Source organism: Oryctolagus cuniculus, chromosome 7 (genome assembly GCF_051225735.1).
Source record: "Oryctolagus cuniculus isolate XC-2025 breed Fujian yellow rabbit chromosome 7, ASM5122573v1, whole genome shotgun sequence".
In the NCBI taxonomy this organism is placed as follows: Eukaryota; Metazoa; Chordata; class Mammalia; order Lagomorpha; family Leporidae; genus Oryctolagus; species Oryctolagus cuniculus.
In genome coordinates, this window is record NC_142873.1 from 2,502,443 (window position 1) to 2,782,756 (window position 280,314).

General features: G+C 41.0%; 1 protein-coding gene, 1 long non-coding RNA gene and 1 pseudogene across 15 annotated transcripts; 2 read left to right on the plus strand and 1 right to left on the minus strand.

Annotated features, from left to right (window-relative positions):
- Window positions 1–17,786: 17,786 nt before the first annotated feature.
- LOC149125258 (uncharacterized) lies at window positions 17,787–158,453 on the minus strand. 14 transcript variants are annotated; one of them, XR_016236862.1, is made up of 8 exons: window positions 158,226–158,453; window positions 154,308–154,486; window positions 118,034–118,111; window positions 111,378–111,463; window positions 110,774–110,855; window positions 97,025–97,161; window positions 92,196–92,294; window positions 17,787–17,813 (listed from the first exon to the last, which is right to left on the minus strand). It is a non-coding gene; the product is annotated as an uncharacterized LOC149125258 (long non-coding RNA). The 14 variants fall into 14 exon arrangements; XR_016236860.1 differs by lacking the exon at window positions 17,787–17,813 and adding an exon at window positions 68,866–69,479; XR_016236863.1 differs by lacking the exon at window positions 17,787–17,813 and adding an exon at window positions 75,658–78,481.
- On the plus strand, window positions 127,483–147,346 carry LOC127493515 (protein-L-histidine N-pros-methyltransferase CARNMT1-like; annotated as a pseudogene).
- Window positions 158,454–199,708: 41,255 nt separating the features above from the next.
- On the plus strand, window positions 199,709–207,689 carry FASLG (Fas ligand). Its single transcript, XM_008263787.5, has 4 exons — window positions 199,709–200,476; window positions 201,035–201,083; window positions 205,118–205,174; window positions 206,380–207,689. The coding sequence occupies exons 1-4, from the start codon at window positions 200,117–200,119 to the stop codon at window positions 206,772–206,774; spliced, it is 861 nt and encodes a 286-aa protein (XP_008262009.4). The 5' UTR covers window positions 199,709–200,116; the 3' UTR covers window positions 206,775–207,689.
- Window positions 207,690–280,314: the final 72,625 nt, after the last annotated feature.

Genomic DNA, 280,314 nt, shown 5'->3' on the forward strand with positions numbered 1-280,314 from the left:
CTCTGCCACATGTTCAGTCTGTGTGCACACTGGCAGCTGGTCAATCTGAATAAAGAAAGCAGAAATATTTGGAAATAGTCTTAATCTCTATTTTGAAATATTACAGCACCCCTTTTTAATATTTTTTTGCTTAATTTGTGACTGTCAATTTTCTAAACAGCTTCAATAAGCGCTCTTCAATAAGCTTCTCTTCTCTTCCCTATTTTTGACTCTTAAAATTATTCCAAGTTATGAGATAATTCCATGTGCTAATGATGACAGACCAAAGGGACATTAATTTTTGTATCCTATTATGGTAATCTTTGTATTCTCTGTCTCTTTAAGTTCTGATTGTTTAAAAACAACTGAATTATTTTTATTAAGAGACTCATGGCATGTTTTAATATATACTCATTCTAAAGCATTTGAGTGATCACTTTGTAACAATGATCAAGTCTTGTTTATATTATATCATGATGTTGAGGGCTCCTATTTTTATCAGATATCTTAAGCCTTCTTGGCATCTTTGACAGGCATTCAAAATCAAAGTTCCAAATTCTTTGGACTTCAATATTTCCAGTTGGGCCCCTGGAAATGTCAAAGGATATATCTTTCATCTTGTAAAGACATCAACTAATTATGTTATTTGGATTATATTAAAGGTGCTGTTAAGATGTGAAATGTTGCTAAAGTAATGATACTATAAAATGCTACCAATACAAATGTCCAAAAGTTACAAAAGTTTAATGATTGTCTGTTGTTATCATTCATGATGGTTATCTTAATGAAAAAGGCTCAAAGGCCTAAGAGGGATAAATGTTTTCCAAAATCTTACAGGTGCTTACTTTTTGTATTTTTTATTTTTTATTTTGACAAGTAGAGTTATAGACAGAGAGACAGAGAAAAGTCTTCCTTCCATTGGTTCACTCCTCAAATGGCCACCACGGCCAGTGCTGCACTCAGGTGCTTTCTAAAGTATTGTATAGAGTGAGCAAGTGCCTATTCTTCTTGGTTAATGAGCTTATAGTTTTAACTAAGGCTATTTAAAGTCTTTTGTTATCCACAGTTTTGTATTCTCTTCCAAGAACTAGAATTCAGATTTATAGCTCATGGGAATTAAAACATTGTGGGTTTTGTGTTTAAAATATGTCCTCTTCAAGGTATGGCAATACTTTTCCCCTGACTTTTATTATGTTCAATTCTTTGAGACAGTTATGTAAGTAGATAAAGCCAGTAATGGACTATAGGTTCCACCTAGAAAGGTCTAGTTAATTCAGGTTACTAAGAGTAGGAAGTAATTCTAATCAACTGGTGGAAATTTTTAAAAAGGCAGTTAAAGATTTTAAAAAGCTATTACTGGGGCTGGTGCTGAGGTGCAGCATGTTAAAGACCTGGCCTGAAGCGTTGACATCCCATATGGGTGCCAGTTCTAATTCTGGCTCCTCTTGCAATCCAGCTCTCTGCTATGGCCTGGGAATGCAGTAGAAGATGGCCCAATTGCTTGGGCCCCTGCACCCAAGTTGGAGACCAGGAAGAAACTCCTGGCTCCTGGCTCTTGGCTCTGGATTGGCACAGCTCCAGCCATTGGGGCCAATTGGGGTGTGAACCAGTGGATGGAAGACCTCTCTCTGTCTCTACCTCTCTCTGTAACTCTTTCAAATAAATAAAATAAATCTTTAAAAAAAAAGCTATTACTGAAATTCTTTTGTTGTTCTCTTTTGTAGTGTGTTATGTATTATACTTGTGTACATATTGTATGTCTACATGGAAAATTTATGATGAGCTCTGTTTTAATTGGCTTACGCTTGTGTTATATATTCAAGAAATATTTCCAACTACATGTACTTTTTTATTTGAAAAACAGAGTTACAGAGAGAGAGGAGAGGCAGAGAGAGGTCTTCCATCTGATGATTCACTCCCCAGTTGGCCCCAATGGCTGGAGCTATGCAGAGCCAAAGCCAGGAGCCAGGAGATTCTTCCAGGTCTCCCACGTGGGTTCAGGAGCCCAAGGACTTGGGCCATCTTCTACTGCTTTCCCAGGCCATAGCAGAAAGCTGGATCAAAAGAGGAGCAGCTGGGACTAGAACCAGTGCCCATATGAGATGCCAGTGCTTTAGGCCAGGGCTTTAACCCACTGTACCACAGTTCCAGTGCCTACATGTACTCTTACAATTTATAGAAGGCATTGGAACTTTTGGTAACTACTTGACAGTTAAAACTGTTTGCTGGGGCTGGCGCTGTGGTGCAGCTCATTAACACCCCCAGCCTGAAGCACCGACACCCATATGGGATGCCGGTTTGAGACCCGGCTGCTCCACTTTTGATCCAGCTCTCTGCTATGGCCTAGGAAAGCAGTAGAAGATGGCCCAAATCCTTGGGCCCCTGCACTTACATGGGAGACCCGGAAGAAGCTCCTGGCTCCTGGCTTCGGATCAGCACAGCTCCGGCCGTTGCAGCCATCTGGGGTGTGAACCATCAGATGGAAGACCTCTCTCTCTCTCTCTGCCTCTCCTTTCTCTGTGTGACTCTGACTTTCAAATAAATAAATCTTTAAAAAATTGTTTGCTAAGCTTTCAATTGATGCTAAGTTATTAAGAGTAAGCAATCTGAAAAGCCTGACTTGTTCCCTCATTTCTCAATTCTCTTGAACATTGGAAACTGCCATGGAGGCAATAAATAGGTGAGCCATCTTTTTTCAAACCAAACTAAGGGAGAGAAAGTCTTATTATTTACTTCAAAATTTATAAGACAGTTTGCATAAGGTGGTCTTAATATTTGCTTTTACCTGGAAGGACATAGCTTTCCTTATGTGCATCATCTTATCTCACAGAAAAAACTCTCTCATAACATGCTTGTGACCACAGGTTTCTAGCTCAGGCCACCAAAGATTAGGGATGGGATTGAGCACCCCCTTGGTTGACATTCCTAAAGGCTGACCCTGTGGTCTATTTTAATAGGAAAAGGACAAGGAAAAGAGGAGTGAGCTAAGCAGCAGGAGCCATATAACGATAAGTGACAGCCTAAATAACAGCTGCTTTACATGGTGGTCTGCCATCAGGGAGACCCAACAAGGCTGGTCCATTCCCAAATGGCACCTGTTTTCAATATGAGGAGTCAGGGCACTTGGCCAGCAGCTGTTGTGACAGAAACTGGCTACTGAAGAGCCCTGCCAGTTCTGCTAAGAGCAAGGCCACTGGAAACAACTGCTCTGGGGGTAGAAGGACTCCTGGGTCAAAGCTGCAGGCCCCATTGGTCCCCTCTAAACTGGAAAAGCCCTCTGTCCAGCTGCCAAACTAACCATCACTGTTGGGGTGATGGCCTAGGATCAATAACATTGCAGGCTTTAATTTCCTTTTAGAGATGCCACCAATTCAAAACTAACATATTTAGGCCAACTATTCTAGGCTAACTAGTCATGGAAGTCAACAGGGTGTCTTCCCTAAAGAGATTCACACCTCCCTTATGATGCTGGGGCTCTCTTTAAGATTTATTTATTTATTTGAAAGTCAGAGTTACACACAGAGAAGAAGAAGCAGAGAGAGAGGTCTTCCATCTGCTGGTTCACTCCCCAATTGGCCACAATGGCCAGAGTTGTGCTGATCCAAGGCCAGGAGCCAAGAACTTCTTCGGGTCTCCCACATGGATGCAGGGGCCCAAGGACTTGAGCAATGCTCTTATGTTTTGCCAGGCCATAGCAGAGAGCTTGATCAGAAGTGGAGCAGCTGGGACTTAAACCAGTACCCATATGGGATGCTAGCACTAGAGGCAACGGCTTTACCTGCTACACCACAGTCCTGACCCCCCTTATGATGTCTCTTCTGGTAACCCATGTAAAGATATAATTATGTCTAGGCCTCACATATACCTGGCCAGGCCTTATTGCCAACCTGGTTATTATCAAGCCCCTCTTGTCAGATTCTGTTTGCTTCTCAGTAGGAAAACTCCCTCCTGGTTTGGACAGCACCTTTCTTAGATACTCTAATAAAGACTCTGTTCTTAGTTTTCTACCCTGTGTATCTAATCTGCATGTTTAGCTTTGTTTCTTTCAGATGTGAAGCAATGGAATTCTAGATGGCCATGCACATGAAACCTCAAATGGAGACAGTTTCTGTGAGCTGATTTTGCAGCCCCTTGAAAAGCCACCTTCTGCCAGAATCCTGTCTTGACTCGAGTCCCTACATCACCCCTATTCAAGCTTGAAGAAGTAAGAGCTGTCCTCACCTTAACCTCTGACAGCAGCCAGGGTTTCCATAAGCAGAGGGAGGAAATGAGGGAGCCCAGGACTAGAAGCAAGCCAGACTGACACCATCCTACAGCTCCTTGCCAGCACATACACACTAAAGAAAACAGGAGTGTTCAGGCATAGAACTGTTTTCACACTATGGACAGGACTCTTGCTTTCCTACATCTCCCTTTGTCCTCATCATTTTGGCCATCTTTTCCACTTGGGGCAATATTTCTAATTTCTCCTTTTAGCCCCATAATCATAATGCTCCTATACCTACCATGTATAATTGACATACTTCAAAGATGATTACAGGAGCATCCAACTGCTATATACCAAGCCATCATGCAAGAACAACACAAGATTCCTCTTCTTCAATCAATCTGATCCAGAGTATAGATACCCCATTCCATTTCAATGCTTCATATCAGCAGGAAGTAGCCAAAAAAAAAAAAAGCGCCCCTTCTCCTTATCTATACTCAGAGTCAGGATTCATGGAACAATGGGCCGGCGCCGCGGCTCACTAGGCTAATCCTCCGCCTAGCGGCGCCGGCACACCGGGTTCTAGTCCCGGTCGGGGCGCCGGATTCTGTCCCGGTTGCCCCTCTTCCAGGCCAGCTCTCTGCTGTGGCCCAGGAGTGCAGTGGAGGATGGCCCAGGTGCTTGGGCCCTGCACCCCATGGGAGACCAGGAAAAGCATCTGGCTCCTGGCTCCTGCAATAGGATCAGCACGGTGCGCCGGAGGCAGCGCTCTGGCCACGGCAGCCATTGGAGGGTGAACCAATGGCAAAGGAAGACCTTTCTCTCTGTCTCTCTCTCTCACTGTCCACTCTGCCTGTCAAAAAATAAATAAAAAATTAATTAATTAAAAAAAAGGATTCATGGAACAAGGGCATAAGCCTCAGTCATTTTAGGTTTTTGTTACCCCTGCCTTCTTTCAAGAGACCATTGTCTCACACTCTGTCTTGTTTCCCACCCCACCCCCTGCATTCTTCTTCAGGTTTGACAGCCCACAAATGAACTTGAAAAACCTGTGAGGAAAAGCTCACCTCTACCTACTGTCCTCCACCCCACCCCTAGCCCACCTAAGTTATAACAAGGCCCAGCTTCCTGGGGTCTTTGCTCTCCGCCATGTGTTTGGTCTGCATGCACACTGGTATTTGGTAAACCTCTCCAACTTTATTTTCTTTGAATAAATGTGTTCTAGTTGTCTCCTGTTTCTGCCCCCTTTTCCTTACAGCTTGTCCCAGCCCCAGTCATCATTGCAGGCACTTAGGGAGTGAACTATGGATGAGAGACCTCTCCCTCTCTGTCTGTAAATCTGCCTTTCAAATGAAAATAAATATTTTAAAAAGAAAATAGTATATAAGTAGTACCACATTGGTTGTGGTAAGTGTACCATGTTAATATGAGATGTTAGTAATAGTTGGAACTGGGGTCTGGGATATCTGTAAATACTTTTGTCTTTGCAATTTTTTCTGTAAATCTGAAAATCTTTTAAAATAACGTTTATTTTGAAAAAATAACTTGGAAGTCTATATTATGGGAAAGGGCCATAACTTGGCATTTAAAAGTTGAAAATTGAAGTGATGAATTAATGCAGAAAGATGATTCCCCTGGATCCAGAACCAATTAATTGGTTATGCTTCCTCTGAATGGTGAAATGAATGGGAGTATAGTCACAGTTGTTGGAAAAGTCATTTGTTTACAAAATTAATCTGATGAATAAGTTTATTTTTTAAAGAGTTTATTTATTTGAGAGATAGAGAGACAGAGAGAAAGGTCTTCCTTCTGTTGGTTCACTCCCCAAATGGCCACAATGTCTGGAGCTAAATTGATCCAAAGCCAGGAGCCAGGGGCTTCTTCTTGGTCTCCCATGTGGGTGCAGGGGCCCAAGCATTTGGGCTATCTTCTATTGCTTTCCCAGGCCACAGCAGAGAGCTGGATTAGAAGAGTAGCAACTGGGACTAGAACTGGCACCCATATGGGATGTCAGCACCATGGGTGGAAGATTAACCTACTGTACCACAGTGCCAGCCCCAATGAATAAGTTATTTAAAAAATTAAGTGATGGTTACTTAAATCTCATAATCCAGAAATCACAGACTCATTGCAAGCTACATGGTGAAAAGAGTTTAAAAATGAAAGCCTTATGGTGGGTGTTATGTTGCAGTGAATTAAGCTTACACTTGGGATGTCTTCATTCCATGATGGAGTACATGGAATCTTGTCACCACTCCAGTCTAGCTTCTTGTTAATGCTGAAGAATGAAAAGCAACAAATGATGGTCCAAGTCCTTCTATTCTGTCCAGCAGTATGAGAGAACCTGGCTCCTGAGTCAGCATGGCCCAGTTTCATTTAGGAAGAAAACCAACAGATGGAAGATTGTCTATCTATCTTTTTGTGCATTTCCCCTCTTTTGTTCACTCTTTCAAGTGAATGAATGAGTGAATAAATATTTTTTTTAATGAAGAGACTTAAAAGTGATCAAATGCTTGCTGTTTTCTTTAAGTAAACAAAATGGAGTGGACAGAAAGCAGATGTGATTTGTCAGTATAAATTCCATTTAGCCAGCTCTGGGAGTTGTCATTTCTATGAGGACTTTTTTCTTCAAGATGGCATGATAGGAGCCAGGTCATGACACCTCATTCCTAGTCATCTTCCAAATTAGATCCCTTTGCTCCTCATGCAGCATCAGAGGTGATTGTAGCCATTGTCTGAGTTCTTTGCAGGATTAGGATTGAGGAATAGAGCCTTACCATTGACTCAATATGATATGTGCTCATCTCTCTTCTTGCCTTTGGTTAAGACCAAATATAAGAATTGTCCCCTTTGAATCAATTTGTATTCTCACCAGAGAAAGGTGTCTTGGTATTACCTTTCTATGTAGCAGAGGAAGAATCTCTGGACCCTGTTACCAGTTGTTGGCACCTAGTTTAAGAATGGGTACCCTTGGTAATATAGCATACAGACACTCTGGTATATTTTAATGCCATTGTCTAGTTCTTCAGGATTCAAACACAGGTACTACTACATGTGATGAGTAACCTGTTACCCACTCTTCCAAATATACATATCTCATTTTGATAGGATTTCATTTTGTCTTCTCTATTATGCTATATCAAGGATCAGTTTTTCCTAAAATTTTCTTTTGATGTTTTTCCTAGAAATTATAATATACATTTATAACTGAAGCTCACTTGCAATTAGCAGTTCACTATTGGGTGCTCAAATCACATTTCTATAAATTTTTTTTTAAAGATTTATTTATTTTACTTGAAAGTCAAGGTTACACAGAGAGAGAAGGAGAGGCATAGAGAGAGAGATCTTCCATCTACTGGTTCACAATGGCCACAATGGCCGGAGCTGTGCCAATCTGAAGCCAGGATCCATGAGCTTCTTCTGGGCCTCCCATGTGGGTACAAGAGCCTAAGGGCTTGGGCCATCTTCCACTGCTTTCCCAAGTCACAGCAGAGAGCTGGATAGGAAATGGAGCAGCCGGGATATGAACCGGTGCCTTTATGGGATGCCAGCACTGCAGGTGGTGGCTTTACCCACTATGCCTCAGTGCCTGCCCCTTCCATGATTTTTTTTTTAATTTCTATTTGAAAGAGTTACAGAGATAGATATCTTCTATCTGCTGGTTCACTCCCCACTTGGCTACAAAAGTTGAGGATGCAATAGGCTGAAGTCATTTATCTGGGTCTCCCATGGGAGTGACAGGGGCCCAATCAGGCCACTTCTGTTGCTTTTTCTCAGGTTATTATTAGGGACCTAGATTGGAAGTAAAACGGTTGGGGCACAAATCAGCACCCGTATGGGATACTGCCATTGCATAAAGTGACACCATGATGCCCACTCTTCTATAACTGATTTTAACTATGAGAAGCTACAACTACCCAGGTCATTTTTAATATCATTTTGAATAAACATTTACCCATTAGATCAGATGGAAATAAATATTTCATTATACTTTCATTTAACACTTATCACACTCCTTTTTGTGACCTGGAATCTAAATCTATCTCTTTTTCTTTGAATTACTTTCTTATTTAATTTAAAAGACTTTGAGACAGAGGATTCCTGTTTGCTAATTTATTAAATAAATGTACACAAATGCCATGGTAAGGATCATGGCAAAAGCTGGTTGCTAAGAACTCAATACTGGTTTTCCATGTGAGTTTCATGAACCCAATCATTTGAGTCATCAGCACTGCTTCTCAGGGTCTGCACTAACAAGATATTGGAGTCAGGAGCTATATCCATATCTAGGAATTGAACTCAGGTACTCCAATAAAGGACAGAAGCTATTTAACTCTTGGGCTAAATACCCACCCATAGTCTATATTTTAAGTGTGAAACACAGATAAAAGTTTAATGACCCTCTGTGTATTTTGATAGCAACACTAACATTTTCAGAATACCAGTTTATCTGGTGGCAAATTATGTAAAGGCTGATCAGAAAGTTATAGTGAAAAGGCCATCTTGATCTGCTGATTTTGGAGCTGTATATTTCAATAATCAGTGACAGGCATAGAGTGTATTGTCTCCTAACTGTATTTTATGCTGTTATACATGGAAATGTTTTCTTAATTTCATTTTCAAATAGTTCATTGTTAGTATATACAAATGCCTCTGATTTTTAAAATTCTATTGAAACAGTTTTGATTAATGTGTGCTATTCATTATTATAGGGGATAGTACAATATTAAACACATATATACCATAGAAACTGATCAAGCTAGACAACTAGTGTTTCCATTTCCTCTTCATGTTTTGAGCCTACCAGCTCCTGTCCTTGAGTTCTTTATACAGTATTTAATATGTACACAGTTGTCTTCTAACTATACTATGGAACAGAAGTTACTCCTGCCTCACTGTATTTTGCTACCTGTTATCCATTCCCCCTCTCTCCCTAGCCTCCACACTTCTCAGTTTTTAATAATCAAAATTCTATGTTCACATCCACTTTTTTCACTTCCATATATGACAAGGAAACTGAGAATTTATGTTTCTGTATCTGGCTTATTTCAATTAATTTAATTATCTCTTTTTATACATTTTGAAAAATGTAACAATGTTGTATATTTTTGTGTCTAAATGATGTTCCCTTGTCCACTTTTTCATTGATAGACAGCTAGATTGGTTATAGTTCATGACTGCTGTGAACTGTGTTATAGTCACTATAGTAGAATTGCTGTTTCCTTGATATGAAAGTTTAATTTCCTTCTGATATATAGCTAGGAGTATGATAAGTATGTCATATAATAGATCAATTTTTATCTTTTTTGAAGAATGGCCATACTGTTCTCCATAACACCTGAACTAATTTGCAATTTAACCCACAGTGTCTGAGAGTTATCTTTTCCCACATCATCACAAGCAGTTATTTTTTATATTTTTGGGATAAGATGACATAATATTGTGGGTTTTTTGCTTCTTATCAGTTTATTAATTTTTTATTAAAATTTATTTATTTGAATGGCAGAGAGAAGAAAATACAGAGATCTTTCATCTACTGGCACACACCCTGAAGAGTCACAACAGCTGGGGCATGGCCAGACTGAAGTCTGAGGCAAGGGTCCAAGACCTTGGTCCATCTTCTGTTGCTTTCTCAAGGGCATTAGCAGGGAGATCAGTTGGAAGTGGAGTAGCCTAGACACAAACTGACACATAGGATGCTGGCATGTGGCAGCTTAACCCACTGTGCCACAATTCCAGCCCTTCTCTTTATCAATTAAAATTTCTCAAAAAAGTCATTAATATTGGCATCTAAGTCATTTTCTTTTCAATGTTATTCAATTTAATGAAGTCTTGTTTGTATTTCAATTATTCCTCTCAAATTGCTCTTCCCAAGGTCATTAGTGATTACCATATTGGTTAAATGCAGTTTATCTTTAAATTTCTCATTTACTGAGTGTATAGACCAATGAATGGAGGACCTCTGTCTGTCTCCCTGCCTGTCTCTGTCTCTGCCTCCCTGTGAATCTACCTTTCAAATAAATGAGTGGATCCTTAAAATAAAGCAAAATACAATTTAAAAAAATTAAATACTGCTATTGGTAGCACAGACATTTTGGTGATATTAATTCTTTCAATTTATTAATAGGGAATATTTTTCCTTGTGTGCACTTTCTTCTATTTGTCACGATATTTTGTGTGTTGATTTTATATCTTGCAACTTTACTAAACTCTCTTATGAGTTCCAATAGTCTTTTGGTTTCCTTATATATAGGATTATGTAATCTGCAAGAATGGGTAATTGGACTTTCTCCTTTCTAATTTGTATCCCTTTGATTTATTTTTCTTGGATTATTGCTCTGTTTAAAACTTTTAGAACTGTTTTGAATAGCATAGCAAGAATGAGTAACTTTGGTTCCACATCTAACTGAAAATGCTTCCAATGTTTTTTCATTCGGTATGATGCTTATTGAAGATTTATCATATATTGCCTTGAATGTGTTAAGAATGATCTTTTTATACCCAATTTGCTTAAGGTTTTTAATATTTATTTTACTTTTATTTAATGAATATAAATTTCCAAAGTACAGCTTTTGGATTACAATGGCTCCCCCCCCATAACTTCCCTCCCACCCACAACCCTCCCATCTCTCGCTCCCTCTCCCATTCCATTCACATCAAGATTCATTTTTCAATTCTCTTTATATACAGATCAGTTTAGCATATATTAAGTAAAGATTTCAACAGTTTGCACCCACACAGAAACACAAAGTAAAAAATACTATTTGAGTACTAGTTATAGCATTAAATCACAATGTACAGCACATTAAGGAGAGAGATCCTACATGAGGAGTAAGTGCACAGTGACTCCTTTTGTTGACTTAACAAATTGACACTCTTGTTTATGGCGTTAGTAATCACCCTAGGCTCTTGTCATGAGTTGCCAAGGCTATGGAAGCCTTTTGAGTTTTCCAACTCTGATCTTATTTAGACAAGGTCATAGTCAAAGTGGAACTTCTTTCCTCCCTTCAGAGAAAGGTACCTCCTCTTTGAAGACCTGTTCTTTCCACTGGGATCTCACTCACAGAGATCTTTCATTTAGATTTTTTTTTTTGCCAGACTGTCTTAGCTTTCCATGCCTAAAATACTCTCATGGGCTTTTCAGCCAGATCCGAATGCCTTAAGGGCTGATTCTGAGGCCAGAGTTCTGTTTAGGACATCAGCCATTCTATGAGTCTGCTGTGTATCCCACTTCCCATGTTGGATCATTCTCGCCTTTTCAATTGTATCTATAGTATTAGCAGACACTAGTCTTGTTTATGTGATCCCTTTGACTCTTAATCTTATCATTATGATCAATTGTGAACTGAAACTAATCACTTTGACTAGTGAGATGGCATTGGTACTTGCCACCTTGAATTGGAATCCCCTGTATTGTTTCTAACTACCATTTGGGGCAAGTCTGATTGAGTATGTGCCAAACTGTACATCTCTTCCCTCTCTTATTCCCAGTCTTATATTTAGCAGCGGTCACTTTTCAGTTAAGTTTAAACACCTAAGAATAATTGTGTGTTAATTAAAGAGTTCAAGCAATAGTATTAAGTAGAACAAAAAAATACTAAAAGGGATAAAGTATTAAATTGTTCCTTGACAGTCATGATAAGTGCTGAGAAATGATCTACTTTTTAAAAGATTGATTTATGCATTTGAAAGTGTCATAGAGTGAGAGAGGGAGAGATTGATCTTTCTTCTGATTTGTTCATTCCCCAAATGGCTGCAATGATTGTGGCTAGACTAGGCTGATATCAAAAGCCAGGAGCTTCTTCCACATCTCCCACATGAGTGCAGGGGCCCAAGCATTTGAAACATCCTATGTTGCCTTCCCAGACACATTAGCAGAGAGCTGGATCAGTTTGGAGCATTAATTTTTGTGATACTCTCCTTGCAGTTCAAGTATGCAAAACCCACCTGGCACAATGTTCCATTTATGGGTAGGCTGAGTATAACAGTTTCCAACTCTCCAAGGTTTGGGCTAGAGGAGTTCTGAGCAATTATGTTAAAATAGACATTATGCCAGAACTCTTGGTTTATGCTTTGTTAGCATAGCTTCATGTTTGCCAGTGATAATGTCTCTGACAACTTTAGGTCTCTGTATTGCAACCAACAGACCAACAGTAGCTATATCAACAGTCAGAAGAATGGTGTCCAGCTGAACTTAAATAGCTTTTCTTATTTGTTAGAGAGGTGATTTCCTGCCATAACCTGACATCTGGACATAGACAGTAGACATTGGAGGCCATCCCCTCTGCCACATGGAGTATGCCAAGTTTGGATCCATTCTATGGTAAAGAGGTCTTAGTAGCCATGCTCAGGTTTTATTGTTCTATATCCATGGCCAGGGTCCTAGTAGACAATATGCAGTATACAAAAACCCAAGGACTATAAGATATTAGCCTTGTTTGTTCTTCACAATGTGTCAAATAGTGTCATTCAAGGAGGATGTTATCAATATGATTTATTCCCATTGAAAAAATTGTGTTTGCTGGCAAAATCAATGAGGTGCCATATATATCCTAGAAGTGTCCTTTCAAAGTGAAGGCAGAGATTGAGGAGCTTTTGGAAAAGCTTTGAATAAAATAGTCTCCATACTTGTAATAGTTGAGACACATCATTTATCTGATGAAAGATATCAGATACATTGATATTAGATATAAGGTACAGTGGACATATGGGTGGCACATAGCATTAAGATTTTAGTAATCTAACATGAGGTGCTATTTATTTTTTCCAGATTTAATAGATAAAATTGGGCTGCCAAATAGGGAATAGTTGAAATAATTACCTTTTTGATAATTAAGTCTAAGGTAATAAATTTTAATACTTGAACTCTTTGAGCTTTTTTTATAGGGCCACCTTAATTATTTTAGTTTGTAATCTATGAATTCTTATTTTCTCTAGCCAAATAACTTACAAACTGTATTACTCAAAATGCTAGACCATCTCTGCCACCTGCTGGATTTTTTGAGTACTTCTGACTATTGAAAATTTAGGCAATACTATAGTTATAGTGAGATGCACTAAGTAAATTATTTATTTTTCTTCTGATACTTTTTTTTTGACAGGCAGAGTGGACAGTGAGAGAGACAGAGAGAAAAGTCTTCCTTTTGATGTTGGTTCACCCTCCAATGGCCACCATGGCCAGCACACTGCGCTGATCCGATGGCAGGAGCCAGGCACTTATCCTGGTCTCCCATGGGGTGCAGGGCCCAAGCACTTGGACCATCCTCCACTGCACTCCCTGGCCACAGCAGAGAGCTGGCCTGGAAGAGGGGCAACCGGGACAGAATCCGGTGCCCCGACCAGGACTAGAACTGGGTGTGCCTGTGCCGCAAGGCAGAGGATTAGCCTATTGAGCCACGGTGCCAGCCCTGATACATGTTTTTAAACTTTTTAAAAATTTCTGTTGAATACCCTGCTTAAATTTAGTGGGATCCCTGGTTAGGACTGTTATTTGAGCCTCACTATTGATTACACCTATGAAACTTCATGAATAAGTGCACAATAAAACCTGTGAAAGTTGATGTATATCTTATGGTGTAGGGACACAAGAATCAATATCTTAAAAATAAATTTTAAATTTTAATTTGGATCAAGTTATGTACTTTTCAGAATGTATTCATATGAACAACCATAATTTAGAAATCTTGCATTTTCCTTTAAATTTTAAAGAAATATTTATTTAGGCTTGTGCTGTGGTCTAGCAAATAAAGACTCTACCTGCAGTGTCAGAATCCCATATGGGCACTGGTTCATATCCCAGTTGCTCCACTTACAATCCAGCTCCCTGTTAATGTGCTTGGGGAAACACCCAAAGATGCCCCAAGTCTTTGGGCTCCTGCATCCATGTGGGAGACCCAGAAGAAGCTTTTGGATTCTGGATTCTGGTTGACATACCTCTGCCATTGCTACCATTTGGGGAGTGGAGTAGCAGATGGATGATCTCTATGTGTTCTCTGAAACTCTGCCTTTCAAATAAATAAATCTTTAAAAATATTTATTAATTTGGCAGGCATAGTTACACAGAGATCTTCTATTCATTGGTTCATTGATCAAAATGACTGCTATGGCTAAGAGTGGTCCAGGCTGAAGCCAGGAGGTTCATCTGGGTCTCCCATGTGGGTGACAGAAGCCCACACACTTGGGTCATCTTCTGCTGCTTTCCCAGGTCCAATATCAGGTAACTGGATCACAAGTAGAGTGACTAGGACACAAACTGGCACATGTACAATATGCCAGAATTGTAGACAGCAGCTTAATCCACTGTGCTACAGTGCTAGCTTCATCTACATTTTTGTTATGTCTTTCCTTTAATCTTTTTTTTTTCTCTTTCTCTGGTTTAGGTCTTTAGATACTAAAGCTATGGTTTACTTCTTTTTTTAAAAGATTTATTTTTTGAAAGGCAGAGTTACACAGAGATAGGGAGAGGCAGAGAAAGACAAAAATGTCTTCCATCTGCTGGTTCACTTCCCAGAGGGCTACAAATGCCAGAGCTGGGCCAGTATGAAGCCAGGAATCAGGACCTTCATTTGGATATCCCTTGTAGATTCAGGGCCTCAAGTACTTGGACTATCCTCCACCACTTCCCCAGGTGCACCAGCAGGAACCTGGATCAAAAATGGGGCAGTCAGGACTTGAACTAGTACCCACATGGATGCCAGCCTCACAGGCAGTAGCTTAACTGGCTGCACCACAATGCTAGCCCCATCAATTTGTAATTTTCGTATTTCTCTGAAAACTTGTGTGGATCATGTAGGTGGCAGCAGATAATACAGAGAGAGGTAGACTTTGTTTAGTTTGCCAAAGTCACCATAACAAATTACTGAACATTGGATTGTTTAAAGACATTTATTTTCACATAGTTCTATAAGTTGGAAGTCCAAGATCAAAGTGTCGTATGTTTGCTTTCTCCTGACAACTCCCTGGCTTCCAGTCAGATATCATCTTGCTGTGTCATCTCATATTTCCTTTGTTCATGTCCATCTCTTGTTTCTCTTTTAAGGTTATCAGCCTGGGTTAGGGTCTCACACATTTGATTTTTTTTTACTTTAATTGTGCCATTAAAGGCACCATCTCCACATAAAGTCACACTGCAGGTTAGAGATTGAAGATAGAAACTTTGGAGAGACACAATTCAGTGCATCACGACGGAAAGCACCCAGATGTCTGCCTCATGGGCAGCCAACTCTGAGTAGGACTTACTGTGTAAAGTGAGTGTTAGGATTCCTTTTGTTATTATTTTAATACTATCTTACCAACCTGGGTGCATGCATGTACCCAACAAATTATCTGTGTACACCTACACAAACTAGAATATAGATTACTGATTGTAGTGTACATGTAAAATCAATACAGCAGTCCATAAGACAGAATATTTTGAAACTAAAACTGATGAGTAGGAAAATGATAACAAAGTCTGAGCTCCATATGATATCCACTATTCATATTTTTTAAAATAAATCACTATGAGGAATATAACAGATCCATCTACATGCAGGTTGCAGGTTAATCAGATAGTATTGAAATTATAACAAAAGGAATCTTAATACTCACTTTACACAGTAAGTGTAATATTCCAAATTAATTTCCACATACAATGTGACTTTTCTGCATGATACATTCTATACTTATTTGTGCATATGGCTATTAATTTATAAGAAAATGTGTGTCTACTGACCTAATATAGTTAATTCAGGAAATAGACCTTTTGTGCATGTGGGGAAAGGTGCCATTCAATCTCTGTTTTTACAAAATATGTTAATGAATCAAATTATTAGAAAATAAAACATGATGAGACAATGCAGGTTGGTACATTACTGTGTATTTCCATTAGTGATGAGTAGCTCAAGATTGACCTCAAATTTTAGTCCTTGAGGGACTCTGTGGTCACCACTCTCTATATCACTGGGACTATCTTTTTCATTCTTCAATAAGTACTAATCAAGTATTACAGCTCATCTCTCTGACTCAGTGCTTGAAATTATAAATGCCAGTCATTACCCAGAAGGTTTAACTAAGACCCAGGGAGAGGAAGTGAGTTGTAAAAGGCCAGTCAACAACTTAGAGTAGCCTTCCCACTTTCTCTCTTCTCAGAAATTCCCACATTATCTTCATCTCCAATTCCAAAAATGAGCAACTTCTGCTCGCAGAGGCATGTGGCTAGAGAGCAAAAACTTCTGGAAAGGACATGGGAATCCACTATACCACTGTAGTTCTCTTATGCCTGCAACTTGATTTTCTGTTTAAATAGTATGATGCTGGGAACTAAGAAATTATTTGTTTCTATGTCTGAGGTGAAATTACTTAAGATGGAAGCTCAAGACTGAGGTCCTGGCACTGGCACTGTGACATAATAGATTAAGAATCTGCTTGCAGTGCCAGCATCCCACATGGGCACTGGTTCATGCCCCAGTGCTCCTCCTCTGATCCAGCTCTCTAGTATGGCCTGGGAAAGCAGTAGAAGATGGCCCAAGTGCTTGAGCCCATTCACCAGTGTGGGAGACCCGGAGGAAACTCCTGGTTCCTGGCTTCAGATCAGCGCAGCTCTGGCCATTGTGGCCATTTGGAGAGTGAAGCAGTAGTTGGAAAACCTCTCTGTCTCCGCCTCTCTTTCTGTAACTCTGCCTCTTAAATAAATAAATAAATCTTTAAATCTTTAAATAAATCTTTAAAAAATATTTTTAAAAAAAGACTGACCTCCTTCAATTTGTAGAATAAAGTCACTGAAAGGCAATTACCAGATTAAAGATGATACAGGAATTTGAACAGCACAATTAATACATTATACATAGAAAACTGATCAATAGCTATGGGCCAAGAGTCAATGGCCTATGCTACTACCACCCAAATCCCCAAGAAGTTGATCATAATTTCATGCCCATTCTCATTGAGACAGTAAAATGAGTAAAAGCAGGGGCTCCATGACATCCTCATGTCTTTGCCTCATTTGTGGGAGAAACCACAAATTAAGTGCAGTTCTTAAAAAATAAAGTTTTGTTACAGATGACTGGATGAAGTGATAAATAGATCAATTTCAGTAACTTTTGGGTATAGAATTACCAGGTACTGCAATTTTAAATATTCACAAACATTTCAGAAGATACTCACTTTGTTTTCCAGCCATATTAATCCACTTAAAGTATTAGAATAATTTTCCTCAATGTGAAATACAATCCATTGATGGCCCACAATTATTTTAGTAGGTAAGATCAAGCACCATTTTAAAGAATTAAAAATAGTTTTTTTTAGGAATATTAGTTTCTTCTGTGAATGTATTTTGTTAAAAAGAGCCCTTGGGTTTTTTTTTTTTCTTGGCTGTCTTCTCAGCATGTTCCATTCCAACCACTACCACCATCTTCATAGAATTCCTGGTGCTGGGCTTTCCTCACATTACTCAAGTACTGTGTGGGTGGTTTCTGTGTCTATGATTGTTAGTGTGGAGTTATAAGGAACCTTGGAGAGCAGTACACGTGCCTGTCTCTTGCTGGTATAGGCGACAGTCATGGGTCTGAGGTGTTAGAATCTGTCATTCACATGCATCATAAAGATCTTGGCTGGTCCAGGAAGAGACACCAGTGGTAGATCCTCAGTTCTAGCATTGGAGAAAAGGTGAATTAGATTGGGCTTTCAAGGATTTTTTTTGTCAAATGATGTACTGACACAAGACCAGTGTGACTCCAGGTGTACAGAAGGTAGTTCCACAAGTCCTATAGACTGTCTCATCCAAGATGGCCACAGAATGGAGGTGGGTTTTCAGACCATTTTAGCTGAAAGGTGTATGGGGGTGAATGTAGGTTGCACCTCTGCCACTGTTTACTCATTTGTAAGATGATTATATTAGTAGTACTAGTGAAATGTTCCCACATTCCCTGAGAAATTGTGAGATATGTGCAGGCTGACTTACACTATGTGGCAGTTGCATTTGTGGGGGGTCATGGTAAATCTTCTCCAAAAGAACTTTCTGGTTTCCTACACTGTGTAGACTGTCAGCACTACTCATTTGAGGTTATAGATGTTTATACAACACCTAATTTCCAGGAACATGGAAGTTTGGGTACTGGGTGACAGTCCCATTTTCTTTAGAAGTGAGTAGGTTTTATAACACATGAAGAAAGAAGCTCCAGGAATAAGAATCATTTCTGACAAAATAACACTTGATGCCTTGAGACAATACCTTACTGCTTCAGAGCAGAGAAAAAAGTCACTGAAATTCAAAGATCCTAGATTTGCACGGTCCAAACAGTTATTGATCACACTGATCAGAATGAACAAGATTTAGTTGATATTACCTTACCTCATCCATAAATTATGAAAGCCCAGGTGATATTGGAAGAAAAAATGTGAATGTATTAGAAATACAGGCAGGGGCCTAACTTATTTAAGTGATCATGAGGGTATGGCCTGGGGTGGAGGAATAAACTCTCATGTCAGAGAGTCACTGTCTACATTGCTTCCTACCACATGCCCATTACTTCATTCTGCTCTCATGATTTCCAGAAAAGGAGGTCTGTGAAACCTAGTCTGCCATACACTTGGTATCTAGAGTTATGCTGCTGCATAGTAATGCTATGCTGCTAGTAATTCTTCCTGGTAGCTCCAGGAACATCTGTGAGGGTCTCTGCATGTCAAAGAGATGAAATAAATTGTATTTCAGGAGATAAGTGGTTTGAGTAGTGTCACGTGATTTGCACATGCCTGGCATTCTAACTTTTAGATGGTGATTTTTTTTTTAAGATTTTTGTTTATTTGACAGGTAGAGCTACAGATAGTGAGAGAGAGAGACAGAAAGAAAGGCCTTCCTTCCATTGGTTCACTCCCCAAATGGCCGCTATGGCCAGAGCTATGCCGATCCAAAGCCAGGAGCCAGGAGCTTCTTTCCTGGTCTCCCATGTGGGTGCAGGGGCCCAAGCACTTGGGCCATCCTCCACTGCCCTCCTGGGCCACAGCAGAGAGCTGGACTGGAAGAAGAGCAACCGGAACTAGAACCTGGCACCCATATGGGATGCCAACACCACAGGAAGAGGATCAACCCAGATGGTGATTTCTATTTTGCCACACTTCATTTAAGAACACATGTATTTTTCAGATTAATTTTAGAAACTGTCACCAGTTTCAAATAAGTATTGCTTTAAAAGATTGCCCTGAGTATGCCTTTCCTTTTGATCTTAATGTTATGTATGTATTGTGTGACTTCAAAAAGCATATCATAAAATTTCTCTTTCATTGTAATTTCTTCTTGAAAGTCTTGACCAATATTTAGTATACATGCAGCTTCAGAAAATTACTGTTTTTTCTATTTTCTGAATAGTAAAATTACACTAAATCAGATTTCATGTGCTAAGTTTCTTAAAATATAAACAAAAAATATGACCGCATATAAGCAGAAATGTGAAGCATTATCTTATGATCTCCAATGAATTCATTTGTATGTTTCCCAGGACTAAATTTTTTTAGCATCAGCAGCTTTGCTAAGATACAATTGATAGGCACAGATCATGTTTATTGGAGCTTTTTTCTAATATTTTAAAAAATTATTTGAAAGTGTTATATATAGAGAGAGGGAGACACACTAATCTTGCATCTGCTGAGTCACTCCCCCAGAATGCTGCAATGGGCAGGGCTGGGACAGGCTGAGGCCAAGAGCTTCATCTGGGTCTCCTATATTAGTAACATTTATCCAAGTACGTGGGCCTTCTTCCAGTACTTTTCTCAGGCCATTAGAAGGGAGCTGGATCAAAAGCAGAGCAGTCAGAATACAAACCATATGGGGTAGCTTGCATTCCAGGTGGCAATTTTACTTGCCATGTGGCAGTGCAGGTCCCATGTTTATGGAAACTTCTACATGATATTGTGAAGTTCTATTAATTTTATTTTGCATATAATGGAATTTTCTCCCCTGGGTGTATCAGCATTTGATGTAGGACAAATCAGAAAATACAAAGGCTTAAAAAATAGCCATTTGATTTTATAATTCTAATTCAATATTTTGGGATGGGCTCAGCTGGGCAGTTCCTATCATCAGCCTGGGATAAGAAGAGAAGGACTGATCTGAGGAACTGATTGACACTCATGCCTTAGAGATGGTTTCATTTAAAGGTCTGGTGGTTTGTGATGAATCTTGGTAAAATCCTATCTTTTCAATGGGCATGACCCAGGGCTTTCCAGAAGATAAGGAAAATCTGAGAAGGCAAATACTTTATAAACTATCTGTTTCTATCACATTTGCTGATATCCCAGGGGGGTAAGCAAATGAAAAATGAAATCCAGAGACGTGAAGGAATGGTTTCATTTGGGATCATTACTGGTAAAGTGTATTGCATTAAATATACACCATGTATATTTGTCCCGATGCAATTTTGGCCAAAAAATGTGACTCTGTAAATTGCATGCTTTCTATAGAATTTCAGGTCTATAAAATAAATAAAAGTGTCCTAATGTATACAACAAATATGGAATCCTGTGTGATACTTTTACATTAATAGAAAAATGATAATTCCAAAATAACTTTCTTCAGTGTAAAATTTAGTGACAGTATAATGTTCATCTCTTTGATAACCTCATTTATTTGAACACTCTTAAATTTTACTATATTAGTATTACATTATTATTTTACAAATTTGTAGATGATGCTTTTGTTAAGCCAATAATAATTCTGTTTAATCTCTATTACTTAATAGAAGTGGATGTGGTTTTTTTATATATTTTCATGTTTATTCATTTCTCTACAGGGAAGCTGATGTTTCCTCGGTTAATGTGTTCATTACTCTTTATTCATTATATCACATTCTTTTTTTTCCCAGTCAATATAAAAGAAAACCAGATAAGTTTTCTTTTAACTCCTTCCATTTGTTTTCTCTTCCAGGTACGATTCTAGGCACCATCATATATTTCCAAGACTAAGGAAAATTATTACATCCCCTATAAGTGATTTTCTTAATTACTGCTCAGCTTGTTGTCAGTTTTCATTTTAGAAGAATTATAATAGTTTATTAATTAAAATGGGAAAATAAACAAAATTTATTCTCAGAGAATTGTACACAAATAAGATGAATAATGAATTTGCCATGATTATGAAATATTACAATAATCTAAGATACAACTATTTGGCCTCTAGTCTTTCTGTTGCCTTAGCAAAATATACATTTGTTTCATGTTTTTTTTTTTTTTTATTTTTTTTTTTTTATTTTTTATTTTTTTGACAGGCAGAGTGGACAGTGAGAGAGAGAGACAGAGAGAAAGGTCTTCCTTTGCCGTTGGTTCACCCTCCAATGGCCGCCGCGGCCGGCGCGCTGCGGCCGGCGCACCGCGCTGATCCGATGGCAGGAGCCAGGAGCCAGGTGCTTTTCCTGGTCTCCCATGGGGTGCAGGGCCCAAGCACCTGGGCCATCCTCCACTGCACTCCCTGGCCACAGCAGAGGGCTGGCCTGGAAGAGGGGCAACCGGGACAGAATCCGGCGCCCCGACCGGGACTAGAACCCGGTGTGCCGGCGCCGCTAGGCGGAGGATTAGCCTAGTGAGCCGCGGCGCCGGCCTCATGTTTTAAGTTGAAACTTTGCATACAATATGCTAAATTTTGGGGGCCATGATGCCTGAAACAACAAAGATGATGTAGTGAGCAGTATTTGTGTGCTACCCTGGAAATAAACACTTGACATTCTGCAAGAGTAAAAGTTACCTAGTACTAAAAAACACAAATCAGTTAAGCTTGTTTTTGAATTGTTAAAGTAATGCAGTCCTTAATAGTTTTGAGAAGCTAAATTTGATTCAGGGATAGGATCAGGAATGTGTGGGGAAAAGAATCTACTACAGGTTCTTTTATTTTTTAAGATTTACTTATTTATTTGAAAGACAGAGCTACAGAGATTGAGAGAGATGGGCAGAGAGAAAGAGACACCTTCCTTCTACTGGTTCATTCCTCAAATGACCACAACGGCTGGGACTAAAAGCCAAGTGCCTGGAATTCCATCTAAGTCTCCAGATTTGCTGAAGGGGCCCAAATACTTAAGCAATCTTTCACTGCTCTTTCAGGAAATTTAGCAGAGGTAGATTGGAATGGAGTACCCTGGACTCAAATAGTCTTCACATGAAATGCCAGCATTGCAGTTGGAAGCTTAACTGGCTGTACCACAATGCTGGTGTCTACTGTGAGTTCTTAAACAAATCCCTATGCATTTCTCTCAGTCACAAATGCAGATTGTACTGTACTCTTTCCCAAGTTCTGTTTTTGGGCAATTAATTCCATTTTTTCACTTTAATTTGGTATAATTTTTTTTAATTTATTTGACAAGTAGAGATATAGACAGTGAGAAAGAGAGACAGAGAGAAAGGTCTTCCCTCCTTTGGTTCACTCCCCAAATAGCTGCTACGGCTGGTGGCACTGTGCAGATCTGAAGCCAGGATCCAGGTGCTTCTTCCTGGTCTCCCATGTGGGTGCAGGGGCCCAAGCTCCTGGGTCATCCTCCACTGCCCCCTGGGCCACAGCAGAGACTGGACTAGAATAGGAGCAGTTGGGACTAGAACCCAGTGCCCATATGGGGTGCCAGCACCACAGACAGAGGAATAACCAGGTGAGCCATGGCGCCGGCCCCAATTTTGTATAATGCTATCTCAGTTCTTCAAATGTATGTTACTAGAAAAGAATAGTCAAAGTCAAAAGCTATTTTCTATTCTTTGTCTTACTTGAATCTTCTCTCTTATTTAAAAATATTTATGAGCTTGATTGAGAAAGAAGTTGATGGATCGAGAGAGAAATAAAAAGAGAGCCCCTATGCACTTATTCACCCCATAAATTGCCATACCAAGCAAAGGTTGGGCAGAACTGAAGCCAGAAGTCAGGAATAGAGTCTACCTCTTTCTCATTGGTGGCATCACTACTGCTTCTCCAGCATTAGCTGGGAGCTGGAAACTGGAACTGGCACTGGAAATTGAACCTAGGAACTTTGAGGTAGAACTAGGGTATCTTAGCTGGCATCATAAACACCAAGATGAATGCCTGTCCTCTTTTTAAAAATATTTTGTACCTGCCATATTTGAAGTGACTTTGCATGGTGAAATTCTTCTCTGTTCATTCCCAACATAGCTCCACTGATGGTTTCTTATCTTTTCACTTGATTACTCTACATTCTTCTCTTTAACATAGTTCATTCAGGAGTCAATATTGTCCTCCTTTCAGCCTGCTGTGCAATTCCCCTTGACAGATGTAGCCCCTTGTGACCTGAAACTCCTATTTTCTTCGTTTGGCATTTTTCAGTCTTTACACCATAGGTTTGACTCCCTGCTGAATGCTTCTGTGTGGCTGTCCAAATGCTCAATAATTCTAAAATGAAAACACATCCTTCATTTTTCATTCATACCTATGTATAAGATAAAAACTGTCAGTGTTTGTTTTATGACAGTGTTAATATGTTGACCAGAAGTGTTCTATTACAGGTGATGCTAACATTTGAAGACCTGGCTGTTTACTTTACCTGGGAGGAATGGAAGAATATGTACAAAGCTCAGAAAATTCTGTACAGGGATGTGATGTTGGAGACCTACAGCAGCCTGCTCTTCTTGGGTGAGTGACACCCATCACATATCCAATGATAGCATTTTCTTGCTATTTGAAAAATAAGTGAACACTTTATAAAGTTTAATGATGGGCAGGTATGGGATTTGAGTCCATGAATGTCTACCATCTGGGAAAGGATTCAAATTGGAACATTTGTTGCATAGTTCCTAGAATAAGCTGTAGTCCTTTAAATAACCCAAGATAATGATTTCACAAAATCTTACATTGTTTCCATTAATAGGGCACTGCATTACCAAACCTGATTTGATCTTTAAGTTGGAGCAAGGAGCAGAGCCATGGATGAATGAATGCCTAAATCAGAGCCTTCCAGGTCAGTATGTACATAATGAGGGAGGGCAAGGCAGAAGCAGTGCAGCAGATGTTGACTGAGGCTCTTTCGATGAATTTTTCCCAAGTGTCACTCCTGATGACAGCTGTTTTTTTGCATTAGACAAGAAATTCTAGAGTTTCTGGGGATGCCATTATATCTCTAACTCTTTTGTTCTTGATGAAGATGTTCTTTGATTTAAAAAAAAATTACAATCCTTTTTCTGATGTAACTAAGGCTTTTTTTTCTAGGTTAGATACATTCCCCAAATTCTGATTTGTCCTCTATATTTAATACATTTTTTTCATGCATTTATTCTTTTCTTCAGTTCTTGTTAGTTGTGGAAGTAATAGATACTTGTTTCAGATTGAGTCCCCACTCATGGCTTTGGCCAGGCACAGAACTTGCTATTTTAAGGATCTCATGACTGTACCAATAAATGTGAACTCTCTTTCTCTCTCTTTTCTCTTTCTCAGTGCCTTTCATATAAAATAAGAAAAAATGGGTAGCTAGAAACATTGGAGGAGAAAGCCTGCGGCTGGCAATCTTCTGTTTCATTCTCCCTTCTATCTAATTCTGTCTGACTCTCAAGCATATAAATAAATAAATAAATGCTAAGAGATGGTCATAAGTAAGTGTCTGTGCAATGACATCAGAAATCCTGAAGCTAAGCATGAACTTGTATAGAAACATGAAAATAAGTGATCCTAAACTCACCAAGAAAGTCTTGAGATTCTGAATCCCAAGGTCAAATAAGCTCATGGTTTCATGTTGAATGTTGAAGATTTGTTTGGGAGTGGAGTTTGAAGAATGGATTCTTACTCAAACAAAAAAGATAAGAAAGGCATAGGAAATGAAGATTTCATTGAAAATAAGAGACAGCTGATCAAAAGCCTCCAGAAACTCAAATTATCACATATGAGTGTTTATAGAAAAAACTGGGGAGATACCCAGGCTGGTGATGTCAGAATGAGCTAGAAAACACTTTTTTTTGACAGGCAGAGTTAGACAGTGGGAGAGAGAGACACAGAGAGGAAGGTCTTCCTTCTGTTGGTTCACCCCCAAATGGCCACTACGGCTGGTGTGCTGCACCATTCCGAAACCAGGAGCCAGGTGCTTTCTCCTGGTCTCCCATGTGGGTGCAGGGCCCAAGGACTTGGGCCATCCTCCACTGCCTTCACAGGCCACAGCAGAGAGCTAGACTGGAAGAGAAGCAACTGGGACAGAATCCAGCAAATCTCATAATTCTTCAGAGAACTCACACAGGGGAGAAACCTTATGAATGTCGTGACTGTGGCAAAGCCTTTGGCCAGAAATCACATCTCCTAGTACATCAGAGTATTCACACGGGAGAGAAACCTTATGAATGTAATGACTGTGGAAAAGCCTTTGGCTATAAGTCAAAACTAATAATCCATCAAAGAATTCACACAGGGGAGAAACCTTATGAATGCAATGACTGTGGAAAAGCCTTTGGCAGAAGTCACATCTTGTAAGGCATCAGAGAATTCACACAAGAGAGAAACATTATGAATGTAATGACTGTGGAAAGGCCTTTGGCAAGAAGTCACATCTTGTAATACATCAGAGAATTCACACAGGAGAGAAACCTTATGAATGTAATGGCTGTGAAAAGCTTTTGTCTATAAGTCACAACTCATAAAACATCAGAGAATTCACACAGGGGAGAAACCTTCTGAATAACTGGAAAAGTCCTTGGCAAGAAATCTCATCTTGTAAGGCATCAGAGAATTCACACAGGAGAGAAACCTTATGAATGTAATGGCTGTGGAAAAGCTTTTGTCTATAAGTCACAACTCATAAAACATCAGAGAATTCACACAGGGGAGAAACCTTCTGAATAACTGGAAAAGTCCTTGGCAAGAAATATCATCTTGTAAGGCATCAGAGAATTCACACAGGAGAGAAACCTTATGAACATAATTGCTGTGGAAAAGCTTTTGTCTATAAGTCATATCTCATAGTGCATCAGAGAATTCACTCAGGGGAGAAACCTTCTGAATAACTGGAAAAGTCCTTGGCAAGAAATATCATCTTGTAAGGCATCAGAGAATTCACACAGGAGAGAAACCTTATGAACATAATTGCTGTGGAAAAGCTTTTGTCTATAAGTCACAACTCATAAAGCATCAGAGAATTCACATAGGGGAGAAATGTTATGAATGTAATGCCTGTGGAAAAGTCTTCAGCTATAAGTCACATCTTACAATCCATCAGAGAATTCACACAGGGGAGAAACCTCACGAATGTTGAAACTGGAAAAGCCTTTGGCAAGAAGTCACATCTTGTAGTGCATCAGAGACTTCACACGGGAGAGAAACCTTATGAATGAAATGACTGTGGAATAACCTTTTGTCTATAAGTAACAACACATAATCCACCAGAGAATTCACACAGGGGAAAACTTTGGCCAAAAGTCACAACTCATAATACATCAAAGAATTCACCCTGGTGTGTAACCTCATGAATGTAATGACTACAGAAAAGTTTTTGGCTGTAAATCACCAATCATATCACAAGAACTTCTTTTGTAAGACTGTGTGAGTGGTGACAAATTCAGTTTCTTTTTGTTATGGTAAGTCTTTGCTTCACATTTATTCATAAATGAGAAATGAGAAATTTGCAGGGTATACTATTCTCTGTTGACTGATTTTTTTCTCTTAAGACTCACACTATATCTCTCCATTCTCTCATAGACCATAGAGATTCTAATGAGAAGTCACCTGTGAATGTAGTTGGAAATCCTTTGAAATTTATGTGACATTTCTGTCATGCACATTTTGGAATTTTCTTTTTGTTTTACTGTTAAAAGTTTGACTGAAATATCTCGTGACCAGGTCTTTCTGGTCAATGTTATTAGGAGTTCTAGGTACTCTTAAATACCTCTTCAAAAGTAAAGCTTTTGTTGTTGTCACATCAGGACTGCAGCACTTTAAGGCAAACATAAGGTGCCCACCTCTTCTTTTGATTCTCTCTGGGAGTTGTAATTGGCAGGAAAAATTCATAGTGCCTTCTTCTATTACAATAATAGATGGTCCTGGGTGCCACATGAAGCTAATTTTAAAAACTTGACTATTGCTTTAGGCAATCTGGTTTACATTTCAGACCAAATTTTACAGCAAATACATCTGTGGACCCTCTAAGGTAGTTATGAACAACCAACAGGCCTTGGAGCATATACTGATAGAGCAAGGAGGAACATGTGCAATGATTAAAGGAATTTGCCATCTCTATCAGTAATTTGTTTACTGAAAGAGACATTAAAAATCTCTATACTTGGGATAAATGGTTTCACAATCTGCAAATACAGTCTATCACCATCCACTATCTGGGAATGTATAAAATAGATTTGATCCATATTAAAGTGTACTACACTTGCAATTTGTTTTACCACCGTTTTGCTAATACTCATTGATAAACTTGTGTGTTTTAGAATTCAACAACTTCTGAGAATAATGATAACCATTCAGGGAACACAACCATTGGTGGTGACTGAAAAATCTCCAGCTCATCAAATAGACTCATTAGATGAAATATGAAGAGACTTCTGGACCCAATACAGGCAGGGATTTCATCCATGATCAGCTGGAAGTAGATACAGAAGATATAATGAGTTTATATCCTTCAGGATTCCCTTAAGATTAAGGTTCAGGAATCTTTGAAGGGGGAATATAATGTGTGAGAATTCAAGGTTGATAGGGTTTTTTTGACAAGTAGAGTTATAGACAGTGTGAGAGAGAAACAGAGAGAAAGGTCTTCCTTGCACTGGTTCACTCTCCAAATGGCCACTATGCCCAGCGCTTCACCAATCTATAGCCAGGAGCCAGATGCTTCTTCCTGGTCTCCCATGCAGCTGTAGGGGCCCAAGCAGTTGGGCCATCCTCCACTGCCCCCACCTCTGCCCACAGCAGAGAGCTGGACTGGAAGAGGAGCAATCGGAACTAGAACCCGGTGCCCATATAGATGCTGGTGCCACAGGTGGAGGATTAACCTGCCGGAGACCAGCTCCAGTTAGTTCAGGGGCCCAAAGGTGTGAGAGGTGTCGGTGCTCAAAGAAATGAGAGACACAGCAAGGCTGATGGCATGGCTCTGGCTTTTGAGCACCAGACTTTATTTTTATATCATAAGCCACATAATGATTTTTTCTTCTTACAATTTTTTTTTTTTATTTTCAAGGGCATACTCAGAGCATGGGTTACAATCTCAGACAGGTGCAAGATAACAGGCTGCCCACACAAGCCAAGGCCTCGAATGCTGCTGAACTATGCAGAAATTGGCTACATAAGCTACAATAGTACCTTCCTAATCTAATCTTTACTAGAAGCCCCAAGTTCAAAGCAGGCCCTTTTTAAAATGTATCCCCTCTTTGCAATATTTTCTGTAATTCTTTAATTTCTTTATTGCACTTATTTAAAGGTTTACTTAGATCTATTCTACAGTTTTGACATCCTAACCATTGTAGTATTTGTAGCATATAGTGAATTAAAGCTTTATTAACATCTATCTTTATTCCAGTGGGAAGCATATACCAGAGAGCCTGTTGCCTTTTAATTCTTTTCTACAAACAGCTCAACCTTGCATAAGGCATTAACCCTTTCTTCTACACTAACATTCTGCTTGATTAAAGGTCTACCAGGCAATGGACATTTTGGAGGTTATGAGACTAAGTGCTCTTCCGTAAAATTTGGAATACAGCAATCATTAGCAGGACCACCAGGAAGCTCCAGCTTGTAGTTCCCATCAAACCTAAAACCACCAAGAGGGCCACAGCTGTCCTTCTCATGCCTTGCTGAGACAGACCTTCTGCTGTGACCTTGTCAGCCAGCTGAAGTTGCCTTGGTCTCGTCATTAACCAAGTGAGCCATGGCACCAGCCCCCAAGGTTGATAGTTCTTGAGCTTGAGGCCACACCTTCTTCAAACCCATGTAATCCTATCAAGCCACCTGTCAATCAGACCATGTAACCACTCCACTTTTTGAAGATCACAAGAAGCTTGGTGAGGGGAGAGTCTCATTCGCTCTCTCTCTTTCCCCACACAGACCAAGGGAAAGTCTGGTATGGAAGTCCATTTTTAATAAACATCTTAAGGGCCAGCGCCACAGCTCACTAGGCTAATCCTCTGCCTAGCGGCGCCGGCACACCGGGTTCTAGTCCCAGTTGGGGCGCCGGATTCTGTCCCAGTTGCCCCTGTTCCAGGCCAGCTCTCTGCTGTGGCCAGGGAGTGCAGTGGAGGATGGCCCAGGTGCTTGGGCCCTGCACCCCATGGGAGACCAGGAAAAGCACCTAGCTCCTGGCTCCTGCCATCGGATCAGCGCGGTGTGCTGGCCGCGGCGGCCATTGGAGGGTGAACCAACAGCAAAGGAAGACCTTTCTCTCTGTCTCTCTCTCTCACTGTCCACTCTGCCTGTCAAAAAAATAAATAAATAAATAAAAAATAAATAAAAAAATAAAAATAAAAAAAGAACTCTCTAAAAAAATAAATAAATAAACGTCTTAAATAAATAAATACTGAATGTCATGTTTGTCCTTATTTAGAATTCTTTAAGTAAAAGACAAGAGACTCAGGCTAGTGCTGAGGTGTAGTGGGTGGAGCCACTGCCTGCAGTACCGGCATCTCATATAAGTACCAGTTTCAGTCCCAGCTATTCCACTTCCAATCCAGCTCTCTGCTGTGGCCTGGTAAAGTAGTAGAAGATGGCGCCTGGCTTCGAATCAGCACAGCTCTGGCCATTGCAGCCAATTGAAACAATGGAGGGAAGACCTCTCTCTCTGCCTATTCTCTCTAACTCTGACTTTCAAATAAATAAATAAATCTTTAAAAAAAAAAAAGACAAGAGATTGGAATAGAAGTTTGAGCCTAACCAAGCTCAAATAAATTTAGCCTATGAATTCAGGTTCCTGCTCCCTCAACCCTGCGAAAAGTCATGGACATTCAAGTGATTGTGAAACTACCACCTATGTGGAACACCTGAATTGACTTCTTGATTCAGGATTTCAGATGACCCTGGACTGAAGCCTTATAGGAATATGAAGTGTAAAGCAGTTGATGGGAGACTATCCAGCATATCCAGGAACAGTCTACTAGTTATAAAAGCAACATGTAAATACACTGTGAAACTAAAACTTTGTGGGTGGCTTTTAATTGGAGAGTTCAGGCCATTTATATTCAAAGTGACTATTGATAAGTAATGACTTTGCCCTGCCATTTTCTCATAAATATTCCTATTGTTTACTTTGGATTTCCCTTTCCTGGGAGATTTTTTGCCTTTACCATCTTTTTTAATGATGACCATGTTTGTGTCACTGCATTTTTATTTGTTCTATTGAATTCCTCATTTCCCTCATTTCCATGACCTCATTGTGCTTTTATTTTTTTTTGACAGGCAGAGTGGACAGAGAGAGAGAGAGAGAGAGAGAGAGAGAGAAAGGTCTTCCTTTTGCCATTGGTTCACCCTCCAATGGCCACCGCGGCCAGCATGCTGTGGCTGGCGCACCACGCTGATCCAAAGGCAGAAGCCAGGTGCTTATCCTGGTCTTCCATGGGGTGCAGGGCGCAAGCACTTGGGCCATCCTACACTGCACTCCTTGGCCATGGCAGAGAGCTGGCCTGGAAAAGGGCAACTGGGACAGAATCAGGTGCCCCAACTGGGACTAGAACCCAGTGTGCTGGCACCGCTAGGTGGAGGATTAGCCTATTGAGCCACCGCGCCAGCCCCTGCTCCATCTTAATCCAATCCTAAATTCATTTTAAACTAATGCCAAATCTGATGTGAACAAGATACTCAAATATTTTTAGGCCTAGGAAATAAACATTGATCTGAATTATATAGTCTATTTCCAGTTAAAGAATCAGAAAATGAAAAGATTTTATAATCACAAAAGAAAGTTAAACTTGATTTTAATGAATTTAGGTATCATTTTACAATGCAAAATAGCTATTGAAGAATAAAATTAAACACTACAATACATAAAGTATTCTACTCATTTAAATTTTTAAACATTAATCATTAAAAGGATACGAAGGGGGGCTAGCATTGTTGCTTGGTGAATTAAGCCACCACCTATGACATGGGCATCCCACATCAGAGAGAGAATTCAAGTCCCAGTTGATCCACTTCTATGCAGCTCCTTTCTAATGCACTTTGGGAAGGCTGAGGAAGACAGCCTGTGTGCTTAGAACCCTGCAACACACAACGGAGAACCAGGCAGAGATCCAGGGTCCTAGCTTTGGCCTTGCCCAGCTCCAGCTGTTGCATTCATTTAAGGGTAAACCAGTCAATAGAATCTCAATCTCTCTCTCTCTCTCTCTCTCTCTCTCTCTCTCTCTCTCTCTCTCTCTCCGTGTGTGTGTGGCTCCCCATTTCAAATAAATAAAATATATTAAAAATATGAAAAATGTCTATAAAACACAGTGGTACACAATTCTATAAAGTAATGTGATATTTTAGAAATAAAAATAGGATAAAATAATCTGTTGAAAGAATCAGTTTACTCTATAAAATTATATGTAAAAGTAAGCTTATGACAAATAAATGCTGCAAAATATTTTGTTACATTATTTGAAAAAGAAACAAATATCTAATTCTTTGCCACTTGAAATATAATTTAAGACTAAATATAAAATGATATTAAAATATCACAAATAGAAATATCATAAACCATAACAAATGTTCATGGGATGATTTAGTAGTTGTCAGGTCATGTATTCAATAATCTGTAAAGATTGGTTCTCTTCTTATTTTCTACCATTTCCTTCTCTTTACCTGCATTTTCCTTTTCTTCAGCATTTTACCCTCAATTACATTCACAATTTCTCCCTTACTTTCATTTCACTTAATTTATATTCACAGAAAGGGAAATTGTAAAAAGTCTTAAGGAATTCAAAATTAAAAGAGATGATCTAGGGTGAATTTCAAAAGATGATGTGTGACATCTTAACTGCAGATATAAACTATGATTATGATTTGAACAAAAAAAGGAAAAAGACTTTAATTGTCAAGACCTGACTGAGATGGGTGTGCAGTGTCACAGTTCAGAAAAGAATTGCAAGAGAAAATCCCAAGATGGCAGAATAGGGAGTGAGCACACCGATGGTCTGGGAAGGGAAGGTTCAAAGAGGGGTGAGAATTTGTAGTTTTGGGGAAAGGGGAGCTCTTCCGAAACAGGGGAGACAGGTGGACCTGTGAAGAGGACGCAGATGCATGAAGAGCAGGACACCAGCAGGAGTGTCTATGCACCAGCGCTGGAAGCCAAGGTGAGAAGGGCGCTTGCCCAGAACTGCTGTAACAGCCGCCACTGCCCCTCCCCCAACCCACCCTGGGACGGACACTGAGACATGCACGACTGAGTGGGGGAGGAAATGGAAAATGAAACAGAGTGAGTGGCACCTGCAGAAAGAGTGCGCAATTCAGGGGGACTAATAGAGGCTCTAAACAGGCTAGGATCCCTCCTCCAAATCAGAGCTGCAGCGGGCAGGAAGCAGCCATCTTGTTTGTTTACATTTGGGCTTAAAGGAGAACTGCCTCTGCCTCAGCACTAACCTTCAGAGGCAGAGCCCAAAGGTGGAGTGGAATGACATGACACTCCTTGAGCAGGGGCAGGCAGTGAGGGAGGACAGCTCAAAGCCCTGACACCAGTCTACCTGAAAAACCACCCAGACAGAATGCCAAAAAACAAAACAAAAAACCCACAATAAGAATATAGAACATATAAACTCGCCAATGGAGCAGGCTAAACCAACCATAACAGAGGCTGAAGAAGAAGAAGAATTTGAAACTATGCCAGAAAAAGAATTCAGAAAATTAATAATCAGAATACTTAGAAATAATGAGAAACAGTGTCGAGAGCTGAACGAAAAGCAAGCCCAAGGATTAGAGATCCTAAAGAGAAGCCAGAATGAAATACTGGAATTGAAAAACTCAATTGAACATATAAAAAACATCGTGGAATCCCTCGGAAATTGAACAGGTGAAATAGAAGACCAAATATCAGAATTCAAAGACAAACTTCCAGAAATAATACAGTCAATTCAAATGCAGGAAGAAGAAATTAAAAAATTAAAAAATATTGTCAGAGACCTACAAGATTCAATCAAATGGTGTAATGTTCGGATAATAGGAGTCCCTGAGGGGGTGGAAAGAGAGAATGGATTGGAAGGTGTTTTCAATGAAATAATATCAGAAAACTTCAAAGGCAGCTGGGTAACAACAGGCAAATTCAACAGATAGCCAGGACGCTGAACAGGGTAGACCAGAAGAGAAATTCACCGCAACACATTGTGGTAACACTCAGCTCAGTGACACAACAAGAACAAATCCTAAAATGTGCCAGAGAAAAATGACAAATCACATTCAGGGCTAAGTTAATCAGACTCACCCCAGACTTCTCATCGCAAACACTACAGGCAAGGAGACAATTGCATGATATATTTCAAGTTTTAAAAGACAAACAATGCCAACCTAGAATACTATACCCTGCAAAGCTATCATTTATGAATGAAGGGGAAATAAACATCTTCCAACACAAACAGAAACTGAAAGAATTTGTATCCATGCATCCAACCCTACAACACTTGCTCAAAGACATGCTGCACACAGAAATACAAAAACAAGAACTTCACTACAAAAAAAAGAAAAGCGAATGTAGAGTAACCTACAAACAAAGTTCAAAATACATAAACAGCTCGTTTAGGAAACATGAATGGGAAAAGACAGTACTTAACAGTAATCACACTGAATGTGAATGGTCTTAATTCTACTACCAAAAGTCATAGACTAGCTGATTGGATCAATAAAGAGAATCCAGCTATATGTTGCCTTCAGGAGACACACCTTATCAGCAAAGATGCACGCAGACTGAAAGTGAAAGGATGGAAAAAGATACTCCAAGCTAACAGAAATCAAAAAAGAGCTGGTGTGGCCATCCTGATATCAGACAAAATAGACTTTAACATAAAAACTATTAAAAGAGATAGAGAGGGGCACTATTTAATGATTAAAGTATATCCAACAGGAAGACATTACTATTATAAATGTATACGCACCTAATTACAGGGAGCCTGGCTACCTGAAAGAATTACTAAAGGATTTAAAGGGAGATATAGATTCAAATACAATAGTAACAGGGGACTTCAACACCCCACTCTCACCAATGGGCAGATCAACCAGTCAGAAATTCAACAAGGAAACAACAGAGTTAATTGATGCTATAGACCAAATAGACCTAATAGATATCTTCAGAACCTTCCACCCCACAGCCAGAGTTCACATATTTCTCCCCAGTTCATGGAACGTTCTCTAGGATTGACCATATGCTAGGCCATAAAGGGAACCTCAAACTTCAAAAAACCTGAAACTATACCATGCAGCTTCTCAGACCATAGTGCAGTGAAACTCGAAAGCAACATATGCAAATATATGGAGAATGGACAACATGATCCTAAACAAACAGTGGGTCATTGAAGAAATTAAAAGAGAAATAAAAAGCTTTCTAGAAACAAATGAAAATGATAACACAACCTATCAAAACCTGTGGGACACAGCAAAAGCAGTGCTAAGAGGAAAATTTATAGCAATTGGTGCCTACATCAAGAAGCTGAGAAGGAACCAAACAAATGAACTCTCCATGCACCTCAAGGATTTAGAAAAACAGCAGCAAATCAAGTTCAAATCCAGGGAGGAAAGAAATACTAAAGATCAGAGAAGAAATAAACAGAATTGAAACAAAAAAATACAAAAGATCAACAAAACCAGGAGCTGGTTCTTTGAAAAATAAACAAAATCGACACACCACTGGCCCAACTAACCAAAAAAAGGAGAGAGAAGACCCATATCTTTAAAATCAAAGATAGTAATGGAAATGTAACAACAGATAGAAAAGAAATAAAAAGAATCATCAGAAACCACTACAAAGAGATGTATGCTAACAAATTTGGGAACTTGGAAGAAATGTATAGATTCCTGGACAAATACAACCTTCCTAAACTGAGCTGTGAAGATATAGAAAATCTAAACAGACCCATACCATGGAAGAAATTGAATCAGTAATAAACACACTACCGAAAAAGAAGAGCCCAGGACCAGATGGCTTCACCGCCGAATTTTATCAGACATTTAGAGAACAACTAACCCCAGTTCTTCTCAAGTTATTTAAAACGATTGAAAGGGAGGGAATCCTCCCAAATTCTTTCTATGAAGCCAATATCACCTTAATTCCTAAGCCAGGAAAAGACACAACAGAGAAAAAACTACAGACCTATCTCCCTGATGAACATAGATGCAAAAATACTCAACAAAATTCTGGAAAACTGAATCCAACTGCACATCAGAAAGATCATTCACCCAGACCAAGTGGTATTTATCCCTGATATGCAGGGATGGTTCAATATTCAAAAGTCAATCAATGTAATACATCACATTAATAAATTGAGAAACAAAAATCATGATTATCTCAATAGATGCAGAGAAAGCATTTGACAACACCCTTTTGTGATGAAAACCCTAAGCAAATTGGGGTTAGAAGGAACATTCCTCAACACAATTAAGGCAATCTACGATAAACCAATGGCCAGCATCATATTGAATGGGGAAAAGTTGGAGGCATTTCCATTGAAAACTGGCACCAGAAAGGGATGCCCACTCTCACCATTGCTATTCAATATAGTCCTAGAAGTGTTAGCCAGGGCCATCAGGCAAGAAAAAGAAATTAAAGGAACACAAATGGGAAAGGAGGAAGTTAAACTACCCCTATTTGCAGATGACATGATACTATTTATAGGGGACCCAATAAACTCCTATAAGAGACTATTGGAACTCATAGAAGAATTTGGTAAAGTAGCAGGATACAAAGTCAACACTCAGAAATCAACAGCCTTTGTATACACAGATAATGCCAGGGCCAAGGAAGAACTTCTAAGATCAATTCCATTCACAATAGCCACAAAAACAAGAAAGTACCTTGGAATAAATTTAACCAAGGATGTCAAAGACCTCTATGATGAAAATTACAAAACACTAAAGAAAGAAATAGAAGAAGATGACACAAAAAAATGGAAAAACCTGCCATGCTCATGGATTGGAAGAATCAATATTATCAAAATGTCCATTCTCCCAAAAGCAATTTACAAGTTCAATGCAATACCAATCAAAATACCAAATTCATTCTTCAAAGACCTAGAAAAAATGATGTTGAAATTCATATAGGGAAACAGGAGACCGAGAATAGCTAAAGCAATCCTTTACAATAAAAACAAGGCTGGAGGCATCACAATTCCAGACTTCAAGACATACTACAGGGCAGTTATAATCAAAACAGGCTGGTACTGGTATAAAAACAGATGGATAGACCAATGGAACAGAATAGAAACACCAGAGATCAACCCAAACATCTATAACCAACTCATATTCAACAAAGGACCTAAAACCAATCCCTGGAACAAGGACAGCCTCTTCAGCAAATGGTGCTGGGAAAACTGGATGTCCACATGTCGAAGTATGAAGCAAAACCCCTACCTACACCTTATACAAAAATCCACTCAACATGGATCAAAGAACTAGAGATGTGCCACAACACCATGAAACTAATTGAGAGCATAGGGGAAACCCTTCAAGATATTGGAACAGGCAAAGAATTCCTGGAGAAGACCCCAGAGGCACGAGTAATCAAAGATAAAATAAACAAATGGGATTAGCTCAAATTGAAGAGTTTCTTTACAGCAAAGGAAACAGTCAGGAAAGTGAAGGGGCAATCAACAGAATGGGAGACGTTATTCGCAAACCACACAACAGATAAAGGATTAACAACTAGAATCTACACAATGATCAAAAAACACCACAAAATCAAAACAAACAACCCAATAAAAATGGGCCAAGGACCTTAACAGACATTTTTCAAAAGAGGAAATCCAAATGGCCAACAGACACATGAAAAAAATGCTCAGGATCCCTAGCCATCAGGGAAATGCAGATCAAAACCACAATGAGGTTTCATCTCACTCTGGTTAGATTGGCTTACATACAGAAATCAACCAACAACAGATGCTGGCGAGGATGTGGGGAAAAAGGGACACTAACCCACTGTTAGTGGGAATGCAAACTGGTAAAGCCACTATGGAAGACAGTTTGGAGAGTCCTCAGAAACGTGAATATAGCACTATCACAGGACCCAGCCATCCCACTCCTTGGAATTTACCCAAATGGAATTAAAGGGGAGGAAAAAAAAAGATCCATTTGCACCTCAATATTTGTTGCATCTCAATTCACAATAGCTAAGACATGGAAGCAACCTAAATGTCCATCAATGGATGACTGGATAAAGAAACTATGGGATATGTACTCTATGGAACACTATACAGCAGTAAAAAAACAATGACATCTGGGCATTTACAACAAAATGGAGGAAGCTGGAAAACATCATGCTGAGTGAAATAAGCCAGTCCAAAAGGGACAAATATCATATGTTCTCCCTGATTGATGACAACTAAATGAGCATCTAAAATGATACCCATTGAAGTGAAATGGACACTATGAGACACAATGACATGATCAGCCCTTGTCTAGACTGTTGAGGAACAACTTACTATTTTATTCCTTTTAGTATTTTTGTTGTTGTTGTTGTTGCTCTGTTTGTTCTATATAAGACCACTGGTTGAACTCTGTAATCAATGCACAATCATTCTTAGGCGTTTAAAATTTAACAGAAAAGAGATCTCTGTTAAACATAGGAGTGGGAATAAGAGAGGGAGGAGATATATAAGTTGGCACATGCTCACCCAGACTTACCTCCAATGGTGGAACTAGAAATGTGCCAGGGGATTTCAACTCAATCTTACCAAGGAGGCCAGTACCAAAGCCAGCACACTTGGTAAAGTGAAAAGTATAAATACACAACCGATCAAAAAGATAGGGAATGTGTCGATGAGATTTCACAAATAAGACCAGTGTAAGCAAATAATGAAGGATAGAAATAAAAGGGAGAGAATGATCCTGTGGGGAAAACAGGACACACAGCAAACTCATAGAATGGCAGCACTCCTGCCTCAGAATCAAACCTTGGGACATTCGGATCTGGCTAAAAGGTCCATGAGAGTCTCACAGGCATGGAAAGCAATGACACAGTGGCAAAAAACAATCTAAAAGAAAGATCCTGGTGAACAACACCCCAGCAGAAGGAACAGGCCATCAAGGAGAGAGGCACCTTTTTCTGAAGGGAGGAAGGAACCTCCACTGTGATACAGCCTTGACTAAACAAGTTCAGAGTCGGTGAACTCAAGGGGCTTCCATAGCCTAGACAGCTCATAGCAAGAGTCTCAGGTGATTGCTGATGTCATAAATAAGAGTGCCAATTGTTAATCAACAACGGGAGTCACTGGGTACATGCTCCCCACGTAGGATCTCTGTCCTTAATGTGTTTTACTATGAAACTTAAAAACAACACTACTAGTCAAACAATACCCTATACCTTGTGCGGTTGTGTGAGTGCAGCCTGTTGAAATCCTTGCTTAGTATATACTAAGTTGATCTTCAGTATATGAAGGTAATTGAAAATGAAACTCGATGAAGGGCAGGATGGGAGAGGGAGAGGAAGAGGGGAGGGCCACAGGAGGGAGGGAGGCTTGGGGGGGGGAAGCCACAACAATACACAAGTTGCACTTTGTAAATTCACATTTGTTAAATAAAAAAATAACTATATAACAAACAAAAAAGAACTTAATACTTTACCCTTTTAGTATTTTTTATGTTCTACTTAAAACTATTGGTTGAACTCTGTAATTAATACATAATTACTCTTAGGTGTTTAATTAATGCTATAACTAGTACTCAAATAGTATTTTACACTTTATGTTTCTGTGTGGGTGTAAACTGTGGAAATCTTTACTTAATATATGCTGAATTGATCTTCTGTATATAAAGATAATTGAAAATCTTGATGTGAATGGAAGGGGAGAGGGAGTGGGAGAGGGGAGTGTTGTGGGTGGGAGGGAAGTTATGGGGGGGGAGCTATTGTAATCCATAAGCTGTACTTTGGAAATTTATGTTCATTAAATAAATTAAAATATAAAGAAAGAAAAGAATTGCAAATTAGAATTGCCTTTCTCTGATTCATTTATACCATCAAGAAAATCTGAAGGTAAGCGAGCTGCAAGGGAAACTAGGCTCTCTTTTCAACAAACTGAATCACAGATAATAAATTTATTCAGGCTTAACTCACATGAAGTCCTAAATGATATACACATGAGTTTATTTAATGTCTGCCTATGGCAATTTCCTCTGCAGGCTTTCTCCTTATCAGCAGCAACAAGTCATAGTGACTAAAGTCAATCAGAGGACTAAACAGTTTCTCAGGACGTAGAATAGTGTAGGAGAGTCCTCCAAGATGGCGGAATAGGGAGGGAGCACACTGATAGTCCGGGACAAGATACTTTAATAAAAGTGGAGATACTGTAGTTTCAGGGAAGAGTTGGTGAAAAAAACTGCAGAGGAAACTCTTCTGAAACTAGTGGGACACGGTGGACCTATGTGGAGGGCACAGGTGCCGATGGCTGGGGACCTCAGCTGCCGAGTCTACACACTAGCACTAAAAACGGAGGTGAGGCAAAACCTCTGTAGCCTGAGACACTGGCAGGCAGGGAAGTGGCAGGAAGAGCCTACAGGGAATGAGGCTTGAAGCCCCATGGGGGAAAGTTCACCAGGCTAACTAGAGGAGAGAAAAAAGAAATAAATTAAAAGGACAGGTATGACATGATTATCTCACCCACTCACCTTACAATGGTGAGCAAGACAAAGAGCAGGTGCCATTTTGGACATATGTAAAAGCTGCGCCACCTCAGGGCTGCACCTGCCCTCAGCCAAGCAGAAAAACTGGAGTCTTGGGGGGAGAAATAACAGGAGGTTAAGACCTAATGAATGTGTGGAGCTTATGAACTGAGACTGAAAAAAAAAACTGAGGGTGTGCGAGAGAAATGGAGTGCCTGAGACTTGAGTACTCTCGGGAGGCACCACAAACTTGGTAACCTTGGCAACCCAGTGGGAGATTGCAAGGGAATCTGAGCTTACATTGAGGACTGCGCAGATCCTTTTTGTGGTCCTTGGGACAGAGCAGACAAATATTAAACCCACAGGGGCCAGAGCTCAGACACTGACTGCCTTCAATTCCACTAAGCTGTGAGGAATTACTTCTTTTCTGAATAAAGAGAGATAGAGAAAGATTTACCATGCCTAACCTAGGTGTGTCAACTTTGGCACACCCTTTACCCTGAAGACCGAATGGAGATCTCTGGCCACACCCATCTCAAGCCTCTAAGGATCCATCAAACGCAGACAGTCCACTTAATCTAGAGTCATAGTATAATCAAAAAAGCCCCCACAGTTAGGAAAAACAATAGAAGAAGAAAGCAAAGAATATCTCCAAAATGCCAAGCAGAACACAGACCAAGGAAACAAGAACAAGGAAGACATTATTATGCCCCTAAATGAACAAGATACTGTAATTCAAGATTATGAAGATGATGATAGAAGAAATGCAAGATACGGATTTCAAAAAAATTATTATAATAACATTTAGAAGTTCTCAAAAACAAATTCTTGAACTGCAGAAATCCTTACAAGAGTGGTGAACCAACGGAAGGAAGACTTTTCTCTCTGTCTCTTTCTCTCTAACTCTGCCTGTCCAAAAAAAAAAAAAAGAAAGAAAAGAAAGAAACCCTTAAGATTTCATTTTCATGAATCAAAATGAAATTAAGGAATCAAAATGAAATGAAGAAACTAGTAGAACATGAAATTGTGATATTGAAGAGAAATGAAAATGAAATTAAGAATTCAATAGATCAAATGACAAATGAATTTGAAAGCCTAAAAAACAATCAGTGAAGCAAAAGAGAGAATATCAGACATCAAAGACAGAGCACAGGAAAGTATACAGTCAAACCAAAGAAAAGAAGAGGAAATTAGAAATCTAAAAAATATTGTTGGGAATCTACAAGATACTATTGAAAAAAAACCAACATTCAGGTTCTAGGAGTTCCTGAAGATATGGAGAGAGAAAGGATTAGAAGGCCTTTTTAGTGAGATACTAGCTGAGAACTTCCCGGGTTTGGAGAAGGACAGAGACATCCTAGTACAGTAAGCTCATAGAACCCCTAGTATACATGACCAAAAGAGATCCTCACCATGACACGTTGTAATCAAAATTACCACAGTGAAACACAAAGAAAAGATTCTAAAATGTGCAAGAGAGAAACGTCAGATGATTCTCAGAGGCTCTCCAATTAGACTCACAGCAGACTTCTCATCAGAAACCCTATAGGCTAGAAGGGAATGGTGAGACATCGCCCAGGTACTAAGAGAGAAAAACTGCCAGCCAGAATATTATATCCTGCAAAACTCTCATTTGTGAATGAAGGTGAAATAAAGACCTTTCATAGCAAATAGAAATTGAAAGACTTTGTGGCCACTCGTCCGGCCCTGCAAAAGATGCTTAAAGATGTGTTACACACAGAAACACAGAAACATGGCCATCAATATGAAAGAAGGGAAAGGAAGAAAACCTACCAGTAAAAGATCATAGGAAGTTCCAAGCATATATTATATTAGAAATATCTTTGGCAAATGGCAGGGCAAAGTTACTACTTATCAATAGTCACATTGAATGTTAATGGCCTCAACTATCCAGTTAAAAGGCACAGATTGGCTGATTGGGTTAAGGAACAAAACCCATCTATTTGCTGCTTACAAGAAACAGCTTTCCAACAAAGATGCATACAGACTGAAAGGGAAAGGCTGGGAAAAGATATTCCATGCCAACAGAAATGAAAAAAGTGAATACAGCCATCTTCATATCAGAAAAAATAAACTTTAACACAAAAACTGTAGAGAGAGACAAAGAGGGCACTATATAATGATTAAGGGATCAATTCAACAGGAAGATATAATGATTTTCAATGTATGTGCACCTAATTACTGGGCACCAAATTTTTAAAAAAATATGTTAAGGGTCTTAAAAGGAGACTTAGACTACAATACAATAGTACTGGGGGACTTCAATACTCCACTCTCAGAAATAGATCATCCGGACAGAAGATCAAAAAGGATACAGTAGATTTAAAGGACACTATAGCCCAAATGGATCTAACAGATATCTAAAGAACTTTTCATCCTACATATAAAGCATTTACATTCTTATCAGCAGTACATGGAACCTACTCTAGGATTGACCACATACTAGGCCATAAAGCAAGTCTCAGCAAATTCAAAAGAATTAGATTCATACCATGCAGCTTCTCAGACCATAGGGAAAAGAAGTTGGAAATTAGCAATTCAGGAATACCTAGAGCATATTCAAGCACATGGAGATTAAACAACATGCTCCTGAATGAACAATGGGTCATAGAAGAAATCAAGAGAGAAATCAAAAACTTTCTGGAAGTAAATGAGGATAACAAAACAACATACCAAAACTTATGGGATACAGCAAAAGCAGTGTTAAGAGGAAAGTTTATAGCAATAGGTGCCTACATCAAGAAATTGGAAAGGCACCAAACAAATGAGCTATAAATACATCTCAAGGATCTAGGAAAACTGCAGCAAACCAGACCCAAATCTAGTAGAAGAGACATAATGAAAATCAGAGAAGAAATCAACAGGATTGAATCCAAAAACCATTACAAAAGATCAGCCAAATGAGGAGCTGGTTTTTTGAAAAAATAAAAAAAAAATTGACACCCCATTGGCCCAACTAACTAAAAAAAAGAAGAGAAAAGACCCAAATCAATAAAATCAGAGATGAAAAAGGGAATGTAATGACAGACACCACAGAAATAAAAAGAATCATCAGAAATTACTACAAGGACTTGTATGCCAGCAAACAGGGAAATCTATCAGAATTGGATAGATTCCTGGACACATGCAACCTACCTAAATTGAACCAGGAAGACATACAAAACCTAAACAGACCCATAACTGAGACAGAAATTGAAACAGTAATAAAGGCCCTCCAAACAAGAAAAGCCCAGGACCAGATAGATGCACTGCTGAATTCTACCAGACATTTAAAGAAGAACTGACTCCAATTCTTCTCAAACTATTCAGAACAATCGAAAAAGATGGAATCCTCCCAAATTCTTTTTATGAAGCCAGCATCACCTTAATCCCTAAGCCAGTGAAAGATACAGCAATGGAAAAAAATTACAGACCAATATCCCTGATGAACATAGATGCAAAATTCCTCAATAAAATTCTGGTCAATAGAATCCAACAACATATCAGAAAGATCATCCACCCAGACCAAGTGGGATGTATCCCTGGTATGCAGTAATGTTTCAATGTTCACAAATCAATCAATGTGATACACCACATTAACAGACTGCAGAAGAAAAACCATATGATTTTCTCAATAGATGCAGGGAACTCATTTGATAAAATGCAACACATTTTCATGGTGAAAACTCTAAGCAAACTGGCTATAGAAAGAACATTCCTCAATACAATCAAAGCAATTTATGAAAAACCCACAGCCAGCATCCTCTTGAATGGGGAAAATTTGGAAGGATTTCCACTGAGATCTGGTACCAGACAGGGATGCCCACTCTCACCACTGCTATTCAATATAGTTCTGAAGATTTAGCCAGAGCTGTTAGGCAAGAAGAAGAAATTAAAGGGATACAAATTAGGAAGCAACAAGTCAAATTATCCCTCTTTCCAGATAATATGATTCTTTATTTAGGGGACCCAAAGAACTCTACTAAGAGACTATTGGAACTCATAGAGGAGTTTGGCAAAGTAGCGGGATATAAAACCAATGCACAAAAATCAACAGCCTTTGTATACACAGGCAATGCCACAGCTGAGAAAGAACTTCTAAGATCAACCCCATTTACAGTAGCCACAAAAACAAAAAAAATAACTTGGAATAAACTTAGCCAAGGACATCAAAGATGTCTACAATAAGATTTGCAAAATCTTAAAGAAAGAAATAGAAGAAGATACCAAAAAAAAAAAAAATGGAAAAATCTTCCATGCTTGTGGATTGGAAGAATCAACATCATCAAAATGTCCATTCTCCCAAAAGCAATTTATAGATTCAATGTGACATCAATCAAGATAACAAAGACATTCTTCTCAGATCTGGGAAAAATGATGCTGAAATTCATATGGTGGCACGGGAGACTCGAATACCTAAAGTAATCTTGTACAACAAAAACAAAGCCAGAGGCATCACAATACCAGATTTTAGGGCGTACTACAGGGCAGTTATAGTCAAAACAGCATGGTACTGGTACTGAAACAGATGGATAGACCAATGGAACAGAATAGAAACACCAGAAATCAATCCAAACATCTACAGCCAACTTTATTTGATCAATGATCTAAAATCAATCCCTGGAGCAAGGACAGTCTATTCCACAAATGCTGTTGGGAAAACTAGATTTCCACATGCAGAAGCATGAAGCAATACCCCTACCTTATACCTTACACAAAAATACACTCAACATGGATTAAAGATCTAAATCTATGACCCGGCACCATCAAAGTTTTAGAGAACATTGGAGAAACCCTTCAAGATATACGTACCGGCAAAGACTTCTTAGAAGAGACCCCAGAAGCACAGGCATTCAAAGCCAAAATCAACTATTGGGATTGCATCAAATTGAGAAGTTTCTGTACTACAAAAGAAACAGTCAGGAGAGTGAAGAGACAACTGACAGAATGGGAAAAAATATTTGCAAACTATGCAGCTGATAAAGGGTTAATAACCAGAATCTACAAAGAGATCAAGAAACTCCACAACAACAAAACAAACAACCCACTTAAGAGATGGGCCAAGGACCTCAATAGACATTTTTCAAAAGAGGAAATCCAAATGGCCAACACACACACGAAAAAATGTTCAGGATCAACAGCAATCAGGGAAATGCAAATCAAAACCACAATGAGGTTTCACCTCACCCCGGTTAGAATGGCTCACATACAGATATCTTCCAACAACAGACGCTGGCAAGGATGTGAGGACAAAGGGACACTAACCCACTGTTGGTGGGAATGCAAACTGGTTAAGCCACTATGGAAGTCAGTTTGGAGATTCCTCAGAAACCTGAATATAACCCTACCATTCAACCCAGCCATTCTTACTCCTTGGAATATACCCAAAGGAAATTAAGTTGGCAAACACAAAATTTGTCTGCACATTAATGTTTATTGTAGCTCAATTCACACTAGCTAAGACATGGAATCAACCCAAATGCCCATCAAGAGTAGACTGGATAAAGGAATTATGGGACATGTACTCTATAGAATATTATATAGCAGTCAAAAACAATGCAATCTGGTCATTTTCAACAAAATGGAGGAACCTGGAAAACATCATGCTGAGTGAAATAAGCCAGTCCCAAAGGGACAAATATCATATGTTCTCCCTGGTTGGTGACAACTGAGAACCAAAAAGGAAACCTGTTGAATTGAAATGGACACTATGAGAAACAGTGACTTGATCAGCCCTTGTTCTGCTGATGAACAACTTAATACTTTATCCCTTTCAGTAATTTTTTTGTTCTACTTAATACTATTGATTGAACTCTGTAATTAACACACAATTATTCTTAGGTTTTGAAATTTAACTGAAAAGTGATCCCTTTTAAATATAAGACTGGGAATATCAGAGGGAGGAGATATATAATTTGGGGCATGTTCAATCTGACTTGCCTGAAATCAGAGTTAGAAATGTGCCAGGTGATTTCAATTCAATCCCATCAAGGTGGCATGCCAATGCCATCTCACTAGTCCAAGTGATCAATTTCAGTTCACAATTGATCATAATGATAGGATTAAGATTCAAAGGGATCACATAAACAAGACTAGTTTCCTCTAATACTAACATAGAATAAAAGAGGAGAAAATGTTCCAACATGGGAAGCAGGACTCATAGAATGGCAGATGTCCTAAATGGCACTCTGGCTTCAGAATCAGCCCTTAAGGCTTTCGGATCTAGCTGCAGAGCCCATGAGAGTATTTTAGGCATGGAAAACCAAGACACTCTGGCAAAAAAAAAAACCCTAAATGAAACATCTCTGTGAGATCCCAGTGGAAAGAACAGGCCATCAAAGAAGGAGGTACCTTTCTATGAAGGGAGGAGAGAACTTCCACTTTGACTATGACCTTGTCTAAATAAGATCAGAGTTGGTGAACTCGATTCCAAAGCCTTGGCAATGCATGACAAGAGGCTAGGGTGATTACTGACACCATAAACAAGAGTGTTAATTTGTTAAGTCAACAATAGGGGCTCTCTCTTCCCTCCTGCTCGCTCTCCTCTCCTCACTAGCTCCTCTCCTTTCTTGTCTCTTTTACACTCTCCTTCTTTTTTTCCCTTCTTCACCCCACCCCTCTGGTCTGCTGGGTTTTAGGTCAACTGCCTATGCCCCACATGGCCAACTGAATATGACATCCTGGGCCTAAGGTATTCTTTGGAAAAAGGCAACTGTAACTGTAAAAAGACACTGAGTTTGAAGGAATTTATCTTTGAATCTAGGAAGATCACTACCTTTGAAAATATCACTTCGTAACTTGATGAACTTATTTTGTAATTTATTTTAACAGGTTTCCTGGTAATCAGTACTCAATGAAACAACAATAGGTAATTAGTACTTGCTTTAGATGAATGCAATTTTAATTTTAATTGAATTCAGATAGCGATATTTAATATCAGCATCTTAAGTCATTTAGGTGTAACTGCTAATTTATTGCAAACACTTGTATACTCAGCATGTTAAATTTGTGTTAAAATGTTATAGAAATGTGCATTTGGTAAGGAAGGATTAAATGGAAAGGGTTATTTTGAATAAAGAAAGGAGAAGGTTTGTAAGACTGACTTCATCCTAATAGCTAGTTTACTCTAGACTGGAATGGAAATGATGGAATGTTTCAAGTAAGTTGAAGAGGGTGTGTGGAAGTCACAGAAGGTTACAAAAGAAATCTTAGATCTTAATGAGAATGCACAGAGGCCTAAAGAGTTAAATGTTCTGTAAAATCCTACAGATGCTTTCAAAAATGTTTTGTGAAGTAAGCAAGTGCCTCTTGTTGAGTTTATAATAAGTTTATAATTTTAAACTTGGCAACTTATCTTCTGTCATACAGTTTTATATATCAGATTCACTGTTCATAAAACTAAAGCATTGTTGGTTCTGTGTTTAGCTGTCCTCCTATAGGTTCTGATGGACTTTTTCCAGTCACATCAATTGTATTCAGTACTTTGGGATGGCGCTGTAAATAGATGAAGCCAATAATGTATTATAGGTACCAACTGAAAGCATGGTTAGCTGAGGTTACTAAGAGCAGAAAGTAATTTGAATCAATTGGTAAATTAAAAAACAGTTAAAGAGTTTAAAAAGCTAGTGTTGAAACTTCTATATTTGTTATCTAATGATTGAAACTGCTTTCTATGTTTTCATTTGATATTGCTATTGTCAGTAAGTGATCTGGGACTGGCATCCCCCTTTCTCTATTCTAAGTCCAACTTGTTCTCTCATTTCTCTATTCTCTTTGAGGTAGGAAAGTAACTCTATTCTGAAGGACTCTCCAAGGTGCACAATTTGATTTTTACATTAGAAATGGGAATTGAGCACCCCCTTGACTTGCATCCCCTGGTCTCCTTTAACAAAAACCAGGAGGAAGAGAAAGCCAGCCATCATAAATATAAAGATAGGTGCCAGGCCTATTAATGGCTGTTCTGTACAGTGTTCTGCCCTCAAAGAGACTCAACAGGCCAGTCCACTGCGGTGGCTTGCAATGTGGTAAGCCTGGGCTTCAGCAGAAGTCAGCTTGTGAAGAGCTCTGGCAGCTCTGCCAGCCAAGAGTTGGATCACTGGAAACAGAACTGCCCTGGAGTCGAAGGACACCCAGGTCGGAGCCACAGATCTTACTGGCTCTAAGCTGAAAAGAACTTCCCTCAGCCCAGCTTCCAAAGTGACCACTGCAGCTGAGGGGGCAGCCAAGTAGGGTCAGCAACATTGCAGGCAGAACTGTAAATTTCCTGTTAGAGATGCCACCTGCCTTTACCTGGCCAGCTCTCCTCCCAGGCCAGCTATGTAATGGAAGTCAACAGGCTGCCTTCCCTAGGAGGTTCACACCTCCTTTGGGATGTACCCTATGTGAAGAGATAGATAGGTCTGGGCCTCTTAACTTACAAGGCCTAAAGCCCACCAGATTATTATCAGGCCCATTCTGTCTGTTTCTATTTGGCTGAGACATCATCTTTCTTGGGTCCTCTAATAATGACTGTGTCCTTTGTTCTAGACCCTGTCTAGCCCACTTGGGTCTCATTCCTTTGTAATCATAACCTCTACTTTAACATCAGTGGCTCTGCTCCCAACCTGTGTGTACTGACGGTCCTCTCCTCCACTTAATGTTGTATAATTATTCAAAATTTCTCTACAGACAAACCCCTCTACCTGCAAAAGTTGAGTGGCCTTTCTCCTGGTCTTGGCTGGGATCAGATTTAAACCACATCCATCAAACAATCCTCACAAGGGTCCAGAGACCCCCCTCATTTCCTCTCCTCTATGAAATCCTTTCATCACCTGGTTAATGCCACTCTTAGGATCATTGGTTGCTATTCTCACCCTGACTTGTATACTACAGTGTCTGTTTAAGTGTTTACAGCAGGTGATAATGGAATGAACCAAGGCCTTCAGCAACCAGGCAGTCAACCAGATGCTTCTCCATCCATACATGCCTGTCCCTGTGGAGCCCCAAGATACCCCCAGCGGGTCCCTGTAGGTGATATCCCCAGTCAGCAGGAAGTAGCCAGAGAGACTCATCATCACCCCCTTTCTTATCATTAAAAGGTCAGCATGGTAGCTTTGGGATCCACATGGAAGGAAGGCCTATACTTCTGGGAATGGAGAAGTCCCTACCTGTGCTTCTTGGGAAGAAAAGTCCTTGTCAAGGTCCCCACGGGTGCCTAAAGGTCAACCAATGAGTATCAGACCCACCTCAACATTTAACCCCCATGCCCTCAATCTATAAAAGGAGCCCTCCCAATCTCTGATGTGCGACTTCCCTGGCCCCCCAACTCTGTTGGGACCGGGGAACCTCGCCGGGAGCAGAATCCCAATAAAGGCCTGTGAATTAATTAAAAAAAACAATAGGAGTCACTGTGCAATTACTCCTCATGTAGGATCTCTGTCCTTAATGTGTTATACAATCTGAATTAATGCTATAACTAGTACTCAAACATTATTTTACACTTTGTGTTTCAGTGTGGGTGCAAACTGTTGAACCCTTAATATATACTAAATTGATCTTCTGTATATAAAGATAATTGAAAATGAATCTTGATATGAATGGAATGGGAGAGGGAGCAGATTGGAGGGTTGTGGGTGAGAGGGAAGTAATGGGAGGGGGGAGCCACTGTAATCCAAAAGCTGTACTTTGGAAATTTATATTTATTAAATAAAAGTTTAAAAAAGCCATCTAAGGGGCTGGCTCATGGCTCCCTTGGCTAATCCTCCACCCGTGGCACCGGAATCCCATATGAGCCCCAGGTTCTAGTCCCAGTTGCTCCTCTTCCAGTCCAGCTCTCTGCTGTGGCCCAGGAGGGCAGTGGAGGATGGCCCAAGTGCTTGAGCACCTGCACCCTCGTAGGAGACCGGGAAGAAGTGCCTGGATCCTGGCTTCGGATGGCCTAGCTCCAGCTGTAGCAGCCATTTGGGGGGTGAACCAATGGAAGGAAGACCTTTGTCTCTGTCTCTCCCTCTCACTGTTTATATCTCTACCTGTCAAATAAATAATCTTTTTTAAAAAAGCCATCTAAAAATTTTGAATAAGTTGTCAAATTGTAATAAATATAGATTAAATTGGTCAAAAATAATGTAGATTAGTGTAATTTATAATCTTTAAGGGAAATATAAAGGAAAAATTTAGGAACAAATTTAACTCAGAGTACAACTGCTTCTTGAAAATACGGTTTAATCTGGTGTCATTTATTAATCCTCCAGCATTATCACTCCTGCATTCTAGATGAGGTGGTATGAACTTCCACACAAAAACTAATTTTTAGGAGCCAGTGCTGTGGCGTAGTGGGTAAAGCCACCACCTGCAGTGATGACATCCTATATGGGCGTCAGTTCAAATCCCAGATGCTCCATTTCTGATCCAGTTTTCGTTATGACCTGAGAAAGCAGGAGATTTCCAAGACCTTGGGCCCCTGCAACCATGTGGGAGACCTGGAAGAAACTAATGGCTCCTGGCTTCAGATCAGCACTGTTCCAGACTTCCTGATCACCTGGGGGAGTGAATCAGCAGATGGAAGACCTCTCTCTCTCTCCGCCTTTCCTTCTCTCTCTGTGTAACTCTGACTTTCAAATAAGTAAATTAATTAATTAATGAATAACCTATTTTTTAGACAAACTAGACTTTCAAAAATAAAAGATGTATTTATTTGAAAGACTGAGTTACTGAGGAAGATGGAGTGATAGAGATGTATTTTTTATCTGCTGGTTTGCTCTTCAATGACTGCAATGACCAGGGGTCAGGACTTCCTACAAAAGAAGGACCCAGAGCTTCATCCAAGTTTCCCACATGAGTGTTAGCAGCCCAAGTCCTTAGTTCATCTTTCATTGCTTTTCCTGGCACATTAGTAAGGATTTTGATTGGAAATGGAGTAGCTGGAATTCAAACTAGTGCTCATAAGGGAAGCTGGCACTGTGGTTGGTGGCTTAACTCACTGATAGAACACTAGACTATTTTCTAGACATGCTAGAGGAAAAACACTTAGATTTTTCCTATGATATTCCCATCCTTATCGATTAATGCTAATGTTCTATATTGTCAAGTACAAATGAAAGAGAAAGGAATTTCTGTTTACCAGACATGGGTTACAAATGTAAAGTTTATTATTCAAAGGTTGAATGTGCAGTTTTGACTGACTTAATCAGTCCCTTTATTCCATGAAAACTGTTGGCTGCAAATCTCATGGGCAAATTAAACCTAAGTATGTTTTAACTGAATCTATAAAACATCTTTTGAAGAGTGTGTATTCTCTATTAGTTTTCTAACCAATAAAGTACAGATAGTAATAGCTTCAGTTGAATGAAGTTATGAATATTCTTCCAAATTTATATAGGATACATTGACCTCAAATGGTTTAAACAAGTTTTAATAATATGACTAATGATTTTAATGGGTTTAATTTTAACTATGAAAATGAAAAATACAGAAAAGATAAAGAACATAATCACTCTTCAAATTCCTGTAATTCAAGATAAAGCACATTTGAAAATCTTGGCATGAATTTCATCACTGTATATTTATAAATAAAAGTGCCATATGCTTATTATACAAATTTCAAAAATATACAAAAGTATAGAATATAATGTTATTTTATGTTATTATTTTTGACCTTATCTCAAGACATCTTTTAAGGTGGTTAGGAACACATAGAACCCAGAAGGCCAATTTTTAATTAAAGAACTTATAAAGCTTTTTTTAAAAAAAATCTTGGATAATAAATTTCAAGTACAAAAAAGAAAAGCCTAAGAGTGTGAGTGCATGTATATGTGTGTAGGCTGAGTTGACTTTTCTCTCCACTTATTTGAGACATGTTTCTCTAACAATCGGAATTATAAACAAATAAGGCATTCTAGTAGCCCTCTAGAATAAAATGATCACATTGTGATGGTCATTTGATGGTTTCAGTGAACCAAAGCATTTGTGATTTTTTTTTCAGTTTTTTACCTAACAGGCATATACTGCTTTTATTATTTATCAAAGTCAATATCATTCCAAGACTTAGAAAGTAAGCATAATTTTCCCTTCATAATGTCATCATTACTTTGAGCTTTCTTCCCTGGGTATAATGTTACAAAGTAATATGATAATGCTTGCTTTAAATATTTTTTAGAATCCCAGAAAGCTTGGGCCCGGTGCCATGGCTCACTTGGCTAATCCTCCGCTTGTGGCACCAGCATCTGATATGGACACCAGGTTCTGGTCCCAGTTGGTCCTCTTCCAGTCCAGCTCTCTGCTGTGGCCCGGGAGGGCAGTGGAGGATGGCCCAAGTGTCTGGGCTCCTGCACCTGCAGGGAGGCCAGGAGGAAGCACCTGGCTCCCGGCTTCAGATTGGCATAGCACACCAGCCGTAACAGCCATTTGGGGAGTGAACCAATGGAAGAAGACCTTTCTTTCTGTCTAACTCTGCCTGTCAAATAAATAAATTAAAAAAAATAGAATCCCAGAAAGCTAACTTTGTCATGTTCTTGTAAGAGCTCACCATTTCCTTATTTCTTTATTGAAAGAATATCTGAAGTGCATTAACTAAAAATGTGAGTATTTTGAAATAAATAGTATTTTCAGGTAAATCCATGATGACTTTGTTCACTTCATGATGTTATTATGGTAAAATACACCATTATTTTTTGCAATACAAAAATGAAAAACATTTCAATTATGACATCCTGTCATTTGTAAGCACATCCTAATCTCAGAAATGTGTGATAATATATATCCCATCTTATATGGGAAATATAATTAGCATCAAAGTGCCATAAAACCTTGAATAATGATATTGATATCAAATTTATGGGAATTTTGAGTGAGAGTATGAAAATATAATTTTATTACCTTTGCCCTGATCTTGGGCATAACTCTGGTTTTCACTCCTCATTTTCTAGAGTTTATATGTAATTATTTCATTAAAATATTTTAACAAATCATGTTTTCCCCCCTCAGACTTTTCTCTCTTGTTTCAGCGAATTGCATGCTGTTATTTTACACTCAAAATCTTTCAGCTGTCAAAACTGATGCTACTTAACTCTGATGATTGTACTTACACCATCTTTCATTATGTCACTATGCCAGTTGTGCTCATGATTTTCCATTCTCTCTGTGTTTTGTTTCAGTAGCCTTTAAAGTTCTTTCTTGCTTCTTGTTTCTAAAAAAAAGTAATTATGTATTCCTCCAGTTTGGATATTTTAAATTTTTTATTCTAGAGCAGGTAAAATTGCCTTAACCTAACCTGAATTTTTTTTCTAATTTTATATTTGTTCTTCACTGCTATGTCATGAAGAGTAGAGGAAGTGCATATCAAAATTTTTAAACTTGTATTTGCTGGTATGTTGTATTAGCTCTGGTGTCTAATTTACTCAATTTTATTTAGCATTATGAATATCCTCTTTTAGTTATATTAAGAAAGAGAAATAGCCCTTATCTCTTTTTAAGCAAGAAAGACATAGTATTGGTGATATTTTTCCACTTGTTCAACTGACTTTTCTGACATTCCTTGGATATCCTTGGTCTTTGCTGTAAAGTGTTTATACTCATCAGGAATTTCTTCTTCTTTTCAAAATCCCAAAAATAAGTGATGCCACAGACATATTCCTGTATTGGCTGTGACTCAGGGTAAGTAGGAAGAAAATTGGAAGATTTCAGGAAATTATATTTACATGCTGCATAGGTTAAAATATTCTGAGTGTAGCAAAGCAGATAATCTCATATGTAAAACGAATTGAGATTGTAAATAAATCCAGAATCTTGTGCACAGTATCAGATTCTGTACTATTATGACCTTTTTTTTAATAAAATTTAAATGTTTTTATTTTCTGTGTGTCTGTGTGTCCAAATACCTTCTGATAGCCCACTCAACATTAATACATTTTATAGAATTCATCAATTTCTTTCAGTTTTAAGAAATTCTTTTTTCAGTTTCATAGATGGAATAACTACTTTGCTCTGTAATGAAAAGAAAATTCATTCATCAATTAAATTTAAAAATAATCAGAAAGTATTTGGTGGAATACCATCAATTATTATGTGTTTAGATGACATAGATTCACTTTCTATACTTTGTTTTGCTAAAAATTTTTGCATGTGTGAACCTATTTCTTCCTTATAATCCCAAATCCATTGGTGCATTGGAACGGAAAATGAGTTCTATACTGGCCACAATATGAGTTATTCTGACAATCAAATACTTAGCTTTCCTTTTCTAAATATTCAGGTCTTACAACTTTAGAAGTAAGTATATTTGTTTATGGTATAATGCCTTTCCTATCATTTTGCATATCTTTATCTTCCTTTGTAATTATTCTTAAACTACTGTTATGATATTGGCATTTACAGTTGTGTATAATACTGAACAGTTAAAACTGCATTATTTATTGGATAGGGCAGCTTTACTGGAAGTGAAGTAGGTAGTATATATATATATATATATATACTATATTCTTGGAAAAGCATATATCTATATAAAAGCATATGTGTTAGTCATTTGAAAGTGACTTATGATGCTTAACCAGATGTAAATAATTAAATGCTAATTATTTAAGAATCAGATATTTAGAATTAGAAGGATCTTAGAAAGTTTTCAATACAGCCATGATTTTTATGAAAAAAATATTAATTTTTAACATATTGTAAAATATTCAGAATAAAGTCAGTTTTGAGATAAATGAGACTATTATAGTGAACATAGAAGTTTGAGATTATACATCTTGGTATTAATTTACAGCTTAGTGCTTATTTCTAGTTTATTTCTGTATTTCATTTTAATACTAATAATAATACCTTATACTTTGCGGGAAAATATGTGCTAGGCAATGTTCTAATATATGATTATGTAGGTTATACAATTGTACTGCAGATGATCAAATTTTTTGCAAGAAATTAAGGAAATCTTTATGAACATAGTAATAAAGCAATAACAGTTTTTTAAATTAACTTTCAAAGTCACAATGATATTCAATTAAACTAATTATAAAACATGATTGAAATAAAGTGCTCTATTTTGGAGGTGCATCACTAATATATCCTTTTTTAAAAATTTATTTTATTTATTTGAAAATCTGAATGACAGGCAGGGAGATACAGAAAGACACACGCATATACACACAGAGAAAGGAAAGAGAGAGAGAGAGAGAGAGAGAAATCTTCTATCTGCTGGTTCACACTTCAAATGGCTGCAATAGCCAGAGCTGGATCTGTCTGAAGCCACATGCCAGGAACTCAATTTGTGTCTCCCACACAGGTGGCAAGGGCTCAAGTACTTGGGTCATCTTCTGCCTTCACAGGTGAATTAGCAGGAAGCCTGATCAGAATTAGAGTAACCAGCATTCAAACTGTCACTGTGATATGAGATGTTAAAATGGCAAGCAGTGGCTTAACTAGCTGCACCATAATGCCAATGTTACCAGCATATCCTTTTTAAAAAGATTCACTCTATTTGAAAAGCAGAATGACAGGGATGGAGGGGGAAGGAGGGAGAGAGATTAACCTGACATCCATTGGTTAACTCCCAAATGGCTTCAACAGCACTGTTGGGCTAGGCTGAAGCCATTAGTGAGGAACTCAATGATCTGGATAACCACAGGGTGACAGTGGCCCACGTACTTGAGTCATCTTCTACTGCTTTTCCAGGCATCTTAGAAGGGAACTTGAATAAAAGTGGGCCAGCATTCAGGCATAGAAGGTAAAACTGCCACCTGCAAGTCCTAAGAGAAAAAAACTGTCAAGCCAGAATACTGTACCCTAAAAAAACTGTCATTTATGAATGAAGGAGAAATAAGGATTTTCCACAATAAAAATTGAAATAATTTTTATCTTCTCACCCAGCCCTATAACACTGTCTCAAGGATGTGCTACACACAGAAACACAAAAACAGGAACTTCACTACAAAAGAAGATGAACATAGAAAATGACCCAGCACAAGTACAAACAAAATCCAAAATACATAAACAGGACTATTTAAGGAAACATGGCAAGGAAAAGACAGTATTTAGCAATAGTCACACTGAATGTAAATGGTTTCAACTCCCCAGTACAAAGACACAGACTGGCTGAATAGATTAAAAAAGGAAACCCATCTATCTGCTACCTATGAGAAACACACCTTACCAACAAAGACACACGCAAACTGAAAGTGAAAGGATGTAAAAAGTTATTCCATGATAAGAGAAACCAAAAAAGAGCTGGTATGGCCATACTATTATCAGACAAAATAGACTTCAAACAAAATCTATCAAAGAGACAAAGAAGGATAGTTTATAATGATTAAAGGATCAATTCAGCAGGAAAATGTGACTATTGTAAATGTATATGCACCTAATTACAGGGCATCTGGCTATTTAATAGAGTGATTAAAAGTGAGATACAGACTCAAATACAATAGTAACAACAGACTTCAATACCCACTTTCAGCAATGGACAGATCAAAAAAATCAGACAGAAAATCAACAGGAAAAAAATAGAGTTAATGGATACTATATACCAAATGGACCTAGCAAATATCTACAGAGCTTTCCACCCTACAGCTGTAGAGTACACATTTTTTCCCCAGTGCATGGAATTTTCTCTAGGATTGACCATATGATAGGCCATAAAGTCAGTCTCAGCAAATTCCAAAAAAAAAAAAAGAAAGAAATCATATCATGCATCTTCTCAGACCACAATGCAATGAAGCTGGAAATCAACAACTCAAGAATCTCTACATCATATGGAAACATATGGAGGATGAGCCACATGTTTCTGAAAGAACAATAGCTCACAGAAGAAATCAAAAGTGAAATAAAAAAATTTCTTGAAACAAATGAGGATGACAATACAACATACCAAAATTTGTGGGATACAGCAAAAGCAATGTTAAGAGGAAAGTTTATGCAATTGGTGCGTGCATCAAGAAATGGGAAAGGCACCAAATAAATGAACTATTTATGCACCTTAAGGATCTAGCAAAGCAGCAGCAAACCAAACCCAAAACCAGAAGAAAATAAATAATTAGAGAAGAAATCAACAGAATTGAAACAAAAAATACAAAAGATCAGCAAAATGAAGAGTTGTTGTTTTGGAAAAAAAAAATAAAGAAAATTGACACACCACTGGCCCAACTAATCAAAAAAATGAGAGGACCCAAATCAATAAAATTAGAGATGGAAAAGTAAATGTAGCAACAGACACCACAGAAATAAAAAGCATCATCAGAAACCATTACAAAGAGCTGTATGCCAACTGGGAAACCTAGAAGAAATGGATAGATTCCTGTACAAAACATCCTAGCTAAATTGAGTCAACAAGACATATAAAACCTAAACAAACCCATAATCAAGACATAAATTGAATCAGTAATAAAGGCCCTCTCAACCAAGAAAAGTCCATGCATGACCAGATGGATTCACTGATGAATTTCACCAGATATTTAAAGAAGAACTAACTCCAATTCTTCTCAAATTATTCAAAATGATTGAAAAGGAGGAATCCTCCCAAATTTTTTCTATGAAGCCAACATCACCTTAATTCCTAAACCCTGGAAAGATGTAACAGAGAAGGAAAACTATAGACCAAGATCCCTGAAGAACATAGATGCAAAAATCCTCAATAAAATCCTAACCAATCAAATGCAGCTACACACCAGAAAGATAATTCACCTGGTCCAAGTGGGATTTATTCTTGTTATGCAGGAATGGTTCAACATTTGCAAATAAATCATGTGATACATCACATTAACAATTTGAAGAACAAAATCCATATGATTATCACAATAGATACAGATAAAGCATTTGACAAAATACAACACCCTTTCATGATGAAAACTCTAAGCAAATTGCCTGTAGAAGGAACATTCCTTGACACAATCAAGGCAATTCATGACAAACCTATGGCCAGCATCATATTGGAGAAAAATTGAGGGCATTTCCACTGAGATCTGGTACCCGACAGGGATGCCCACTCTCACCATTGCTATTTAATATAGTACTGGAAATTTTAGAGCCATTAGGCAAGAAAAAGAAATCTAAGAGAGAGAAATTGGGAAAGAGGAAGTCAAACTATTCCTATTTCCAGATGACATGATTCTATATATATAAGGGATCCAAATACTTCACTAAGAGACTATTGGAACTCATAGAAGAGTTTGGTAAACTAGCAGGATATAAAGTCAATACACAAAAATCAACAGCCTTTGTATGCACAGACAATGCCATGGCTGAGAAAGAACTTCTAAGTTCAATCCCATTCACAATAGCTAGAAAAAATCAAATACCTTGGAATAAATTTAATGAAGGATGTCAATGATCTCTATGATAAGTATTACAAAACATTAAAGAAAGAAATAGAAGATACAAAAATATGGAAAAATTTGCCATGGTCATGGATTGGAAGAATATCACCAAAATGTACATTCTTACAAAAGCAATTACAGATTCAATGCAATACCAATCAAAATACCAAAAACATTATTCTCAGATCTAGAAAAAAATAAAGCTAAAATTCATATGGATTACAGGAGACCTTGAATAGCTAAAGCAATCATTCAACAAAAACAAAGCTGGAGGCATCACAATACCATATTTCAAGATATACTACAGGGAAGTTATAATCAAAACAGCATTGTACTTGTTAGGAAACTGGCACAGTTGGCCACATGGCCCAGCTACCTGAGCCAGGCTCCACCCCCATCCTAATGGGATTGGCTGCTCCTGCTTCCCTGCCCACCCTCAGGCAAAGTTTTAAAAGGGCCTGTTCCTGAACACATGCTCTCTTGGTTCCTCTCTCCAGCCTCCTCCTCTGGTCTCTAGGTTCTGCTCTCCTCTCTCCTCTTCTCTGCTTTATCTTCTCTCCTTGCTAGCTCTTCTCCTGTCTCTCTCTCTTACAGTCTCCCTGTCTCTTTTTCCTTCACCGCCCCTTCACTTTGGTCTGTAGGTTGTTCCCCAATAAACCCTTTCCCTGACTCCAGTGTCCAGTGTGCTTTGCGACGGCTAACATTAAGATGTAACATTGGTGCTGTGACTCAGATAGCCTCGTATTGGTAATCCAGCATCCCCCAGTGCTCTGGGGTCCTGGATTTTTGCCAGTCACGAAGCACATCTCCGTAACTCTTTCTAAGCCACCGAACGCTCCGCAACCTCCATCCACACATCGGCCTTCCAAATTTTGAGGTAAGATGCGGAACGGGAAGCTCTCATGGCGACTGCTATTTGAGTGTCGGATACTTGCCTGACTACTCTTGTAAAGGCTGTGGCACTGGACTCTAGCCACCACTCCTAATTAAGGCCTTTAGCCTCTATGGACACTGTGTCCAGGCAACAGTGGGTGTGAGTGACGACTCCATCTCTGTTCACCTCTTTTCAGGCTAGGCCCTGGGCTCCCGTGGGCACTTGGGTGATGACCCCACCTTCTGTTCCCATTCCTCTCCTAGTCAGACAGCCAGGACTTCAAGGACGCTTGCTGTCCACCGATCTGACCTACTGAGTCGCCATGGGAAATTCCTCCTCCCGCATTCCATCTGATTCTCCTCTTGGTTGCCTTTTAAGTAATAGGGTCCCTCTCAAATTGGCCCCAGCCCTCAAAAGTGGCCCCTCTATGGTGGTGCATTTGGCCCTGAGGGATTGGAAGTCGGAGTAGTTTGACCCTGATAACATCTTTATCACTTCCGTGAGTGTTCAGGGAAAATGGAAGGGGATTCCACCGTTCAAGCCTTTTCCTATCTTCGAACTAAACCTTCCCTGTGTACTTCTGGTCTCCAAGATTCGCACTAGGGGGCAGAAGCCTGAGCAAAAAATCCTTTCTTCTGCCCCGATCCTATTATCCTGCAGATGAACCTCCTTATCGCTCCAATCTACAGGTGCCAGCTCAGCCACCTCCTGAGGCCTCATCGGCTGAATTTCCAGCACCATTATCCCCCATGTGGCAGCTGTGTCCTCACCTCTCCCCTCCTGCCGAATTCCAGGGGGCGGGGGCAACCTCTGCTCCCACCTCCACTGCAATCTCTTCAGTCTTCTCTCAAGCCCCTTGTTTATCTATTCCTCAAAGCCAAAGTCTACTATCTCTGTCTAAACAGTTTGGGAATGGCCGTCTCCATTGTCTCCAACTGGTCTTTTGTCCCTCTCTTGTCCTAGTCTTACCATAAGAATAGCAAGGGAATGGTAGTCCCATCCTTTTGGGCTCCCTGCTTATTGAGAAACAAATTAGGTATCCCACTCTTCTGTTGGCTCTTTGTTTTATTATGCAGATAGGAAAATCAGGTTTCCAGCATGGATCTGGCTCACTGTAACTAATTTTTCTTTAAATTTAGAAATACTACTACATTTGAAACTATTGCTTTATAAAATGCTGAACTTCTTTTGCGATTTATTTTAACAGGTTTCCGGGTAATCAGTACTCAATGAAATAGCTATGGGTAATTAGCACTTGTCTTAGATGAATGCAATTTTAATTTCAATTAAATTCAAATAAAAATATATCAGCATCCTAAGTCATTTAGGTGTAACTGCTAATTTAAATTGGGTAAAACTATTGTATACTCAACATGTTATATTCTATTAAATACTATTTGGGTTAGTTTATAAACTGTCTATGAAAATAGTTCAACACTGTTTAAAGTAATGCAGGCTAAAATTTGATGTGTTACCTTAATCTTAATTTGGATATTTTTAATAGTTTATCTCAAAATGTAAACCAAGGAAAACGTCACAAGTATACTAATCTATTTCTCTTGGATATAGAAAATCTGATTCTCTGTTAAACCAATGTGTTAAAGTAATCTGTTATATTCTCTTGATGTCTGTTAAATTCTAATTGTTTAAAAACAGCTGGATTTTTATTAAGAGCCATGGGTTATTTAAATATGTGCTTATTTTCAAACATTTAAATAATTACCTTGTAACAATGATCAAATTTGGTCTATATGTTAAATCTTATTCCAACCAGATATTTTGGATTTTGAGCCTTCTTGACGTTCTTGACATTTTTTTGACATTCAAAAATAAAAGTTTCAAAGAATTTGGACTCTAAAATTTCCAATAAATTCTGGACTTTGGTTTTTCCAGTTTGGGCCCAACTGAAAAAATCAAAGGACTTATGTCTCATCTTGTAGAGACACCAACTAATCAGGCTATTTGGACTATATTAGAAGTACTGTCAAAATGTGAAGTGGTACTAAATTTTAAGTTTCTATAATATAAAATGCTATTAATACAAATGTCTGAGAATTAAAAAGTCTAATCATCTTGTGTTACTAGGCACAATAGTTATCTTAGTAAAAAAGCCCCAGAGGCCTAAAAGGGTTAAATGTTTTGTAAAATCCTACAGATGCTTTCAAAAATACTGTGAAGTAAGCAAATGCCTCTTGTTGGTTAATGAGTTTATAATTTTAAATGTGGCAACTTAAAGTCTTTTGTCATCCACGGTTTTGTATATCAGATTTGTTGCACATAAAACTAAAGCATTGTTGGTTCTGTCCTTAGCTGTCCTCCTATAGGATCTGATGGAATTTTTTCAGCCACATCTGTTGTATTCAGTACTTTGGGATGGCTCTGTAAACAGATGAAGCCAATAATATATTAAAGGTACCAACTGTGAGAAAGTATGGTTAGCTGAGGTTACTAAAACAAAAGGTAATTCAAATCAATTGGTAATTTACAAACAGGAGTTAGATTTTTAAAAAACCTATTAAACTGTTTTATTGTTCTGTTATGTTGTATGTGTATACATATTGTATGTCTACATGGGAAAATTTACTAAAAATTTTCTTTTATTGGCTTATAGATAGGATTGTCAATACATTTAAACAGCTAAAATAATTCGAAGATATATTTTAATTTGTGTGACCTGAATCTCTGTATCATATGTTTTAAACTTGTTAATAGAAAAAAACTAAAAACATTTTATATGTTTGTGCTTTAATTTGCTGGTTAAACAAGCTACATCATGTTAGATATTTAAGAGATATTCCCAAATATATGTATTAATATTTATGGAAGGCATTGGGCCTTCTGGTAATGTTTTCTTAAGTTGTTATCTAATGGTTAAAACTGCTTTCTAAGTTTTCATGTGATATTGCTGTTGTCAGTAAGCGATTTGGCACTTGCTCCCCCATTTCTGTATTCTACGCCCAACTTGTTCTCTCATTTCTCTATTCTCTTCAAGGTGGGAAACTAATTCTATTATGAAGGAATCTCCAAGATTCAAAATTTGATTTTAGATCTTATAAAAGAGATGGCTAACATTTTTCTGTATAGCATAGCCAAAATAAGAGCTTAAATTATAATTTCATAGCTAGATTTACTTCACCATCGGTGAGGTAAACAGGAAAGCCCTCCCTTTCAGAACAAAGGGGAAAAGAAAGTTTTAAAGTGAGAATATAGTTTTCCCCATGGGCATTGTCTACCTCAGAAAAACTACTACAGAACATGCCTGTGACTACAGACCTGTAGTTTAGGGCACCAAGATTAGAGATAGGACTTGAGCACCCCTTGACTTGCATCCTCTGGTCTGCTTTAACAAAAACCAGGAGTAAAAGAAAGCTAGGCATCAGAAGCAATGGGTGGCAGGCCTATTAATGGCTGTTCTGTACAGTGATCTGCCCTCAAGGACACCCAACAGGCCAGTATACTGCAGTAACTTTCAATGTGGAAAGCCTGGGCTTCAGCAGAGGTCAGCTTGTGAAGAGCCCTGGCAGCTCTGCCAAGAGTTGGATCACTGGAAATGGACCTGCCCTGGAGTCGAAGGATGCCCAGATCAGAGCCACAGATCTTATTGGCTCTAAGCTGAAAAGCCCTTCACTCGGCCCAGCTTTCGAAGTGACCACTGCAACTGAGGAAATGGCCAAGTAGGGTCAGTAACACTGCAGGCAGAGCTGTATATTTCCTGTTGAAGTTGCCACTTGCCTTTACCTGGCCAGCTCTCCTCCCAGGCCAGGTAGGTAATGGAAGTCAACAGGGTGCCTTCCCCAAGGAGGTTCTCACCTCCCTTAGGATGTACCCTATGTAAAGAGATAGATCTGGGCCTCATAATTTACAAGGCTTTAAAGCCCACCTGATTATTATCAAGCCCCTTCTGTCAGGTTCTATTTGCCTCTCAATCAGAAAACTTAATTGTAGCTCAGATAGCATCTTTCTTAGGTTCTCTAATAACAACTCTGTCCTCTGTATCTAGCCCACTTGAGCCTCATTCCTTTGTAATCATAACCTCTACTCTACCACCAATGGCTCTACTCCCAACCTGTGTGTACTGATGGTCCTCTTCCCCACTTAATGTTGTATGATTGTTCAAAATTTCTCTACAGACAAACCCCGCTACCTGTAAAAGTTGAGTGGCCTTTCTCCCAGTCTTGGCTGGAATCAGCTTTAAGCCACACCCATCAAACTGTCCTCACAAGGGTCCAGAGACCCCCCTACACTTCCTCTCCTCTGTAAAATCCTCTTATTACCTGGTTAATGCTACTCTTAGAATCATTGGTTACTATTCTCACCCTGTCTTCTATACTACAGTGTCTAAGTGTTTACAGCAGGTGGTAATGGAACAAAGGAAGGCCTTCAGCAACCAGGCAGTCAACCAAATGCTGCTACAGGGATATACTCGGCTCCCCACCCAGGAGACAGCGGCTTGAGACATCACCCCATGCCAGCGAAGAGTACATCATTGTCCCATGTCAGCAGGAAGTAGCTCTAAAGACAGATCATCGTCCCTCTACCCCTCTTGGACTTTTGGGACTAATGTAATCCCATACAAACCTTGCTTTATAAAAAACAAAAGGGGGGAATGTTAGGAAACTGGTGCAGTTGGCCACATGGCCCAGCTACCTGAGCCAGGCTCCACCCCCATCCTAATGGGATTGGCTGCTCCTGCTTCCCTGCCCACCCTCAGGCAAAGTTTTAAAAGGACCTGTTCCTGAACACGTGCTCTCTTGGTTCCTCTCTCCAGCCTCCTCCTCTGGTCTCTTGGCTCTGCTCTCCTCTTCTCTGCTTTATCTTCTCTCCTTGCTAGCTCCTCTCCTCTCTGTTTCTCTCTCTTATACTCTCTTTCTCCCTTTTTCCTTCACCACCCCTTCACTCCGGTCTGTAGGTTGTTCCCCAATAAATCCTTTCCCTGACTCCAGTGTCCGGTGTGCTTCACGACAGCTAACATTAAGATATAACAGTACTGGTACAAAAATAGATGGATAGTCAAATGGAACAGAATAGAAACACCAGAAATCAATCCAAACATCTACAACCAATTTATATTTGTTCAAGAAGCTAAAACCAATTCCTGGAGCAAAGACAATCCCTTCAGCAAATGGTGCTGGAAACCTGGATGTCCACATGCAGAAGTATGAAGCAAGACCCCTACCTTACACCTTACACAAAAATCCACTCAACATGGATTAAAAATCTAAGTCTATGACCACACCCCATCAAATTAACTTAGAACATTGGGGAAACCCTGCAAGATGGGCAAAGAATTCCTGGAAAAAACCCCAGTGGCACAAGCAGTCAAAGCCAAAATTAACAACTGGGATTACCTCAAATTGAGAAGCTTCTGTATAGCAAAAGAAACAGAAAACTGAAGAGGCAACTGACAGAATAAGAGAAATTATTTTCAAACTATGAAACTGAAAAGGATTAATAACCAGAATCTGCAGAGATCAAGAAACTCCATAACAACCAAACAACCCACTTAAGAAATGGGCCAAGGAGTTAGACATTTTTCAAAAGAGGAAATGTGAATGGCCAACAGACACATGAAAAAAGTTCAGGATCACTAGCAGTCAAGAAAAACACAAATCAAAACCACAATGAGTTTTCACTTCACCCCAGTTAGAATGGCTTTCATAGATAAATCAACAAACAACAAATGCTGGTGAATATGTGGCCAATAGGCACACTAATCCACTTTTAGTAGGAATGCAAACTGGTAAAGCCACTATGAAAGACATTATGGAGATACCTCAAAAATCTGAATATTGACCTACCATAAGATCCAGCAATCTCACTCCTGGGAATTCAACCATAGGAAATGAAAGCAGTAAACAAAAGAGCTATCTGCACCTCCATGTTTATTGCAGCTCAATTCAGAATAGCTAAGACATGGAATCAACCTAAATGCCCATCAATTGAAGACTGCATAAAGAAATTATGGGATATGTACACTATGGAATACTACAAGGCAGTAAAAAATGAAATTGGTCACTTGCAACAAAATGGATCAATCTGGAAAACTTCATACTTAGTGAAACAAGCTAGTTCCAAATGGACAAATACCATGTATTCTCCCTGATATGTCAGAATTAATAGTGCTCCTAAAATGAAAGCTGTAAAAATGAAATTGCCACTTTTAGAAAAAATGACATGAATAACCCTTGTCCTGTCGAGGAACAGTTTTTAATTTGTGTTTAATTCTTTTTTTTTCTTCTTCAAAATCTCTTTAATTAACAGAGTTAATTACATGTATATAAATTCAATTGAAAATAGACCCCAGTTAAAAATAAGAGAAGGGGGGTGGCATAATGGTGTGGTGGATAAAGCCACCACCTGCAGTACTGGCATCCCATATGGGTGCTGGTTCAAGTCCTGGCTGCTCTACTTTCAATCCAGCCCTCTGCTGTGGCCTGGGAAAGCAGTAGAAGATGGCCCAAAGCCATGGGCTCCTGCACCCATGTGGGAGACCCAGAAGAATGTCCTGGCTCTGGGCTTCGGATTGGCACAGCTCTGATCATTGCGGCCATTTGGGGAGTGAACCAGTGGACGGAATACCTTTCTTTCTCCCTGCCTCTCCTTCTCTCTCTGTGTAACTCTGACTTTAAAATAAATAAGTGAAAGAATATTTTTTAAAAGTAAGAGGGGGAATAAGAGAGGGAGGAGGTAGTTTATAACTGTAAAGCTGTATAGGTCTACATACAGTCCCACTGACTTACTTCTAAGGGTACAGTTTTAAAACTTATCATGGGACTCCAATTCCATTAAAATCATTGGTAAAAATGCCATCTTAATTGTTAAAGTGACCATATTAGGTGTTAAAGTGAACCTATAGGTAGGAATAAGTATAAAAGAGATCATATAAATAACACTAAGTGCCTGGTAATAACCATAGACAGAATTTAAAGGGAGGTAATGTCCGATATGGGAAGCAGTCCACACTGCAGAGTCCTAGAATGACATTAGCTGTAACACTCTGATCTCAGAATCAACCCTTAAGTCTTCCTGGTCTGGCTGAAAGGCCTGTGAGAGCATTTCAGGCATGGAAAGCCAAGATTCTGTGGCAAAAAATATCCTACATGAAGGTTATCTGTGTGTGAGACCCCATTGGAAAGAAAGGTCATCAAAGAAGGATGTATTTTTCTCTGAAGGGAGAACTTCCACTTTGCTTATGTCCTTATCCAAATACTGAATATGTCTGTCATCACAAAAGGCTTTTATAGCCTTGGCAGCTCATGGCAAGAACCTCAAGTGATCACTGACATCATAAATAAGAGTGTTGTTAAGTGAACAAAAGAAGTCACTGTGCACTTAATCCCCATGTAGGACCTCTGTCCTTAATGAGTTTTGTACTATGAGAATTAACAGAAAACTTGTTCTCAAACTGTACTTTGTGTTGTGTGTGGGGGGTGCAAACTGTTGAAATCTTTACTTATCATAGAGTTGAACCTCTATATATAAAGTTAAACTAAAAATTAACCATAATGAAGAACGGGATGGGAGAGGGATTGGGAGGTGGGACAGGAGTTGGGGTATGAGGGCAGTTGTTGGGAAAAGAGCCACTATATTCATAAAGTTTTACCTATGAAAAATGCATTCATTAAATAAAAGCTTTAAAAATCTATACATGCATTGAAATTTTTTCTAAATAATTTTTTAATTCCATTCTACATGAAACTTTTGAAGTGCCATTGTCATATTGCTTTGAAATGTGTATATATTGTGGAATGGTTTAATGAAGTGAATCAACATATCATTCTGCACTTTTAAATCTATTTTCTCAACATTTTTGGAAAATAAATTATCATTAATTATACTTACCATGTTTCACTTTTTTTCACCTTTCAGCTTATTTGAAAGTCACAGTTTACACAGAGGAGAGGAGAGGAGAGGAGAGGAGAGGAGAGGAGAGGAGAGGAGAGGAGAGGAGAGGAGAGAGAGGTCTTCCATCCGATGGTTCACTCCCCAGTTGACTGCAACAGCCAGAGCTGTGCCACTCTGAAACCAGGAGCCAGGAGCTTCTTTCAGGTCTTCCCATGCAGGTGCAGGGGCCCAAGGACTTGGGCCATCTTCTACTGCTGTCCCAGGCCATAGCAGAGAGCTGGATCAGCAGTGGAGCAGCCGAGTCTTGAACCAGCAACCACATGGGATGCCAGCACTTCAGGCCAGGGTGTTAACCCCTGTGCCACAGCACCAGCCCCTTAATCATCTTCTATCCTTTGATTATATACTGATATTTTCTTCTCTTCATTATAACCTTCAAATTTGTTGTTTGCTTCTTCAGCTTAAATATTCTCTTCTGTGCTTCTTTATTGAAAGATACTTTTTGTTATTATATTTTAAGATAAAATATTATCCATTATTTAGGCCTTTCATACTATTCTAGCTATGGTAATCTTTGCTCCAGTGCTAAGACCTATCCATGATTTTATTTTTTTTCTCTTTGGAGTCAAAATCCACCCTATTTTGAAAATAACATTTCCAAAACACAAATATAACAAAATAGGAAAACACCTATATAAACCAAGTAAATTGAATCACATTTTGAAAACTTCAAACATCCAACCAAGAAAAAAAGTCACACAATCAAAACTTTAGGTCCAGAGCTACAGAATACTCCAAAATTTTTCAGAAGGATAAATGAAGCTATATTTCAAAGACCTAGCCAAAGCAGAAATAAGCATATTAGTTTTAGTTTCTTTGAGAAAACTAGCATTACAGTGAGGATGATGTAAGTGGACCAGGACTTGAAATAACAAAATAAGTTTTTTCCGGCGCCGCGGCTCACTAGGCTAATCCTCCGCCTAGCGGCGCCGGCACACCAGGTTCTAGTCCCGGTTGGGGCTCCGGATTCTGTCCCGGTTGCCCCTCTTCCAGGCCAGCTCTCTGCTGTGGCCCGAGAGTGCAGTGGAGGATGGCCCAGGTGCTTGGGCCCTGCACCCCATGGGAGACCAGGAAAAGCACCTGGCTCCTGGCTCCTGCCATCGGATCAGCGCGGTGCGCCGGCCGCAGCGCGCCGGCCGCGGCGGCCATTGGAGGGTGAACCAACGGCAAAGGAAGACCTTTCTCCCTGTCTCTCTCTCTCACTGTCCACTCTGCCTGTCAAAAAAAAAAAAAAAAAAAAATAAGTTTTATTAAATGCATCCCTTTCATAAGCAGAGCTACAAGTATCCTCAGAAAAATATTAATAAATGAAATCACATAAGAAAACATAATATGTCAATAGAAAGCAGGATATACTAAAAAAAACAAGAGTGCTATAGATTCATAGACAAGTAATCCAGGTAGGTAAAAAATAAAAGAAGAAAATAACATGATCATTTAGATTACATGTTGAAAGGCATTTAATGAAGTCCAGCATCTGGTAAAAAGGATACTGCTAACAGAACAACAACAAAAAAGCCAGTGACTTCCTTACTCTGATCAACAATGAAATGAACCTACAACAAACAATGCAAGTAATTAGGATCACTGAAACTTTTTTTTTTTTGCCCTAGGAGTAAACCTAGACCACGAGTCTGTGTTGCCTCTCAAACTTTCTACTGCAAGGATAGTAAGGAAAATAAAATAGTAAAAACAAATTACAAGGTATAAAGATCAATTTCAGTCATAAAATGAATATATTGGATAATGTTTATATAGAAAGATAATCCATAAAATAATAAAAACAAATACAACAGACAAATGACATTACTGGAAAGATCAATTTTATATATACATATGTGTGTGTGTGTGTGTGTATTTATAAAGTATACTAAGTGCCAGCAAGAAACAAATAGGAAATAATTGTAAAGGATAATAGGCAGCCTAGAAAAAAAGTGCAAGAGAAATGGGAAAAAAGATTAAATTATGTGATATCTTTAAACATTCTTTAAATAAATACTAAAAATACACAGATGACTCTAGAAAAGAGTCACATATATGATGAAAAAGAAAGGCTCTGAAGGCAATAAACCACCAGAAAACTGCAACTGACCTGAAGTAGTTTACTGCAACCTCCAGGTAGGATCCTCTCAGGATGATGGACTGGGAGGTCAGAGGGAGCCCAGCAGTTGGCAGGACCAGAGAAGAGAATATTCCTCCCACTATAGGCATGACAGAGTTCAGAAAGACACGTTCCAGCATGACCTGAAGATACGTCGGTGCTGTGGAGGATGCTAGTTGTCTGTGTCTATTATGATGTGCATGGACTTTTATGATGTGCTATGTCTTATGATGACTCATGGAAATACAAGCTGTCCAATCATGTCTGGTGGCATAAATGCTACATAATCACCAGGGATATTGACATCATAGTAGTGTTCCAGTTCCAGGCAGATAGAAGTCCTAGGAGGGGCCTCCACCGCTGGGAAGCTCAGAAGGTAGCCAGCGTTCACTGTTCTCTGTCTTCTAATTCCCAGAATTTCCCAGAAATGGCGAGTGTCTGGGGCTGGGCTTGAGGAGAGAGGGGAGGTGAAATGGGCAGAAAGTCACCAGAAAATGCTGGCAGAATGCGGGCTTCCCACAGGTTATCTCGAGTTTGTAGGCCCCATCTCACTGCTGGCACAACCCTTCCCTTGGCCCCCTCTTTTACACAGTGTATGGGCTGCACTGGCATCCAGAACTCCAGGTGCCCTGTTCCTTTCCTACTCAGAGCCCAGAGGCCATCTCTGGGCAGCTGTTGGCAGCAGCCCCTTGCATTCCCTGATTGTGCCATGGGGACAGGATAGTCATTATGGATAATATGGGCTGTGTGCAGGGTTCATGCAGTGAGGAGCTGTCATTTAGGGGGTCCTTAGTTTCCCTCTTCTTCCAAGGGTTGCTTCTAAATTTTTCAGAAGAATGTTCTCAGTACACAGACTCTGACAACTCAGCATAGCTCCTTTTAGGGGTCTGACCTCATTTTTTGTTGGTATTAACAGTGTTACAGACAACATAAGTTAAAAACAACACAATTTTATTTGGCTCAGGGTTTTGGTCCAGGTTTTCGGGGGCAGGAGGACACTGTAATTTGTATTTGCATGTTATCTTAGCCCTTACATGTTCCTTTGACAGGCTGTCATCTGTCTCAGAACTTTCAAATTAGAAATCTTCGTTAGTCACATTTATGAAAGTTTTAAAAATTGTTTCTGTTCCATGACAACCATCTCAACCTCAAAGATATAAGCCTAGATTCCTAAGTTAGTCTTAATTTTCATTTTGATATAGGGTGATTTTTTGAATGTTACTGGAGGATAATTGGCAAACAAAATTTGCATTTATTCAAGGCCTGCAGGCTGATGTTTTGATATGTGAGGAGACTTTTTAAAAGGAAAATCCATCTTATTTTTTAATCCCATTTTTCACAAACTTTTTGGAATCCCCTTGTACATATACATTACAGAATGTTTAGGAAAATCAAAACATGCTCATTATCTTTCATAGTTTTTAAAAAATAATTAACATATTAATTATGTGTTGTGTAATAATGTATTCACATCATTTTTGTGCTGTATATTATCTCCTAACTGCAAATGTGTGTTGTTCAACTAATATCTTCCCATTTCCTTCACTCTCAGCCCCTGGCGACCACTACTTTGTTTTGTACTTGAGTTTGACTTTCTTAGATTCCACAAATAAGGGAGATTGTGCTTGGCTTGTGAGGTAATTATGTCCACAAGTCAAGCACTCATCCATAAAAGTGGTTGCCAGCCACCACACTCATGAACAGTGGTCAATGGTACCTGAGTAATTTAAAATGACTACCAGTTGTTTAAATGGAGACAACTATAGTTTTCTATTAAACTTTCAATTACTGAATTGCATGTTTTTATCACCTTGACAGGTTATGGTCATTAGGAAGCTATTTATGTATTATAACAATATATAATGATAAATGCCCATGTGTAACTGCAAGGAGGTCACAGGCATACTATTGACTATATTACAAAAATCCTGACAAATTTTGATGTAAAAGATTTACTGCAGAGATTCCAAGATGGCGGAACAGACAAGGAGCTCATTACTCTAGTGTAGGGGAAGGTAGTTTTAAAAAAAAGATAGTTAAAAAAGTGGAGAGTGCAATCTCAGGGAAGAGTTAGGGAGAAAACTGCAAGCAATTCCTTGCAAATTAAAGGAACAGTGTGGATCTATGTGGGGGACGTGGATGTGCACAGTTCAGGACCACGGTAGCCTAAAAAACCTCAGCACCAGCTTTGAAGAGTGAAGTGAGATCAGGCTGCAGCAGCCCAGGCCAATTGCAATTACACTTCAGGAAGAGCCTAATGTGAGTCTAGCCTGGAGCCCAGTGGGGGACAGTGTCCCTCCAACCTAGAGGAATAAAAAGGGAGAACATACTTCTCTCTCACTGATGACCTAGCACCAGCATCCTGTAATTACCTGAGAGGGAAGGTGCCATTTTAGACACACAGTACAGCTGTGTCAGCTTGAGTCCACATGCCCAGCAACTAGCTGAGAGGAGTTGAGTCTGAGTCTGGCTGAGAGAATTGACAGGGGGCTGGGTTACCATGACTTGGGAGCCTTGTTACTGTGATGGACTATGAAAACACTGTGGCTGCATGGGAGGGTGCAAGGTGTGTCTGAATCTATGAGCAGACATTGTGGGTGGCTCCATATGCTTGGAGCTCCCTGACTGCCTGGTGAGAGTCACTGCTAGAGGATCCATGCTCACACTGCATTGATCCTTTGTGTCGCTCTTGTGGCAGTGCAGATGATTATTGCACCCACTGAGGATAGCGGCTGAGCATAGGTCTCCTTGGAGGAGAAGTGAGCATGAGAATATGCCAATGAAGTGAGCCAAACCCCCCTGATTAAAAAAGAGATTTACCATGCCTCACTTGTGTGTCACTTTGGACACTCCCCTCACACTGTAGCACTGAATGGAGCTCCTGAACCACACTCATCACATGCCTCTGGGTATTTATTGAAAGAGCAGATACTACACTGAACCACATAGGCATAATCAAAAGATAAAGACCATCACAGGGAGGAAAATAACTGACATGTATAGTAACAGAAAATTTCCATAAACTGGACAAAGATAGGGATCCTAAGTAGAGGAAGCACACAGAACTCCCAAAAGACATGACCACAAAAGGTCTTCACCACGACACATTGTAGTAAAAATCTCCACACTGAAATATAAAGAAAAGATTCTAAAATGTGCATGAGAGAAATGCCAAATTACTTTCAGAGGAACTCCAATTAGACTCACAGCAGATTTCTCATCAGAAACCCTACAGGCAAGGAGAGAATGGTGATATATATCCCAAGTCTGAAGAGGAAAAAAAAAAACTTTCAACCCAGAACACTGTACCCTGAAAAACTCTCATTTATGAATGAAGATGAAATAAAGACCTTCCTTAACAAATAAATTTATAGAATTTGTCAGCACTTATCCAGCCTTACAAAAGATGCTGAAGAATGTGCTTCAGACAGAAACATGGTCATCACTACGGAAGATGAAAAGCAAAAAAAAAAAAAAAAAAAAAATGAAAACAACAAATCTCCCAATGAGAGTACCAAGGAAGTCCAAAGTAAACAATATGAATATGTATGGAAAAACGGCAAGGCCAAGTCATTTTTATCAATAGCCACCTTGAATGTAAATATCCAACATTCCAGTTAAAAGTTTGGCCGATGGATTAATAACAAGACCCATCTCTTTGCTGCCTATAAGAAATGCATCTCACCAGCAAAGATACACTTGAACTGAAATTGAAAGGATGGAAAAAGATATTCCATGCTAACAGAAATAAAAGGGAGCTGGTGTAGCCATCCTAATATCAGACAAAACATACTTTACAGAAAAAAAAAAGTTAAAGGATACAAAGAAGGAATGATTAAGGGATCAATTCAATGGGAAGATGTGACTATAACAAATGTATATGCACCCAATACTAGGCTACATGCTATTTTAAAGAAATGTTAGTGGATCTAAAAGGAATCATAGACTCCAATACAACAGTCATACAGGATTTTAATGCCCCACTACTAGCATCAATGGACAGATCAAGCAGAAAGAAAAATCAGTAATAAAACAACAGAGTTAATTGACACTATAGACCAAATGAACCTAACAGATACCTACAGAACTAATCATCCTACAGTTGTGAAATACACTTTCTTCTCACCAATGCATGGAACTTTCTCTAAGATAGACAACATGCTAGGTCATAAAGCGAGTATCAACAAATTCAAAAATAATAAAAATTACATCATGTATCTTCTCTGACCATAATGGAATCAACTAGAAATCAACAACTCAGGAATCTCTAGAACATATGCAAAAACATGGAGACTGATCAACATGCTCCTAAATGAAGAGTGGGTCATAAGGGAAATCAAAAACAAATGAAACAAATGAAAACAACAATACAACATAGCAAAATTTATGGGATACAGCAAAAGCAGTGTTAAGAGGAAAGTTTATAGCAATTGGTGCTGACATCAAGAAATTGGAAAGATACCAAATATATTAACTATCAATTCATCTCAAGGAACTAGAAAAACAACAGCAAACAAAACCCAAAATTATTAGGAGAAAAAATTAAATTTAGAAAACAAACAAATTGCAACCAAACAACAAAAAGATCAATGAAACAACAAATTGGGAAACCTAAAGGAGATGGATAGGTTTCAAGGCATACAATTTACCTAAATTGAGCAATGAAGATACAGAATACCTAAACAGGTCAATAACCACAATGAAAATTGAATAAATAACAAAGACCCTACCAACAAAGAAAATCCCAGTACTGGATGGCTTCACTGCTGGATCTACCAGACATTTAAAGAAGAATTAACTTGAGAAGAATTCTTCTCAAGTTACTCAAAATAGTTGAAAGGAAGGGAATCCTTCCACACTCTTTCTATGAAGCCAGCATCACCATAATTTTTAAACCTGAAAAAGATACAACAGAGAAAGAAAACTGCAAGCCAATTTCTCTGATGAACATAGGTGCAAAATTCTCAACAAAATACTAGCCAATCAAATCCATCAAAACTTCAGAAAGCTCGTTCAATTGGACCAAGTGGATTTATCCCCAGTATAAAGGGACAGTTCAAACATTCATAAATCAACCAATGTGATACATCACGTTAACAAATTGAAGAACAAAAGCCATATCATCTCAAGAGATAGAGATAAACTTTTAATAAAATACAACATTCTTTTATGATGAAAACTTTAAGCAAATAGAAAGAACTTTCCTCAACACAATAAAAGCAATTTACGAAAAACTCATGGCCAGCATCCTAGTGAATGGGGAAAACTTGTAAGTATTCTATCTAACATCCAGAATATGACAAAAATGCCCACTCACTATTGCTATCCAGTATAGTCCTGGAAGTTTTAGCCAGTCATTAGGCAAGAAAAACATCAAAGGGATACAAATTGGGAAAGGGGAAGCCAATATATTTACATGAATCTATATATGGGGGATCCAAAAGACTCCACTAATGCGCCGGCCGCGGCGGCCATTGGAGGGTGAACCAACGGCAAAAGGAAGACCTTTCTCTCTCTCTCTCTCACTGTCCACTCTGCCTGTCAAAAAAAAAAAAAGACTCCACTAAAAGAATATTAGAGCTCATAAAAGAATTGAAAATGTGGCAGGCTATAAAATCAACATTCAAAAATCAACAGTCTTTGTATACACAGACAATGCCACAGCTGATAAAACTTCTAAGATAATTCCATTCATAATAGCTACAAAAACAAACACTTTGAAATAAATTTAATCAAGGACATCATAGATCTGCGCAATGAAAATTACAAAACACTAAGGAAAGAAATAGAAAAAGACACAGAAGTGGAAATTTTTTTCATGTTCATGTATAGGAATAATTGACATAATCAAAATGTCTCTTCTACTGAAAGTAATGTATAGATTCATGGTGATACCATCAAAATACCAAGGATATTCATCTCAGATCAAAAACAAAGGATGCTAAAATTCATATGCAAACATAAGAGATCTTGAATAACTAAAGCAAGCTTATACCACAAAAACAAAGCTGGAGGCATAACAATACCACATTTCAAAATGTATTACAGCACAGTTATATTCAAAACAGTCTGGCACTATCACAAAAATTGATGGATATGCCAATGGAAAGGAAGAGGAACTCCAGAAATCAACCTATGCATCTACAACCAACTTATCTTTGACAAAGGAGCTAAAATCAATTCCTTGAGCAAGTACAATCTCTTCAACAAATGGTGCTGAGAAAATTGGATATCCACATGTAGAAGTATGAAGATCCCCTCCTAATACCTTACACAAAAATTCACTTAAAATGGATCAAAGACTTAAATCTATGACCAGATACTGTCAAATTATTAGGGAACATTGGGGAAACCCTACAAGATATTGGCATAAGCAAAGAGTTCTTGGGGAAAACCCAGAAGCACAGGCAATCAAAACAAAAATTGACAAAGGGGATTACATCAAATTGAAGTCTCCGCACTGCAAAAGGAAAACTCAGCAAAGTGAAGAGGTAACCTGCAGAATTAGAGAAGTTATTTGCAAACTATGCAGCTGATAAAGGATTAATATCCAGAATCTAAAAAGAGTTCAAGAAATTTAATAACCACAAAACAAAAAATCCATTGAATAAATGAAGCAAGGACTTAAACAGGAATTTTTGTTTTATTTTCATCCTAATTTATTGATCTTTTAAAAAGTATAAAGTAAATCTTTAAAATCTTTTTTTTCACAGGGGAATATTTTACATTATTGTTTTAAAGACATTTATTTATTTTAAAGGCAATTACATACAGAGAGATCTTTCTTCTGCTGGGTCCCTACCCCAAATAGCTGAAACAGGCAGGACTTGGATAGACCAAAGCCAGGAGCCTGGAACTTCATCCAGGTCCTCCATATGGATGGCAGGGGCCCCAAGGATTTTTCATCCTCTACTGCTTTCCCAGGTGCATTGCCAGAGAGTGGAATTAGAAGTATAGCAGCTGGGGCTTGAACTGGTGCCCATATGGAATGCTAGAGTTGCAGGTGGTGGCTTAACCTGCTGTGCCACAATGCCAGCTCTGATTTACTGCTATATATATATTTGAATGTTAAATTTGTGATTATAAAGTAAATTGAAAGTATGTCATGGTACAAATTAAAATTTTTAAAAAAAGGAGGAAGGAGGGTGGAATGAGAGAAGGCAGGATGGAGGGGTGTGTGAAAAACATCATACTCTAAAAATTGTATGTATGAAATACATGAAATTTGTTCCCTTTATATAAATAAAAGTAAAAATATTAGAATATGCTTTTGATAAAAAAGATTCTTAGTAAATAACAGGCAGTTTAAAATGTACTTAAGGCTATAGCCCTTCTATTTGTGTTGAATAAAGATAAAACCAATTGATTCTATATTTTTGAGTGATGGCATGTTAAGAAATGACAATATTTTTCATAAATTAAATGAAAATTACTAGTGTGAAGAAATACTTCTAGAATATGAGGGCTATGAAATTTAATCATGTGCCCCTTATATTATTAAGACAAGGAAAATTATACAGTTTAAATGTCAATTTCATTTGTAATGCTGCTGAATTCCTTCAGTAATTACATTCTTTTTGTTTTCAATTAATTTATAAATACCAGTTGAAAATAAAACTACAAGATACATATGGATGGTCAATATTCTGTTTTTCAGACAACTGCAGCTTGTATCATTAATATTGGAGATGTCAATGACAACATGCCAATATTTACTCATTCTTCTGTATTATGAAGTTAATAAGAAAAATATGTATAATCCATTGTTAATTAAGTATGGTCATCTCTGCTCATGACATAATTTTTTAAAGATTTATTTATTTGAAAGTCAGAATTAAATAGAGAGACAAAGAGTGGCAGAGAGAGGTCCTCCATTCACTGGTTCATTCCCCAGTTGGTCATAATGGTTGGAGCTGTGCCAATCTGAAGCCAGGACCTTCCTCTGGGTCTTCCCATGCAAGTGCAGGGGCCCAAGGACCTGGGCCATCTTGCATTGCTTTCCCAGGCATAACAGAGAATTGGATCAGAATTGGAGAAGCCAGGACACAAATCGGCACTTATATGGGATGCTAGCAATGCAGGTGGTGTCTTTACACATTATACCACAGCGTTAAAAGGCATTTTTCAACAGAGGAAAGTCATATGGCCAACAGACACTTGAGAAAATGTTCCAAATCACTAGCCATCAGGGAAATGCAAATCAAAACCACAATGAGGTTTCACCTCACCCTAGTTGGAATAGCTCTCATACAGAAATCAACAAGCAACAAATGCTGGTGAGGATGGGGGGAAAAGTTACCATAATCCATTGTTAGCATAAATGGAAACTGCTACATCCACTGTGGAAGACAATGTGGAGATACCTCAGAAATTTGAATAGAGACCTACCATGTGACCCAACCATCCCACTGCTGAGAATTTACCCAAAGAAAATGAATCAGCATGTGAAAGAGTTAACTGTACCCCCATATTTATTTCAACTCAATTTGCAATAGCTAAGATATGGAATCAACCCAAATGTCTGTCAATGTAAGACTGGATAAAGAAATTATGGGATATGTACACCTACACAGTAGTAAAAAAGAAAGGCAATCTTGTCTTTTGCAACAAAATGTAAACAACTGGAAAACATTATACTTAGTGAAATAAGCCTGTCCCAAAGGGCAAATACTATATGTTCTCCCTGATCTTTGATAACTAATAGAACACCTAAAAGGCAATATAGAATATTAGAGTTTAACATTGAGCTCAAGAGAAAACCACCACTATTTTCAGGAGGCTCTCATGGGCAACAGCTTCCTATTCATCCTTAAGGCTGGAGGTGGGTCAAGCAGTCTGTAAATCAGGGGCGGATTTTTATATTTATGCTTGTAAAATAACATAGTAAATAGATCTTACACATAAAAAATGAAAAAAGCAGAAAAGATATACTGCATTCTCTCATAAAGCAAGAACAGCTGAGATTTATAGTAGTGTCTGTTTTTAAATAAAAAATAAAATGCTATCATGTCTATAAAATTATACTAGCCCATTTTATATAATATTAAAAAGCTTAGAAATGCATTATCTCCCAGTAAATAAACATGACACTGCAACCCAATTTAAAAGAAAAAAAGTCATCGGTCTGGCCCATGGAAATACCTAAGATTACTTCATAGATCCTAATATTATAAAAATTAAAACCAGGTGGCTGGCTCTGCGGCTCACTAGACTAGTCCTCCACCTGTGGCGCCAGCACCTCGGGATTCTAGTCCTAATTGGGGTGCCGGATTCTGTCCCGGTTGCTTCTCTTCTAGTCCAGCTCTCTGCTGTGGCCCAGGAAGGCAGTGGAGGATGTCCCAGGGGCTCCTGGCTTCGGATCAGCACAGCGCCAGCCGTAGCAGCCATTTGGTGGGGGAACCAATGGAAGGAAGACCTTTCTTTCTGTCTCTCTCTCTCTCTCTAACTCTGCCTGTCCAAAAAGAAAAAAAAGAAAAATTAAACCAAATAAGGGAAAAAAATTAAAGAGAAACAAAAGATACAAAATTACAACCATGACCTAAAAAAGCATAATGTAATATCTTCAATCAAATTCAGTAACTAAATAATTTCTGGAATGAACACTGCAGATGATTAGGTTATGGGAGTGGTTTTGCTAGCACTCAGATTAAAGTCACAGGTATATAGAAATAATTTATTATTAAGAAAGACTAATTCTGAAACAGCTGGACTATTTAAAAATCATATTCCTACTGATATAAAGAGTATATTCAAGATGGGCAGCTTTGATTGAAGGAAATCTTCAATGGAAACAGCTAAAAGTCATTTTGCTGGTGGTACTCCCTATTTTTTTTTACCAAGCTGAAGAAAGGAAACATAATTACAAGGTCCAACACACATTGATAGGCTAAAATGAGAAATTATGGACAATTACCAAAAGATTTTCTACTGAAGCAATAATACATTATTTTCTGGTGAATAATGGCCTCTAGTGTTTCCAGATTTTCCACTCATGAATTTCTTATGTTTTTCTTTTATCAGCTCTGTTTTTTAAAATAAGATCTTGTAACTAGTCCATCAAAATCTATTTCTGCTTTAGATCTCATTTTACCTCATCCCAGAATTGCCCTTACTGATGTATCCTTCTCAAGGACTTCAAGATGCTATTGTGCTTATTCTTGCTGGATTGATTTCCCTAAGAGGATTTCTGTGTTAGTGTAGATGATGAATGCTTAGACCACACCTAATTAGGTGCCCACACCAAAAGAACCTAGCCTGTCAATGTGAATTCATTGATACAACTAAGCTTCACTTTTAGTTTTTTCCCCATCATTTATGGTTTCTGGTCTAAAGGATTTTGCTGATTTTTTGAAAAGCTTAGATTCTATTAAAGCAAAATAAAACTTTTGTATGCTATAATTTTTATTTATTTTCAAAATAAATAAAAGGCAGAGACAGAGAGAAGTAGAAGAGAGACAGAGATCTTCTGTCAGCTAATTAATTCTCCAAATATCCTCAACAGGCAGGGTTGAAAGAGTGAAATCAGAAACCTGAATCTCTCTCTTGTTCTCCCACATGTGTGCAAAGATGCAGATACTTGAGTCATCACCTGCTGCATCCCAGGGTTCACATTATCAGGGAGTGGGATAGAAAACAAAGAAGCTGCGACTCAAATCTGGCAGTCCAATATGGCATGCAGGTGTCCAAAGTTGCATGTTAACTTCTGTGTCAATCACCTGTCCAAAGACCGTTTTTAAAAAATTGTATTGAAATCACATGTGAGCATATTCAGGGGAAATTTATTATTTAAATTGTAAAAATAGCCAAAAGAGACTATTCCATGTGCTTTGAGTGATGAAAACTATGGGTTACAGAATATTATTGTTAAAGGTCCTTACAGCCTTGCATGCAGACTTAATTTGTTCTCCATGCTTTGGATACCAGCTTGAACATTAAAGGAAAAGTGTAGTTCTAACTATGCAATATAGTTTTATTTAAATCACTTAATAGTCCTGGTAAATAGGATATGGTCAGAGATGTAATCTTCCAAATTTTGATGTTAAAAAGTTGCAATCCTTGTTGTGTAACCAAAACCAAAGTACTACTTAGTAGTACAGCTATAGGTGCTCATGCAGCAGAAGGATGGAGATGGAGATGGAGGTGGGAGCAGCAGCTCTGTCTGTGCTATCTTGCACAATAAGGTAAGTGAAGCATATGTGATGGAAATTTTAAAAATTCATGAAAAGCAGAATTAGAAGTATGAGTTTACTGTGGTACAACTTTTTGGCAAAAAGACATTTTCATAATATATAAAATAAATAATATGAAAAATACATGAATTTCAAAATTGGTACTGCATCAAAATTACCTCATTTTTAGTTCCATTTTATGAACATTTAAAAATGCTTTAAATACTTATTTATTTGAAAGAGTTACAGAGAGAGATGGGGAGAGAGAGAGAGAAGGAGGGAAGGAGGGAGGGAGAGAAGGTGAGAGAGAGAGAGAGACATACTTTCTATCTGCTAGTTCAATTCCTAGATGGCTTCAATGGCCTCTGCTGGGTAAGGCCAAACTATGGAACCAGGAGCTTCATCTGGGTCTCCCATGTGGATGGCAGGGGCCAAAGAGTTGAGCCATCTTCTGTTGCTTTTCCCAGGCCATTATCAGGGCTTTGGGTCAGAGGTGAAGCAGCTGGGACTCAAACTTGTGCCCATATCAGATGGCATCACAGGCAGTGGCTTTACCCACTACACCACAATTGTGTTCCCAAAAGGTTATGAATATGTATTTTTTTAAAAAGACAGAGTGACTGAAAGAGAGATCTGTCTTCCATACTCTGGTTTGTTCCCAAAATGTCTGAAACAGCCAGAGATAGGCCTGTCTAAACCAAGATTTGTGGTCTACTATATGAGTGGCAGTAACGCAAGCACTTAGGTCACCATCTACTACCTCCCCTGCACATTACCAGAAAGATGGATGAGAAGCAGAGGTAGAACTTGGTACCAAGCACTCTGATGTGATATGTGGGCATTCCAAGTGGTGGCTTAACCAACTGCTACACCAGCTACTCCTTGAATATTTTGAAGTACCACTTACCTTTATTTTACCAAGGTTCTGATATTCCAGGTGTGACTTTTGATTTCCACAGGACCTACTTTAATCTTTTCAGCAAAGAAATGTATATCATGAAGAGAAATGATGCCAGAAACAAATCTTGAAATATGAAGATTAATAAGAAAAGCAATTCTTATGATTAAAATGAATTAACTTTTCTATGCAGTGGCAAATATTTGGTAAAATTCTTACCCATAGTATCTAAAAGCACTGTGAAAGCAGATTATCCCATGAAATAATTATTAGAAAACAGTGTTTGGGTCTGGAGCCATGGCATAGTAGGTAAAGCCGCCACCTGTGATGACAGTATTCCACATGCATGCTGATTGGAATTCCAGCTGCTCCATTTCTGACCCTGTTCCCGTAATGCAGCTGGAAGGGCAGTGGAGAATGACCCAAGTGCTAGGGCCCCTGCACCCATGTGGAAGATCTGGAAGAAGCTCCTGGCTGCTGGCTTTGGATTGGCCCAGCTCCAACTGTTGAGGCCATTCAAAGAGTAAACCAATGGATAGAGGAGATTCATTCATTCTCTCTCTCTCCATCTTTGTAACTATGACTTCCAAATAAATAAAAAGATCGTTTAAAAAAAAAGAAATTAATGTTCAGCAAGATGATGATTTCTAGAAGTGCTGGAAAATGGAGGTTTTTTAAAAAACCTTAATCATGAAGCAATCAATTTAGTAAGATTGAAAATAAAGACCCAGTAAATTTTAGGAAAATAGTGTGCTCTAGGTTAAAGATCACATTAAAGGAGAGACCTTGTACTGTCATTTTACCATTGCTTCCAGGTAATTTGCTTGAAGTTGAGATAAAGAAACATGTACATGTGAGAAGTAATACAAATATATTTTTTAGGCCATGCCATGAAAAGGACTTTGGAATAAGGTAATGTTTCAAATGAAGACAATTGAGATTTACTAAGTCTTTACCTTAAAGTTTAAAAAATCATTTTATTTGAAAGGTTGAGAGAGAAAGTGTGTGTGTATGTGTGAGAGAGAAAGAAGGAGAGAAGGAGAGAAGGAGAGAGGGAGGGAGGGAGGGACAGAGGGACACAACAGAGGGAAGACTCTCAGGTGATCACTGACATCATAAACAAACATTTATCAATTGTTAACAATAGGAGTCACTGTGCACTTACTCCCCATGTAAGACCTCTGTCCTTAATGAGTTGTACTATGAGAATTAACTGTAAAATGTATCTTCAAACAGTACTTTATACTTTGTGTGCCTGTGTGGGTACAAACTGTTGAAATCTTTACTTGGTATAAAGTTGGTCTTTTGTATATAAAGATAAGTAAAAATGAATCTTAATGAAGAATAGGATGGGAGAGGGAGTAGGAGGTGGGATCGGAGCGGGGGTGGGAGGGTGGGTATGAGTGGAAGAACTGCTATATTCCTAAAGTTGTATGTATGAAATTTGTATTCACTAAATGAAAGCTTTCTAAAATTAAAATAAATTTAAAAAGAGAAAAATAATTTTTGGAACTTCATTTCCACATACCTTATATCATAAGATACAGGCCATTTATTATGCCAAATGAGTTTGTGTAAGTCTTTAAATCACCAAGGTCTGTGTTAAGGACAGTTTCACATTAGTTCCAGTGGATAATTTTTTGGAGTTTATCTTAAGAGCTAACAATTGTTTTCAGTTAGACTCAATGTGCTAATGTGTTTTTTTCAGATGAAAACATGACTTTTTGTTTATAAAAATTATGTACTATAGATAAATCCCATAGGTAAGTGTGGTGGAATGAGAAAGCTTTACCAAGATGGCCACTGGCAAGCGAGTGTCAGTTACTCAGGAATGGCTTTGAATCCCACCTGGCAACAGAGCCTTCCTGGCAACAGGCTGTGATTGGATGGCTTTGGAAACTGCCTGGCAACAGGCTGTGATTGGTTGGGCCATAGACCGCCCCTTGACTGGATTGGCTGGTCTTGGCTATAGAAGCTGCTGTACCAACTGAAATAAAAGAGTCTGCAGGCTGCTTGCCTCAAGCCCGCTTTCACCTGACTCCCGGGGTCTGTGTGGTGACTGCACCTCTTCCCCCACCACACTCCTCCTCTCAGAAATGAATCCACTGCAACATTGCTGAGAAATCAACTGCAACAGGTAAGCAAACAAAATTCCAGAGGTAAAATTGTTATTTGAAAGTATAGTGGGCCGGTGCCACAGCTCAGTAGGCTAACTCTCTGCCTGCGGCGCCGGCACACTGGGTTCTAGTCCTGGTCGGGGAGCCAGATTCTGTCCCGGTCCCTCCTCTTCCAGTCCAGCTCTCTGCTGTGGCCCAGGAGGGCAGTGGAGGATGGTCCAAGTGCTTGAGCCCTGCACCCACATGGGAAACCAGGAGAAGCACCTGGCTCCTGGCTTCAGATCAGCATAATTCCGGCCGTAGCAGCAATTTGAGAGGTGAATTGATGGAGGGAAGACTTTTCTCTCTGTCTCTCTCACTCTCCACTCTGTCAAAAAAAATGAAAGTATAGTGGCCAGTGCTGTGGCATAGCTGGTACAGCCACCACCTGCAGTGCTGGGTACTGATTCAAGTCCCAACTGCTCCACTTCTGATCAGCTCTCTGCTATGGCCTGGGAAAGCAGAAGATGGCTCAAGTACTTTACTTGGGCCCTTGTACCCACATGGGAGACCCAGAAGAATCTCCTGGCTCTTAGCTTCAAATCAGCTCAGCTCCAGCCACTGAGGCCATCTGGAGAGTGAACCAGTAGATGGAAGACAGAAAGACCTCCCTCCCTCCCTCTCTCTCCTCTTCTGCCTCTCTGTAGCTCTGCCTTCCAATTAATAATTTTTTTACAAAAGAAGATATTATAATACACATTGTATTTTTAACATTTAATAAATATAAATTTACAAAGTACAACTTTTGGATTATAGTGGCTTCCCCGCCCAAAACCTCCCTCCCATCCACAATCATCCCATCTCCCACTCCCTCTCCCATCCCATTCTTCATCAAGATTCATTTTCAAATATCTTTATATACAGAAGATCAACTTAGTATATACTAAGTAAAGATTTCAACAGTGTGCACCCACACAGAAACACAAAGTATAGAGTACTGTTTGAGTAGTAATTTTACCATTAATTTGCATAGTACAACACATTAAGGACTGAGGTAGTACGTGGGGAGCAGGTGTACAGTGACTCCCATTGTTGATTTAACAATTGACACTCTTGTTTATGACATCAGTAATCACCTGAGTCTTTGCCATGAGCTGCCAAGGCTATGGAAGACTCTTGAGTTCGCTGACTTCAATCTTATTTAGACAAGGTCATAGTCAAAGTGGAAGTTCTCTCCTCCCTTCAGAGAAAGGTACCTCCTTCTTTGATGGCCCATTCTTTCAGCTGGGATCTCCCTCACAGAGATCTTTCATTTAGTTGTTGTTGTTGTTGTTGTTGTTGTTGTTGTTGTTTTTTGCCACAGTGTTTTGGCTTTCCATGCCTGAGAAACTCTCATGGGCTTTTTAGCCAGATCCAAATGCCTTAAGGGCTGATTCTGAGGCTGTTTAGGGCATTTGCCATTCTATGAGTCTGCTGTGTATCCTGCTTCACATGTAGGATCATTCACTCCTTTTTAATTCTATCAGTATTTGCAGACACTGGTCTTATTTATTTCTTTGAGGACTAGTTATACCGTTAATTCATATAGTACCACACATTAAGGACAGAGATCCTACATGGGGAGTAAGTGCACAGTGACTCCCATTCTTGGTTTAACAATTGACACTCTTGTTTATGATGTCAGTAATCACCCAAGGCTCTTATCATGAGCTGCCAAGGCTATGGAAGCCTCTTGAGCTTGCCAACTCTGATCTTATTTAGACAAGGCCACAGTCAAAGTGAAAGTACTCTCCTCCCTTCAGAGAAAGGTACCTCCTTCTTTGATGATTTGTTCTTTCCACTGGGATATCACTCACAGAGATCTTGCATTTAGGTCCTCTTTTTTTGCCACAGTGTTTTGGCTTTCCATGCCTGAGAAATTCTCATGGGCATTTTAGCCAAATCCGAATGCCTTAACGGCTGATTCTGAGGTCAGGGTGATGTTTAGGACATCTGCCATTCTAAGTCTGCTGTGTATCCTGCTTCCCATGTTGGATTGATCCCTCCTTTTTAATTCTATCAGTTAGTATTAGTGAACACTGTCTTGTTTATGCGATCACTTTGACACTTAATCCTATCATTATGAGCAATTATGAACTGAAACAGGTCACTTTGACTAGTGAGATGGCATTGATACATGCCACCTTGATGGGATTGAATTGGAATCCCCTGGCATGTTTCTAACTCTTCCAGTAGGGGTAAGTCTGAGTGAGCATTACATATTGTATTTTAAATCCTGTAATGCCACCCCATGTTCACTAAACTGTAATATCAGAGCATGTGTTTTGAAACATACCTGATGATAAATTTGAAGATATGTGAAGTATTTATTATAAAGGATTATCAAAGAGCAGAAAAACCAACAATGTTTCACTATGTGGCTAATTTGGGAGATAATTCTGTTAAAACATTAATTGAAAATTTGCTACATTATAGTTGTATTTATGCTTTTAGGAGCGCATCTTTCCTAAGTGCTACTTTTGAGTAACAGCAAAGGAAAATTTGCAAGGTTAGGAAAACATTCCTCAGGTTGACCGTTCCATAAGATTATAAAGTACAGTTTTTTGACAGAGTGAGCAGTGAGAGAGAGAGAGACAGAGAGAAAGGGCTTCCTTCTCCATTGGTTCACCCCCCAACAGCCGCTGTGGCTAGTGCACAACAATGATCTGAAGCCAGGAGCCAGGTGCTTCTCCTGGTCTCCCATGTGGGTGCAGGGCCCAAGCACTTGAGCCATCCTCCACTGCCCTCCTGGGCCATAGCAGAGAGCTTGACTGGAAGAGGAGCAACTGGGACAGAATCCAGCACCCCAACTGGGACTGGAACCCAGTGTGCTGGTACCACAGGCAGAGGATTAGCTAATTGAGCCACAGCACCGGCATAAAGTACAGTTTTTTAACCATTTTACATCTTATACTTCAGTATTTATTTGTTAGAAAGTATAAATATTGGGTAACAAACATAACTGTTTTATCATTCTTTCTGTTTATTATGTTTTAATATGTGCTAATATATCACCGTATGGATTACTGTACTGATTTTACCTGTATATACCCATCAAACATTCTCATGGTAGTATGTTTATGTGTATATGTCTCTTTGTGTATGTGTGTGTGTCTATGCATGCACCAATTATGACAAAGACTGTATAGAAAATTGTACTGTGAGAAACCCTAACAGTCAAAAACCAAGTCCTCCTATGAGGACTTGTAATTATCTCTAAAATTTATATCATTAAGTTGTTAACCACCAATGTGACTGTTTTGGGAAATAAAGACCTTTCATAGCAAACAGAAATTGAAAGAATTTGTTGCCACTCGTCCAGCCTGCAAAAGATGCTTAAAGATATGTTACACACAGAAACACAGAAACACGGTCATCAATATGAAAGAAGGTAAAGGAAGGAAACTTCACAGCAAAAGATCACAGGAAGTACAAAGCATATGTTAGAAAACATCTTTGGCAAATGGCAGGGCAAAGTTACTACTTATCAATAGTCACATTGTACGTTAATGGCCTCAACTGTCCAGTTAAAAGGCACAGATTGGCTGAATGGATTATAAAACAAAACTCATCTATTTGCTGCTTACAAGAAACACATCTTTCCAAGAAAGATGCATACAGACTGAAAGGGAAAGGCTGGGAAAAGATATACCATGCCAACAGAAATGAAAAAAGAGTGGGCGTAGCCATCTCTTAATATCAGACAAAATAAACTTTAATGCAAAAACTGTTAAGAGAGACAAAGAGGGGTACTATATAATGATTAAGGGATCAATTCAACAGGAAGATATAATGATTTTCAGCGTATATGCACCTAATTACAGGGCACTGGTTTATTTAAAAGATTTGTTAAGGGACTTAAAAGGAGACTTAGACTACAATACAGTAGTACTGGGGGACTTCAATACTCCACTCTCAGAAATAGACAGATCAACTGGACAGAAGATCAACAAGGATACAGTAAATTTAAAGGACACTATAGCCCAAATGGATCTAACAGATATCTACAGAACTTTTCATCCTACATATAAAGAATTTACATTCTTCTCAGCAGTACATGGAACCTGCTCCAGGATTGACCACATACAAGGCCATAAAGCAAGTCTCAGCAAATTCAAAAGAATTAGAATCATACCATGCAGCTTCTCAGACCATAAAGGAATGAAGTTGGAAATTAGCAACTCAGGAATCCCTAGAGCATACGCAAACACATGGAGATTAAACAACATGCTCCTGAATGAACAATGGGTTATAGAAGAAATCAAAAGAGAAATCAAAAAATTTCTGGAAGTAAATGAGGATAACAACACAACATACCAAAACTTATGGGATACAGCAAAAACAGTGTTAAGAGGAAAGTTTATAGCAATAGGTGCCTACATTAAGAAATTGGAAAGGCACCAAACAAATGAGCTTATAATTCATCTCGAGGATCTAGAAAAACTGCAGCAAACCAGACCCAAATCTAGTAGAAGAGACATAATTAAAATCAGAGAAGAAATCAACAGGATTGGATCCAAAAACCATTACAAAAAATCTTCCAAACGAGGAGCTGGCTTTTTGAAAAAATAAACAAAATTGACACCCCATTGGCCCAACTAACTAAAAAAAAGAAGAGAAAAGACCCAAATCAATAAAATCAGAGATGAAAAAGGGAATGTAACGACAGACACCACAGAAATAAAAAGAATCATCAGAAATTACTACAAGGACTTGTATGCCAGCAAACAGGAAAATCTATCAGAAATGGATAGATTCCTGGACACATGCAACCTACCTAAATTGAACCAGGAAGACATAGAAAACCTAAACAGACCCATAACTGAGACAGAAATTGAAACAGTAATAAAGGCCCTCCCAACAAGAAAAGCCCAGGACCAGATGGATTCACTGCTGAATCCTACCAGACATTTAAAGAAGAACTAAGTCCAATTCTTCTCTAACTATTCAGAACAATTGAAAAAGAGGGAATCCTCCCAATTTTTCTATGAAGCCAGCATCACCTTAATTTCTAAGCCTGAGAAAGTTGTAGCATTGAAAGAAAATTACAGACCAATATCCCTGATGAACATAGATGCAAAATTCCTCAATAAAATACTGGCCAATATATGCAACAACACATCAGAAATATCTTCCACCCAGACCAAGTGGGATTTATCCATGGTAGGCAGGGATGGTTCAATGTTCGCAAAACAATCAATGTGATACACCACATTAACAGACTGCAGAAGAAAAACCATATGATTATCTCAATAGATGCAGGGAACTCATTTGATAAAATACAACACCCGTTCATGATGAAAACTCTAAGCAAACTGGGTATAGAAGGAACATTCCTCAATACAATCAAAGCAATTTATGAAAAACCCACAGCCAGCATCCTATTGAATGGAGAAAAGTTGGAAGCATTTCCACTGAGATCTGGCACCAGACAGGGATGCCCACTGTCACTACTGCTATTCAATATAGTCCTGAAGTTTTAGCCAAAGCTGTTAGCCAAGAAAAAGAAATTAAAGAGATACAAATTGGGAAGCAAGAAGTCAAACTATCCTTCTTTGCAGATGATATGATTCTGTATTTAGGGGATCCAAAGAACTCTACTAAGAGACTATTGGAACTCATAGAGGAGTTTGGCAAAGTGGCAGGATATAAAATCAATGCACAAAAATCAACAGCCTTTGTATACACAGGCTATGCCACAGCTGAAAAAGAACTTCTAAGATCAATCCCATTCACAATAGCTACAAAAACAACCAGATACCTTAGAATATACTTAACCAAAGATGTTAAAGATCTATATGATGAGAATTACAAAATCTTAAAGAAAGAAATAGAAGAGGATACCAAAAAATGGAAAAATCTTCCATGCTCATGGATTGGAAGAATCAACATAATCAAAATGTCCATTCTCCCAAAAGCAATTTATAGATTCAATGCGATGCCTATCAAGATATCAAAGACATTCTTCTCAGATCTAGAAAAAATGATGCTGAAATTCATATGGAGACCCAGGAGTACTCAAATAGCTAAAGCAATCTTGTACAACAAAAACAAAGCCAGAGGCATCTCAATACCAGATTTCAGGGCATACTACAGGGCAGTTATAGTCAAAACAGCATGGTACTGGTACAGAAACAGATGGATAGACCAATGGAACAGAACAGAAACACCAGAAATCAACCCAAACATCCACAGCCAAATATATTTGATCAAGGATCTAAAACCAATTCCTGGAGCAAGGACAGTCTATTCAATAAATGGTGCTGGGAAAACTAGATTTCCACATGCAGAAGCATGAAGCAAGACCCCTACCTTTCACCTTACACAAAAATCCACTCAACATGGATTAAAGATTTAAACCTACGACCAGACACCATCGAAGTACTAGAGAACACCTGAGAAACCCTGCAAGATATAGGTACCGGCAAAGACTTCTTGGAAAAGACCCGGGAGGCACAGGCAGTCAAAGCCAAAATTAACACTTGGGATTTCCAATTGAGAAGTTTCTGTACTTCAAAAGAAACAGTCAGGAAAGTGAAGAGGCAACCGACAGAATGGGAAAAAATATTTGCAAACTACACAACAGATAAAGGGTTAATAACCAGAATCTACAAAGAGATCAAGAAAGTCCACAACATCAAAACAACCCACTTAAGAAATGGGCCAAGGACCTCAATAGACATTTTTCAAAAGAGGAAATCCAAATGGCCAACAGGCACATGAAAAAATGTTCAGGATCACTAGCATTCAGGGAAATGCAAATCAAAACCACAATGAGGTTTCACCTCACCCCTGTTAGAATGGCTCACATGCAGAAATCTACCAACAACAGATGCTGGCAAGGATGTGGGGAAAAAGGGACACTAACCCACTGTTGGTGGGAATGCAAACTGGTAAAGCCATATGGAAGTCAGTCTGGAGATTCCTCAGAAACTTGAATATAACCCTACCGTTCGACCCAGCCATCCCACTCCTTGGGATTTACCCATAGGAATTTAAATTGGCAAACATAAAAGCTGTCTGCACCTTAATGTTTATTGCAGCTCAATTCACACTAGCTGAGACCTGGAATCAACCCAAATGCTCATAAACAGAAGGCTGGATAAAGAAATTATGAGACATGTACTCTATAGAATACTATAAAGCAGTCAAAAAAATGAAACCTGGTCATTTGCAACAAAATGGAGGAATCTGGAAAACATCATGCTGAGTGAATTAAGCCAGTCCCAAAGGAACAAATATATGTTCTCCCTGATCAGTGACAACTAACCAACCTCAAAAAAAGGAAACCTGTTGAAGTGAAATGGACACTATGAGAAACAGTGTCTTGATCAGCTCTTGCCCTGACTGTTGATGAACAACTTAATACTTTATCCCTTTTATAGTTACTACTATTGGTTGAACTCTGTAATTAACACACAATTATTCTTAGGTGTTGAAATTTAACTGAAAAGTGATCTCTGTTAAATACAAGAGTGGGAATAAGAGAGGGAGGAGATGTACATTTTGGGACATGCTCAAGCTGACTTGCCTCAAATGGTGGAGTTAGAAATGTACCAGGGATTCCAATACAATCCCATCAAGACTGCATGTACCAGTGCCATCTCACTAGTCCAAGTGATCAATTTCAGTTCACAATTGATCCCACTGATAGGTTTAAGAGTAAAAGGGATCACACAAACAAGACTAGTGTCTGCAAATACTGATAGAATAAAAAAGGGAGAGAGCGATCCAACATGGGAAGTGGGATACACAGCAGACTCATAGAATGGCAGATGTCCTAAATAGCAGTCTGGCCTCAGAATCAGCCCTTAAGGCATTTGGATCTGGCTGAAGAGCCCATGAGAGTATTTTACGCATGGAAAGTCAAGACACTCTGGCAAAAAAAAAGCCTAAATGAAAGATCTCTGTGAGTGAGATCCCAGTAGAAAGAACAGGCCATCAAAGAAGGAGGTACCCTTCTCTGAAGGGAGGAGAGAACTTCCACTTTGACTATGACCTTGTCTAAATAAGATTGAAGTCAGCAAACTCAAGAGGCTTCCATAGCCTTAGAAACTCATGACTAGAGCCTAGGGAGATTTTTGATGCCATAAACAAGACTGTCAAATTATTAAGTCAACAACAGGAGTCACTGTGTACTTACTCCTCATGTGGGATCTTTGTCCTTAAAGTGTTGTCCAGTGTGAACTAATGCTATAACTAGTACTCAAACAGTATTTTACACTTTATATTCTGTGTGGGTGCAAACTGATGAAATCTTTACTTAATACATATTAAATTGATCTTCTGTATATAAAGATAATTGAAAATGAATCTTGCTGTGAATGGAATGGGAGAGGGAGTGGGAAATGGGAGGGTTGCAGGTGGGAGGGAAGTTATGGGGGGGGAAAAGCCATTGTAATCCATAAACTGTACTTTGGAAATTACATTTACTAAATAAAAGTTTAAAAAAAGAAAACAAAAAAAGTTTGGTGACATGGCAAAATAAAAAATTAACACATAAAAATCAACAGTGATGGTATACACAGATAATTCCATAACTGAGAATGAATTTCAAGATCAATTCCACTCATAATAGCTACAAAAAGTAAATACCTTGGAATGAATTTAGCAAAGAGATCAACAATCTCTACAATGAAAGTTAAAAATATTAAAGAATGAAATAGAATAATACATTAAAAATGAAGAAAAAACTCCTATGTTCATGCCTGGAGAGAATCAGCATCATCCAAATGTTGATACTGTCCTGTGGTGGAATTAGAAGGCCATGCCAAGATGTCCGCTGGTAAGTGTCAGTTACTCAGGAATAGCTTCAAACCCCCCCCCCCCCCGGCAACAGTGCCTGCCTGGCAACAGACAGTGATTGGTTAGGGCATAAACCGCTCCTTGACCAGATTGGCTGCCTCAGCTATAGAAATGAAATAAACTATACAATTGAAATAAACGGGTCTGCGAGCTGCTCACCTCTAGCCGGCTTTCAGCAGATTCCTGGTGTCTGTGTGGTGACTCCACGTCTCTTGCCCCCACCATGCTTCTCCTCTCAGAATGAGTCCACAGCAACATCTGGTGTCCAATGTGACCGAGAAAGAGAGAGAGTGTGTCAGACTCAGTGAGGTCTCCCCTTGATTTTGCCAAGTAGGCTCCTCAGTGTTTTGTGTGCTGTTTGGTTCTGTGAGGGTGAGCACAGAACCCCCTCCTCTGCCCCTTTCCTTTCCCTGTCCTCTGTTGAAGTGACCCCAGGTTACACCACCCAAAAGTGTAACGTAGCTTCTCAGCTCCTCCTTTTACTTTCAGTTTGCCCGGTGAATTCACATAAGGGACTGATCATCCCAAAATTTGGAACCAAGTCATTTTCCCTGACTTGAAAGAGGTGATGCTCCAGAGACACCATGTGAGCAAATGGCCTTGACCCAACGAATCAAGGGAGTCCCCCACCAAGCACAAGACATTCTTACAATCTGATACACCACTGTCCGTCTAATGTAGGGAACCCCCTGCATAATGCCATCAGCCACTGAGGTGCTAGGAATTTGTTTTGCTATGGCAGCAGTGCTGTGGTTATCTTTCCTTTGGCTAGAATTGGCATGGCATGCCACTCTTAAGCGCTCAAACATGGGAAAGATACCCCCTCTCAGAAGCCCACACAGATTACCAAACATAATGAATCTGAGTGATAACAGCCTGTCAGTTCAGGCCGCTGCCTCACAGGCAACAGTTGATGACTTAGAGAGTGTGAGCTCTGACAGTGAAAATGACATGACAGCAGACAACACTGCAAAGCCTAGTCAGTCACTCCACAAATATCTATGGGATGAACTTAGATGATCTCCAGGCGATAACCCATGTGAGGTCATCCCCACATTTGTGGCAGTCCCTGGGCACCCCAGGTTCTCAGGGCAGCCACTAGACCCCATCCCACCTGCATGATTGGCATTAATGTAGGAGAAGATGCAGAATTCAGGCCCTGGATTCCAACGTTCGTAAATGGCCTTACTATGCTAAAAAAGGCTTCTCAAGAGTCAGGCCCTAACTCTCCCTACTTTGAACAGGTACTAATACAATGGGCAGTGAAACCTTCAAACTCATTTTGACTGGGTTACACTGCTCAAACCATGTTTGTCAAGACCATATTTCTTACAGTGGAAAGCCTCCTATGAGGAAGAGGCTGAAACTGTGGTGAGGAATAATGCTGCCTATGAAATTGCAGTACCTGTTGATATGCTTACAGGCCACGGCACCTACATATATCCTCATGAACAGGCCCACATTGGAGTAGTTGCCTATTTTGATCAGATCAGAGATTTGGCACTCAGAGCCTTAAAAATATAAATTCTCCTAATTACACCAAAAATTTCATATGTCAGCAAGCAACATAAAATTGTTTTCCTGGAGCTAACAATGAGCCAATGCAAACACCTAGTACACTCTTGCAAGAATTGTGGCCCCCTCACCCCATTAGGCCCACTGCAACAAGCAGGAGTGAACCCGCAATGCCTTGCTCCTAATAAACTCTGGTAAGAGGACATCACCCACATTAACTCCTTTGGTAAACTTAAGTTTGTCCATGTGGTGGTAGATACTTAGTCAAAGGCTATATTTGCAACAGCCCAATCTGGAGAAAACGCTAGGAATGTGATAAAGGCAGTTATGTCAGCCATGCTGGTCCTTGGTGTTCCCTGGACCATAAAGAAGATAACAGGCCAGCATATACACCACAGGAATTTAATTCCTTCCTGAAATCCTGGAACATACAGTCTGTCACAGGTATCCCATACAACCCACAGGGGCAGGCAATCATTGAAAGAACTCATAGGGCAATTAAAGATCTCTTACAAAGACAGAAAAACAATCATATGCCCCCAGAACCACAGCTTGCTTTGACTAAGGTCCTTTCCACTATCAATTTTCTTACTTTTGATTTCCAAGTCAGCCCAGCTTATAAACACTGGGGATCCTTTCCATCTCAGACCCCAGCCCCTATGGTTAGGTGGAAAGATCCCAACAGGAGAATGGAAGGGACCACACCCTCTGCTAACCAAGGGCTGAGGATATGCTTGTGTCTTTCCAGAGACTGTGGGACAGCCCATTTGGGTACCAACCAGAAACATCAAGCCTGCAAGTGACAGTCAACCAGAACCAGCTGAACAAGACTGAGAGTCTGCCTTATTAGTGGATTCACCTGCTACCAATTGTCAAGCTGCTACCTTATCGTCCTACCTTGAGGGACTGCCCACAGCCACATCTGCTACTGTTTTATACCCCCACTAGCTCTGGTCAGCCACTCGAACAGCCCATAGCCTGTGTGTGGTCATGCCATTCCTGATTACCATTGTTCTTCATTCCCACCCCCATCTGAGCAAGCACTCCTTGTGGTCTCCCATTTTGAGGGGAGGTTAGTCAATGACTGGTAGGAGCCTTTGGGGGACAACCTAAGACAGGCACAGCTGCATATGGAGACCACATGGAAATAGGGTCAACAATGGTATGGCCAAGGATCATGACTCCCGTTGCTCAAAAATAAATGAAAAAGGGGAAATGTGGTGGAGTGAGAAGGCCATGCCAAAATGGCCACTGGCAAGCGAGTGTCAGTTACTCAGGAATGGCTTCAGAAACCCACCTGGCAACAGGCTGTGACTGGTTAGGGCATAAATGGCCCCTTGACCGGATTGGCTGCCTTGGCTATATAACTGCAGTACCAACTGAAATAAATGAGTCTGTGGACTGCTCACCTCTAGCCTGCTTTCATCTGACTCCCCATGCCTGTGTGGTGACTGTGTGATGACTCCATGCCTCTTGCCCCCACCATGCTCCTCCTCTCAGAATCCACAGCAACAAGAGATCTTACCAGAGAGAAAAACCCATGTACTCCACTGGCACTGGTTATGGTTGGGAGGACAGGACTTTATCCAGTGGGCTGGAACACAGGCAGGCAATGGCTTTGGGAGTGTTGCTGTGGATTCATTCTGAGAGGAGGAACATGGTAGGGGCAAGAGGTACGGAGTCACCACAGACCCCGGGAGCCAGGTGAAAGCAGGCCAAAGGCAAGCAGCCTGCAGACTCATTTATTTCAGTTGGTACAGCAGCTTAAACAGCCAAGGCAGCCAATCCAGTCAAGGGGCAGTCTATGCCCTAACCAATCACAGCCTGTTGCCAGGCAGTTTCTGAAGCCATCCAATCACAGCCTGTTGCCAGGCAGTTTCCATTGCCAGCACCCATCTCGGCATGGCCTTCTCATTCCACCACTTGGGAGCCACTCCTCTGGTCAGGGTGGGCTACAGGGGCAGAGTGGCTCCACCTGCACTCCTTGACCCTGAAAACCCTGGGTGCTGAAACTGAGAGATCACTGTGATCCCATGAGAGGAGACAGGATGTAGCTGGGTTCTGGGCAATCACAGAGTGCTGTGTCATCACACTCTCAGAGCTCCTCAGTGGCCAAGAAGCAACCTGTTAACCAGATGAAAAGTATCGCATCCAACTTGGGTTTTACCCTGGACACTCGTACCACCCTGGAGCACTGACCAGAACTCCCTGGCTACACCCATCACATACCTCTTGCTATTCAGTGAAAGCATAGGCATTCCACTAAGACACATAGGGATAGTTCAAAGAAAAAAGCCATCAAAGAAAAAAAATTACAAATGCCTAAAAGTAAATTCAGGGATTCAAGAAACAAGAATAAGGAACACACTGTAACCTCCATGAAGGAGTGCAACATTTCAATATTAGTATGTGAAGGTGAAAAGATTGAGGAAATGCCAGAAATGGAATTCAAGAAATTAATCATAGGATTCACAATTGCTAAGATATGGAACCAACCCAGATGTCTGTCTGTTGAAGGCTAGATAAAGAAATTATGGGCTATGTACACCATGGAATACTACACAACATTAAAAAATGAAATCTTGCCATTTGTTTGAAAATGGATCAAACTGGAAAACATTATACTTAGTGAACTAAGCCACTCCCAAAAGGACAAATATCATATGTGATCTGTGGTAAGTAACAGAGCACCCAAAAGCTAATCTATAGAAGTGAAATTGACACTTTGAGAAGCAATAATTTTACAACCCTTGTCACGAAGGTTGTTGAACAGTTTTGTTCATACTATCTGTTAGAATTTCTTACTTGGTATAAAGTTAATCTCATGTGTATAAAGTTAATTGAAAATTGATCTTGGTATGGCCGGTGCTGTGGCATACCAGGTAACACTACCAGCTGCAGGGTTAGAATCCCATATGGACACTGGTTCAAGTCCTGGCTGCTCAACTTCCGATCCAGCTCTGTGCTATGATCTGAGTAAGCAGTAGAAGATGCGCCAAGTCCTTGGACACTGCACCAACATGGGAAGACCCAGAGGAAGCTCCTGGCTTCATATCGGTGTAGCTCCAGCCTGGTGTAAAGCATTGTGCTGGATACTTAAATAAGTTATATCATATACAACTCCATCAATTCTTTGACACATATAATGCTGTCATTCCCATCTTACCGTTGTCTCATAAAATGTTTCCTAATATATCCTTGTATGAATGCATTTAATATACATATCTGAATACATGCATATTACATGACAGAGGTATATTCATGATATATAGCACTTGTACACTACACATAAACATTTAATTGGTCAAAGGAATTTAAAATGTAGCTTCTTTGCTTTCTTTGATATTTTCTAACTATTTACACTCTGATCATGGGAAATTTCCAGGAGCCAGAAATGGCTTTTCCCATTTCCAATAAAGACTTCAAAGTTCAGATTTACTTCTACAAAGTAGAAAAGACAAAAAAAACCTCACCTAATACATAAAGTCCAGCACAAAGAAGTCCAAGTCATGAGCAGGTTTCAGAATGGCGACCTGCCAAACACCTTCTCTCATCCACAGTGACCTGCATTCCAGTTTCAGTCATGCTTGTGCATCTGCCATCTTCTTGTCTGAGGGAGGAGAACCACGGATCTTCAGTATTTGTTGGGAACAAAATGAAATATATGACATTCATTTTGTGCTTGTTTTTAACCCTGGCACTGCTCTCCCACTCCTATACTGTGTACTGTCAGATGGAGGCTACCTTTAAGAATAGGTTTACTCCCAGATGAAATTTCAAGATGTACTAAAACCTTCAAAATTCCAGATAATTATTGTATTTTGAAAAACCAGATGTTAATTATTATAACCAATCATCAAAACTGAAGAAAAAGCAGCATGTGACTCTCCACTTGCATTTAGTCTGTCACCCTGATCTTGGTCCTGGTCCCAAACAATATTTGTACAAGCCTAGAAGGCCACATTTCCCCTCGTTCATTCATTTAAATGCAAAATGGCATTATTTTCATTGTAGAGCATTCCAAGGCCCAGCTGCCTCAGAACTGCTCTGTGGCCTTTGTTTCAGAAAGTGTGGAAATGGGACCTGGGAGGCTTGCACCAAAATAACTCACTGGGAAGTAGATGCCTCCTGAGCCTGCCACTTACCACACAAATGTGCCTTGGGATGAAATGTGCTCCAGCTCCTACACTTGGTTAGATGTTAAAGGGTCTGGTGGAGGAGGTACTAGCCGTGCCCAAGAAGTCTGAGACCCTGGCCTCTGGAACAGTGGTGGAGATTGTCTTTGTAATGCTGCTGTGACGAGCATTGCTCTTCCTTGATAACTCTGGGTAGTACTTTGATCTTTTCATCTTTCCTGGATACAATCACCAAGATCATGAGAGGAATCACATCAGGACAGGAGGAAACACAGAGAGAAATCTGAGCACTGGGAACCTTGGGCCATGTGCTCCAGGCTTCAGGAGCCCAGGACCCACAGTAAGGGAGTCAATGGCATTCAACTTTCCCAGGGAAAGGTGGTTCTATGAAACCCAGTGTAACACCTGTCACAGTTTACACGGAGCTTCCAAACCCTCCTGGTCCTCCTTGACTCCCAGGCTGCAATAGCAAGCATCATGGCATCTCCTGGGAAGAGGCTCATGCCCAACATGTGGATCATGATGTCATGTTGCTTCACAGCCGCTGGCCTGTGATCCGCACTGAACCAGTCATGGCAACAGTGCATCCAGCTGCCAGTGCTGACACCCTCATGGTCACTGGAACACAAGCCTAAGCCTAGCCCTTAGATGCAGGTTAAAGTCCTTTAGGGCCACTGATGGATATAACAGTATTGCCAAGTCTAATTGCCCTCTGATGGAACAGAAGGCAGTCTTTCAGGTGTTCTAGTCTCTTAATACAGCATACACATTTTTTCAACTTTTATTTAATAAATATAAATTTCCAAAGTACAACTTTTGATTTATAGTGGCTTTTCCCCCCATAACCTCCCTCCCACCCGCAACCATCCCATCTCCCACCCCTCTCCCATCCCATTCTTTATCAAGATTCACGTTCAATTACCTTTATATAAAGATGATCAACTTAGTATATACTAAGTAAAGATTTCAACAGTGTGCACCCACACAGAAACACAAAGTATAGAGTACTGTTTGAGTAGTAATTTTACCATTAATTTGCATAGTACAACACATTAAGGACTGAGGTAGTACGTGGGGAGCAGGTGTACAGTGACTCCCATTCTTGATTTAACACTTGACACCCTTATTTATGACATCAGTAATCACCTGAGTCTTTGCCATGAGCTGCCAAGGCTATGGAAGACTCTTGAGTTCGCCGACTTCAATCTTATTTAGACAAGGTCATAGTCAAAGTGGAAGTTCTCTCCTCCCTTCAGAGAAAGGTACCTCCTTCTTTGATGGCCCATTCTTTCAGCTGGGATCTCCCTCACAGAGATCTTTCATTTAGGTTATTTTTTTTTTTTTTGCCACAGTGTCTTGGCTTTCCATGCCTAAGAAACTCTCATGGGCTTTTTAGCCAGATCCAAATGCCTTAAGGGCTGATTATGAGGCTGTTTAGGGCATTTGCCATTCTATGAGTCTGCTGTGTATCCTGTTTCACATGTAGGATCATTCGCTCCTTTTTAATTCTATCAGTATTTGCAGACACTAGTCTTATTTGTGCAATCCCTCTGACACTTAATCCTGTCTTTTTGATCAATTGTGCACTTAAACTCATCACTTTACTAGTGAGATGGCATTGGTATATGCCACCTTGATGGGATTGAATTGGAATCCCCTGGCATGGTTGGTTCTAGCTCTACCATTAGGGGTAAGTCCAAGTGAACATGAGGGCACACAAATTTTAAGCACTCTTGCCCTTACCTAGCATTTTCTTTGAGTAGAACCTCTCCAGGAAAATCTTATTCCCTTAAAAGATCAACTTGACGCTAAAGAGCAATTTAGAATCCTACTTCACTCGCTGTTGCATAAATAAATCTTAATCATTTTATTTTTTGAGAGGCAGAGTGGACAGTGAGAGAGAGAGACAAAGAGAAAGGTTTTCCTTTTCCATTGGTTCACCCTCCAATGGCTGCTGCGGCCGGCGCACCATGCTGATCCAAAGCCAGGAACCAGGTGCTTCTCCTGGTCTCCCATGCAGGTGCAGGGCCCAAGGACTTGGGCCATTCTCCACTGCACTCCCAGGCCACAGCAGAGAGCTGGACAGGAAGAGGAGTGACTGGGACTAGAACCTGGTGTTCTGGCGCCACAGGCAGAGGATTAGCCTATTGAGCCGCAGCACCAGCAATCATTTTATTTTAACACAGACCAGAGTGCCTCTGTCTGTGGGCAAGTTTCACTGATTTTCAAGGAGGAACAATAGCAGTTCCTGTCCAGAATATGGGTGTGAAATCCAACTCTCATTTCTAATAATGATACATGATTTGTGGCAGTATTTGCAGTGATACCGATCCTGAAATAACCAACAAATGTGACTTGTTTGAAATTTTAATCTTACACAATTTGTGATGATTGCATATGTAACCAAGTCCTGGCTTATATTCTGGAGACAGTTTAAAAGACAAGCAGCTTTAGCCTAAGTTTCCCACAGATAAGGTGTTTTTGGCATTGAGAAAGCCATGATGTATACTCTAACACGTGGAATGTTGAAACACAGAAAGGCAATGCCCCTCATTGGACTAGCACCGCATTCAGAATTGCTATAACAGAATTTTAACTTTCTAAAGACAATGTGAAGATATGTTAGAATTGCCAAATCTACTCTTTTTGAACAAAGTATGCACCCCAATCACTACTTAAGGTATAATTCATGTGAGGATGACATTCAGAGATCTAATTATCAATGTTACAAGACAATGTTCCCAAGAACAGACATTTGAGTTTCCTAAGTACCTTTTTTGTTCCATAGTGCCACTGAAATTACAGAAGCTAATTGTCAACTGAAGGATTCTTCTGTTGTATTGTTTTCCTATCTGAAAAGTAATCTTATGTTTGTAAAAATGGCCATAAACTATGGAGAAGTACCATTTCTCCTTGTCTGATGTGAATGCTTTTGCTTATTTTTTGTATTGGTTCTCTGTGCTTTATTATGTACAGGAACATAAAAAGGTTTCTCAGTACAGGTTCCTGTGCTCACTCTTTCAGGCCTAGGAGTAAAAAATGTACTTTACAACCCTGCAGTCCCAAACTATTCAGGTTCATGAATAGGAAAAAAATCTACACAATGACAAAATAAAAAATACCAGGGCATCAGTCAGTAATCCTGCCATCATACAGACAGCTTAGTACAACACATTCACAGTGTACAGGCGTATTTCAAGAAGGTCATCTAGTGTGCGGCCAAGTGCACAGGCTCAAGAAGGGCTGGAATGTTCTGAGATCTTGTGTCATCATATCTCTGTGATCAAACCTCCCTGGGACTGACACACACATTACTCAATGTCCACGGCCTTAGGTGTTGTAGGATGGTCCCTCATTGGAGATGGTCATGGTTTCTGTGACTTTGTACTCACCCCCAAGGCTGTTCCTGCTGTCTTTAATTACTGAAGTGACTTTACCTGCCCACAATTGTATGACACACGGGTACAAATTAAAATTGTCCTCCTCTATAAACAATGATTTCATCAATCTTGAGTAAATGAAAAACTTAGAATTTCTTGTCCAGTATATCAGGCATCAACACTGAAGTGAAACCGATATGACCTGTCCTTCTGAAACAGGACACATCTGCAACAATTTACTGTGGTCCCCACCATGCTTGCTGCTCTCATTTGCTTTACTTACCTGGCCTAGGCAGCATCTGAATTTGCAATACTGATCACTAGAACTTTTAATTATATAGATGTCAAACACAAAAATGCAAAGAGCCCCTTAGATGAAAATCATACACCCATTTCCCAGCTTAAGGAGCTGTGCACAGAGGATGTTTTCTCACCAATACCCTAACCATTTCCCCAGCACATTCGCATCACCCCGGAATTCCTGTGGTGCGAATACGAACAGTGCATCGTTTCCTTAGCAAACACATCAATGGATCGCTCCTGAAGAGCACTGTTTGCGACCACAAATAATCTCTCATTCTGTCATACCACCAGTGCCATTATTACAGTGTGGCAACAGGACATGTGAAGGGGTGACAGTAACTAATATGCTGGAGGGCTGTGCCTGATGTGAACCACTGTGCTGGATATTTACATAGCTTATGTCATTTATAACTGCCAACAATTCTGTTACACATGGAAGGCTTTCATTCCAACTTCATAGATATTCTTCTCATAGCAGTCCATCCTAATATATGTATATATATTATATTTAAACACACACATATTTTATATATGTATTCATGCATGTTACGTATACATATTTATATAATATATGACATCCTAATATATCATATATGTGTACATTATCCGTATACATCTGTATCTCTACATACATAATTTTACACATTTCAAATATGGTTTGGTTCTTTTTTTTGATTTTTTAAAATAATTTATCCTCTGGTAATGGAAAGTTTCCAAAGGCTACTGTTACCTTTTTGGGTTTCCCATTCCCAAAGACTCTAAAGTTCAAAAGACTACAAAAAGAATACAAAGACAGTCTCTTCAACAAATGATGTTGGAAAATGGGATCTCTGAATTTTTCCATTTCACAGGTGAATTTGTTGGGTCAGGATTTTGCCAATGGAAAAATCTGTGTTTAGCTCTAACCCACAATAACCTCATATCCCCTTACAGGAAATTAAGCCTCCATTTTTTCCACAAAAGACTACAGAAATTGTTCATCAGAACATTAGGTTTCCATTTCTAAAGGAACTAGTGAGACTCAAATACTAATGTATGCCAAGAATTTCCTGGGAAAAACCCTTGGTCCTAAAGACCCTCACCCAGATGTTTGGCTTCACTATATTTGGTATGCTAAATAATTTGCATGTCAAGACAGACAGACATGTAATTTTAACACTGGTAATCTCAAGATCATACAGAGAAGTATTTCAACAAAATATGCCAGAAATAGAGGTTGTGAACTAAGCCAAGACAGTGCAAATGGCACAGAAAACAAGTCGCTTTAATATTCTCTACCCCCATGTTAGAAACTCATGTCTATGTTTCCCTCATCTGAGTCCTTAAGGTCTGTATTCAACTAAAATGATGTTGCACTTTAAGAGAGCTTTCCATTTTAGCCTCTGCAACTAAGTGTGAGGCAGAATAAGCATTTAACACAGAATAGATTATCCTGTATCTAACAGATGTCAAGTGCACTCTCTCTGGACCTGGAGTATCTAAAACTAAGACCCTATTACTCTGAAATGTTTGATTTTTTTGATGGAATAGCAGGTTCTTCATATTAAAACTATTGCTAGCAAGACCCATATTCACCAAGGTCATCATTTCATTGCCACCAAGACAGATCTTCTCCATTGTGATTATTACTAACTGACTTAATGATTAAGGAGCACGCCTTTACACCCTGCACAAAAATCAACTCACGATGGATTAGGTATCTAAATTTATGGCCTGATGTCAACAAGTTACTAGAGATGAACAGTGCAAGATACCGGTGTAGGGAACAGCTTCTCATAAAAGACCCCAAAAACAAAGGCATTACAAGCCAAAAAGTGTTGAGATTATATCAAGCTAAGAGAAGCTTCTGCACAGGAAAGGAACCAACAATGTGAGGAGGCAACCAGCAGAATGGGAGAAAATATATGCAAACTATTCTGCTGACAAAGGATTAGTATCCAGGATCAATAAAGAGCTCAAGAGACTCAAAACCAACAAAGCAATTCAGTTAAGAAATAACCAGGGGTAGGGGCTCACATTGTGGTGTAGCAGGTTAAGCTGTTGTCTGCGGTGCTTGCATCCCATATGAGCACCAGTTCAAGCCCCAGATGCTCCATTTTTGAACCTCAAAGTGCATAATTAAATTTCTTATATTTAAAAATTCATATTTTTCACAAAAATAAACACATATTAATTCCACTTTTTTGTCACTTTTTGAAGTAACCTCCAGTATAACATAAGAATGTCTCTAATCCAAGATTGTATTTTTCATCTACAAGCAATTTTTAAAAAGTATAACCGGTATCATGGATGGATGGATGCACGCAGGAAAAACACCAAAGACAAAGAAGAGATGGCATCACGACACAGCATATTAAGCCGTGGCTTGATGTCTGCACCCCATTTCAAGTGGCAGTTCAAATACAGGGTACTTTCCTTTGTATCCAGCTCCCTGCTGATATGCCTGGAAAGTAGCAAATTATGGCTCAAGTACTTGGATTCCTGTTGTCCACTTGGGAGATCTAGGCCTGGACCAGGCTACTGATGGCATTTGAGGAGTGAACAAGCATGCTGATAGCCTGTCAACCCAGTTCCCTCCTAATGCAGCTAGGATGTAGCTGATGATAGTTCAAGTACCTGAATTCCTGCTATCATATGAGAGAACCAAATGGAGTTCCTAGCTCCTAGCTTTGGTAGAAATCAGTACAGGCTATTGTACTTATTTGGGGGATTGAACCAGTGAGTGGAATCAATCAACTGCTTTCCCCACTCTGTTTCTGTCTCTCTCCTGCTATGTGTCTGTCTCAGTACCTTTCAAATAAGAAAATCTTTTAAAAAAATCAATGAAATCAAAATGTGATTCTTTTACAAATCAACATAATTTACAAATTAGCTAAAATAGAAATGAAAACAAAATTAGAAATCAGAATCTAAATTAGAAATCAAAGAGGGAGTACAACCACTGAACCAACAGAAATACATATAGCTATGAGAATCCTTTGAACATTGAACTTCAGCAACTTAAATAATGAATGTACAGCACAAATTCCTATAAAGCCACACAATCTCATGATGGATTCAAGAATAAATTAAATCTGCATAGATGTTGAACAAGAATGATAGTTTACAATGAAGCCAGGGTCATTCCATGGTGGGGTTCCTTGTGTATTTATCCAATTATGTCATCCTTAATCTTTGTGACTTCAAATTACACACTTGCCAGGACATACATTCAAGTAATGAAATGTGAAACAATCAGGGCTATGAAAATTGATCAGGGTATTACAGAACATAAATAGGTAATATTTATAAGGACTGTGCCCTCAAAATTACATCACCTTCCAAATTCTAAATACATCAGAATGCTGTGGGAATAGCAACAGATGCATTTCAGAGATACATAGCTCTGTCGTGAACCAGCAATTGGTAGCAGACTAACACATTTGTCAAACTTCAATTTCTAAAGACTTATGCATCTGCATGATTATAAGACACTCCAACACATTTAGTTTCTCAATACCATACAGAAAAAAAGATGTGTTAATTACTGAACACAAGTGTTCAGTAATCACAGTTTCAGTAGTTTCTCTGACATAGATAAGATGTAGATTTCTGTTCTAGGAAGACATAATATTAAACAATAGCCATCATTTATATGAATTCCCTAATAAGTATTTTTGAAGCATGTGCATGGTAGGCAAGTAGCATGAATGCAGAATCTTAAACATTTTCTGTATAAGGTTTTAGATTCCTTACGTGCCTGACTCATAAGAAGTAAAGGATGCTTCACTTTTACTGCATCTTTACCTGAACAAGTGATCTGAAGTTATGCTACTTTAAACATCCAGTAGAAACAATAGTGGCTTACTGGACCAGTCAAGCTAAGTAGAAAGAAAATATGTGCCCATTTTCAAGGTGAGTAGAAAGAAAATATGTGCCCATTTTATACTTAAATCTGTCAACTATAGAGTTGCTTTAATTGAATTTACAATATTATTAGCATTCTTATTTGAACAAGATTTACCTTACTCACTTAGATTTGAAAAGCATTTGGGTTACTCTGTTTCTGGGAATTTTAGTAATTTACACACAAACAGGCATAAGGCCTCTATTATACGTAAGCCAGTTTGACTAGAACTCATCCAACTAACTTCAAAAAGGAATTACTTTGTATCATCTGGATGTGGAAAAACATCACATACACATAACATATATCAACACAGACAGATGCTAACAGAGATCATGCAGCTTTTGTTCTAAAGTGTCAGCCACATAGGGCTGTTCAAAGTCACTTTATCTCCAAGTTGATTTCACTTCTTTTTTAAGCATTTTTCTGAGAAACTTAACTTGGAGGAACCCAAGAATGATAAATCTGTTGTGAGAACTTAGACATAACTATAACTTATGAACATGAGAATATTCTCCATTGAAATTAAGTAACTCTTTGAGAATAAGTTTTGCTATTAACTGTTATAATACAACTCTTTGACAACAAATGTCCTGTATGGTAAGTTAGTTCACAGTGACTCCTGTTAATAATTAATATTCTTATATATGATGTCAATGATAACTTGAGGCTCTTGACATGAGCTGCATATGCTAAGGAAGTATTTGAATTCACAAACTCCTTCTGTATTTAGACAAGGCCATAAGCAAAGTAGAGGTTCTCTCCTCCGTTCAGAGAAAACAGCACATCCTTCTTTGATGACTTCTTTCCACTGAGGTCTCACCCACAGAGGTCCTTCACATAAGACAATTTTTGCCACAGTGTCTTGGCTTTCCATTCCTGAAATGCTCTCATGGGCATTTCAGCCAGACCAGAATGCCTTAAGCGCTGATTCTGAGGTCATAGTGCTACTTAAAGTGATTGTCATTTTACAAGTCTGCTGTATGTATTTCTTCCTGCATTGGAGCACTGGCTCCTTTTTAATTCTATCTATTATTATTACCAAACACTTAATCCTATTTATATGATTACTTTAACACATAATCCTACCTATATGGTCACTTTATCACTTATTCCTATTCATATGATCACTTCAATTCTTAAAATGTGATTTTACCACCCAGCTTAAGGGGACTTGGGGTCCCATGGCAAGATTTTAAACTGTACCCTTAGAAGTAAGTCCATAGGAATGTATGTAGAACTATACAGCTTTACAGTTACAAACTTCATGAAGGTCAGTTGGCACTAGCTAAGACATGGAATCAACCCAAATGCCCATCAAAAGAAACTGGATAAAGAAACTATGGGATATGTACACCATGGAATACTACACAGTGGTAAAAAATATCTGGTCCTCTGCAACGAAATGGATGAAACTGGAAACTATCATACTAAGTGAAATAAGCCAGTCCCAAAGGGAAAAATAACATATGTTCTCCCTGACCTGTGATAATTAATAGATCGCCTAAAAGGTAAACTGTATAAGTGATATATTTCTTTTAATACAGTATATAATGTTATGTTGACTGTGGGCTTCATTTTATGGTAGAGGCTAAGAATATATTTAGCAACAGTTTGAATGTCTCCACAGCCCATCAGTGGCAATCAAATATTCAGACTCTCTCCAAAAAAACTTTTTTCCATTGGAACTTCTTGTATTTGGTGGGGGGGGTGCAGTCTATGTCCTTTGAGAGCTCAGTAAAAGCAGGAAACAAAGTTAATCTGACTGTGATGAAACAAGGGGATGAAGTGGCAAAGGAAAAGTCAAGCAGGACACACACAAGGATGCAGGAGCTAAGCTCAGAGGGGCAGGCATGCATGCACGCACACACACAGAGATCTTCCATCTCCTGCTTCACTTTCCAAGCAGCCACAAAAGCAAGGTCTGGAACACCCTGAAGACAGAAGCATGAAAACTTATCCAGTTTGCCACATGAGTGGCAGGGTCTAGGAACTGGGTCCATCTTCTACTGTATTCTCATAAGAGAACAGGAACAAATGGACAATACAGAGACCTCACAAAGGTAAAAGAAAAAAAACACTCCAGCCCAGAGAGCCATGGGAGACTCAAACTCAAGACAGCCAGCCACTAAAAGGACTTTCCAATCTAGGAGGTTCTTTTAACATGAAGTCCAGGACTCTCAATAAAGCTCAGAGAATACACTCAGAATCCTAGGAATCAAATTTCCCTGAGTAGTGTTAACAGAACTGTGTCTGGAACAATATGCCAGGGGTCTCATTCTCTAACGTGCCTCAAATCCAACAGAGAAGTAAAGAAAAGAATGATGTTGGGACCAGTGCTGTGATGTAGTGGGTTAAGCTGACATCTGCAGTGCTGGCATCCCACATGGAAGTTTGTTGGTGTCCTGGTTGCTCCACTTGCAATCCAGCTCCTTGCTAATTCACCTAGGAAACAGTGAAATGTGGCCCAAGTCCTTATGTCTCTGCACCTACATGGAAGACCTGGATGAAAATCCTGGCAAATGGATTTGGTCTGGCCCAGCCCTGGCTTTTGTGGCCATTCGGGGAGTGAACCTGGGGATTAAGAATATCTCTGTCTCCCCCTTTTTCCCTCTCTGTAATTCTGACTTTCAACTGAAATATATAAGCCTTTAAAAATGAAAAGAACTGTGATCTGCATACTTGACATCTCTGGCAAGAAGTGCTGGAATCCAATAATGAATCTGATACTGCCAAGAATGGCATCCTATCTGTTAATTATAATATTATTTATGACCCATGTGAAAGATAGTAGGGGGAATTTTATTCAAAGAGAAATGATGGAGATAGGTGTAACACAGAAGTTGGGTCATGCAGTGTAGGCTACAGATGGAGTTCAATTTGAATACTTCATGGGCTAGTTGACCTGAATAGCCTAAGATCAGACTGAGGCCAGTATATTCAAAATGACTCAGATGGAGCACTGGAGGCAAAAATGGTTCTAACTGTGTCTTGAGGAATGCAGACCAGGTTGATCAAACATCACCCAGGGGGTGGTGATTGATGAACCAGGTCAGATAAAAAGAGTGATCAGAACTGGAAGACAGACTAATTAAAGAAAATATGTTAAAATTAGACAATGAAAACAAAAAACAAAAAATACCTGAGAAATCCAGAAATGTAGGGCAAGTATGAAAAAAGGGTGAGTAGGTCATCCAAGACACTAAATACAAGGAAGTGAAGAAGTCTAAGACTGAGAGGGATAAGAAAGGGGTGTTTTAGGTGCACTGAAGGTGGAAGAAAAATGGGTTCAAGGCACACAGGAAGCACAGTGTAAAAAGTGATAAACTGCAGGTTAGTGCCACCACTGGCAGAAGAGCTCACTCGTTACTGCCTCAGACTATCCTCCTCCTCCTTGTGGAGGTGGAAAGGCCCTGACTTCAAAGGTTGCTCAGCCAATTCTAGCAACTTGCCAGGAGTCAGAGGGCACTGGGCAGCACAGAGGCACTTCTTGAGAGCTTGCACACCAGCACAATCTCTAGGTACTGTTTTTGGAACTTTGGCTGAGGACACAACATGATGGCTGCATCCACTCTGTTCCCCAGACCAAGGGCAAGAGTGTGACCAAAAGTGGTGGTCTTGTGGGCAATGGGCAGGTTGATGGGCTAGGGCTCTCTTTCTCAACTGGGTCCCAGCCTCCGAGTGACCAGAGTCACTGCTGCTGTGGAACAAGTGGAACTCTACCAAGCTGCTGTCTTGGCGTCCACATGCAGCCCTCATGCAACCATCCAAAGCTGAGACAACCTAGGAAGTCGATCCAGCGACATGGACACAGCCCTTCCTTTACCTGCAGTGAGTCCCGTTCATAAGTCAGACTGTGAGATCAGTGGAAATAAGCCAGTGGGGCAACTGTGCCCCTGCCTCCTTTTAACTCCATGTGATTCAATCTCAACTGAAAGTGAGATCTTGTCTCTCTCTCTCTCTCATGCTGAAAATCTGAAGGAAAGGACCTTGGACAACAGAGCAATTATTTCAAATGCAGTCAACATAACTTGTGTTTTCAGTGTATGCTTGGATGCTATTATATAACCTAGGGTAAGTACTGTAACAGAAATATCTAAATAGCTGTATGTATAAACTCAGAGGATTTCAAACCACTGTGACACACTAGAATTAAAGTAGAAGCATATTTGAAATGCTTTGGTAATTTTTTTCATCATATCCATTTCCCATGAACCTTGTAAAGGCACTTCAATGCATATAATTCACATTTTGGCACCAAAATAAATTTACCTTTTACTTCCAATTTCCAAGAACTATTCGAATTACCCTCTTATATGTGTTTATTATATAGGAATGACATTAATTGAATTATCTTATTTTTGGCTGAATCTGTTGGGGATTTTAAGAAAGGTATAAATGGGATGCATTAATGGATATAGGAGAAAGAACAAAAGACTCAAAGAGGAGGATCGGCATTGTGGTGTACCAGGTAAAGCAGCCGCCTGCAATGCTGGCATTTGTTAAGGGTGCTGGCTTGTGTCCTGGGATCTCCTTAGAATCCAGCTACCTTCGAATGGCCTGGGAAGGCAGCAGAATACGGCCTAAACCCTTATGCCCCTGCTAGCTATTTGAGAAATCTGGAAGAAGCTCCTGTCTCTGACTTGGCCTAGCCATGGTCATTGCAGTAATTTGAGGAGTAAACCAGGAATGAAAGCCTCTCTCTCTCCCCCTCTCACTTCTCTCCTCTCTTCCCTCTCTTCTTTTCTCTGTGTAGCCCTGACTTTCAAATATGTAAGTAAATCATTTTAAGAAGACTCAAAGAAGAGTGGACATTGTAGCACAGCAGGTTAAGCTACCCCTAGTGATACCTGTATCCCATAGTGAATATCAGTTCATATTACAGCTACATCTCTTCTGAACCAGCAAATGATGGCTTAATTGGTTGTGCTTCTTCCACCTACATGAGAGACATAACAAGATGTTTCAGGCCAACTTTGGCAAGCCCCACCCCTGGCTGTGAGTTTATTGAACTAATGAACCAATGGATGGAAGGTCTCTGTCACACTCTTTTTGTCTCTCATTCCCTCTTTCACTTTCCCCATACACACTCATGTTTTCCCTCTAAAAAAATCATAACTTTTATATCAAATATATAAATACATAAATATTGTTTATAAACACATTTTCTCTGCAGAAATTACAATATATTTGCATTACAACTGCCATAAAATACAGGGGCTGTGTAAATTACTGGCAATAAATATATTGTTAGATAACTACAAATAATATGATATTTGGGACATACTTTATTTTTAAAGATTTTCAACTTTTTTCAAAACAAATATCATTGAAGGTCTTGCTTTTATCTGGCAATTCAGAACAAATTCCTATTCTTCAAAATAAACAAGATAATTATTTTTAAAATTACTATCTCTTTTTATGCATATTAGTTTATATTAGTATGAAATAATTGGTATTGTAAAAAAAAACCCATAATTTGAAAATATCCATACCAGAGAGAATAAATCTACTCACATTTTAAGAAGAGACAATAAGAGCTGACACTCACCATCTTGCAGACATCACTACACAAAGATGCAGAAGGAGAATGGGTAGACTGATGCACAGGTACAGGGAAAGAAAAGAACAAAAATAGGAATCACAGTGCATGTGCTTTTTTAAACATAACTGTCACTTCAACTTACAGAAGAGAAATTTTTGAGAGAACTACTGAATATTTCCTGATCACAGGAGATAATCTGACCTATTGTAGATGGCGAGATCATTTTGAATAATCTTATGAATTATCTGGCCACATTTAAAGACTGAAGCTTTCTAAAAATATTTGTTTCCGACCAATCTTTAAAAACCTGGCAATGTAAAACATCAGACAGCCTTTTAGTGGGTGCCTACATTCCCAGTAGGCTGGTGGGGGCCTACATTCCTGTGACAGCAAATTATTTTTCAGCTGTCTGCTGTGCACAGACTTAGTTACTTTCAGTTCGATCTGCAAGAAATACTCTGCAAGCCTTGTAGTATAAAGAAACAAGTAGTTTATTTAAGTAGCAAATTTTAAGAAGCAGGAGAAAGAGAGAAAGAGAAATGGGGGTGGGGGAGTCCCCAAGAGTAGGGAACTTACCACTAGGCAATCTTCACACAGCACTGGAAAAGGATCCGTACTGAGAACCAAACATCATCACTAATCATCACAGGCAACAAACAGCACTGGAAAAGGATCCATACTGAGAATCAAACATCAGTAATCATCATCACGGGCACATTCAACGTTCAGCATGACTGCATGTTCCCCTGGGATGGAACAGCAGCAGCAGAGGCTTGCTCTGGCTCCCTCTTAAAGCACCCAAGGAAAAAGGGGGCTCATTGCCAAGATTTTAGGCAAACAGTGCATCCCGTCTCGGATCTTGGCCAGAGAGCCAAGACACAAAGCATGCCCACCTGTTTATCAGAAACATTCCTTTATCCTCCTCCCTGGGAACTGGCCAGGCTCCCAAGGAGCAGGAGAAGGTCATCCAGCAGCAAGTTACTTGTTTACCAGAGCTGAACCTAGATACAAGCCTCTTCATCCTAAAAATTTGTCCTTACAATTCCCAGTAGAGATCCTACACTGGACCTGAGTGTTGGCTGCACCATTTGGAGGATACAAAGTCTTTCCCAGACCACCACAGTCGCCGCCATGTCTGATTCTCTCATTTTTATTCAACATTTAGTATAGCCAATGTAGTCCAACTGATGCTCTCAGAAAATCTTATACACCCCTTTATATATGCATGATTATTATAAGAGAAAGTCACAATGGTTTCATTATAAAACATCACACTAGGGCTGGAGCTTTGGTGTAGTGGGCTAAGTCTGCCTGCTGCATCAGCATCCCATATGGATGCCAGTTCAAGTCCCAACTCCTCCTATTCTGATCCAACTCTCTGATATGGCCTGGGAAAGAAGCAGAAAATGGTGCAAGTCCTTGGGCCTCTGAACCCTCATGGGAGACCTGGCAGAAGCTCCTGGCCCCTGGCTTCAGATTGGCCCAGCTCTGAGTGTTGCAGCCATTCAGGGAGTGAACCAGTGAATGGAAGACCTTTCTCTCTGTCTCTCCCTCCCTCTGTATGTAGATCTACCTCTAAAATAAATAAAATATTTAAAATAAACCTCCTACTGATTATGCTGAAAGATTACACTGCATTTCATAAATAATATCAGGAAGCCAAATTATGAACAGTTCTTGTTATTGTATAATTTACAAAACTATATCTTTAAATATATGAAATACCACTCAGTTTGATTCCAAAAACTCCTCTCCACATTACTCCTCACAGAAAAAAGCCTAATCTCTGATGAATGAAGGACACATTGGAAGTGTCTGTGTGGTGAAAGTGAGCAGAAATATGAGACTATGTTATCTCTAGAACATAATATGAGGAATTATTTCATACGTTTTTATAATGCCTTTATTACTTTCTGGCTTTTCTGATCTTTTGAAATGCACATGAACTTACCAAACCCCTATGGTAACCAATTGCAGCTTATGACTGTCAGTCTTTTATCTTAAGCCAATAGGTAAAAGTCGAATGCCCTGTCCTAAGTTGTAGAGATAGTAATTAAGGATACCATGGATACCTCAAAAACCTAATCAAGGCTATAGGAATTTTTCTGTGATTTGCATGTTAACACCAAACAACATTCCAAAGCAGATGCAGAAAATATAAAGAGAAGCGAATGAAAACACACCACCAGAGGGTGGCGATGTGGAGCAACAGGACAAGCTACCACCTGGGAAATGTGCATGTAATAGCAGATTATAATTCTGGATGCCCCACCTCAGATTCAAGTTGCTGCTAATGTGCCTGGGAAAGCAGCAGCAAATGCCCCAAGAGCCTGAGCCCCTCCCCCAAGATGTGGGAGACCCAGATGGAGTTTCTGGGTTATGGATACCAAGTAGCTCAGATCTGGTTGGAGTAATCATTATACACACACACACACACACACACACACACATCTTTCTCTTTGTGTGTATGTGTGTGCATCTGTGCTCTGTGTCTTTCTTTGACACTCTTGCAAATATATAAATAAGTCTTTTAAATAGTATATGAGTTGGGGCCACTGCCTACAATGCCAGCATCCCATATGAGCACCAGTTAGAGTCCTAGCTGATCCACTTCTGACCCAGCTCTCTGAAACAGCCTAGGGAAGCAGTAGAAGATGTCCCAGGTCCTCGGGCACCTGCACCCAGTGGGAGACATAGAAGAAGGTCCTGGCTCCTGGCTTCAGGTCAGCCCAGCTTCAGCCTTGCGGCCATTTGGAGAGTGAACCAGCTGACAGAAGACTTCCTCTCTCTCTCTCTCTGCCTCTGCCTTTCAAGTAAATAAATCTTTTTAAAAATATTGTATGAGTAGAAAATTTTTTAAAAACCAGAGGAATATATGCATAAAGTAGAAGAAAACCATTAAATATATAAAAACATGCAAAGGCCATTAAGATAACTGCAATAGTAAGCACTAGCCATCAGTAATTTCATCAAAGAACACTGAATAAGTCTCTCCAAAGAAAAGACCCAAGGGGCTGGCACTGTGGTTTAGCAGGTAAAGCCACTGCTTGCTCCACTTATGATCCAGCTCACTGCTATGGCCTGGCAAAGCAGTAGAATGTGGCCCAAGTCCTTGGACCTCTGCACCTACATGGGAGACCAGAAGAAGCTCCTGGCTTCAGGTGGCCACAGCTCCACCCATTGTAGCCATCTGGTGAGTCAACCAGCAGATGGAAGACCTCTGTCTCTCCCTCTTTCTCTCTCTCCACCTCTCTAACTCCGCCTTTCAAATAAATTAATCTTTAAAAAAGAAAAAAGACTTAATGTGGCTCAGGTAAATAAATTATCTCATATTACTTATGAGAAACACAATTTAAAAGGTTAATAGAGGTGCTGGCACCGTGGTGCAGGTTAATCTTCCGCCTGTGGTGTCGGCATCCCATATGGGCTCTAGTTCTAGTCCAGCTGCTCCTCTTCCATCCAGCTCTCTGTTATGGGCTGGGAAAGTAGAAGACGGCCCCAAGTCCCTGGGCCCCTGCACCCACGTGGGAGACTGGGAAGAAATGCCTGGCTCCTGGCTTCGGATTGATGTAGCTCCAGCCATTGCAGCCATTTGGGGAGTGAACCAACAGAAGGAAGACCATTGTGTCTCTCCCTCTCACTGACTGTAACTACCTCTCAAATAAAATAAATAAAATCTTTTTTAAAAAGTTTATAGAAATTGAAAGTTAAGAGATTGAAAAAAAAGATATCCCAGCCATATAACATGCTAAAACAGCACAGGTGGCTATACTATTAAAAAAAATGGAAAAAAAAAAAAAGGTGTTCCACTTTCAGTAAAAACAGTAAAAAGACACATACAAGATTACTGGATGATAAAGATTCAAATCATTAATAGGATATAAAGATTATAAATATGTATATCTGAATATATGAAGCAAACATCAACACATGAGTTGAAATAGACAGTGATACATTAATCATAGGGGATTTTAATATGCCATATTCAAGAATGAACAGATCTGAGACAAAAAGTTGATAAGGAAACATGGGACCTGGATGACACTTGAGATGAAATGGAACACATGGACCAGTCTGCAGGACATAGCCTAAGGCCATTAAGCCAAGTGTAACCAATCATTTCTTTTTCCAGAATCTTCATCCCAGAGCAAAATGACACCCTTCAGCTCATCCACAGAGACTGTGTCAGACTATTCTCAGTTCCAGACAATGGTGGTGCCAGGCATAAAAATTTGATTTATGTTTGAGCATACATATTCGCATGTGAGATGCTAAGACTTTAAATCAGTTATTTTTAATCATTTCATCTATAAATTCATTGTCATTCTCTACTATTTGTAGAGCTGGCAACTGAGTGTCTGTTCTTTCACCCAATACTCAGCGTTAAATGATATAACTAATATTTGCATGGCCACTGCTGGTTGCTTCTGGAGGCCCTGTACTGTACAGGCCAGCTACTCCACATGAAGTGACTCCCAACGTTCTCACAGCTACAGTATGCAGTGCACGTTGCTTAAATCTCGGTTTTGTTGTGGAATCTGTACCCCTGAACCTGGGGCAGTATCCATAACCCTTGCAGGATTTGGTTTCCTCTCATGGGCAATGGGAGTACCAAGTGTGCCGCCTTCTCTGATGTGATAAAGACAAATGGGTTTTTATTTGTAAACTCCCAGAGCAATGCCTGGCATATAATAATAAATACATACTTGGTAAAGAAATAAATGAGGAAGGCAATGTGTCTGTATTTTCAAGGATTTATGTAGGGATCAAGTATATTTCATTTTTCATATACATAATCATACCAATTATTAATTCATAAACCATAGTAAAACCAATCATTTCCCCTCACCAGCACATCTTGCCTTGGGAAGGAAAATATACAAATGTCAATAATGCTAGAAATTTTATTAAACCTGAACAGAGGGATAATTAATTTAGGAGTTCATAATCTTGGCTTGGGGTGTCTTGTTCATTCGAAGAATTCAATGGGAAGTCCAAGGACTGACTCACCAGAATCACCAGGAAAGGCAATGAGTGTCAGATCGTCAGAGTGTGAAAGGATTGCCACTGTGGTTATTCCAGTGAGAAAGCTTCAACAGCAGACTCTAGCTACTGTTGCAGGCCTTTTCAACTTCTTTTCACAAATAATACCCATGCAGACTGCTAATTCCCATTTGATATGACAGCTGTGGTAGAACCTGGAACCCAAATGTTTATAAAGGAAGGAAACAACAGATGGACAGGCAGGGACTCTGCTGGGGCTGGTGGTGCACAAACACCCAGACATAAAGGAAAGCCAGTGATCTTGCCAGGACCTACACATGCAAATGTAACATCTACGTACATAATTTCAATGATGAAAAACACAAAAATTACAAAAAGCAAAAACCACAGTACAAACCATGTCCTTCCCCCTCTGAACAGAAAAACATGTCTCACAGCAGAAGATAACAGGCAAATTACTTTCCCAAATGTCACTTCTTCCCTCCAGCCACTAGTGGGAGGCAAAGACCATGTTGAAGAAAGAAGATGGTCACATGTGCCCCCAGTGCCCCCCCCCCTTCAAGTCAAGCCAGTGGCCACCTCCATGAGGGCGCTGTCCTTTCATAATGTGAGCCAAGACTGAAACCACACCTGGGCCTCAGTATGCTATGGTCTCACGGGAAAATGGAATCAAATACAACATGCATTTTTTGTGAAATCCTTTTAGACCCATCCCATAATGCTCATGATGCGATTCTGCAATAAACCTTGCTTATTTTGATCTGATAGTCTGAATGGGCACAGCTAATCCTGACTTGCTTCTTCACCCATATCCCCTTAACTAGAACATGATTTAAATCTCAACCAACACAAAAACAGATCACTGAATACAGGCACACTGTTCTTATCTATACACCAAATACTGAGCTGATATTCTTGATCCAGTTGATTCTTGATCCATTGCATTTTCATTAACAGTGTTACAGAGAGAAGCCTTCTGAATCACTTCTCTTGTTAAATATCATAATGTGTTGGACAAGCAACCTCAGAAAAAAAACAAAACCATTTATGAGCCATCAACCAGTCCTCATTTATCCTCTAATGAGTAGCAAGGCAGGGAAACACACAGCAACAAAACAACCCCTAGAAGACTGTGAAGTCAAAGATCCTTGTGGCTCATCACAAAAGTGGGGAAAACTCATCTAAAAGACAACGAATCCATCAGAAATGTCTTGGAATCCATCAGAAATGTCTTGAGCATGATTCCTAAAGAGCTCCCTCTTGACTGCAAGATAAGAGGTGCCTTGCTCAGACATGAGAACAGAAACTAGAGGAGAGAGAGCAGTTTAACTGGGCTGGACTCTGGAATTGCTCGGGACTTGAACTGGCGCCTATATAGGATGCCAGCACTGCAGACAGCAGCTTTACCAGCTTTGCCATAGTGCTGGCCCCACCAGGCTGTTTTTATGATAACTGAGCTGTATATCTTGCAATTGGTATTGTGATGCCTCCAGCTTTGATTCGTTTAAGATTGCTTTAGCTATTCAGGGTCTCCTGGTTTTTTTTCTTTTTTCTTTTTTCTTTTTTCTTTTTTTTCCTCCTTTGGACGGGTAGAGTTATAGACAGAGACAGAGAGAGAGAAAGGTCTTCCTTCCATTGGTTCACTCCCCAAATTGCCGCAACGGCTGGCGCTGTGCTGATCGGAAGCCAGGAGCCAGACGCTTCTTCCTGGTCTCCCATGCGGGTGCAGGGCCCAGGCACCTGGGCCATCCTCCACTGCCCTCCTGGGCCACAGCAGAGAGCTGACTGAAAGAGGAGCAACGAGGACTAGAACCCAGCGCTCATATGGGATGCCGGTGCTGCAGGCAGAGGATTAATAAAGTGAGCCACAGCACTAGCCCCTCCTATTTTTCCATAACCCTTTGTATACACAGAAAATACTGTGGCTGAAAGACAACTTATGTAATTAGCCCCATTCACAATAGCTAAAAAGAATTGAAATATATTACAATAAATTTAACCAAGGAGGAGAAAGATCCCTACAATGAAAATTATGTAAATAATACTTAAGACTTGGTGCCATGACTGGGAAAGGATTGGGTTCATCACTGGACTCTTAAAATTCTCTCCTAGGACCATGAATGTGAACATAGTGTTCCTTTACTTCACTCCTCAGTTGTAGATTTGTGACACGCTGATGTATCAGACTCCTAACGCATTGCTGCTGACACACTTCTGTTAACACTCACCAGGACAGATTTGATTCCTAGGACTCAGAGCATTCTCTCTGTAGGTGAGTGTCCTGGGGTTGGTTTGAAAGGTACTTCCTAGAACCAAATAAATAAATAAATATTTTTAAAAAATGAAAAGGAGAGAATTTTAGTTTAATAAGTTTCATTGTGCAAAAAATTAGTATGCATGTATATTTAAACATATTTAACTATGAGGTGAATATAGCAAATGTTAAAAGTTGTTAAATTGGGGGCCAGCATTGTGGTGCAGTGGGTTGAGCCACTGCTTGTGATGCTGGCATCCTACAGCATAGTGCCAGCTTGAATACTGGCCGCTGTGCTTCTGATCCAGCTTCCTGCTAATGCACTTGGGAAGGCAGCAGAAGATGGCTCAAATGTTTGGGCTTCTGCCACTCAAGTGGGAGATCAAGATCCATACTTTACACCTTACACAATAATCCATGCAAAATGGATCAAAGATGTAAATCTATGACCCAAAACCATCAAATTATTAGAGAACATTTGGGAAGCCCTCCAAGACATGGCATAGGCCAAGACTTACTGGAAAAGACTGCAGAGGCACAAGCAATCAAAGGCAAAATTAACAAATGGGATTACATCAAATTGAGAAGGTTCTGTACTGCAAAAGAAACATTCAGCAAAGTGAAGAGACAACTGAGAATGGGAGAAATTATTTGCAAACTATGCAACTGATAAAAGATTAATAACCAGAATATATAAAGATAAACTCAACAGTAACAACACAAACAGCCCAGTGAAGAAATAGGCAAAGGACTTAAACAGACATTTTTCAAAAGAGAAAATCCAAGTGGCCAACAGACACATGAAAAAATGCTCAGGATCACTAGCCATCAGGGAAATACAAATCAAAACCACAATGAGGTTTCATCTCACCCCCATTAGAATGGCTTTCCTACAGAAATCAACAAACAACAAATGCTGGTGAGGATGTGGGGAAAAAGGTATCCTGGTCCACCATTGGTGGGAATGTAAACTGGTAAAGCCACTATGGAAGACAGTATGGAGATGCCTCAGAAATATGAATATAGACCTACCACATGACCCAGCCACCCCCCCATTGAGAATTTACCCAAGGGAAATGAAATCAGCATATGAAAGAATAATCTGTATTCCCATGTTCATTGCAGTTCAATTTATAATATTTAAGATATTAATCAACCCTCAAGTTCATCAACTGAAGACTGGACAAAGAAATACTACACAGTAGAAAAAATTAAATACTACACAGTGGAAAAAACAAAAATCCTGTCATTTGCAACAAAATGGATGCAACTGGAAAACATTATACTTAGTGAAATAAGCCAGTCCCAAAAGGACAAATACCATATGTTTTCTCTGATCTGTGGTAACTAATAGAGTACTACAGAAGTGAAACTGACACTTTAAGATGTGTTGACACTGAATAGCTCATCTCAACAGTTACAGAATAGTTTTTTTCATATTTGTTGAACTCTTTACTTAGCATGGGGACCATCTTATATGTATAAAATTAATTGAAAATAGATCTAAGTATAAAATAAGAATGGGAATAGGAGAGGGAGGGAAAAGAAGGGTGGCAGTGCATTTGGGAGGGCGGGTAAGTTGCTAAGAATCGCTATGTTCCTAAATTTGTATTTATGAAATGCATGAAGTTTGTATACCTTAAAAATAAGGTTTCTGGGCAAAAAAAAAGTTTGAAAATAAAATTAAAAATAAAAAGAAGAAACAAATCTACCAAAGCTAAAGGGAAAGAAATAATTACAAAGAAATAGATGCAGATTATCACAGATATTTCAGTATATATGAAGAAGATTGAAGGATGAAGGGATGCAAAAATATAAGGAGATTAGATACTAAGCCTGGAATAATACTATGTAAAAATATGCAAAGCATCACATTTAATAATTCTCTTCACCAAAAGAAAATCAGATGAAAATGCTAAATTTTTGTAATTTTTACTTTTATGTATTTGAGCTGCCAAGATACAAAGGGTGAGAGTTATATACAGAAATACAGATGGAGAGCCATTATCACTGGCTGATTTAACTCCAGGCAGGCCAAAACCAGGATCGTGTAGTTGCACAAGGCTCTCCCACATGGGTGGGAGATAGTCAATTAGGTGACCCATCAGCTGATATCTCTGAGGGTAAGTATTAGCCGGAACATGGAATCAAACAGATACAGGATTCCAAACCAGACACTGTGACATGGTATTCTGGCAACACAAATGGTGACTTAACTGCTGTACAAAATACTTCAGGAAAGTTTTTACTTTCATAAAATACCCTTCCATTTGTGTAGGATGCACTGCCCATTACATGATCTCTTTTGGGATTTTTCTTAATTTCTTCCCAAGTTATCTGTTCAACAGGAAGTATTTTAGAAATAGCATGATTTGCTAAACAGAGCTCTTTTCTAGACATTTGGGACATCTTAGTGCTCAATGGTCAGGATTTGAGGTCATAATTATGTAAAATTAGCATTGAACATGAAGCCAGAATTTGCGATGCCTGGCTTTGAGTGATGGCTGTTTCTCATACAGTTTCCTGAAAATGCCCACACTGGGAACCATCACATAATGGTGGAAGAACTCAAGTCTCTTATTCTCACATGGTAGATCCATTTCAGTTCCACACACTTGATTTCAGAATAGTCCAGTCTCAACAATTTCCAACATTTAGGGAGTGAACCAATAGATGGTAAATATTTGCCTTTCCATCACTGTCCCTCTGATAGTTTTGCCTTCAATTTATATAAATTTATATATACATATAGATAGATAAATTCATAAGAAGAATGAGCATAGTTAGAAGCATCCAAAGGCAGGAGTGGAGAACAGAGAACTAGAATATACTGGACTAGGACTTGAAAGAAACTGTCAGAAAGATGACTTTCTAGGATTCTCAGCTTTGGAAAGGATTTTCATTACCACTCCATAGTCAAAGCCTGAAATTACAATGTCAGAAATAGCTGTAAATTCACAGCTACATGTTGAATCTGACCAGTTTTAGATGGCCAGATTACATTTTTATTACGCTTGTGAGTTGACTGGTAGCTTTCAAAGGAAAGAATTTGGTATGAAGCTATTTCTACTCTAAAAATGTTTATTAAGCATTCACATTTGCATTTAATTTCCCTCAACATCACTTCCATCATTATAAAGATGTAAATATACTAGTATATTGCAAAAATTGAGTTATGTTTGGGCATACAAAATTGTATGTGAAGTGGCACCCATGTCTTTAGACTTGTTATTTTTCATTAATTCATTTACAAACGCATCTTATTCTCTATTATTCCTAGTATTCCTATTATTCCTGGAGTATGAAAATATGTTTTCACTTTTCAGATACTCAGCTTTGCATGCTGATACTAATAGTCACATACCCAGCTTTGGCCATTTGCTGAGTCCCTGTTCTGTATGTACCTGGCACAGTGTGAGACACTCCACACACACACTGACTGCAAAGAGAAAATGTCCTTAATAAGGCCCAATGGAGTGCTTCAACACAGAGGTTGTCTGCAAATAACAGGAACAATTTTGTTTTCTTCCATTTCCCTTTGAATTAAGGCATTTTTCAGAATAGAAACAATGAGGACTAAGGGAAAGAACACTATTTCAAAAGCCACAGAAAACAACGAACACAGATTTCTCAAAAATAATACAGACAAGTCACTGAACAGGAAGCAACACAAAACAAACAGGAACAACAAACCTGAAACAGGGTGTGGAACAGATATGATTACCAGAGCTATGTGTCTTACAGAAGAAATCATGTGTCATGCAAAGAACCAAGAAACCATCTCTCTTTTACCAGAAGTGGAAAAATTAATAGAAAATCTGTAGAATGAAAAAAATATTGAGTATTGTATACAATAAAATAAAGCAATAGAAAAATATCTAGAGGAAATTAGGGAAATGATGCATGAAAAAGATTAAAATATCAATAAATAGAAACTAGAGAAAGGAATCAAACAAATCTGAGCTGGAAAAGACTACCTAAAATTCACTAGAAAAAACGATTTGAGTGGGCAGAAGATAATCAAGTGTGAATATAGGATTAAAAACATGAAGAAAAATATACATACATATAAGCAGACAAATACTATTTACAAGACCAATGAGACACTATCAGGAACATCAAATGTGGTCTAATATAAATTACACAAAATACTGGGAAATTAAAAGGAAGAAAGAACATTTGAAGAAACAATGTCTGAAAAATTGCCAATGGGAGGAAAGACATGAGTCTACAACAGCCCAGAAGCTAAAACACTCTAAGAGCATAAATTCCAAGTTTTGTACAGAGAGATTTTATATTCAAATTGTAAAAAGATGATGTTTTAGCCATATTTCTGGCCTGCTGCTTAAGATGCCAGTTAGAACACCCTCAGGCCACATCAGAGTACCTGTGTTCAAGTCTCAGCTCTGCCTGCTGATTCCAGCATCCTGCTAATTGTAGCCATTGTTGGGCTGCAGAGACAGATCAAGTAGTTTGGTTGTTTACACTGGCATGGGAGAACTGGAGTAAGATCTCCACTCAGGTTTGAGATCTCCAGCTATTGCAGGCCTTTGAGGGGAATGAACTGCCAATAGAATCACTCTCTCACTAACTCTGATTCATTCATATTCATATTATCATTCTCTCTCTCTCTCTCTCGCTGCCCCTCCCTCCCTCCCTACTCCACTTCCTCTCTCCTTTAATAACAGTATTAATCTCAAACAACAAATCATCTAAGATCATCCAAAGAGGAAAGACTCATCACATTCAAGGGAGTCTCAATAAGCTTAAGTCATTAGATACCATGGAGGAAATGATTGTGAGTGAAAACTCACTGCCAAGGAGGGTACATTTGGCAACACTATTCTTTTTTTTCCTTTTCAACTTTTATTTAATAAATATAAATTTCCAAAGTACAACTTTTGATTTATAGCAGCTTTTCCCCCCATAACCTACCTCCCACCCACAACCATACCATCTCCCACTCCCTCTCCCATCCCATTCTTCATCATGATTCATTTTCAATTATCTTTATATACAGAAGATCAACTTAGTATATACTAGGTAAAGATTTCAACAGTTTGCACCCACACAGAAACACAAAGTATACAGTACTGTTTGAGAACTAGTTATACCGTTAATTTGCATTGTACAACACATTAAGGGCAGAGATCCTACATGGGGAGCAGGTGCACAGTGACTCCCATTCTTGATTTAACAATTGACACTCTTATTTATGACATCAGTAATCACCCAAGGCTCTTGTCATGAGCTGCCAAGGCTATGGAAGCCTCTTGAGTTCACCAACTCCTATCTTTTTTAGACAAGGCCATAGTCAAAGTGGAAGTTCTCTCCTCCCTTCAGAGAAAGGTACTTCCTACTTTGATGGCCCATTCTTTCCGCTGGGATTTCACTCACTTTATTTAGGTCATTTTTTTTTTTTTGCCACAGTGTCTTGGCTTTCCATGCCTGAAATACTCTCATGGGCTTTTCAGCCAGATCCGAATCCCTTAAGGGCTGATTCTGAGGCCAGAGTGCTGTTTAGGACATCTGCCATTCTAGGAGTCTGCTGTGTATTCCACTTCCCATGTTGGATCATTCTCTCCTTTTTAATTCTATCAGTATTAGCAGACACTAGTCTTGTTTATGTGATCACTTTGACACTTAATCCTATCTTTTTGATCAATTATGAACTGTAACAGATCAATTTGACTGGCTTTGGTACTTGCCACCTTGATGGGATTGAATTGGAATCCCTTAGCACGTTTCCAGCACTATTAGGGGTATGTCCAAGTGAGCATGTACTGAACTGTACATCTCCTCTCTTTCTTATTCCCACTCTTACATTTAAAGGGATTTTTCAGTTAAATTTAAACACCTAAGAATAACTGTGTGGTAATTAAAGAGTTCAACCAATGGTATTAAGTAGAACAAAAAAACAAAACACTAAAAGGAATAAAATAGTAAGTTATTCCTATACAGCCAGGACAAGGGGTGTTGAACTCCCTGTTTCTCATGGTGTCCATTTCGCTTCAACAGGTTTCCTTTTAGGTGCTCAGTTGTCACCCACCAATCAGGGAGAACATACGATATTTGTCCCTTTGGGGCTGGATCATTTCACTCAGCATGATGTTTTCCAGATTCCTTCATTTTGTTGCAAATGACCGGGTTTCATTGTTTTTGACTGCTGTATAGTATTCTATAGAGTACATGTTCCATAATTTCTTTATCCAGTCTACTGTTGATGGGCATTCAGGTTGATTCCATGTCTTAGCTAGTGTGAATTGAGCTGCAATAAGCATTGAGGTGCAGACAGCTCTTTTATTTGCCAATTTAATTTCCTTTGGGTAAATTCCAAGCAGTGGGATGGCTGGGTTGTATGATAGGGCTATATTCAGGTTTCTGAGGAATCTCCAAACTGACTTCCATAGTGGCTTTACCAGTTTGCATTCCCACCAACAGTGGGTTAGTGTCCCTTTTTCCCCACACCTCACCAGCATCTATTGTTGGTAGATTTCTGTATGTAAGTCATTCTTTTTTTTTAACTTTTATTTAATGAATATAAATTTCCAAAGTACGACTTATGGATTACAATGGCTTCCCCCCCATACCGTCCCTCCCACCCACAACCCTCCCCTTTCCCACTCCCTCTCCCCTTCCATTCACATCAAGATTCATTTTCAATTATCTTAATATACAGAAGATCAGCTTAGTATACCTTAAGTAAGGATTTCAACAGTTTGCTCCCACACAGAAGCATAAAGTGAAAAATAATAGATGATTTTTTTTAAATGATGATGAAATCAGATCAGACCTATTGTCATGTTTAATCCCAGTGAGAGTCAAATTGGGAATTGATAATTTTTTTTTTACAGAAGATCAGTTTAGTATGCATTAAGTAAAGATTTCAACAGTTTGCACCCCCATAGAAACACAAAGTGAAATATATTGTTTGAGTACTCGTTATAGCATTAAATCTCAATGCACAGCACATTAAGGACAGAGATCCTACATGAGGAGTAAGTGCATACAGAAACCTCATTGTGGTTTTGATTTGCATTTCCCTGATTGCTGGTGATCCTGAACATTTTTTTCATTTGTCTGTTGGCCATTTGGATTTCCTCTTTTGAAAAATGTCTATTGTGGTCCTTGGCCCATCTCTTAAGTGGGTTGTTTTGTGGTTGTGGAGTTTCTTGATCTCTCTGTAGATTCTGGTTATTAATCCTTTATCTGCTGCATAATTTGCAAATATTTTTCCCATTCTGTTGGTTGCCTCTTCACTTTCCTGTTTCTTTTGCAATACAGAAACTTCTCAATTTGATGCAATCCCAAGTGTTTATTTTGGATTTGACTGCCTATGCTCCGTGGTCTTTTCCAAGAAGTCTTTGCCTGTGCCTATATCTTGCAGGGTTTCTCCAATGTTCTCTAATGGTGTCAGGTCATAAATTTAGGTCTTTCATCAATGTCAAGTGGATTTTTGTGTAAGGTGTAAGGTAGGGGTCTTGCTTCATGCTTCTGCACAAGGAAATCCAGTTTTCCCAGCAGCATTTGTGGAATAGACTGTCATTGCTCCAGGAATTGGTTTTAGATCCTTGATCAAATATAAGTTGGCTGTAGACGTTTAGATTGATTTCTGGTGCTTCTATTCTGTTCCATTGTTCTGTTTCTGTACCAGTACCATGCTGTTTTGATTATAACTGCTCTGTAGTATGTCTTGAAATCTGTTATTGTGATGCCTCCAGCTTTTTTTAGTTGTACAAGATTGCTTTAGCTATTCAAGGTCTCCTGTGCCTCCACATGAATTTCAACATCATTTTTTCTAGATCTGAGAAGAATATCTTTGGTATTCTGATTAGCATCATATTGAATCTATAAAATGCTTTTGGGAGAATGGACATTTTGATGATATTGATTATTCCAATCCATAAGCATGGAAGATTTTTCCATTTTTTGGTATTCTCTTCTATTTCTTTAAGATTTTTTTAATTCTCATAGAGATCTTTGACATCCTTGGTTAAGTTTATTCCAAGATATTTGATTGTTTTTGTAGCTATTGTGAATGGGATTGATCTTAGTTCTCAGTTGTGGCATTGCCTGTGCATATAAAGGCTGTTAATTTTATATCCTGCTACTGGCAACACTATTCTTAAAATTCATGAAAAATTTAAGACTTGCTCAGGCTCAGATAAAGTAAAGCTGAGAGACTTCAACACTGTAACTTTCCTACAGAAAAGGAAAACTTTAGATGGAAATGAAGAAAATAGGCAGAAACTCAAGGCTATATGACAGTTCTAGAAAAAGAACTATTTAGGAAATGAAAACAGTGTTATTATATTTATTAGTTTTAATATAACTTCATCTATACACTTAGTTTTTCATTTCACATGCTGAGTGACAGTGAATGAAGCAGACACAGGTAGACACAGAGAACCCCCAACTACTGGTAATCTGCCAAAGTCTGTGGAGCCAGGAACTCAATCTGCTTCTCCCACATGGACAGAGAGGATCCAACTACTTGTTCCTTCTTCTGCTGCCTCCCAGGTAGCACATCAGAAAGAAGTTGGAATTAGGAGTGGGGCCCAGACTCAAACACAGGCACTCCTATTTGAATTATGGGCATCCTAGTAGCTGATTTAACTGCTTCTTCACCAAATGCCCACCAATGAGTTCATATTTATATCCTATAACATTGAGAATGTAAAAAAAAAAAACACATTTAATTATAAACATTTTATACCACACATGTTTAACCATATCAGTGACAAAAAATTAGATCAAGCTTGACACAAATTATTTAACAGAGACCATGCACTTCATCTTTGCATGTCCCAGGGTTCTTAGGTTAAGTTTATGGTTTATATCACCTTACATATCCAGTAGAGGTAATATTGACGTATCTGACCAGTAAGGCCACATAGAATGAAAATGCATGCACATTCTGCAGTCTGCAAACTCAACACCTGGGACTTGATAATTAGATCTTAATGAAGGTGCATACAAGAGACAATCTTAGAAGTCAGGCTAGAGATGCAGTCCGTAAGGCTAGGTGCACCCCATCAGCTGCATGTATGGTATAGCCACTAAGTACTCATTCCATCTGCTGCAAGATGTGACAAAAACTGGCATATATTTGCAAATAACTTACAATGTTTGTAAGGTTAAGTCATTGGAAATCATGGAGGAAAGAATTCTGAATGAAAACTCACTCCAAGGAGTATACATTTGGCAGTTTATGAAAGGAGAGAAATGTGGTAGGCCTATAGGTCCTCTGGTGAATAAAAAAAGGGTTCCTCCCTTTCATGATTTCAGGCTAATTGTGAAATTTTTATTTTATTTTTTATTTGCATTTGTTTATTTATTTATTCATTTGTTGAAAGGTAGCTTTAAACAAGGAGACAAAGAGATATAATATCTAGCTCCGGGTTCACTCCCCAAATAAGAGCAATGCCCAGGGTCCTGGAAGAAGCCAGGGGCCTGGAATTCCACCTCAATTTCCACGTGAGTGGTGGGCACCAAAAACTGGGGCCATCCTCCTTTTCCTTCACAGGTACGTTACCAAGGAATTTGACTGGGATGTGGCAAGCCTGGATTCAGATCCATGCTCATGTTTGATTCTGATGAGGCACCAAACAGTACAACCAGTAGCATCACAAATGTGGCCGTCTACTGGTGATTTTTTAAAATACTGGCCAGAGCAACTATAATTCCCTTACATCTGAAGTGTTTGGCCATGAAAAAAAAAGAGCAGAATGGTAGCATTTTAGTGTTGTTGGGTATGAAGCATTCCACTTAATTTTACGGTCCAGAGTTCTGAAAGTTTTGTACCTAAATGCACCTCTCTAGACCCATATCAGGTAATGAAAAATCTCTTGTATACTTTTTGTTCACCCTGTGGGACTGGAGCAGGAATCAGTTTGCATTTTCCAGTCCCTAGACTAAGGCTGTTAGTGTTAAGCCACAGCACCAGTTCCAATTTCCTAGCAGGACCTGAAGAAGGGCCCATCCACACCACACAGTTCTAAAGCTACAGCAATTGCTGCCCTAAGCCCCAGCATCACTCAGCCTTATTGGTACAAGAGGACAGCCACCTTCATCTCCCTCAGAGCCTGAACAACACCCTATCACAATCCCCAGGGTGACTAACATAGAACACTCTTTGGAATTAATATGCACATTCGAGGAAATCCACAATAATCTCAAAGCCAGACTTCTACCCAATGCAGCAGACTAAACTTCTGTGCTATAATGTTTAGAAATAAATGGCACTGACTGGAAAAAACCACACTAGACTATCCTTTTTGGCACACTGAGAACTAAAACCAAAGCAACAAGCCAAGTGATACTGTGTGGGGCCAGTGCTGTGGCACAAAGGGTTAAAGCCCTGGCCTGAAGCACCAGCGTCCCATATGGGCACCAGTTCAAGACCCAGCTGCTTCATTTCCAATCCAGCTCTCTGCTATGGCCTGGGAAAGCAATAGAAGATGGCCCAAGTCCTTGGGCCCCTGCATCCATGTGGGAGACCCAGAAGCTCCTGGCTCCTGGCTTTGGATTCGCACAGCTCTGGCTGTTGCAGCCATCTGGGGAGTGAATCAGTGGGTGGAAGACCGACCGACCTAACCACCTACCTACCTGTACCTACCTACCTACATACCTCTCTCTCTCTCTCTCTCTCTCTCTCTCTCTGCCTCTCCTCTCTCTGTGTAACTCTTTCAAATAAATATTTTTTAAAAAAAGATACTGTGCATTCCATCTAAACCATACACTGACTTCCAAGGAAAATAGCACTATTACACCAAATGCACAGGCACTAGTATATATAGAACAGGAAATATGAAGAAGCAAGGTAGCATGACAGCTCCAAAAGAACTCAACAGTTCTCCAGAAATAGGTCTTGTACTGAAGGAGATCAGTGAAATGCCAGAAGTAGAATTCAAATCATGATTGTAAGGATCTTCCTTGTGATGTAAGATAATACACATACACAGATTAAAGAAATTGGGAAATCAATGAGTGACCTGAATGAAAATGTTATTAAGGAATAGAAATCATTAATAGGACATAAGCAGAACCTTTTACAGGTGAAATCTTCAATCAGTGAAATTAAGGAAAAATATAATTAAGAGTTTAACAGTATAATAGACCAGTTGTAAGAAAGAATTTTTGACCTGGAGGACAAGACATTTGAAAAGACACAATCTTAGAAAAATGAAAAGAATGCAGCAAATGTAAATAAAATATAAGATACTATTTAATGGCCAGTTATTCATATTATATAAATACTATTATTTTATTATTCTAATGATCACATCAATAATTAATCTAATATTCTAATTATCTAATTCTAATAATATAAATTATATTATATATAATATTTATATTATACATATTATATAAATTAGATGTAAATATCTAATTCTAATAATATATGATTATTAACCTAATAATCATATTATTCTAATAAAATCAAACAAAAAAGGAAAAATGATTTGAGAACCTACTAAATGAAATAACTCCTGAAAATTTCACAGGTCTTGGAAGAGATGTTGATAGGCAGGTGCATGAAGCACAAAGCGGGGTCTGGTGCAATGGTGTAGCAGCCTGAGCATCTGCCTGTAGCATGGGTGTCCCATGTGGGCTCCAGTTCATGGTCCAGCTGTTCCTCTTCTGATCTGGATCTCTGTTTATGGCCTGGCAAAGCAGTGGAGAATAGCCCAAGTACTTGGGCCCCTTCACCCACATGGGAGATCTGGAGGAAGCTCCTGGTTCCTGGCTTTGGATGGGCCCATCTCCAGCCACTGGGGAGTTAACCAGCAGATAGTTCTCAAATAAACAAATTTTGCTTTTACAAAAAAAGAAGCTCAAAGGACCTGAAATAGGATCAGCCATAAAAGATATTCTCCAAGGCATACAGTAGTCAAATTGTCAGAAGTTAAGGTCAAGGCAAGAAACTTAAACAGAAGAGCAACAGAGGAGAGACACATTAAGCTAATAGCAGTCTTCTCAGCAGAAACCGTATAGGCCAGAAGAGAGTGGGATGCTTTACTCAAGATCTTAACCCAAAACAAAACATAAACCTTCAAAACAAGAATATTATATATGATGAAGCTACCCATTAGATGGGAAGAGAAAATAAGGTTTTTCCAAGATAAGCTAGACAAAAAATTCTGGAAAAGAGTCCTGGATTAGAAGTAAACATAAAAACAAGACACAATGAAATTCAATGCACAGCAGATATAATCAGTATCCAACTGATAAATTACAGTTCTTACTTCTTATCAGTACAATCCTCACATGCAATTAGATCAAATTTTCCAAATTTAGCTTGGCTGAATGGATGACCCTACCCTATGCATGATATGCTGCCTACTGAAACTTATGTCATAAACACACAGACTAAAAGTGAAGAGCTGGATGAAGATATACCAGGCAAATGGATATCAAAATAAGCAGCACTACTATACTCATATCAGATAAAGGACTTTAAATGAAAAAAATGTAAAAAAAAAAAGACAAAGGAGAATTTGATAAAAGTTTTGATTCACCAAGAAGATATAACAATCATAAATATATGCACCTAACATAAGACAACCCAGATATATACAGCAAGTTCTGTTAGAAATAAAGGGACAGATAGACATCTATACAGTAACAGTTGGTGAATTCAGTGCCCCATTCTCATCAGTGCACAGATCCAAAAGGCAAAAAAATTAGAGACATCACATTTGAACATACTCTCAAGCAATTGAACCTAACAGACGTTACAGAACATTTCACCCAACAGCTACAGAATACACTTCTCATCAACAGATGAAAATTTTATTGGATAGGAAATAGATTAGGCTATGAATCAAGTCTCAGTGAATTTACAAAAGAGCAATCAAAACAGCAACACAAGTAACTGGAACAAAAGACTTATGTGATAAAGCAAAAGTGTTAATAGTGAAGTTTATAACACTTAGTGCCCACATCAAGAAACTGGAAAAGCAACAAATACATGAGCTATCAATGCATCTCAAAGACTTAGAAAAATAACAACAAACCAAATGCAGAATTAAAAAGAGAATAGAAATAATTAAAATTAAAAAATAAATTAAAAAATTGAAACAAAAAATACAAGAGACCAATGAAAAGCAGAGCTGGATTTGGGGGGGGGGGGAAATAAAGAGAACTGATACACCACTGGCCCAACTAACCAAAAAAGGAAGACCCAAATCAATAAAATGAGAGATGTAAAATGAAATATAACAGAAACTAAAAAAATAAAAAGAATTATCAGGAATTACTACAAAGAGCTGTATGCCAGCACATTGATAAATCCAGAAGAAATGGGTAGATTCCTAGGTATATACAAGCTACCAAAATAGAGTCATGACTACATAGAAAACCTAGATAAGAGATTGAATCAGTAATGAATAACCTCTCAATTAAGAAAAGTGCAGGACTGGGTCTAGCACTGTGACACAGGTTAATCCTCCACCTGTGGTGCTGGCATCCCATACAGGCGCCGGTTCCAGTCCCAGCTGCTCTTCTTCCAGTCCAGCTCTCTTCTGTGGCCTGGGAATGCAGAAGATGGCCCAGGTGCTTGGGCCCCTGCACCCACATGGGAGACCAGGAAGAAGCACCTGGCTGCTGGCTTCAGATTGGCACAGCTCTGGCCATTGTGGCCATTTGGGGAGTGAACCAATGGAAGACCTTTCTCTCTGTCTCTCCCTCTCACTGTATGTAAATCTACCTCTCAAATAAATAAAATATTAAAAAAAAGAAAAGCACACAACTGGATGGCTTTACTGCTGATTTCTGCCAGATATTTAAAGAACTAATTCCAATTCTCAAGCCATTCAAAACAATTGAAAGGGAGAGAATCCTCAGGAACTGCTTCTATGATGTCAGTATCACCTTACTTCCTAAACCATAAAAAGATACAACAGAGAAAGGGAACTATAAACAAATATCCCTAATGAACATAGATGCAAAAATTATCAATAAAATACTAGCTAATCAAGTCCAATAACACATCAGAAAGATCATTCACCTGAACCAAGTAGAATTTCTTCGTGGTGTGCAGGGATAGTACAACATTTGCAAATCAATAAAATTAACAAATTGAAAAAAAAAACATATGATTTTAAAAGATGCCAAGAAAGTATCTGATAAAATACAACATCTTTTCATGATGAAAACTTAAAGGAAATTGGATACAGAAGGCACATCCCTCAATACAATCAAGATGATTTATGACAAATCTACAGCCAGCACCTTATTGAATGGGGAAAAGTTGGAAGAACTCCCAATATGATCCAGAACCAGACAAAGATGCCCACTCTCACCACTGTTATGCAGTATAGTCCTGGAAGTTTTAGCCAGAGTCATTAGGCCAGGGGAAAAAACTCAAAGAAATACAACTTGGAAAGGAGGATGTGAAACTAATTTTATTCACAGAGGGCATGATTTGATATATAAAGGAACAAAAATACTTCACTAAGAGAATACTGGAAATCAATATTGGTTAATTGGCAGGATATAAGATTAACACACAAAACTCAATAGCCCTTGCATACACAGATGTTGCCAAGTTGAGAAAGAACTTCTAAGTTTAACCCAATCCACAATAGCTACAAGAAATTAAACATGGAATAAATTAACCAAAGATGTCAAATATCTCTATGATAAAAGCTACAAAATAAGGAAATAAAAGACATAAAAAATGGAAAAATTTTCCATGTTCATGGATTGGAAGAATATCATCAAAATGTCCATACTACCAAAAGCAATTTACAGATCCAATGTGATTCCAATCAAAAAACCAGCCACATTCTTCTCAAGTCTAGAAAAATTATTCTAAAATTCATGTGGAAACACAAGATACCCAAATAGTTAAAAGCAATATTATACAACAAAAGCAAAGCCTGAGGCATCACAATATCAAGACAAACTACATGGCACCTATAATCAAAACAACCAGGAACTGACAAAATAAATGTGTAGACCAATAAAACAGAATAGAAACCCAAAAAATCAATCTGCATATCTACAAACATCTAATCTTTGACAAAGTAGCTAAAATCAATCCCTGGAGCAATTCTCTTCAATGACTCAGAATGGGAATATAGAAATACCATATGATCCAGCCTTACCACTCCTGGGAATTTATTCAAACAAAATGAAATCAGCATATGTAAGAGTGATCTGGACCCTTGTGTTTATTTCAGCTCACATTGGAAGAACAGCAAGGAGGAGGGTAGGGTGGAAAGTAGCACTATGTTCCTGAGTCTGTATATATGAAATACATGAATTTGTATACCTTAAATAAAATTAAGTATTAATACTAAAAAAGAGAAAAAATAAAAAGAGCAAAAGGACAATAAAATTTGATAAAAGTTTCAACTCATTAAGAAGATATACTCTCCTAAATGTATATATGCCCAACACATGACCACTCAGATATATGCATCAAATACTGTTTGAACTTAAAGGGGGAGATAGTCACCAATACAGTCATACTGGGTGAATTCAACACCCCACTCTCATCAAAGTATGGATCAAACAGGCAGAAAATCAGTAAAGACACATCAGCATTGAAACATACTATCAAGTAAATGAGCTGAACAGACATTACAGGCTATCTCACCAACAGCTACAGTATATACATTCTTCTCATCAACACATGAACATTTTTCAGGATAGACAATATATCAGGCTACAAATCAAGTCTCTGTAAACTTAAATAAAACTGAATCATACCGTGTATGTTCTCAGATAACAAAGAAATAAAACTAGAAATCAACAAGAAAAAGAATAGAACATTCATAAATATGGGGAAATTAAACAACATGCTACCGGTCAATGGGTTACCAAAGAAAGTAAAAAGGAAATCATAAACTTTGTTGAAATAAAATAAAAATACATCATATCAATACATGTGAGACACAGCCAAAGCAGATCGAATGACACATCCTCAAAGACTTAGAAAAACAACAGGAAACCAAAGTGCAGGTCAGCGGAAGGTGATAAATAATAAAGATCAAAGCAGAAGCAAATGAAATTGAAACTAAAAAAAAAAAAAGCTGGTTTTAAGACAATGGATGTTACAGATACTCCTTTATCCAGACTAAAAAGAAAAGAGGGAAAAGAGGAAAAGGGAGACACTGCAATTGACATCACCGAAAAACAAAGGATCTTAAGAAAATCCATGTGCTAATAAACCGGAAATCCTTGAATAAATGGATAAATTACTTTATACTTATAGCCCATCAAGATTAAATCAAGAATATACAGATGATCTAAACAAACCCATAAAAAGCAACAAGTTGGGGGCCAGCATTGTGATAAGGTAGGTTAAGCCTCTGCCTGCAATGGTGGCATTCCATATGGGCACTGGTTCAGATCCCAACTGCTCCACTTCTGATCCACCTCCCTGTTGATGGTCTGGGAAAGCAGTTGAAGACGATCCAAGTGCTCGGGCCCTTCCACCCATGTGGGAGACCTGGAAGAAATTTCTAGCTCCTGGCTTCAGATCAGGCAAGCTCTGGCCTGATATGTCTCCCTCTATTTCTCCCTCTCTTTCTCTAATTCTCCCTCTCCCTCTCTCCCTCTCCCTCCACCTCTCCCTCTAACTCTACCTCTCAAACAAATGAATTTTTAATTTAAAAAGTCACATGAGAAGAATGACCTAAATAAAAAAAAGGAACAAGATTGAAACAGTAATGAAATGTCTCCTGCAAGTAAAAGTCAGGCACATTATGGATTTACTACCATATTCTACAAAACATTTCAAGAGGAACTTACTCCAGTAGTATTCAAACTATTCCAAAATACTGAACATGATGGAACTCTGCCAAACTCCTTTTATGAGGCCAGGAACACTGATACCAAAATCAAACACACCACAAAATGAAGACTACAGACCTGTAACCTTGAGGAACAAAGATGCCAAGATTCACAACAAAATACTCGCAAACTGAATCAAAAAACATCCAAAATATCATATATCACAATCAAGTTGGATTGATCCCAGACTCACAAGTATGGTTCAACAAATGCAAATAATAAAAATCATAAATCACATGAACAAAATGAAGAACAAAAACCATATGGTCATCTCAATACAAGCAAAGAAAATATTTGGTAATATTCAACATATTACCATATTCAAATCTACAAACTGTGTATAGAAAGAACATAACTAAGAAATGTGAAAGCTTTATATGACAGACCAACAGACAATATCATACTGAAAGAGGAAAAGCTTAAAGCACTTCTCATCAGATCTGGAAGAACACAAGAATATCCTCTTACATCACTTTTATTCAATATAGTACCAGAAGTTTTAGTAAGACCATTTAGAGAGGAGAAAGAAAGTTTTTTTTTTATACAGTAATTATGGATGTATTAGAAGAGAAATCAAAGACATATCATTCACAATGTCCCCACAAAATAAAATAATTAATAAATTTAACCAAGAGAAAGATCTCTTCAATGAAAATTATAAAACATTGATAAAAGCAATCAACAAGCCAACAAAAAAATAGAAAATTACTCTATGCTCATGAATTAGAAAAGCCAATATCATTAAAATACTTATACTACCTAAAGCAGTCTGTACAGTCAACACAATCCCTATCAAAATATCAAGGGCATTATTAGAGAATTAAAAAAATGATCCAAAATTCATATGGGATCACAAAAGATCCAGATAATCCAAAGGGCTCTTAAGGGTTGAGGGGAACACTCAAGCAGCAAGTATCAAATACCTGAATTTAAAACATATTACAAAGCTATGGTAATTTAAATAACATAGTGCTGGAAAAGAAAGGACATAAGGAATGATGGAACATTCTATGAGTTTCCTGCTGCACTACAAAGATAACACTAAAAGTAAAGAGGCAACATACAGAATGGGAAAATATTTGCTAACTGTGCAACAACTGAAGGATTTTTAACAGGATCCATAAAGAGCTCAAGAAATCCCACAACACACAATCCAGTTAAGAAAGGGGCAAAGGAATGAACAAGGATTTTTAACTTTTATTTAATAAATATAAATTTCCAAAGTACAACTTTCGCATTAGAGTGGCTTTTTCCCCCTATAACTTTCCTCCCACCCGCAACCATTCCATCTCCAACTCCCTCCCCCAACCCATTCTTCATCAAGATTCATTTTCAATTGTCTTTATACACAGAAGATCAACTTAGTATATACTAAGTGAAGATTTCAACAGTTTACACCCACACAGAAACACAAAGTATACAGTACTGTTTGAGGACTAGTTATACCGCTAATTCACATAGTACAAGACATTAAGGACAGAGATCCTATACGGGGAGCAGGTGCCCAGTGACTCCTGTTGTTGATTTAATAATTAACACTTTTATTTATAACATCAGTAATCACCCAAGGCTCTTGTCATGAGCTGCCAAGACTATGGAAGCCTCTTGAGTTCACCAACTCCTATCTTTTTCAGACAAGGCCATAGTCAAAGTGGAAGTTCTCTCCTCCCTTCAGAGAAAGATACCTCCTTCTCTGATGGTCCATTCTTTCCCCTGGAATCTCACTCACAGAGATCTTTCATTTAGTTTTTTTTTTTTTTTTTTTTTTTTTTTTTTTTTTTTTTTTTTTTGCCACAGTGTCTTGGCTTTCCATGCCAGAGAAACTCTCATGGGCCTTTTAGCCAGATCCAAACGCCTTAAGGGCATCACTCAGCATGATGTTTTCCAGATTCCTCCATTTTGTTGCAAATGACCGGATTTCATTTTTTTTTTACTGCTGTATAGTATTCTATAGAGTACATATCCCATAATTTCTTTATCCAGTCTACTGTTGATGGGCATTTAGGTTGATCCCATGTCTTAGCTAGTGTGAATTGAGCTGCAATAAGCATTAAGGTGCAGACAGCTCTTTTATTTGCCCATTTATTTTCATTTGGGTAAATTCCAAGGAGTAGGGTAGCTGGGTTGTATGGTAGGGCTATATTCAGGTTTCTAAGGAATCTCCAAACTGACTTCCATAGTGGCTTTACCAGTTTGCATTCCCACCAACAATGTGTCCCTGTTACCCAACATCCTCACCAGCATCTGTTGTTGGTAGATTTCTGTATGTGAGCCATTCTAACCAGGGTGAGGTGAAACCTCATTGTGGTTTTGATATGCATTTCCCTGATTGCTGGTGATACTGAACATTTATTTCATTTGTCTGTTGGACATTTGGATTTCCTCTTTTGAAAAATGTCTATTGAAAAAAAAAAATGTCTATTGAGGTCCTTGGCCCATCTCTTGAGTTGTTTTGTGGTTGTGGAGTTTCTTGATCTCTCTGTAGATTCTGGTTATTAATCCTTTATTTGTTGCATAATTTGCAAATATTTTTCCCATTCTGTTGGTTGCCTCTTCACTTTCCTGTTTCTTTTGCAGTACAGAATCTTCTCAATTTGATGTAATCCCAATATGAACAGGCATTTTTAAAGGATAAAATTCAAATGGCTAACTGACACATGAACAAATATTCAATATCAGTCATCAGAAAAATGCTCCTCACCCCAGTTAGAATGTCTACTATCTAAAAATCAAAAAATAAAAGATAAAATAAATGCTGATGATAGGAAAACATTGTTGGTGTGAATATAAACTAATACAACCATTATTGAAAACAATATGAGGATTCCTCAGAAATATGAAAATATATCAACCATGTGATGCAGCCATCCCACTCCTGGAAATTTACTCAACTGAAATGAAATCAGTTTATGAAAGTTATTTGTTGGGGCGAGCGCCGCAGCTCACTAGGCTAATCCTCCGCCTTGCGGCACCGGCACCCCGGGTTCTAGCCCCGGTCAGGGCGCCGGATTCTGTCCCGGTTGCCCCTCTTCCAAGCCTGCTCTCTGCTGTGGCCAGGGAGTGCAGTGGAGGATGGCCCAAGTGCTTGGGCCCTGCACCCCATGGGAAACCAGGAGAAGTACCTGGCTCCTGCCATCGGATCAGCATGGTGCGCCGGCTGCAGCATGCTGGCCACAGCGGCCATTGGAGGGTGAACCAACGGCAAAAAGGAAGACCTTTCTCTGTCTCTCTCTCTCACTGTCCACTCTGCCTGTCAAAAAAAAAAAAAAAAAAAAGAAAGTTATTTGTTGGGGCCGTTGTTGTGGCACAGTGCATTAAAGCCCTGGCCTGAAGCGCCGGCATCCCATTGGGTACCGTTCTGGCCCAGCTGCTCCTCTTCTGATCCGGCTCTCTGCTGTGGCCTGGGAAAGTAGTAGAAGATGGCCCAAGTGCTTGGGCCCTGCACCCACCCACATGGGAGACCTGGAAGGAAGCTCCTGGCTTCAGATCAATGCAGCTCTCACTGTTGGTGGCCATCTGTCGAGTGAACCAGCACAAGGAAGACCTCTCTCTCTCTACCTCTCTTAACTCTTTCAAGTAAATAAAATAAATAAATAAATCTTTTAAAAAAAGTTATTTGTACCCCCTGCTAACTGGAGTGCAATTCCCAACTCCTAAGATATGGAATCAACTCAGATGTCCATAAACTAATGACTGGATAAAGCAAATGTGATATATAAATACACATACACACACACATAAGAATACTACTCAGCTATAAAAGGATGAAATCCTATCATTTTTAACAAAGTGAATTGAACTGGAAACCCTCATACAGAGTGAAATAATCCAGTTCCTAAAAGGCAAATACCCTATGTTTTCTTTTGTATGTAGTCATTAATATAGAATAAAAAAATTTTATTGGATGAAATTGTCATCATTTGATTTCAATGTTGTTTTTTAGCCCTTGTTAATACTCCTGTAGAACTGTAGTCTTTCTACTTTTTACTTGTTGCATATTTTGGTTAGTGGTACATTAAGTCTGATTATAGGCTGGTATTTTTTTTGAAAAAATTTTAAAAAAAAAGAGGAAGATTGACAGAGGGAGGGAAGTATGATTATCCTCTTAGAATTGTACCTATGAAATACATGAAATCTGAACTCTAAAAATTTTTTAAAAAGAACTTGCGTCAAAGAACACTGTATAAATATGTTGAATGAAAATGCATGAAGGGACTGATTGGACTAAATGGATCATTACTTTCTGTGTTGCTTGCAAAATTAGAAAAACATACAGATTAAACATGAAGAAATGGAGAATAATCACATATCATAAGTTCAAACAACACATGTGGGTTTATCTTTATCAAACAAGATAGAAAATGATTGGAGCTTAAATCAAAAACAACTAAAAGACACTAAGAAGGCTACTGAAGGATGATAAACAATCAATTCATCAAGAGAATATAAAAAATTCTAAATACATATCCCTGAATATATGAGGCAAATACCTAAAGAATATAGAGTTGAAACAAACAGCAACATTAGTAGCAGGGGATTCTCACATACCACATTGAACATAGGACAGATAGTCAAGACTCAAAAGCAGTTAGAAATATTGGACTTGGACTACTCTTTAGACAAAATGGAACAGAAATAAGCACCATGTTCTACCCAGTGCAAAGAATACACCTCCTCAGGCACACACAGACCAGTCCTCAGTACACATCCTATGTTAGGCCACCAAGCCTACTGGAACAAATGCTATCTTTTCCCAGACCCATATCCAGGTTCCACGTGACATTCTTCAGCTCTCCAACAGAGACTGTCAGGGACCCTCTCAGTACCAGACAATATCTGTGCTTGGCAGTGACTCATTCCACTCTAGCTGCCTGTTATACTTCATCCTTCTCATCCTACAGGTAACTGTGTCACCTCCTGTTCTCACTCAAGGTCAGTATATGTTCTTCCACAACAGCCCCTATAAAGTGCTTTGGCTCCAAAACTGGAAATATTTGGCAAAGGATGACTTGGAAATTCAGTGGGGAATTTGAAAGCTCACTCTACTGGCACAAGTGAAACCTCACCCTTCCCATCACCCACCCTGTCCCTCCTCATAATTTTAGCACCTTTAGCCTTCCTTTCACTTCCATTAAAAGTCCCATGCATCACCTTTCAATGCTTCTACTCCTTCTATCCTCCTGTACTCCCCAGCCAGACCATTCCATTCCCACTACAGCTCCTCACACCCCTGTAGCTTTAGGCCCCAGCCCTCATAAGGAGATCCCAAAGGACTCATATTCCAAAATCAACCACATGAGGCTGAAAAGGTTTATTAGGAAAACATGTGATTCTTATTTCATGACATGAGCTTCAGAGTCACTCCCAGACCTCCTGGGAGTCCACTTGAACACCCAGCCAAAAATTTGTTCACAGGCCAGCGCTGCGGCTCACTAGGCTAATCCTGTGCCTGCGGCGCTGGCACACCGGGTTCTAGTCCCGGTCGGGGCGCCAGATTCTGTACTGGTTGCCCCTCTTCCAGGCCACCTCTCTGCTATGGCCCGGGAGTGCAGTGGAGGATGGCCCAAGTGCTTGGGCCCTGCACCCGCATGGGAGACCAGGAGAGGCACCTGGCTCCTGGCTTTGGATCAGTGCAGTGCACCGGCTGCGGCGGCCGTTGGGGGGTGAACCAATGGAAGGAAGACCTTTCTCTGTCTCTCTCTGTGTCCACTCTGCCTGTTCAAAAATAAAATAAAAATTAAAAAAAATTTAACAAAACAAAATTTTGTCCACAGCCTGGTAAGTACATATGCCATTCCAGAAGAAAGGAATTCTTAAGAGACTCCTCACCAAATACTGATGGGAAGCTTCACTCCTTGCCTTGTGCAGGGAACCTCCACTTCTTTTATCTGCCAGAAACACCCTCCTGTCCCAAACATCAAGTGGGGTAAATGTAACAGCCTCCTGATTCATGTAAGCTGAGGAGTTAGACACTTCTCCAGTTATCCCTGAGATATGTCTAGAATTTAAGGGAAGGCCAGACAAGATGACTATTGGTGACAGCCTCCATGTTTTCTCATGCTTTTGGACCTGCAGGTATTGTGTATGAGGAACTTGTAAAGATTGTGGACAATGCAATGATTAGGTAAGTTCATTCTGGTGTGAAATATCTAGAAACCCACGCACAATATGGGTAATAAAAAATTCACTGAATTGTATACCATGAAACAGCCAGCAATGAACTGCAATTTAGTTTTTGCATGAAAATTAACCAACAATTTGATTTCAAAATTATATTAAGCTTTTGAAGTAACTTTGAAAGAGATTTTCCTAATCTAAAATTATTGCATCGATTTATAAAATCCCTTAAAGCAACTCTATTTGTAATTAGCTTACAGATAACTGCTGTCAAAGACAAAATATTCCTAAAAGGGGGACAGCACTGGCGTAGCCGGTTAAGCCATCACCTGTAGCACAGCATTGGTATGGCAAATGGGCACCAGTTCAAGTTCTGCCTGCTCCACTTCTAATCCAGTTCCCTGCTAATGTGCCTGGGCAAGCAACAGAAGATGCTCAAAGAGCTTGGGCCCCTGCACCCACGTGGGCGACCTGGATAAACCTCCTGGGTCCTGGTTTTGGCTTGGCCCTGCCCAGACACTGTGGCTATTTGGGGAGTGAATCAGTGGTTAGAAGATCCCCTGCCCTCTCTGTCTCTAACTCTGGCTTTCAAATAAATAAATAAATCTAATAAAAAACCTAAAAGGAGCACACCTTATTCAAAAAATGGAACTTCTAATGCATGTCCTATAGAAGAAAAATGACTTTTATAAAAATGAAGCCAAATGTTGGGAAAATTGCTGGTCATGCAATTTAGGGTCTTTCACAAACAAGACTGCTTTGGAATACTTAGTTATGGAAACAGCTATTATATCAGAATTATTATTATTAAAACAAGCATACATTTTAGTCTTTTGGAATACATTCCCCAAAATTGCTAACAGGTTTATTTGTCAAACAAGTAATATCACATATATGCATAAGAAATATGTAAAATTCTGAAAAGATCAATTTCAGTTTAATCAGTCATTATTCTGACAACATTTATATAAAGGATAATTACATTTAAAAAGATGACTTAAAAATATCTCTGTATATTTTTATAATATGCATCCTTAACTGAAAGATAAATTAAGAGATGTCCATTACTTTGTCAATCACTTCAAAGTAACAAAATTTTGAACATTAACAATTTTAGGTTACTACACTTATATATTTTTTCCTCACACTAATTTCAGAGATAAGATAAATATACTTGTGTCTTTTAAATTAGTAGATAAATCAAATATTTCTGAAGGAAACAACTTTCAGGTAAGATTTGGAAAATGTATTGTTGACAAAGAGTAATTCCATAAAATTACTCAGTGTTACAGAATGAGAAATTGAAACATGCTGAAAATAATCTGTGTGGATCTGGATGTTAGCATTTAAAACTGCTATAAAACTGACTTTGTGGCTGGCGCCGCAGCTCAATAGGCTAATCCTCCACATGTGGCGCCGGCACACCGGGTTCTAGTCCCGGTCGGGGCACCGGATTCTGTCCCGGTTGCCCCTCTTCCAGGCCACCTCTCTGCTATGGCCAGGGAGTGCAGTGGAGGATGGCTCAAGTGCTTGGGCCCTGTACCCCATGGGAGACCAGGAGAAGCACCTGGCTCCTGACATTGGATCAGCACGGTGCGCCGGCCGCAGTGGCCATTGGAGGGTGAACCAATGGAAAAGGAAGACCTTTCTCTCTTTCTCTCTCTCTCTCACTGTCCACTCTGTCAAAAAAAAAAATTGACTTCGGTGCATTATCCAAGCATGTTACTTGTCTATTCAAACAGAATATAGACAATTTAATTGTTGTACAAAGCATACGATGAGTGTCCCAGTGATACACAGTGTGGTAATACTGCAACTTAGAGTTATTTTCTTAAATTATCACAAAAAGGAAAAAAATCTAAATCAAGTTAAGTGTGGATATGGAAAGATGTAGGTTTCAGGGGAAACTACTAGCTGGTGTTGAAGTTTCAAAAATTGGTGAATTTATAAGATTCAGAAATAAAAGTACAGTAATCACATTGAATCAAACAATACACTGAAGCAAAACACCCTCTTCAATTTGTAGGGATCCAAACAACTCTACACTCACCAGCTGAGTGGGTTGCCATTAATATATGAAACACGTCTAACAAATATTAGAGACAAATTGCAGAGCCTGAAGAAAGGCAGTCAAAATATACCCACGGCAGATCTAGCCTGGGTTTCCTCATGATTAAGTAGCTACACCTTCACAGCATGCATTATTTGGGGGCTCTAAGTCATTACTCCAATGCTTTCACTTTCTTTACGCAGTTTTAAAAGACTGGAGGTGAAGTGGATATAAAACCCTGTCGCTGTGTCTCCAGTGTCTTTGTAAGGAAAGCCCTGAAGATTTATCTCAAAGTGAATATCACAAAGCTTCATCAGAGAAGAAGCCAAGGGAAAAAATTGCTTTAAATCACCGAATTCCAAATGACATAAATGATTAAAAATTTTGTTACCTAGGTCAGTTACTAAACACAGAAAAATCTTGAGCCAAAGTATCAGGAAGCAGAGCTGGGACTTGAACACAGGTACTCTGATATGGGGTGGGGGTGTCCTAGCTGGCATCTTAATAAGACACCCAGATACCTGTCCCAAACTTTGAACTTTTACAACTTGAATATAAAATGTCTCAGTGTGGATGTCTTTGAGTTTATCTTGCCATAGAGTTTTTGTGCTTCTTGGAGGCATAGACTCTTGTCTTTCTTCCATCTGGAATTTTTCATTGTTTCTTCCAGTATTCTTTGTGCCTCTTAATGTTTCCTTTGATCATGAGACACGATATGTTTGATACAAGACAGAGAAAGATATGCATGATACTGTACTACTCCCTATATATTTAAGGAGGTAGTAGGAGTGACAGCAAGACAGTAAATATTCTTGTGTCCACATGTACTTTCAAGAGGAAAAACATTTTGAAATTCCTGTATGTACAATAGAAACAATAAAGAAAACAAATCTACAAAAACTTACATGAAAATTGAGCCAAACCCACTTGAGGATTTGACTTTTATATTTTCTTCTAACCTGGTATTCAGGATATATTTGCAATGTATTGAGATGTGAATAAAAGACATCACTTCCAGACTTACAAAGAAAATATACCCATATACTGTAAAAAATTATTTACATCTAGGTATACATGTTTCCATGGGAGTTGATGCATAATACATTAAACACACTGGTTTTCATCAATTCATTTATCAATGTATTGCCGTTTTCTATTATTTATAGAGATGGCATATGACAATCTCAGGGGTCCTTCATCAGATATTCAGCCTCAGATACCAATAATAATAACCACATTGCCAGAGTTTCTGGTCTCATTGGCCCTTGCTCTGTACATGCCAGGCACACTGTGAGACAATCCACACACGCTGGATTTATCACTGCTCACAGTAACCGCAAGGGGGAGGTATTGTCCCTGTCTCTCTTTTGTGGTGGAATTTCCACTGTGGAGTAGCCCTGGAACCTGGGATACAATCTTTAACCCTTGCTGGCTTCTGCTTCCACTTATGGACAAAGAGGATAACTGTACCTTCCTCACTGATGTGAAGATAAATGTGTCAATACTTATAAAACACTTGCAGCAGCACCTGCAACATAATATGAGTCACACAAGTGTTGAGGTCATAAACATGGAAGTACTTCTTCCTAGGAATTTCCAAGGATTTGCCTTCTGAGATAAAAAGTATTTCAGTGATGGGCTGACATAACGGAACAGCCATCTAAGCCCACACCAACATCACATATGAGCACTAGTCAGAGTCCCAGCTGCTCTTTTTCTTTTTTTAATAAAGATTTATTTTATTTGAAAGGCAGAGTCAGATGGAGAGGGAGAGGGAGAGGGAGAGAATGAGAGAATGAGAGAATGAGAGAATGAGAGAAGAATGAGAGAGAAGCCTTCCATCCACTGGTTCTCTCCCCAGATAGCTGCAATGGCCAGAGCTGGGCTGATCCGAAGCCAGGAGCCAGGAGCCTCTTCTGGATGTGGGTGCAGGGGCCCAAGGACTTGGGCCATTTTGCACTGCATTCTCAGACCATAGCAGAGAGCTGGATTGAAAGAGGGGCAACTGGGACACAACTGGCACCCATATGGGAAGTTGGCACTACATGTAGCAGCTTTACTCGCTCCACCACAGTGCAGGCCCCTGCTCTGTATCTCAAACAGCTCAATGAGAATATGCTGGGACACAGCAACAGATGGCACAATATATGGACCACTGACACCCATATGGGAGACCTGAATGACGCTCCCGACTCCTGGCGTCAATCTCAGCCAGCCAGGGCTATTGCAGCCATTTGGGGAATGAGCTGTAGAATAGAAAATCTCTCATTGTCTGTCCTTCATTGTCTGTGATTCTGCCTTTTTTTAAAAAAAAGATTTATTTATTTATTTGAAAGTCAGAATTATACACACACAGGAGGAGGGGGAGAAGAGGGAGGAGAAGGAGGGAGGGGGGAGAGAATGTGGGGGAGGGGGCAGGAGAGGAGGGGGGAAGGGGAGGGAGGTCTTCTGTCCACTAGTTCACTCCCCAATTGGCCTCAATGGCCAGAGCTGCACCTATTTGAAGCCAGAAGCCAGGATCTGCTTCAAAGTCTCCCATGCAGGTGCAGGGTTCCAAGGACTTGGGCCATCTTCTACTGCTTTTCCAGGCCATAGCAAAGAGCTACATCAGAAGTAGAGCAGCCAGGACTTGAACCAGTGTCCATATGGGATGCCGGCACTGCAGGCTGTGGCTTCACCTGCTACACCACAGTGCTGGCTCAATTCTGCCTCTCAAATAATTGTTTAAATAACAATCATTATAGTGATCTGTGGGGGCACATTCTGAAAGTTTCCTAGACCAAATGGGAAATTTGTTTCAAGAGAGAAAATTTCCTTATGAGTTGCTAGGGAAGCCAACATAGAATTCCACAGACAACTGACTAACAATAGTTATTTTCTCACAGTTCTGGAGGACAGACCACAAAGAGCAAATCAAGGCAGGTATTTCTTCTGGGCCTTTCTGCTTGCTTCACAGATGATTGCCTCCTCACTGGCTGCTCACCTGGCTTTTCATCAGTGCACAAACCTTCCTGCCACTTCTGTCTGTGTCCTTATATTCTCCTTCTTTAAAGAGCACTACAATTGCATTATGACCTTAGATAATGAGCCAATTTTAAATATACAGTTTTGCAAATAGCCTAATAAGTATAGTTACATTTGAAGTGCTGGATATTGGAGCTTCAAATGTGTATGAGTGAGGAGAGGAATGCAATTCCATTTATCATACTTGAGAAACTCACTGGGATGATTTGGAAATAAAGTGACAGAATTGTGGAATGGAAGACCTGTATGGATCTGACTAACTGATCTTCTCAAAATAACTCCTATTTCCACAAATATGAATGCTTTGCCCAATAGTCACAGAGCCTCTGGGTTATATGACTACGCCTTTTGTTTGCAGAAAGCAAATCTTTAAGCACCTAATGAGGCATTTCAATGAGTTAATAAGAGGTGTCTTTGGGTGAAAACCAGCATGTTACAGAATCCACTAATCCTAAAGTGCTTAGACATGTCTGCACTGAGCCTGTATGTGGAAAGGGACTTTGCTCCCCTACCCCCACTGTAGGGAAGGTAGGTTGGGAAGTATCACTATTTCCTGAATCTGTATATATGAAATACATAAAATTTGTAAACCTTAACATTAAAAAAATTTTTAAAGGTGAAAAAAAATCTCCTGACCATTATGACTACATACATCTTTGAAAATAAAGGAAATGGAGAATATGGAAAGAATGGAAAGACTACGCCAGCATCTGTGTTTGACATAAATAAATTAAAATCCACATTGAATAAATTTGTAAGAGACTGGAGTGAAATGGGCAAAGCAGAAAAGGATGCTGGATACCAGCCTCTCATAAATTTTTAAAATTTCTGAAGACAGAGATGGGATCATTAAAAAGCAAATATTCTGGTAAGTGGTTCTGGACTAGGAAGACTGGTCAGGGAATTTTTTTGCTAAGTTATGCTGTCAAGTAAATGAATGGAGTCCTTTTATGCTCTTTCCCCTCCAACCTACTCAATAGATGCTCTGGAATTAATAAGTATCATTTTTTCCCTGAGTACATGAATTTGGCCATAACCAGAGATTAGTCTATCAGAATTGAGCCATCTTTTTCTCTGGTGTTGACTCCCACAGTGTTGCTCCTGCTTCTAACTTTTCTATGATTGCATCAGATTTTCACAATTATTCAGAATCAATACCTGTGCCTCTTCACAGCCACAACACACAATGTACAGAATTATATTGATATAAGATGGAAAATACTTAAGCCAAGTGTAATTTTGATCAGTCTAGGTCCTCTTTTGTACCGTTTTGAAAATTTTAGAAAATGAACTGTCATAATGACATTAATGGAGAAGTTTTGCATATGAAATTCAGGGATAAATTAAAACCATGGACTCTGTCCTCAATATTCTAAGCATCAGCCACTAATGTAAATTCAGATCAACACTATTTTGTTCCCTGTTGGATGGAGCTTTGATAGTGTATGCTACTTTAAACGTGTGCCTCTAGCCAATCTCTATTGAAGGGAGCATTCCTTGATACCATGTTCAATGTTATTTTTTGAATACCTTGAAAAGTACTGATGACTAATGGCTAATGTTTTACTCTTTCCTTGGAGAAAAGCAAGAACTCTTGCTGTTTTTTCTTTTTAACAGATGATTGCGATTGCTTTAAAAGACCTCTGTGGCAATTTGGTTTAAGGTCTTACTAATATGCTTGTGATGTACATGTCATAATAGAAACACTTATTTGTAGATTAGCCCTTGTTGTCACTTAGATTAGGGTGTTTCTAATGCGTGTGGCATCTTGCTACTGAAGGGGACATTTTCTGCATGCAATGAGAGGTTTTGTGATCTTTACTTCTACTATGAAGAAACGGGTTCTATGGAATAAATCTGACTTGTCAACCAGGGAAGTCTGTAATCTCCAGTTTTTCTTTAACTGTTTCTCATGTGTGTCCCTCAATACTTGGCAAATGTTCATTTGGTAGTAGTTCTCATCTGTGTTAATGAACTTGAAACTTATTCCAAGTAGAAATATTTTTGCCTTAAATCATAAAAGGAACAACATCTAGAGAAACACATCCACTGAATGGAAGTGATTGCGGCTGTTTTTGAGTAGTTCAGTGGTACTTTTTATTTTACAACTTGCCTCAATGAAGATGTTTATCTCAGAGGCAAAAACAGCCTGATACTGGTAGTTCAGTTTAATTAACTAATTCTATGATATTGGTAAAAAAAAAATACCACTTAATGTAACTTACATTTCAAATTTCATGTATTTAGTTAATTCTGAAATCACTTATTTGATTTGAATTTCTCCTCAAATATTTTAAAAATGTTCTATATAAATCTGAAACACTATTTTCTTGTATCTTTTCCAGTTAACATATTCTAAACCTGACACCATAGTATCAATATTACAAATGTCAGTGGAGGATTTATTAAACTTTTTAATTTTGTTTATTCCTAAAGTGTGTGAGCCTTAATGTTTTTTTTTCTTTAAGTTAGCTTTATACGCAAATGTTTCCATTTTCATCAAGTGGGAGGAGACAGAAAATTACACCTGCTCTTTAGTTCCTTATATCCTTGTGATACAGATTTAGGGTATGTTAATCAAGTGAACAAGGTGGCATTTTATACATATATACAATCTAGAGAGAACATGTACAAATCACAGTCTAACATTATGAACTGTAAACTGTGCTGTATTTATATTTAACTTGCCTTCTAACAGTTGCCACAAAGGCTGAATTGGAAGTTCGTGTCTGCATGAAGTTTCCTTTATGTCTAATAAGTACGATGGACCCATTTTTCTGGAATATTAAAGTCTGCCAATTGATATGAATCAAAAATTAAAAACTAAAATGTGGCAAAGGACCTGAAAATGTACTTCTATAATAAAAAATACAAATGGCTGAAATGTGTATTAAAGGCTGCTCAGCACTGTTTATCATCAGGGAAATGCAACATTAGGTTGGCTAGCACCAGAGATTCAAAAGATAACAAATGTTGGTCAGGATATAGAGAAAATAGAATGCTTGTATATTGTGGGATGTAAATGGTAGAGCCACTTTGGAAAGCCATCTGGAGGTTTCCCATAATTTTAACTAGACGTAAGAAAAAGGTATGCAATCTTATATCTGGGTACATGCTAAAGGACTAAAATCATCTTCAAGAGTATCTACATTCCCACCTTCATTGCAGCTGTATTAGTCATAGCTGACGTATGGAAGCAACCTGTGTCCTTGAAAGGATAATGACAGAAACACAGAGACAGAGATCTTCCTTCTGCTGGTTTGCTCCCCAGAAGGTGACACCACCATGGCTGGGGGATAGGCTGAAACCAGGAGCCTAGAAATCCCTGCAGTTCTCCCACGTGGGTGGGAACAGAAGCACATAGACCATCTTTCCACTGCCTCCCCAGGTACATTCACAGGGAGCTGGATCGGAAGAGAAGCAGCCAGGACTTGAACTGGCACCTTAGTATTTGATGCCAGCATATAAAGTGGTGGTTAAAAACCGTGCACCACATCACTCCTCATCATTCTGATTTACCCTCTTTGTGCATTTTGAATTAGAGTTACTAGGAACATGTATTCAGGGTATTGGGTAAAGTCAGTATAGTTTGTGCATTTTCTTCTTTTGAGAAGACTATCAACATGCTATTGCTCCACTTCTATCTCCTGAAAATTGCATTCCTAGAGCCAGTGTTCTGGCATGGCTACTGCCTGTGATGCTGGTACCCCTGCAGACAATGAGACGGTGACAGTTTGATTCGGCTGCTCTGCTTCTGGTCCAGCTCCCTGCTAATACATCTATGAAAGCAGCAGAGGATGGCCAAGTACTTGGGTCCCTGCCATTCATGAAGACCTCAATGGTGTTCCTGATTCCAGACTTCACCCAAGATTAGCCCTGGGCTTTAGAGCCATTTGGGGAATCAATCCATGGTTGGGAGATCTCTCACTCTCTCATTGTCACTCTAACTTAAAAAGACAATGAGTATATGACTTTGTGAATTTTTAATAGTATTTTTCTACATAGCCTCCATTTTTCACCTTTGTCCAAACTCAATCTGTGTGTCAGGAATTGCAGCACAGCACAGTAAGCTGCTACTTGGAAGGTCCACATCAGGTGTCAGAACCCCTGGGGTCCAGCTTCCTACTAATGCTCCCAGAAGGCAGTGGATGACCGGAAATACCTGGCTAACTGCCAGAAATGACAAAGACCAGGAAGGAATACTTGATTCTGCTTGCTCACTCTTGGCTCTTTCCCTGTCATCCTCACCTTAAAATCAATCAACAAGATGGAGGAATCTGGAAAACATTATGCTGAGTGAATTAAGCCAGTCCCAAAGGGACAAATGTTCTCCCTGATCAGAGACAACTAACTGAGCACCAAAGGGGAAACCAGTTGAAGTGAAATGGACACTATGAGAAACAGTGACTTGATCAGCTCTTGTCCTGACTGTTGATGTACAATGTAATACTTTATGCATTTTAGTATTTTTTTGTTCTAGTGCTATTGGTTGAACTCTGTAATTAAGACAATTATTCTTAGGTGTTTAAATTTTAACTGAAAAGTGATCCCTGTTAAATATAAGAGTGGGAATAAGAGAGGGAGGAGATGTACAATTTGGGACATGCTCAATCGGACTTGCTCCAAATGGTGGAGTTAGAAATGTACCAGGGGATTCCAATACAATCCCATCAAGGTGGCATGTACAAATGCCATCTCACTAGTCCAAGTGATCAACTTCAGTTCACAACTGATCATAATGATAGGTCTAAGAGTCAAAGGGATCACACAAACAAGACTAGTGTCTGCTAATACTAACTGATAGAATCAAAAAGGGAGAGAATGATCAAACATGGGAAGCAGGATACACAGCAGACTCATAAAATGGCAGATGTCCTAAATAGCAGTCTGGCCTCAGAATCAGCCCTTAAGGCATTCGGATCTGGCTGAAGAGCCCATGAGAGTATTTCAGGCATGGAAAGCCAAGACACTCTGGGGGAAAAAAAAAAGACCTAAATGAAAGATCTCTGTGAGTGAAATCCCAGCGGAAAGAATGGGGCCATCAAAGGAGGAGGTACCTTTCTCTGAAGGGAGGAGAGAACTTCTACTTTGACTATGACTCTATCAGAATAAGATTGAAGTCGACAAACCCAAAAGGCTTCCATAGCCTTGGCAACTCATGACTAGAGCCTAGGGAGATTATTGACGCCATAAACAAGAGTGTCAAATTGTTAAGTCAACAACAGGAGTCACTGTGTACTTACTTCTCATGTGGGATCTGTCCTTAATGTGTTGTCCAATGTGAAGTAATGCTATAACTAGTACTGAAACAGTATTTTTACACTTTGTGTTTCTGTGTGGGTGCAAACTGATGAAATCTTTACTTGTATATATACTGAATCGATCTTCTGTATATAAAGATAATTGAAAATGAATCTTGATGTGAATGGAATGGGAGAGGGAGCAGGAGATTGGAGGGGTGCGAGTGGGAGGGAAATTATGGGGTGGGAAAGCCAATGTAATCCATATACTATACTTTGGAAGTTTATATTTACTAAATAAAAAGAAAAAATCAATCAACATGAATAAATATTTTTAAAGCCCCAGCCTGCATACTTCACTGCAATGAATCATCTAGGAACTTGCAAGGCAAGAGATGGGTGGAGAGGGAGATTCACCATCCAGTGTTTAATGTCCCCAGTGCCTGCAATAGCTGAGAACTGAGGTTGGGCCAGACTGAAGCCAGGAGCCCAGAATTCCATCAGGGTCTCCCACATAAGTTTCAGTGAACCATTATCTTAAGACTGTACTTGCTGCCTCCAAAGATGCACATTACCAGGAAGCTGAAGTAGGGACTGGTGCTTGGTCTCATATCCTAGGACCCTGACCAGGGACATGGACACCCCTGGACCATTTAAACCATCAGGCCAAATGCCTGCCTCCAATCAGTTTTCTCCTGGCATTTTCAAACTTCTGTTCATTGACAACCCAGAAGTTTCACATACATTTATGCAGGGCTGACTGTTTATATAATTAGACTTTGTCATTTAAGTTAAAGCAAGAAGTTGTATGGAAAAGAGTGAAATTGACATTTTGAGACTTCATTATTATTTACAGCCCTCATCTACACTCTTAAGAGACAGTTTTTCTAATTAATACTTGAATTCTTAATTTAGTGGAGGCTAGCTTCTACCTATAAAATCACCTGAAATCATGTCACAGTAAAAATTAAATTAAAAATAAGGAAGGAGGAAGGAAGGTGGGAGCATGACCAGGAGGTAGGTTAGAGTGGGAAGTATCATTATGCTCTTAAATCTGTATATGAAATTGGTGCAGTTTGAAGACTATATTTTTTAAATAAACTGGATAATGTTACAACCAAAAGATGAACATTTAAATCCTTTCCATAATTTGCAAAGGGGTCTATCCCCATGGTTGCATGTGTAGATGAGTGATGGCTTTAATTCCTTGTTCTTCACAAGCTGAGCAGTTGAAGTCATTTTAGATTTCTCTGAAACCTGCTAGTGGTATGGCCTTTCCCAGCCTGATCTAGGAGTCTTGAGTTTAACAGGCACAGGACTTTGAAAATACCCCCAAAGCAGAGATGCCCCAGAGCAGAACAGCCTAAGAATGAGGAGTATTGTGTAGCTTTTGTCTTCACGGTGCAAGAGAAGCCACTCCTAATAGGAACAAATGGCATGAAAGGAGAATTTGGGCCAAGACAAACATGGCTTGTCTGCTTCCCCACTAAACAATACCCTCAGCTGCAGGGAAGGGTCTGGTGTTAGGCATTTGGTTTTGATTCCTTCCAAGAACAGAAACAAGTGGGAATTCCTCTTAAGGGAGAGGCCAGCACCTCCACCCAATTCACCTGCCTTCTGCTCAGGATTGCAAACCCTTCTCCATGTCCACCTGATCTTTCAATCAAAGCAATCCAGAGCCCCCTTGCCAAAGCTGTCAGGATAAGCTACACAGTGTACAGAAAAGTACCCTAAGTGAATCATGAGCATGTACGTCTGTGCAGTCAGTACATCCCAAACCTAAGCCAATATTACTCCCTTATGGATCTCTCCTATTAATATGGCTTTGACATAAAGAACTCTTTGAGAGAAGCCTCTTTTCCTTAGGTCACTAGGCCCCCAATGTGCACACCTATATGGTAAAACTGCCCCAGTGGGAATATGCCTTCTCCTGGGATAAGTAAGAATGGGAAGCTACAAATCCTGTAAGTATGTTGGTACTTTTCACAATTAAAGACTAACCTGCTAGGATCATCCATGTCAGGTGCACACAATTTCTGCTTATGTGACTTTGATAGCTCCCAGGATTTAAAGACCTCACACATTTCATCCAACCAGATCCGTTTTGTTAGTTTTTCATCCTCATGTACCTGGCTGCAAGAGTCAATTAATTCACATAGGCAACATTGTCATGGGCCTACGTCAATGTTCTCCAACTTTTTCAGCACATGGAATCTGCTTGATGTTTTTGTCTGCATCTGGCACCAGCCCTTTATATTATCTCCAGAGTACACTCAATGTGTGCTAAAGCCTTAACAGCAGGGACTTGCCTTATCCCTTGATTCAGGGATATCACAAAAGTCAACCAGAAAACTTTTCTACATAAATATGACAGGGCTTAAGTAGTGCTGTGGTTTCAATGTGTCTGCTTAAAGTTCAAGGTTTTGAATCTTATTTATTCAAATAGGGTAGGTTTGGGACATGGTGCCTAATGGGAAGTGTGTCAGTCATGGGAGTGGAGCCTGGATACATGAATTTAATGTCTACTTCCCAAGAGTGAGTTCTCTTCCAGAACTAGATTTGTTATCCCAAGAGTGAGTTGGGGTAAAGCCAAGCTGCCTCCTCTATCTTGCCCCCTTCACTCCCCTCCACTAATTTTCTGTTTTCTGCCCTAAGATGTGGCAGCCTCAAAGCCTCACCAGCTGTAACTGCCAGATCTTGGGTTTCCCGGCTTCCAGAACCGTAAGCCAAATGTGTTTAAATTATCCAGTCTCAAATGTCTGCTTACTGCAATAGAGTGGAGGACAACCAAGGGGAAGGCTGGAAAAACAAAGAATTCATATTGATCAGCTGAATTCAGATGGTGGCAGTCCCTAAATGAGGACTGAAACCATGCCCAATGACCCAGGAGTCCTACTGCGTGATTCTTGGGATGTATCTTTAGTGAAAGTTTCTGGGGGAGTAATCAGACCCTCCAAACCACAGAGCCAGTGGACAAACATATGTAGGTGGCATCCAGTACTCCTACTTACTCAGGAGCATCTGGCGCATCTCTCCTCCTGTCTCCATCTTCAGAGATCCCCGGTATCTCCTTCAAAAACATCCACTGTTCAGGCTATCCAGCGGCTCATGTGCAAACATGATCCATACCCTTTTGTGGAGTCTTCTGCCACCTCAAGTGCACATGGCAACTGGCTCTGGTGTGATGACCCTTTGGGTGAAGAAGGAAAGAAGAGAATGGTTCCTATAATCACATTTTACGAGATGCAGACACAGAATGTTGTGAGGACCTTACCTTCAGGAGAAGGCAATGCCTGTCAGCTGTGTCACTTGTAGCCAGGACTTTCATTACCCTGGTCCTCAGTTCCTACAAATGTGCCATGAAATAACTATATAATCTGCATTCATCTTGACTGTTCATTGTTCCAGAGAAAAACTTTCAGGACAAGTTTGTAATGATGCAGTCTTCTGCATAAGGAAAGGATTGAGGCAGGCTTGGGAACCCCCGCTGAGTTGTACTCCAGCCACCTCCCAAAGGCATTTAAACAAATATATCAAGGACCCCCAGGGACAGTGCAAATTCAAGCATAGGTGGTAGTGGCAGTGGTCCTGTGTTTTTTGTTAGATGCAAAGTCTGGAGAACCCAGAGCACTGTAAATAAAGACAAAAGACCATAGCAACTTTGAGAAACAGCTCTGTTGGTCTGAAGGTGTTTCCTGAACCTAAAGAGGAAACAAAGTTTAATGCCACTGTGAAAACAAATTACACCATTCCCCTTCTCGGCTCCTCCTCTGAAGGGATGGTGGAAAGGACAGTTTTGAAGGTGTCCTTCCTTTCTTGGAAGCTTCTGGCTGAGGGAAAAGGGTGAGTGGGACACAGCTCAAGAAACCTTGAATTTTAAGGTGTCATACAAGTCTGGTAATTCTATAATCTGACAACAGAAGTTCTTGTACTGCACTTTTCTGAGAAACAAGACCCTAGAAACCATGATAGAGTTTTGTCTTTCTCAAATATGCATGTGGCATTTAGATGTCTAAGGACATTGCCATTTAGATTCTTGTTTTGATTCTGGGGACATATGTTTACAAACCCATGGTTCTCCCTCCACTCCCCTTCACAAATATAACTCCAGACACTTTAACCACAAAGCTAGCTCACCAAATGTACTGACGTTGAGGACAAAGATTAGATAGGACTAATAAGAAATAACACACCAGATGCTTCATGTGGAAAATACCTCCCAGCATAGTACCATTCAAATGTAACAGGGAGAGGCCCCCACCCAATATCAGAATAGGACCTAGGATCTCCTGTGGAACAAGGGGAAAGAACAGAGGGGTCTCTTCTGCAACAAGGTGGAGAGACTCTGGGTTAAAGTGGTCAGTAAACACCAGTAATTAGAGACACTTTACACCTACAGGATTATTGACTGATGTTCAGTGGATGTTGGAAGGAGCTTCTTGGCCTATGCAAAGTAAGTAATATGGAAACAGCTAAATTGTGCTATATCAGACTGAATTCACCCCCTGGCTTTGTGAACTTTTCCCTTTCAGTAGTCATTGGGATAACCTCAAGCTTAATGCAAACAACTAAACTATGAGCTCCATTTTACACCAATGCTCAAAGGCTACTGTTGACTCCCCTATTTATTAGCAAGGATTACAGGAGGACTTTTAAGCATTACATCCCTCAGAAAACAAAGCATGTTTCCATGTATTAAAGAATCACTGTGGTGCACTGTGCACCTCCCTGTGTGCTTCTCACCAGATAGCTGGCTGGGGGCTTTTGAATTCCATCGGGGAGATTCATCTTCTAGACCTAACATGAATAGATTATTCCTAGAAGCCAAAAAAAAATAGCCTTCCTTCCCCCATAATATAGCTCTGATCTTAGTATTTGTATCAGGAGTTAGCTATTCCATTCCCTAAAGGCCACGGAAGAAGTTCTCTGCCTTGATTCTTAAAATATCTCACTGAATTTCTGATCATGGATATAATATGGGATAAGAAAACATCAGCACACCACCATTAGCAACTCAGCAATCATACAAAGAGCTTGGCCAAAATATCTCAAAACTGGGCAAGACATTTTTCAAAGGGGGAACTCTAATGTGTGTGGTCCAAACCACAGACTCAAGCAAGGCTGAAATGTGTTGAGATCTTCGGGTCATCATAGCTTAGTGATCTACTCAGGTGGGGCTTATTGACACAGCTCCAGATCCATGGCATATAAAATAGAAGGATCAACCCAGCTAGGGCAAAGCCAGGCAACCTTACTGCTCCTGCCAATCCCCAAACCAGGTGACTTGAATTTAGTCACTTGCTGATTATGCATGCACAAATTTCAACGTGCCCCCACTTTTGAGACCAAGCATTTGCTCCAGTTTGATTTGTCCATTGTCTTCTTATGTGTGCTTGCTGTATCTACCCAAAACACTTTTGCATTCTTGGGGCAATTTTGTTTCATTTGTCTTTGCTTACACTGCATGGCACTTCAGCATTCTATGGGTACTCAAGATTTCTGCTGGCCAACTAGGTGTATTAGCCAGAAATGTCAATGTAAGTAGAATCAATAGAATACAGAAATCTATGCATATATATCTGTCTATCTATTTAACCCTCCATTGAACCATCTATATATCTGCCATTTCCCTATATTGGTAGGGAAAAAAAGATTTATCATACATCTACACTCGAGCCACTTAATGAAGGTACCAGGAACCAAGATTTCCATTTCCCATTCTGGAGCTCAAGGAGAGCCACTCAAAATTCTAGGACACTATTCAGAGTCTTCTATTGCCAACTACCTAAGGCATTAAGAGAGGAGGTGGCCCCTCTTGCTCACAGACTGGCCAGCCCTTTGACTCTAGTCAAGCCTCATCAAGAAGATTAATTTCCTTTACAAGGTCTAGCTGTTCAGATGTTAAACCTAGCCAGAAATACCCACATAGACACATCAAGAATGAGGCTGGGCCAAGTGTATGGGCACTTGAAATGCAGTTATGTAAGATTAACTTTTATACTTAGGCTCACCTGTGAAATAAAAACACCAAGATTAAGGCAGGATTTTAGCATTCATAGCCATAATCCTGGATAGACACAGGCAGGCAGTAAGAAGCAGCAGCACTGGAAGAGAAGCGGTAAAAAAAAAAAAAAAAGGAAGAAAAGAGGGCCAGTGCTGTAGCGTAGAGGGTACAGCCACTGCCTGCAGATCCAGTATCCCATATAGGTGCCAGTTCAAGTCCTGGCTGCTCCTCTTCTGATCCAGCTCTCTGCTATGGCCTGGGAAAGCAGAAGGTGGCCCAAGTCCTTGGGCTCCTGCACCTGTGTGGAAGACCCTGAAGAAGCTTCTGGCTCCTGGTTTCAGAAGGATCAGCTTTGACCATTGTAGCCATTTGGGAAGTGAACCAGCAGATGAAAGACTTTTCCCCTCTCTCTGCCTCTCTGTAACTCTGCCTTTCAAATAAATAAGTAAATCTTTAAAAAAAAAATGGAAGCAAGAGAAGAGGTATCCTGCAGGGCAGGAAGAAGATAGAGAGGTGGGGAAGGCAAAAAATGAGAAGACAAAACAACATCATAGAGTCGAGCAGAAGGAGTAAAACTCCAAAGTGAGAGTGCAGGCACCTGAAGATAGAGCTCCCAACTGTAGCTCAATTCACCTCCCCCACCCTTCACCCTTTAGTGATCAACACTACCTAGTGGGCCAACCAGGGCCATTTTCCCAACTTCAGAAAGAAGCTAACAGAGTGGAGTTGGGCAGCCATCTCCAAACAAACCTCTCTGTGCATAAAATGCTCATTCACAGGCATTTTCTCAGTACGCACAGCAGGCTAACTGAGGTACCTTCCTTCTCTCATCCCTTGGGGTCTTTCAAGCTCAGGGTAGCCTAGGAAACCACAGCCAAGCAATGGAGACTCATGCACGTTTGTCTGAAAACACGCACACACTTACCATGGATGGTCCTCCGTTTGATGACAGATGCTACCTAAGGCTTCATCTGTGTGAGAAACAGCTTCACCCATCCACTCAAATGATGGACTCCGACTCAAAATGTGCAGCAAAAGTGAGATTTGACTAAGGCCCCTACAAGGCCGCAGGCATGGGGAGCCAGCACACCAGGAGCGCTTACAGCAAGCTATTTATTTCCTAGCATGCAGATCCCTCCCCCGGTTTCTCATTGGCTGAGAAACAACAAGTTACAATCTTCCCGGCATTTGCTTCAGCTGTTTTGGCCACAAATATCCTGTTTGCCTAAAAACTTTCAGGTGCATGTAACCTAGCAGTCTTTGAAAATGAACCATGTGTTTACTTCTCAGTGTGGAATGGTGGATAGAAGTTCTTGGGTGACATATCTTTGTGTAGAATAGCGTGTATGGGAGGGGAACAAGAGCTTGTTTAGAGGAGATAAAGTGTTGGCTCACACAAATTCACACTCCTGCAGAAAAGCTCACATTCGAAACTGTAGGGAAAGCACTAAGTTCTCCCATTGCTGAATATTGCCTGGAAAGGGTCTATCATACACCACCTGTATGTCTCTATCCTCTGTTAAATTAAAATTCCCCAAAAAAACAACAGCTTTAGCCAGTACTTCACTCCAATGGTAGTAAAATCTTGAAACAATAGAATTCAAACTTGTACCTGTGCCTTTGATTTTCAGCTCCTAAACAACTGCTTGTTCCCGGCTCCCATTCCATGATAAGCAAAGTCCCCTCTCATCTATCCCCACCCACACTCCAACACAGGATTGTCATAAAGGTCCATGGGCTATGTTTCAGGTCCTTGTAAGACTTCCCATATCCCATAATGAACATGAGGAGGATGCCGGAATCAGGACTGGAGCCCAGATGCAAACACCGGAAATTCTTTATGGGATGTGACATCCCAAGAGGTGACTTAATTGCTGCCACAAATATACGCCCACCTCTTTTTTTAATCTAAAACTTTTATTGAATAAATATAAATTTCAAAAGTACAAATTTTGGATTATAGCAGTTCTTCCCCCCATAACCACCCTCCTACCCACAAACCACCACATCTCCTACTCCTTCTCCAATCCCATTTTATATTGAGATTCATTTTTAATTATCTTTATATACGGAAGATCAGCTTTATACTAAAATTTCAACAGTTTGCACCCACACAGACATACAAAGTATAGAGTACTGTTCGAAGACTAGTTTTACCGGTAATTCTCATAGTACAATACATTAACGACAGAGGCCCTACATGAGGAGCAAGTGCACAGTGACTCCTGTTGTTGATTTAATTAACACTCGTATTTTTTTTTTTTTTTTTTTTTTTGACAGGCAGAGTGGACAGTGAGAGAGAGAGACAGAGAGAAAGGTCTTCCTTTGCCGTTGGTTCACCCTCCAATGGCCGCCGCTGCAGCTGGCGCACCGCGCTGATCCGATGGCAGGAGCCAGGATCCAGGTGCTTTTCCTGGTCTCCCATGGGGTGCAGGGCCCAAGCACCTGGGCCATCCTCCACTGCACTCCCTGGCCATAGCAGAGAGCTGGCCTGGAAGAGGGGCAACCGGGACAGAATCCGGCGCCCCGACCGGGACTAGAACCCGGTGTGCTGGCGCCGCAAGGTGGAGGATTAGCCTATTGAGCCACGGCGCCGGCCAACACTCGTATTTTTGACGTCGGTGAGCACCCAAGGCTCTTGACATGAGCTGCCAAAGCTATGCAAGCCTCTTGAGTCCACCAACTCCATCAGTATTTAGACAAGGCCATAATCAAAGAGGAAGTTCTCTCCTCCACTCAGAGAAAACTACCTCCTTCTTTGATGGCCCCTTCTTTCCACTGGGATCTCACTCACAGAGATCTTCCATTGAGGTCATTTTTTGCCACAGTGTCTTGGCTTTCCATGCCTGAAATACTCTCATGGGCTTTATAGCCAGATCCAAATGCCTTAAGGGCTGAATGAATCCACCTTTTAACTCCTATAACATTTAACATACAAATAATTATCAACAGGCATGTTGGGCACACAATATATGAAGATGATAGCTACAACAAGAATCGAATATTAGACCAAGTCATATAGGAAAAGAATTTGTGTATGCTATTGTAGGTGGCATCAACTCAGACTAAAGGGCTATATATTTAAGAGGTCACATGTCATGCCAGTGTTAACATATTTTAGATAAGTTTTAAAGATTTACTTAATTTATTTGAAAGGCAGAGTTAAAGTGTTGAGTCCGAATTTCCCAATCAACGCACAAGGCACACGGATGCAAAATCAGAAGTTTATTTGTCACCAGCCGGCTGGGACCCTCTACCCACACACAGCCATTTAGCAGTGCACAGGCAAAAGGCCCCCTTCCACATACAAGAGAAGTTTTATAGCCTCGCATAAACAAGTATGCACGTCACCTTATACGTAGGTTACCTTCTTATTTTCTACATGGCAAGGTATTAGGACCTAACATGTTCATTGGTTCATTTAAATGTAAAGGCTATGCGTTATGTGGCGGGAACACCACACAAAGGAGATGGCACAGGGAGGAACTGGCAGGACGCGCTGGGCCATAAATTCCAGGGGAGCTGGTGGGGGGCAGGAGGTCATAAATCCCAGGGGAGCTTACTTGCTTTGTTCTCAAGGACCCGGCCTGCCTCCTTGGCTGGCCCGGGATGAGGCCTGTCATGGCATTATAGCAGGCCCACAAGCAAGCCAGAGTGAGAAACTGGCATTTAGCAAGCTAGGGACTCCAACTCCTACAACAGATGCAGGCAGAACCAGATATTCCCTCCATTGGTTCACTTCCCAAAATGGCTGCAATAGCTGTCGTTGGGCCTGAAGCCAGAAGCCTCTTCTGGATCTCACATGGGTGCAGCAACCCACGGACTTGGACCATCCTCTGCTGATTTCCCAGGCACATTATCAGGGAGCTGTATTGGAAGTGGAGAAGCCAGGACTCGAACTGCTGCCCATATGGGATGCCAGCAACAGAGGCAGTAGCATTACCTACTATGTCACAAACACAGGCCCCTATATAATTCTGTGTACATGTTGGAGGGATTCATCCATACTGGTATATTAATAAGCCAGTGGGGGTAGGGGTGAATTATAAATGGTTGGAAAAACTTTGGGCCTTATCAGTGCTCTTGGTGGGTTAAGCTCAAGATATTTGGGGTGCTATTTAATCACTCTAGTTTCTTGTTCTGGCCACTTGATTTTACCTATTCTATGCAAAATATTGAAGGCTTCCTGTTGGAAAAATTGCTAAAAGTATAAATTATTTCTCAATAGTAGTTTTTTTGGTGTTGTAACCATATCAAATTTTAGACCCTTAAAATTGCATCAATGCAATATATTTTATCACCAAATGTAACATTTTTATATATCAAGAAATACTTGAATATCTCAAGAGAATATAATAGGGCACTTGGAAAAAATCTGAGGAAAATGGAATTGAACCATGAGCTCATTTTGTTAAAAATTTGAGGTGTGAGTGTTCGGCCTAGCCTTTAAGATACACCTGTCCCTTAGCAAAGTCCCTGGGTTTGATCCCCAGCTCTGGTATCTAATTCTAGTACACACCCAGGAGGAAGCAGGTGATGAATTAAGTAAATGGGATCCTGACACCACATTGAAGACCCAAATTAAGTCCAGGCTCCTGGATTCTGGCCCCAGCACAAACCTTGGCCCTATGCATATTTGGGGACTGAAACAACATATTGGAGATATGTGTGTATATATATATATTTTTTTTCTCTCAGTATCAATGCCTATAAAAATAATTTAAATGTTTTAAAAGTTTTGAAATAAATGCATGTTTGCTCATAATATGCATTTTCCACACATGATCAAAATTATTTTGTGCCTGAATTTTTTTTCCTGCATGAAAGTAAGCAGATATGTTTAATATTTATTCATTTTCTATAAACTTTTGCCACATCCTCCATTAGCTGAGATAATTTAGATTCCATTCTGGGGAAAATACAAGACTGGAATATTTATAGAATCATTAAAATCATCACCACAAAAGACATTATTTAGCATTATTAAATCAGCATATGAGTTATTTGTACTCCCATGTTTACTGCAGCTCAATTCACAATACCTAATATATGGAAACAACTCAGATGCCCATGAACCAAAGACTAAATTAAGAAAATATGGTACATATACACTATGGAATATTACTCCAAAATACAAATGAATGAAATCTTTTTTTCACAGCAAAGTGGATGCAACTGGAAACCATTATATTTAGTGAAATAAGCCCATCCCCAAAAGATAAATATCATATTTTCCTGATCTATGGTAACTAGTAGAGTACATAAAATGTAATGTATAATTATTTGCATTGCAATCTGCATAAAATTATTTCCATGCAAAAACTGTTGAGAGAAATGGCTTAAAGTCTAAGTGAATTTAATTATTGTCACATAACCATGTGGGGATATATTTAGATGTTACATTGTCATTGGTCGTAATTCATTGAAAAAAATTATGAATGACTAATTGACCAAAAAACTCTGTATGTGTGAAATGGTCATTTATACATTCAATTATTTTCTATAGCCATTGTCTGTATTCTCACTAAAATGGGGTATTTTTACTTTTTAAACTTCTTATTCAGTGAAGTAGTCAGCTTTTTACTCTAATGTAAATTTAAAATATGTTTCTCAAAGACAACAATGACAGAAGGAAAGACAGAAGGAGGATCGGCGGGAAGGAGAGAGGGAGGAGGGGATATCATTATGTTCCTAGACTTGTATCTATAAATCACTGAGTATGTTACAAGTTAGTTAAAATGAAAATTAAAAAAAGAAATGAAATTTCTGGTTCAATGTTTTCTACATCATGAAGTTGAATTATGCTAGAAAACCATAAAAAAGATACTAGGGAAGATGATTTATCTCAGGTTCCAGTGACTTAAAGGAAACTGAAGACACCTGGGAATACTAGTAATGCCAACAGGGAGCCTCAGAAAGCCCATGGACATGCCGAGTTATCTTTCTGTGCCATTTGTTTACAAACTTTGTGAAGCTCCCTGTGTATCAGATACCTGAAATTATGTGTGATGCACGAATCACATTTACTGTGACTGAGATGGGGGGTTTCTATGGCAGAAAACACAGGATCAAACCCAAAACTGTTCCAGAAAAAGCCAAGAGCCTTAGGCATATTTTATATTAATTGGTAACCACTCATGATGATGTTTTAAAAGTACAATGATTACATGACAAAATACCAGTTATAGTAAAAAATTAAAATAGATTTCATTAAATACATGTATACATATTATGGTACATATATAAATTTTCGATATGTTTATACTATGCGTATTTTTCCCATTAGCCAGTTGCCATTCTAGGTCATGTTTTGTAAGGGAATCAACTAAACCTGGATAGAATTTCAGTCCTGTAGTTTCCAGACCAGTGGGGGAATTATAATCAACAAACTCTATCAACATGCATACCACTCCTTGCCATAGATTTCATCAACATATTTCACAATGCACATTAATTATTCTTGAAAGTAGAAACTGCCATGACTAGTAAGATACCAGTGGTATATTAAGTATTTTTAAATAATTTCTTATTTACTTGATAGGCAAAGAGATAGAGACAGATACACAGTAGGAAAGTGCTCCCATCTGCTAGTGCAGTTTCTCAATGTCTGCAAAAGCTGGATCCGGCTGAAACTGGAATCATAGAAACTGAGGTATCCCAAATGGGTGACAGGAACCCAGGATCCTAAACCATCATCACAGTTCCCAGGGTCTACGTTATTAGGAAGGTGGAATCAGGCATTGGAGTCAGGCATCAAAGTCAGGTTCTTGGATATGTTATCATGACAGGCAGGCATCTTAACCAGTATCTCAACTACTAGGTCAAACACTCACCCCTACATAATTTTTAGGAATCACTTTGTATATTTTCTGAGATAATAAATTCTCAAGTATGCAACTTTTAAAGTTCCTGCATTTTTTGAGTCTCTGTGGAAGAACCCGTAGGCCCTGGGTGCCATAGCAAAGCTCCCTGGAAAGAGCCTACCACTGACAAGGAGGTTATAACCGCAGTGTCACTAGCAGAGCCAAAGACACAACAACTTTCCTCAACAGCTTCCCACACTTGGGACACCCACAAAGTCCAACTGTTGTCTGGGGTTAAATGTGGGAAGGGTATGTTGTTCACATCTACACAGCACCAAATACTCCACATGTCGTTTAACAATGAGCTCTCTGGCTGAAAGGAATGGTAACTGAATTCCACCTGCACCTGTCGAACTTCCTACAGGATGGAATTGTACTGATTTTATACTTGTACATATGAACAGTTTGTGCGACATCATTTCTTTTATATTTTTATTTAATGTATTTGAAAGGCAGAGAGCCACAGAGAAAAAGAGTGACTCTGAGAAACAGAGATCTCCCCTCTCCTAGCCCACTGCCCAAAACACTTGCAACAGCCAGCGCTGGGCCACACAGAACCCAAGAGCCTACAACTCCATCCTAATCTCCCATGAGGGTAGAAGGGGCACAAGTAGCTGGGCTATATCACCTACTGATTTCCTAGGTGCATTAGGGAGCTGGATCAGAAGCAGAGCAGCCAGAATGCCACTGTGATGTGGGATATCTTTGCAAGTGAGGCTCTAACCTGCTGTACCACATAGCCCACCTCCAGAACATAGATTATTTTTTAAGTAGCCAGATTTTGCTACTAGGAAAAAAAATCAACTGAGGCTTATCACAACAACCCTTTGAATTCATAGTGTATTTTGCAACTTGTAAATGCATACATGTTATGGTAACTCACGTAGATCCGAGGCCAGGAGCCAGGTGCTTATCCTGGACTCCCATGCGGTTGCAGGGCCCAAGCACTTGGGCCATCCTCCAATGCCCTCCTGGGCCACAGCAGAGAGCTGGACTGGAAGAGGAGCAACCGAGACAGAACCGGCACCCCAACCAGGACTAGAACCCAGGGTGCTGGCACCGCAGGCGGAGGATTAGCCAAGTGAGCCGCGGCGCCGGCCTTTCTTTTAAAGATTTATTGATTTGAAAGAGATACAGAGACAGAGAGAGAGAGATAAAGACACACACACACACACACACACACACACACCCTGTATCTGGCTCATTCCCCATTTGGCCACAAGGGACAGGGCTGGGCCAGGATGGAACTAGAAGCTTCCACCAGATCTTCCACATGGATGGTAGGGACACATGCACTTGGGCCATTTTTCAGTACTTTTCCCAGATGTTTGTCAGGAATCTGCATCAAAAGTGGAGTATCCAGGATGTGAATGGTATTACTGGCTATGCCATGGCATTGGTAAGTAATTTATTTTTGAAGTCCCCTCCTGCAGTGAGCACCTTCTGTCAACATCAGATCCTGACCCTCTCCTCCCTGCACCCTCCTGAGACCTTCTTCACTGATGCCCTGGAGCAGCCCACACCCACCATGCTCCTGCATCTGCGGCCCACTCAGCTTTTCATCTTAGCTCAGGCCCTGCTCCTGGGCACCTCTGGAACCTACTGGACAATGGGGTTCCTGCCAGCCATGTGCTCCCACCCTGGGCCTGTCCTCTCAGGACGCTGTGCCTGCAGCGCACTAGTCCTGACAGTACTCCCCTAGAGCAGTGCAGCCCACAGTTCTCCGAGTTAGCAGCTCCTGCAACACCCAGAAACCAAATGCACTCAGTCAGATGAGGCAACCCGAGAGGTCCCGTTCATGCCAATCCACAACACTGTCCTACCCCTCTGACCATCTGCAGGAATGAATGGGGAAGGAGGATTGACCAGGCACCACAGGAGGCCTGCATCCAGCCAGACCACAGGCACAGGACTCGAATCCTGGTGGACCACCTTTTGTTAGGAGGGTGTGCTGTTGGCACAAGGGCAGGAGGGGAGTGCCTATAGGGACTCCCACTGGGACTCTGTGCATTTCTCAGTCACCACATGCCTGGGAGGAAGCTGCGGGCCCCCCACCCCCACCCCGACAACTGTGACCACCAGATAGGTGTGAAACCCCAGCCCTGCAAGCTAGCAGATGCCAGTGTCGCTGAGATGCAGATGGGGAAAATGACCAAGAGAGCAACCCCACAGTCCCAGGAGGCTCCTTCTCCTGGGGCAAGGACAAAGCAACCCCACAGTCCCAGGAGGCTGCTGCTTCTCCTGGGGCAAGGACAAAGCAACCCCACAGTCCCAGAAGGCTCCTTCTCCTGGGACAAGGACAAAGCAACCCCACAGTCCCAGGAGGCTGCTGCTTCTCCTGGGGCAAGGACAAAGCAACTCCACAGTCCCAGGAGGCTGCTGCTTCTCCTGGGGCAAGGACAAAATCGTAGGCCCTAGGTGCCATGTAGCTTCCACCCTCACCTGCGGTACTCAACACCCCAGTCTGCCCAGTTTGTCCCTGTTGAGCCTCTGATGCATTTCTCCCAGCAGCACCTACACCACCACCATTATTGTACCTGACACAGATGGGTTTTACTTTGGGCACCCAAATCTTCTGAACCTTCCTCTCTCCATTCAAAGCCAATGCAGACTTCTCTGGATGAAATTCCACTCCTCCATTCACTATAACAGAAAACTGATAGCAGTCAAATTTAACAAAGTTCCCTTGAGGAATAAAAGTCCTAGAACCAGGCAGCACGGCAGACAGAAAATGGCTCAGAATGTACCACATACACACACACACCTTCTTTTTTTTAAGGTTTATTTATTTATTTATTTATTTATTTATTGGAAAGTCAGAGTTACAAAGAGAGAGGAGAAGCAGAGAGATAGAGAGAGGTCTTTTATCCAATAGTTCACTCTCCAACTGGCCACAACAGCCGGAGCTTGCCGATCCGAAGCCAGGAGCCAGGAGCTTCTTCTGGGTCTTCCAGGCAGATGCAGGGGCCCAAAGACTTTCCCAGGCCATAGCAGAGAGCTGGATCAGAAGTGGAGCAGCTGGAACTTGAACCAGCACCCATATGGGATGCCAGCACTGCAGGCAGCGGCTTTACCCACTAGGCCACAGCGCCGGCCCCAACCACACATACCTTCAGTGCAGGCTGGATTTATAGCCAGCAAAAAGGAAATGACACCCAAACAGCCTGATGCCCACTACTGGCACTGGCCTTCTGTGAGTACGGTCTCAACAGCTGGCAACATGTGACTGACTGACAGAAGCTCAGCCTCTGTGCCTGCCTCAGGCCCAGTTGCTTAGTTACAAGGAGGTACTCTCAGGTCACGATATGATCTGCTTGCACATGAAGCTAAGGTACAGTTCACAATAAACACAGGACACTGGGGAAATTTTCATGGCTTAGTTACAGGAGCAGGTTTAAGCCTAATTTATTTTAATTTCTTAGCATCCAAGACTCTAACAAAGATGTCCTCTCTCCATGGAAGCCATGGTTTCCTCTCTGTACCCACGAATGAGTCTTCAGGCCTTTCTCAGCTCTGCCTCGCCTGCTGACAGGTCTCCTGGTCATGGGGGCACCTGCCTGGTTACTAAAACCCCTAAAACCAGGGGGCAAACATGGTCATCTCCCTTTTCCTGTCACATGGCACATGACAAGCAACATGCATGGGAAAGCAGTGTTAGTCTTCAATTAGAAGGTGGTTGACATAGGAGTGAATGTGCAGCCAATAGATGATGCCCAGAACCCACATGGGGGTATGTGGGTTCTATAACTGGCTTGTGCTCCTGACTTACAGTTTCCAACAGTACTGACCCTGGCAGGCTGCAGATGGTAATTCAAGTAGATAGGGTCTTTCCACACATATGAGAGACCTGGATTAGAGGGCAAGAGTGAGACTCAAGGCCTGGCAAAGGCCCAGGCAATGTAGTCATTTGGACAGTGAACAAAGCATATGGTGTTTTATCACTATGTCTCTCAAACAGAAATTGAGGGGGAAAAGAGAGTCATTTCTTCTTAGGATAAAATTAATGATATAATTTTGTCCATTTTGTCTAATATCCACTCAGTCTTTTCAATTGTTACATGACTTTTGTGTGAGCACTGAAAATTAACCTGTCTATGTTTTACAAGTTTGTTGGTTCCTTGAGCTGTGAATTTAACAATGCCTCCTTTAGCAGGCATACTTGAAAATGATTTTCCAAAAATCCAGGGCTCTGAGCCATGTGTATTTCAACAATTCACTGAAACCAAGTAGTAAGTAATCAAGCTATCCATTGTCCACTAAAGATCTGCCGGACCAAAGACACATTCTGACTCCAAGTAAATGATTCTTGAATATTATTTCCTCCTCCTCATCTTCCAGCTGAACTTGGGTGGCAAAGTGGTGTCTGTTGAGTAGTTGTAGAAACACTGGGTTATGGCCCTCCTCTGATCCTCTGCTTTCTACTCTGCATCCTATACTTTCAGATCCTTACCCCTGTTCCCTCCCTGTACCATTAATTTTGCAAACCTCCAACTCCTGGTTGGCAATAGCAATTTTTGTCCCTCTCTCTCTAAAGTTTTCCAGCAAGAGTAATCTATTCAGTAACAGAGTTTTAGCACTGGCTCCTGCAAAAAGCATATGAAGAATCCATTATGACTGCCATCATCTCTAGACACTTCCATCGAAAATGTAATTTTTTATTTTTAAAAAAGAGTGTACTACCTTTCCCTCTGTCTCTCCCTCTCTCTGTCTATAATTCTACATCTCAAATAAATATTTTTTTTTAAAAAAAGGGTCAGTGTTGTGGTGTAGTGGGCTAGGCCTCTGTCTGCAGTGCCAGCATCACATACGGGCACTGGTTCGAATCCCTGCTGTTTCTCTTCCTATCTAGCTCTCTGCTATGGCTTGGGAAAACAGTAGAAGATGGCCCAAGATATTGGGCCATTGCATTCACACAAGAGACTGGGAAGAAGCTCCTGGCCCCTGGCTTCGGATCAGACCAGCTCCTGTCGTAGCAGACATTTGAGAAGTGGACCAGCAGATGGAAGATCTTTCTATCTCTCCCTCTCTCTGTTTGTAACTCTACCTCTCAAATAAATAATTAAATCTTTTAAAAAGCAAAAAAGTGTACTGTGATTAGTAACATTAACCAATTTTTAAATATGTTTAACTGGGGGCCGGCACCGTGGCTCACTTGGTTAATCCTCCACCTGAGGCATCCCATATGGGTGCCAGGTTCTAGTCCTGTTTGCTCCTCTCCCAGTCCAGCTCTCTGCTGTGGCCCGGGAGGGCAGTGGAGGATGGCCCAAGTGCTTGGGCCCCTGCACCCGCATGGGAAACCAGGAAGAAGTACCTGGCTCCTGACTTCAGATCAGCGCAGTGCCGGCCATGGCGGCCATTCAGAAGTGAACCAACAGAAGGAAGACCTTTCTCTCTGTCTCTCTCTCACTGTCTATGGCTCTTCCTGTCAAATAAAAATAAATACATAAATAAATATGTTTAACTGATTCTCAACCCAAAACTACTGTTTTGAAACTGTAAATAAGGACTTCAGATCACCATTTTGTAAAATAACACTAACCAGCAGCTAGTTATTTCTGTGTTTCCTTTTTTAAGGGGGAGACAGAGAGAAAGGTCTTCCAACTGTCACTTTGCTCCTCAAAGGCTCACCAAGGCTGGGGCTGGGCCAGGTGGAAGCTAGGATGCAGGAATCCAGTCCAGATCTCCCATATGGGGGGCCAAGACTAAACTGCTTCAGCCATCAACTACTGCCTCCCACAATGCTAAACAACAGGAAGCTAGAATTGGAGGCAGAGTTGGGACTCCAACAGAGGCTCTCTGATGTGGGATGTATGTCCCAAGAGGCAATATAACTGCTGTGTCAAATGCATGCCTGACAGTCTCTTTTCTATTGCTGTAACTGAGTAACACAAACTGGGAAATTTTCAAGGGAGATTTATTTGACTTGTGGTTCTGTAGACTAGAAGGTCCAGGAACATGGGACTGACTTTTGCTGGGGGACTTTCTTGCTGTGTAAACTAGTTGGAGAGAACCATGTAAGCAGAGAGGGCAGGCATGCCAGCTCTGGCCCCTCAATGGAAGGCAAAAACTCAGGACCTCAGTTAATCCTGATGATGCCCACCTCCAGACACCACTACCATGCAAAGTACAGGATGAAGTTCCCAACACATGAATTTTTGGAGACACTTTGAAAGCTTAGCAAGGGACAATGTTCACAATGGGATTGTTTTACCTAACAACGCAATCCACATCAGAACAAAACAGTCAGAACCTAGTGGGAATCAATGTGTCTCAAAAACCATATAAAACTTTTGCAACTGCCCACCTCTGTCTTTTGATCCAAGTGTTAAGGGGAGACATAAGCTCTATCCAAATGGCCAGTAAAGTGGACATATAGCAAGAGATCAAAATTCCTGTCTCTATGGTAGACTTCAAGCTGAAATGGTAACTGCACAGATCTAAATCAGCCAGGATGATGGCCATGCTGTGAAGACACATGCAGCTACTCCCAACTAACACAACCTTTCAACAAACTCGAGCCTGGGCCAAGGACACACCTACTCTGTACCAGAACACACAATAAGTGCTCCATCTCAGGGACATTATGAAAAGAGTGATTAGACCCCAGTGTTAGCCTCTGCACATACAGAGTAACCCTGTGAGCCTGTAATGTGCATCTTTAATAAATGGGTCAGTCTGTTAACTCTTACCAGCTGTTTGACTTCTAATTAGAATTCCATTACCCATGGCATTGATAACCACACATTATTCTCTTTTGTTTGAACTTTGTTGAATGCATGTAGTCACCATGAAAGATGACCTGTAGCCAAACTGAGGATTGCAGTACAATAGAGCAGGCAACAGACTGCTTGCTTCTAGGTTTAAATCCTGACTTGGACTACCTGAATGAACTTTGAGATTTGACACTATGAGGTCATCTCTCTGGATTTGGGGAAAGAACATACTCCACAGAAAAGCAATAGCATGCTCATGCCTGTTTTATCTCTGATTTCTATGATTTGTCGAATTCTTTGAAATATCACCATAACTTTGGAAGATATGAGCCAAAGAAACGTGTATTTGGACTTACTCATTACTTCCTAGCTGTTTCTATAATGAATGGAAACTCAAGTGAAATAAATGCCTTTCATATGATAATAAAATGGCTGGCAGCTGGGCCCCTAAGTTCCTCACAGTGAAGACCACGGCTCCACTCACACTGTGAGGAAGAGGGTGAAGTTTGTGTTCATCACCAGTGGCAAATGATATAAACAGTCATAGCCACAATGCGATGTGTCCAGCAAAGCTAAGAAAGTGGATTTAGAGAGCATGCAAGTTGTTGAACTTGGCCACAGCACCAGAGGGCACTGGAGTTTCTTCCAGATCCCCACCAAAACTGCCATGCAAATCTTAATCTGGCTATTCATCAGTATCCATAAATATCCTTAATTAATAAACCCATAAAGAAAAGCAAGTGTTGGGGCCAGAACTGTGACGCAGCAGGTTAAAGCCACAGCCTGCAGTGCTGGCATCCCATATGGCCCCGGTTTGAATCCAGGCTGCTCCTCTTCTGATCCAGCTCTCTGCTGTGGCCTGGGAAAGCAGTAGAAGATGGCCCAAGTCTTTGGGACCCTGCACCATGTGGGAAACCCAGAAGAAGGTCCTGGCTCCTGACTTCAGATCAGCACAACTCTGGCCATTGCAGCCAATTGGGGAGTGAACCAGCAGATGGAAGACTGTCTCTCTCTCTGCTTCCCCTTCTCTCTGTGTAACTCTGACTTTCAAATATATAAATAAAGCTTTAAAAAAAGCAAAGCAAAGCAATTGTTTCCCCAAGTTCTAGAAGTTGCTTTTGGAAGCTGATCCTGAGTGAGTTTGGTGGGCACTCATTTTGTTCCTACCTGTCAAGAAGTTCCCCACACTTGGATTCTAGATGGTACCTTAACTGGGACCATGTGGTGGGACTGGGCATTCTTCCTGTGGTACTGGATGCTACCTCCAGACAGATGGTGTCAGAATCATCTTGGATTAGAGGACACCCAGCTGGTGTCCAGCTGAGAAATCTGCAGGACAAATGACTGGCTGTTTGTGTGTCTTGGCAACACCACACATCTGATCAGAAAGGCATTCATTGCTTCTGGTTGAGTGCATATAGCAAAGAAGCACTGGTGTGTACCTCTCCCATATCACTCAGAAAGGGCATTTGTCTGCCCGTGCACACCACAGGCTCCATGAAAAACCCTCCCGCTGCCATTAACTCTCTTTCTCCTTCCCCCTTGTTGCTTGGCTGGGCTTTGGTTTAGCCTAGCGCACTGGTGGCAAGATTTTAGTTATAGGTTCTGGAGGTGTTAAAAATATCAGAGGTGACATCAGACAGTAGCAAGGGGACTGAAGACTACTTCCTGCTGGTGCCCTAGAACCCAGCAATGGAACAGATTGGTGGGCAATAATCTGTAACAAGATCTCCCACCTGGACCTGTCTCCTCCTTTGACAACTCTCTCCACTAAAGAAAAGTCTCTATGAGATCACCCCCAGAGAGCTTTACTCATGTAGGGGAGGCCACTCCTAATTCTTGGAACCAAAGTTTCAGAGTTTTACTAAAAATGCAACTCTTTGGACCATCTCAAAACTGAGTAAGATTGTGAGCCTTTATTTGTGACAAGATCTCAGAGTGATTCTCTTGAACTTAACTCCTACATGGATTTCAAAAAGAGAAGCACACACCAGTATATTGAATCTCATGTAAGAAGAGAAACTCAGTATTTGGAAGAATATGGTCAATATTCAAATGGAATCCTTATGAATTTGCAGCAAATTGTCAATTTCAGCCAAATGGAAAGTCTCCACGATTCTCAGCCTAAAAGTCTCAGGGACCAGACACTCAGCAGCCCAAGTGTTGCATAAATTTTGTTTTTTTATTTACTTATTTTATTCAAAAGCCATAATTACACAGAGAGAGAGGAACAGTCAGAGACTGAGAAAGAAGTCTTCCATCCACTTGTTTACTCCCCAATTGTCTTCCATAGCCAGGACAGGACCAGGCCAATGCCAGGAGCCAGGAGCTACATCCATGTCTCGCACATGGGTGCTGGAGCCCAAGGACTTGACCATCATCTGCTGCTTTCCCAGGTGCATTAGCAGGGAGCAGGATTGGAAGTGGAGTGGTCAGCATTCACACCAGTGCCCATTAGGGATGCTAGTGCTGCAGGCATTGGCTTAACCGTTTACACCACAGTGCTGGACCCAATGCTGTATAAACTTGATGGGGGAGAACAGGAGGGCAAATCTCGAACACATGGGAGGAAAACACAAGCAATATAGGCTGCTTTTCAAACTGGTTCATCTCTGGGCATCTTGCAAGCAATCACCTGGCAAAGCATGGTAAACATCAATAAAAATCATTGAAGATTACCACAGTGGTCCCACAACAGCACTTGTCCATGAACCTACACCCGCCAAGCCCTCCCCATACCATTTCCTGGATCTATTCCAGGGCCTTGAGGCTAGAGGCACATTCCCATGACCATCAGCATGTCCTGGGCTTTCCGCTCCCATGAGAGATTGGCTCTTCCCAGTGGATCTCTCACCTTCAGTCCCAGAACAAACTTGACCATGTGTTGCAGATCTGTCACAATCGGAGCTCTCCTGCAAACACACTGTTCTCTGTCCTCATCCAAATGACGGCAGTCTATTGCTGAGAACTATTTACTGGTTCACATGTCTGTCTCCCCACTGCACTGGCACCTTTTCACGGAACAACTGTGTCATGCATTTGGGAAATGATGAAAACGTATATGAGGCTAATGAGTAATAGGCACTTGGAATCAATGTCTCCTCAGTAAGATATTAATTGTATAAAATCAAAGCACACATGGTAATTCCACACAGCTTATAACTTCCATGGAGCTACAGAAGCATGACTTCTCTTACCCCTAGAATAATCCAGGAGTGTGAGGAGTCAGATGGGTTAAAGATAGTCAGGGGATCCCAATGGAATTTGGGGTGTAAAATATTTGTTTCCTTCCCCCAAAACATTATCTTTAGCAAGAATAAACAGGCTGCCCTCCCTTCCTTTGGAATCCCCAAATTTACCCTGAGAATAGCAAGGGAGCGCCTCCTGAGCTCACAGCTTACTGTGAAAACAAGTTAGCTATCCCAGCCTTAGCATTTTTGTAAACAAGGAAAACTAATAAAAATAGGTGTACAATAACAATATGCAAACAGACCTCTAGGCAGCATAGCTATGGCACACACTCACTGTGGAATGAGTCAGTCTAGTGGAAATCATACCTGAGCTCACTGAGGAATGAATAAAATATGATCAAGCAAGAAAGGAGTTCAATGAAATGTAGGACCGAAAACGTGGTCAAATCCTATATTTTTATTTTTGTCTCATCCTACCTTGCTTGCTTAGATTGTGTTAAGAATACATGAAAAAAATAAATAGGGTTAGGCTTCGTGGTTGAACATCTTAAGCCACCACTTGGAACACCCACATCCCATATTGGAGTGCCTGGTTCAAAATTAATGCTTCTGATGCAGCTTCTTGCTGATGAACCTCGGGAAGCAGTGGACAATGCCTAACTACCTGGTTTTCTGTATCATTTATATGGGAGGCACTGATGGTGTTACTAGACCCTGATCTAACCCTGACTATGGAAAGCATTTGGGGAATGAACCAACACATTGAAAATCCCTCTCTCTTCCTCTCTCTCTGTCACTCTACCTTTCAATGAAGTAAATAAGTCTTTTTAAAAATGGATGAATACCTTACAAAGAATATCCTTTCTCTGTCAGAAAAAAATATTTTCATTTTTCAACGATTATATTCTGTGCCACAGAATTCCAACTTTTTTCCTGTAATTTAACAGTATCTAACTGTGATAGTATATAGCTCATTTGAGACTTTACGATTTGTTTATCCCAATGGCACTAGGAATGTAGCTCTGAATCATCAATGCTATGCTGCACGTTGAGAACAGAAGGTGGAATCACAAGCATTGAGATTAAGAGAATGTTCTTGTATTTGCAATGCTGTGCTACCTGTTTCCAGTAAAATCATGAATTATACTGATGTATGGTCAAGTAAAACTTTTAAATAAGACACAGTTCTCCAAGTTGAAAAAAGGGGGCGATATTCACTTTAGAAAATTTGGCATTGTAACTTTTTACTCTATCTTTTAGAAAAAAAAATAAGTAAATCCTCTTAAAAACTGACTGTGTCTTTTGTTATCTTAAGAACCCTAGAACATCTTCCTCAAGGACTTGGGAGCTATTTCATAGAAATGTAAGTAGCAAAAGAGGTAGCATTTATGCCTCTCTGTTTCAGTGTTAGAGTAAGTGCCTAATTTCTTTAAACACCTTGCTCTAAGTTACAAAACCACATCCTGTCATAAAAATTTGAAAAGTTTGCTGTTCCTTTTTATAATACCAGTAAAATAACAGATAATCATCCCAATTACCCAATGTATTTAAGATAAATTTTGTGAAATAAATTGTGCCGTAAAGTCTTCTTACTCAAGAACTGCTATTATTTATCTTGAAAAAAATCTACATAATGGGTTGAATATTCCAGCTACATAAACCTGTGAGGCTTCTCCAATCTCTGCAGCTGCCTGGGGAATTGCCTGTAATGTATATCAATTCAAACTTAATTCCTATTCAATACTAAAGCATTTTTTTCTTGAGTTGAAACCTAAAAAAACAGGCAATCTAAAAAATAATGTTGTACTAGGACCAGCCTTCTGACATAGTGGATAAGGCTGGTGCCTCTGATACTGGCATCCCCACATGGGCACTGGTTCTTATCCCAGTTGTTCCATTTCCAATACATCCCTCTGCTGTGTCCTGGGAAAAACATGAGAAGAGGTGCCAAATATCTGGGTCTGTGCCATCCATATGGGAGGTCGTGGTTAAGCCCAGGCCACTGAGGCCATCCAGAGAGTAAACCAGCAGATGGAAGACCTCTCGCCCTCTCTCTGTAACTCTGACTTGCAAATAAGTCAATGAGTCTATAAAAAAAAATTAAGGAGTTTGATACCCCTGATGTGAGCAAAAAACGGCAAGATAGTCTACTGTGGCAACAGTTACAGACAAATTTTGAAATTCACCACTATCTTTCGAATAAGCCAATAATTTAGCAAACATTTGCTTTCTTAAGCAAACATTTTCTTTCTCAAGAGTAGGAAAATAAAATAGGGTTTTATATACATTATTTTTGAAGATTCAAAATACCATGTCAATGAAACCTATATCACTGCTGCTAATGCAAGCTCACTTTTAATCTACACCTTCTGGGAGATTTCTGCTTCTGGTTCACCAGTCAGCATCTTATCCTAGTCATCAACACCTTCTGGCAAACCAGAAGCCTCTTGTCATGCACTTTGCAGGAAGTGGCTGCATGCAGGACAAAGTTGGCTATTCTTAGACAAACAGAGTGGTTCTGAAATGCACCACAGTCCCCATGAAAACTGAAGAGGCTAACAGGGTACTCTCAGGCTGCATTCTACACTCATTCTCCCTACGGCATAAGCACAGGATGACCTTCAAGTAGCTGTAAAGACAAAGGCCCCAGGGCTCTGGGATCCCCTGCACCTCAGGATCCCGGATCTGCAGACCTCTTCTTGTACAGATGCCACAACCAGAAATGGCACCACGCACTTTATCCCAAGGGCTGTGAGAAAAGGGAAGGAGCACGAACAGCACAATTCAGGACTAATGATGGCTCCTCGAGGGAACAGACTGCGGCTGCTGCACACTCCACAAGCACAGACCAGGGCTGTCTGCTAAGACTTTGTTTCTACCTAGCGCTCTAGTTACTGCTATCCTCATTTTCACAGCTGTCCCACTGACATTTCCTCTACATGGTTGACATTTCCTCTACATGGTTCAAGTGTAAAAAGGGCTTCATTTAGCAGGTGGTACAGCTCCCTGGCAAATGCAGTTGTGGAGCTAAAATTGAAATGTGTGCTTTGGAAGGCAAAGGAATCTTTTCCTAAGTAGAAAAGAAAAATCACCCAGGAAAGAGTAAAATGCAACCTTAGCAGGAAGGACACTTCCTGCTTCCTCTTCCCTGTTGTTCTGGGTGGTGCTCCTCTGCATTTCCAGACACTGTCATTGCTACACGCCAGCTTTCCCAGGAAGCACAGTGAAGGCAATTCCAACTAAATTTACCAGGAAGCCTGACAAGCAGCAGTACTTACAGTCTGTCAGCACTGATAATGAATGAATGCAAACAAAGCTATGGCTGAACCTGCTGAAACTCAAAATTTTAGATGAGAAGATTTTTGCTACAGCATGTCAGGGTTCCCCAACTGCAAGTATTTTCTTACATTGACCTATAGTTATTTACCAATGGCTGGAGTTGAAAGTATCCCTCTTTAATCAGACAGCTAGATAGAGTTGTTACCTTCTTATGAATGAGCAAAAATTTGCTATTTAAAAATGCCTGATATTCAAATATTTCTAATGATAAGGACCAGAGATACTTCTCAAAGCAGAAGAAATATCCCAAGCTAGAAACACCAGGACTGTTTGATCTGTTCTGATTTAGCTGCCCATCTACCTCTAAGCCCAGAGGAAGGCAGTGATCAAGGGTAAAGGACTGCCAGGAAATTCTATGAACCCTGTTCTGGTTTATGGACGATTACAAAATGACTTCAGCACTGAGCTTTCCTCTGCATTCTGGAAAACAGGACCCATTAGGAGCATTCCAACAGCCTCCCTCGGGCCCACCGTCATACATACCGTGAGTGCTTCATAAATGTTTGCTGCTGTGGAACCCATGAACCACTGGTCAATTGTCTTACAAAAATTTACTCTGAAACAGGTTACCTGGAGAGGCCATTCCTCTTGGAGGAGCTTTAGGCCTAGGAGAAACCTACCTTGATCCACAGACCTGAAATGGCTTCACATGTGTTCTACAACAGTGGCTTCTGAAAACTACACTTCATGCACAGGTCACCTGGGAGTGCTGCCATTGCAGACTCTGCTGCTACAGGTCTGTGGTGGCATGAAGAGTTTGCAAATAACCTCCCATTCGATGCAGACATTCTTGGAGCCCTGGTAGCCTAGTGCCCAGACCATGTTCAGTTGCAGGAAACAGCTGGCTTAAGCTCCACAGTGGGTGAACCAGTCCTCGGACAAGCTGCTCGGCTTGAACACTCCCTCTCTGGATACGTGTTCCCCTCCTGCAGAGCCCACATGCCTCGGTGGGTCTGAGAGTCCAGCCCACTCAGTACTCCACAGGGAAATTCCCAATCAGACTCCCAGTGGGGAATGGGAATCCACAGAGAAAGTACCCTCCTCAAAGAGCAACGATGTTTGAATCCAGAACATTCCACATATCTTATTCATTCCCATCACTGTTTCCTCGATGTTGTACTCCCCAGTGGCCACCTTGTACAGGGGAAAAGTCAAGAATGGCAGCTTGTGGGAGATGGGCTTCTCCAGAACCACAGCCCCACAGTGGTAGAGCACGACTTCACTCATCATGACAGGCTCCTGTGCTGATAGAGAGGCCTACACGGAACAAACAGCAACAACTAACATGGCACCCATGACAGCCACCTCAAACCATGCTGCTCAGGGATTCTGCAAGTAGCCACAGGGGAGGACGTAGATTCCAGCAGCTGCAGCAATTCAGACCTGACATTGGGGTGATACCAGTGGGCTCAACGGCACTGACTTTGGGGAACCAGTTACGATTGAAAGATTCTTCATCATTAATAATGGAGATTCTTAGGAGAGACCAAACTGTATAGAAGAGAAAGTTAGTGGAAGAGCACAGACAGGATGGATTAGCAAGACAGCACACTGATGACACCCATGACCAGAACCTTCCCTTCACCCAACTCTCCAGGACACCCTCTTCTCAGCACAGTGTCAGACTCCTGGTACAGGGGTCTCCACCCAGACCCCCTTGCCAAGAGCACCTTCACGAGGCCCTGCTCATTACACATGCAAAGCACATTCAGGCCCATGGGGTGCATGTGTGCAGCAAAATCAATTTCCCAAGGTCAGTTGTAGATGGCAACTAACCTTATGCTGTGGGCTGGGAGGCAGTCAAACATATGCCTGAGAGTAGCAGTAAGCAAAGCACATACATACACATATGTGTGCTTGCTCACACAAATAAACACCACTCAAAACTATTCCATAGGAAATACTTGGTCAAAATTTTGAGCCCAGGATGCAGTGCTGGATAACAGTCAGGGGTTAGCATGAGTCAGTGGCTTCAGCTGCAGTCCCGGTGGCCATAGCTTAGTGTCAACACCACTGAGAAACTGTCCTGGACTTCTTCCAGCACTCACATTGGAAAGCACGGGTGTAGTCACGTAGCAGGTGCTGCGGAGGGCACCCCCAAAGAGTTTGTCTGGATGCTATGCAGGGGAGACTGAGCCCAGTAGGCAGAGCAGTCAAGTGAAGGTAAAGCAGAGAAGTGTGCAGTTATGAGCCCCAGGACAATGAGTCTTCCGAACAGCAACACATGACCGTGTGGGTCTGCCCAGCTGGGGACTGCCAGAGCCCATGTGAGTATGATCAGTGCCACATATTGATGACTGGCAGAAGAAAGCCAGGAGTTTAGGGTCTTGTGGGTACACTAGGAAGAGAAAAACAAGTGTGTGAAACAGGGAGGGTATGAATGACAAGATGATTATCAGACAAGGTAATAGCAATAGGTCTGGCCTTTATATTGAGGGTACTGGCATCTGAGAATGCCTAGTGGCGTGACCAGCAGGTAAAGCAGAGAGTGGAATGCCTAGGAAGCCCAGAAAACTGGATGAGAATGGAGGAAGACTTCCGAGGCCTACTTGGCCTCGGGGACAGGCCAACTGGGCAAAGTCTTCTGTATAAGCTCACTTGGTGAAATCCAAGGGGTAAAATACAAGAGGTCACCATCTGACAAGTAAGGCCAGGAGGTTCAACACTGCCCAGGCATGGCCAGGTGGGGTGAGTGCAGGTAATTCATCAATGTGGATAAAAGCAGAGGCTCATGGGAAAGTGAAGATGCACACCGAGGGCAGTGTCACCGGGGCAAGGCAGAAGGGGTAGGACAGGATATTCCGGCTGAGGGGGCATGGCTTTAGCAGTCTGTCTGCTGTGTAAAGACATATCTAAAAATCTATGTATTAAGGCCAGTGTTCGAGAAACACGTGATTAGCTGACAATGGTTATGGCCCAGTGGTTAAACCCAGAAGGTTAAGTCCAGGAGACTGAGGCCCAGAATTCAATGTCAAGGTGGTGGAACACCAGTTCATGACAAAGAAGGCAATAGGACATGGATAGGGCCAGGTGGGAAAGAACCCCAGACTACATGGGCAGGTATTAGAGGAACCAGCCTTCTATGTAGTCAGGGATAATGACAGTGGGGACTGGCAAGAAATGTATGGCAAAGTTGAGAATACACAACCGGTATGAATATAGGCTTCAGGGCAGGCTGCATGTGGCAGATGACATGGCAGCAATTCTAGCCAGGAGGGCGAGTCTAGAAAAGAAGCAGGCAGGTCTACCAAGCCCAGGTATCAGTGAAGTAAGACCAATGTCACGTGATCACAGAGTATTCTGCCCAGGGAGGCATAACCATAAGATTCTGGTTTCTTGCTTAAAGATACATTACAAATCATTATATAAATACATTAAGCCAGGTCTTGAGACCAAGTGATGAAGGCTGGGAAGTAAAAGCAAGGAATGGAGCCAAGGTGAAATGATCAAAAAGGCATGTCCTGGGATAATGACCAGAAAGTTAATAACAGATGGCTATGTGCAGGTGAAAAGGGCAGTCAATCGGACCACAGGGATAACATTAAGGGCAATAGGTTTTAGTTATGGATAGGGAATAAGGACTGAAAATCTGTCCAGAGTGAAAGTACAAGGTCAAAAATACATAATGGACACAAAATGTGCTGAAGCCGGGTGGCCAGGGTTTTTTGAGCCATGAATTTGAGGGATACAGCACAACAAAGGCCATTCAGGGAGATATATCCACAGGGTCCCAGCCAGGCAGACAGGTATTATGAGGAAGATCACTTGGGCACTGCAACATCCATAAAGCAAATGGTTAAGGACAGGTGGGAAACTCATGTAGGGAAGACCACTAAGGATGACTGACAGTCTCCCAGGGGGCCATAGATAAGTGACAAGACCTGAGGGGCGTGCCCTGAGAGACATAGGCATTGGAGTGTGGACCATAGGATGATGAGAAAGGGTCCTGACCAGGGTTCACATCTGGAGTGAAAGGCCAGCAAGATAAGACCAGATGATTGACACTAGGTGGGCAAGGCAAGGAATCTGGAAACAGGAGCCAAAGCCAGGTATCAGTGTCAGAGTACTAAGGTCAGGAATTAAGGGCAGAATATATTCTGGTCTGGGCTTCTGTTTATAGGATTCTGGCTGATATAAAAGAACAGATTGTAAAACCAGGAAGAAAAGTAAGTCTTTAATACCAAATGGTTAAAAATCAGATTTATCACCCAGTAAGCAGCCCTGGAAGGTTAAAACCAGATGAGTATGGTCAAGTGGAAGAAGTCCAGGTAACAATTCCACATAGATAAAGGAGGCAAACCCTGGGTATTTGAAAAGGTAAGTATTGGGGTGGTAAATGTTGAAGAGGTTAGGCCAAAGATAATGCAAATTGCAGGAGGCTCAGAGACTAAGAACTGGCCATAGGTGGATGATGCCAGGCACCAAGTATAGTTGAGCACTTTCAGATATTGTAGGGATAAAGGAATCTAACCAGCAGTGGGTGGCTATGGGGCTATCACCAGTAAGCAAGTCTAGAGTGTAACACCTGTTGTCCAAGGCCAGGGACACATGGATAGGTATTAATGCAAGAGTATAAAGGTGAAAGATAGAAGCACTCAATGTTCTGGCCAGGGTTGAAGGCTGCAGGGTCTGGACTACATTAGTAGGATTGATTATAAGGACATATAGTAATTCCTTGTGATTAAGACTGGCAGGCTTTGGCTAGGAGGCTATGATATTATTTGCATTTCCTTGCCAGCAAGGTAATTTTGCACACATATTGCCAGATGGGATAGGGGAGGTAGTCAGATAAGGGAAACAGGGCTGGTATAATGGTGCTTCTGTGTTGATAAGGGGTTAAAGCATTGAGATCTATACATAGCGGGATGATTAAGTCAAAAATGCTGTAATATAAAGTTGTAATGTAAGGTTCCCAGGCACAGGCAGAACTACTTGTGGGAGAGGTACAAGGACAGGGAAAGCTGAATAGGGATATATAGTCTGTCCAGGTGGTATATAAGGTGATAAACTTGGGTACGTAAGGCTAGGAGTCAATACTAGAGGGCTGGTGAGAGGTCCATGGCTATAAGGTTCCATTTATACTGTGTGGACAGACAGTAAGACCAGGAGGTGAAGGTCATGGGTTACTACCAAAAGATGAGGGATGGGAATTAAAGCCAAGAACCTACATGCAAGAAGGTGTGACCAACAGAAGATTGCCAAGGGTCCAATACCAGGTAGATGTGGCCAGAGAGGAAAAAGCTAGAATTCAGTGCACCTGTGTAACAGCAGTGGGAATGTGTCACATCTCTCCCCATGGTATAAGGGCAAAAAGATCAGCCAGGAAGGCAATTCCAGGTGGAGAACACACAAAGGTGCTCTTTGGTGGGCAAAGTCCAGAGGCGAATTGGAGCAGAGTGTAAGACATGGAATTCTTGGGGCGGCACCGCAGCTCACTAGGCTAATCCTCTGCCTTGCGGCACCGGCACACCAGGTTCTAGTCCCGGTCAGGGTGCCGGATTCTGTCCCGGTTGCCCCTCTTCCAGGCCAGCTCTCTGCTATGGCCCGGGAGTGCGGTGGAGGATGGCCCAAGTGCTTGGGCCCTGCACCCGATGGGAGACCAGGAAGAAGCACCTGGCTCCTGCCTTTGCATCAGTGCGGTGCACCGGCCACGGCGGCCATTGGAGGGTGAACCAATGGAAAAGGAAGACCTTTCTCTCTGTCTCTCTCTCACTGTCCACTCTGCCTGTCAAAAAAAAAAAAAAAAAGACATGGAATTCTTGCCTGAGAAATACAGCCTCAGGCTTTCTGGACAGAAGGGCAAGGCCTGAGTGTAACGGCAGCAGGTAAGATCATGTGGATAAGGCCAGACCATCATAGCCATGTCATCAATGCTGTGACACAAAGCCAGGTAGGCAAGTGCAGAGGAAGAAGACCAGGATACAATGTCAGTGGTAAAGCTAAAGCAGGAAGGACAGAGCATAACAGTCAGGTGTGCATGTCTACATGCTCCTGGCCTCATGTGAAAGGATACTCTATAAGGCCAGGATGTCATCACCTGGTGGTTAAGTGTAAGAGATTCACGAGACAACAATAGCCAGTCAGTAAAGACAAGGAGCTTCGTATACATATGGTAAGGCAAAAGGGTAATTGCTTGGGGCACAGCTATGGGCTAATGTAAGTATAACACAACTCATAAGTCTATATGCTTAACAAAAGGTGACAGGCAAGGACTGGTGAGTCCAGCCAGGGGCCTAAGGACAGAGGAGTTCGTCCAGGAGATTCTGGCATTAGTTATAGGGCCATGGGTTTCTGTGTGCAAGCCCAGGTGGTAAGACAGTTTGAATCAGGTCCAAGATCAAGTCAGGTGGATGGGTCAAGGATGGTAGTTTAGCGGGTTGATGCTAGGGGTTAAACCCATGGGAGCAAAGCTGGTCAACACCTACAGGTCCTTGTGCTCAGCGGATTTACATCTGACAGATTCCAGGTCCCTGTCTCCCATTCTCTGATGCCAGTTTAAAATCGGAAGGATAAGGTATGGTGGTTAAGGTCAGGCAATGAAAAAAAAAAAAGCTGTAGGGCAGGAAGCTATGACTCCATGAGTCAGTCTGGCGGGTTTTTAACCACAATGGTATGGCCAAGAGGGTATGACCTGATGGAGAAGGCCAAGTCAGTAAGCCTGGGGACACACTCCTTGTTGGAAATACATAGTGCACAGGGGGAAGGGAACATACTTAGAAGAACAATACAGTATGGGGATCCCAGTGACATGGTAAGAGAAGAGAGTACAGAGGAAATTTTTCAAGGGGTACATGGCCATGATGTGAGCCCAGGTGGACAAGGACTGTGCATAATACCAGTATATTAACACTTAGAGGTCATCTCCTGTTGTTTATGGACAAGAAGTTGTTACAGGTGTCAATGGCCAGGGACTAATGGCTATTAGTACAGCAAAAGGGAAAGGAGATAGGGTTTGGGGAGGGGGGAGGGACTAGACCAAATGAGCAAGGCCAGGTGTCAATTCCAGGGGGAGATGCCCACAGAGGTAAGGACAACAAATTCTGCACATAGACATATGGCTCTTGCATGAAATTAAGGACATCTATGGGGTGAGGACGTAACTCCAGGTGAGTAAGGCTATTCAATAGAGGCCAGGTATTTTGGGCCACAGTGTTAGGGCCAAGGTGTATAGGCCACAGAGTAGGTACAAAAGATCAGGGTTGGCTGGTGCCGTGGCTCAATAGACTAATCCTCTGCCTGTGGCGCCGGCACACCAGGTTCTAGTCCTGGTCGGGGCGCCAGATTCTGTCCCGGTTGCCCCTCTTCCAGGCCAGCTCTGTGCTGTGGCCTGGGAGTACAGTGGAGGATGGCCCAAGTGCTTGGGCCCTGTACCCGCATGGGAGACCAGGAGGAAGCACCTGGCTCCTGGCTTCGGATCAGCACGGTGAACCAGCCACAGCATGCCGGCCGCAGTGGCCATTGGAGGGTAAACCAACAGCAAAAAGGAAGACTCTTTCTCTCTCTCTCACTGTCCACTCTGCCTGTCAAAAAATAAAAAAAAATAAATTAAATAAAAAGATCAGGGTCAGGGAGTTATCAACATAGAGGTAAAGCTTGGGTGTTAAGATCAGCTTATAAGGGCAGGGGGTTAGACCATGGGTCTAAACAAAAATCTTGATATAGGATAGTATAAGCCAACAGTGATGGTCATGAGTAAAATGTGAGATGGATGTGACCTGGAGGGAAACAGGAGATAGGAAAACCAGGTAGGGTCATGACAGGGGAAATGGGCTTTGTATTTGTAGGGGACAAGGAAAATAGTCTGGATAAAATGAGACTCTGAGGTGGAGAGGCCCAGTGGATAAGATAATGGGCATATAACAGTTCAGGAATCTCTGCCAGCAAGCCCTTGGGAAACTTGGGGGTGGGAAGAAGGATTGGGAATTCTAGCCTTGGGGTTCTACCTAGGTAAACAACAACTATGTGCCACAACACTTGTATGGGCCATCTGGATAAGGGGAGTTGGTGGTGGCCAGATGAGTAAAACCAACAGGAAAAGCCAAGAGGGGAAGATGGGGAAGCCACATCCAAGAGACCAAGGCTGTGGAAGTTGGGCCTAATTTCAATGACAGCTGGAAAAAACCAAGATGGAGAATATCACCATGCTTGGGCAAAGAGCAATACCCTGGTGTGTACAGACAGATAGATAGTCAAGAAACCACTAACACTGTGTACTTAAAGACATGGAGTCAAGGACAGGTGGTTATCCCCAGGTGATTAGTTCTATGAGGTTTGGAACAGGGGTTAAAGCTAAGGAGATTAAGCTCACAGGATCATCAATTTATGTCCAAGAGGCATGACTTCCTCATAAAGGCCACCAAGGTAATACCAAGTGGATACGGCCAGGTAGGACAGAATTGCTAATCATATGAAGTCAGTGGGTAGAGGATGACAGGCCTTCTGCATTGATAGGGGACAAAGGAAGTTCTTCCTGGACAGAGGAGAGCTTCTGATTTCAGATTGCTCAGATAATAGGAAAAGCTACAAAAGGTCACATTGGTAAGACTCAGTGGTAAAGCCATGAGTACATCCCAAAAGGAATGGTACAGAAGGTCATATGCATGTGAAGTTCTGGCCAGGTAAATACAGTCTGAGCAAAATGCTGCTTCGTTATGTCCATGTGAATCAAGCAGGCTGGGAATGACCAGGAGACAAGAATGGAGTGCAAAGTCAGGGAAAACAGGCCAGAACAGAAAGGCCAGAGGAGTTTGGCTACTGTGTACAGCGTGGGGTGTGCAGACACAGGGTCCTGGATAGGAGGGCAAGGTTGCAGTGGAAGGTGGGTATGTAATACCAATTGTTTATGATCAGGTATTTAAAGGTGGACAACAGGCCTCTGTGAGTTATGCCACGACATTAAGATTAATCATATAGGCATGGCCAGTCAGGTAAGATCATGTAAATCAGTTGGGGTGCATACTGGCAGGTGGTAAAGCAATGGATTCTGACCTGGAGGGCAATGCCGTATGGTCGACAAGCCTTCTTTGGAAAGCCCAGGTGGGCAGAGCCAAGATTTGCAGAGGCGGCAGACACCCTGGTGGGCAATGTCAGGTGATCAAGGATGTAGCAGTAAGAAAGCAGCACGGTGTGGCCATGTGGTTCGGACAAGGTGAGCACAGTCAGAGCACTCTATTGATATAAAAGATCATCATCATGAGAAGGACACACTGCAGACAGCAGCATTTGCATCAGCACTCGGAACCCTTACATCACCACCAGTAACTCCAATGTCAGTCTACAAACATTTATTCCTCTAACATATTCTCCTTTGAGATGAACATGGCACATTTGCCATACATGGAAAACCTTCCTCTCAGTGTTCCCTGTGATTATAAAGTCATGGATAACAATTATAAAGTCATGGATAACAATAACAATGTCACAGTGGCCAGATTTATTCTTAAGCTCCTCATATTGAAAGCAACTGAAGGAATAAAGGAGAAAATGTAACATTTGCCACCCCACACCTGTCAGGCAAACAGAGGGATTTACAGATCAAGCCTGCTAGGGAAAACAAAAAATAAACTTATAAACACATCCTTGCCCCTCAGTGTCCCTGGAGTATTTGATGTAGGACTCTCATGCAAACCAAAATATGCAGATGCCCAACTAACTGGTGTCAAAAAAAAAAGTCAGTACATGCATAAAACCCAAAGCCTATTGATTCTTGGAGTACTTCATACAGTGTCAACACCATGTAAAGGACTCTTCTACTGCGTTGTGTGGGAGCAGTGACGACTATATGCATATTCTTAGAGGAGGTGTGATATTTCTGCAGGTTTCTGGGGGTGGGGTGGGCTGGGATGCTTGCATTGCGGGGTGGGGGTGGGGCGCTGACATAGCAAGGGACAATGATGAATCCAAACATTCACATGGGTGTCAGGAGAGAACAATGGGAAAGGAGAGAATCAGTGAAGGCAAAGTTGCCACAGGCACTCAGCAGTGCTGAACCTGCTGCCAGTTCCCAACAGAAAGGCTTACAGATCTCAACAAGGACCTAGGCTACACATTCAGAGCTATTTGTGGCCATAATTGGCAAAACAGGAGATAATCTCTGTCCTCTGGCAGGGACAAGGGTACACACTCAGGGAACGGTAATTCTGTGAGCAGCACAGGGCACCTCTCACAGAATTCAGGGTTGAAACAGCTATATTCCAAAAGCTGTACCTATGAAATTTATATTTATTAAATAAAAACTTTCAAAAAAAAAAAAAGGATTCAGGGTTGAACACCAGAAGGGAACCCATAGAAGGGAGGACAGAGTGGCTGAGGCTGTGCACAGCAGAGGCCTCTCCATGGTGGTGTTGTAGGCAGGCACACAGGATAAAATTGACTAGATTTGTGAGCTCCAAGAACCCATCTTCACCACGCCCCTGTGTGAGACCTCATGCCCCTACCTGACCACACCTGTGTGCCTACCCTGCCAATCATGTTAATTAACCACTCCCCTTTAGAAATGGATTAAAGGCCTGGGACACCGTGAGCCCAGCGCTTTTGGCCCTTTTTTCCCTTTTGCCTTGGACCTGCTTGCTGTCCCGATGCCTCCAGGGCACCGGGCCTTTGGGCCACCCAGCCCATGCCCCATGCTTCCTGGCCTCCATGCTCCTCCACATCGCTGGCTCCTGATTCCCAGTATGAATTCAGATTTTCCTCTCTTCCTTAGATAGAGCCCTTACTCTTCTATACATTTCTCTCACTAAATAAAAAGCTTAAAACCTATGCTGCTTCATTCATTTGTGCTAGTATTCAGAATTCTTCCCTGAATATTAAGCAAGAACCCACAATGCTTATTCATATTCTGAATTCATTAATAAGCACCCGATAACATAAATGGTACCCTAGATGGGACTTCTAAGGGGTATGTATGCCTCCGATAACAGTGGCAGCCACATAAGTCTCTATGTTTTCAAGAATGCATTCAGAGCCGGCATCTTGGCACAGTAGGTTAAGCGGCTGCTTAGGGAACCAGGGCCCCTTTACTGGACTTCAACTTAAAATACAGAACACTCCAATTCAAAATCGGTTCCCTGGAAAACAGTGGATGATGGCTCTCACTCAAGTTCTGGAGCTCCTATCACCCAGTGGGGGACCCTGATGCCATCCCTGGCTTGTGGATTTAACCCAGGCCTGGCTGTAACAGCCATTGGTAGTGTATCACAGGTGGAAGTTATCACTCTCTGTCAAGATGTCTTTCAAACAAATACATTTATAATATTTCAATATATTTTAAAAGGATGAATGTATTCTATAACTTTCAGACCCCCTTGCCAAATAAAACCTTTTAAGGGCAGCATTGTGGCCCAGCTGTTTAAGGCCCTTCACTTGACACCAGCATCCCATAGCAGAGTGCAAGTCCCAGCTACAACACTTCTGATCCAGCTTTCTGCTACTGTGCCTGGGAAGGCAGTGCTGGTGGCCCCCACAAACATTTCAGAGACCTGGATGGGGTTCCAGATTTCTGCCTCCAGACTGACCCAGCCAAGGGTAGAGAACAAACAATTTGAAGATCTCAGTGTCTGTTTGCATTTGAAATGACCGAACTTTAAAAACTTTAAAAAAAAAAAACGCATTCATCTACATTGAGAGAATTTATGTACCTTATATGTGGCTAAATTTGCTTTGAGGCCTCCTCCCCTACTTGCAAGATAAATTCTGCCCCCAAGAGGCCTCAGGAGGGAACTGGAATTGACAGCCAGGGGCACACATGTAGCAGTCAGACTACCAGTCTCAGTCAATCTCAGCAGAGGAGCCTTCCATGAATCCAAGCCTCAAGTTGCCAGATAAAGCCCACATAAGGCAAACGTGGAACTACATGCACTACATGAATCAGGTGACCCCAATAACACATCTCCTTTCCTCCACACACACTGGTGGACCAGCTACCGGTGGGGACATTCTCAGTGACAACTCTGCCTGGCTATACAAGCTCTTTTTGTTCAAATAAATTCACCCTCAAAGGCACTTCAATATTTTAAGGAAAATAGATTTAAAACATGTTATTTTGGCACAAAAAAAGGTGAAACTCACACATATGCAGGTTAACAAAAGTCCACAAATTTGTGTGTTACAGAAACCTGGAGTGGGAACACTCCCTCCATTCAAACAGGCACCAGAGACAGTGGAGGTTCAAGCAGATTATTACAGCAGTGCGCTCAGCTGGAATCATTTCCTGAGACCTGAGCAACAATCCCAAGTTTCTTACACCACTCACAGGTTCATCAGCATCATGCCTTAGCTGTTACAGAATTGCTAGGTTTAAATTACAGCCTACATGACTTAGGACCACAATTCCAATGGTCAGCGGGCCCAGTATGTTTGTGAAAGAGATACCAGAGGCAGATTTATTAGGACAGATTTATGACTGGAGTTTACAGAAGCAGAACTTAGGAATTCTTCCCTCCCTGGACCAGATAACAGGGGGCAGCTGCTTCACTAGTTAATTGTTCGCAGCCACTTTTCAAGGTCTGTGTGGGGAGGAGGGGTCTATTTTTCTTTCTTTGTCTCTGGCTGTGGCCCTGTTTGCTCTACATGTATAGTATCAAAGAATTCATAGCTTTCACCATTTTTGTGCATAAAAATAAAATCTTTTCATCCCAGTTTTTACTAACATTCTCTGTTTTCACTTGTAAACAATCATATGTTAGAGATTTCTCAAGTCAGGGTTGGAACTGCCTGACAGTGGGTTAAGCTTCTGTCTCACATGTGGTACTGGTTCAACACCAGATTTACTCTACTTTGAAAATCTGGGGAGACGACTCACATAATTGGGCCTTATCACCATGTGGGAGACCTGGATGGAGTTCCAACCTCTGGGCACTGGCCTGACTCAGCCCAGGTTTGGGGGCCTTTTGGGACTGAACCAACAGATAAAGATTCCCCTGAAACGTCCTCCTCCTTTGGCCCCTGCCACTAACTGACACTGTGGCCTTCTAATAAATAAAACTTCAAAAAATAATGGTGTGACTCTGGGATCTCTTGGCTGAGTTTTAAACACGTTTCAAAAAGCATTCAGAGATAAAGGGACTAATTATGTACTCTATGCCTCCTCCTCACTTTCAAGATAAATTCTTCCCTCAAGAAGGCCTGCACACAGTGAACTGCAACCAAGAGCCAAGTGCAAGTAAGTTGCCACTTCAGAGTTTCAACCAATCCCACCAGCTCCTTGAGAGCTCCCCTAAAGGGCCTCTGTGCCGCTCAGCACCCTCCCAGACTCCCTACAAGCTGCTAGACTGAGCCACCCGTGCAACCCTGGTCTTGGTACCTCCCCATGGAGGAGGAGGATAGCCCAAGGCAATAGTGAGTGAGCTCTTCAGCCAGTGGTGGTGCTGACCTCCAGCTTCTCACTTTTAACACTGTACTCCCAACCTGCCTTGCACCCATTTCTCTTCCACCTTCAGTCACCTAAAACACTCCGTATTTATCCCTCACAGTCTCAGGCTTCTTCACTTACCTTCCTTTGGTGCCCTGGTCAACCTTCTCTCCCTTCTTTGCCTGATGGGAGCCCACATAGCTAAGCCCCTCACATTCACTGGAATTCATTAATGTTGTTTATCGCCCAGGTCTCACGATACATCTGCAACACTCCCCGGTCTTCAGTTTGCCATACTGCACATACCATTCTTGTGGAATTTGGGCAAGGATCTGAAGGAGGGTATGTGGCATCCCTTAGGGGTCACTTGCCCTTGGTTCCCTAAGGCTGGCTTACATAGCCTGGGGCCATGACTGGGGGTGGGGGCTGCATGGGGTTGGGTTTTCTCCACCCAACTCAAATCAAAAGTGGAATGCAGAGAACTAGCAGCTCCCAGCAAGCCCAGGTTTCTGGGAATGCATTCTCTGACCCCTCTGCTTCGAAAAGAAACCTCAGTTCTTTGCAACCCTAGCTATTCAGACAGGCTGGCGTGATGTCTCAGGCTGTCCGGGTATCCCAGCATGCCACCTGAAGGTCTCCAGGCAAGGCGGTGTACACCCTGTACATGGATGACTGCATACTTCTGGTCAGGAGATGATCATGGGACCAGGCCCTGGAAGAGAGCTCCTGCTCCTGAGGGAAGCAGATGTACCACTCGTGTGAAAGCCGGACAAGTGTCCATATGCGCTGCTGTTCCCTCAAAGTTTCTGGGGCTCTGTCATACCAGCAGGGCCCAGAACGGTTATAGCTTTCAGTCAGGCCTTGTGGGCCTGCAGTACGTAACATGCTGGGCCCCAGAGCCTACCAGCAGGGTCAGCTTGGGTCTGGACATTTGCAGTGCCCAATGGCAGTCAGAAGTCTTGTTGGGTAGGCCCGGATGTCCTGCCATGAGCTTTTCCTTACCCTGCGGCCAGTTAGCATCCTTGGAGTTGACAGGTGGCCTGAGAAGTCAAACTGGCTGTTTAGGCAGCTTCTCCACACATTTTCCCCCTGCTCAGGCTCCCATAGAATTTCCTTCTCTTTTTGCCTACTGGTCATAACAACCTTGGTCCCTCTAGCTCCAGGGCTTCTTACCTCTGGCTTCCCTACACACACCTGCATGCTTATTAACAGTCCCTTTAATTAAGCTGTTTTAAATAAATTGAATTTAAGTGTTCCATCTGTTTGCTGATGAGATCCTGGTGATACAATAGGAAACTTTTTCTTATTGACAAGGGCACTATATAAAACAGTAAAAACCTTTGGAAAACATTATTAAAGATATCCATAGTTACTATTACTATTTTTAATACCTCTTGAGGTTTGGCACAATATGAAAAGAAAAGAATGAAATAATAAGGATGACAAGGAAGACTGGGGTAAACATTTGGCATAGCAGTTAAAGATGCCACTTGCAACACCTGCATCTTGTCCTGGAGTGTTTGAGTTTAAGTCCCAGCTCCAGTCCCATTTTCAATTTCCAGCTAATACATATTCTGGGAGGTAGTGGATGAAGGCTCAAGTGGCTGTGTCCCTGCCACCCACATGGGATACTGGATTGGATTGGGTTCCTGACTCCTGGGCGTTTGGAGAGTGAACCAGGAAGTGAAATTTCTCTCTGCATCTCAAATAAAATAAACAGTTTTTAAAAAGTAAGGAAAGATTAAAAATCATCACTTTACCCACTTTATATATATATATATAAACAAAAAATCAACAGATATACTATCAGAAGTAAAAAGAGTTCTACAAGTTTGTAAGATTCAAGATTATTAGGAAATAAAGAACATTCATGTCAACTAGTAGGACATGTGTACTAGCTATCTGTTGCTACAAAACAAATTACCCCCAAAATATAGTGGCTTACAATAATGAGTATACATTTTCTTACAGTTTCTGTGGGTCAGGAATCCGAGCTTGGCCCACCTGGGTGATGTGGGCTGAATCATGCTATAGATCAAGGCTGCAGTCATGTCAAGGCTCCAGTGGGTGAAGATCCACTTCCAGGTCACTCCCATGGCTGTGGACAGGCCTCAGGTCTGGCTGGCTGTCAGCCACAGACATTGATCCCTCGCCACACGGGCATCTCCACAGGGCTGCTCTCAGTGTGGAAACTTGCTTTCCCTGAAGTGAAGGAAGCCATGGTTCTTTCTGTAGTTTAACCTCAAAGATGACATCCCCTCGCTTCTGCTGTATTCTACTGGAAGTGGGTCAGCAAGTCCATCCCACACTCAAAGAGAAGAAATTCCAAAAAGGCATGAATACCAGGAGATGGAGGAATATTGGGGTCATCCTAAAGGTTGCCTACCACAGCATCTAAAATACCATAAAGAAGTCACCAAGACAGAAAAGAAGCCAGATTCATTAAATCAAGTTCCTCGGGACTGGACACATATCCATCTCCATCTCCAAACCAATCAGGAGGAAGGAGCTTCCAGATCCCAACCACAAAAGGCCCCTCCTGCCCCTAACCTGCGCTCATGCCCAGAATGCACAATGTGACTGCTATGTGACCTTCCTCAGGGGGAGAGTGTGAGTAACTCTGCCATTTTGAGCAGGTCGTGTGCCCAACAATTTATATTTGCAAGTGAGCCAAAGAACCAGGGGCCAGTAAAACACCATTTTTAGTCATGACAGAATTATAAGGCATCAAGCAATTAATCAAAGAAAGAATGCATAAGACCACTCTGGAGAAAAAAAATTAAAAGTCACAAAGAATATATAAAAAGCTGGTTAGGGCAAATATATTGCAAAGATAATGCTTTCCTCCAAATTATTATATTTACGGTTAATAGTTCAGTGTAACATTGTAGGAACATGATAAAGCTTTAATAATAAATTCTGTGATCATGGTAACAGAGAAGAACAATAGATCAATAAAACAAAATAAGAGTCATAAGAAAACTCAATGAAATGAGAAAAGCTGATATATGATAAATATGTGACTGCAATTCAGTGAAAGAAAAGACAGATTGTGTTGGATAAATGGATTTGCACATGGAAAAAGAGAGACCCCTATCGTATTTTACACAGAGAAGGAGATTCCAGGTAGGTTAAAGCCTAAATATGAAGTCTCCAATGGTATGGGGGTAGATATTTGCAATGTACAGAAGGGGCTGTGGCTTAATGTATAGTATATAAGTACAGGAAATTCTGCAAATCATCACATAAGAAACAGGAAACCCAATTTTAAAATGGGCATGAACAGGAAATGCACACAGAAAGTATAACTTGAACTGCTCGCCTGCCCACTGCCCAGCATCTCCAGGCAACATGTCCACAAGCTTTTGTGCCCATTTAGACTTTCACAGTCGGAGATGGCAGTGAAGGTGTCAACACCAAGAGCTGCAGTATTCTTACCCAGTATATGCAAGATGCTGGCAACATTATCATCAACTGATAGCTTGGCTGCAGAGCCACCAGAATGCCTGTAGGAAGACTGTGAAGCCCATTTCAGTTCCCCATGGCACTTCTCTCCTGCAGCTGTGCCCCAAAGCTCTTACAACAGCGAGGCTGGGTATCCTCAGCTCTTCTAAAACCATCATGGGGCTGCAGAGGACTTCCACTACAGTTACTCAGATTTTAGAAGGTCTAGGCAGCTTCCACATGACAGCAGTAGGATCCATGCTTCTACAAGAGGAGACCAGACTGTGCCCAAGGAGGAAGACATGCAGTCTGAGTCAGATGAGAAGGTAAAATGCCACCTGATCAATATGGAAATCACCAGGCATAGAGAAAAGTGATGGCGATGGTGGCAGCAGCAGCAAGACACAGAGCCCCTGGACAACCTTGTGAACACCAGCCAAAACTTACACTGTAACACCTACCGATCAGTGAAGCCCCCAACTGACAGCACTGGAAAGTGGCACCAGGCCAAGATGAAGCTCCTGTACAAGCAAGCTTTGGGGCCTGCCATGTGGCAGAGCTTTGACAAGTCCCATACCAGAAAGAAGCGCAAGTAGTGGCCCGTAATTCCCCTGAAGTTCTGAGCCCTAGATCCAGGGACCCCAGGGAATAGTTTCTGAACAGAAACTTACCAGCCTTACCCCCTTCCTTTCAGATATGCTATCTTCACCTCTCCTATAAATTTCCCGGGAAAAGGAGACATTATACCGACACACAAGCATGTTCACCAAATGCCCACTGGTCTGTCACAGACTGGATATAACCACATGGAAGCCAACAGAATGTGTACAAGAGAAATTTTCTTTTGATGTAAACTGATAGCCTTATTTAACAATGATTTTTCACATTGTCACTAACAGTGTTCAACTCATCATTCTTGTTTGCAGGGGAAAAATGGGGGCAGGGGAAGGGTAGCTTGAATCTCCAACAAATTTGTGGCCATCAGAATAGAGAAAATGAATGGACAGTAAGATAATGTTGCCATGATGCTTGGCAAACGTTGGAAAGGTGGATAACACCAAGTAGAGAAAAGACATGGGCTAAGATGGTCCTCCTCGTGGGATTGGGGGTGGTATCAGATAAGCTCCAGACATTCATTCTGGAAGGACTCAGTGCAATTAAATATGCGACTTCATACTTTCGAGGAAAGAAACTCCAGCTAGAAATGCCCTGAGGCCATCACTCACGTCTGCAATAACAAGGTTGGCCTTCCTACTTATTCAGCAGCTGCCCTTGTGATTCTCTCGGTTTGTGAGGCTCTTGGCTGCTACTTTTCATTTTGTAGCACTCTGTTACTGAAGAGTCACCTTCGGAGCTCTGCTATAGTCAGATGAATCAAGTCCCCACAAGAACACCTGCTAGGACACCCTCCTCAATCTTACAACACTTACCTATATATGTATTGGAGAGTTAGAGGTAGGCAAGAGGAAGAGAGAGACAGCTCCCATTTATTGGTTCACTTCCCAAATGCCCACAACAGCTGGGGTTGGGTTGAGGCTGAAGCTTAAGGTGGGAACTCACTCCAGGTCTCCCATGTGAATGTCAGTGTCCCAAGTACTTGAACCACCACCTGTGAACTTCCAGAGTGCCCATTAGCAGGAAGCTGGGGTCAGGAGCAAAGCTGGGGGGTTTGAACACTGGTACTCCAACATAGGCTGGTATGATTTTCTTCAGCAATCACAAGGCTAAGATCTACTTTGAATGATAATATGCCCCAATTAATAAGGCATTAGCAATACCCCAATGTGTGGTGGGTCCTCACTATTGTTCACCAAATGTTTATTCTTGCGTGATTCCGCCAATGCTTGGTGGCATTGCCAAACTCAATGCCCATGTATAAGGATGCTCTGTCTTTTTCAGTTCAGTTTCTCCCCCTGTGAATGAGGGAAGCAGGTGAGTCTAGGGCTGCTACAGGCTTCAGACTCCTTACATTGCAGGATGGAGCAGGAGAAGAAGCAGGGCACAGAGAGATGTGAATACAGCATAATTCTTACGAAGAAGCCTGAACAATTTCATTGGCAGTTTGAGATGGATGAGAAGGGAAGTACTAACGTGCATTGGAGTAGGCCATCAGCAGAGCAGAATTCAGAGAAATATTGATGCCAAGCATTGAGCTTGCACTTTTCTTTGCAACCTCTCTCACATTCTCCCTTTGGTTTCTCCTTAAGGAAATAAAATCGATCACAATGACTCTAGGTGAATAATTTGCGAATGATTTGCTAAATTTACAACACCAACAACAACCTCTGTAGAATGCTTACTTTGATGTTAGGAATATCAAAGACTCTGATTCATTTAATCCTCACAAATCCCTATGAAGTACTTACTACTTTGAGATGAGAAAACTGTGACACAGAGGAGGGAAAGAGATCTGTCCAGTCCCCTCTGCTACTGACCAGAAGAACTGGGACTGGAATGCAGACAGTTTAATACCAAAACCCTATTCCTCAAATATCATGCACTGCTACTTTTCTACTCTCTCAATCCATTTGATTGAATCTTTGCCATTTTCAGTACAATTTTGAAGTTTAAAAGTACTGTTTTATGCAAGTTTTGTTACTTATTTTAGGATATTTTATGGTTTTTGTTGTACATATGGCATAATTATTTTTTAAGATTTTATTTATTTGAGAGTTACAGAGAGAGAGAGAGAGAGACAGAGACAGAGAGAAGGTCTTCCATCTGCAGGTTCACTCCTTAAATGGCCACAAAGGCCAGGATTGGGCCAATCCAAAGCCAGGAGCTTCTTTTGGGTGCTCCACGTGAGTGCAGGAGTCCAAGCAATTGGGCCATCTTCCACTGCTTTCCCGGTCATAAGCAGAGAGATGGATCATAAGAGGAGCAGCTGGGGCATGAACTGGCACCTATAAGGGATGCTGGCACCACAGGTGGAGGCTTAGTCTACTATGCCACAGCACCGGCCGCTGTCTGATAGAATCCTTAAAGTGATACTTTCTGATTATTATTATTTTTAAATTCAGTATCTTTCATAACTACGAATAAAGTCATATGTGAACTCAAAAGTATACTAACTCTGACCAATGCTAAATGATGGTAGGAGCACTGTGCACAGTCACCCCTGTCTCTGTGTTATACTGCTTCCGAGTGGAAAGTGCAGACTGGGGAGGGGTGCCTGGAAGGAGGCAGTGAGAGCTGCTGAGTCCAACTGTGCAGAGCACTGGGGTATGCTAGGGAGATGGTGATCCTGGAATCAAACCTTCCAAGAGAAGATTCTAGGCATGGACACAGGATCGTTGGATTTGTTTTTGAAAATACCAGTCTTGGGCAGGGGGGAGGGGAGAGAAGGGGATATCATTATATTCTTAGAATTGTATCTATGAAGTATATTGAATCTGTTAAAAACTAAAAATAAATAAACAAGTACATAAATACATAAAATATTTGTAAAAGAAAAAGATAAAAACACTATTTTTGCAGCATTTTATAGGGTGACTTGGGTTTGGACAAGTCTGGTGACAGAGGGACTGGTTAGGGCACCATTGCAGTATTTCAAGTGGAAGATGATAATGATCTAAGGCAATAAAAAGGAAGGAAAATGAGAGTGGGAGGGTGCATTACGGGAGGGTAAGAAAAAAATGCCTGAGGTGACATCAATAGTCCTGGGTGACTCCTACAAGATTGAAGGAGAAAAAAAGAGAGGTGTTGAAGCTGTTACAAGACAGAAATGGGTAGCTTTGGGAGTGGGGGTTGTGTGGAGAGAATGTGGCATGAAAATAATATGAGGATACTTCAGAAAGTTCTTGAAAAAATGGAATTTAAAGATAAATTTATTTAGGTGCAAGACAGACAATGGGCCTAGAAGTTAAGACACTGATTTAGATACTCACGTCCCCCACCAGATCCAATACTCGACTCCAGCTCCTGAGTCCAGCTGCCTGCTGATGCTGTCCCTGAGAGGTAGCAGTGATGGCTCAAGTGAGTGGGTTCCTGTAAGGAAAAGAATGCAGATGGGTGGCTCCTGACACAAGGCACCAAATGTAAGGAAAAGGGGGCCACAGAACAGAGAGGAGACAGGGTACAAACTCGCAGCCAGACCAAATTTATTCAGAGAAAATAAACTCACAGAGGTTGACAAACTGCCATCAAGCTCACAGATGGAACACGTGGCAGAAGCCCAGACCCCAGCAGGCTGGGCCTGTTTATAACTTAGGTGGGCTGGGGTGGGGCTGGGGGAAGTAGGCCGAGGTGAGTTTCTCCCTATTGGTTCTTCAGGTTTGGCCCACTGGCTTCCAAACCTGGGGAAGAATGCGGGGGGGGGGGGGGGGGGGACAATACAGGGAAGGAGACTGAACTCCTCTCTTGAAAGAAGACAGGGTAACAAGAACCTAAAGTGGCTGAGGCTCCTGTCCTTGTTGCATCAGTTCCTGTCACCACATGGTAGACTTGGATTGAGTTCCCAACTCCTGACTTCAGCCATGCCCAGTCCCAGCTATTGTAGGCACTTGGGAGTGAATCTGGAAGATGAAAACATCCTCTTTCTCTCTCTCTCTCTCCCTCCTTCCCCACTCTCTGATGCAATAAAATTTTGAAATTCATTAATAGAGTTTTCATTGTACACATTTTCCACGAACTTCTTGAAAACCCCTTGTACATTTGGTATTGACGTGGTCCATGTGAGAGAGCCAGAACGACAGTCACAGAAATCTCAAAGTGTGATGTAGAAACTAATGAAACTGAAAAGTAGACATCTTCAAAAGAACAGAAATTGAAGATTTGTGGAAATTTTATACAGTTTTTATGGGAGAATGATTAAGAGTGAGGCTGAGTACTTGGAAGTTATTGGCATATTAATGGTATTTGAGACCAAAAGAAAGGGTGAGGTCATAGCCCAGGCACAGTTGCCATCTTTAGCAAAAAACAAAGTTAAAAAAAGGACACCCTTTAAAATTTGAATTTCAGATAAACAATGAATAACATTTTAGTACAACTCTTGCATTGTTTAGGACATACATACCCTGAAACTTATTTGTTGATCTGAAATTCAAGCAATTCTAGTAAACATAACAGCAGCTATGAACAGGGCTGCCTACAGGGGCCAGAAAGCCATTTCACAGGTGAGGTGGTGTGGGAAACACAGTACAGGGTGGAGGGACCTTGGGGGTGGAGGTTGGGCTACCTGGTCACCTGTGTCTCATTCCTGGGGACACTTGCTCCTCACCTCCAGCTGACTGAATTTGTGGAGATGGCCTTAAAAATATTTACAACAGAATGAAAATAGGTATTTTAATGTGGACTGTCTTGATTTTACAAATGAGAAACAAATCATCAAGAAGTAAAAACAGAGCTAGGCTGTGAGATCCACAAAGCATATCTGATCTAATCTCTAGAGTGGGCGGGGCAGGGTCTAATCTGTAAATTATGGTGATTTGCAGGGTTCGGGTAAACAGTGCTTGGTGTGGGGAAGGGATGCGGGAGGGGGATGATTTCCTCTTGCAAGTGACTCCAGTCTCCCCGCTCAGCGCCACTCTCCCTGCGCCAGCACTGCGCCCAGTGCTGCCCTGCTCTGCAGGCCCGAGGAAGGCGGTCACGGCTCCCTGCCTTTTCAGGTAGCGCAGCCACGGCAGCTGTGGCTCCGGGGGCTTTCATCAGAAAGTTGTGGGCGGAAACTTCCAGGGGTTGGCTCTGAGCTTCTTGAGGCTTCTCAGCTGCAGATATAAGGTGAGTGGGTGTCTCTCTGAGAACCAGCAAGAGAAGATGAGAGAGAGAGAGAGATTGATTGGTGTTTCCCTTGGTGTGGAAACTCTATAAAGCGAGAGCTGGCTGTTCCTCTCTTTAGCAGTGAGCAGCAGGAGTTCCTTCTTCGACATTGCAGCCTCCACAGGACTGAGAAGTAAAATCCTTGGGAGTCCCTGGCTGCCATGCAGCAGCCCTTCAGTTATCCATATCCCCAAATCTACTGGGTGGACAGCACTGCCAGCTCTCCCTGGGCCCCTCCAGGGTCAGTTCTCCCCTGTCCATCCTCTGTACCTGAAAGGCCTGGTCAAAGAAGGCCACCACCACCACTGCCACCGCCGCCGCCACCGCTACCACCACCACCACTGCCCCCGCTGCCCCCACTGCCCCCGCTGCCCCCACCACCCCTGAAGAAGAGGAAGGACCACAGCACAGGCCTCTGCCTCCTTCTGATGTTTTTCATGGTCCTGGTGGCCCTGGTTGGATTGGGGCTGGGGATGTTCCAGCTCTACCACCTGCAGAAGGAGTTGGCCGAGCTCAGAGAGGTAAGCTGTGTCCAGCAATCACTGGGGTGGGAGGAGGGCTCTGCTGCTGTGGGATGGAGCCTCCTGGGGTCTACCCGGACCACTGTCTTGCTTGCAAAGTGCTTTTCAAGCTTTACTGTTTGTCTTGGAAAGGGATTGTTCTTGTCGTTCTATTCTATAGGTAGAGAAATGGAGGGTCCTATGAATGAAGAGGTATTTTCTGTCTTGTAAAGAATCTGAGCCATATGGTTTTGCCTTTTTCAGTTGTCATGTCAGTCTGTGAAGCCACTGACCTCAGATCTAGTGATTCAAGAAATAAAAAAAAAACTTTGAGTCTGCTTAGAAGTGAATGTATTCAAATGACCAGACTGAATTTCCTTGAAAACATTTTAAAAAATCTGGTACCATTTCAAATGACAAAACTGAGGGACAGTGAGACAAACTTGTTTGGCTAAAGTCTGAGTTAGGAAAGGTTCTGAGGAGTTTGGAATCTCTTTCGGGGGCTGGCTTATTTGGCAATTCCTCCACTGATTAAAGAGCTTCCTATTTATCATACATCTTTTCTCTTTCTTCCGGTAGTCCTTCAGTCAAAGGCACACAGCATCATCATCTATGGAGAAGCAAACAGGTGAGTCCTTTTATTCATGTGATTTGAATTTCCAAAGATAATCCTTAGCACTGAACATTGTTGGGGGGATACCTTGAATCCTATCCCATTCCTGGGCTTGTGAATATTATGAGAAGAGTCTTGGACAATTCTGAACCCCTGGTCAGTGTGGTTTCTTGAGCATCTTTTAAAATATGAAGTGAATTTCACTGCTCAAAATCAGTGTAGCTGAGTGTTTCACACAATGCAAAATACTTTTGACTTGACTTTGGGATAAACACACATACATAATCCTGGAGCCCTGCCATTTGGGCAGCTGGTTGCAGGCCCATCTCCTTCCTCAGGAGTCCTAGTTAGGTATGGGCAAAGAGAGAAACTTCTGGGAAATGTCCTCTCCTCTTCTCAACTCCAGAAAAGAGATCACTCAAGAGTCAAGCTTCATTTAAGACATTGTACAAGATTTAGCTAAGCTTTTGATAAGTGGACAATTTCTCACATAGCATGGTTCCTTTGAAATCATGGGGAGGCCTGGGAGAAGATTTAACCCATATTCAAAGGATTATTCCACTTTACCTATGAGATGTTTTTGACAATAAAGGAAAGTCCTTTGTATGAAATCCAGTACAAGAAAAAGGTAAAAGTGTTGAATTCTGGCTTCACTAAATTTCAGAGCATAGATTTAGACACTGTGGACAAGTATATTTTAGGATTTGCTCCATTTGTATTAAACCAAGATTAATTGACTTTTTAAACTTGGTTAGAACTGAGAGGGATCTTAAAGATCATCAGTTCCACCCATTTCATTTCTCAGAAGAGAAACAAAACATCAGACAGATTGGGTGATGTGCCCATGACTACTGGGTGGCGCTGGGGCTAGAAGGGATGCAGGCTCCTGCTGCCTTGGCACTTCCAGGACTTTCTAGCATGTGGACTGGTGCCTCATGGAAAGACAGAAACTCTTGCTTGACTGTAATTGCCAGGGGATGAGAAAGAAATGGAAAGCAGGACACTTCTGCAAAATCAGTAGGTAATTTTTTTCCTTAGAAATGTGGAAGAAGAGAGCAGGCAGGGCTAGCCATCCATTAAGTGCTGCCAGTTTCAATCTCAGGATAGCCTACTGCAGGTGGCCCAGGTCAGCGACTTCCCTGGAGCATAAACTCATGTAGGAGCCATCACTGAGATGCTCTGGCCCCTTGTTCTGATGTGGTAGAAACTCAGGAAGGGCACAGAGTGGAAACACTTTTTAGAAAAACGCAGCCTCTGGAGGACTTCTAATGTCACTTTGAAAATCAGGGGACTGTGGCTAGGGAAACAGGTACCTCATTACTCATCTCTCACCCACTCTCTGGAGGCGTTTTATTGGTTAAAAGTTAAATGAACAGATGAGTCAGGTCTACCTACCCCACTAAACTCTTATCTTCTCTGCATCAACCCAGACAGATCAGAAATTAGGGAATTATCAAATTAGCAACTACTAATTATCAAGTTTACAACTTTACTAATAAGAGATGCCAGTTATAAAAAAGATACTTATTTTCATGCATCCATTTAATAAACATTAAAAAGAGTAAAAATCCAGACTACCAAAGCTGTGATAGGAAAGTGCCCCTTTAAGCATTAGTTTGAGCTAGTGTGAATACAAATTGACCTAACTTTTCTGAAGAATAGTTTGGAAATATGTATCAAAAGCTTGAGATTGTTCGTTTAGCCTGTAATCCCATCATTAAGATTTTATCTTAATAAAATAATCAGAGCTATGGCCCCCAAAGGCTTCTGTATAAGGATGTTCATCACTTCATTATGAGGCTATTAAAATAAAACACTCAGAAGAAACTTAAATACCTCATTATATGTTAGTTAAGCACATTATGGTATATTCAGATAAGCAAAAAATGCTGAATTAAAGCCATGTATCAGAAAAACATTTAATGCTACAAGGATTGTGCTTTCTATATCATTAGTTACAGAAAGTGTATGATAGTTTATGGCAGTTTAATACTGACTGTGCAATTATATTTTCATATTTTTATATTCTTAGAAAAGAACTAAAAGACAATGACATGTTAATAGTGATTTTCTCCCAGAGGTACTGTGATAGGTTATTTATACCTTCTTATTTATTACTTGTTTTGTTTTCCTTTTTATAAGTAGATTGACTAGTTAATTATCCACTGGTGTTCTTGGAGGGCCTCCCATGTGCCAGGCTGGGCTTGGGTGGTAGATGATGATTGAGAGTGAGAGAAAGAAGGGGGGCTATCTTCAGGGAGCTTTCTAGAATGGTGAATGACAGTAAGCAAACACAAAATATCATTTCAAATTGTACTACCTGCGACCCAAGATGGAGCAATCTGGAAAACCCCTCTACAGAGGTGCTGTTTGTGCTGACACCCAAGAGATCAGGAGCCCACCAAGTGGGGAATGATGTGTCTGTGTCGTGGAGGAGGGTGGGTGATGGTGGGGTGCATTCCAGCACTGGCAAGTGCAAATATCCCTGGGGCAGGAAACAATCATCCCAATGTCTAAGGCATTTTTTTTTTTCAGTTTCTTTATTTCAGTGTTTATCCAAAAGATATTTTCAGTGTCTATCTTCAGTGAGAAGAATAACATTCTACTAGGTTCTGTGTAGGATATAAAACGTGCAACATGTGGTACTAACAAGTGCATTTCCTGTCAGTACCTGGCCAAATGCCAGATCAGCTGCTCGATGGTTTGTGGTGTAGGTATGGAGAAGAGACTCAGTTCTGCCTTTCCTGTTCACTGACACCTCATTCGTGGTGGGTTGTCTTGGATGGTGAGAGACAGCGTGATGCTCAGGTCATGTCCTTGGTTGCCTGGGCCATTCTCAAACCATGTGCGAGTTTCTCAGGGTAATCAAAAGTAGGAGATGGCTGAGTTCCTTTCTTTTTTTTTTAAGAATTATTTATTTATTTGAAAGTCAGAGTTACACAGAGAGAGGAGAGGCAGAGAGAGAGAGAGAGAGGTGTTCCATCCGATGGTTCACTCCCCAGAGGGCCGCAACGGCCAGAGCTGCGCCGATCCGAAAGCCAGGAGCCAGGCGCTTCTTCCAGGTCTCCCATGTGGTTGCAGGGGCCCAAGGACTTGGGCCATCTTCTACTGCTTTCCCAGGCCATAGCAGAGAGCTGGATTGGAAAAAGAGCAGCAGGGACTAGAACTGGTGCCCATATGAGATGCCGGGACTACAACTGGCGCCCATATGGGATGCTGGCACTTCAGGCCAGGGTGTTAACCCACAGCGCCACAACACCGACACCGGCTGGGTCCCTTTCTATGAATCTTTATTGAAATCATTAGCTAAATGGCACCTCTCCAAGTTAGCTGACACATTTGAAGATAGAGAAATCATATCTATTTTGAAAACTATTGTATATTTTTAAATATTTTATTTATCTATTTATTTGAGAGGGAGAAATAGAGTGAGAGAGAGAGAGTACTTCCATCCACTGGCTCACTCCCCAAATGTCCACAACTGCCCTGAGACAGGGGCTAAATTCAGTAACCCAGAACTCAATCCAGGTCTCCCACACAGGTGTCAGGAACCCAACTGCCTGAGTCATCTCCTGCTGTGTCCCAGGGTGCATATTAGCAGGAAGCCGGAGTGCCTAGGGGGTGGTTTACCCACTAAGGCACAACACCAGTACTGCAAAATTATTTTGAAATCCATGCATAGCTTTTTCATAATACATATATTCTATGAATTTTTGAAGGCCTCTTGTATGAGGTAGGACAACAATTCCCACCTAAAATATTTCTTAAGCATTCTAAAAGTAGGCACAATATGACTGTACTTTATGAATTGATGTTTATTTAACTTAGGTTCTTTGGTAACATAATTTATGTCTATCTATCTAACTGCCTAATTTTCCTCTTTTTGCATGTTTCTGAAATACAAACTACTGTTGAGTCTTACAGTTTGTATTTCAATGATTAACATATGATCGACTGTGGCCAGTTATGCATTTAAGTAGTGGTGATTAGACTCCCACAAAATAATTGCTGTATTTTTTTACATATATTTTTATTTCTCTATGATTCAGCTCACCCAAGTCCACCTCAAGAAAAAAAGGATACCAAGAAAGTGGCCCACTTAACAGGTTCGTATTTGGATGGTACAATTGGGGTTTGGAAGGTGCAGGTGGGCTTTTCCATCCCTAGGCTTGGAGGGAGTTGTCACTTCCAGTGACAGACTTAGAACTCAAGAACACACACCTTTCTGTTCAGGTTACTCTTTCACCCCTACTTGGGGTATAAGCCTTGTCCTAAGCTGCAGTTGGGCTGATTATGATATAACCTCTGCCCATAAAGGGCTCCCCTTTTCTGTCATTCCAAAGACCCCTAGGAGATTTGTGACACAGACCCAAGAGAAAAGAGCTTAGGAGGTGGGCTGTATGGAATTATTTTAGCCAGTGCTTCCCTGGTTTCCTGGGAGAGCTTCAATTTGCTTTGTCCACAAGTAGAAACAGGATTGGGAAAGGAGACTCAGTCCTTGTACTTGTGAACTTTAATCCTGTGAGTGTGAGGTGGAATGAAATACTTAACAACATTACGTTATGGATATTCCCACTGTAAACTTCATAAATAGCTGGAAATTGGGCACATATCACAGAAAGAGGAATGCCATGGTCCCTAGAATTATTTAGGCAGAGACTGTGGAATGACCCAGTTGGGCCAACATTTATTGAGCACCTGCTTTGTGCCAAGGTTTGGGAGCATGCAGATGGGTAACACAGTTCCTGCCTTCAAGGAGCTTGAAATCAAATAGAAAAAGACAAGCACTTAGTGGCAATTTCAGTAACAGAGAGAGTTCTCTGATAATAGAAAAAGGGAATAAGGACACAGAAGAAAGCGAATTTTAGCCCAAATTGAGGGGCTGAAGAGTCATTACTTTAGGTAAGAAATGGACAGATAATCCCTGAAATCTTTCCAGACTTTAGAATTTTGGCTTAGGTTTGGCTTTTCCAAATGAAAAAACCTAAAGCCTAGCAGTTTTGATGCTAATACTTAAGATAATAAAATCTTTGCTTCTAAGAGTTACACGGACTTGATAATTTCTCGTCATGATCGACTAGGTACGTGTATCACTGTCCCAGTTGTGTGGATGCTAAGATTGAGGCAGGCCATTCAACAAAAGCATTGATGGAGCTCAGTGATGGATTGAGTTCAGACTCCTCAGCCAGCTCTGTATAGGCTATGTCACTGGGTGAAAATTTGTTAATGACTCCGCAGTTTCACCTTGCAAGCCTAGTTTTTCCAATGCATGAGTACTGCTGGCTGAAAGCTCCTCTCTGGTTTATTTTAGGCAAGTCCAACTCAAGGTCCAACCCTTTGGAATGGGAAGACACCTATGGAATTGCCCTGGTTTCCGGACTGAAGTATAAGAAGGGCAACCTTGTGATCAATGACACTGGGCTGTACTTTGTGTATTCTAAAGTGTACTTCCGTGGCCAGTCCTGCAGCAACCAGCCACTGACCCACAAAGTCTACATGAAAAACTCTAAGTATCACCAGGATCTGATGCTGATGGAAGAGAAGATGATGAACTACTGTACTACTGGCCAGATGTGGGCCCGGAGCAGCTACCTGGGGGCAGTGTTTAATCTCACCAGTGCCGACCATGTATATGTCAATGTCTCTGAGATATCACTGGTCAATTTTGAGGAATCAAAGACATTCTTTGGTTTATATAAGCTCTGATAAAAAAAAAAGTACTTTGGGATGCCATTACAATTCCTGTTACAGGCACCGAGAATGTTGTCTTGACTGAGGGTCTTCTTAGGTCCCTCTTGAGGTCAAGCCATGAACCATGAGGACCTGGAGACCACAGGGTCCAGCAGGTCTGCAGTTCCAAGTCTCACCCAAGGTCCATGGGCCAGGCAGGAGGAGGAAGATGACTGAAGAACATAGAACTCCTGGCTGTCATGTGAAGATCAAAAGCATTGAAAGGTCACTACCAGGCATTCTACATTCATGTTAAGTGGCCAAGAGAATTTCAGCACATTTTAAAAGATACCTTTTACCTCACCTCTTGAGGTGGGTCTACTTGCTACCTCAGCAGAGGATGCATTTCACGTATTTGGTTGTTACATGAGTGTGCAAGGGATGGAAAAGGACTTGCAAGATAAGCTAAAGAGACTGAACGAGTCTGATGCCTGCTTGGCAGCATCTTTACTTCGAAATTAGTAGCATGAGCTGCCAAGTGATGCTAACAGACAAGCAAGAGGGGTCTTTTGGGGACTCAGCTCATTCCCTACACTGCATGTGTATTTCCAGTGCAATGGTAGGGGTGTTTGTGTGTGTGTGTTTGTGTGTGTGTGTGTGTGTGTCTATGTGGGAGAGCAAGAGGGAGAGGAAGAGAGGAGTCAAATATGTATGGAGTGTGAAAATTATGAAGTGCATTTTTGGAAAATACGGGTTGCATTTGGTGGTAGAATGCTTCTTGGCAACCAACTCTAATAGTCCTCAAAAATCTCTGATGGTCAGCTGCTGCTGATGTTTTTCTTTATAAGCAATATTTATATCCATTCTGTATATTTTAATGAAATATTACATGGAGTAAACCTACTTTAGAATATAGATAAATATGAATACAGTTTTTGGAAATCACTAAAATTCAGTTTGTTGCTTATTATTTCTTTCCTCCATGATTTCTTCATTCTTCAGGACTTAGAACACTTGGAGAAGAATTTACTGGGGTGAGAACTGTGAGGCATCTTTCCATTTGGTCAGGTCTTCCTTTTCTCTCTACGTTCTCTTTCCTCTCCACTCATTATTATTCAGAGTTTCCTTTACCACTGTTAATGTCAGTGGTGAGCTTACCCAATTTTCCACAGATTTGATGGCACTTGCCTTATTCTGGGGCTGTGACATAGGGCAAGGGGCACAGATTTTGGGCTAAAGAACCTGGATTTGAATCTTTGCTCTTCCACTTTCTGTGTTCCCTATGGACCTTCCTTGGACAAAAAAAAAAAAAGGCTGATGCATCCAGAGAGTATCTGAAACATAGTAAGACATAAAAATGGCATTTCTAATAAGCCAGTTCATCAGAGATACTGTATTCTCTAGAAGAAGTCACTGATCTATGGGATCCATCCAAACACTTGGTTTCTTACCTTCCCACACTTGTTGCTTGCAATGACTTTTCCTATTTTTAAAAAAAGATTTATTTATTGGGGCCAGCGCTGTGGCACAGCAGGCTAAAGCACCAGCCTGAAGCGCTGGCATCCCATATGGGCACTGGTTCTAGTCCTGCTGCTCCTCTTCCAATCCAGCTCTCTGATATGACCTGGGAAATCAGTAGATCATGACCCAAGTGCTCGGGCCCCTGCACCTGCATGGGAGACCCAGCACAAGCTCCTGGTTCCTGACATCAGATTGGCTCAGCTCCAGCCATTGTGGCCATCTGGGGAGTGAAACAGCGGATGAAAGACCTCTCTCTCTCTCTGCCTCTCTCTGTAATTCTTTCAAATAAATAAATATAAATATAAAAATAAATTTATTTATTTATTTGAAAGTCAGAGTTAACAAGAGAAAGGGAGAAAGAGAGAGAGAGAAAGAGAGAGATTGATTTTTCAATCCACTTGTTCACTCCCCAGATGGCTGCAACAGCTAGGCTGAAGCCAGAAGCCAGGAGCTTAATCCAGGTCTCCCATATGGGTGCAGGGGCCCAAACACTTGAGTCATCTTCTGCTGTTTCTTCCAGGCCATTAGTCAGGAGCCAGGTCTGAAGTTGAGTACCAAGAACATGAACTGGTACCCATATGGAATGCTGGCATCACAGGTGGTATATTTACCCACTACACTACAACACTGGCACCATATTTTCTTAAACTACTCACAGTAATGGATTTTCCCTAGGTTGTATTATCATTGGAAATCACGATAATTCCTATGGAATTTGATTTCAGATGTCTTAACTTTACAACATCATCCTCTACAGGTCCAGCTCAATTATTCAAACATTTTATTTCTTTTTTTTTTTTTTTGACAGGCAGAGTGGATAGTGAGAGAGAGAGACAGAGAGAAAGGTCTTCCTTTTGCCGTTGGTTCACCCTCCAATGGCCGCCGCTGCAGCCGGCGCACCGCGCTGATCCTGGCAGGAGCCAGGAGCCAGGTGCTTTTCCTGGTCTCCCATGGGGTGCAGGGCCCAAGCACCTGGGCCATCCTCCACTGCACTCCCTGGCCATAGCAGAGAGCTGGCCTGGAAGAGGGGCGACCGGGACAGAATCCGGCGCCCCAACCGGGACTAGAACCCGGTGTGCCGGCGCCGCAAGGTGGAGGATTAGCCTATTGAGCCACGGCGCCGGCCTCAAACATTTTATTTCTTAAAATTTTAACATTATTGTGATGTGTAATTAATTAGCTATCATTTTTTATATATCCACCCACACCTCCCTCATCCTCACTTTTCTGTGAAACTTAGGTTTCCTTGTCATTAAAACCAGTGCCTTGAAAAGCCCCTTAACTCCAAAATAATCTCTTATAAAAGGGAATCTCCACTGTATTCTTTTTTAAAAAGTTGTATTTTCTTTAAGCTGGCAAATCAGCAGCTGATGTAGCTGGAGAAAAATTGCCTAAACAGGCTGAGTGTTTTCATCTTATTTTTACTCATCTATTTAAATTATTTAATAAGTTACTGATCTATCATTGATTTCTTTATATCTTTTGATGGATTTGAGTAGGTAATACACGTAAGTGGTAAAAAAAATTAAAAGGTATACAAGGATATAGGATGGAAATTAAGTCTTCTCTCCACTTTACCCTGTGGCCTCATTTCTGCCTTCAGAGAGTGTCGCTCCCCCTCTTCGCGGAGGAACGACACTAGACCCTGCGCTGTTCTTTTGTCTGCTCGGCCCTTCCCGGGTTGGCTGCTGTTCTTCCACCTCCGTGGAAGGGCGACTCCCCCTGCCACTTTCCCCACTTCCGCGGGGGAGCGGCACACCGCCGGCCGGCTCTCTCAGGGGCTGCTCAGATGTTATCCTGATGTTCCTCTTAGATGTTCCTGGTGCATGTTGTCTCTCTCCTCCTTTATAGTCCTCTTCCACCAATCCCAACTCTGCTACCCACACGCCGAGCACGCTGCTCTCCTCCAATCAGGAGCAAGATCAGCTCCTGCAGCTCAGTCAATCAAATTGGCGAGAGGCGGCTGTGTAGAAGTTGTTTACTCCTCTCCCAGCGCCATATTGTGGGAGAGCAGATGCATAGAATAAGTCTTAATTCCAGTAACTTAGTCTAGTCCGAGTTGCTCCCCACAAGAGAGAAGTATGATCTCCTGTTGTAGCCTTCTAGATGTTCTATACATAAATATGACCTCATGTTACAACAACATTTCTCAGTATTGGCTCTATTGACCTGCTGAGCTGAGTAATGCTTAGCTGTGAGGTCTATCCTGTGCAAAGTAGTAGGAATGGCGGCATCCCTGCCTTCTATTTCCAAGATGCTAATAGCATCCTCCACTTCCCTCATCCACCAAGTGACAACCAAAACATTACCTTCAAACATTGCTAAATGTCCCTGAAGGTGGGTCAAGATAAAATTATCCCTGGTTGAGAACCGCTGTTTGATCTTAATGCTTGCAGATCTCAAATAGTCATCCAACAGTGACCAGAACTTTTTCTTTAGCTTCCTAGTAAGCACGCTTTTTTTTCTCATTGGGTCATCATACCATATTTTCTCCTTTTGCAAACCAACCACATCTCCACCTCCCACCATGGCAACTTCCCTTCCACAGCAAACACAGTCCCAATTGCATCTGCTTGGTCTCTACCTTCCAGTGTTACAGTGATGGAATGGAACAATCTTTGTTAACTAAACTCACATTTCTCATTCCTACTTGGCTCCTTTAACATTTTCTTCCCTCTGAATCCCCAAACCAGCTCATTCTATGAAATCATTTCCAGAAACATGTACATATGCTTAAGTATCTCTAGGGAAAAACAACCCAACTCAACCCAACCCAAGCCAAACCAAACCAAGCAAAATCCCCCACAACTGCCAGCTTTGGCTGCTTTTCTCATTCCCCAGGCAGAAACAAACATTTGAGCTTATTGGCTCCACCTACTTGGGCTCCATTTCCTTTGCCAGGAATGTTTCCTCTCCAGGTGTCTCACATGGAGTTCAAATGCCACCTGCTCAGGTCATTCTAAGTAGAGTTCCTTATTATTATTTAATTGAAATTTGGTTCTTTCTTAGTAATCAGAAATTGTGAATATATTATTTTTGACTACTTTTAAAAATTTTGTAATCTTCGCCTAATGGAATGAAAGTTCTAAAATGAAGCCCTTGCCTATCTGTTTAATACTCTATTCAGATCACTTAACCTAGTGCCCAGTATATACTAAGTACTAATAAAACATTTTCTGACCAAATAGCTAATTAAAAGGCAAATGTCTCTTAGCTTTGGTATGTAAGTATGTTTTTCAGAGCAGTGAACCTTTAATAGTGTCACCTCACAGATGTGTGTGACCATTCAAGCTTTGAGTAGACTTTTCAAATGGGAGTTTGAGACAACAGATAAGAAAGAAATGTATCCTAAATAAAAGCATTGAAAAATAACAAAATGAGTTAGAAGGGTCAAGAGAAATTGCTGAACCACCAGAGCTAAAACTGTAATTTAGAAATTAGTCAATAAATATCTGTTAAGTAAATTAATAAACAAAACCAAAGTTCCATGTTGGAATAGGGGTACTGTTGCTGAAACTATTCTATTCATACATCTGCTTTGGATGGCCAGATTCTTAATGATTGCTGGTCTGTATTTCAGCCATCGTCATAAAATCCCTCATTATAAAATCATTCTTTACTTCTTTTGGCTTCAACAACTAATTATGCCAGTCCCAAGGGTCGTGCTGGATCATTTTGTTTGTTTTTGTAACTGGACCATTCTAGATGATCGTTCCAAAGCAAGAGAAAGTGGGGATGAGGATTGGGCCTTCTGAGGTGGCCTGATGGCATCAACTAGTAGTGATACTACCTCTCTCTGACTTATACCAAAATGCCTTGGGAGTTTTCTGAAGATAGTCTTGTAGCTTACTATGATTTGACTACTGGTTCAAGAAAACACAATGAATGGTCTTTAAGGAAGCTTGTATTATGTTTGCTTATCTTAATTGGAACATAAAGACTGTCAAAAACCCAAACTTTTGAATGTACTCATTGAAAATAGGATCTGACATTGTTTCTTTATGAAACACTAAGCCCAGCATAAAACACACACACACAAAGGTGGCTTCTAGATCAGTAGTCTGAGGTTTTCTTTCTTTTTTTCTTTTCATGAAACTAAAAAGACACAAAACCCATATCTTTTCTTAGCCCCCCAGGGTGGTGACTTTGTATTCTCTGAAGTAGGTTTTGACTTACCACAACTTAACAGGAAAGAGCTCTATTGTGGGCATCTTGTGAGATTAACTAACTTGAAACAATTGCTTATCTGAGGAGGGGAATTGGAGAGAGAAGCCCCTCAGAACAGAGTATAAACTTTGTTTAGTATGTTAAGCCCTAGACATTCCCTTGTCCTTATCTAAGAACATGTGGAATCCACATGTTAATTTAAAAGTTTCAAAGGGGTTTGGATAAATTTTGACATTAATAGAGATACAATTTTACCTTTTTTTTTTTTCTTCTTTCTCAAAGTTTTGAATCAGCCAGAGGCAGAAAGAGGTGATCCTAGAAAATCAGAATCCCACTCCTTTGGGTCTTTGGAATCAGAAATAAACTATATTCACAAATTACATGGCCTTTGAAGGTGTCAGAGACCCCTGGGATTCTCCTGGAGACCGTCCAGCCTTGGCAGTGCAGACAGCTAAGTGGGTGTTCTGTTCCTTACAGTTCTCTCAGACGGTAGGAAGCCTTGGTGGTGACTTCGCACTTTTCCCCAAGTTTCCCATTTACTGGGAGACACTTCTTTGGCCAGCGCATCTTTAGAAAAGGGGCAAGGCAGATGTTCCCCAGCCCACCCTCTATAAGGTTGCTGTTGCTCCTCATTCGCAACAGAACAAAGTGAGCCTCAACCTCACTTTCAGGTTTTATGGATTTTCAGGAGGTACCACCATTCCCTAGTGTTATGGGAAAACGGCAGTGGAGAAGTTATTGTTACCTTGGTTCTTTATCTCACGTGGAAGAATCTCCAAGCAGATGGCAAATACGTTTAAAAGTACTTATTAGAATCAAGGACCTCCAGCCAAAGTGGCCTGAAGGTAGGCTTCCAAGAGAGGAAAACCCAAAGGGACAGGTAGCAGTCAGCTTTAAGTACAATTTCGAAGAAAAAAAAAAAAACTTGACATTCAGATTGCCATTCAGTTATCAGGGAGGGACAAAAATAATCAAAAGACCTCACTTACAATTCTCCATCTTGTCTGGCTTGCTAAGGGTGGGACAGCTTGCTTGTGTTCACAACAAGCTGTGAGCTCAGGAAGAACCCCCTTGCTTTTCTCATGGTAAATTTGGAGATTCTGAAGGGAGGAGGGCAGACTGTCCTTGTTTTGGGGAAGAAAGCAAATATTTTACATCTCAAATTCCACTGGGCTCCCCTGACTACCCATTGACCCATCTGACTCCTCACACTTGGACATCTCATAGGACAGCAGGTTTGCTGGCTTTTACTGGATTCAGGCAGTGGATGTGCTGTTAGGGTTCCTGCCATCCTCTTGTGGGATACCTTAATTACCACGGAGGTGGCTGTTTTTGTGTATAGGCAAAGTTTATTGAAATTGCACTATTAGAGATATTGCCTTACAACACACATAATGTAAACTATTCCTAAAATCAAGTGTTAGACATCAACACTGTTCCCAAATTTGCCACATTTCCTTAAATGTGCCACACAAAATTCTAGTACCTGAATTAAGATAATCATTTGTATTCATTCATTCATTCATTCATTCAACTATCCATTTTTAAAAGTTTTTATTGAATGTCTAGCATAAAGAGCCCTAACTACTGTGGACACACTGATAAACAGAACCCCTTATCAAGCTATATTTTAATGGAGAGCTGATAAACAGACAATAAAAAAGAGACAAATATTTTCTGTGTGAAAGTATATGCAGGCGGGCGCTGCGGCTCAATAGGCTAATCCTCCACCTGCGGCACCAGCACACCAGGTTCTAGTCCCAGTCGAGGCGCCAGATTCTGTCCCGGTTGCCCCTCTTCCAGGCCAGCTCTCTGCTATGGCCCGGGAGTGCAGTGGAGGATGGCTCAAGTGCTTGGGCCCTGCTCCCACATGGGAGACCAGGAGAAGTACCTGGCTCCTGCCTTGGGATCAGCGCGATGTGCCAGCCGCGGCGGCCATTGGAGGGTGAACCAACGGCAAAAGGAAGACCTTTCTCTCTGTCTCTCTCTCTCTCACTGTCCACTCTGCCTGTCAAAAAAAAAAAAAAAAAAAAAAAAGAATATGCAGTGAAGAATGGTTAGACAAGAGAAAGCATCAGAGAGTGTCAAGTGGTGGCCACAGTCTATGATGGAGGCAGAGAACTCTATTTTCTCCCATACATTACAGTTTTTTATTCCAAAAAGGGCTGTCCATCACTGGAGAGTCAAAAACACAGAGGCCAGCCAGTCTTTGGGTTCTGCATGAGCTCTGTTCAAGGATATAACTTCTTTGTAACAGTCTTAATAAGAAAGGAAAACCATGTGTACTGAAATCATACATAAATTTGAAGCTGTACCAGTTGCCAGATATCACTCATTGCAGATCTTGAATTCAAAAGTAGTCTTAGACATGATAACAAGTCCCCTCCTCTCCATGGCAGAGGTTCACATCACCACATTTCCAACAGGAAGCCACAAAGCCTCTGTCTCAACATTTGTTGGAGAGGGGGTGCTCTGAGCTCTAAGAGAGTCCATTTCTACAATGAAATATACTATCGTTTGGAAAGATCTTTTTTAGACTGTTAAAATCCTCCTTATTGTAACTTGCACACATTGGTTATGATTTCCCTTGCTTCCTGATATTCCTATAGTATTTTATAGTTTATAAATCTTTCTCATATCCCTTATTTGTTCAAATTTCATTATAATCCTGGACAGTAGCTTATTGCCCTTTTATACATAAAACCAACTGGAAATAGAGTATCTATGAGCCTTGCTTCAAGTGTCTTCCAGCTATGGCCTGACCCAGTCCTGGCTTCTATGGGGATCTGGGGAGTGAACCAGTAGATGCAAGATCTCTCTCTCTCTCTCTCTCTCTCTCTCTCTCTCTCTCTCTCTGCTGTTGCTGCTGCTGCTCTACCTTATGTTTTCTTTTCCACATGCCCTTCACCTTCTCTGATAGGACACCACATGAAGGCTTTCTTCAGATGCCTGCACTATCTATGCCTTTGGACTTTCCAGCCTCCAGAACAAACCTCTTGTCTTTATGTTACCCAGCATGTGGTATCTTGTTATAGGAACAGAAAACAGACTAAGACAATGACCTTATAGATAGAGGTCTTAGTTTCAAAGGAGAGTTACTCTTGGACTTTTTTTTCTTTACTTTCTGAAAATTACTAGTATACCTCTCTCCTCCATCTATCCTGTCCCCGCCCCCATCTCTGTCATTCTGTTGTGTACTATATGAGTTGTTCTTATGGTCCCTCTGCCACCAATAGCATCCTGTGTATAATAAGGTGAGAAGACATTGAACTTGGAGCCAGAGGCCTAGTTTTGGCCTCTGTTACACAACCAGCTATGTACATGACCTCAAGTAAGTTACATTTAACATGCTAAGATTCAGTTGTCTCTTCTAAGAAATGAAGAAGCCAATTCCTATTCTTATGTCTTTATAGGAATGTTTTTAAGCCAAAGGAATAAAGGCATTCTGAGTTTTTGGAAAGGTATTCCTGAAAGTAGGTTAGTGGAATAGTTATATGAGTATTTCTCCATGATTTTCTGGATAGAGTAATTGCCACAAAAATTCTTGCTGCTTAATATTTCTACAAGGTTGATCAGCCATAATCCTAGCATATACAAAATTCCATCCACCAAAAAATGCCAATTAAGAACAACAAATATATAATCTCATTTTCTGAGATCTAAAAACAAAAATATTACTTTCCATTGACACAGTCTTTTAAAATTTCCTCTCATTTTTCTGGTTTTTTGTTAGAATAAATGTTAAATAGGTTGAACATATTCAGTACCTTTTGGATTCACTGCCTACTATAACTAGCCATTTAGATGCTTACCTTGTAGCTTGTAATACAGTTAAATAGGGTGGTATTTAAATGTTTGATTTAGGGAACAGAACACTTAAACTCAGTGTTATCCTTACGTATAGCTAAACACTTCCGTGAACACTAGGTCCTCTCAGGAGATGTGACCTGTGGAGGGAATCCCCTCCTCCAGCACGGCTTGTCACAGAGGGGATACAACCTCTTGTTTCTTATGTAGCTGCTCTGGCTTTCTGTGAGTGAACCACTTCAAAGACGATGAGTGAAGTAAGAAAACCCTTGATGTTATCAAGTGCATAAAGTGTCCACACAGAAGACATCGTATGCAAGCCAAGAAACTTTGCAAAGGAGATTAGAATGTTGGATAGGCATCCTTGGCCATCTCAGATGTTTCTCAGGACAAGGATTTTTCTGAAATGGCATTGGGTTTAGGGCTCAGTCTTCTCATATACTTCACCTTAACACCACTACTGCAGTATTTCTAGTCTCTGGAAGAGATTGTGGTACATGTTTTCTGGGAAGGAAAGTTCTAGGAGTTGTCCTTAATTGGAAGGCAAGATTTAGGAAGCTACAAAAAACTTTTTTCTAACCTTACATATATGAGCTAAGATTCTAGATCTTCGAAACAGAGATTAAAGAGCATAGGTGGAGGCCGGCGCAGTGGCTCACTAGGCTAATCCTCCGCCTTGCGGCGCCAGCACACCGGGTTCTAGTCCCGGTCGGGGCGCCAGATTCTGTCCCGGTCGCCCCTCTTCCAGGCCAGCTCTCTGCTGTGGCCAGGGAGTGCAGTGGAGGATGGCCCAAGTCCTTGGGCCCTGCACCCCATGGGAGACCAGGTTAAGTACCTGGCACCTGCCATCAGATCAGGGCGGTGCACCGGCTGCAGCGCGTTGGCCGCGGCGGCCACCGGAGGGTGAACCAAAGGCAAAAGGAAGACCTTTCTCTGTCTCTCTCTCACTGTCCACTCTGCCTGTCAAAAAAAAAAAAAAAAAAAAAAAAAAAGAGTATAGGTGGAAGAGACTGGAGCTTCTGAAGATGTGAAATATGTTTGTTCTCCTCACCCTTGGTTCATTAAGAATAAACAACAGCCTTGACTGGGTGGTGAGAAAGAGACAGGAGGTGTTAAACAGAACTCTCAGAGCGAGCTGCAGTGAAGACTTGTCTAAACCTCAGCATCCTCTTTGCATCATTTGGTGGGTTGTGTTCTGGCTTCTAAGAAATTGTAGGGGCTTTGGAAGGAGTTTGGGAGGGGTGATGAAAAAATGAAAGTTGTGTAGGAAACTGAGGCAGTTCATACTTCCTGTAGTCCTCTCTCTGTTCTTGGGTTCCTTGATGCTGCTGACTGGGCAGGCCAATGAGCTCTTCTGAACTTTCCAAAAGACCCTGAGAGATACGTAGCCAGTGGAAGAATATGGCCAAGTAGCCAGATTTACTTTTGAAAGGAAAGTGAGTGTGAGTATACTTAAGTTTACATTTAAGGCTCACAGATGAGTGAGAAGATCAACTTTTTACTTAAAAACAATGTTACACTTTTTACAAAATCTATTCTTGGTCTGAGTAAAATTCTGAAGCGTATGAATAACAATAGTAATCCCTTGTTGACAGGAGCATGAAAAGCACCCTACACAACTTTTAGTACTTCTCACAATAACCCCCCACCCCCGGTAAGTCAAGTATCACTAATTCCACTTTGTAAGTCAAAAAATGGATTGAGGGGCCGCGCCTGATGCAGTAGGCTATTCTTCTGCCTGTGGTGCCAACATCCCATATGGACACTGGTTCTAGTCCCAGCTGTTCCTCTTCCAATCCAGCTCTCTGCTGTGGCCTGGGAAAGCAGCAGCAGATGGCCCAAGTCCTTGAGTCCCCGCACCCACATGGGAAACCGGGAAGAAGCACCTGGCTCCTGGCTTCAGATCGGCGCATCTCTGGCTGTTGTAGCCACGTGGGGAATGAACCAACGCACAGAAGAACTTTCTGTCTCTCCCTCTCACTGTCTGTAACTCTCTCTCTCTCAAATAAATAAAGAAAATCTTTATATAAAAAAAAAAAGGATTGAGATTCAGAGATGGTAGTAACTTTCCCAAGGTCACAAAGTAGCAGAGCCAGGATCTCAGGCCAGGTTTGTCTGCTGAGGAATCTTACCCAAAGAAGGTTCATGCTGCTCCATGGTAATCTCAAAAATTCTTCATTTTTTAAAAAAAGATTTATTAGCAAACTGTTGAAATCTTTACTTAATGTATGCTAAACTGATCTTCTGTATATAAAGAGAATCGAAAATGAATCTTGATGTGAATGGAATGTGAGAGGGAGCGGGAGATGGGAGGGTTGCAGGTGGGAGGGACGTTATGGAGGGGAAGCCATTGTAATCCATAAGCTGTACTTTGGAAATTTATATTTATTAAATAAAAGTTAAAAAAAAATAAAAAATAAAAAAAAGATTTATTTATTTTACTTGTAAGTCAGAGTTACACAGAGAGAAGGAGAGGCAGAGAGAGAGAGAGGTCTACTATTGCTTTCCCAGGCCATAGCAGAGAGCTGGATAGGAAGTCGAGCAGCAGGGACTCGAACCGGCACCCACATGGGATGTTGGCATCGCAGGTGGCGGCTTTACCCGCTATGCCACAGCACCGGCCCCGACATTCTTCACTTATTCAGCAAAAAATTTATTAAGCACCTGCTAGGTGCCAAGAACAAAACAGGCAAGTTTCTTGGTCCCTTTAGATTTATGTGCTCATTGTGCAGAGGGGTATGTGTGAGAGAAATGAACAAGCTAATAAATACATAATCAGAGATGATCAGATAATGATTAAGTACTATATTGAGAATTAAAATAGAATGACAAAGTGTTAAAAAGCAATTCCAGAAAATTATATTAGAGGACTGTCTCTCTTTGGTGGTGTCACTAAAAAAGTAAATGTAGTTATTATAGGCAAGAGAGTATTCCAGATACAGGAAACATTTTGGGGGGCCTACTTTTGGTATTTTGGTTAAAACAATATATTACTATGTGAGACTGTAATGCACAAGGCAATATTTCTAGTGGTTCTAAGTGTCTAATCCACAGTAGGTCCTTTTGTCTCTGTGACAACCAATCATATCCAAACTCCTTCTTCTCTCTCCTTGTTGAAAACCAACAAAGCAAGAGAGGTTGTCCCATCACAGGGATAAGTTTGGCAGGTAGTAGGATAGAATTAGGAATTGTGTGGTTGCAATGGAGGATGGCAAGAAATGATGATGCTGGAGAGGTAGGCTGTGGCATGGATCCGCGAGGGCTTTGCTGGCTGGCATGAGAAAGGTTAGGTTTCGTTGTTAGTACCACTGAAAAGCATTGCAGAATGGTAATTGGAGGGAAATGGGGAAATTCTGATACATGTTTTGGTAGTAAAGTTTTCAGGTCCACCCATTGGGTATTGGGTACATGAGAAAGAGATGAATCAATCATTCCAACTACAGATTTTAGCATTGCCTTCACAGTAGCTGCTCTAATTATTTCCTAGACTTCCCCCACCCCATCTCTCTAGTTCTGCAATTAGATTCAGTTCTACTTCTATTCTGGAGCTCAATAGAAATGCTTTGAATTAATGATTCAATACAGCAATATGAATATCTGCTCCTCCTCCATACATACAAATCTCTCTCTCTCTTTCTCTTTCTCTCTGATTTGGGAAGGAGAAAGCAAGAACAAGAGTGAGAGAGTACTCCATTCTGCAGGTTCACTCCCCAAATGCCCACTACAATCACGACTGGGTTGGGCCAAAGACAGGAGCCTGGAACTCAATCCAGGTCTCCCATGAGGGTGGCAGGAATCCAAGTACTTACGCCATCATCGGCTGCCTTGTGGGGTCTGCATCAGCAGAAAGCTGGAGTCAGGAGCTAGAACCAGGATTTGAGTCCAAGTACTCCAGTATAGAATGCAGGCATACCAACCACTAGGCCAAAAACTTGCCAGGCCCCACTCCCTTCTTTTTAATGACTGCCTGTGGAGATCATCACCTCTTCTGTCATTTCTCTACCAAAAGGCATTCAGCTTGCTCCAAAATTTTTGCTCTTCCCCAAACCCTGAAATTCTGCAATTAGTTTCTCTAGGATAGAATTTGAAGGGTTAGGCACAAGATGTAAGTTATAATTTTTAATGGCTATTGTCAAATTGTTCTCTAAAAGTTGTACCATATTCTAGTGTTTTCTCTATACTGTAAGCACTATTCAATTTCATTTAAAAATGCTATACTAGCAGATAAAAATGGTCTCTTATTATAATTTGTATTTAATAAATGTTATTTTATTTAATGTTATTTAATGGGACTATTATTAAATAAATATTTGATAAACTGAAATTCTCAGTTTTATTTTTATTTATTGATATTTGTAGTTATTCAGTTAATTATTTTTAAAAATTTATTTATTTATTTGAAAGTCAAAGTTACACAGAGAGAGGAGAGGCAGAGAGAGAGAGAGGTCTTCCATCCGCTGGTTCACTCCCCAGATGGCCACAACGGCCAGAGCTGTGCCGATCCGAAGCCAGGAGCCAGGAGCTTCTTCCAGGTCTCCCACGTGCGTGCAGGGGTCCAAGGACTTGGGCCATTTTCTACTGCTTTTCCAGGCCATAGCAGAGAGCTGGACAGGAAGTGGAGCAGCTGGGTCTCGAACCAGCGCCCATAAGGGATGCTGGTACTTCAGGAAAGAGCGTTAACCCACTGCAGCACAGCACCGGCCCCTATTCAGTTAATTATAAAATACGATTTATTCTTTTAAAAATTAAGCTGTGGTCTTCTGTGGTTTAAGGCCGCTGTCTATATGGTGCGACTCTGACTGTTTGTAACATGCATTACAAATGTTTCCTATTGTGTCACCTGTTAGTTAACTTTTTCCATGCAGAAATGTTTAATTTTTTAAAACAAATCTGTTTTTTCCTTTATAGCTTGCTGTCACGCTAGACTAACCTCACTGTATGATTAAAAATACTGCTGTTCTGTATTGTCTTCTAGTAGGAAGTGTGATAGTGCTTAAGTTCCATAATGCATTTAAAATCTATTTTTATATGTAGTGTGAGGGACATAGCAAATTTGATTTTTGTAAAAATAGATAATTAATAACACAGTAACATTGGCTTAATTTCTTGTACATTTGCAATAAGACCTCTCTCTCAAACTAAACTTCTCTGAAAGGTGAATCTGGTTCTGGCCTCTCTTCTGTTTCTTTGATGCTTTTATTTATTACTGGGCTGATGACTCTCTTTATAACTGCACCTTTATAAATGTTTTCTTCAAAGTATCTTTGGCAATGTTTTTATATTCATATGAGAGTAATTCAAAAAGCTTGTGAAAGTGGAATTAAAAGATCAATATGTTTTCATGCAAAAAATGTGAAATCCATGAGGAATTATTTTTGATAACGTGTTTTTTATCGTTGTTAAAGTCTCCTTATTTATAAACTCTTTACATAGACTATATAATCAGCTTATCAAACGCCCCGCCCTTCCCTTACTTCTTGCAAAATTCTGCTAGACTTTTTCAGACTTTAGTATGATTTAGCTTGAGGGAAATTTGCCTGCTTTACACTATAAAGTCTACCTCTCTAGGAAAATGTGGTATGCTCCAGCATTTATGCAGCTTGTCTTACAGTCCCTAAGAAATCTTGATTTTCTCCACATGGGTGTCTTTTTCCCTATATATTTTATAGTTTTATATCTGGACAACATATTGAAACTTCTTTATGGTAAACATTCTGGACTTTAAAATGCTTGGACTTTTTTCTCTTAGTCTTTGATGCCTTCCACCTTCATGACCTCAGACTGTCCAATGCTGCCTTCTCTAGCAGCCTTGCTCGCAGGGTGTCCTGCACAAGTATGTACTGAGACACTAGCTGGTATCTGCGGTATAGGTTTCAGCTGGAAACTGAGATAATGGAAATTCATTTTGTACCTCCTTTGCCCTCAGATTAGTGCTTCCTCCTCCCCTGTTCTGGCCTGACTCTCAGGGGCTGGCTTCCGAGGCACCGGAATCGCTCGTAGGAGCTGAGAGCAGAGGAGAGGGAATCCGGCACTTCTCTCCTTTCCATCCAGGCCGGCTCGGGTTTCAGCTTAGCCAAGTGGCTGCTAGGTTTCAGTGACAACAAGGCCTGCCTTTGGGTAGCTGTGAGGTGACGCTCAACACCTCCCCAAGCCTCTGCTGTCCCATCCCTTGTGCAAAGGTGTTTGCCATTTTAAACACTTGCAGTAGTGGCTTTTTTGAACCACTGATATCTTTTCAGAGTTTTTTTAATTCAGAAAAAAAAATCAGATAAATTTAGAAAAAAGTCTACAAAGTACTTGCCATCATCAGGTCTACAAGGAGAATTCCAGGTAGGAGAGCTGTTGTGGGTCTGACTGAGATCCTGTTGCAGGTGACAACAAAAAGCAGAAGAGGGTGATGGGTAAACAGGTCAAAAGGTAGCAAAGAAACACAGCAATTTAACACCCAATTTATAAGAGTGGTCTTTCTATTTTCTTCTAATGACTACCTGGCATGGTGGACATTATTTCTACCTTACAAGTGAAAAATCTGGGATGCAAGTGCAGAATACATGGTTAAGCCGTGGTTTGCTGCATTTCAGTGCAGATTGTCTCCCTACACGGTTCTGCTTCTGAAAACCAAAAGAAATAAAGCAGCCTTTAGTAGCATATTATCGTAGTCAAATTTATACTAAACAGACTACTTTTCCCTAGTACTTCTGTTAACCACTCTGGAGATCCACTTGGTTCTTTGGCTGTCCTTGGCCTTCAAGGGTTGACCATGCCTATGATATCTTACTCAATATCCTATTTGATTTTAGTGATTTGTAGTGTTGGTGCCTGTAAAGAAATTATTGACCAATATCTGTTTCAACATTTTTTTTTGAAACCTAATTTTACTCCTTATTAACTCATACTGAAAGTGAGTCAAATTGGACCCCAGGTGTTTAGACTTGCTTGAGATAATCACACAGGCAACATTTATGTCAAGTGATCTGTTTCCACCCCGAGAGATTTTTCCTATTTTTGACATTCTTTTTTTTTTAAGATTTATTTATTTATTTGAAAGTCAGAGTTACACAGAGAGAGAGGAGAGGCAGAGAGAGTTCTACCCTCTGCTGGTTCACTCCCTTATTGGCCACAACGGTCACAACTGTGCCAAACTGAAGCTAGGAGCCAGCAGCTTCTTCCCACGCAGGTGCAGGGTCCCAGTGACTTGGACCATCTTCTGCTTTCCCAGGCCATAGCAGCGAGCTGGATGGGAAGTGGAGCAGCTGGAACTCAAACTGGCGCCCATATGGGATGCTGGCACTGCTTTCCCTAATATGCCACAGCCTTGGCCCCTATTTTTGACATTCTTAACTGCAGGTGCTTTACTATACTTGGTCAGAAAGCTCCATTTCTTCAGTCTTTATTTTTTATCTTTCATCAAAACTTACCTCTTTGAGTTTCCTCCTTGATAATGAAACAAAATTAACTTGGAGAAAATATAAGGCTAAAGTGTAAGTTTGCTCAGCTAACTTAGTGCCTTCACGCAAGTGAAATGCATTGTATCCTTATCAGGCCGGGGAGGAGCACTGCTAATTGTGGAGATTATGGTAACCACGTGGGTGAAGTGGGAGAGCCTTTCAGAGGGATGAGCCTGTGACTTCACCCCCACATGTGGCATTTGGGGTCCATCTTCTCCACCTAAATCTAGATCTAAACTTTTATATCAAATAGGGATTTAAAACAAAACTTTAATGCAGAGTTAACTCCATGAGGAGTTTCTAGGGGACCGACTGAGAACAACACCGGTATGAGCATCGTCCTATATGGTTCTGTAATGCAATCTTCCCCACAATTGTATCAGCTAGCTGTCAAGGAGCTTTGGAGCCTGGTGTCTCCCCTGCGATTCTCGCCCAGGTTGCTCACACTTCCCCGAATCTGGGTCCAGGGTTATGGCACTGCCTACTAGCACGTTGCTTTGCAAGAGAGACTTTGCAGCTGGGATTCCTGTGGAGTTACTGGAGTGGACGCTGGCTGAAGACAGCCCTCCTGGTATAGAAGCAAGAAGGTGGGCTTGTTGCTAACCAGTCAGGTCATTTTCCCGAGTAGACTTCTACTTTACCTTTCAGGACAGGAAAGCTTTAGACTTGGCTTCCCTCCCTGTCTGTGGGACTCTAGCAGAAGCAGATGGAGTTGGCAATGCTTTTTTTTTTTTTTTTTTTTTTTTTTGTGGTGACGCTGTTTTAAAGGACACTCATTCTTCAGCCTTCAAAGGATCTGAAGAAAGTAACGACAGCACTTTGTTTAACCTTTGTGGTGCAGCTGAGCATCTCCAGAACTCAGCTGAGTCATCAGTGCTCTTCCTTCCCCTGCTAGGGAATGGTGTAAAGGTCATGAAGTCCAGATACAGAGGATGCAGGGGATGGGGACAGGAAAGGAGAGGTGGGTGTTGCAATGTGTATGCTCACAGCTCAGCAAGGGATTCAGTCCTGTTCAACACAGCATTCTGGCACTCAGATGGGCACACAGTATGTGTTTAGTAAGTACTTGTTGAATGAATGATGCTTGAACTGTGGCGGGGAGGTTGCAGATGCAATTGCAAACTTAAGGTCAACTCTATCTCTATAGGTATTTAGATTTCCTTGTAAACCACTGTTGGGGCAGGTGCTGTGACGCAGCGGGTAAAGCTGCTGCCTTCAGCGCTGGCATCCAATATGGACACCTGTTCGAGTCCTGGCTGCTCTACTTCTGCTCCAGCTCTCTGCTATGGCCTGGGAAAGCAGTGGAAGATGACCCAAGTAATTGGGCCCCTGCACCCACGTGGGAGACCTGGAAGAAGCTCCTGGCTCCTGGATTTGGATCAGCGCAGCTCCGGCCATTGCAGGCAATTGGAGAGTGAACCAGTGATGGAAGACCTCTCTCTTCCTCTCCTTCTGTCTCTGTGTAACTCTTTTTTTTTTCTTTTAAACGATTTATTTATTTATTTGCAAGTCAGAGTTACACAGAGAGAGGCGGGGTGGGGAGGGGTCTTCCATCCGATGTTCACTCCACAGTTGGCCCCAATGGCCGGAGCTGTGCCGAACCAAAACCAGGAGCCAGGAGCTTCTTCCAGGTCTCCCACGTGGGTGCAGGGGCCCAGGGACTTGGGCCATCTTCCACTGCTTTCCCAGGCCATAGCTGGATTGGAAGTGGAGCAGCCAGGTCTCAAACCGGCGCCCATATGGGATGCCGGCACTTCGGGCCAGGGCATTAACCTGCTGTGCCACACCGCTAGCCCCAGCTCTGACTTCCAAATAAATAAATAAAGTAAATCTTTAAAAAAGAAAGAAAACCACTGTCATTTCTGTTTTCAAACTGGGTGCACTCAATTCCCAAATCCACAGGGGCTTACAATTTAGAAGCTTCACTTAGAGTTCTAAGACAAAAATACTTAACATTTGTTGCAATGATTCTGGATTGTTTACAGAGCAACTTCAGTAACACCACTGACTGCAGGCCTTCCTCAGACCTTTGTGATAGATTTTCAAGGACAGAGCATTGCAAAATATCTGAAATGACTTAATTTCCTCTATACGTTTGAGATTAGAATGGGTCATGTCAGAAAAAAATCTTCTAACCTTGAAATTCTGGCATCTTGATATTTTACTTATTTATAAATCCATTTATTCAATTATTCACTAAATAAAAATTTAGGGTGCTATTCTGTGCTAAAACAGTGATACTTGAAACGCAATAGAGAAGACAATAGCCAAGTTCTGTCTCCTCATTATACTCTGATAAAGGTCCTAGTTCTCTTTTGCTTTTTTTGTTCTTTCACTCATTTACTCATTCATGTCAGTCTCTCCAGAATTTCCCCTGGTAACTTTATCATTCACTTTCTAAGTACTTAAATACTCAGAGTACAAAAGATGTACTAGGTACACTCTATGTAATAAATGCAATTGGAAGAAGCAGCAATCTTGGTGCCTTCAGATAAAGAACCATGTCTTCAAACTAAAATTTACATATTGCACCACCTGATTTGTGATGATCTCACATCCTATCACTGACCATGAGCAGCATATCAGAGTACCACGGAGGCATGCTGAGACAGATTCGAGTCTCCCAATAGCAGGTCACATCAACAGAACAGCTCATTCCCATCAGCCAGAGGTCATGGTAAGAAGATGAGTTGTAAAATACCAGAGGTGACATTAGACGAAGATGTACTGTATGCGCTGATAATTACTAGAATTCTCTTTATTTCACAAGGAGTCAGGCACTGCCCTGGTGGTGGCTTTGGATGGTGGGATTTTCACCAGATTGCATATGTGATGCAGTGGTAGCTGCAGTGGTAGGCGTAGCCATGTGTCCCTTGAGGAGTCTAGGCAACATTTCACAACACTAGATCATGAGGGGTTTTAAGTTGACAGATTATTGAAAGATCAGAGACTGTGATGCTAGATTATTTAGCTTTCTAGATTTTGATTTCTATGTAATGATTTGAGAAATTTTTATTTTCATTTAAATCAATCAAATTCTCCCCTTCCCCCCACTTTGCTTTTCTTTATTTTAGTCTCATGGTTCACAATTGTTAAAGTAGACCACAAGGATTTTACTACCAAGAAGTTTCATTATCTATCAGTAAGGTTTCATACTTTTCTCTGTGCACATCTGTGTAACTCTCATCCAAATCTAGAACAAGTGATTCAGAATCAGTGCCTTTGCAAAATGTTAAACACACAGTTCAAAGCAGCTCATTATTATGAAACAAACCCAATTTCCAGAATATCATGTGCAGATATTTAACATCATTGACAGATTTCTGTTTAAAAAGATATATCCTTTTCTCAAAAGGTCAAATTTAGTATTATATTTCCTAGCTGCTAATTTCTGTAGGAGAAACTCAAAAGCACTCACTGGCTATATAAACTGGTAATATGAGCCTAAAGGTGGTCCCTAAGGTGCAGTAATGAAAGAATCCATCTCTGATTTTCTTCCAGTTATATTTCCATTAGTCGACACTTTCCCTTCCCTACATCTTTTGCCCTTTTTCTAAAATCATTCCAATAATTTTCCTTCAAAATTTAATCTGTGCAAGATTACTTTTAATCTGAAAAAAAACAGCTATATTTTAAAAATTACACATCATTTAACATATGTTCTTTGAGCAGCTTTTATGTACTAGGCTTGGGGCTACATCCAGGGATTCAGAAAAAGCGGAAACAATCCTTGCTTCCAAGGCAATCACAAGTTAGTCATGAGATGGTAATATCAGACACAGAAAATTCCATGAACCAGTGCTCTGAAAGGAGTAAACACAAAATGCTGTGGCAACACCAACAACGGGACCGTAACCCAGTTTTGGTGAACAGAAAAGGCTTGATAGGAAGGTCCAGGTGAATTAAGTCTAGAAATTTAACTTATTCTCATGGATTCACAATTATGAACTTTAAAAAGTTGCTTATGAACAAAAGGAAAGGCATGGAGGTGGGTAGGCAGGCTTGACCCACTGCAAACATTGTCTTTTTTTTTTTTTTTTTTTTTTGACAGGCAGAGTGGACAGTGAGAGAGAGAGACAGAGAGGAAGGTCTCCCTTTACCGTTGATTCACCCTCCAATGGCCGCTGTGGCCGGCGCGCTGCGGCCAGCGCACCGCGCTGATCCAAAGCCAGGAGCCAGGTGCTCCTCCTGGTCTCCCATCCCACTGCAGACACTGTCAACAGTATGCACGTTTGGAGCAAAGAGTATCTGTGGAGACCACGAAGAGATAGTTTTGAAGGGGGCATCTCACGAAGGGTTTTGCATGCCAGAGTGGGATGCATTTCGTTATAGGTTAACTAAGTTTTTTTCTCTCCACCTTTCTATTAGCCTAGGAGATCATCTTGCCATGGCACAATTAGCCAGGCCCGTCCGGGTTTGCTACTTTAGGGAAGGGCTACTGTAGAAATGCTCAGAAAAATCTGATGCCGCCAGACTCTAAGCTCTTTGATACCAGAACTCATCTCAGGAGTCCTCAGAACATGCAACAGTTGGCCCATAGCAGTACTCAATAACCACTGGTGAATTAATTAGCAAAATATTAGGACTATTGGCTACTAAGTTTCAAAAGCTTATTTGGGCCAGCGCCGCGGCTCACTAGGCTAATCCTCCGCCTAGCGGCGCCGGCACACCGGGTTCTAGTCCCGGTCGGGGCGCCGGATTCTGTCCCGGTTGCCCCTCTTCCAGGCCAGCTCTCTGCTGTGGCCAGGGAGTGCAGTGGAGGATGGCCAAGTGCTTGGGCCCTGCACCCCATGGGAGACCAGGAGAAGCACCTGGCTCCTGGCTCCTGCCATCGGATCAGCGTGGTGCGCCGGCCGTGGCGGCCATTGGAGGGTGAACCAATGGCAAAGGAAGACCTTTCTCTCTGTCTCTCTCTCTCTCACTGTCCACTCTGCCTGTCAAAAAAAAAAAAAAAAAAAAAAAAAAGCTTATTTGAAATTTTGAGATCCCATGTTTTGGTAACTTTTGCATTACAGTTTATACATGCTATTGTTTCTTCCACATTTATTGGCTGGAATTCTATGAACAATAAGAGCTTTTTTTTATTATGTAGTTTTTCTTGATTGCTCTATGATTTGACACAAAAATACTCTTATTCTGGTGGACCTGGAGACTCTAGTCTAGTTGAAGATAGACACAGGATTAAATTAAAACCAAACCTCATTCAGTGGGTTATAGATGTTTTCCTCCTAGTCAAGCCTTAAGGGCAACTTCCTGTTCTCATGAGGAACAGACTGAATTACTTTATGCAGAAAAGACATATAGAAGACAGGCAGTATCATTTCCTATACACAGACTATGACTTACTACTCATCCACTTAGATCAAGCCCTTAACAAAAAAGGGAAAAGTCCTAAAAGAAACATAGTTAAGGGAGAAGATGACACATTTAATTCTAGAAATATTGAGTTTCAGTATTTATTGAGATCAGGCCATTTGAGAATGCATGTAATTAGTTTAATTTAAAGTGCATTAAAATTGAGATCCAGGGGTAGAACTTTGTTTTGCAGATGTCCAATTGTCAGGACTGACTCCCTGAAGAGATGTCAGTGTAAGTGCTACAGATTTTAGTTATCTGTATGTTTGAAGCTTTGAGAGGTGATGGGATGCATGTGAACTGACAAAAGCAGAAGGCTGAGCATTGAGCCTTGGGTTATACTGAATTTGGTAGAGGGACAGAAGATGTAAAACCAATAAAGAGAAAGATTTAACACATGTAGTAGGGAAGTTATGAACAAAATAGCCTCCTGCATGTCAACACAAATACAATTTTGAGAAGGAAGGTGCTACTATGAGTGTCTATGGCTAAATATCAAGAACATGAGAGATGAACAAAAGCCATCTGATTTGGTGACCAATAACCACAGTGGAAGAAAAAATTTCAGTTGAGTAGTGTGTACTACAACTGAGTACCTGTGGTTAAGAAGTGATTAGGAGGGGCCAGTACTGTGGCGTAGCAAGTAAAGCCACCGCCTGCAGTGCCAGCATCCCATATGGGCACCAGTTCAAGTCTCAGCTCTCTGGTTCTGATTCAGCTCTCTGCTATGGCCTGGGAAAGCAGTAGAAGATGGCCCAGGTTCTTGGGCCCCTGCACCTGCATGGGAGACCTGGAAGAAGCTCCTGGCTCCTCGCTTCGGATTGGCGCAGCTCCAGACATTGCAGCCAACTGGGGAGTGAACCAGCAGATAGACTTGTTTCTCTCTCTCTTTTTTTTTCTCTCTCTCTCTGCCTCTCCACCTCTCTCTGTGTAACTCTGACTTTAAAATAAATAAATAAATCTTTAAAAAAAAAAGAAGTGATTAGGAGTGAGCAAATGGGGAGGTGAGGTCAAACAGTCTTTCAAAAACTGTAGTCATTCAGAGTTATTGGATGCTGCTAAAACACACTTCAGGGCTTCCTGGAAGGGTTTGGATTTTGTGATATTTGGGACAATTCTCAGCTTTTTAAAAATATCATAATTTCGCCTCATTTTTCATTAAGGATCTCTTTTGTACCTAATTTTCCATAGTAATTTTATATTTTTCTAATTTTAAAATTTATGATTATAATTACTTATTCAGAGAGAGAGAGCCAGCTCTCATCTACTACTTCACTTTCCAAATCCTTACAAGAAAGTAGGAAGCTGTGAACTCAATTCAGGTCTCCCATGTAGCGTGGTAGCAGTCCAACTACTTGAGCCATCCTCGTTGCCTCCCACAGTACACATTAGCAGGAAGTTGGAATCAAGAGTGGACCCAGCACTGCAATCCAGGCACTCCAATATGGGATGTGGATATTCCAAGCAACATCTTAACTGATAGGCTGAATGTTCACACCTGTATTATTTTTTTCTAAAGGATGACACCACAGTTTGTTAAGCTTTAGGTTGGCCAAAACTGAATACCCACATCTAGGAATCTATGTTTATGTAACTGATTCACCATGAAGGGAATTTCTACTCTGTCTCATCTTCTCAGGGCCAAGGCAAATCTTGGTAGAGACGCGTTCTGGTGAACCTGCTAGCATGTTAGTATTGACCAAGCAGATACCACCCTGAATGTTGAAAGCATACTTAATATTGGCTTTTCTTGGTTTAGACCTTTCTTCTTTTCCTTAATCTCCCACTGGAATGAATTTGTCAATCCAATTGCCTGTTACTGTGGAAAGTACTTAGTGGGTGGAATTGGATGATGGATGCTTTGGGTTCTTTATCAACTAGAGGGTCTGTATTGGTTTCAAAAAGCAAGGACTTCAAGGGTTTCTGTAAAGGTAGGAGTTGCAGGGGGAGAATGGTGATAGGGAAGAGGTGAGTAACTCTGAGGGAGGGTAAGGAAAGGAGGAAGCTGAGAAAGCTTAGTCCAGATGAAGGGCTTGGGGTTAGTGCTTGGGTTTTCTGGGGTTGGCCAAGAACACAGAACAAGACTGACAAAGAAGCGGGTCTATGCCTGTGAGGATATTCAAGAGAAAGAAGTCTGGAAAGGTGAGACCATTCAGGGGTGAGCGTGGCTGCCTCGGGGATCCTTCCACAGCACCTCACTCACAGGAAGCCTGTCTGATTTCTGACTCACTGTGGGGCCTTCTCTTCCGGTGCTTCATTTCCCCTTCTGAGATGAGAAGCACCACAAAAGTCAAGAGAGAGGAAAAACTGAAAAGCTGACAGAAAACTCTAATTGGCATATACATTTTTCTATGGTTTCTATAGCAATAATCCTAAACTGAAATAAAAAAAAGATGCATCTTACTTGTTAGCAAATACATTCAAAATTGAAATTTTTCTCTTCCTTGAGAATCGTCAGTAAAATACATTGTTTTTCAAGAAAATTCCCCATCTCATATTTCCTAGTTTGCCACTGAATGCAGAGGTTGAATTAGATACAAGTTTTTTGCTATAAGAAATGGTAGACAAACATTACCTCTTTCACTGAAAATGAATGTGTTGAATAATACTGTGTGCCGATGTGTCAAAGTTACAGTGGGTACAAATTACAAAGCTGGAGAGGACAGACTTATCATTAAGTAAGTGTGGCAGAGGAGAAAGGAATATAGCTAATGATAGCTGCTGTAGAGGAACTGCCTGTTCTAGCAGTTTATGCCAGATGTTCTCAGGGATCAGATGAAACAACCAAGACTGCAGGAGCCGGCCCAAGTTCCACGAAGCAGCTGACATGTTCCTGGAGGTCTCAAAGTTCTAAAGGAAGGGATGCTCAGGTAGCAAAATAAAGGATGGGAGAGCATGGGAGGAGAACTTTTCCACATTGGCAGGAAACCTCAACTTAGACTAGTAGAATGACAATTCCAATGGAAGCTGATACCATGGTTGGTTCATCTTCAGGTACCCCAAGCCCTTGTTCCCAGTGCAACTCCAACAAAGATTTCTGCCTCATTCACCCCTTTGTGTAAGAGGATTCAGTAGGTTTCCCTTGATTCTGAGTATAACTGAGCATAAACCAACCCCTTCTGAATTATGAAGCCTTGCATGATATTTTTCTCTATTACTGTATCCATTTACCAGTATTTTTGTTGGATAAGTTAAATATTGATTTAAATAAAAACATCAACATTTATGGGGTACTCACTATGTGATACTATGTTTATTTCTTTATAAACATTATTCCATTTGGTCCTCAAAACAAGCATATGAAATAAGTACTATTGAGATTCCTATTGTGCAGAAAGGAAACTGAAACTTAAGAGAGGCCAAGCAAATTGACCAAGGAAATACAGATAGTGACACAGCGACAAGTTTAGAAATCAGCAAGTCTGACCTCATGCTCCATCCTCTTAAGTATATTGACTTAAAAAATTTTAAATGCTGCCTTTTGAATGTGTGTGACTGCACAAGGTATTACCAAAATACTATCACATATTTCTTTCAGGTAAGTCTTAACATTTTAATTTTTTGTTTAGGGTAAACAAATTTCATGTAGTTCATATGTACAGACTTAAGAATACAGTGCTACTTCCCACCTTACCCTCCCTCCCACCCTTCCTCCTTCTTCTCTTATTCTCTCTCTGAATTTTTACAATGATCTACTTTCAGTTTACTTCATATTCATAAGATTAACCCTACACTAAGTATAGAGTTCAACAAATAGTAAAAAGGAAAAAAAAACTCTTCCTCAACAGTAGAAACAAGGGCTATAAACAATCATTGAATCTCAAAATGTGAATTTCACTCTTACACATAATATTTTTGGTACTCTATTAGTTACCACAGATCAAGGAAAACATATGGTATTTATCTATTTGGGACTGGCTTATTTCACTAAGTATTTTGGTTACCAGTTGCATCTATTTCATTGCAAAAGACAGGATTTCATTCTTTTTTAATAACTGAGTAGTATCCTATACTTTATATACATATATACCCTATGTATACTCTGTATATTAATCGTGTGTGTGTGTGTGCATGTGTGTGTCTGCATACCAGTTTCCTTATCCAGTCATCACTAGATGGACCTCTGGGTTGATTCTATATCTTAGGTATTATGAATTGAGCTCTTTTATATGGTGACTTCATTTCCTTCGGGTAAATTCCCAGCTGTGGGATTGCTGGGTCATATGGTAGATCTGGTTTCACCTTTCTGAAGTATCTCCATATTGTCTTCAATCATGGCTGTACTAATCCCATCAACAGTGGATTAGGGTACCTTTTTTGCCACATCCTCACCAGCATTTATTGTTTCTTGCTTTTTGGATGATAGCCATTCTAACTGCGGTGAGGTAAAACCTCACTGTGGTTTTGACTTGCATTTCCCTCATGGCTAGTGATCCTGAGCATTTTTTCTTGTGTCTGTTGGCCATCTGAATTTCGTCTTTTGAAACATGCCTGTCCAAGTTCTGTGTCCATTTCTTAAATGGATTGTTTTGCTGTTGTTGACTTTCTTGAGCTCTTTATAGATTCTGTGTATTAATCCTAGATTGGTTTCATAATTTGCAAATATTTTCTCCCATGCTACTGGATGCCTCTTCACTTTGCTGAGGGTTTCTTTTCTTTTCTTTCTTTTTTTTTTTTTTTGCTTTCACTTTCCTCTTTTTTTATAGAAAGCTTTCATTTAATAAATGTAACTTTCATAAGTACAACTTTTGGATTATAGTGGTTCTTCTCCCATACCCAACCCTCTCATCCCCAAACCATCCCACCTCCTACTCCCTCTAACATCCCATTCTTCATTAGGATTCATTTTTAATTATCTTTATATACAGAAGATCAACTCTATACTAAGTAAAGATTTCAACAGTTTGCACCCACACAGAAACACAAAGTATAGAGTACTGTTCGAAGACTAGTTTTACCGGTAATTCTTATAGTACAATACATTAAGGATAGAGATCCTACATGGGGAGTAAGTGCACAGTGACTCCTGTTATTTTAACAACTGACACTCTTATTTATGGCGTCAGTGATCATCCAAGGCTCTTGTCATGAGCTGCCAAGACTATGGAAGCCTCTTGAGTCCACAAACTCCAACATTACTTAGACCAGGCCACAATCAAAGTGGAAGTTCTTTCCTCCCTTCAGAGAAAGGCACCTCCTTCATTGATGGCCCCTTCTTTCCACCAGGATCTCACTCACAGAGATCATTTTTTTGCCACAGTGTCTTGGCTTTCCATGCCTAAAATGCTCTCATGGGCTTTTTAGCCAGATCTGAATGCCTTAAGGGCTGATTCTGAGGCCAGAGTCCTATTTAGGGCATTTGTCATTCTATGAGTCTGCTGTGTGGCCTGCTTCCCACGTTGGATCGTTCTCTCCTTTTAATTCTATCAGTTATTATTAGCAGACACATGGTTTTATTTAAGTGATCCCTTTAACACTTAATCCTATCTTTATGATCAGTTATGAACTTAAACTGATCACTTTAACTAGTAAGATGACATTGGTACTTGCCAACTTAAGGGAATTGGGAGTCCCATGGTAAGTTTTTAGCTTTATTCTTATGGATAAGTCTGAGGGAACATGTGCTGAACTGTATATCTTCTCCCTCTCTTATTCCCACTCTTATTTTTTTTAAAGATTGATTTTATTTATTTTAAAGACAGAGTTACAGAGAGAGATAGAGACAGAGAGAGAGGTCCTCCATCTGCTGGTTCACTCCCCAGATGGCTGCAACAGCCGGAGTCGAGCCGATCCAAAGCCAGGAGCCAGGAGCTCCTGGGACTAAAACCCGTGCCCATATAGGATGCCGGCACTTCAGGCCAGGGCTTTAACAAGTTGTGCCACAGTGCCAGCTCCTCCCACTCTTATTTTTAACAGGGATCAATTTTCAATTGGATTGAAACACCTAAGAATAATTCTGTGTTAAGTAAAGAGTTCAACCAATGGTATTAAGTAGAAAAAGAAAATACTAAAAAGAATAAAATAGTAAGTTGTTCCTCAACAGTTAGGACAAGGGCTGATCAAGTCATTGTTTCTCATAGTGTCAGTTTCACTTCTACAGGTTTCTTTTTAGGTGCTCAGTTAGTTGTCACAGATCAGCGAGAACATATGATATTTGTCCCTTTGGGAATGGCCTATTTCACTCAGCATGATGTTTTCCAGTTTCCTCCATTCTGTTGCAAATGACTGTATTTCATCTCTTTTTTTTACCACTGTGTAGTATTCCATAGTATTCATATCCAATAATTTCTTTATCCAGTCTTCTGTTGATGGGCATCTAGGTTGACTCCACATCCCATCCATTGTGAACCGAGCTGCAACAAACATTGAGGTGCAGACAGCTCTCTCATTCGTCAATTTAATTTCCCTTGGGTAAGTTCTGAGGAGTGGATTGGCTGGGTTGCATGGTAGGGCTATGTTCAGATTTCTGAGGTATCTCCAAACTGTCCTCCAGAGTGGCCTCACCATTTTGTATTCCCACCAACAGTGGATTAGTGTGCCCCTTCTGAACCACATCCTCGCCAGCATCTACTGTCCATCGATTTCCATGTGAAAGCCACTCCAGTGGGGGTGAGGTGAAACCTCAAAGTGGCTTCAAGCTGCACCTCCCTGATGGCCAGTGATCCCGAACATCCTTTCATGCATCTGTTGGCCATTTGGATCTTCTCTTCTGAAAAATGTCTGTTTAGGTCTTTGGCCCATCTCTTAAGTGGGTTGTTTGTTTTATTGTGGTGGAGTTTCTTGATTTCTTTGTAGATTCTGGTTATTAATCCTCTACCAGCTGCATAGTTTGTAAATATTTTCTCCCACTCCGTCGGTTGCCTCTTCACTTTCCTGACTGTTTCTTTTGCAGTACAGAAACTTCTCAACCTGATGCAATTCCTGTTGTTAATTTTGGCATTGGCTGCCTGTATGAGGGTTTCTTTTACAGTGGAGAAGCTTCTCAGCTTGATGTAATATTTATTTATTTATTTATTTATTTATTTATTTTTAACTTTTATTTAATGAATATAAATTTCCAAAGTACGGCTTATGGATTACAATGGCTTCCCCCCATAACGTCCCTCCCACCTGCAACCCTCCCCTCTCCCACTCCCTCTCCCCTTCCATTCACATCAAGATTCATTTTTGATTCTCTTTATCTACAGATCAGTTTAGCATACATTAAGTAAAGATTTCAACAGTTTGCTCCCACACAGAAACATAAAGTGAAAAATAATAGATGATTCTTTAAATGATGATGAAATCAGATCAGACCTATTGTCATGTTTAATCCCAGTGAGAGTCAAGTTGGGAATTGCTAATTTCTTCTTTTTTTTTTTTAACAGAAGATCAGTTTAGTATACATTAAGTAAAGATTTCAACAGTTTGCACCCTCATAGAAACACAAAGTGAAATATAATGTTTGAGTACTCGTTATAGCATTAAGTCTCAATGTAGAGCACATTAAGGACAGAGATCCTACATGAGGAGTAAGTGCATAGTGACTCCTGTTGTTGACTTTACAAATTGACACTCCTGTTTATGGCATCAGTAATCTCCCTATGCACCAGTCATGAGTTTCCAAGGTTATGGAAGCCCCTTGAGTTCTCCGACTCTTATCTTGTTTAGACAAGGTCATAGTCAAAGTAGAGGTTCTCTCCTCCTTTCAAGAAAGGTACCTCCTTCTTTGAAGACCTGTTCTTTCCACTGGGATCTCACTCACAGAGATCTTTCATTTAGGTGTTTTTTTTGTTTGTTTGTTTGTTTGTTTGTTTTTTGCCAGAGTGTCTTGGCTTTCCATGCCTGAAATACTCTCATGGGTTTTTCAGCCAGATCGGAATGCCTTTAGGGCTGATTCTGAGGCTAGAGTGCTGTTTAGGACATCCGCCATTCTATGAGTCTGCTGAGTATCTCGCTTCCCATGTTGGATCACTCTCCCCTTTATTTATTCTATCGGTTAGTATTAGCAGGTACTAGACTTGTTTATGTGCTCCCTTTGACTCTTAGTCCTTTCATTATGATCAATTGTGAACTGAAATTGATCACTTGGACTAGTGAGATGGCATTGGTACATGCCACCTTGATGGGATTAAATTGGAGTCCCCTGGTATGTTTCTAACTCTACCATTTGGGGCAAGTCAGCTTCAGCATGTCCCAAATTGTACATCTCTTCCCTCTCTTATTCCCACTCTTATGTTTAACAGGGATCACATTTCAGTTAATTTTCAACACTTAAGAATAACTGTGTATTAATTACAGAATTAAAGCAGTCATCTTAAGGAGAACAGACCAAAAAAACTACTAAGAGGGATAATGTATTAAGTTGTTCATTAACAGTCGGGCTATGCTGATCAAGTCACCGTTTCTCATAGTGTCCATTTCACTTCAACAGGTTTCCTTTTTGGTGTTCAGTCAGTTGTCACCAATCAGGGAGAACATATGGTATTTGTCCCTTTGGGACTGGCTTATTTCACTCAGCATGATGTGTTCCAGATTCCTCCATTTTGTTGCAAATGACTGGATTTCGTTGTTTCTTACTGCGGTATAGTATTCTAAAGAGTACATATCCCATAATTTCTTTATCCAGTCTACCGTTGATGGGCATTTAGGTTGGTTCCAGGTCTTGGCTATTGTGAATTGTGCTGCAATAAATATTAGGGTGCAGACCGCTTTTTTGTTTGCCAATTTAAATTCCTTTGGGTAAATTCCAAGGAGTGGGATGGCTGGGTCGAACGGTAGGGTTATCTTCAGGTTTCTGAGGAATCTCCAGACTTCCATAGTGGCTTGACCAGTTTGCATTCCGACCAACAATGAGTTAGTGTCCCTTTTTCCCCACATCCTCGCCAGCATCTGTTGTTGGTAGATTTCTGTATGTGAGCCATTCTAACTGGGGTGAGGTGAAACCTCATTGTGGTTTTGATTTGCATTTCCCTGATTGCTAGTGATCTTGAACATTTTCTCATGTGCCTGTTGGCCATTTGGATTTCCTCTTTTGAAAAATGTCTATTGAGGTCCTTGGCCCATCTCTTAAGTGGGTTGTTGGTTTTGTTTTTGTGGAGTTTCTTGATTTCTTTGTAGATTCTGGTTATTAACCCTTTATCTGTTGCATAGTTTGCAAATATTTTTTCCCATTCTGTCGGTTGTCTCTTCACTCTCCTGACTGTTTCTTTTGCAGTACAGAAACTTCTCAATTTGATGCAATCCCAATAGTTGATTTTGGCTTTGACTGCCTGTGCCTCCCGGGTCTTTTCCAGAAATTCTTTGCCTGTGCCAATATCTTGAAGGGTTTCTCCAATGTTCTCTAATAATTTGATGGTGTCAGGTCGTAGATTTAGGTCTTTAATCCATATTGAGTGGATTTTTGTGTAAGGTGTAAGGTAGGGGTCTTGCTTCATGCTTCTGCACGTAGAAATCCAGTTTTCCCAGCACCATTTATTGAATAGACTGTCCTTGCTCCAGGAATTGGTTTTAGATCCTTGATCAAATATAAGTTGGCTGTAGATATTTGGGTTGATTTCTGGTGTTTCAATTCTGTTCCATTGGTCTATCCATCTGTTTCTGTACCAGTACCATGCCTTTTTGATTACAACTGCCCTGTAGTATGTCCTGAAATCTGGTATTGTGATGCCTCCAGCTTTGTTTTTGTTGTACAAGATTGCTTTAGCTATTCGAGGTCTCTTGTGCCTCCATATGAATTTCAGCACCATTTTTTCCAGATCTGAGAAGAAGGTCTTCGGTATCTTGATTGGTATTGCATTGAATCTATAAATTGCTTTTGGGAGAATGGACATTTTGATGATATTGATTCTTCCAATCCATGAGCATGGAAGATTTTTCCATTTTTTGGTATCCTCTTCTATTTCTTTCTTTAAGGTTTTGTAATTTTCATCGTAGAGATCTTTAACGTCCTTGGTTAAGTTTATTCCAAGGTATTTGATTGTTTTGTAGCTATTGTGAATGGAATTGATCTTAGAAGTTCTTCCTCAGCCGTGGCATTGTCTGTGTATACAAAGGCTGTTGATTTTTGTGCATTGATTTTATACCCTGCTACTTTGCCAAAATCTTCTATGAGTTCCAATAGTCTCTTAGTAGAGTTCTTTGGGTCCCCTAAATAAAGAATCATATCATCTGCAAAGAGGGATAGTTTGAGTTCTTCCTTCCCAATTTGTATCCCTTTAATTTCTTTTTCTTGCCTAATAGCTCTGGCTAGAACTTCCAGAACTATATTGAATAGCAGTGGTGAGAGTGGGCATCCCTGTCTGGTACCAGATCTCAGTGGAAATGCTTCCAACTTTTCCCCATTCAATAGGATGCTGGCTGTGGGTTTTTCATAGATTGCTTTGATTGTATTGAGGAATATGCCTTCCAAACCCAGTTTGCTTAGAGTTTTCATCATGAACGGGTGTTGTATTTTATCAAATGCTTTCTCGGCGTCTATTGAGATAATCATATGGTTTTTCTTCTGCAGTCTGTTAATGTGGTGTATCACATTGATTGTTTTGCGCACATTAAACCATCCCTGCATACCAGGGATAAATCCCACTTGGTCTGGGTGGATGATCTTTCTGATGTGTTGTTGCATTCTATTGGCGAGAATTTTATTGAGGATTTTTGCATCTATGTTCATCAGGGATATTGGTCTGTAATTCTCTTTGAATGTTGCATCTTTTTCCGGCTTAGGAATTAAGGTGATGTTGGCTTCATAGAAAGAATTTAGGAGGATTCCCTCTTCTTCGATTGTTCTGAATAGTTTGAGAAGAATTGGAGTCAGTTCTTCTTTAAATGTCTGGTAGAATTCAGCAGTGAATCCATCTGGTCCTGGGCTTTTCTTTGTTGGGAGGGCCTTTATTACTGTTTCAATTTCTGTCTCAGTTATGGGTCTGTTTAGGTTTTCGATGTCTTCCTGGTTCAATTTAGGTAGGTTGCATGTGTCCAGGAATCTATCCATTTCTGATAGGTTTCCCTGTTTGCTGGCATACAAGTCCTTGTAGTAATTTCTGATGATTCTTTTTATTTCAGTGCTGTCTGTTGTTACGTTTCCTTTTTCATCTCTGATTTTATTGATTTGGGTCTTTTCTCTTCTTTTTTTAGTTAGTTGGGCCAATGGGGTGTCAATTTTGTTTATTTTTTCAAAAAACCAGCTCCTCGTTTGGCTGATTTTTTGTAATGTTTTTTTTGGATTCAATCCTGTTGATTTCTTCTCTGATTTTAATTATTTCTCTTCTCCTACTAGATTTGGGTCTGGTTTGCTGTAAGTTTTCTAGATCCTTGAGGTGAACTGAAAGCTCATCTATTTGGTGCCTTTCCAATTTCTTGATGTAGGCACCTATTGATATAAACTTTCCTCTTAACACTGCTTTTGCTGCATCCCATAAGTTTTGATATGTTGTGCTGTTATCCTCATTTACTTCCAGAAAATTTTTGATTTCTCTTTTAATTTCTTCTATGACCCATTGTTCATTCAGGAGCATGTTGTTTTTGACAGGCAGAGTGGACAGTGAGAGAGAGAGAAAGAAAGGTCTTCCTTTTGCCATTGGTTTGCCCTCCAATGGCCACCGTGGCCAGCACACTGCAGCCAGCACACTGCGCTGATCCAAAGGCAGGAGCCAGGTGTTTATCCTGGTCTCCCATGGGGTGCAGGGCCCAAGGACTTGGGCCATCCTCCACTGCACTCCTGGGCCGCAGCAGAGAGCTGGCCTGGAAGAGGGGCAACTGGGACAGAATCCAGCGCCCCGACCAGGACTAGAACCTGGTGTGCCGGCACCGCAAGGTAGAGGATTAGCCTATTGAGCCGCGGCGCTGGCCTTTGATGTAATATTTTTAAGTCCATGAATTTTTATGTAATTTGAGAAATCAATCCGGAATCATTTACTACAATTCCTTTTATCATCCAGGGCATCAAAAAACATTCCTTCTTCACTAGCAAAAGCAAAACATGAAGTTAGTTCTCTCCTGTCTACTCAAACTTTCCTTCCCCACAATTTATGTGATACCTATGAGCTTGGGTTCAGTGGGAGAGTTTTGAGGCAGTGCATCTCAAACACTTTTGTTCGTAATCACTTGAGGATGTTGTAAAAATGTTGTTTCAGATTCAGTAACCCTAAAATGGGGCCTGAGATCCTGCATTTCTTCTAAACTATCAGGTCAGGCTGATGATGCTTGTTGGGGATGACATTCTGAGTAGTGAGTTTCTAAAGGACAATATAAAGTACATCCTGGATTTTTCCTTCTATCTCTAACAGGGAAAATAATATCCTCACACCTGGCCATTTGGGGACTACACTGGTAAGAATAAAGAAGTGGGATACACAATCACAATATAAATATAATTTAGTCTCTAGGAGATTAGGGTACTTTTCTGCCTTGTTCACTGTATATTCTCATCCTAGCACAGTTAGAGCCCAACTAATTCTCAAAAGAATAGAATCTCTCCTTGCTAAAAAGAGTAGACTCTATTTCACATCCCCATTCTTCCATTCCTTCCCAATTCTGTGATCAGAGTGGAAACCACAGATCCAAGTGAAATACTTTCCTCTACCGTGACTCACATGAAGAGGGTGACAGTCAAGGCCTATGTGGGAACACAAGAGGAGGAAAGAGATCCTAAGACTTGAACTTCTACTAGGTTAATAGGCAAGTTCTTTTTGGATTTTTTTTTTTTTCTGATTTAGGACCATTTGAAGGAGAAAGTTGCTCAGGAATTGAATGTTTGGTGAACATACTTATTAATTCATCCAGAAAGGATGTGTGAGCACATTCTAGGGACTGGAGATATATTGTTTTTTGTTTGTTTGTTTTTTAAGATGTATTTATTTATTTGAAAGTCAGAGTTACAGAGAGAGAAGGAGAGGCAGAGGCAGAAGAGAGAGAAGTGAGAGAAGAGAGGAGAGAGAGGAGAGTGAGGGGGAGAGAGAGAGAAAGAGAGAGAGATAGAGAGAGATAAAGGACTTCTATCCACTGGTTCACTCCGCAGATGGCCACAATGGCCAGAGCTGTGCCGATCTGAAGCCAGGAACCAGGAGCTTCCTCCAGGTCTTCCCACATGGGTGCAGGGGCCCAAGGACTTGGACCATCCTCTACTGCTTTCCCAGGCCATAGCAGAGAACTGGATTGAAAGTGGAGCAGCTGGGACTTGAACCGGCACCCATATGGGATGCCGGCACTGCAGATGGCAGCTTTGCCTGCTATGCCACAGCACCAGCCCCTATATTGTCGAGCAAACAATATCCTCAGGAGCTTTTACTACAGCTGGTGGATACAGAGTAATAAATAAATATGTAGACTGTATGTTATAAGGTGTTAAGGACAAAGAAAAACAGAAATAGAACAACATGGGATGTTGTGGAAGGTATTTGTAGTATTAGTGTTGTCAGAGTAGGTCTCATTGAGAAGTGGGTATTTGGGTAAAGACTCTAATGGGAGAAGAGAATGACCCAGGTGCACTTTAGGGGCATAAGTGTTGCCAAGCACAGCCAACTGTGCTGTAGACACTAAGGCAGGAGGCTAGCTGGAACATTTCAGACACAGCAATGAGGGCAGTGTTTCTGAAGCAGAGTGAGGGATGAGGAGTCACGTGGAGTGATGTCAGAAAGGTAACGGGGTGGGCGAAGGGTGACTCAGGCTTTGGCTTTTACTCTGAGTGAAATAGGGAATCTTTATAGAGTTTTGATCACAGGAGTGATATAATCTGACTTAGGTTTTCAAAGGGCCTCTCTGGCTTCTGTGTTGTGAATAGGCAAAGGTTGGTGCAAAGACCAGAGAGAGCTATGGCAATAGTCCAGGTGAGAGGTGTGGTAACCAGGATCAGGGTGGTAGGAGGAGAGATGGTGAGAAGTAGTCGGGTCATGGGCATATTTTGAAGGTGGAGGTGAAAGAATTTCCTGATAATAAGATGTGTGGTGTGAAAGAGAAAGGAGTCAAGGACGCTCCTAATGTTTCTGACCTGCCTGACTGGAGGGATGGAGTAACAAGTATGCACACCTCTGAGGGGAAAGATTGGAAGTTCAGGTTTGAGAGAGAAGAGACAAAGTTCTATTTAGGACAAGTTAAGCTTTAAAGGACTGCTGTTTCTCCAAAATATGAAATAGGCTCTTAGGAAATATTATTCTTATGTGTAGGAGAGAGATCTGGGCTGGATATAAATGTTTTGGAGTCGTAGGATATAGGAGGATATATTTAAAGACATGAAACTTGATGAATGAGTATCAGTTGAGAAGAGTAGAGGGCCAAGAACTGAGTCTTGGAACATTCCAGCATTCTTTAACAGGTTGGGGAGAAGAGGAGGAATCAGCAAATCAGATGGCAACAGAGGGATCTGCAAGACGGGAAGAAAACAGGGTGTGGGATCCCAGAAAGCAGGTGGAGAAAAGGTATCAAGGACTAGAGAAAGATCTACTATATCCAATACATCTGATAGATCCAGTGTGACGAGAGCCTAGGGTTGCTGAAAGTTGATCAAGAGAGCCAGAATTTTGGGGGCATTGGTAACTTGAAAGGAGCAGGTTTTGTGGAGTCATAGAGGCAAATATTTGATAGGAATGTTTCAAAAAGAGTAAGAGAATAAAAATTGGAGATAGAATATAGAGGTTTGCTTGGGGACTGGTTTTTAGATTTATTTACTTATTTGAAAGGCAGAGTTACAGAGAGTAGAGAAAGAGTAAGACTGAGAGTGAGAGAGAGAGAGAGAGAGACAGAAAATCTTTCATCCACCAGCTCACTCCCCAAATGGCCACAATAGCCAGAGCTAGGCAAATTTGAAGCCAGGATCTGTGGGGAGCAACTCGGACTAGACTGTTACTGGAATTAAGACTTATTCTATGCATCTGCTCTCCCACAATATGGCGCTGGGAGAGGAGCAAACAGCTTCTACCCAGCTGCCTCTCACCAACTTGACAAGCTGCAGGAGCTGCTCCTGATTGGAGGAGAGCAGCGTACTCGGCATGTGGGCAGCCGAGTTGGGATTGGTGGAAGAGGACTATAAAGGAGGAGAGAGACAACATGCACCGGGAACATCTATCTGAAGGAACACCTGTGCAGCCCCCGAGAGAGCCGGCCGGCGGTGTGCCGCTCCCCCGCAGAAGTGGGGAAAAGTGGCAGGGGGAACCGCCCTTCCACGGAGGTGGAAGGGTCGGTAGCCAACCCGGGAAGAACCAGCAGCAAACCCGGGGAGGGCCGAGCAGACGAAAGAACAGCGCAGGGTCCTGTGTCGTTCCTCCACGAAGAGGGGGAGTGACATAATGGTGCCGTGACTCGGATAGGAAACTTAGGAGGGAAGAAGCGGGAAGAAGTGGGAAAATACCGGAGAGAGAGACTAGCAAAGAGCCTAGGGAAAAGCCGGATGGAAAAGGTGCCGGAAGAAGCTATCGAAAGCCTAGGCATAGACTCGGATATGGACTGTGGGAAAGAAGTTAGGATTGAAAGCGAAAGTGAAAGCTTTCATAGACTTGGATGCGGACTATGGCGGGGAAGCTAGGAGATTGAAAGCGAAAGTGAAACCTGGAGGAGGCTTGGACTCGGATGCGGACTGTGGGGAGAAGCCGGGAGAAATGAGAGGGGAATATTGTTGTTGGAAGAAAAGTTAGGGAAACATACCGGGTAGAGAAAAATGTTAGGGAAATTGAAGCCGCCGGGGCAGGCCGAGGCGGAGACGTAAGCTATCTTGGAATTCTTCAAGTCAGCCCAGGGAGCAAAAGGCGAAAATCTGGAACCAGAGGCAGAGACGTGGGCCGCCAGGTTGGAATTCGCCAGGTTAGCCCGGGGAACTTGGACTGAATGCCGGTGGCGGAAACGTGAGCTGGGCTGTGTGACTCGCGGAAGCCGCTGCACGCAGAGAGAGCGCGCGGGGCACAAGTGGGGAGAGCGCACGGGGCACGGTGCGCGAAGCCGAGCCGCGCAGAGCCGGGAACCCGCCGCAGGGCGGGCGCCGGGAAGCCGCGCAGATGAGAGAAGCGCGGGCTGAAGCGGCGCAGAGCCGGGAACCCGCCGCGGGGCGAGGCGCCGAGAAGCAGCCTTGGGGCGGGCGCCGGGATGCCGCAGGGATAAGAGAAACAGAAGTTTAGAAGTAAAATGAGAGAAATAGGAATGCTGGCAGATAGAAGTAAAATAGGAGAAATAGGAATGCCCGGAGATAGAGAAATAGAGAAAAATAAGGCCTCTCCACAACACGCACGGCAATGAGAGAGCTTGGATTCGGTCTGCCTGATTAGTAAGACGATAAGAACCTGCTGGCGGCTAGCAGCTTACCCGCTGCAGGTCACCGAAGACAGGCACGTTATCAACATCAATAAGTCTCCCCACAATACGGCAATGAGAAGGCTTGGATTCAGTTTGCCTGATTGCTAGGGCTTGTAAGCACCTGCAGGCAGTTCTAGCAGAGCAGAGCATGCGCTGCAGGGCACCGAACACAGGCATGCATCAGCACCTAAAAACCTCTTCACAACATGGCGAAGAGAGGACCCAGATTCGGTTTGCCTGATTGGTAGGGCTTGTAAGCACCTGTGGGCAACTCCAGCAAGCAGAGCAGAGTGTGTGCCACGGGGCACCGAAGAAAGGCGCGTATCAACGCCAAAAAATAAAAAGAAAGGGGGATCTGTGGGGAGCAACTCAGACTAGACTGTTACTGGAATTAAGACTTACTCTATGCATCTGCTCTCCCACAATATGGCGCTGGGAGAGGAGCAAACAGCTTCTACCCAGCTGCCTCTCACCAACTTGACAAGCTGCAGGAGCTGCTCCTGATTGGAGGAGAGCAGCGTACTCGGCATGTGGGCAGCCGAGTTGGGATTGGTGGAAGAGGACTATAAAGGAGGAGAGAGACAACATGCACCGGGAACATCTATCTGAAGGAACACCTGTGCAGCCCCCGAGAGAGCCGGCCGGCGGTGTGCCGCTCCCCCGCGGAAGTGGGGAAAAGTGGCAGGGGGAACCGCCCTTCCACGGAGGTGGAAGGGTCAGTAGCCAACCCGGGAAGAACCAGCAGCAAACCCGGGGAGGGCCGAGCAGACGAAAGAACAGCGCAGGGTCCTGTGTCGTTCCTCCACGAAGAGGGGGAGCGACATAATGGTGCCGTGACTCAGATATGAGGCCTAGGCAGGGTTTAGTGTCATTCCTCCACGAAGAGGGGGAGCGACAAGGATCCAGGTGCTTCTTCCCAGTCTCCCACGTGGGTGCAGGGACCCAAGGACTTGGGCTATCTTTTGCTGCTTTCCCAAGCACATTAGCAGAGAGCTGGATTGGAAGTGGAGCAGCCAGGACTTGAACCGGCGCTCCTATGGGATGCTGGAGCTACAGGCAGTGGATTTCACCTGCTACACCACAGCACCAGCAAAATACAACATCTTGTCAAGGCATCTAGAGTTACCACATGAAGAAATTATCTTCTTAGAATTGTACCTATGAAATACATGAAATCTGTTCTCTCTTTTTTTATTTTATTTATTTATTTTTTTTTTTTGACAGGCAGAGTGGACAGTGAGAGAGAGAGACAGAGAGAAAGGTCTTCCTTTGCTGTTGGTTCACCCTCCAATGGCCGCCGCGGCCGGCGCACCACGCTGATCCGATGGCAGGAGCCAGGTGCTTATCCTGGTCTCCCATGGGGTGCAGGGCCCAAGTACTTGTGCCACCCTCCACTGCACTCCCTGGCCACAGCAGAGAGCTGGCCTGGAAGAAGGGCAACCGGGACAGAATCCGGCACCCCGACCAGGACTAGAACCCGGTGTGCCGGCGCCGCAAGGTGGAGGATTAGCCTAGTGAGCCGTGGCGCCAGCCTGTTCTCTTTATATTAATAAAAAATTTTACAAAGAAAGCAAAGTGGAAAAAGCATCAATATAGTTAGGATAAAAATATAGAAGAGTATGGAAATTAAAATTTTAGTTATTGGCAGAACCTATGAAATATTGCTTCATCTTACTGAGCTTTCTGTGTGTAATTTCAAACAGCAAAAACCAAAAGTCTCTACCCAAAATGCTCCATACTTCTGCACACCTCCAAGGAACTGAATCACCTGGTTATACATGATTAAGCTTGGTGATAATTGTAGCCAGCATTGTGGTGTGGCTCATTAAACCACCACTACTGATGCCAGCACCCCATTTTAGAGTGCTGGTTGGAGTCCCTGCTTGGGTTTCTGCCTTCCTGCCTTGGGTTCCAGCATGGGAGACCTGGATGGAGGAGTTCCTGACTTCTGGCTTCAGCCTGCCCCAGCCACAGCTATTGCAGGCTTTTGGGGAGTGAGCTAGCAGATGAAAGCTCTCTCTCTCTCTCTCTCTCTCTCTCTCTCTCTCTTTCTCTGTTGCCCTGCCTTTCAAGTAAGTAAACAAACATTTACAAGTGCATATTAAAAATTATGAAAATAGGGCCGGCGCCGCGGCTCAATAGGCTAATCCTCCACCTTGCGGCGCCGGCACACCAGGTTCTAGTCCCGGTCGGGGCGCCGGATTCTGTCCCGGTTGCCCCTCTTCCAGGCCAGCTCTCTGCTGTGGCCAGGGAGTGCAGTGGAGGATGGCCCAGGTGCTTGGGCCCTGCACCCCATGGGAGACCAGGAAAAGCACCTGGATCCTGGCTCCTGCCTTCGGATCAGTGCGGTGCGCCGGCTGCAGCGGCGGCCATTGGAGGGTGAACCAACGGCAAAGGAAGACCTTTCTCTCTGTCTCTCTCTCTCACTGTCCACTCTGCCTGTCAAAAATTAAAAAAAAAAATTATGAAAATAGTATTGGACAGAAGTCATTTCTTTCCTTGTAAGTGGAATAATTATATAAAAAAGGACACAGCCAACCCCAGATGATTGCTTCAAAATGAGCCTTTCATTTCAGTTCTTTTTCCTTTAACTGTCCTGGTATTCAGGATGACACTTTGTTTTTTCCTACAGGTATTTGGTATTGATGGTCAACTAGCATTATCTTTTACAAATATAGAATTCTAACATAATCTAATCATAGCTTCATTTATATCCATGTTCTAAATTGATTGTTATTTCTAATGGGATTCAAGAATAGAAAAGGGATCTTTCTTTCAACAGTTCAGAGCAGAAATAAGGATGGGTCTTCATTGACAGTTTGTTGACATTATGACTTTCGGCAAATTATATCAGTTTTCTGTTTCACCTGTAAAAATCAGATGACTGAAATTGATAATCTCTGAAGATCCCTCCTAGAAGTAGAATTTATTTCTAAATTTTGCCAAAGGCCCTTATGAGGAATATTCTGCACTGGATTAGGTATTTTATCCTTCAGTCTTCCAGGGGCTTACGATCAAGTTGGTAGGACGGGCTTTCTCTCTATAAAGTTAGATGACCATAAAAGGGTTAGAACAGAGGCAGTGCTGGGCTTGCCAAGTGCCAAGAGAAAGTTCCAGATTAGCCCTGGCTTGAGTTATGGGAGGGGGTGTGGATTCTTTGTGAGACAAGATAGTAAATGTCATTTCCATGTCATTGAGGGATAAATGGGAGTGGACCAGCCGAGACATGTAAACAAAAGCAAAGAGCACCAATGTACTTGCTGAGTCCAAAGGCTGATAAACTGCTCTCTGTCACAATAGCTGAGCAGTTATTTCACAGGTAGCTGAAGGTTGGGAAATAAGCTGACAGATTGTCCTTTTAAGTTACAGTGGTTGGGACCTCCTACCTCAATGAACCTTTAATTTTGAGTCACTAAGAAGAAACAAAACCCAGAAATCATTCATTTTTTAAAGCTAGTCAGCCTTAGCTCTTCCCTGCTGTGGGTGGGGCCCATGCAGAGATGCACAGAAGAGAGACACAGTGTATGAAACCCTACATGGATAAATGGACTAGAGGGACCCACAGCCTGCTCTCTGCCTGGGTTTTCAGGAGAGTGCTTCCTGGTCCTGAGCTGTGTCTTACTGCTTAACTTGTGTGCAGAGAACTTTTGAAGGTTAGTCAAATGTATAAATGGCCTTACACATAATATGGTATATGCAACATATGCATCTTCTTTCAACTCCATAACCTTTAAACCTTGTATAAGTCCGGCACCGCGGCTCACTTGGCTAATCCTCCACCTGCAGCACCAGTACCCCAGGTTCTAGTCCTGGTCGGGGTGCCAGATTCTGTGCTGGTTGCTCCTCTTCCAGGCCAGCTCTCTGCTGTGCCCCAGGAAGGCAGTGGAGGATGGCCCAAGTGCTTGGGTCCTGCACCTGCATGGGAGACCAGGAAGAAGCACCTGGCTTCAGATCAGCACAGCGCATCAGCTGTAGCGGCCATTTGGGGGGTGAACCAACAGAAGGAAGACCTTTCTCTCTGTCTCTCTCTAACTCTGCCTGTCAAAAAAATAATAAAGTAAAATAAACCTTGTATAAGGAAAATGAACATCAGAGAACTTTGTGGATTGTCCAACTAAGACCCACCCAGGCAATTCAAAGGCAAACTGCTTGTTCCCAGAGAGAATTTGCAGGAATAAGTGTATGTGTGTTATGTGTGCATACGTGCAGTGTGTACAGATGGAAAGGCACATGGCACAATGTGTAGAGAGAAAAAAGCAATGGCCTTTCTCATCTTCATTGCCACTTACCCACCCTTGATGACACTCCTAGTGATCATTCATGTCTTTGGCCTCAGTTACCTTCCAGGACTTAAATCCAGGAAAACAACCTCAGCTCATCTAACATTATGATGAGCCAGTTGTCAAGAAAAATCCTTCCATTCCTAGTTCCTGACCTATCGTGCTCACCCTGGGTAACGTTTCTGACCTCTCATTCTATACAGCCAAATGCCCGTTTCCTCCTAGAATGAAAGGAGAGAAAACCACCTTCTTATGAGCCCCCTCTTGTGAAAAGACATTTCCTGGCAGCATGCTGTGGTATTGTCTGAAGGTAGGCTTTGGTTGAGGTTTTAAGAATTTTCATAACGAACTAGGCTTATACGTAAGTGAGCCTTAGACCAGAGATGCTTCTGGTAAATAGACATTTGGGGTAGGGGTAGATGATTCACTTTCACGTGTTCTGCTGCTGCCTTACCATAATTTGAAGATAATTGTACAAAAAGAGCAAAACAGAGAGGATTATTGGAGAAATCAACCAAACAGATAAACCTTCTTCATCTAATAATGCTGTGGTTATAGTCACTGGACAGAATGAGAGGTTTTTATTTAACCATTTCTTGACATATAAGCATTTCAAAACACCATGCTGTTCATAAATACATAAAATTTTCAGCAGCTAAAAATAATTTTTAAAAGACCCTTTTTGTTTGCTGTTGTTTCAGTCTGCTAGACTTCTTCCATGCAACTAACAACTTACTGTGTGCTTCTCATCTAGTCCAAAAGGAAAAAGAGAGAAAACAATAGGGTTCACCTCCTTATCACCACAACAGTAAAAACCCAATTTGATTCCAAAAGATGTGTTGAAATAAATAAAGGACACTCCCTGGACACTGGTAATACTTTAATATAATTGATGGTTGTTTTGGATCTTTTCCTTCTCAAAGGTAATATAATTCAAGCCATGTGCTTGTATAAGATATAGTGATTAATATTAAATATATATTTTAATAGTGAATATAAGTGAGAAAGTTCTCTCCGAGGGTATAGATATACTATTGAATCACGACAGAACATACTCACAAGTCTAAATGTGAAGCAGCCACATCATCTTCTGTGGCTATCTACCCTCTTGAGCATAGACATGAACACTAGGGCCAATGAAAATCACCTGTTGCAAGGCCCTGGAATGTCTCTTGGGAGTAGAATACTCAAGGATCACCCAGGTGGCATGACTTCCATAAAAACAGGCAACCTGTATTGAACATGGAAAAGCTTAGGTGGGGAACAGAATCCTTTTTTAGTTTCAATTTTAGGTTTTGACATCACTCAAGATCATCTCTGTTCATGTCAGAAGAGTCTCTATTATTTTTAATAATCTTCAGCAAAGAGGAGTGAAGTTAGTACACTATGGGTTTCCACTCCAAGTGGGTGTTTAGGGTAGCTAAATCAGCTGGAAAACCACAGAGGTGAAGTGTGTGTCTTGGGGGCTCAGTTGTATATATAACTAATCCAAGTACTCAACCCCAGTGTTGTAATTAAGATCTCCATATTTCTGGGCCTATTTAATTTTTTTGGTAATTTGAGAAGCAGAGAAAGAGGGACATATCTGTACAGACAGAGCTCTCATCTGCTGGCTCACTCTCCAGATGCCTGCAACAGTAAGGGATGTGCTGGGCTAAACTGGGGGCCAGGAACTCAATCCAGGTCTCCTACTTGGCTGGTAGAAGCTCAAGCACTTGGGTCAGTACCACTTCCTTCTGGAATCTGCATTGACAGGAAGCTGGAATCAAGAGCTGAAGCAGGAATCAGAGGCAGGTACTCTGATGTGGAACAGAGGCATTTTAACTGGGGCCTTACCCACCCGGTCAAATGTCCATCCCTGCCTAAATCTTTAATCACATTTCTCCATAGAGTGAGAAAACTTTGCTGTCACTTATACACCTCAATATGTGCATTCCTTAAAATGAAGGTATGGTCCCCTCCTCCCTACCATCTTCTCCACCTTCCCTGTTCTGAATTTCAGTAAACAGAAATGCCCTTCACCCACCAGGCTAGAGATGTAGGAGTCAATTCTGATTACTAGCTTTTCTTGACCCTTACATCCAACTCATCATCAAGCCTACCACTTGCCAGCTTTCCACCCCCTCAGATACTGCCTTATCCTAGCTCTAGTTCACCCGGATTTTTGCTCTCTGGTACTACTCTTAACTCCCAGCAATCCACTCTTCTCCATGCTATTGGAGTATCCTTTTAAAATCACCCACCTGGTCGTGCCATTCACTCCTTTGCTTAACACTCTTCCATGGCTTCTTGTTGACTTCGTGTTTAGCCTCAAACTCCTAACAGGACTTCCCTACTGATGGCCACACTGAATGTAGTGCCCCTGGAGTCCCCCCACCCGCATTCTCTGCTCCAGCTTCCCTGATGAGTACCAGTTCACTCTTCTGCTGCCTCCTGTTACCTGGACTGCCACTGTCTCAGTAACACATGTGTGTCCTCTTCCATTTGCTATACAAGATTCTGTGTAAATATCACTTCCTCCAAGAAAGTCATCTCTAACCCCCTGTCATCAACTCTGTTAGTTCCCCTGGTTATACAAGCCCAAGGCCCAAGTATTCTTTATATTACTTTGCAAAATTTCTGAAGCGTGTATATGTATGTATTTAACGTGTGTCTCTCCCACTCCACTGTAAGGGATAATTCCCTTTACTCATGAGCGTCCCCAGTGCCTCGTCCTAAACGTGGCACATAGAGGGACCCCAAAAATGTTTTCTGTTTAATGCAAACTCCCTGGATCAGGATGGTTTTGCCAGCAAGTGGCCGAATTCCAAATGAACTGTGCCTTTGAACTAAATTTGCTCTCCTTTCATGTAGTAGAAAGTTCAGAACGGGGTAGAGTTTCAGGTTTGGTATTGACTTAACAATTCTGTGAATTCATACAGAATCTCTCCATTCTGCTTTCAACTATGCAGGCTGCTTCCTGGGTCTGTTTCCCTGAGTAGTACACAGAGTCTGCCGTGCTTTTCAGCAAGAGTGAGTAGCAAGTGACGTTCATCATGGATACTTGATAGGAAACCCAGGTAGGGCCTCCAGAACTGACCAGGCCTTAAGGCTCAGCCACAGTGCTCCTTGTGTGCTTTAACTGCTAATCAGCAGTGGTTTCAAAGACCCAAATATTACATGAAAACCAACACATAAATAGTATGCATATTCTTTATTTAAGATTTCCTAAGATTTAGCCATCACTTCCTCAGTTAAGGAAGGGCTGCTCTGGTGGAAAAAAAAAAAAAGACAGGGAAATTAAATGAGGATGAGGGCAAAGCTGCCTCTTAGATCAATCTGTGCTCACACCTTTGAGTAAACTCTTTCCTAGGAAAGCAGGAAATTGGCCTAGTTCCCCTTTCTGAAGTAGATCCGAAGACTTCTTAAATGCTTGGTGGTTTTATTGACTTAAAATACCACCTGACTTTCATTTTAAACTTTTTTTTAAAGATTTATTTTATTATTTGAAAGACAGAGTTAGAGAGAGAGAGGTCTTCCATCCACTGGTTCACTCCCCAAATGGCCGCAAGGGCTGGAGCTGTGCCGATCCAAGCCAAGAGCCAGGAGCTTCTACCAGGTCTCCCACACAGGTGCAGGGGCCTAAGGACGTGGGCCATCTTCTGCTTTCCCAGGCCACAGCAGAGAGCTGGATTGGAAGAGGAGCAGCCAGGCCTAGAACTGGTGCCCATATGGGATGCCAGCTCTTCAGGTCAGGGCTTTAACCTGCTGCACCACAGCACCAGCCCCTCATCTGAAACTATTAAGAAGATGCTTAGGCTTAGGTTCTGAGTACAAACAAGTAGTACTTAACACTTACCTTCTCTTTTAGCTAATAGGCTTGAATATAAATATACGGAGTTAAATTCTGTGCTCCCATAGAGAAAAGCCATGACTCTTTTTTTCTACTTTCTAAATTTCATGCCAACTCATAGTTAACCTTCAAAATCTGTGCTTTACAAAAAATATTAAAACATATATGTTTATATATATATATATATATGAAAAGGAGAGAAAGAGAGAGTTGATATCTTGATAGTCAACCGTGAGGGGATGTTAGTGGTAACAGCTGTGGCTAGGGCTGAACTCACATTGAAAGAAGAACTCCTGGATAATGGCAGATTCAAGAAAATGAAGGCCCTCAGTTGGTGACCTCTGAGAAAAAATATTCCTGGTGGTGCTGTGACAATCAGATTCCACAGTGTCTTTAATCAGAGCTCATTCTGACAGGTCTTTTCTTATTTCCTTGCTTATAATTTGATTAGACTACACTGTCGTTTTCTCTCAACTTTGGTTTTTAACCAATTTTAAAACAAATGAGTGATCTGAAGATATGAGGGAAACGCGTCTCAAATAAAACGTTTCTCTCCCAGAGAGGTGTGGGAGGTGGAGGGTACCTTGGGTATTCCCTGCCCTGCCTGTTTCTGAGTTTGAAGACACCTGTTTCAGCTGAGGGGCTGAAAACAACCAAACAGCCAGAGCTCTGCCTTTTGATCTCTCCCACGTTGTGGTGTTTCCCCTCTCACGTTTGCTGAGCGGTGATTTCCACTGCAGATAGGCTGTGTGAGATGTCGGAGCCTGTCACTGTTTCCCTCTATTTGTCAACTTTTACTTTTTGTTTAATCAGGCAACCCCACGGGGGTGGCCTCGTATTCACTGCTCCAAGCGGTGCACAGCAGACCAACTAAGAATGTCTGCTGAGTCCTGGTACCTGATCTCTGTGTCTCCCTGCTGAGCTCTCTGCTACAGATCTGACGGGTATTTTCCATGTCAGCACTGTGGAAAATGCTGAGCAGTCCCCTCTCTATGGGGTTGGAATGTGAGATGTAGGGGAGAAGAGATGAGAAAATTGCCTTTTTCTTTTCTGTTGGGCATTTGTTTTTAAGATACTTGCAGAATTCTTTGGAGGATAATCTGCCTTTGAAGTCTGCTCCACCCCTCCTCCCATATTCACACCCACTGGTTCTGAATGGGGTTGACAGATCCGGATGACTTCTGCCTTTCTCCTTGCTACTGCTATGTCCCTCCAGAAGCTTCCCTCTCAACAGCAGAGACTGCATTTTATTAACAAGCCCCGGAAGTATGTAAATAATATTCCCTTCAGGCTGAAGAATGAGCTAAGATAAGAAAAAGACCAACTCATTTCAATTAGTAGAGGGCTATCGTTATTAAGTACTTCCCACTCAAGCTTTCAAGATCCAAATAGTAGGGTATAATAGCTTTATACAATTAAGAACTGAATTCAATCTGAAAGAGGTGAATAGCTTTTAAATGAGTATCTGGTTTGCAAAGCATACAGGTTCATCCCATCCACTTTCACCCCAGTAGCCAGAATACTTTTTAGAAAACATAAATTAGATCATACTGGGGCCAGGGCTGTGGTATAAGGACACATCCCATATGGGCGCCAGTTCTAGTCCCAGCTGCTCCACTTCCAATCCAGCTCCTTGCTAACGTGCTTGGGACAATAGCAGAAGAAGGCCCAAATTCTTGGCACCTGCACCCCTGTGGGAGACCTATAAGAAGCTCCTGGCTGTGGATTGGCCCAGCTTTGGCTGTTGCAGCCATTTGGGGAGTGAAGCAGTAGGTGAAAGAGTTCTTCCTCTGTGTCTCTCCCCACCTCTCTCTGTAACTCTGCCTCTCAAATAAATAAATCTTTTTTAAAAAAAATTTTGTGTATTAAACCTTAATAACTCTCCATGTCTCTAAGGATAAACTACAAGCTGTCAGTCATGGCCTGCTTGGACTGTATGGTCTGACCCCTATCTACATCACCGAGATCATCTCAAGGCAGCTTCCCTAAAACCCACTGTACTACAGCCACTCTGGCCCTGTCATTTCCTGCAACCAACTGCCACACTCTATTTCTTCTTGGAATACTTCTCTTTACATGGTTGATTTCTCACCCTTTGGCTCTCAGGCCATCTTCTCAGGTCTTTCACAACCACACTTACAAGAACACATAAGAGCATCCTGTATCTCTCCATTACTGTACCCTGTCCAACTCATGGATTTTTATTATCATTTTTCTTATTTGTTACTTATTGTGAATCTCTTTCTATTGGACCACAGGGACTATGCCTGTGTTTTTATTATTGTTGTTGTTTCTACTATTCTCTTCCCTCTGTTTTCCTTCCTTTCCAAAAAAAATTTTTTAGACTTATCTATTTATTTGAAAGTCAGAGTTACACAGAGAGTAGGAGAGGCAGAGAGAGAGAGAGGTTGATCATCTAGAGGAAATAATTATTTGTAGATTGTTTTAAAAACTAAAGAATAATTTGCATAAAATAAAAGGTATGATTTTAAGTGTTCAGTAATCACCATTCCTAATAAAACGGAATTGGAATTTTTCCATCATCCCTGAATGTTCTTAGGCTCTACTCTGACTAATTCCTAACTAAAGGTAATCGTTTTCTGACTTATACCACCAAATATTATTTGTGCCTATCCTTATCGTCTTCCTTTCAACATCTGTGAGATTAATTTGTGTTTGTAGCATGTATCAGAAGGCTATTAATTTTTGCTGCAGAGTTGCTTTCCATTTTATGAAGATATTAAGGACTACTTCTCTGTTCTCTGTTGATGACATTTAAGTTGTTTCCAGTTTTTGACTCTTAACAGTAAGACTGTTATGAATGTTATTGTACAAGTTTTTTGTATGAATATATGTACTCATGTCACCTGGGAAAATTCCTAGGTAAAATTTCACAAAGTCCATATATTTTCAACCTTATAAAAAGGGATCAGGGCCGGCATTGTGGCATAGCAGGTTAAAGCCCCAGTCTGCAACACCAGCATCCCATATTGAGGCCGGTTCGAGCCCTGGCTGCTCCGCTTCCGATCCAGCTTTCTGCTATGGCCTGGGAAAGCAGTAGAAGATGGCCCAAGTCCTTGGGCCCCCGCATAGGAGACCTGGAAGAAGCTCTTGGCTCCTGGCTTCAGGTCAGCTCAGCTCTGGCCATTTGCGGTCATTTGGGGAGTGAACCAGTGGAATGGAAGACCTCTTTATCTCTCTGGCTCTATTTCTCTATGTAACTCTGTCTTTCAAATAAATAAAATAATCATTTTTTTAAAAGGGGATCAAAAAATTGTCCGTGTTTATTTTATTCAGTACAACTACCCAATTTCTATTTTAGGGCCTGGCACATGCCAGCCATTTACTAGAGCCCTGTTGAATGACTGAATGCTCTTGTTAGCGTTTCGATTTCCTGACAGACATCTGTCAATTATTAAGGAATTGAATTTTTATGGAGAAATTACGACTGTAAGGTAAAACTCAGAACGTCACTATGACAGCCTTTGGCATGAAAAATGCCAAGGTTGACTTTGAAATTGGGCCTCAGCCCCAGCATTTTGTTTTGTTTTGCTTTCTTTCTTTCATTTCTTTTCTTCAGTGACCACTGCTCCCTAAGCAGAAAACCTTTAGCACCTTGCATTGAGCATTATATAGATTGTACTACAATTGTTCTTCCCAAGATTTCAGCATACTTTGTCAGAATTGCTAGTCAGGTAGCAGTTGTTGGGAAACGGGTGGGTAAGATATGCTTTGGATCTTCCAAATGAAGGACAGAGCTGAAGTTATATCCACCAGCTAGCTCTCTTTATTCTTTATTAGAAACTATGAGAACTCATCACTTCCTCTTGATACCAGTGAGTCAGGTCAACATTGACTTGAGGTGGGTGGAGATGATGGGTGCTTCATTCAAGGTAAATTCTCAAGGAACATCATTCCTGACCTGAAGTGATCCCCATGGGTTCTCATCCTCTGATTCTCCTGTGAAATTTTCAGGAAGCCACAGAAGCTTTTGGGGCTTGCTTTAGGTGAGTGAACTTGGATTGTGGGGTAGTTGGTGGTGGTGAAATAACACTAATTTTAAAAAGGCAGATTCAGGTTTCATGAATAACTCCTTAAAAGGCAAAGTCTTTCTGGACCTCATGAACATTTGCATAAGTTCTAATTAACGCCTGGGGGAACTGAATCACCAGAATGTCAGGGGCAGATTATTTCTATTAGCCTAGTGGAATTTTATGGGGGGCACGGCCTGCTTGGTCCTCTATAACGTAACAACTTACAACATCTGGGGGCTGAAACTCCTTCACTTCTAGCCGCTGATTGGGTGGTAGTGCTCAGGAACACGGATGACTCAGAAAGCTTCTAGAAGTTAGATGGCAGAGCAAAGACTCTTCATAGATCTTTCTCAGGATTTGGGAGAGCAAGATCAATATCAAGGTGGAAGGGCTTACAATAGTCTGCAAAGCCATCACAAATATTTTTTCACAATTCTTACCCTACTTACTTCAATATTCATTTCGTGTCAAGCTATAGTTTTAAAGAAAACATAGTACTGGGCAGCTGAAAGAATACTATAACAGAAACTATTTTAAAGGGAGTGAAAAAACGTTACACCCAAACTGGGATATTGTCCCTACAGTTACTATGCTTAGCTCTGGTCTTACTGGTAACCTTACTATAACAACAGCAACCTCCCCAAAAAATTAAACAGGAGACATTGTTCCTGATATTACATAAAGGTACCATAAAAATCCATTCAGGATGTATTTTGTTGATATTGAGTTTCTAAGAGAAATTACTGAGCGGGTTTCCTTGTAACAGATTATGAATAAAGAAATGGGCCATGTATGCAGGGCTGTGTGGGGCCAGATCCTTCTCCCACTCATCATTCAAAATCCAAGGACATTAAATTGATCGTGCTCATTGATGGAATTCACTTAGGGAATTAACATGTCTAATTCAGAGATGAACTAATTTGACATGCTATTACAGTTTTGCAAACTTAGTGCTGGAGTTCTTAACTTTCTTATGCTATGGACTTCTTTTTAAAATAATATTTTGCATGCATGAAACAAAGCACATTTGATTACAATGAAATCAGTTATAATGAATTATAGTAATGAACTTTTTTGAAAAGCCATGACATATTAGCATACAAACACATCAAGTACCAAGATATGTCATCTGTTTTATAAATGATTGCAGTTTAAAATAGTGATGGATGTAAATACTATTTCAATATATTTATGGGACTTTAATGTGATAAGAAAAATATCTTTGGTTTCTATTAGCAGTCACAGATACTGCTAATATTACTTTTGTAAAAGAAGAAAATGTAAAATGCTACAAGGTACTGAGAATAAACGTGTATTTTCTCATCTGAGTTCATGGAGCATATCGCTTCCACAGCATCCTAAAGTAAAAAAATCAAAAGTTCAACTATTAAAAATTGTACTTTGGGGCCAGCGCTGTGGCGTAGCAGGTAAAGCCACCACCTGCAGTGCCAGCGTCCCACATGGGTGCCGGATCAAGTCCTGGCTGCTCCACTTCCGATCCAGCTCTCTGCTATGGCCTGGGAAAGCAGCAGAAGATGGCTCAGGTCCTTGGGCCCCTGCACCCACGTGGGAAACCCGGAAGAAGCTTCTGGCTCCTGGCTTTGGATCGGCGCAGTGTGCCGGCCGCAGCAGCCATTTGGGGGGGGGGGGGGGGGCGTGAACCAACAGAAGGAAGACCTTTCTCTCTGTCTCTCACTGTCTAACTCTGCCTGTCAAAAAAAAAAAAAAAGACTTTATTGTGACTGAAGAATGCTCTATTAGCTTTAGATTACCAAAAAAAATTTATATTATGAGAACCTTTCTCAGTCTTCTATTTGCTTTTTTGCACTACTTTTTAATTATTATTTGTTCTTCAACAACTTTTTAGCAGCAATGACATCTATATTTTACTTCAGACCAGGGTAAAAAGATAAAAACATACTTGCTGATTTTTGAAATAATGAGTAATGTTTTTCTTGATTTTTTTGATATTATCTCCAATAAATCTTCCTTTAAGCTGCAAACTAGTAAAAAGTTAATTAAATTGATTTTCCTTTATATCTGCAGTCCATTGCATTGTGATTCCAACATTTTTAGCAATGGAAAAAGATGGGAGAACTCACGATAGGATCATTTTATCAAAAGCACTAGACTTGTGGAAAATTGTTTGAACTTGAAAAGGACACCAGTAAGTGGCTGGTGCTCAGAAAGTCAAGAAAATTAGGCTTTTTCTGTGGCTATCATGTTCCTTTTCTATGATTCATAGCTGAAAACGCAAAGGCGTAAGGGCAAGAGACAAAGGAAAAAGGGGAACACAGAAAGGGCAGTAGGGAGAAAAAAGTGTTAATGAGGCAAGGAGTGGGAGGAGAAGAAAACGGAAAGGAATTCTTAATTGTGCTGAAAGCTCACCACCATTCCATCATGCACACGACTCATCTGGAGCTGGTTTGTGTGTATGTATGGGGAAAAGAGTGTGTGGAATGGAATGTTACCCTAGTTTTTGTTGCTATAACACGATACCTGATACAGACTACTTATAACGAAAAGAGGTTTATGTAGCTCATCGTTCTGGCGGTTCCAGGCCTTGATGCCTGCACTGCTCAGCTCTGAGGAAGGCCTTCTGGCTGTAGCACATCATGGCGACTGCACCATGGTGTGAGAGTAGGAGAGAGGAAGAGATCACATTGCAAAACAGGAAACCCAAGTGAGTGGGAGGGGCCAGTCTTGCTCCTTGTATAACAACCTTCCCACAAGAACTAACTCAGATGTCCCAGGAGAACTACCTGCATCCCTTCTAAGGGAGATACCCTCAATTTAAGGACCTTCCACTTACAGTCCCACCTCTTAAAGTTCCACCACCTCTCACATAGCCGTACTGAGAACTGAGCCTCCAACACACAGATTCTTGTGGGGACAAAAACCACGTCCAAACTATGGCAGGGTGTTTCAAAGTGTACACTGAGAACTACTTGCCGTATTTCTTTCCAATGTAGTTTCTTTCCTGGGCCTCTCTTTCAGCCCACAGAATCAAAATCACCCTGACTGTGTATTGTAACTAGTTTTCTAAGTGGTTCCAGGACTTGTGGAGCAATTAATCTTAACAAGAGGGAAAAACTTGGTTGATTCTTACTAAGGTAAATTATATCTAATTTTTGCCCCATTCATTAAGCAAGAAAGAAGGTCTCTTACCTACAGATACAAATACTGCACTGGAATTCATGGCTTTTGTAATTTGGCCAAGCACTAGGTTGAGTGTTTTCTTCAGATTAACCAGTTATTATTTAGGAAAAATGGGTAACAGAATTTACTTTACTTAACTTGCAGAGCTTCATGAAATCCTTAGCTTGTTAGAAAAAAGAAGGGATGGAAGCAAGCTCTTCTACTAACCCTGAGCATGTGAGTGTGTGGGAGGGAGAGTTTTAGGATCTGCCAACAGTCTCAGCTATGGGCAATAGAGGCACAACTCTCTATGTTAAACATACTTACATTGTTTTCCAGAGAAAGGGCATTATAAAACGAACCCTCAAATCCTGATGTTGGATTTTGAAAGCACATTGGATTGTGAGAACTTTATCTATTGTTTTAGCATCAATGCTTGTCTTCTTAAGCTTCCTTTGAAATCTGCATTTCCTTTTCATGAAGACATTCCAAGTAGCCTGAGCCAACCAGTCCAAAACAACCTGAATCATTGTACAGATTTCCAGAACACTTTTCCATGCTATGTTTAGTTCATGATATTTCTCTTAACTCTCAGGACACACCAAACAATGATAAAAGGACGCCTCTCTACTGAGCCATCTTTCTAGACACATTGTATGTCTTAGGACTATAAGTGAAAATCTCCTTAAATGTAAATACAAAAGTAAAAAAAAATTACATGGGAATGACATTATTTGAACATGTAGAATTCTCAGAGAGAAGTAAACTAGCAGCCTCCTTCTAATAGCAAATAGGATAACATTTAAAAATATAATACTAGTGGCCGGCGCTGTGGCATAGCAGGTAAAGTCGCTGCATCCCATACAGGCACCAGTTTGAGTCTATGCAGCTTCACTTTCAATCCAGCTCTCTGCAATGGCCTGGGAAAGCAGTGGCAGATGTCCCAAGTCTTTGAGCCCCTGCACCTTCGTGGGAGACCCAGAGGTGGCTCCTGGCTCCTGGCTTTGGATCTGTGTAGCTCCAGCCATTGCATCCAGTTGGGGAGTGAATCAGCGGATGGAAGACCTCTCTCTCTCTCTGCCTCTGCCTCTTTGTAACTCTGCCTTTCAAATAAAATAAATAAATCCTTAAAAAATACAACACTAGTTTTGAAATTTTTTTGCTTTCTTTTTTAAGCAAAATATTTATGGCTATAGAATTCCTTTTTTGATTCTATTCCACCCGCAGTGAAGCATTTGCAACTTCATGGGGCTGGACTTTCCTACCCACGTTCAAGCTATTGTATTATTAGACACAATGCTGTGGGCCTGTCCTATGAACAGCACTGTAATTGGCATTTTGATCATTTCAAAACTGGCTGCAGAATATTGAACTCAGGCTTGGACTCCTCTCTTGGATTTCTGGGGACCATTGAAATTTAAAGGAAAGAGCCTAATTCTGAAATTATCTATTTCAGAATGATGATCCTTTCTAACAATTATCTGAATGATCTATTTGCATGCTTCTTTTAGGACAGACTCTTTACGCTAAGTGTTAATCTACATTACTCTGATAATCCTTTGTTACTTTGTAGGCTTAAGGATACAGCAACTCGTCACAAAGTGCAGTATGTCTTGAAGCATGCTTTATAGAATTGGGGGTTATAAACAGGCTGAAGGAAAATTTCATCAGTCAACCAACATCCATCTTCCTCCGTACATCATCTAAATGGTGCTGCCAAGATAGGTATCTGTTCAGCTTTTAATAACTCCTTCAAAATTTTACACATCACTCCTTCTTTGCTGCTGCTATTTCTTTTTACTTTTTTTTTGTGTGTGATTTCAAAGCCTCTTTAGACATTAATCCATTTTTTCAACATAGGCACAACTTTCTGCTATGTGGACTTCATGAGAGTCCATCCTAACTGGTTATTGAGGGTCTTTCTTACAACCTCCACATGCTCTTGTCTGCCAGTTCTGTTCTGCACATCTGGATTTGATGGGTTTAGAATTTGAATATTGCCAAGGACAACTAGATACCTGTTCAGTAGACTATAATGCTCAAGTATTTTTTATCCTTTTTGAGGGGAAGGCTTTGAAGGGAAGGTGGAAAGAGCAGTGGTGTACTGACCCAAATGTGGTCCAAGGGACTGCTCTGTTGATGACAGAGGAGTGATGTTCCCCTCTCTGTTTTGGTAAGACCACGTATGATGTCCTCTGCATACTTCAGTGAGCCCCTTGTGGGAGTGTCCAGGAGGTGTTCTGGCATGGCCAGGGGAAAATGGTTGGAGTGTACAGGGGGATTTGGAAGCCTTGGGGAGGCAGAGTGTTGAAATGAACTAGTGTGAAGCCTGGAGAAAGTAAGAGCAAACGGGGGGGGGGGGGGTTATAGACATCTTCAAGTAACTAAAGGGCTATAATGTAAGTAGAGGTTTTGCTCCCATGGGGCCTCAGACACAAAATTAGAGCCTGTGGGTGTAAGTTTAAGGGATCCGTATTTCTCTTATACAGTAGGAAGAATTTGAAAACTAATTGAAATTCTCTATGTACAGGATATTTTGCTTTAGGAGGTGATGCAAACACAAATAAGATAGCAATTAAGAGTTACATAGGAGATTACTGGAAGAGGGGTTTGATTGCTTAGTTGGCCTCTAAGCTCCCTTGCAAACCTTGAGATTCTATTTGAGGAAATTAAGCAATTGCCTAAACTGAACAAAGATAGCAAGGCAAGGCATGATAGAAAACAGGTTGCTAAAAGTTCTATTTCTTGCTCTTTTATATACTATTCTGAACTGAAGCCAGTCACTTTACTCCCTGGGTTGTCATCTCTTTAACAGGAAAAGAAGGGTTTTAAACTAAACGATATCCAAACTCACACACAGTTTAAGAAAGTGTCCACCTGTCTTGATTTTGAAGTTTGTCTCCATAGTACCACCTCTTTATGGTTCAGGTAGAAGCTTAGAGGCTCACAGGTGGAAGCTTAGAGACCTCTCCTAGTGACTTCTCTATGTGCCCCAGGGAGATACTGGAACAACATGTCTAGAGCATAAGCCAGTTGCTACTCCAGTAGAGAAGTGTTCAGGAGAGAGGTTAGGTCAGGGCAGTCTGGAAGGCCATCCAGCAGACATAGCTTATTCAGCATTTGTCACAAAAGCTATCATTCAGGTTAGCTAACTTGCCCATAATTCAAGAATTTAAATTCTTAATACACTGTAATCACTATTCTTCAACTATGACTCAAGAGTAACACCTGGGCTATGTGGGGATGAAGTTACTGATTCATAGACAGAAGTCTATGAAAGTGGGCAATGAGCAATTTGAGCATAATTGGAGGGGGGGACGGGGATCATTTGGGATCTTTTCCAAATGGGATGTATGAGCAGAGAAAGAGAAGAATTTACCCTTCATGGAGAAACCTAATCCCCCAGAAGCCATTCTCTCCCTGTTGGTATTAGCTGTGGTTGTGCCATTTAGAGCTTTCTCTTTGATCTTCCCCCACTTGTACCTCAGCAGGGTTTCTTATCCTCGCCCACTCCTCTCCCTCCCTGCCACTTTCTGTCACGTGATGGAAAAATGCACAGGAGACTCATCTTGTTTTGCCATTCTTTGGAGAGATCTATTCCAAATTATAAAGAGAAAACCAAATATAATGACTGTAAAAAAAATAGCTGAAATAATTTTGAATAGTCAGTAAGAAAACTATGTAGCAAAACCTACATCAAAAGCTCAGCTGTTTGGGTAGACCTTTCAAATTCCACCAGCCTCAAAGGCCACATCCAGGGAGGGGCTATGGAGGTGGAGGTGTGTTTGAAAAAAGATAAAAAGGTCAGGGTGATAATGAAAAATAAAGTAGCTTGAATAATGAGCTTGAGGGAGTGAGACAGAACACTTAAATCAGGAAGGAGTTTAACTTCCTAGAAGCATAGGTGACCACTTATTATCATTTTACTTTGTGATAAGTTATTTTTGGAAAGTCTTTCTGGTGGATTTCACTGGGAAAAAATATAATTTTAAAGATTTACTTATTTATTTGAAAATCAAAGTTACAGAGAGAGAGAGAGAGAGAGGGAGGGAGAAACAGAGAGATCTTCTATCTGCTGATACACTCCCCAGATGGCCACAACAACCAGGGGAAACATGAGATTCTTCAGAGTCTCCCACATGGGTGGCAGGGGCCCAAGGACTTCGACTACCTTCTGCTGCTTTCCCAGGAGTATTAGCAGGTAACTACATCGGAAGTGGAGCAGCCAGGGCATGAACTGGTGCCTATATGGGATGCTGCAAAGCAGGCGGCAGCTTTACCAACTACATCACTACACTGGCCCCTGATAAAATATTTTGATGTGCCTTTTATTGTTCTGGGCTTTTTTTCTATGCATGAACTAAATTCTGCAATTCCATGGTTACTTTGTAGGTTTAGCTAACTGAAAGCAGGCAATGACCTATTTAAGTATGGAGGGGTTGGGGGGTTGGGGGCTTGGGGGGTTGGGAGGTGGGGATGGGGAGTGGGGAGCGAGTTCCAGAAGAATTGTTCCAAAATGGCATCTCTCTCAACTAGATTGAGTTGTTTGTGACCAACCCCTCACCCTCTTGGCAGGTGTGCTATGAGAAGAGCAGCCTGTTTATGAACATTCATTGTCGCAATATTTGCTTTGACTCTGCCTTGCCCGGCAATGTCAATGACGAGACACACTGTTCCATGATCTCACCAGAGCTCCAGGAATGATTACTTCTGAGCATAGCAAACAAATACAGCAGACAGGTGATCATTTCCGGGACTAGAATCACTATAATCTCACTCTTGAAATCAAATACAACACTCTTATTTGCTCTCATGAGCTCAAATAATTAATCTAATGACACTGTAGCCTATAGACCTGTTTTTAGGGAAGGTTATTGAAAGGAAATGAGGGTTAGGGGGAAAGGAGCTAAACACCAGATCCTAGCAAAAGCAAGAGGGAAAAGGACATTTCTCTGTTTTGAGGATGTCTAAATCTGAAGACTGTAATTTGTGGTAAATAGTTAAGGTTTTGGGCCAGACATCTATGGGTCAAATCTTACTGGTATGCTGGTATTGACTTGCACAGTTTTCTAAATCCCCATTTGTCTACTCATCAAACAGAGATAACGACAGTATTTACATGTCACAGATGACAAAAAACTTAAGCTGTCTTAAAGGAAATTCACCTGTGAAATCCTTAAACAGACCTCACTTCAGATGTGGTTTGATCCAGACTCTCTCAACGTCTTAAGGCCTCTACTTCGACTTCTCTGCAATTCTCTTGGCTACGGATTCCTTTTTTTTTTTTTTTTTTTTTTTTTTTGACAGGCAGAATGGATAGTGAGAGAGAGAGACAGAGTGACAGGTCTTCCTTCCGTTGGTTCACCCCCCCCAAATGGCCTCTATGGATTCTTTCTTGTGCTAGCTATGCCTTCAGGATGCCTTGGTTCAGGGCATTGGTGATTCTAGACCTTCTAGTTTTCATATCACGCACTTAACAAAGGGGAACTGCTATTGTGGTAGTTCTCATGGCAGAGAGAAGAATCTCTTTTCCAAGAAGTCCTCAGCAAATGTCTCTATATTTCAAAGCCCTGTGTTATCTTATGACTCCAACTCCAATCACTGGGCCAAAGAGATAAGCTCATTCTTGGTTGTGAAGCTGGAGTCAAATCCACCTCAACTGCCAGCAAAGGATATAGGAGACGTGTTCTCCAAAGTCAAAAAGCCTGCTGTTCAAGGAAAAAAGAAGAAGAGGATGCTATTTAAGCAACCAACAGCGGTGCCTCCATAGGGTGGCTGTAACAAGTTTATCAAAGTGTCTGACCCTTGGAAAGTTTGAATAAATACAACCAGTGTTTGTTATCTTAGTGTCGTCCTGGAGTCACTGTTTCTGCCTAGAAGTGCCACCTTGCCTTTTGGCCTTTCATCTGCAATGCCTGCCTCTCCTCATCCCCAAGCCTGGGGAACTGGATGCTAGCCTTTCCTCTGTGCCTGAATGGTCCGGTAGTATTGGTCAAGCCATTCACTTCCTGTCTGTCAGAGGAGGAGTTTGGATGAAATATGAGCTGAGGCACCTTAGCAGAAATCAAGTGCCCTTTGTCTCTATTTGACTCCCAGAAAGTCTTACACAAATTTTGTCGTGATTCAAGGACTATGTCTACCTGTTTCATGTTTTCAAAACAAAAGATTGTGAAGTCAGGCAAACTGTATGTGAATCCTCGGGCTACTTGTGCTGTGCTTGTGGGAAACCTGATCCCCCTGAGCCTCACCCTCAGTGATATCTAAGTTTCAAGGCTGATTTAAATGAAGGCACAAGTGGCAGAACAAATAGAAAGTGACTTCCATTTAGAAGTGCATGTCAATGATTTCATCTGCTCTCATTTTAAATGTCTTATCATTTGTCCAATGACTACACATTTTTCCCCTTCGGGGATACTGAGAGGTTGGAAAGTTAAATTAGCATGATATGTGTGTGTGTATCATAATATGAAATCAAAAGGCACATGTCCCACTCTGCTAGCAGGCTGGTGCTTATCACACAGAGTGAGTTCTCTTACAAAGAATGACCAATATTAGTTATATTCATCTCTCATTTCCTCCTGTATTTCTTTTCTTTTTTACTTTTCTCCTCTCCTCTGCTTTCCTTTCTTCCTTTCCTGTCCTTTCTTCCCCACTGCCCATCCTTGCGTATACCTTTGGCTCACTGGTGCTGCCTAGTGGTGATTGTAGGTATTACTTAAGCTTGCTAATGGCATCAGTCTTCAAAGGAATTGTGGTGTGTTGAGATCCTGCTTTGTTCCTATTCTGCAGCACCAGAAATGAGCCACATGTGTATGGTAATACTTTATCATATATATATAGTGACACTTTCTCATATGTCTAGTGCTACTCATTTTCAAATCTTTGAACTAACAAGAAAAGCTCCAGGAGTTACTCAAGGTCCCCTGGGTGACAGAAGAAAAGAGATCTTGTTTCCTGGAACATAAAGAATGAAACCTTCAGTAACAGAGTGAGAGTTTTATCTCTGTTGTTGGTAGTGGACAATTCCCCAACATTCTGGGCTATGTAGAGACCAGAGATGTCTCGTTTTGGGACACTTGTTATCTGTTGTGAAAAAGTGGCTTTCAGTATATTACTGGGGTCACTTGAACCCCCTATAGCCCCAGATTTGAAGGTTTTTCACATAGGCAGAAACTTCAAAGAGTTCATGGAAAATGCATATCATCTTTCAGTTTCATTTTCCATGAACTCTTTGTAGTCCCTACTTACTGATCTATAATAGCTGGGGACTGAAAAAAAAAAATAGGAAGGAAATTGACATCTACTGAACTTCTAATTTAGTCAAACAGTTGCTAGATACTTCAGATATTTATTTATTGTTCATAACCGTGTTTGAGGTGGATTTAACTCAGATTTTACTAGAATTTCAGACTTCGTTAAATTCATCTGTTGAATTGAATTACTTGGTTTAAACCTGTGTCCCTGCTTGAATGATGAAGTTTGGCCTAGGACTGCATCTGTGCATAGTAACTATAACTAGGATGAAGCATAAATGAACTATTATCAAGTCTGAAAGTGTACCCTTCTAGCCAAGCAACTGAGTCTCAACCAACCATAAGAGCTGAATTCTCAATCACAGGCTGAAAGTGACCAGAACCTGCTCAAATGAGGCAAATTGTGAGCTACACTAATCAGCCAAGTTTTGTATGCCATTTCCTGTTTTGTTTTTCTGGTTATAAATATAACTTGCCACATTGTAGGTGGGTTTTCTTTTAAACTGTCTCTGGCCCAGAATGCTGCCCAGTTTCTAGTTCTAGAGCTTTTGTTTTGCTCAATTAAACTTGCTAAATTTAATTTAGACTTTTTGAACATTCAATTCATGCGTTTGTTTTTTTAAAAATAACAGAGAGAGAAGGAGAGAGAGAGGAAGAGAGAGTGAGAGATCTCTCATCTGCTGGTTCACTGCCTAAATGGTCACAATGACAAGGCAGGGTTAGGCCAGGCTGAAGCCAGGAGCTTCTTCTAGGTCTCCCATGTGGGTACAGGGGTCAAAGCCCTTGAGTCGTCTTCCATTGCTTTTCCCATGCACATTAGCAGGAGCTCCACATAGTGGAGCAGCATGGACTCGAACTGGTGTACAAGGGATGCTAGTACTGCAGGTGGAGGCTTAACCTTATACACCACAGCCCTGTTTCCAATTCATGAGTGTTTTACAGATGCTTTCAAATAAGTCTTTGCAGGAGGGAATATCTTTTTTTTATTCCTACCTGATTTAGAACCTCAGTAAAACCTTTAGAACTGCTTCCTTAACTAGAACTTTTAGTTAGGAAATGACTCAATGTGTCTATCAGTAGAGAAAAGGCTGTGTACATTATGAAATTGTAGGTGCTGTTAAAAATACAGACCTAGAATCATTGTTACCAGAGTCCTTGTCTTCACACAAGAAAGAATTCAGGCATGAGACAGAGAGTAGTGGAGAGCAAAAAGCAAGGTTATTAGGGTGGGGACATCTGTAAGAATGGATGGGAACCTCTCTAGACAGGACCTGAGAGAGAGTGCATAGTGCACATTTAGTCTGGGGTTTTTAAGGGGATGGGTCTTGCCTTCCTTCCCCCTCTCCTTCTTCTCCTCCCAAACAAAGAACTTATTGGATGTAAATATGAAAAAGTCCTTTCTGAGTTTTTCCCATTGAAGTTATCAGACAGAGGAAGCCTCGCTGGTGTCACCCCACCTTAGAGGAAGGATGTTTATCAAGCCAGATAGAAGGGGCTGGACCCCTTGGAAGGTCATCAGGATCCAGGCAGGGCTTTGAAGTGCAGATACTACGCTGCACCTGGAAGGTTATCAGTAGAAGGGGCAGGACTCCCTGGAAGGTCATCAGGATCCAGGCAGGACCCTGAAATGTAAGATGCTGGGCTTCTGGAGCTTCGGCAGTGGGTGCTGGTCTCAGGCCTTTCTCATACACACATAGGCTCAATTTCTGACTTCCTATCTAACATCATGACTATGATATATTTTGAACAATTTCAGTCAAATATGCATAGCATGGTCTCAAGTAAAACTAAATATATATGCATTTATGTATTTATATATGGGAGTGTATATATGTATATAAACACAGAACAACAAAGTCTCCAAAGTTATACAATGAAGTTAACTGTGGCTTGCTAAGGGGTACAAATCTGGGGCCAGCAGAACCAGGGTAGGTTAAAAGGGTAACGGGAGCTTAAGGAATATTTCTTTCGTTATTTACGTAGTTCTCATTGATGAATTATGATGCCTTTTTCAGTATCATGTACTTTTCAATTAAAATGGTTATGAAAGTCCCCTCCATCCCAGCTTTAATCCATGGGTTTCATTCAGGATTCTTTGTTCTTCTGATGAAATCACAGATTCTGGAGAAATCATATATTATAAACATATAATATAATAGATATATAAGACTCCAACCTTATACCTTATATAAAATTAACCCAAAATGGACCAAGGATCTACATATACATCCTGAAACTATCAAATTACTAAAGGAGAACATTGGCAAAAGCTGGCAAGACAAAGGCCTAGGCAAAAATTTCTTGGGAAAGACCCCAGAAGCACAGGCAGTGAAAGCCAAATAGGCAAATGGGATTGTATCAAGCTGATAAATTTCTGAATTGCACAAGAAACACTTAGCAATGTGAAGAGGCAACCAACAGAATGAGAGAAAATATTTGCAAACTATGCAACTGATAAAGGATTAATATCCAGAATATATAAAGAACTCAAGAAACTCAATAACAACAAAACACTGGTATTTTGCAAAAGAGGAAATTCAAATGGCCAACAGACACATGAAAAAATGCTCAGGATCACTAGCCATCAGGGAAATGCAAATCAAAACCACAATAAGATTTCACCTCCTCCCCATTAGAATGGCTGTCAGCCAAAAATCAACACACAATAAATGCTGGTGAGGATGTAGGCAAGAAAGTTTCTGTGTGGGAGCAAACTGTTAAAATCCATACTTGATGTATACTAAGCTGATCTTCTGTATATTAAGATAATCGAAATGAATCTTGATGTGAATGGAAGGGGTGAGGGAGTGGGAAAGGGGAGGGTTGTGGGTGGGAGGGACGGTATGGGGGGAAGCCATTGTAATCCATAAGTCGTACTTTGGAAATTTATATGCATTAAATAAAAGTTTAAAAAAAAAGTATAAAATTTTAATTTTTAGGCATCACTTATTAAAATGATATGGGAGATCTGATATTAAAATAAAACACTATACTGAAACATCAAAAAAAAAAAGTAATCTAATCCACTGTTGGTGAGAATGTAAACTGGTACAGCCACTGTAGAAGACAGTATGGAGATGCCTCAGAAATCTGAATATAGACCTACCAGGTGACCCAGCCATCCCACCCCTGAGAATTTACCCAAAGGAAATGAAACCAGAATCTGAACGAGTCATCTGTATCCCGTGTTCACTGCACCTCCATTCACAATAGCTAAGATATGGAGTCAACCCAGATGCCTGTCAAATGAAGACTGCATAAAAAACTATGGTATATATGCACTATGGAATACTGCCCAGGCATAAAACAGAATAAAATCCTATCTTTTGCAACAAAGTAGATGCAACTGGAAACCATTATACTTAGTTAAATAAGTCAGTCCCAAAAAGACAAATACTGTATGTTTTCCCTGATCTGTGGCAAATAATAGAATATCAATAATGAAATACATAGGAGTAGAATTGACATTTTGAGACAAGTGATTGTTTATAGCCCCCGTCTCTACCTTTGAAGGACAGCGTTTCTTTCCTTCTTACTATTTGTTGAACACTTTACTTAAATGTTACTTTACTTGAACAATTTACTGAAAGTAGATCATTGTAAAAATTAAGAGAGGGATGGGGCCAGCGCTGTGGCGATTTGGTTAAGCCTCCACCTATGGCTCTGGCATCCCATATGAGTGCAGGTATGAATTCCGGCTGCTTCACTTCATATCCAGCTCTCTGCTAATGGTCTGGGAACATATTGGAAAGTGGCCCAAGTGTTTAGGCCCCTGATCCCACATGGGAGACCTAGAAGAAGCTCCTGGCTCCTGGCTTTGGATTGGCTCAGCTCTGGCCATAGAGGCCACTTGGAGAGTCAAACAGCAGATGGCAAAGACCACTCTCTGGCTCCCTCTGTGCCTGTAACTCTGCCTCTCAGATTAATAAATAAATCTTAAACAAGACAAAAAATAAGAGAAGGAATAGGAGAAGGAGGAGGAGGAAGTCTGGGAGTGTGGGCAGGAGGGAAGTATCACTAGGTTCCTAAATTTTTTATATAAAATACATCCCCATCCCTGCTTCTGCTGTCTACACCTGCTGCTTGGTTACACAGTGGAAGCACCCTGAATCAAAGTGGGGGAACAAAAGAAGAGGAATCACAGGGAAGTCACCCATGCATGGATTTTTCCTTCCAAGGTAGCTTCTCTTCCCTGACTTGCTTACATCCTTACATTGCCAGAGTTTGCAGGCAGTTGTGTTTTGCCCATTTTTAAAAAAGATTTATTTATTTACCTATTTATTTGTCACAGAGAGAGGAGAGGCAGAGAGAGAGAGAGAGAGAGAGAGAGAGAGAGAGAGAGTTCTTCCATCCGCTGGTTCACCCTCCAGTTGGCCTGCAATGACCGGAGCTGAGCCGATCTGAAGCCAGGAGCCAGGAGCTTCTTCCTGGGTGCAGGGGCCCAAGGACTTGGGTCATCTTCTACTGCTTTCCCAGGCCATAGCAGAGAGCTGGATTGGAAGTGGAGCAGCCAGGACTTGAACCAGTGCCCATGTGGGAGGCCAGCACTGCAGGTGGCGGCTTTACACCACAGCGCCGGCTCCCTTGCTCATGTTTTTAAACTGTAAACGGTGGTAATTTTACACAAGCCATAACAGGCTCATTATGTCTTGGCCAGCAATGGAAGTTCTTTATATCAATTCAGATTTGCATTCATTTCTTATTTGTTTATTTGAGAGGTAAACACACACACACACACACACACACACAGGTGAGGATGAGAGAGGGAGAAAAAGAGATAGAACTCCTATTCAATGGTTCACTACTCAAATGTCTGCAAAGACCAGAGTTAAGCCAAGAACAAAGCTAAGAGCTAAGAATTCAATCCAGATATCCTACTTTGGTGGCAGGAATGTAATTACTTGAGCCATCAGCACTGCTTCCCATTGGCTGCACTGACAGGCAGCTGGAGTTAGAAGCCAGAGCTGATTATCAAACCCAAGTACTCTGATATGACACAAAGATGTCTGAACCTGCATCCTGTCAGCTAGTCCAAATGCCTGCCCTAAAAGCATTGATTCTTAGGTGCTCAGCATTTGTAACCTAAAAGATGCTGAAACATTATTTATTGAAAAAAAGGATGAATTTGAAAAAGAAAAAAAGAAGAATGTGAGGAAATGAAAGGAGACAGGAGAGCAAAAAAAAGGAAAGAAAGTGATGGGTGGGAGGATTTGGAATGTCTGTGGCTCCCACAGACTCAGATTGCAGTATTTAAGCAAAACTCTACCTTATTGTCAGTAGATGGCAGTAGAAGCCAATACCCACTTAGTGATCTTTTAAAAAATACACTCAGCATTCCTGACAGTCTACTATGGACAAAGTACTTTACTTATGAAATAGGAGTGATGCAAGTGAGGAGGGGGATGGTGTCCAAAAAGAAATGAGACAAATTATGACTTTCATCAGCTCACAAGTTGACAATAGAAAGACTAACCATAACATAAGTCAGATTGTGATAATCCTACTACTAGTTGTATAAATAAAGATAAGAGGGAGAATTAATTTTGTTACAGTAATTGAAGATTTTGTAGAAGAAGTGAAGTTTGAGCTAGACCATGAAGGCTAAATGTAAATCGGTCCCATGGAGATGGGGAGGTGAGAGTAGAGAGGAGGCATTCCTATACATATACAAGTTGTGAGGAGAGTATTCAGAGAACAGTAAGTGTTCTGAAAGATGCGCTGCAGTGTAGCAAATACTGGGAAACTGTGTTGAGAAGTTAAGTTGTTATCAAATTGCCCTGGCTTTATCTCCATTTCCCTGTGATCAGGTGCTTGTCTGTGTGTGAGTGCTGGGGGAACAGATTTAGCTGTCATTTGCTGGTATAACATCCAATCCCAGGGTCCCAAGCAGCCACTGCTAGATCAGAGGCCAGAGACTCAAATGCTTCTAGGATCCTGAGAGAAGCTAAATGGTTGCTATGGCCTGGGTGCTCACCGTGCCAGATGTGGCCCCTCTGAAGGCATGGATAAACTTCCTTTGTTACTGTGGAGGGATGTGGACCTAGCATTGTTGCTACATCTTCCATTTTATCAAGAGAAGTCAAAAACACAAACTTAGGTAACATTTCCTGATATTTATTTATTTTACTTTTTTGGGATACAGTTTTTTAAAAATTTATTTTCTTAGTTGAAAGAGAGAGAGTATGTGCTTCCATTTGCTGGTTCACTTCCCCAGTGCCCTCAAGGATTCCTTGGGGTCAATGTTGGGAGCTGCGAACTCAATCCATGTCACTCACAAGGATGGCAAGGACTCAACTACTTGAGCCACCACTTTTGTCTTCCAGGGTCTACATTGGCAGGAAGCTGGATTTAGGAGCAGAGCTGGGACTCAAACCCAGGTACTTCAATACGGACACAGACGTCTTAGCTGATATTTACCCACTAGGCCAAATTTCTCCAATTATATTTATGTGAAAGGCAGATAGAGAGAGAGAGAGTGCTACTAGGAGCTGTAAACCAACACTGGTTTCCTCATGGGTAGCAGGGACCCATGTACTTGAGCTGCCATCCACTACTTCTCAGGGTAGTCAGGATTCAAACTGAGGTACTCTTCCATGGGATATGGGTATACTAACCAGGGGCTTAAGTCTATGCCAAATTCCCTTCCCTATTTCTTGATTTTTGGTAGTTAGAACTGGAGAAGCCGGTGCCGCGGCTCAACAGGCTAATTTTCCGCCTAGCGGCGCTGGCATACCAGGTTCTAGTCCCGGTCGGGGTGCCGGATTCTGTCCCAGTTGCCCCTCTTCCAGGCCAGCTCTCTGTGCTGTGGCCAGGGAGTGCAGTGGAGGATGGCCCAAGTGCCTGGGCCCTGCACTCCATGGGAGACCAGGATAAGCACCTGGCTCCTGCCACCGGATCAGCGCAGTGCACCAGCCACAGCGTGCCAGCCGCAGCGGCCATTGGAGGGTGAACCAACGGCAAAGGAAGACCTTTCTCTCTGTCTCTCTCTCACTGTCCACTCTGCCTGTAAAAAAAAAAAAAAAAAAAAAACTGGAGAAGAAGTTCGATTTAGTTTCTCTCCTGATTCCTTATTACAGCTATCCAGATATAAGAAAATGGATGCTCAATATTTCATGTTCCTTCAGACTGCAGAAGCTGAGAATCCTGCCCAAGAATACCTGAGAGACAGAGTATAGACATATCTAAAATTCAGGTTTGGGGAGGAAATGGGAACTTTTTCTCCCTCACTCCTCTGACTCCTCTGTTTTCCCAGCATCAGTGCTGTTGGGGGGGTGGGGCACAGCGTCAGAGGAACTGACAGTGGAGAGTAGGGAGGAGGGCCTTTCTCTGAGGCTCAGCCTCAACTCTCCCCGTCAGGTGCCTTACTTTCTTCATCTGTGAATTAGCGATATCAATATTTATTATCTTAGGGAAGGATGGGGAAAGAGAAGATGTTGATCAAAGGGTGCAAACTTTGTTAGATTAGATGAATAAATTACAGTGATTTATTGCAGGGCCTGGGGACGACAGTTAACAATAATGAGTTGTACATTTCAAAATTGATAAAGGAATAGATTTTCATTGCTCTCATCACAAAAATGATAAGTTAGTGAGATGACAACTTGTTAATAAGCTTGAATAAACTTTTTATCATTATTCATATAAATCAAAAGCCGGCGCCGTGGCTCAATAGGCTAATCCTCCACCTTGCGGCGCCGGCACACCGGGTTCTAGTCCCGGTCGGGGCGCCGGATTCTGTCCCGGTTGCCCCTCTTCCAGGCCAGCTCTCTGCTATGGCCAGGGAGTGCAGTGGAGGATGGCCCAGGTGCTTGGGCCCTGCACCCCATGGGAGACCAGGAGAAGCACCTGGATCCTGGCTCCTGCCATCGGATCAGCGCGGTGCGCCGGCTGCAGTGGCGGCCATTGGAGGGTGAACCAACGGCAAAGGAAGACCTTTCTCTCTCTGTCTCTCTCTCTCACTGTCCACTCTGCCTGTCAAAAATAAAAATAAAAAAATAAAAATATAAAAAAAAAATTACATCATTCCTCATGAACATACACAATAAAACATATATATATTGTCTCACTGAGCTATTGTGAAGATTAAACAAAATGGCCTAATGTACCTGGAAGGTAAACGGATACTTATTTCCTTTATGTGAATGTTGACATCCCATTTATTTCTTAACACCAATTATAGATAAAATTGTGATGATTCAGCCAGATGACCTCAGGATTCCTACGTCACATACTGTGCAGGTTAACCAGATCTCTTCTGAGATCCAGACCCCTCTATTCTCATTTCCTTTCCTGTCTCAGTGTGGACCCTTGGAAAAAAGCTGAGTTTTCAGTCTACTGTTTCCCTCCTATGGTACCAGGGCTTAGAAGATACAGACGAGGGTAGAGGCAGGTAAAGGCTCAGCCTGGGAATCCTAGCAACCAGGCCCATTCTGGAACCCTGGATGTCTCCAGGTTAACCACTCTCTGTCTGCTTCTCAGTGTCCCAGTGAGGGTGGAAGTCAACAGTTGAGTCATTAACTCTAGAGTCCTGTTTGGCTATGAATTTCCAGTGGGTGGCAGCAGAGTATAGGAAGAGAAGTCACAAGGCTTCTCCGTCACCTCCCAGGAGTGGGACACAGTTAAACCAGAAAGAACAGCTTGTTTAGCACAGTCACTATTGTGCTGAGAGTGACTCATTAGGGTTGGCAAGTCCGTAAACGTGTCTCCACATATAAGCAGCAAATGAGGAGAGGCCAGTTAGCCAGTTGAGAGGAGATTCTGTGTGAAGGCAGAAACTCTCAGAGCTGTGGATGGTGAACCAGCTCCACGACCTGGAGAAATATGCAGTGGGGTGCCATGAATGTGCAGTGGGATAACATGTTAGTTATCTGGAAGCTGAGTTGTGGGTAGGAAATGTGGGTTCAGCTCTATTTGCTGGCAGAGGAATCAGTTGCCTATAGGGTTCAACTGGGGATATCCTAAATGTATTCTCTTCCAATTTATACCAATTTGCCATTATTATTTATCTGGGATGAGCATCTACCTCTAAGGGGTCACTGGTATAGTGCAAATACATGACACCCCTCCAGTAATAGACAGAATATTTACTCTTGTTAACTGAGATTAATTCCTTTGATTGCCTTACAGCATGGGAAGAGTGAACTGTCTCAAGAAAGGAATGGAGAACAGAAATAGTTTAAGCCAAATGTGAGGGGAAAGGAAAGAATCTATACTGCAAAATTGGGACTTAAAGCAAAGTAGCTCTGGACAAGCGGGGCTTGCTCTGTTACCTAGACTTGGTTTTGCTAGGGCTGGTCCTATTCTCATGGCGAGAGCTCAGTGTTCTCTTGTTTAATAGAAATAATTTCACAGAATACCCACATCAGAATAGGACACTGTGACCATGAGAGAGCAAAAAATAAATAAATAAAAGAGAAGGTAAAAGAAAAACTCCACTTTACAATCATCTGCGCACAGATGAAACCAGGAACATGTAAAAAGTCACCACAAACCTGAACAAATGGCCCTTATCCCATTAATATGAACGGCTGCTAGTGCTTTATCCAGGAAAATTTTGATCTAGTTTCTTTCTTCACACTTTTTTGTTTTGTTTTGTTTTTGGAAAGGCAAAGTTAGACAGTGAGAGAGAGAGAGACAGACAGAGGGAAAGGTCTTCCTTCTGTTGGTTCACCCTCCAAATGGCCACCACGGCCGGCGCACTGCATCGATCCGAAGCCAGGAACCAGGTGCTTCTCCTGGTCTCCCGTGGGGTGCAGGGCCCAAGCACTTGGGCCATCCTCCACTGCACTCCCAGGCCACAGCAGAGAGCTGGACTGGAAGAGGAGCAACCAGGACAGAACTGGCGCCCCATCCGGGACTAGAACCCAGAGTGCTGGCACCACAGGCAGAGGATTAGCCCAGTGAGTTGCGGCTCTGGCCTCTTTACACTTTTTAAAAAAGAATAATTAGGGTTTTCAGTCACAGAATCCGGACAGTGTCTAGTCCACAGAAAAGCCCCACTTCTTTTAACTTTCCCTGAAATCACCTAACACAAGGTTTAGCAAGAATACACCAGATGGTTTGAGAGAGGATGGAAACTGGAGGAAGGGAAGGGAAAATAAAGCCAAAATGCACTGCTTTGCCATGTGGCCTCTGGAGGGGCCTCGTCTCAACGTGTTCAAGAGCCAGCTAGCCTTCTTGCACTGGCACTGACACTGCTTTTAACAAAGTCCAAGCCCTTGCTTAGCACAGGAGACGATGAGTCCCCTGGAAGCCTGGCTGTCCGGGATGGGGAGATTGCTAGGCCCACTGCCTCTTCTCTTCCTGAGCAGCTGACTTATTCTAATGTGGTTTTGTGGTTACAGAGCGAGCAGCACGGCTCATGTGGACATGGTGTACTTTCAGTTTCTGACAGTGAGTCATGTCGACTTTCCTCTTTGGAGTAAGAGTGACCCTTGTTCAAAAGGACAATATGACTAGAAAGAAGAAACACCAGAGGTCACCAAATACCAGAATGTTTACCAATGTAGGCAGTCACTGGTTTCAGGGATCAATGTCATCTTCTGAAACAAGCTCAAGTAGGAAGCAACACTTCGTTTTGAATCTTAGAATGTGTGCCAACTTTTAAATTTTTCTCTATTCTTACTCACCGGTCAGTGAAATAAGATGGCTAAAGAGTTCAGGATAAACAAAAACACTCAAATCAATTTACATTTGGTCAGAGGGTACATGTTGGGGAAATTTCCAAAAGGATTGTTTGCTATGATTATGTCATTAATTCTCATGTCTGATGGAACAAAGACAAGCCTCAGCCATTCTCCCTCCTTGCCTAAAAGAAAGGTAACCATTGGAAAGTATTCCTTGCCCTTGAATCTCCACTGGGTCTCACACCCTATTGCCTTCATACCCCACTCCCCCACAGCCACTTGAAGGGGACCCAAGCACCAGGGCTCACTGGCAGGGAGCTAAATGGAAGCAGAACAGCCAGGCGGGAACTGGAACTCTGAAAGCAGCAGCTAATCTGCTGTATCACAATGCTGGCCTCTGGGTGGAATTTTTTTTTTTTTTTTTTTTTTTTTTTTTTTTTTTTTTTGAGATCTATTTGTTTGTTTTAAAGGCAGAGTTACAGAGAGAAGGAGAGAAAGAGATCTGCCATCTACTGGTTCATTCCCCAACTGTCTCCAGCCCCAGGAGAAGCCAGGAGCCAGGAGCCAGGAGCCAGGAGCCTCTTCTAGGTCTGCCATGTGGGTGGCAGGGACCCAGCCCTTGGGCCATCTTCTGCTGCTTTCCCAGGATGTTAGCTGGGAGCTGGATTGGAAATGGGGCAGCCAGGACTCAATCTGGTACCCATGTGGAATGATGACATTGCAGGCAGTGGCTTAACCTGCTGTATCACAACGCCAACTCCCCTGGGATGAATTTCTAAGTGAGATCAAGTTACCTTTGCGCTCTTTTTAGGTACTGGGTCTGTCATTTGGTAGAGTTACTATACAACAAAATAGGTGGTAGCATCTATTAGGGAAGAATAGATTCAGTTGGGGGCCTTATTAACTGCTCATATTATGACATTTAGCATGTGACAGCTATGGAAGCTTTTTTGTAAAATATGTTAAAATCATAATATACAAGTACGGATTAAATTTTGTTCCACCTGAGAATCATGGTTACAGTGAATAGGCATGAACTCTTATCACATTAGCAGAAAAGGGGCTTACTGCAAGGCTCTGGAGTGGCTCAGAGAAGCAACTGTAAGGCTTGAAAATGAGACCTCCATCCAAAGACAACACCACACCTGTGCCAGGCTGATACAGCAGCTGTGGATTTACCTGTCTTCTCTTCTGTGACACGAACTTTTTCGGCCATAATATGAGAGCTATGAACCTTTTCTCAGAATAATATTTTGTATATGGGGTACGTGTTTATCACAGAGGTTAAGGTGACAGTTGGGATACCCCTCTCCCACACTGAAATGTCTGGATCCAAGTCCTGGCCCTGCTCCTGATTCCAGCTGATGGAGTGCAGATGTCTGCTGCTGCAGCTCAAGTAGCTGGGTCGTTGCCACCCACACGTGAGACCTGGATTGAGTTCTTGGTTCCTGGCTTCATCTGGCCTAGTTCTAGCCATTGCAGTCATTTGGGGAGTGAATAAGCAGATGGGATCTTTCTGTCTTCTCTCTCTGTCTCTAAAATAAATTGAAAAACAAAGAAACAAAAATGAAAATGTATAAAGCAAAGTATACAGGATTATAAGGGAAGCCTATTATATTGAAATAGTTATCAAAATATTTAAGAACCCCAAATTTATGCAATGGGTGTATATATATATTCTTTATATATTTCTGTATATTCTTTATTTATATATTCTTTATATAGAGAATATATATATTTTTTTCTATATATATATTCTTTATTCAAGCACTAAATATTAACTGGTGGGTTTTCACCATACACAAAAATAAATTCAAAATGGATGAAACACTTAAACGTAAGACCTAAAATTATGATACTAC

Bases quoted from the DNA above. Each gene is read 5' to 3' on its own strand.
- FASLG (XM_008263787.5), top strand. From the start codon at position 200,117: ATGCAGCAGCCCTTCAGTTATCCATATCCCCAAATCTACTGGGTGGAC. The intron at 201,084-205,117 runs GTGAGTCCTTTT...TCTATGATTCAG, and splicing joins ATCTATGGAGAAGCAAACAG to CTCACCCAAGTCCACCTCAA. The intron at 205,175-206,379 runs GTTCGTATTTGG...GGTTTATTTTAG, and splicing joins GAAAGTGGCCCACTTAACAG to GCAAGTCCAACTCAAGGTCC.